General features: G+C 45.4%; 6 protein-coding genes across 31 annotated transcripts in view; 3 read left to right on the forward strand and 3 right to left on the reverse strand.

Moving 5' to 3' along the window:
* Positions 1–39,003, forward strand: part of LOC110495463 (interleukin-1 receptor accessory protein-like 1) — a 413,831-nt gene extending 374,828 nt beyond the window's left edge. For 2 of the 3 annotated variants that reach the window (XM_036982526.1, XM_036982527.1), the window contains exons 9-12: positions 3,783–3,929; positions 30,401–30,571; positions 31,543–31,587; positions 35,210–39,003. In XM_036982526.1, coding sequence (XP_036838421.1) covers positions 3,783–3,929; positions 30,401–30,571; positions 31,543–31,587; positions 35,210–35,952 — 1,106 coding nt within the window. In that variant the 3' untranslated portion in view covers positions 35,953–39,003. The remainder of the gene's footprint in view (positions 1–3,782; positions 3,930–30,400; positions 30,572–31,542; positions 31,588–35,209) is intronic. The other variant, XM_036982528.1, reaches the window with a different exon arrangement.
* Positions 39,004–53,875: 14,872 nt separating this feature from the next.
* Positions 53,876–55,215, reverse strand: LOC110495462 (nuclear receptor subfamily 0 group B member 1-like). Its single transcript, XM_021570735.2, has 2 exons — positions 54,554–55,215; positions 53,876–54,273 (listed from the first exon to the last, which is right to left on the reverse strand). The coding sequence occupies exons 1-2, from the start codon at positions 55,104–55,106 to the stop codon at positions 54,032–54,034; spliced, it is 795 nt and encodes a 264-aa protein (XP_021426410.2). The 5' UTR covers positions 55,107–55,215; the 3' UTR covers positions 53,876–54,031.
* A 22,685-nt stretch (positions 55,216–77,900) lies between these two features.
* On the reverse strand, positions 77,901–135,005 carry LOC110528832 (peripheral plasma membrane protein CASK). 22 transcript variants are annotated; one of them, XM_036982548.1, is made up of 28 exons: positions 134,137–135,005; positions 123,608–123,720; positions 112,653–112,758; positions 112,370–112,447; positions 110,401–110,473; positions 100,299–100,401; positions 100,014–100,189; positions 99,460–99,582; positions 98,532–98,615; positions 98,328–98,427; positions 96,870–96,887; positions 94,216–94,337; positions 93,928–94,005; positions 93,673–93,753; positions 90,615–90,803; positions 90,462–90,540; positions 90,302–90,387; positions 90,091–90,159; positions 89,894–89,962; positions 89,772–89,807; positions 88,937–88,975; positions 88,305–88,501; positions 87,943–88,058; positions 86,832–86,912; positions 86,644–86,724; positions 81,776–81,978; positions 80,091–80,195; positions 77,901–79,693 (listed from the first exon to the last, which is right to left on the reverse strand). In XM_036982548.1, the coding sequence occupies exons 1-28, from the start codon at positions 134,193–134,195 to the stop codon at positions 79,517–79,519; spliced, it is 2,841 nt and encodes a 946-aa protein (XP_036838443.1). In that variant the 5' UTR covers positions 134,196–135,005; the 3' UTR covers positions 77,901–79,516. The 22 variants fall into 22 exon arrangements, with proteins under 22 accessions (XP_036838443.1, XP_036838426.1, XP_036838425.1 ...); XM_036982531.1 differs by having other exon boundaries at positions 90,055–90,159; positions 98,532–98,657; positions 100,011–100,189; XM_036982530.1 differs by having other exon boundaries at positions 90,055–90,159; positions 98,532–98,657; positions 112,370–112,453.
* LOC118965246 (probable G-protein coupled receptor 34) lies at positions 105,448–107,762 on the forward strand. Its single transcript, XM_036982552.1, has 2 exons — positions 105,448–106,060; positions 106,473–107,762. The coding sequence occupies exon 2, from the start codon at positions 106,517–106,519 to the stop codon at positions 107,729–107,731; it is 1,215 nt and encodes a 404-aa protein (XP_036838447.1). The 5' UTR covers positions 105,448–106,060; positions 106,473–106,516; the 3' UTR covers positions 107,732–107,762.
* Positions 135,006–137,922: 2,917 nt separating the features above from the next.
* LOC110528850 (FUN14 domain-containing protein 1) lies at positions 137,923–144,789 on the reverse strand. Of its 2 annotated transcripts, none has more exons than XM_021611011.2 (5): positions 144,700–144,789; positions 143,809–143,989; positions 141,426–141,501; positions 140,891–141,019; positions 137,923–140,376 (listed from the first exon to the last, which is right to left on the reverse strand). In XM_021611011.2, exons 1-5 carry the CDS (start codon positions 144,716–144,718, stop codon positions 140,299–140,301), a joined length of 483 nt encoding a protein of 160 aa, XP_021466686.1. In that variant the 5' UTR covers positions 144,719–144,789; the 3' UTR covers positions 137,923–140,298. The 2 variants fall into 2 exon arrangements, with proteins under 2 accessions (XP_021466686.1, XP_021466685.1); XM_021611010.2 differs by having other exon boundaries at positions 140,885–141,019.
* A 1,011-nt stretch (positions 144,790–145,800) lies between these two features.
* LOC110528830 (lysine-specific demethylase 6A) lies at positions 145,801–237,016 on the forward strand. 2 transcript variants are annotated; one of them, XM_021610962.2, is made up of 29 exons: positions 145,801–146,308; positions 146,447–146,510; positions 167,490–167,598; positions 168,613–168,662; positions 169,795–169,853; positions 170,687–170,807; positions 171,449–171,503; positions 178,580–178,614; positions 179,216–179,309; positions 179,437–179,662; positions 180,012–180,231; positions 181,076–181,210; positions 183,430–183,561; positions 183,738–183,815; positions 183,906–184,013; positions 184,190–184,555; positions 184,765–185,549; positions 185,776–185,905; positions 186,106–186,211; positions 186,956–187,161; positions 226,707–226,768; positions 226,859–226,933; positions 227,027–227,175; positions 227,691–227,805; positions 228,372–228,559; positions 228,755–228,896; positions 230,442–230,568; positions 234,799–234,975; positions 235,194–237,016. In XM_021610962.2, the coding sequence occupies exons 1-29, from the start codon at positions 146,133–146,135 to the stop codon at positions 235,218–235,220; spliced, it is 4,317 nt and encodes a 1,438-aa protein (XP_021466637.2). In that variant the 5' UTR covers positions 145,801–146,132; the 3' UTR covers positions 235,221–237,016. The 2 variants fall into 2 exon arrangements, with proteins under 2 accessions (XP_021466637.2, XP_021466638.2); XM_021610963.2 differs by lacking the exon at positions 181,076–181,210.
* Positions 237,017–252,500: the final 15,484 nt, after the last annotated feature.

Consider the following 252,500-nt stretch of genomic DNA (forward strand, 5'->3'; position numbering starts at 1 on the left):
GATGGCTGTCTAAAAAAACACTTCTGGTTTACCACTGATGGCTGTCTAAAAAAACACTTCTGGTTTACCACTCTGATGGCTGTCTAAAAAAACACTTCTGGCTTACCACTCTGATGGCTGTCTAAAAAAACACTTCTGGTTTACCACTCTGATGGCTGTCTAAAAAAACACTTCTGGTTTACCACTGATGGCTGTCTAAAAAAACACTTCTGGTTTACCACTCTGATGGCTGTCTAAAAAAACACTTCTGGCTTACCACTCTGATGGCTGTCTAAAAAAACACTTCTGGTTTACCACTGATGGCTGTCTAAAAAACACTTCTGGTTTACCACTCTGATGACTGTCTTAAAAACACTTCTGGCTTACCACTCTGATGGCTGTCTAAAAAAACACTTCTGGTTTACCACTCTGATGGCTGTCTAAAAAAACACTTCTGGTTTACCACTGATGGCTGTCTAAAAAAACACTTCTGGTTTACCACTCTGATGACTGTCTAAAAAAACACTTCTGGCTTACCACTCTGATGGCTGTCTAAAAAAACACTTCTGGCTTACCACTCTGATGGCTGTCTAAAAAAACACTTCTGGCTTACCACTCTGATGGCTGACTAGTGCTGTTGCGGTGACCGTATTACCACCACCCCGGCGATCACGAGTCAAATTCCATGTGACCAGTAGGTCATGGTAATTAGGCTTCTTTTTCTTTTTCAACTTTCCTAATAGGCTATTTCTCAACTTTCTTAATATTAAGCACATTGCTATTCTTTACAACTGGAGTATAGCCCACCTGGCTGGCAGGAAAATGGTCCACGGGAAAAGCTTCCTCCATTTTCTATTTAAGTACATAGATGACATGTATTTTTTCACGCTGCCCCTGTTTCGAGACATGTGCATGATAATGGTCAATTCTAAATCAAAACAAATGTCACACAGATATTATTTAGTATATGTAAAGACCAGATTAAATATAGAATAGTGTGATGGGTGACAATATTAGCCTGTCACTTGTGAATTATATATTATCACCTGAGAATGATGCCCAGCTTAAGAAACATTGCCTGTGGACAGTTCTTCCAATATCTTCAATATGCACCTCGGAATTGGATAAGGACCCGCACAGTTGCATCCCCAATGTGTCCGCCTTCACTTGCAGCCTCTGAGAAAGACATGTGATTGAGAGCCATGTGATTGAGAGGTAATTCGGAGCGCAGCGAGAAGGGCACAACGGCCACTGGCTGCAAAAGGCGTGTATTTGTTTAGGGTGCATTACGGCCACACAAAGGGGATGCCGCCGTGAAATTCTAGGCATTATCAAGTGCTTGTCAAATTGTGAATGAGTGACTGATGTACAGTAGTGTGTACAGCCTACACACAAAAAAACAAAGCAGAGCTCATGCCTTTCAAGCAACTTTTTTCAAATCATCATTAGAGTCGCATCATGCAGCCTTACAATGTATTAAAAATCAAAATATATCGGCCAACATTTGTTCAGCAACAGGTTACATTAATAACTGTAAATTAAGCAGATACTGTATGAGTTCCTGTTTCTTTGTGAACCTCCACACGGAATAGCCGCATGTGAGCACTCCCTCAAATCGTTTGGAGAAAATATATTTTCTATTTTATTCAGCTATGTTCAATTGTATTCTTCATACTATGAAGTAATGCCACGTAATTCTAAGCAAATCTTAACTAGGGTAGCCCACAGCCATTTGGCATAGTCAGATCAGGACCTAACACAAGGACAATTCTGTTCCTCTGAAATAGACTACATTTTCTACATATCATGATTCTTTAGACCTGTCTAAAATAAATCATGGATTTATTGTGAAGGTGTAGGCTATATTATATGGATTTATTAGACTTTTTAAAATGTAGATGTTCCAAAGATCTGCATCAGTGGCATGTAGGCTGTGTGGAAGCCAGGAGATGCTAAATTAACGGTCAATTACCTTGAGACCGACAGTAATTAGCTTGACAATCACCAGCTGCCAAAATTTCATGACCGCCACAGCCCTATGGCTGTCTCACACCAAAACAACACTTCTGGCTTACCACTGATGGCTGTCTCACACCAAAACAACACTTCTGGCTTACCACTGATGGCTGTCTCACACCAAAAACACTTCTGCAGCGTTCAAATTCTGAAAATGGATCAGCTTGCGACCTGGGTCGTTATCTCTTATTCTTATTATAAAAGATCTCGATGGGTCTCATGTTCACAGCCCTGGGTGGTTTACAAAGATGGCTGTCTCAGTCCAGGGAATGTTTTAAAGCTTAAATGTATCTTTGAAATGAAAGGCCATTGCTATAGATATTCTCAGGAGTCTTTACAAGAAGGGGGATTTGAGACAACAAGATGAAAAGAATCTCAACTGCATCTAGGGACCAGAATAATAACAGTATCTCTGTGTATTGTTGTGGTCTACTGTTTGGCTAGCGAAGGTCTCTTCAGGTCCTTCTGGTTATAGACCGAGATGAAAACATCATTGTCCTTGTTATGTCTCAGAAAAATGTAGATCTTATGGCCTAAAAAGCGTTGAAGAGTGATGATTTGCTGACCATGGCTCTTTGCTTTCTTATTGAACCCAAAAGGGTTTGATCCCCCAGAACTTAGGAAAACACGACACATTGATCTGAAAATGTATCAATTTAGTAGACAGCTTTCATGTTAGCAGTCCACACAACTGGCAGTAGAACTCAGTCCCTAGTTAAAAGATAAGGACGGAAATCAGCAGAACCAGAGCCTTGCAGTGCACACCCCCCCACTAAACTTACAGTATGAAGCCACTCCACTGCCATACACTGCCACAGCCTCAATGTACAGTACTATAGGATTCTAAATGGAACCCGGGGAGGATAGCATTGTGCCTGAGTTACCTCGACACTCAGGCTTTCAGACGGACAGAGTTGTGGTGGGGTGTATTTACTGAGATCAGTGTTTCATGGAGTTTACTGTTGATGGTCCTGGGAGATCCTGTCAGCTCTGGGAGGATGATGGATGGCTGAGGGGGTTAAAGAGTTCGCTCCACCTCTCTCCGAGGCTGTGTCTCAAATGGCGCCCTCTTCCTCACATAGGTCATGACTTTTGACCAGAGCCCTATAGGCCCTGGTCAAAGGTAGTGCACTACATAGGGAATAGGGTGTCCTGTGGGACACAGCCTTGTGCCAGTCTATATTATACTCCTGCTCTAATGACTTGGCTTGCTTGGTTTGGTGCCCTTACAGCGTTACACTCACACCTTTAATGGAGCTTCCCTTGTCAACGGGAGGTCACCATCAGTTCCTGACCAGTCGTGTGCTATAGCTGGGGCCTTCAGGTTATGGCTGACCTGGGCTGGTGCATTGCTGAGGTCTAAACACCAAATAGAGGCCATCTCAGGAGAAGTAGTTCACGCAAAGTAAAAAAACATTTTTTTGGGGGGGGATACCTGAGGAATAGTTGATAAACTAGGACTCATGGACCCCAGATTTGGGTTGGTTAGCTTAGCATTAGCATAGTTGATGGTAAATCAATGGGAGTGGTAGCTAGGAACCCTGTTAGCATGCTAGCAGCTAGCTGGAGTCTGACTTGATCTCCCTCATGTTCTAAATCATGTTATGTAGCTTCTGTGCTAATGAAGTATCCAGAGACAATAAGCAGTGACACCATGCTGTGTTTGAGGATGTATTTGGTGAGTGTGCTTGCTTTTTGGATTTGATCAAGAAAGATTAGCGAAGTAAACATTATCGTCTTCTCCCCCCTCTCTCTCTCGCTCTCTCTCCCCCTCCCTTCTCTCACAGCAGAGCTTATGTACACAGTGGAGCTGGCGGGAGGCTTGGGGGCCATCTTGTTGTTGTTGATCTGCCTCGTGACCCTCTACAAGTGCTACAAGATGGAGCTCATGCTCTTCTACAGGAACCATTTTGGCAGCGAGGACATCGACGGAGGTGAGATACTCTCAACTCACACTAGGACCAACAACACCCATTATAAACCCTGAATGAAGTCTACAGTGCACTCTTAGAAAAAAAGGGTCCTATAAAAGGGTTCTTCAGCTGTCCCCATAGGAAAACCCTTTTTGGTTCCATGTAGAACCCTTTTTAATTCCAGGTACAGTGCCTTGCGAAAGTATTCGGCCCCCTTGAACTTTGCGACCTTTTGCCACATTTCAGGCTTCAAACATAAAGATATAAAACTGTATTTTTTTGTGAAGAATCAACAACAAGTGGGACACAATCATGAAGTGGAACGACATTTATTGGATATTTCAAACTTTTTTAACAAATCAAAAACTGAAAAATTGGGCGTGCAAAATTATTCAGCCCCTTTACTTTCAGTGCAGCAAACTCTCTCCAGAAGTTCAGTGAGGATCTCTGAATGATCCAATGTTGACCTAAATGACTAATGATGATAAATACAATCCACCTGTGTGTAATCAAGTCTCCGTATAAATGCACCTGCACTGTGATAGTCTCAGAGGTCCGTTAAAAGCGCAGAGAGCATCATGAAGAACAAGGAACACACCAGGCAGGTCCGAGATACTGTTGTGAAGAAGTTTAAAGCCGGATTTGGATACAAAAAGATTTCCCAAGCTTTAAACATCCCAAGGAGCACTGTGCAAGCGATAATATTGAAATGGAAGGAGTATCAGACCACTGCAAATCTACCAAGATCTGGCCGTCCCTCTAAACTTTCAGCTCATACAAGGAGAAGACTGATCAGAGATGCAGCCAAGAGGCCCATGATCACTCTGGATGAACTGCAGAGATCTACAGCTGAGGTGGGAGACTCTGTCCATAGGACAACAATCAGTCGTATATTGCACAAATCTGGCCTTTATGGAAGAGTGGCAAGAAGAAAGCCATTTCTTAAAGATATCCATAAAAAGTGTCGTTTAAAGTTTGCCACAAGCCACCTGGGAGACACACCAAACATGTGGAAGAAGGTGCTCTGGTCAGATGAAACCAAAATTGAACTTTTTGGCAACAATGCAAAACGTTATGTTTGGTGTAAAAGCAACACAGCTGAACACACCATCCCCACTGTCAAACATGGTGGTGGCAGCATCATGGTTTGGGCCTGCTTTTCTTCAGCAGGGACAGGGAAGATGGTTAAAATTGATGGGAAGATGGATGGAGCCAAATACAGGACCATTCTGGAAGAAAACCTGATGGAGTCTGCAAAAGACCTGAGACTGGGACGGAGATTTGTCTTCCAACAAGACAATGATCCAAAACATAAAGCAAAATCTACAATGGAATGGTTCAAAAATAAACATATCCAGGTGTTAGAATGGCCAAGTCAAAGTCCAGACCTGAATCCAATCGAGAATCTGTGGAAAGAACTGAAAACTGCTGTTCACAAATGCTCTCCATCCAACCTCACTGAGCTAGAGCTGTTTTGCAAGGAGGAATGGGAAAAACTTTCAGTCTCTCGATGTGCAAAACTAATAGAGACATACCCCAAGCGACTTACAGCTGTAATCGCAGCAAAAGGTGGCGCTACAAAGTATTAACTTGAGGGGGCTGAATAATTTTGCATGCCCAATTTTTCAGTTTTTGATTTGTTAAAAAAGTTTGAAATATCCAATAAATGGCGTTCCACTTCATGATTGTGTCCCACTTGTTGTTGATTCTTCACAAAAAAATACAGTTTTATATCTTTATGTTTGAAGCCTGAAATGTGGCAAAAGGTCGCAAAGTTCAAGGGGGCCGAATACTTTCGCAAGGCACTGTAGAACCCTTTTAGGATCTATGTAGCACCTTTTTTTCTAAGAGCGTAGGTCTAGATGACAAACAACTTGTTTCGGTGTCACCAAAAGGGACTAGGGTAATACTCAGGACATTTAGACCGTCTATCTGTCTTGCTTCATGTGGCTTCACATAATATTTTGTTCGGGACATTGCTCGAAAGGGGATTTCATTTCATTATAAAAGTAGGAAAATGTGTTTTTCTACAAATCCTATCTTGAGATAGAAATAAGAACTTAAGGGTTCTAAATTGAACCGCAATAAATTCTAATTGTGTGGCTGAATAGTGAATGAGTTAAGGAGGAGTATTCATCAATCTGGTCTGGCGGATTCATTTGATTTCCCTTAATGAGTCTTTCAAGTGGAGGGCTAGGGCTACAATGAATTCAGTGAACAAGATTACTTTTGGGGTGTCTGAAGGACGCTGTGTGGAGACTGGAGAGTGTCATTAGCCGAGAAAGGTTGCCTCCGCTTTGCTCTTCTCCTCCCCCAGCCCTCCGTTTTCCACCAATCACATTGCCTGGATGGTTGAGGCATCAGACATGTCTATGAAAGTCATTACCAGGCCTGTACTGTGTTGGGCTTTGGGACAGAAGTGGGGGGCTTTGAAGTAATGGATGGTTTCAAGGCGCCACAGAGGAGAGAAAAGAGAGCCAGAGCCTTAAACCTAATGCTAAACAGCAATTGTCTCCTTTAATTGCGCCACCCGAGTGAGCAGAGAGGAGAGGGAAAGAGATTTTCAATTTGCTCTCTGTTTAAAGGGATCAGTTTCAATAAGCCACATAGTGTTGCCCATGGCCGTGGCTCCCAGGAGAGACGAGGGAGAGACACATACTTTCTCTTTAACGCTCAGGACTGGGTGATTACTCCTTCCCTGGATTGTATTCCCCCCTCACCCCTCACACTCTTCTTTCATTGGCCACAAGGACTTCTACTTCATCACCATCACAAGCCATTCAGGAAAATCCTTTTTTTCTCTCTTCTCTGTGTCTGACTGACAGCACCAGAATGATCAGGTTCGGTTCAAAGCGGTTTTAAGTCTCCGTTCGTATGGGTGTTTGCCGGGGTTGTCTTGCATAACGACCACACACCCTTTACAGATGCATGAGCTTGCCGAGTTGTGACATGAACGTAACCCTCATTAGCATTTAATACTGTATATGATTTAACTTTGACTTTATTTAAATAATGCAGTAGGTTGAACTTGATCATCGCTTAGGGATGAGCAATGACTTAACATAAAGATAACAAATACCTTATGTCTTATTATAAACGTAACTTCTGTAGGAATGCTAATGAGCCCAACTCCTCCTGCAGTTTTCTAGCTTTCACGGCTGACGATGTAGGTTGTGTTCTATTCAGAACAATGTGGAAGGAGCCCAGAGGTTCCTGCTCAAAGTCCCTGAACACTTTTTTAATAGCGAGTTCAAAGGTTCTCTCACTCTCTGTGGGCCTGCCAGTATGCATATGCAGCCAAACCTATGGATGGATGTAAGCTATGTGTGCGTCAGTCATGGCCTTTTACTTCAGAGTCAAAGAGTGGGAGGGATGGATGCTGAGGGTGGTGGAACACGCGGGACGGAAACACTTCCCCTTCTCAGCCCTCTTAAGTTCACCTCATTGGACCTCAGAGAGAAAGGAGAGGAGGGAGAGGAAGGAGAGGAGGGAGAGGAAGGAGAGGAGGGAGAGGAAGGAGAGGAGGGAGAGGAGGGAGAGGAAGGAGAGGAGGGAGAGGAAGGAGAGGAGGGAGAGGAGAGAGAGGAGGGAGAGGAAGGAAAGGAGGAGAGGAAGGAGAGGAGGGAGAGGAGGGAGAGGAAGGAGAGGAAGGAGAGGAGGGAGAGGAAGGAGAGGAAGGAGAGGAGGGAGAGGAAGGAGAGGAGGGAGAGGAAGGAGAGGAAGAAGAGGAGGGAGAGGAAGGAGGACTGGTCTGTATCCTCTATAGTGTTGTCATAGACTGGTCTGTATCCTCTATAGTGTAGTAATAGACTGGTCTGTGTGTTACTAATATCCTCTAGAGTGTAGTAATAGACTGGTCTATATCCTCTATAGTGTTGTCATAGACTGATCTGTATCCTCTATAGTGTAGTAATAGACTGGTCTGTATCCTCTATAGTGTAGTAATAGACTGGTCTGCATCCTCTATAGTGTAGTAATAGACTGGTCTGTATCCTCTATAGTGTAGTAATAGACTGGTCTGTATCCTCTATAGTGTAGTGATAGACTGGTCTGTATCCTCTATAGAGTAGTAATAGACTGGTCTATGTGTCACTAATATCCTCTATAGTGTAGTAATAGACTGGTCTGTATCCTCTATAGTGTAGTATTAGACTTGTATGTGTGTTACTAATATCCTCTATAGTGTAGTAATAGACTGGTATGTGTGTTACTAATATCCTCTATAGTGTAGTAATAGACTGGTCTGTATCCTCTATAGTGTAGTAATAGACTGGTATGTATGTTACTAATATCCTCTATAGAGTAGTAATGGACTGGTCTGTATCCTCTATAGTGTAGTAATAGACTGGTCTGTATCATCTATAGTGTTGTCATAGACTGGTCTGTATCCTCTATAGTGTAGTAATGGACTGGTCTGTATCCTCTATAGTGTTGTCATAGACTTGTCTGTATCCTCTGTAGTGTAGTAATAGACTTGTCTGTATCCTCTATAGTGTTGTCATAGACTGGTCTGTATCCTCTATAGTGTAGTAAGACTGGTCGGTATCCTCTATAGTGTAATAATAGACTGGTCTGTATCCTCTATAGTGTAGTAATAGACTGGTCTGTGTGTTACTAATATCCTCTATAGTGTAGTAATAGACTGGTTTGTATCCTCTATATTGTAGTAATAGACTGGTCTTTATGTTACTAATATCCTCTATAGTGTAGTAATGGACTGGTCTGTATCCTCTATAGTGTAGTAATAGACTGGTCTGTGTCATCCATAGTGTTGTCATAGACTGGTCTGTATCCTCTATAGTGTTGTCATAGACTGGTCTGTATCCTCTATAGTGTAGTAATAGACTGGTCTGTCTCCTCTATAGTGTAGTAATAGACTGGTCTGTATCCTCTATAGTGTAGTACTAGACTGGTCTGTATCATCTATAGTTTAGTAATGGACTGGTCTGTATCCTCTATAGTGTTGTCATAGACTGGTCTGTATCCTCTATAGTGTAGTAATATACTTGTCTGTATCCTCTATAGTGTAGTAATAGACTGGTCTGTATCCTCTATAGTGTTGTCATAGACTGGTCTGTATCCTCTATAGTTTAGTAATAGACTGGTCTGTATCCTCTATAGTGTAGTAATAGACTGGTCTGTATCATCTATAGTTTAGTAATGGACTGGTCTGTATCCTCTATAGTGTTGTCATAGACTGGTCTGTATCCTCTATAGTGTTGTCATAGACTGGTCTGTATCCTCTATAGTGTTGTCATAGACTGGTCTGTATCCTCTATAGTTTAGTAATGGACTGGTCTGTATCCTCTATAGTGTTGTCATAGACTGGTCTGTATCCTCTATAGTGTAGTAATATACTTGTCTGTATCCTCTATAGTGTAGTAATAGACTGGTCTGTATCCTCTATAGTGTTGTCATAGACTGGTCTGTATCCTCTATAGTTTAGTAATAGACTGGTCTGTATCCTCTATAGTGTAGTAATAGACTGGTCTGTATCATCTATAGTTTAGTAATGGACTGGTCTGTATCCTCTATAGTGTTGTCATAGACTGGTCTGTATCCTCTATAGTGTTGTCATAGACTGGTCTGTATCCTCTATAGTGTTGTCATAGACTGGTCTGTATCCTCTATAGTGTAGTAATATACTTGTCTGTATCCTCTATAGTATAGTAATAGACTGGTCTGTATCCTCTATAGTGTTGTCCAAGACTGGTCTGTATCCCCTATAGTGTAGTAATAGACTGGTCTGTATCCTCTATAGTGTAGTAATAGACTGATCTGTATGTTACTAATATCCTCTATAGTGTAGTAATAGACTGGTCTGTATCCTCTATAGTGTAGTAATAGACTGGTCTGTATCATCCATAGTGTTGTCATAGACTGGTCTGTATCCTCTATAGTTTTGTCATAGACTGGTATGTATCCTCTATAGTGTAGTAATAGACTGGCCTGTATCCTCTATAGTGTAGTAATAGACTGGTCTGTATCCTCTATAGTGTTGTCATAGACTGGTCTGTATCCTCTATAGTGTAGTAATAGACTGGTCTATGTGTTACTAATATCCTCTATAGTGTAGTAATATACTGGTCTGTGTGTTACTAATATCCTCTATAGTGTAGTAATAGACTGGTCTGTATCCTCTATTGTGTAGTAATGGACTGGTCTGTATCCTCTATAGTGTAGTAATAGACTGGTCTGTACGTTACTAATATCCTCTGTAGTGTAATAATAGACTGGTCTGTATCCTCTATAGTGTAGTAATAGACTGGTCTGTATGTTACTAATATCCTCTATAGTGTAGTAATGGACTGGTCTGTATCCTCTATAGTGTAGTAATAGACTGGTCTGTATCCTCTATAGAGTAGTAATAGACTGGTCTGTGTGTCACTAATATCCTCTATAGTGTAGTAACAGACTGGTCTGTGTGTTACTAATATCCTCTATAGTGTAGTAATAGATTGGTCTGTGTCCTCTATAGTGTAGTAATAGACTTGTCTGTATCCTCTATAGTGTAGTATTATACTTGTTTTTGTGTTACTAATATCCTCTATAGTGTAGTAATAGACTGGTCTGTGTGTTACTAATATCCTCTATAGTGTAGTAATAGAATGGTCTGAATCCTCTATTGTGTAGTAATGGACTGGTCTGTATCCTCTATAGTGTAGTAATAGACTGGTCTGTATGTTACTAATATCCTCTATAGTGTAATAATAGACTGGTCTGTATCCTCTATAGTGTAGTAATAGACTGGTCTGTATGTTACTAATATCCTCTATATTGTAGTAATGGACTGGTCTGTATCCTCTATAGTGTAGTAATAGACTGGTCTGTATCATCTATAGTGTAGTAATGGACTGGTCTGTATCCTCTATAGTGTAGTAATAGACTGGTCGGTATCATCTATAGTGTAGTAATAGACTGGTCTGTATCCTCTATAGTGTAGTAATAGACTGGTCTGTATCCTCTATAGAGTAGTAATAGACTGGTCTGTGTGTTACTAATATCCTCTATAGTGTAGTAATAGACTGTTCTGCATCCTCTATAGTGTAGTAATAGACTGGTCTGTATCCTCTATAGAGTAGTAATAGACTGGTCTGTGTGTCACTAATATCCTCTATAGTGTAGTAATAGACTGGTCTGTATCCTCTATTGTGTAGTAATGGACTGGTCTGTATCCTCTATAGTGTAGTAATAGACTGGTCTGTATGTTACTAATATTCTCTATAGTGTAGTAATAGACTGGTCTATGTGTTACTAATATCCTCTATAGTGTAGTAATAGACTGGTCTGTGTGTTACTAATATCCTCTATAGTGTAGTAATAGACTGGTCTGTATCCTCTATTGTGTAGTAATGGACTGGTCTGTATCCTCTATAGTGTAGTAATAGACTGGTCTGTATGTTACTAATATCCTCTGTAGTGTAATAATAGACTGGTCTGTATCCTCTATAGTGTAGTAATAGACTGGTCTGTATGTTACTAATATCCTCTATAGTGTAGTAATGGACTGGTCTGTATCTTCTATAGTGTAGTAATAGACTGGTCTGTATCCTCTATAGAGTAGTAATAGACTGGTCTGTGTGTCACTAATATCCTCTATAGTGTAGTAACAGACTGGTCTGTGTGTTACTAATATCCTCTATAGTGTAGTAATAGACTGGTCTGTGTCCTCTATAGTGTAGTAATAGACTTGTCTGTATCCTCTATAGTGTAGTATTATACTTGTTTTTGTGTTACTAATATCCTCTATAGTGTAGTAATAGACTGGTCTGTGTGTTACTAATATCCGCTATAGTGTAGTAATAGAATGGTCTGAATCCTCTATTGTGTAGTAATGGACTGGTCTGTATCCTCTATAGTGTAGTAATAGACTGGTCTGTATGTTACTAATATCCTCTATAGTGTAATAATAGACTGGTCTGTATCCTCTATAGTGTAGTAATAGACTGGTCTGTATGTTACTAATATCCTCTATATTGTAGTAATGGACTGGTCTGTATCCTCTATAGTGTAGTAATAGACTGGTCTGTATCATCTATAGTGTAGTAATGGACTGGTCTGTATCCTCTATAGTGTAGTAATAGACTGGTCGGTATCATCTATAGTGTAGTAATAGACTGGTCTGTATCCTCTATAGTGTAGTAATAGACTGGTCTGTATCCTCTATAGAGTAGTAATAGACTGGTCTGTGTGTTACTAATATCCTCTATAGTGTAGTAATAGACTGTTCTGCATCCTCTATAGTGTAGTAATAGACTGGTCTGTATCCTCTATAGAGTAGTAATAGACTGGTCTGTGTGTCACTAATATCCTCTATAGTGTAGTAATAGACTGGTCTGTATCCTCTATTGTGTAGTAATGGACTGGTCTGTATCCTCTATAGTGTAGTAATAGACTGGTCTGTATGTTACTAATATTCTCTATAGTGTAGTAATAGACTGGTCTATGTGTTACTAATATCCTCTATAGTGTAGTAATAGACTGGTCTGTGTGTTACTAATATCCTCTATAGTGTAGTAATAGACTGGTCTGTATCCTCTATTGTGTAGTAATGGACTGGTCTGTATCCTCTATAGTGTAGTAATAGACTGGTCTGTATGTTACTAATATCCTATGTAGTGTAATAATAGACTGGTCTGTATCCTCTATAGTGTAGTAATAGACTGGTCTGTATGTTACTAATATCCTCTATAGTGTAGTAATGGACTGGTCTGTATCTTCTATAGTGTAGTAATAGACTGGTCTGTATCCTCTATAGAGTAGTAATAGACTGGTCTGTGTGTCACTAATATCCTCTATAGTGTAGTAACAGACTGGTCTGTGTGTTACTAATATCCTCTATAGTGTAGTAATAGACTGGTCTGTGTCCTCTATAGTGTAGTAATAGACGTGTCTGTATCCTCTATAGTGTAGTATTATACTTGTTTTTGTGTTACTAATATCCTCTATAGTGTAGTAAATGACTGGTCTGTGTGTTACTAATATCCTCTATAGTGTAGTAATAGAATGGTCTGCATCCTCTATAGTGTAGTAATAGACTGGTCTGTATCCTCTATAGTGTAGTAATAGACTGGTCTGTATCCTCTATAGTGTAGTAATAGACTGGTCTGTATCTTCTATAGAGTAGTAATAGACTGGTCTGTATCCTCTATAGTGTAGTAATAGACTGGTCTGTATCTTCTATAGAGTAGTAATAGACTGGTCTATGAGTCACTAATATCCTCTATAGTGTAGTAATAGACTGGTCTGTATCCTCTATTGTGTAGTAATGGACTGGTCTGTATCCTCTATAGTGTAGTAATAGACTGGTCTGTATGTTACTAATATCCTCTATAGTGTAATAATAGACTGGTCTGTATCCTCTATAGTGTAGTAATAGACTGGTCTGTATGTTACTAATATCCTCTATATTGTAGTAATGGACTGGTCTGTATCCTCTATAGTGTAGTAATAGACTGGTCTGTATCATCTATAGTGTAGTAATGGACTGGTCTGTATCCTCTATAGTGTAGTAATAGACTGGTCGGTATCATCTATAGTGTAGTAATAGACTGGTCTGTATCCTCTATAGTGTAGTAATAGACTGGTCTGTATCCTCTATAGAGTAGTAATAGACTGGTCTGTGTGTTACTAATATCCTCTATAGTGTAGTAACAGACTGGTCTGTGTGTTACTAATATCCTCTATAGTGTAGTAATAGACTGGTCTGCATCCTCTATAGTGTAGTAATAGACTGGTCTGTATCCTCTATAGAGTAGTAATAGACTGGTCTGTGTGTCACTAATATCCTCTATAGTGTAGTAATAGACTGGTCTGTATCCTCTATTGTGTAGTAATGGACTGGTATGTATCCTCTATAGTGTAGTAATAGACTGGTCTGTATGTTACTAATATCCTCTATAGTGTAGTAATAGACTGGTCTATGTGTTACTAATATCCTCTATAGTGTAGTAATAGACTGGTCTGTGTGTTACTAATATCCTCTGTAGTGTAGTAATAGACTGGTCTGTATCCTCTATTGTGTAGTAATGGACTGGTCTGTATCCTCTATAGTGTAGTAATAGACTGGTCTGTATGTTACTAATATCCTCTGTAGTGTAATAATAGACTGGTCTGTATCCTCTATAGTGTAGTAATAGACTGGTCTGTGTGTCACTAATATCCTCTATAGTGTAGTAACAGACTGGTCTGTGTGTTACTAATATCCTCTATAGTGTAGTAATAGACTGGTCTGTGTCCTCTATAGTGTAGTAATAGACTTGTCTGTATCCTCTATAGTGTAGTATTATACTTGTTTTTGTGTTACTAATATCCTCTATAGTGTAGTAAATGACTGGTCTGTGTGTTACTAATATCCTCTATAGTGTAGTAATAGAATGGTCTGCATCCTCTATAGTGTAGTAATAGACTGGTCTGTATCCTCTATAGTGTAGTAATAGACTGGTCTGTATCCTCTATGGTGTAGTAATAGACTGGTCTGTATCTTCTATAGAGTAGTAATAGACTGGTCTGTATCCTCTATAGTGTAGTAATAGACTGGTCTGTATCCTCTATAGAGTGGTAATAGACTGGTCTGTGTGTTACTAATATCCTCTATAGTGTAGTAATAGACTGGGCTGTATCCTCTATTGTGTAGTAATGGACTGGTCTGTATCCTCTATAGTGTAGTAATAGACTGGTCTGTATCCTCCTTCTCTGTTCCGCGGGTGATGTGGAGGTAAACCCAGGCCCTGCATGTCCCCAGGCACCCTCATTTGTTGACTTCTGTGATCGAAAAAGCCTTGGTTTCATGCATGTCAACATCAGAAGCCTCCTCCCTAAGTGTGTCTTACTCACTGCTCTAGCACACTCTGCTAACCCTGATGTCCTTGCCGTGTCTGAATCCTGGCTCAGGAAGGCCACCAAAAATTCTGAGATTTCCATACCCAACTATAACATCTTCCGTCAAGATAGAACTGCCAAAGGGGGAGGAGTTGCAGTCTACTGCAGAGATAGCCTGGAAAGTAATGTCATACTCTCCAGGTCCATACCCAAACAGTTCGAACTACTAATTTTGAAAATTACTCTCTCCAGAAATAAGTCTCTCACTGTTGCCGCCTGCTACCGACCCCCCTCAGCTCCCAGCTGTGCCCTGGACACCATTTGTGAATTGATCGCCCCCCATCTAGCTTCAGAGTTTGTTCTGTTAGGTGACCTAAACTGGGATATGCTTAACACCCCGGCAGTCCTACAATCTAAGCTAGATGCCCTCAATCTCACTCAAATCATCAAGGAACCCACCAGGTACAACCCTAACTCTGTAAACAAGGGCACCCTCATTGACGTCATCCTGACCAACTGGCCCTCCAAATACACCTCCGCTGTCTACAACCAGGATCTCAGCGATCACTGCCTCATTGCCTGTATCCGCTACGGAGCCGCAGTCAAACGACCACCCCTCATCACTGTCAAACGCTCCCTAAAACACTTCTGTGAGCAGGCCTTTCTAATCGACCTGGCCCGGGTATCCTGGAAGGACATTGACCTCATCCCGTCAGTTGAGGATGCCTGGTCTTTCTTTAAAAGTAACTTCCTCACCATTTTAGATAAGCATGCTCCGTTCAAAAAATGCAGAACTAAGAACAGATATAGCCCCTGGTTCACTCCAGACCTGACTGCCCTCGACCAGCACAAAAACATCCTGTGGCGGACTGCGCTAACATCGAATAGTCCCCGCGATATGCAACTGTTCAGGGAAGTCAGGAACCAATACACACAGTCAGTCAGGAAAGCTAAAGCCAACTTCTTCAGGCAGAAGTTTGCATCCTGTAGCTCCAACTCCAAAAAGTTCTGGGACACTGTGAAGTCCATGGAGAACAAGAGCACCTCCTCCCAGCTGCCCACTGCACTGAGACTAGGTAACATGGTCACCACCGATAAATCCATGATTATCGAAAACTTCAACAAGCATTTCTCAACGGCTGGCCATGCCTTCCGCCTGGCTACTCCAACCTCGGACAACAGCTCCCCCCCCCCCCGCAGCTACTCGCCCAAGCCTCTCCAGGTTCTCCTTTACCCAAATCCAGATAGCAGATGTCCTGAAAGAGCTGCAAAACCTGGACCCGTACAAATCAGCTGGGCTGGACAATCTGGACCCTCTATTCCTGAAACTATCCGCCGCCATTGTCGCAACCCCTATTACCAGCCTGTTCAACCTCTCTTTCATATCGTCTGAGATCCCCAAGGAGTGGAAAGCTGCCGCAGTCATCCCCCTCTTCAAAGGGGGCGACACCCTGGACCCAAATTGTTACAGACCTATATCCATCCTGCCCTGCCTATCTAAGGTCTTCGAAAGCCAAGTCAACAAACAGGTCACTGACCATCTTGAATCCCACCGTACCTTCTCCGCTGTGCAATCTGGTTTCCGAGCCGGTCACGGGTGTACCTCAGCCACGCTCAAGGTACTAAACGATATCATAACCGCCATCGATAAAAGACAGTACTGTGCAGCCGTCTTCATAGACCTTGCCAAGGCTTTCGACTCTGTCAATCACCGTATTCTTATCGGCAGACTCAGTAGCCTCGGTTTTTCGGATGACTGCCTTGCCTGGTTCACCAATTACTTTGCAGACAGAGTTCAGTGTGTCAAATCGGAGGGCATGCTGTCCGGTCCTCTGGCAGTCTCTATGGGGGTGCCACAGGGTTCAATTCTCGGGCCGACTCTTTTCTCTGTATATATCAATGATGTTTCTCATGCTGCGGGCGATTCCCTGATCCACCTCTACGCAGACGACACCATTCTATATACTTCCGGCCCGTCCTTGGACACTGTGCTATCTAACCTCCAAACGAGCTTCAATGCCATACAGCACTCCTTCCGTGGCCTCCAACTGCTCTTAAACGCTAGTAAAACCAAATGCATGCTTTTCAACCGTTCGCTGCCTGCACCCGCACGCCTGACCAGCATCACCACCCTGGATGGTTCCGACCTTGAATATGTGGACATCTATAAGTACCTAGGTGTCTGGCTAGACTCTAAACTCTCCTTCCAGACCCATATCAAACATCTCCAATCGAAAATCAAATCAAGAGTCGGCTTTCTATTCCGCAACAAAGCCTCCTTCACTCACGCCGCCAAACTTACCCTAGTAAAACTGACTATTCTACCGATCCTCGACTTCGGCGACGTCATCTACAAAATTGCTTCCAATACTCTACTCAGCAAACTGGATGCAGTTTATCACAGTGCCATCCGTTTTGTCACTAAAGCACCTTATACCACCCACCACTGCGACTTGTATGCTCTAGTCGGCTGGCCCTCGCTACATATTCGTCGCCAGACCCACTGGCTCCAGGTCATCTACAAGTCCATGCTAGGTAAAGCTCCGCCTTATCTCAGTTCACTGGTTACGATGGCAACACCCATCCGTAGCACGCGCTCCAGCAGGTGTATCTCACTGATCATCCCTAAAGCCAACACCTCATTTGGCCGCCTTTCGTTCCAGTTCTCTGCTGCCTGTGACTGGAACGAATTGCAAAAATCGCTGAAGTTGGAGACTTTTATCTCCCTCACCAACTTCAAACATCTGCTATCTGAGCAGCTAACCGATCGCTGCAGCTGTACATAGTCTATTGGTAAATAGCCCACCCATTTTCACCTACCTCATCCCCATACTGTTTTTATTTATTTATTTTTATTTTTCTGCTCTTTTGCACACCAATATCTCTACCTGTACATAACCATCTGATCATTTATCACTCCAGTGTTAATCTGCATAATTGTAATTATTTGCCTACCTCATGCCTTTTGCACACAATGTATATATAGACTCCCCTTTTTTTCTACTGTGTTATTGACTTGTTAATTGTTTACTCCATGTGTAACTCTGTGTTGTCTGTTCACACTGCTATGCCTTATCTTGGCCAGGTCGCAGTTGCAAATGAGAACTTGTTCTCAACTAGCCTACCTGGTTAAATAAAGGTGAAATAAAAATAAAAAAAAATAAATAAAAAATCCTCTATAGTGTAGTAATGGACTGGTCTGTATCCTCTACAGTGTAGTAATAGACTGGTCCGTATCCTCTATAGTGTAGTAATAGACTGGTCTGTATCCTATATAGTTTAGTAATAGACTGGTCTGTATCCTCTATAGTGTAGTAATAGACTGGTCTGTATCCTCTATAGAGTGGTAATAGACTGGTCTGTGTGTTACTAATATCCTCTATAGTGGAGTAATAGACTGGGCTGCATCCTCTATAGTGTAGTAATAGACTGGTCTGTATCCTCTATAGTTTAGTAATAGACTGGTCTGTATCCTCTATAGTGTAGTAATAGACTAGTCTGTGTGTCACTAATATCCTCTATAGTGTAGTAACAGACTGGTCTGTATCCTCTATTGTGTAGTAATGGACTGGTCTGTATCCTCTATAGTGTAGTAATAGACTGGTCTGTATGTTACTAATATCCTCTATAGTGTAGTAATGGACTGGTCTGTATCCTCTATAGTGTAGTAATAGACTGGTCTGTATTATCTATAGTGTAGTAATAGACTGGTCCGTATCCTCTATAGTGTAGTAATAGACTGGTCTGTATCCTCTATAGTGTTGTCATAGACTGGTCTGTATCCTCTATAGTGTAGTAATAGACTGGTCTGTATCCTCTATAGTGTAGTAATGGACTGGTCTGTATCCTCTATAGTGTAGTAATATACTGGTCTGTATCCTCTATAGTGTTGTCATAGACTGGTCTGTATCCTCTATAGTGTAGTAATAGACTGGTCTGTATCTTCTATAGAGTAGTAATAGACTGGTCTGTATCCTCTATAGTGTAGTAATAGACTGGTCTGTATCCTCTATAGAGTGGTAATAGACTGGTCTGTGTGTTACTAATATCCTCTATAGTGTAGTAATAGACTGGGCTGTATCCTCTATTGTGTAGTAATGGACTGGTCTGTATCCTCTATAGTGTAGTAATAGACTGGTCTGTATCCTCTATAGTGTAGTAATGGACTGGTCTGTATCCTCTACAGTGTAGTAATAGACTGGTCCGTATCCTCTATAGTGTAGTAATAGACTGGTCTGTATCCTCTATAGTTTAGTAATAGACTGGTCTGTATCCTCTATAGTGTAGTAATAGACTGGTCTGTATCCTCTATAGAGTGGTAATAGACTGGTCTGTGTGTTACTAATATCCTCTATAGTGTAGTAATAGACTGGGCTGCATCCTCTATAGTGTAGTAATAGACTGGTCTGTGTGTCACTAATATCCTCTATAGTGTAGTAACAGACTGGTCTGTATCCTCTATTGTGTAGTAATGGACTGGTCTGTATCCTCTATAGTGTAGTAATAGACTGGTCTGTATGTTACTAATATCCTCTATAGTGTAGTAATGGACTGGTCTGTATCCTCTATAGTGTAGTAATAGACTGGTCTGTGTGTCACTAATATCCTCTATAGTGTAGTAACAGACTGGTCTGTATCCTCTATAGTGTAGTAATAGACTGGTCTGTGTGTCACTAATATCCTCTATAGTGTAGTAACAGACTGGTCTGTATCCTCTATTGTGTAGTAATGGACTGGTCTGTATCCTCTATAGTGTAGTAATAGACTGGTCTGTATGTTACTAATATCCTCTATAGTGTAGTAATGGACTGGTCTGTATCCTCTATAGTGTAGTAATAGACTGGTCTGTATTATCTATAGTGTAGTAATAGACTGGTCCGTATCCTCTATAGTGTAGTAATAGACTGGTCTGTATCCTCTATAGTGTTGTCATAGACTGGTCTGTATCCTCTATAGTGTAGTAATAGACTGGTCTGTATCCTCTATAGTGTAGTAATGGACTGGTCTGTATCCTCTACAGTGTAGTAATAGACTGGTCCGTATCCTCTATAGTGTAGTAATAGACTGGTCTGTATCCTCTATAGTTTAGTAATAGACTGGTCTGTATCCTCTATAGTGTAGTAATAGACTGGTCTGTATCCTCTATAGAGTGGTAATAGACTGGTCTGTGTGTTACTAATATCCTCTATAGTGTAGTAATAGACTGGGCTGCATCCTCTATAGTGTAGTAATAGACTGGTCTGTATCCTCTATAGTTTAGTAATAGACTGGTCTGTATCCTCTATAGTGTAGTAATAGACTGGTCTGTGTGTCACTAATATCCTCTATAGTGTAGTAACAGACTGGTCTGTATTCTCTATTGTGTAGTAATGGACTGGTCTGTATCCTCTATAGTGTAGTAATAGACTGGTCTGTATGTTACTAATATCCTCTATAGTGTAGTAATGGACTGGTCTGTATCCTCTATAGTGTAGTAATAGACTGGTCTGTATTATCTATAGTGTAGTAATAGACTGGTCCGTATCCTCTATAGTGTAGTAATAGACTGGTCTGTATCCTCTATAGTGTTGTCATAGACTGGTCTGTATCCTCTATAGTGTTTTAATAGACTGGTCTGTATGTTACTAATATCATCTGTAGTGTAATAATAGACTGGTCTGTATCCTCTATAGTGTAGTAATAGACTGGTCTGTATGTTACTAATATCCTCTATAGTGTAGTAATGGACTGGTCTGTATCCTCTATAGTGTAGTAATAGACTGGTCTGTATCCTCTATAGAGTAGTAATAGACTGGTCTGTGTGTCACTAATTTCCCCTATAGTGTAGTAACAGACTGGTCTGTGTGTTACTAATATCCTCTATAGTGTAGTAATAGACTGCTCTGTGTCCTCTATAGTGTAGTAATAGACTTGTCTGTATCCTCTATAGTGTAGTATTATACTTGTTTTTGTGTTACTAATATCCTCTATAGTGTAGTAATAGACTAGTCTGTGTGTTACTAATATCCTCTATAGTGTAGTAATAGAATGGTCTGCATCCTCTATAGTGTAGTAATAGACTGGTCTGTATCCTCTATAGTGTAGTAATAGACTGGTCTGTATCCTCTATAGAGTAGTAATAGACTGGTCTGTGTGTTACTAATATCCTCTATAGTGTAGTAATAGAATGGTCTGCATCCTCTATAGTGTAGTAATAGACTGGTCTGTATCCTCTATAGTGTAGTAATAGACTGGTCTGTATCCTCTATTGTGTAGTAATGGACTGGTCTGTATGTTACTAATATCCTCTATAGTGTAATAATAGACTGGTCTGTATCCTCTATAGTGTAGTAATAGACTGGTCTGTATGTTACTAATATCCTCTATATTGTAGTAATGGACTGGTCTGTATCCTCTATAGTGTAGTAATAGACTGGTCTGTATCATCTATAGTGTAGTAATGGACTGGTCTGTATCCTCTATAGTGTAGTAATAGACTGGTCTGTATCCTCTATAGAGTAGTAATAGACTGGTCTGTGTGTCACTAATATCCCCTATAGTGTAGTAACAGACTGGTCTGTGTGTTACTAATATCCTCTATAGTGTAGTAATAGACTGCTCTGTGTCCTCTATAGTGTAGTAATAGACTTGTCTGTATCCTCTATAGTGTAGTATTATACTTGTTTTTGTGTTACTAATATCCTCTATAGTGTAGTAATAGACTAGTCTGTGTGTTACTAATATCCTCTATAGTGTAGTAATAGAATGGTCTGCATCCTCTATAGTGTAGTAATAGACTGGTCTGTATCCTCTATAGTGTAGTAATAGACTGGTCTGTATCCTCTATAGAGTAGTAATAGACTGGTCTGTGTGTTACTAATATCCTCTATAGTGTAGTAATAGAATGGTCTGCATCCTCTATAGTGTAGTAATAGACTGGTCTGTATCCTCTATAGTGTAGTAATAGACTGGTCTGTATCCTCTATTGTGTAGTAATGGACTGGTCTGTATGTTACTAATATCCTCTATAGTGTAATAATAGACTGGTCTGTATCCTCTATAGTGTAGTAATAGACTGGTCTGTATGTTACTAATATCCTCTATATTGTAGTAATGGACTGGTCTGTATCCTCTATAGTGTAGTAATAGACTGGTCTGTATCATCTATAGTGTAGTAATGGACTGGTCTGTATCCTCTATAGTGTAGTAATAGACTGGTCGGTATCATCTATAGTGTAGTAATAGACTGGTGTGTGTGTTACTAATATCCTCTATAGTGTAGTAGTAGACTGGTCTGCATCCTCTATAGTGTAGTAATAGACTGGTCTGTATCCTCTATAGTGTAGTAATAGACGGGTCTGTATCCTCTATAGTGTAGTAATAGACTGGTCCGTATCCTCTATAGTATTGTCATAGACTGGTCCGTATCCTCTATAGTGTAGTAATAGACGGGTCTGTATCCTCTATAGTGTAGTAATAGACTGGTCTGTATCCTCTATAGTGTAGTAATGAACTGGTCTGTATCCTCTATAGTGTAGTAATAGACTGGTCCGTATCCTCTATAGTGTAGTAATAGACTGGTCTGTATCCTCTATAGAGTGGTAATAGACTGGTCTGTGTGTTACTAATATCCTCTATAGTGTAGTAATAGACTGGCCTGTATCCTCTATAGTGTAGTAATAGACTGGTCTATATCCTCTATAGTTTAGTAATAGACTGGTCTGTATCCTCTATAGTGTATTAATAGACTGGTCTGTATCCTCTATAGAGTAGTAATAGACTGGTCTGTGTGTCACTAATATCCTCTATAGTGTAGTAATAGACTGGTCTGTATCCTCTATTGTGTAGTAATGTACTGGTCTGCATCCTCTATAGTGTACTAATAGACTGGTCTGTATGTTACTAATATCCTCTATGGTCTAGTAATGGAGTGTTTTTTATCCTCTATAGTGTAGTAATAGACTGGTCTGTATCATCTATAGTGTAGTAATAGACTGGTCCGTATCCTCTATGGTGTTGTCATAGACTGGTCTGTATCCTCTATAGTGTAGTAATAGACGGGTCTGTATCCTCTATAGTGTAGTAATAGACTGGTCTGTATCCTCTATATTGTAGTAATGGACTGGTCTGTATCCTCTATAGTGTATTAATAGACTGGTCTGTATCATCTCTAGTGTAGTAATAGACTGGTCCGTATCCTCTATAGTGTTGTCATAAACTGGTCTGTATCCTCTATAGTGTAGTAATAGACGGGTCTGTATCCTCTAAAGTGTAGTAATAGACTGGTCTGTATCCGCTATAGTGTAGTAATAGACTGGTCTGTGTGTTACTAATATCCTCTATAGTGTAGTAATAGACTGGTCTGTATCCTCTATAGTATAGCAATAGACTGGTCTGTATCCTCTATAGTGTAGTAATAGACTGGTCTGTATCCTCTATAGTGTAGTATTAGACTTGTCTGTGTGTTACTAATATCCTCTAGATTGTAGTAATAGACTGGTCTGTGTGTTACTAATATCCTCTATAGTGTAGTAATAGACTGGTCTGCATCCTCTATAGTGTAGTAATAGACTGGTCTGTATCCTCTATAGTGTAGTAATAGACTGGTCTGTATCCTCTATATTGTAGTAATAGACCTGTCTGTATCCTCTATAGTGTAGTAATAGACTGGTCTATATCCTCTATAGAGTAGTAATAGACTGGTCTGTATCATCTATAGTGTAGTAATAGACTGGTCCGTATCATCTATAGTGTAGTAATGGACTGGTCCGTATCCTCTGTAGTGTAGTAATAGACGGGTCTGTATCCTCTATAGTGTAGTAATAGACTGGTCTATATCCTCTATAGTGTAGTAATAGACTGGTCTGTATCCTCTATAGTGTTGTCATAGACTGGTCTGTATCCTCTATAGAGTAGTAATAGACTGGTCTGTATCATCTATAGTGTATTAATATACTGGTCTGTGTGTTACTAATATCCTCTATAGTGTAGTAATAGACTGGTTTGCATCCTCTATAGTGTAGTAATAGACTGGTCTGTATCCTCTATAGTGTAGTAATAGACTGGTCTGTATCCTCTATCGTGTAGTAATAGACTGGTCTGTATCCTCTATAGAGTAGTAAAAGACTGGTCTGTGTGTCACTAATATCCTCTATAGTGTAGTAATAGACTGGTCTGTATGTTACTAATATCCTCTATTGTGTAGTAATAGACTGGTCTGTGTGTTACTAATATCCTCTATAGTGTAGTAATAGACTGGTCTGCATCCTCTATAGTGTAGTAATAGACTGGTCTGTATCCTCTATAGTGTAGTAATAGCCTGGTCTGTATCCTCTATAGTGTAGTAATAGACTGGTCTGTATCCTCTATAGTGTAGTAATAGACTGGTCTGTATCCTCTATAGTGTAGTAATAGACTGGTCTGTATCCTCTATAGAGTAGTAAAAGACTGGTCTGTATCCTCTATAGATTAGTAATAGACTGGTCTGTGTGTCACTAATATCCTCTATAGTGTAGTAATAGACTGGTGTGTATGTTACTAATATCCTCTATATTGTAGTAATGTACTGGTCTGTATCCTCTATAGTGTAGTCATGGACTGGTCTGTATCCTCTATAGTGTAGTAATAGACGGGTCTGTATCCTCTATAGTGTAGTAATAGACTGGTCTGTATCCTCTATAGTGTAGTAATGGACTGGTCTGTATCCTCTATAGTGTATTAATAGACTGGTCTGTATCATCTCTAGTGTAGTAATAGACTGGTCCGTATCCTCTATAGTGTTGTCATAGACTGGTCTGTATCCTCTATAGTGTAGTAATAGACGGGTCTGTATCCTCTAAAGTGTAGTAATAGACTGGTCTGTATCCGCTATAGTGTAGTAATAGACTGGTCTGTGTGTTACTAATATCCTCTATTGTGTAGTAATAGACTGGTCTGTATCCTCTATAGTATAGCAATAGACTGGTCTGTATCCTCTATAGTGTAGTAATAGACTGGTCTGTATCCTCTATAGTGTAGTATTAGACTTGTCTGTGTGTTACTAATATCCTCTAGATTGTAGTAATAGACTGGTCTGTGTGTTACTAATATCCTCTATAGTGTAGTAATAGACTGGTCTGCATCCTCTATAGTGTAGTAATAGACTGGTCTGTATCCTCTATAGTGTAGTAATAGACTGGTCTGTATCATCTATAGTGTAGTAATAGACTGGTCTGTATCCTCTATAGTGTAGTAATAGACTGGTCTGTATCCTCTATAGAGTAGTAATAGACTGGTCTGTATCATCTATAGTGTAGTAATAGGCTGGTCCGTATCATCTATAGTGTAGTAATAGACTGGTCTGTATCCTCTATCGTGTAGTAATAGACTGGTCTGTATCCTCTATAGAGTAGTAAAAGACTGGTCTGTGTGTCACTAATATCCTCTATAGTGTAGTAATAGACTGGTCTGTATGTTACTAATATCCTCTATTGTGTAGTAATAGACTGGTCTGTGTGTTACTAATATCCTCTATAGTGTAGTAATAGACTGGTCTGCATCCTCTATAGTGTAGTAATAGACTGGTCTGTATCCTCTATAGTGTAGTAATAGCCTGGTCTGTATCCTCTATAGTGTAGTAATAGACTGGTCTGTATCCTCTATAGTGTAGTAATAGACTGGTCTGTATCCTCTATAGTGTAGTAATAGACTGGTCTGTATCCTCTATAGAGTAGTAAAAGACTGGTCTGTATCCTCTATAGATTAGTAATAGACTGGTCTGTGTGTCACTAATATCCTCTATAGTGTAGTAATAGACTGGTGTGTATGTTACTAATATCCTCTATATTGTAGTAATGTACTGGTCTGTATCCTCTATAGTGTAGTCATGGACTGGTCTGTATCCTCTATAGTGTAGTAATAGACGGGTCTGTATCCTCTATAGTGTAGTAATAGACTGGTCTGTATCCTCTATAGTGTAGTAATGGACTGGTCTGTATCCTCTATAGTGTATTAATAGACTGGTCTGTATCATCTCTAGTGTAGTAATAGACTGGTCCGTATCCTCTATAGTGTTGTCATAGACTGGTCTGTATCCTCTATAGTGTAGTAATAGACGGGTCTGTATCCTCTAAAGTGTAGTAATAGACTGGTCTGTATCCGCTATAGTGTAGTAATAGACTGGTCTGTGTGTTACTAATATCCTCTATTGTGTAGTAATAGACTGGTCTGTATCCTCTATAGTATAGCAATAGACTGGTCTGTATCCTCTATAGTGTAGTAATAGACTGGTCTGTATCCTCTATAGTGTAGTATTAGACTTGTCTGTGTGTTACTAATATCCTCTAGATTGTAGTAATAGACTGGTCTGTGTGTTACTAATATCCTCTATAGTGTAGTAATAGACTGGTCTGCATCCTCTATAGTGTAGTAATAGACTGGTCTGTATCCTCTATAGTGTAGTAATAGACTGGTCTGTATCATCTATAGTGTAGTAATAGACTGGTCTGTATCCTCTATAGTGTAGTAATAGACTGGTCTGTATCCTCTATAGAGTAGTAATAGACTGGTCTGTATCATCTATAGTGTAGTAATAGGCTGGTCCGTATCATCTATAGTGTAGTAATAGACTGGTCCTTATCCTCTGTAGTGTAGTAATAGACGGGTCTGTATCCTCTATAGTGTAGTAATAGACTTGTCTATATCCTCTATAGTGTAGTAATAGACTGGTCTGTATCCTCTATAGTGTTGTCATAGACTGGTCTGTATCCTCTATAGAGTAGTAATAGACTGGTCTGTATCATCTATAGTGTAGTAATAGACTGGTCTGTGTGTCACTAATATCCTCTATAGTGTAGTAATAGACTGGTTTGCATCCTCTATAGTGTAGTAATAGACTGGTCTGTATCCTCTATAGTGTACTAATAGACTGGTCTGTATCCTCTATAGTGTAGTAATAGACTGATCTGTATCCTCTATAGAGTAGTAAAAGACTGGTCTGTGTGTCACTAATATCCTCTATAGTGTAGTAATAGACTGGTCTGTATGTTACTAATATCCTCTATAGTGTAGTAATAGACTGGTCTGTGTGTTACTAATATCCTCTATAGTGTAGTAATAGACTGGTCTGCATCCTCTATAGTGTAGTAATAGACTGGTCTGTATCCTCTATAGTGTAGTTATAGCCTGGTCTGTATCCTTTATAGTGTAGTAATAGACTGGTCTGTATCCTCTATAGTGTAGTAATAGACTGGTCTGTATCCTCTATAGTGTAGTAATAGACTGGTCTGTATCCTCTATAGAGTAGTAAAAGACTGGTCTGTATCCTCTATAGAGTAGTAATAGACTGGTCTGTGTGTCACTAATATCCTCTATAGTGTAGTAATAGACTGGTCTGTATGTTACTAATATCCTCTAAATTGTAGTAATGTACTGGTCTGTATCCTCTATAGTGTAGTAATAGACTGGTCTGTGTGTTACTAATATCCTCTATAGTGTAGTAATATACTGGTCTATATCCTCTATAGTGTAGTAATAGACTGGTCTGTATCCTCTATAGTGTTGTCATAGACTGGTCTGTATCCTCTATAGAGTAGTAATAGACTGGTCTGTATCATCTATAGTGTATTAATATACTGGTCTGTGTGTTACTAATATCCTCTATAGTGTAGTAATAGACTGGTTTGCATCCTCTATAGTGTAGTAATAGACTGGTCTGTATCCTCTATAGTGTAGTAATAGACTGGTCTGTATCCTCTATCGTGTAGTAATAGACTGGTCTGTATCCTCTATAGAGTAGTAAAAGACTGGTCTGTGTGTCACTAATATCCTCTATAGTGTAGTAATAGACTTGTCTGTATGTTACTAATATCCTCTATTGTGTAGTAATAGACTGGTCTGTGTGTTACTAATATCCTCTATAGTGTAGTAATAGACTGGTCTGCATCCTCTATAGTGTAGTAATAGACTGGTCTGTATCCTCTATAGTGTAGTAATAGCCTGGTCTGTATCCTCTATAGTGTAGTAATAGACTGGTCTGTATCCTCTATAGTGTAGTAATAGACTGGTCTGTATCCTCTATAGTGTAGTAATAGACTGGTCTGTATCCTCTATAGAGTAGTAAAAGACTGGTCTGTATCCTCTATAGATTAGTAATAGACTGGTCTGTGTGTCACTAATATCCTCTATAGTGTAGTAATAGACTGGTGTGTATGTTACTAATATCCTCTATATTGTAGTAATGTACTGGTCTGTATCCTCTATAGTGTAGTCATGGACTGGTCTGTATCCTCTATAGTGTAGTAATAGACGGGTCTGTATCCTCTATAGTGTAGTAATAGACTGGTCTGTATCCTCTATAGTGTAGTAATGGACTGGTCTGTATCCTCTATAGTGTATTAATAGACTGGTCTGTATCATCTCTAGTGTAGTAATAGACTGGTCCGTATCCTCTATAGTGTTGTCATAGACTGGTCTGTGTCCTCTATAGTGTAGTAATAGACGGGTCTGTATCCTCTAAAGTGTAGTAATAGACTGGTCTGTATCCGCTATAGTGTAGTAATAGACTGGTCTGTGTGTTACTAATATCCTCTATTGTGTAGTAATAGACTGGTCTGTATCCTCTATAGTATAGCAATAGACTGGTCTGTATCCTCTATAGTGTAGTAATAGACTGGTCTGTATCATCTATAGTGTAGTAATAGACTGGTCTGTATCCTCTATAGTGTAGTAATAGACTGGTCTGTATCCTCTATAGAGTAGTAATAGACTGGTCTGTATCATCTATAGTGTAGTAATAGGCTGGTCCGTATCATCTATAGTGTAGTAATAGACTGGTCCTTATCCTCTGTAGTGTAGTAATAGACGGGTCTGTATCCTCTATAGTGTAGTAATAGACTTGTCTATATCCTCTATAGTGTAGTAATAGACTGGTCTGTGTGTTACTAATATCCTCTATAGTGTAGTAATAGACTGGTCTGCATCCTCTATAGTGTAGTAATAGACTGGTCTGTATCCTCTATAGTGTAGTAATATACTGGTCTGTATCATCTATAGTGTAGTAATAGACTGATCTGTATCCTCTATAGTGTAGTAATAGACTGGTCTGTATCCTCTATAGAGTAGTAATAGACTGGTCTGTATCATCTATAGTGTAGTAATAGGCTGGTCCGTATCATCTATAGTGTAGTAATAGACTGGTCCTTATCCTCTGTAGTGTAGTAATAGACGGGTCTGTATCCTCTATAGTGTAGTAATAGACTTGTCTATATCCTCTATAGTGTAGTAATAGACTGGTCTGTATCCTCTATAGTGTTGTCATAGACTGGTCTGTATCCTCTATAGAGTAGTAATAGACTGGTCTGTATCATCTATAGTGTAGTAATAGACTGGTCTGTGTGTCACTAATATCCTCTATAGTGTAGTAATAGACTGGTTTGCATCCTCTATAGTGTAGTAATAGACTGGTCTGTATCCTCTATAGTGTAGTAATAGACTGGTCTGTATCCTCTATAGTGTAGTAATAGACTGGTCTGTATCCTCTATAGAGTAGTAAAAGACTGGTCTGTGTGTCACTAATATCCTCTATAGTGTAGTAATAGACTGGTCTGTATGTTACTAATATCCTCTATAGTGTAGTAATAGACTGGTCTGTGTGTTACTAATATCCTCTATAGTGTAGTAATAGACTGGTCTGCATCCTCTATAGTGTAGTAATAGACTGGTCTGTATCCTCTATAGTGTAGTTATAGCCTGGTCTGTATCCTTTATAGTGTAGTAATAGACTGGTCTGTATCCTCTATAGTGTAGTAATAGACTGGTCTGTATCCTCTATAGTGTAGTAATAGACTGGTCTGTATCCTCTATAGAGTAGTAAAAGACTGGTCTGTATCCTCTATAGAGTAGTAATAGACTGGTCTGTGTGTCACTAATATCCTCTATAGTGTAGTAATAGACTGGTCTGTATGTTACTAATATCCTCTATATTGTAGTAATGTACTGGTCTGTATCCTCTATAGTGTAGTAATAGACTGGTCTGTGTGTTACTAATATCCTCTATAGTGTAGTAATATACTGGTTTGCATCCTCTATAGTGTAGTAATAGACTGGTCTATATCCTCTATAGTGTAGTAATAGACTGGTCTGTATCCTCTATAGTGTAGTAATAGACTGGTCTGTATCCTCTATAGAGTAGTAAAAGACTGGTCTGTGTGTCACTAATATCCTCTATAGTGTAGTAATAGACTGGTCTGTGTGTTACTAATATCCTCTATAGTGTAGTAATAGACTGGTCTGCATCCTCTATAGTGTAGTAATAGACTGGTCTGTATCCTCTATAGTGTAGTTATAGCCTGGTCTGTATCCTTTATAGTGTAGTAATAGACTGGTCTGTATCCTCTATAGTGTAGTAATATACTGTTCTGTATCCTCTATAGTGTAGTAATAGACTGGTCTGTATCCTCTATAGAGTAGTAAAAGACTGGTCTGTATCCTCTATAGAGTAGTAATAGACTGGTCTGTGTGTCACTAATATCCTCTATAGTGTAGTAATAGACTGGTCTGTATGTTACTAATATCCTCTATATTGTAGTAATGTACTGGTCTGTATCCTCTATAGTGTAGTCATGGACTGGTCTGTATCCTCTATAGTGTAGTAATAGACTGGTCTGTATCCTCTATAGTGTAGTAATAGACTGGTCTGTGTGTTACTCCTGTAGATAATAAGGACTATGATGCCTATCTGTCATACACCAAAGTGGACCCGGACCAGTGGAGTCAGGAGACGCGTGAGGAAGAACGCTTCGCCCTGGAGATCCTACCCGACGTCCTGGAGAGGCATTATGGGTATAAACTGTTCATTCCAGACAGGGACTTGATCCCAACCGGAAGTAAGTTTTGTACCTTTTTGGTTTATTTCCTGTTTAATTCTGTTTCTAATGTTGTCATTGTGTTGTGTACATACCACGTGACACATTCTACCATCTTACTTTGCACTGTAAACATCTGACAAACGTTGATTTTGGATTGAACTGTCACTTTAACCTGTTAATTACAACATAACAGCATGTGGCGTTCAGCCGCTGATTTTGAGTTGTCTGTGGTATAGCTGAAAATGTGTAATTAGTGGGTAATAATCAACTTTGTTATTATATTGCATTGATCCAGTCTTAATCATATCTTTATGATCGCTGTCTCACAACCAATTAAAGGGGACTTCTTTACTGCTTGTAATTCTGATCTTTACTGCTTCTCTGATACTGTTCCATTATTCTCAGTTGGAATCCTTTTCTTTGTTTTTGCTCATTTGTGTCACATTCTTGTCTGTCACATTGTTCAGTTTCTGTCGATGTTACGATTACAGCCAGTTTGACTTAAATGTTTGTGTTGTCAGGGGGACTGTGTTAATAGGGGATACGTGGCACAAACCCAGGGCTAAAATACAGACCTTCTAAGGACTTTTGTTCTCCTCTAAGACCTCGTAAATCAATGGATTTGTCTCCAGGCAAATTAACAAAGCATTTTCTGATGCAAATAAAGCTATTTATTTCATTGAAATATATGCTATGTTGAAAGTTTGAGTATAAAGTAATCAATTGAAATAGTAGTCTTCATAGCCAATGAATTGTTTGAAACGCGTCTATTACAATGTAATACATAGTATGTAAACTGACAGACTCCTTTGGTCCTGATGCCACAACTCCCATATTAAACTAGGATAAAGGTGTTTTGGTGAGTTGAGAGAAACTAGGCACAGTTTATCTAAGTAACTTATTTAAGTCCCCTGACTCTAACTTCCTCTGATGCCTTTCTGCAAGTCTACCTGATCACACCTTTTGAATGTTGAACTATTTATGTTTAGGTTTCACCAATGATCATTTCCAGGATGATTCAAGACTCCTTAGAGGTACTCTCATTCCCCCAGCCACTTACCACTGCTTGTGTCAGCAACTAACCACAACCAGCCACAACTACCCACAACCTGACACAACCAGCCACAACTAACCACAACCTGACACAACCAGCCACAATTAACCACAACCAGCCATAACTAACCACAACTAGCCACTCCCAGCCACAACTAACCACAACTAGCCACTCCCAGCCACAACTAACCACAACCAGCCACAACTAACCACAACCTGACACAACCAGCCACAATTAACCACAACCTGACACAACCTGACACAATTAACCACAACCTGACACAACCAGCCACAACTAACCACAACCTGACACAACCAGCCACAACCAGCCACACCCAGCCACAACCAGCCACACCCAGCCACAACCAGCCACACCCAGCCACAACCAGCCACAACCAGCCACAACCAGCCACAACCAGCCGCAACCAGCCACAACCAGCCACAACCAGCCACACCCAGCCACAACCAGCCACAACCAGCCACACCCAGCCACAACCAGCCACACCCAGCCACAACCAGCCACACCCAGCCACAACCAGCCACAACCAGCCACAACCAGCCACAACCAGCCACACCCAGCCACAACCAGCCGCAACCAGCCACACCCAGCCACAACCAGCCACAACAACCGTGCTACTCTAGAAAGACCATCAGAGAGGAAAGAGGCTTAGAGAGAGACAGACAGACAGAGAGAGACAGAGAGAGACGGAGAGAGGCAGAGACAGAGAAGCAGAGGGAAGCAGAGACAGACAGAGAAGCAGAGACAGACAGAGACAGAGAAGCAGAGAGAAGCAGAGACAGACAGAGAAGCAGAGACAGAGAAGCAGAGACAGAGAAGCAGAGACAGACAGAGACAGAGAAGCAGAGACAGACAGAGACAGAGAAGCAGAGACAGAGAAGCAGAGACAGAGAAGCAGAGACAGACAGAGACAGAGAAGCAGAGATAGAGAAGCAGAGACAGAGAAGCAGAGACAGAGAAGCAGAGACAGACAGAGACAGAGAAGCAGAGATAGAGAAGCAGAGACAGAGAAGCAGAGACAGACAGAGACAGAGAAGCAGACAGACAGAGAAGCAGAGAGAAGCAGAGACAGACAGAGACAGAGACAGAGAAGCAGAGACAGAGAAGCAGAGACAGAGAAGCAGAGACAGAGAGAAGCAGAGGAGCAGAGACAGAGAGAAAGAGACAGAGAAGCAGAGAGAGAGAGAGACATGGAGAAGCAGAGAGACACAGAGACAGAGACAGAGAAGCAGAGAGACACAGAGACAGAGACAGAGAAGCAGAGAGAGAGAGAGAGAAGCAGAGACAGACAGAGAAGAAGAGATAGATTGAGACAGAGAAGCAGAGAGAGACAGAGAAGCAGAGAGACACAGACACAGAGAAGCAGAGAGAGAGAGAAGCAGAGAGACCCAGAGACAGAGGCAGAGAGAGAGGGGCAGAGAAGCAGAGAGAGAGAGAGGCAGTGAAGCAGAGAGATAGAGAGGCAGAGAGAGAGAGAGAGAGAGGAAGAGAAGCAGAGAGATAGAGACAGAGAAGCAGAAAGAGAGATAGTAGAGGGTGCAAAGGGGTCTTGTGTTTGCCAGCGTTAAAGTCCAATTACGGAGAACATCCAGACTGACTTATCATAGTGAGGTGATGAGAGGGCTTTGTTCTCGATGCTCCTGCTAATCAGCCTGCTCTCTTGCTCTCCTCTATCCCCAGGGGCTCAGCTGAGCATAAGGCATAAAAGAGAAAAGCCCTTTTGAGTTTTAACCTGCCCAAGGGTTGGAGGGAGACAAGAAGAAGAGAGACGGAGGGCAAGGGAGATGTAGAGGGGTGCATAAGGAGATGGAGTGAGTGAGGGAGAAAGGGAGATGGAGTGAGTGAGAGGGAGGGAGTGAGTGAGGGAGAAAGGGAGATGGAGTGAGTGAGAGGGAGGGAGTGAGGGAGAAAGGGAGATGGAGTGAGTGAGAGGGAGTGAGGGAGATGGAGAGAGGGAGAGGGAGTGAGGGAGATGGAATGAGGGAGAGATAGGAAGAGGGAGAGTGAGAGAGAGAGCAAGAGAGCGTGAGAGATGGCCAGCCCTGTTGGCTCAGAGAGCAGCACCTCTCACAGTAGGGGCTCTTTGATTAGAAAGGGAAGCTTAGTTAATCCTGTCAACCTGTAGTGGAAAAGTCTTTGTTTCTGACAGGACCCCAGCAGCCTCACTAACAGCAGACTTTAGCAGCCTCTGCTCTTCTGGTTGTAGGGGACATGCACAATGGCTACATTTGGCTCGACGATTTGTACTGTTACAAATGAGGAACACTGTTTAGAAAGGGCAGCTTGTATAGTGTGTCTCCCTAAACACACACACAAACACATAGTAGACATGCACACACACACACACACACACACACACACACACACACACACACACACACACACACACACACACACACACACACCTACCCACAGATCAATTTCTCTCATATTGTTATCACTTTGAGTTATTGTGCCTCAGTAGGTCTCTAATAGCCATTATATCAGCAGTTTAGAACATACAGTTTAACAAGGCTATGGGGTCTGATAGGTCAATGTATTGTCTGATGTCAGTGTGTTTAACAAGGCTATGGGGTCCGATAGGTCAATGTATTGTCTGATGTCAGTGTGTTTAACAAGGCTATGGGGTCTGATAGGTCAATGTATTGTCTGATGTCAGTGTGTTTAACAAGGCTATGGGTCTGATAGGTCAATGTATTGTCTGATGTCAGTGTGTTTAACAAGGCTATGGGTCTGATAGGTCAATGTATTGTCTGATGTCAGTGTGTTTTGTGTTTGTTGACTTCTCATTCTCTCTGTTTTTCTCAATATAGATTTTTTTTAATGTAAAATGCATGCTCTATATCATGTTATGATGCATTAGATGTATACACTTCTATTTAAATATCCTATTTAGCTAGTCAAACTCAATAAAAGACCATAGCAGGCAGCATCAACCAGTGGATGATAGACCATGTTTTACATACTATACACACAGACTAGAATATATATATATATATATATGATACATTTATATTATATACTATATATTTATTATTTCATACTGTAACTTCCTTCATATCATTCTTGCCTCTCTTTCTCTCTCGCTCTCCCCTCTCTATGTATCCCTCTCCTTCCCTCCCCTCTCTCTGTATCCCTCTCCTTCTCTCCCCTCTCTCTGTATCCCTCTCCTTCCCTCCCTTCTCTCTGTATCCCTCTCCTTCCCTCCCCTCTCTCTGTATCCCTCTCCTTCCCTCCCCTCTCTCTGTATCCCTCTCCTTCCCTCCCCTCTATCTGTATCCCTCTCCTTCCCTCCCCTCTCTCTGTATCCCTCTCCTTCTCTCCCCTCTCTCTGTATCCCTCTCCTTCCCTCCCCTCTCTCTGTATCCCTCTCCTTCCCTCCCCTCTCCCTCTGTATCTCTCTCCTTCCCTCCCCTCCCTCTGTATCCCTCTCCTTCCCTCCCCTCTCTCTCTGTATCCCTCTCCTTCCCTCCCCTCGCTCTGTATCCCTCTACTTCCCTCCCCTACTCTGTATCCCTCTCCTTCCCTCCCCTCTCTCTCTGTATCCCTCTCCTTCCCTCCCCTCTCTCTGTATCCCTCTTCAGCCTATATCGAGGACGTGGCGCGCTGTGTGGACCAATCCAAGCGCCTCATTATCGTCATGACACCCAATTATGTGGTGCGGCGGGGTTGGAGCATCTTCGAGCTGGAGACCCGCCTCCGGAACATGCTGGTCACCGGGGAGATCAAGGTGATTCTGATTGAGTGTGCCGAGCTGCATGGCATCATGAACTACCAGGAAGTGGAAGCGCTCAAACACACCATCAAGATGCTGACCGTCATCAAGTGGCGTGGCCCCAAGAGCAACAAGCTCAGCTCCAACTTCTGGAAACACTTGCAGTACGAGATGCCCTTCAAGCACATGGAGCCCATCATCAACAATGAGCAGGTGCTGGACGTCAGCGAGCAGGGCCCTTTCGGCGAGCTCCAGACCGTCTCCGCCATCTCCATGGCAGCCGCCACCTCCACCGCCATGGCCACGGCGCACCCGGACTTGAGGAGCACCTTCCACAACTCCACTGTCAACTACCACACCCAGATGAGGCAGCAGAAACATTACTACCGCAGCTACGAGTACGACATGGCCCCCGGCGGCAGCCTGCCTCCCCTCTCCACCCTGGGTAACCAGCACACCTACTGCAACATCCCTATGACTCTGATCAATGGACAGAGGCCCCACGGCCAGGCCAGGACACCCAGAGAACAGAGCATCGAGGAGGCACACGCCAATAACGCCATGCTACCGCTGCTGCCACGCGAGACCAGTATATCCAGTGTCATCTGGTGACAGCACCAGGCTGGCATAGCGACAGATGGGATATATTGTATGTAGAGGGAGAAGTAGCTGGCAGAGTGTGTGGTGGTGGTGGCGGTGGAGGGGGTGTTGCTACGGAGACCGTTAGTGGACTAGAGACGGCTGCTGTGGAATTTGCACCAGGATTCACAGGGGGAAATCACCAACACAGGACACAAGTCATTCCGTCAGACTCAGACCACATTTGTTTGACAAGGACTAAGGAGGATTTGGCGTGAAAAGGAGAACCCGTTTGGTTTGAAATGCCTGTACACACAGACACCAACGCCGATGTTCATTTACCCAGAAACTCAAGGAATACAGGGTCTTGTACATATATTTTATATTTCTTTATAGCGTCAGTATTTTTCTCTTGTTTTTCTTTGACCTTTCATTCACCAGTTTTTATCATCAAATTTCTACGTCTGTTTTGATTTATGGTTTGAATTTGTTTGTATTTGGGTATGAAAGTGAAACGATGGTCTGTGAGGTCTGTTGGCTGAACTGTTGTAATTTTGATCTGGACTTGTAGTGGTACTGGTGGTTTGAACTCTATGTTTTTGAACAGTTATGGCATTGTAGCGGGAAAGTTTTGATGTTTCATTCGAAAGAAACTGTCATTTTTTTGTTGTCCTGGTTACATAGATGGAATCTTCTTTTATTTGGGACTCTTATTAAACAAAACTAGATTATGCAACAGATGAAGAGGCCTGGGAGTATGCAAGATATGAATAGATGAACCGACCCATCAGGACACTATAGAGACTGGTGCTAGACTTGGTGTGCAAGTGTTGCAGCTCTCGCAAACATAGTGACATGCTCTTTTGAAAAGACAGCCTTTCTGTTCAGCTTAACAGAGACATATATCACCTAAAAACAACTATGTGTATTATTTTATGAGAAAGTATATTTTTGTAACAAAAATATTTGCTTGGAAGTACATACGTATTCACATGTCATCCCACTAATGACAGAAATAGAGTAACATGCATTCTGTTTTCTACATTATTTTGCTATGCAGTTCCCTAATTGCATAGCAGACAAAGTGGATGTTTGAGTCCTTCACTAAATGTCTTATCTTAGTGGAAAGATGAAAAAATATAAAATAATTTGAGATGTTTTCATCAAGTCCCAATATCATTGTTGGGGGGGGGGGGGGGGGGTATATTTGTGTTTCGAAGACTTTTCCATAACAGAGGAGTGTGCATAGTAACTAGATGTTTTCAACCTATGATATATGTCAATGTATTTAAAAAGAAGAAACACTGTTCACACTCGAAACCATTCATCAAAGCAGATTTGTGAGAAGTATCTTCATTACCCCACCGCACATGAATACCAGATAACCTCGACGTAGTGCCTCCCTGATTTCTATGGAGAAGGACAGCAGCCATTTTGAAAAGACGACACACTGAACACAGTTGACTTCCAAGACATGTTCAGAGTGTTGTTGTCATATGTTCCTAGAAGAAGAAGTGTCTAGCATACCATGTGACAGTCTGTCAAACGGACCAAAATACAGGAGCAAATCATGGAGTTCCACAAAAGAGAAATGTATCTCCACACATAGTGACAAATAAATGCACATCCATTTTGATTCCTCTGAAATTCAACTTAAACCCCTTCAAATATCCAATGGTCCGTAATGGTACGGGAAAAGGCAAGATTATCCTCATTATTCTTCAAGCAAGTGAGACCAAAGCTAAAATTGTGCTTGTGAAGAAAAAAGATCTGAAATCCACACCACATGATCCACATTAGGGCTTGTTTTAGGGCTGGTTTTAGGGCTGGTTTTAGGGCTGGTTTTAGGGCTTGTTTTAGGGCTTTACCAAGTTTTTTGGTTAGTTTCAGATTGGCCAACATATGATGTCATGAAGTCCAGTTAAGCAACAATAAGAACTACTCAAAGACCCCAACGTTGTTTTTTACCAGGACTTGATAAAGCCTGGTTGGGAGGCGCTTTAGTGGGGAGATTAGGCCTGTGTTGGGTCGGTCCTGACACAACGCATGTCCCTATAACGTTGCCGTGGTTACACTGATGTAAACCGTCTCCAAGGGAACCTCAGAAAGAAAGAAAGTGAGAGACTGTGCTCTCATACAATCCACAATCATTTCATACATAGTTCTTGTGAGGCCCTATGAAGTAAGATGCGATCATTTACGGGATCCGACACGGGTGTTCTGTAATATCTGATATCGTAACATTGTTTTATTGATACTTCATAGTGCTAGCAGCTTCTAAACAGAAACAGTGAGGCAGTGTATTCAGTCCCTTGTAGTGCCACACATTATGCACAGTATTAACCTATACACAATGAGTCTGTAAGAGATGTCTATGTCCCCCTCGGTCTGCAAAAATGATTGCTTTTTCAATTTCCCTTTGGTTTAACTTTTCAAAGTCTTGGTCTTTTTCTTCAATGTACTGTACTCAGTTGGCTGCTTGGTATATCACTGAGAGCAACGTCAATTTCCAACTGTCATACCTGCCCGACCCAACAGAAAACACAGTAATGTTTGATACATTCAAGACAGAGCTCCTTTAAGGTGTGGATTTCATGTATTCTATGACATTGTGTATATAAATCAAAAATGATAATAAGATGAAGACAATCTAGCCACATTCATAAAAAAATAAGTTTGCATTTTCAGAGTGAGTGGCAAACTTGTTTTATGAACCTTTCTGGTAATCATAATAATGATATTAATGATGATCATAATTAATAATATATAGCACAGAATTATTCCAGGCACTTTCACAATTTTGAGACAAAATTACGGTTCTGTTGTCTCTCCTGTTTCTGATTCATTTCGTTTTTTATTATGTACTTGCAATGTTAATTAAAGAGATACTATTATTATTAATAATAAAAACACATTTAATAATTGTTCTTTAGACCTCTCTACTTGCATCTTGACATCAACAGTCTTGTTATGATGGGACACCAAATCAAATGCTGATTGCAATTGTAGATTTTCATTTAAAGTAAATTTCACTTTTAAAAGTTAATATTCTGTTAACTCATATCTAAATAATGTTGTTGCCTCGTATACTTTTTGTGGCCTAAGCATAAATTGGATGGGGGGAAAAGCACTTAAAAAACCTCTCCTCAAACTTGTATCTCAAATAGTTTAAAAACCGCTTGCTATTTCCTCATAGAGCATGATGTAATCTCCCTGAGGAAGAGCTGGCCAATCAGCGGTCTAGAGGAGGGTGAGCGGGCCAATCAGAGTTCTACTTACATGAATATGTTTAATGACCGATATATACCCACACCATTCTACCATTCTGTTGTTGGGGTACACAGCACAAAAAAACAGCTTTTTAACATATTAAATTAAAACATTTTGTAAGGAAAACTATTTAATTCTAGGTCATATTTAATAGAAATGTGGAAACACTGGGCACTTAATGAATCACTTATGATGTAGTTATGATGTAGTTCCTCTCCCATTACACATTAATAACCATATTACAATGTCCTAACTCACATAATAAGATTTCATATTGATTGCATAAGCTTCTGCTAAATTCCTACTCCACTCTTTGGTGTTGAGGTATGTTGGGAAACTGTATGTTGCAGGAAAACACTGTAATCCTGAACCCCGGATAGATCCAACCGTCACTGCAATGTTGCCCCCCCATCCAGGCCACTATACTGGACTGCAGCAGCAGCTAAGCTTGTGATCATGTCTGTACATCACACATACACACACATATACACACACACAGACACACACTCAAATATTGTAATTATGGATGTGTCAGTGTTCACAGGCCTTCAGACTGTACGACTTCAATCTCCCAACGTCTGCCGTTGATGAATTTCTTTCCAACTCTTTCTTTCCCCTCCTTGCCCCTTTCGACTTCACCCTTTCCCAGTCCCCTCCCACTCACAAGGCAGGCAATACACTTGACCTCGTCTTTACTAGAGGCTGTTGACCTACTAATCTCCCAGCAACCCCCCTCCAGGTCTCTGATCACTGCTTTGTTTTCCTTTTCTGTCTCCCTCTCCCTCTCCTCTAACCCTAGCCACTCAGCCCCTACCCAGTCAGGCTTCAAGACGGGTCACTCAACCGAGACTACTCTTCCCTGTGTCACGGAGGCTATTCGCTCTGCCAAAGCTGACTCTGTCCTCTGTTCTCATCCTCCTAGATCTATCCGCTGCCTTCGACACCGTGAACCATCAGATCCTCCTCTCCACCTGTTCAAGGCTGGGCGTCTCTGCACACTCTTGGATTGTATCCTACCTGGCAGGCTGCTCCTACCAGGTGACGTGGAGAGGATCGGTCTGCACAACATAATCTCACTACTGGTGTCCCCCAGGGCTCAGTTCTAGGTCCTCTCCTCTTCTCTCTACACTAAGTCACTCGGCTCCGTCATATCCTCACATGGTCTCTCCTATCATTGCTATACTTTTCTCCTTCCCCCATTCTGACACCCAGGTGGCAAAACGCATCTCTGCGTGCCAGGCAGATATCTCAGCTTGGGTGTCGGCCCACCACCTCAAGCTCAACCTCGACAGGACGGAGCTGCTCTTCCTCCCGGGGAAGACCTGTCCGCTCCAAGACCTCTCCGTCACAGTTCACAACTCCACGGTGTCCCCCTCCCAGAGTGCAAAGAACCTTGGCATGACCCTGGACAATACCCTGTTGTTCTCCTGCAGGTTCATGCTCTACAACATCCGTAGAGTACGACCCTACCTCACACAGGAAGTGACACGGGTCCTGATCCAGGCACTTGTCATCTCCCGTCTGTACTACTGTGACTCGCTGTTGGCTGTGCTCCCCACTTGTGCCATCAAACCCCTGCAACTTATCCAGAACGTTGCAGCCCGCCCAGTGTTCAACCCTCCCAAATTATCCCATGTCATCTCGCTACTCTGCACACTCCTCTCGCATCCACTACAAGACCATGGTACTTGCCTACGGAGCAGCAAGAGGAACTGTTCCTCCCCCCCCCCCCCCCCCCCTTTTGTGAACTAACACTCACTCATTTCCCCTTTACTAGTTCTGACTTTGCTGATAGCTACTTTATTGAGGAAAAGTGTACTTATTATGACTGTAATAATGTGTGGTGGTCCCACCTAGCATTCTTAAGATGAATGCACTAAGTCTGTCTGGGTAAGAGCGTCTGCTAAATGACTAACATGTCAAATGTAAATGGGGGGTGGGGGGCTGCACTCACTTTAAAAGGCACCTTTCTGCACTGAAACATTCCATCCAAGGGAATGCATAGTCGGTTCCTCCGTTTGTTTTGCTTCGTGCCTGTTGCCACAGCAATCATTTCCTGCAAGTAAGTGTTTGAATGTTGGTGGTGTCATAGATTCTACTAAGTGTCTGGAACTCTATTAGAGGGATGCAACACCACACACACACACACACACACACACACCAAAGTACTGTAATCATGGATGTGTCAGTGTTCCGACAATGAGGGGCTACTGCACTTCCTTTAAAATACACCTTTCTCCACTGAAACATCCCAACCAAGGGAATGCATAGCCGGCTCCTGTGTTTTTTTTTTTACATTGTGCCTGTTGCCACAGCAACCATGCCCTCACAAGTGAATGTTTGAATGTTGGTGGTGGAAGGTGTGCTTGCTGGGTTGGGGGGCTTCGAGAGGGAGTGTGGGGGGGGGGGTAAACTGGAAGGGTGGAGGTGCTGCTATTGTGGGGGAGTAACCCCCTACCCCCTACCAACCCCCCCACCAACAGCCTGTGTTTGCATTGTGATCTGGCTGCATGGGTAATTGGCTGGCTCCACAGAATACCGACCAACCAAGGAGCAGCAATCCTCCATATTGGGGCCTAATTAAGCTAATTAAATGAGGTCTGTGCACTATACGGAGGGAGAGAGGGAGGCATGCTCCATCATTCACACGAGATCTAAACATAAACGTTGAGCCGTACAGTACGCAATGTTTATCCTGTATTTGTTCATATGGCGTACTAGACAGATAGGCTTTAGAAATAACAGACTGACATGACACATTCTACTGGCCCTCTGTGATGAGTCATATCTCAGTACTGGTTTCCTGTCAGCAGTTCGCATGACCGTGTGTGTAGGATGTGATGGCATGACACACAAACATATATTTCATCATTTCTTGAAATACATTTTAAAGAAAGAATGGTAAGAATAGAAGCTTTTGAAAATCTTCTTTACCGGTAAATGGTTCCAGTATTTTAGTGTGTATTATGTGTAAGGTGTGCTGTATATATTTTGTGTTGTGTAGTGTCTGTGAGTCATGGTTTGTGTGTGTACATATTTTTTTGCGCTGAGAGGAGGGGCCAGTTGTTTATGGCTCCAGCGTGAACTGCTGACGCTGGCCGGTTCCCTCCTGGGTGAGCAGAGCAGAGCAGTACGGGAGTCATAACTCAGTGGACTGCTATTAAACCTGAAGACAACAATCAATACGACTCCTCATTCTGCCCAGCGACTCACTGAATCAGCCAGGGACCCTTCGGTCCGTCGGCGAATCAGCATAAATCAGGTGAGTCAATGCGCTGCTGCAAAACATCCCAAGAACGCTCCACTTGTAAGACCTCACATCACCTGGCCTTGCGGTGAAACCAGTCAAACATCCTTGAAGAAATAACTGTTAATCTTCTGCCGCTCCTGTCCATCTGTCTCTGTCTCTCTCTCTCCATCTCTCTCTGTCTCTCTCTCTCTGTCTCTCTCTGTCTCTCTCTCTCTCTCTGTCTCTCTCTGTCTCTCTCTCTCTCTCTGTCTCTCTCTGTCTCTCTCTCTGTCTCTCTCTGTCTCTCTCTGTCTCTCTCTCTCTCTCTGTATCTCTCTCTCTCTCTCTGTATCTCTCTGTCTCTCTCTGTCTCTCTCTGTCTCTCTCTCTCTCTCTCTGTCTCTCTGTCTCTCTCTTTCTCTCTGTCTCTCTCTGTCTCTCTCTCTGTCTCTCTCTGTCTCTCTCTTTCTCTCTCTCTGTCTCTCTCTGTCTCTCTCTTTCTCTCTGTCTCTCTCTGTCTCTCTCTCTGTCTCTCTCTGTCTCTCTCTTTCTCTCTGTCTCTCTCTGTCTCTCTCTCTCTGTCTCTCTCTGTCTCTCTCTTTTTCTCTGTCTCTCTCTGTCTCTCTCTCTCTGTCTCTCTCTGTCTCTCTCTTTCTCTCTGTCTCTCTCTGTCTCTCTCTCTGTCTCTCTCTGTCTCTCTCTTTCTCTCTGTCTCTCTCTGTCTCTCTCTCTCTGTCTCTCTCTGTCTCTCTCTTTCTCTCTGTCTCTCTCTCTGTCTCTCTCTGTCTCTCTCTGGGTCTTTTCTCTGTGTCTTCTCTCTCTGTCTCTCTGTCTCTCTCTCTCTCTCTGTCTCTCTCTGTCTCTCTCTGTCTCTCTCTCTCTCTGTCTCTCTCTCTGTCTCTCTCTGTCTCTCTCTCTGTCTCTCTCTCTGTCTCTCTCTGTCTCTCTCTGTCTCTCTCTCTGTCTCGCTCTGTCTCTCTCTCTGTCTCTCTCTGTCTCTCTCTCTGTCTCTCTCTGTCTCTCTCTGTCTCCCTCTCTGTCTCTCTCTGTCTCTCTCTCTGTCTCTCTCTGTCTCTCTCTGTCTCTCTCTCTGTCTCTCTCTCTCTCTGTCTCTCTCTGTCTCTCTCTGTCTCTCTCTCTGTCTCTCTCTGTCTCTCTCCCTGTCTCTCTCTGTCTCTCTCTCTTCCCCTCCACCCCCTGTCTCTCTCTGTCTCTCTCTGTCTCTCTCTGTCTCTCTGTCCCTCTCCCTGTCTCTCTCTGTCTCTCTCTCTTCCCCTCCACCCCCTGTCTCTCTCTCTCTGTCTCTCTCTCTTCCCCTCCACCCCCTGTCTCTCTCTCTCTCTGTCTCTCTCTCTCTTTGTCTCTTTCTCTCTCTCGTCCCCTCCACCCCCCGTCTCTCTCTCTCTCTGTCTCTGTCTCTCTCTCTTCCCCTCCACCCTGTGTCTCTCTCTCTCTGTCTCTGTCTCTCTCTCTTCCCCTACACCCCCTGTCTCTCTCTCTCTGTCTCTGTCTCTCTCTCTTCTCCTCCACCCCCCGTCTCTCTCTCTCTCTCTCTCTGTCTCTGTCTCTCTCTCTTCCCCTCCACCCCCCGTCTCTCTCTCTCTCTGTCTCTGTCTCTCTCTCTTCCCCTCCACCCCCCGTCTCTCTCTCTCTCTCTCTCTCTCTCTCTCTCTCTCTCTGTCTCTGTCTCTCTCTCTTCCCCTCCACCCCTGTCTCTCTCTCTCTCTCTCTCTGTCTCTGTCTCTGTCTCTCTCTCTTCCCCTCTACCCCCCGTTTCTCTCTCTCTTCAGTGTTTTTTTCTTCTCTCTGTTTTTTTCCTACCTTTTTCTTGTTGTTTGACTGGAAAGCTAAACATGGAAGTCTCCGTGGTCGTGCATGTGCGTCTATCTGTGTGGCTTCCCAGAGAGGGGACGCCAGATGTTTTCATTTAGGATGAAGTGTCTCCATGTGGTTCTTTAGCTTCTGTGGCTTTTCCCTCCAAATGAAATCATCTTCACTTCATTAAGGTGTGACGGCACAATGAGCCCCCCATTCAAATGCACATGACAGCGAACAAGATGCTTACATTAGACTACTACTGCTGCTGGGAAGCTCCAGCCATATAGTGATGCTACTTGTAGGACGTTATTCACTCTGGCAGTTTGGTATTGGTATTTTATTAGGATCCCCATTAGCTGTTGCGAAAGCAACAGAACATTAATAGACAAGAACAGCTCGAGGACAGAACTACATACATTTAAAAATGGGGGGGGGGGGGGGGGGGGTAGCTGGGCTGTATCCCTACAGATATGGTGCCCTACAGACATGGTGCCCTACAGACATGGTGCCCTACAGACATGGTGCCCTACAGACATGGTGCCCTACAGACATGGTGCCCTACAGACATGGTGCCCTACAGACATGGTGCCCTACAGACATGGTCCTCACATGTCGAGGCAGCAGCCATGTTAGGCCAGCCCTGTCGTCCATTTAAAATAAAATACAGCACAGACTCAACTAAAACTATCAGATTTCACCATGTTATTGATGTGTATTAAAAAAAAACGTTAGCGCCTTGGTGCAATTTTTACAATTTTCTGATACATGTTCACAACTCTTAGTACATAACTCAAAAGAGATCATCAAAAAGGCAGTTTTTTCAAAACTAAGCACATTTTAAGTTGGCTACAACACACAAAATCATGAAGTCACTTTTCTGCAAGTTAGCGTTTTTTATCATGACTCTTGTTCTGGAAGTAGCTGTACAGAGTGGTCACTAGCTGGCACAGCCACAAAGTCATAAAATCTGATTTTAAACCTAACCTTAACCACTCTGCTAACCCTAATGCCTAACCCTTATGCCTAACCCTAATGCCTAACCCTAATTAAATCAGTTTTTGGGGGGGTTACAAAAAATCTGGTGTTTCTATGTCAAACAGTTGTAATATATTTTAGTCTTCTGTGATGTATATGAAGTGTAATATTGGGATGCAAACTCAAAATGTAATACATTTCAACTCTATATTTGACATGGTACAGGTTTCTTGTTTTAAGCCCATAAATCAAATCAAATCAAATCAAATTTATTTATATAGCCTTTCGTACATCAGCTGATATCTCAAAGTGCTGTACAGAAACCCAGCCTAAAACCTCAAACAGCAAGCAATGCAGGTGTAGAAGCACGGTGGCTAGGAAAAACTCCCTAGAAACCATGTGTGTGAGGTGTATACTTTTGTTTCAAAGTAGATTTGTTACCAAGACAACCAAGAATCACTCTGTGTGACCCTGATCTAGCCCACTGCAGTAGAATACACTATATATACAAAGGTATGTGGACATCCCTTCAAATTAGTGGATTCGGCTATTTCAGCCACACCCGTTGCTGAGAGGTGTATAAAATCGAGCACACCCATGCAATCTCCATTGACAAATATTGGCAGTAGAATGGCCTTACTAAAGAGCTCAGTGACTTTCAACATGGCACCATCATAGGATGCCACCTTTCCAACAAGTCATTTAGTCAAATTTCTGCCCTTCTAGATCTGCCCCGGTCAACTGTAAGTGCTGTTATTGTGAAGTGGAAACATCTAAGAGCAACAACGGCAAAAATGCCTCTGGAAGCAATGTCAGCATAAGAACTGTTGGAGGAGTGGTGTAAAGCTCGCCACCATTGGCCTCTGGAAGCAACGTCAGCATAAGAACTGTTGGAGGAGTGGTAAAAGCTCGCCACCATTGGCCTCTGGAAGCAACGTCAGCATAAGAACTGTTGGAGGAGTGGTAAAAGCTCGCCACCATTGGCCTCTGGAAGCAACATCAGCATAAGAACTGTTGGAGGAGTGGTGTAAAGCTCGCCACCATTGGCCTCTGGAAGCAACGTCAGCATAAGAACTGTTGGAGGAGTGGTGTAAAGCTCGCCACCATTGGCCTCTGGAAGCAACGTCAGCATAAGAACTGTTGGAGGAGTGGTAAAAGCTCGCCACCATTGGCCTCTGGAAGCAACATCAGCATAAGAACTGTTGGAGGAGTGGTAAAAGCTCGCCACCATTGGCCTCTGGAAGCAACGTCAGCATAAGAACTGTTGGAGGAGTGGTGTAAAGCTCGCCACCATTGGCCTCTGGAAGCAACGTCAGCATAAGAACTGTTGGAGGAGTGGTGTAAAGCTCGCCACCATTGGCCTCTGGAAGCAACGTCAGCATAAGAACTGTTGGAGGAGTGGTGTAAAGCTCGCCACCATTGGCCTCTGGAAGCAACGTCAGCATAAGAACTGTTGGAGGAGTGGTAAAAGCTCGCCACCATTGGCCTCTGGAAGCAACGTCAGCATAAGAACTGTTGGAGGAGTAGTAAAAGCTCGCCACCATTGGCCTCTGGAAGCAACATCAGCATAAGAACTGTTGGAGGAGTGGTGTAAAGCTCGCCACCATTGGCCTCTGGATGCAACGTCAGCATAAGAATGCCCATGATTTTGGAATGAGATGTTCGACAAGCAGGCATCCACATACTTTTGGTCATGTAGTGTACATGTTTCACATTGCAATGCATGTTCATATAGAGTAAATGTTTTTCACAATGCAACGCTCACATTACTTTCGATTTTCTTCTGTTTTGTTAGAAAACGTTTTACTATGACTTAATCCAACTGCTCTTCATTGATGACCACTTAAACGTTTGGTGAACCTAGAGATTTAACATGTCAACTCGTTTGTCTACAACACATTCTGAGAACTCCATAATGAAAATGTCTGTCTGTAAAGTAGAAACATAAAAAGTATGATACTGTATGTACTACTATGATGATTACTATTATGATTTAAAATATGATATTGACGAGATCAGAAATGTGCAGTATGTAATAAATCAAATACACAGATGAACAGATGTTACGGCAGGTGCAGTGAAATGGCCCTGTTTCTAGCTACTACAGTGCAGTAATACAATATCTGTCACACCCTGACCATAGTTTGTTTTGTATGTTCTTTGTTTTGTTTGGTCAGGGTGTGATCTGAGTGGGCATTCTATGTTGGATGTCTTGTTTGACTGTTTCTGTGTTTGGGCCTGATATGGTTCTCAATCAGAGGCAGGTGTTAGTCATTGTCTCTGATTGGGAACCATATTTAGGTAGCCTGTTTGGTGTTGGGTTTTGTGGGTGATTGTTCCTGTCTTTGTGTTTGTTACACCAGATAGGGCTGTTTTCGTTTTCTTATTTTTGTATATTGTTCTATTTTCATCTTTATTAAAGATGTATCAAAATAACCACGCTGCATTTTGGTCCGCCTCTCCTTCAACAGAAGAAAGCCGTGACAATATCAATACAATACAGTACCAATACGGGAATAATCCAGAAAGTCTAAAACAAATCAGAAATCCATCCCCTATACAGTAAACATGTATCCAAAATAAAGTTGCTGGGGGGAGGGCTCTTATGAACTGAGCAACATATTGGACCACGACTATACTGTAAAATACAATACACGATTACAATACAAGAAAGATGTACGACTGCCATCCCCATGAGCGTGCCAGCCTCCTTCAGGCCATCGATGAGGCATGCAATGATTTCAATGCAGACCTACAGTACCAGTCAAAAGTTTGGACACACCTACTCATTCCAGGGTTTTTCTTTATTTTTAATATTTGCTACATTGTAGAATAATAGTGAAGACATAAAAACTATGAAATAACACATATGGAATCATGTAGTAACCAAAAAAGTGTTTAAAAATCGAAATATATTTTATATTTGAGATTCTTCAAAGTAGCCACGCTTTGCCTTGACAGCTTTGCAGACTCTTGGCATTCTCTCAACCAGATCCCAGGTAGTCACCTGGAATTAATTTCAATTAACAGGTGCGCCTTGCTATTTTGTGGAATTTCTTTCCTTCTTAATGCGTTTGAGCCAATCAGTTGTGTTGTGACAAAGTAGGGGTGGAAAACAGAGGATAGCCCTATTTGGTAAAATACTAAGTGCATATTATAGCAATGACAGCTCAAATAAGCAAAGAGAAACGACAGTCCATCATTACTTTAAAACATGAAGGTCAGGCAATCTGGAAAATTTCAAGAACTTCAAGTGCAGTAGCAAAAGCCATCAAGCGCTATGATGAAACTGACTCTCATGAGGACCGCCACAGGAAAGGAAGACCCAGAGTTAACTCTGCTGCAGAGGATAAGTTCATTAGACTTACCAGCCTCAGAAATTACAGCCCAAATAAATGCTTTACAGAGTTCCAGTAACAGACACAGCTTTTGGTTTTATTCATTTATTGCCACCGGAGCCCGCCGGTGTTACTGACTGTACACTGTGATGTTACTGCATGATTGTAGCGGGTTTACTAACACATTAGTTATATTAGCTATGTTGACTAGGACGTTACTTTAGTTAATATGGTGACAACGATGTAGGCTGTGTGTAGCAGGTTATGATATGGTTTGGCTTGGAAAGGTTTTTTAACCTGGTCACATTCAGCTAATGTGTTGCTCATTGAAGTCCACAAACAAAGTGAAATGTGAGAGGAGGAGAGTGCATAGAGGCTCGAATAAATACAACGTGGCTGGCTGCTATGATCAGGGGTGTATTCATTACTCTGATTCTGTTGAAAAAAAATCTTAAACAAAGGCAAACGAAACACAGATAAAAATACCTGAATTTATCCAATTGAAACTCTCCTTTGCAACTGTTGGACGAATGATTACACCCTAGATTAGCCAGATGCAGGCAAGGGTGTGCAAGGCGGTATTGAATGTGTCACTGTCTGTCATCTCCATTTTTTTCTCTCGACCTGTGTGCACCTACGCTGTAAACTTTCATTCATAGGCTAGGTTGTAGCAACCTCATGATGGGTGCACGGAAAATGTAAAGTATCATGTAAGTATCATGTAGTAGCCTCAACCTCTCAATGTTACATTGAACTGGGTGAGTGGAGAATGAATGACAGTCATCCAACATGTTGTGATAGAAATAAGGCCATGCTCATGAACAAAAAAAATTGTGCTCCCTCATCATAAATGTCACTGACCGCCACTGGTTTGTGTGTTGATTCAAAATGGCAGCTAGAGAAAAGGAAGAGCCAGATCAGGAACGTAGACATTCTTTGTGAAACACTGTCATCTGTTGGTCATGGCTTGAATTGTAGCCTACATGATGTTCATAGTCAGTTTCACCAGTCAGCCCAAAAACCACAACTCTTCTCTGCATAAACAAACACCTGGATTTGGCCAAGACACATGAGCAACGTGACGAATAGATCCGTCACATGTACCCTACTTGTAGATATCTCTGGGCCCCTCTCTAGCCGGTCCCTGAACAACGGTGCATGGCCTACATAAACAAACACCTGGATTTGGCCAAGACACATGAGCAACGTGACGAATAGATCTGTCACATGTACCCTACTTGTAGATATCTCTGGGCCCCTCTCTAGCCGGTCCCTGAACAACGGTGCATGGACGACTACAGTAAATGAGGTCACTCTGATCGATAGTTTTTAGGGGCAAACCTGTCTGCACCACTGTCACAGTGGAGGCTAATGAGGGGAGGACGGCTCATAATAATGGCTGGAATGGAGTCAATGGAATGGCATCAACCACGTGTTTGATATGTCTAATACCATTCCATTGACTCCATTCCAGATGTTAATATGAGCCGTCCCTCCATCAGCAGCCTCCTGTCACCAAGACAACTTTTATAGTTGTAAACAATTGTATTTTCATAAACCCCAAGCCTTAGTAATTTGAGCACACTGAAAGCTTGAGCATGGGTTGTGGGTGTGGGTTGTGAGTGTGGGTTTTGAGTGTGGGTTGCCAAGTCAAAATGGCTGCCGCTGTGAGAGTGAAAAAAAGGTATATTTTTGTTTAAGTAGCTGCTGCCCTCCCTGGCTATGAACTCATTACACCGATGGTCTCCATCGGGCTGAAAGACAGCTCTCCCTTGTCCCCCTCAGATGGTGATATCGCACAGCAGCAGCAGCAGCTTACAGTCAGCCACACACACACACAGACACACTGCAGCGACACACGGAGTGCTGTGACAGCTGTGTTTTTACTAGCCTGTAGAGTAATAATTAACTTGTTATCATCTTTGGCAATTAAGAGCTTAATTGGAAAGAAAGCAGAGAGATTGTGTATGGAGGGAGGGGGGAGGAAGGGAGAGAGAGAGAGAGAGAGAGAGAGAGAGAGAGAGAAACAACCCTGGGAAATAAACCAAGGGGCGTCTCATGCCACTCATCCTCTGTAGAGATGACTGATGAAGTGGTTTGTTCAAACTTCTTCTCAACGTAACACACACACACACACACACACACACACACACACACACACACACACACACACGCCCCCTCTGTTAGCATAAATCCTACACCAGCAATCCTACACACCCTCTCGTCCTCCTCAGCCCAACTTAATTCCCAACGAGAGAAGTCTCAGTACACCTGGGACCGGAGGAAGGGAACAGAAAACAGTTGGGCACCAGCTTGATGACACTAATGAAAGGAAGCGTAAAGCAGCGGAATCCTCGCTGAATAGAGGTGCATGTATTTAACTGTCAGAACAAAGCAGCAGCAGACCTCTGCCAGGGGGAATGAGTATATTAGTCACTGTGCCTGTTTATAATTGACACCCTGAGATTATCCTGTTTCATGCAACTTTCAGGGGAGGTAAGGAGGGAGGGGCTGCCCGGTGCAGTGGGGAGCCTCTCTAAAGGGGGAGGAAATATGAAAGAAAGAGCTTAAAATGAATTAGGAAACATTTGAGCGGAATATACATGATCAGGCAACAATGCAATTATTGGATCAATGAACCAGTGGGTTAAGCCTGTAGCACAAACACAATGTAAAGAAATGTGCCACTCCTACACAGGTAATACACAAGTCGGCCTCTATTAAATAACAGCAATTTTCCACTCCTGCATCAATTGGCCGAGTTATTGGATGAATTATCTCTGTGCTATTCCAAAAGAAGCAATAAACAGCATGGTTTTATATCTATCTTCTCTCAGATAGATCATCCAATGAGGAAATCAATTAGCTTAGCAGATGCTGCGTTTAGGGTTGAAATGTTGCTAATGTATTATTCATTATCCATTCCTACAGATGGAGGTTTATTGGATGAATCCCTCTCATATTCATTAAACAGATTCAAAGCCATTCGAGTTTTCCTTCCCAACAGTAGCACTGTATCGCTGCTCTTGCTCTTTCCCGGTGTAGTTCATAGTCGCCAGTTAGCATTAACACAGTGATGCTGTTTCACTGGGCGTCGCACAGAAAAGGACCCACATCCCACCTCTGACACCAACTGACGAGGCACAGCAAGGGGAAAATGTGATCTCTTCTTCTCATTATGTTCTCTATGACAAGACACAGCAATGGGGGAGACAGGGGTATTATACAGTAACTAGGGCAGAGCTGATACCACGGTTTAGGTTGTCACATTAGGAGCAAGTGAAGAGGAGATGAGAAGTCTATGGGGGAACTGAACTCTAGGGAGCAGATTAATTAGAGAAGGCATGCAGAGAGAAGCCGTGCGCTGTAGAGACAGAGAGAGAAGGTCTGTGATGCCCTGGAAGAGGCCTGCTGTACTGACAGCCTGGCTCCTTGGGATCAATCCATCATGATCTCCTGCCTCATTGGAAATGAGATGGGATCACTTAGGGATGCCATGTGTCAAATACTGACTTAAACCTCAGCGCTAGGATGATTGACAAAGTGAGATATGTACCTCTTTGGGGGACTGAGATGTCAAAGTGCCACCATAGGTGGTTCTGAGGCATGTAGAGCTCTGCTGGATGGATTCAGAGCTGGGTTCAGAGCTGGGTTCAGAGCTGGGTTCAGAGCAGGGTTCAGAGCTGGGTTCAGAGGTGGATTCAGAGCTGGATTCAGAGCAGGGTTCAGAGCTGGGTTCACAGCTGGGTTCAGAGCAGGGTTCAGAGCTGGGTTCACAGCTGGATTCAGAGCAGGGTTCAGGGCTGGGTTCAGAGTTGGGTTCTGAGTTGTGTTCAGAGCTGGGTTCAGAGCTGGGTTCAGAGTTGGGTTCTGAGTTGGGTTCTGAGTTGGGTTCAGAGCTGGGTTCAGAACTGGGTTCAGAGCTGGAGATCAGATAGGTGGTGTAGAAATAAGGCAACTCCCGGATTTATTTCTCGGGGTCTCAACTTAGACTTAGAGTTAGAATAATAGAAAACACAAGGTGCAATTTCGAAATGTGGTTGTGTATCAGGAGTTTCTCTCTTGTTATGTCAGTCTCTGATATTCAGTCAATTACCCCATGTCAGCTACCATTTTAGTTAGTTTAGCGGCCATGGTCGAATTACCGTCCGGGGGTCACCATTTATTTTGTTAGTCAGTCTCACTCAGATATCATAATAAAAACGGCCTACATTTCTCTCCGCCCCAGGGCAAAATGAATAGAATTGCAGCAAACCTGCTTTAAAACTGCAGCATTTTCTGTACACCCAATGGCAATTGTTAAGTCTCTTCCTCCTCCTCTTCCCACTCTTTCTCATCTTCCTCTTCCCCCTCCTATAATGAACTTAGCCCACATTGATCACATTTATCATCAGGCCTCACCGCCACAGCCTGTTGCCTCCTCCCACGGACTCCGCCCAGCGCTTCTTCACGGCAACACCTCTCAGGCCTGGCAGCCTTCCCCTCTCCTTACTGCATGACTGGAAGCCCACACGCCTCACCCTGGGTCCATGCCACTCCTGATCCCCACAGCCACCTGCCATGTGCCTCTTCCTTCCATTGATGTGTGTGGCATGTGGTGTGGGTATCCTAACAGCCTGGTCTTATCCTGACACTGGTTGGCACCAGACACGTGTTGTGACCCACCTCACCCTCACTAGATGGTACAGCAGCCCCTCCTAAGGGACCGACCCAGTCCAATGACCTGCCCTGAGATGCTACGTCATTGGTGTCTGGAGGCGTGTTGAATGAATGCATAGTATTAGAAACACTACTAGCACTACTTCTGTTTTTAACATATTCACAGTACCTCATAAAGCAGTTTACAACCTAGACAGTTCAGGACCGATGGGAGTGCTAAAAGCCTTGGGATTGATGTAGTTGTCAATGTCTGCATGAATGGAAATGTATTTTTCTAGACTGACTCAAATTCTCTCTTCGGTTTGTGGGTGAGCATTGCCCTCTTCAGGTGAAACACAGTAATGCATTATCACTGCCAGCATTATCCAGGTAATGTATTGTGTAACCGATGTGAAACGGATCGCTAGTTAGCGGGGTGCGGTGACGTCACTCGCTCTGAGACCTTGAAGTAGTTGTTCCCCTTGCTCTGTAAGGGCCGCGGCTGTTGTGGAGCGATGGGTAACGATGCTTGGTGGGAGGCAGTTGTAGATGTGTGCAGAGGGTCCCTGGTTACAATAGCAATCAAATAAGATTCAATGTATTATGCGGCTATGTCAGCATTATCCAAATAATGTATTGCAATCAAATAATATTGAATAAACTGAAATAACCACATGCAAAGTTCAGCAAACACTTTTATTTGACAAAAATAGGATGTGTTATAGCAAAATAAATACATATGGCTAGCAACCCTACAGTTTACACCTGCCTGTTGTTATTCTGTTCAGCCTCCAGTCCAGCCCACAGCTCTGTCTGTGTTCAGTCTTTAAACAGTTTATTCAGTCTATTTTCCGTAAAACATCTCGAGCAGAAGTTCATTCATGCTGACCGTGCCGATGACAGGTTTGAAGAAAAGTCCAGCCACGACGTTTGCATTGATGGACCGTAGCATGGAGAGCGCGATGAATAGTTTAGTGAACCTTGTAGAGTCTCTTCGGTGAGTGACTTTCACATATTCACTAAGGGCTTGATGCGCTTCGCTCTGCAGTGCCTGAATGTAGCTTTGACACCGGAGCTCTGCAATGTCTAAGGAGAGAATAAAATGGAAGTTAAAATCAGGAACTATTAAGGTGAACTCAAACGAGTCAAAAATACTCGCATAGTTAATAATAGCCCATTCATAAAATAATAATAATAGGCTACTAATAATAATGATAATAATGATCAAAACAATAATAATAATAATGATAATGATGATCATTATTATTCTAAAAAATAATAACAAAAACAACTATAATGATAATAATAGGCTTGCTAATAATAATAAAACTAGTAAATACACTATAAAACCATTTGTTTAACAAACCTGGATCGAAGAGAATGGCTCCCTTTAAATATGCATATTCTTTGGTGCTGATGTCCAGTCCCCAACATTTATTCAAAAACATTTTTATTCCTTGGACATCAGTGAGAGAAACGCCTTGGCCACTGCGCCCGTGCGCGGTCTCCTGTCTTCCTTGTCCGCTGGTTAGTATGTTCTGTAACATACTGAGTTCTGGCGTCTCCACCGTCTCGAAGTCGATCAAGTCCTGCGCCATGCCCAAAACGAGCAGCTGAGCCCAGCCGTTGCGCACGAGCTGTAACTGGTCCTCCGCTGGAAGTTTCCGAAAACAATGTACATTTTTAACAAACTTCAGCGTTTTTAAAAGCGCTACCGACGCTGCTTTACACGTTGTCTGGGGAGAACGGAGAACCACTTTCTTCTTAGATCCACACGAACAAGGCTGCTGTTGCGGGACCGCGAACCTCTCCCGCCCCTGTGAATGCTGATTCGGTTGGTTGTCGTTTTTCAAAATGCTGTAAAGGATGCTTCTTTGTCCCCTTTCGCCGAGGCACTGGCAGCTGTCAGAGCAAGCCATCCCGTCCTTCTGTTGATAGCTGGTGAATACAACCCTGGCGACGTGGAAGATGAGGTTTTATATTTCCTTCCTCCTCATTGACAACTTGTTTAGACTTTTTAAATATTCGACGACACCGCCCACCCAGTTCTTCACAGGCGCACGACTAGAGGGAGCCAGACAGCCAGTTGCCGCCAGACAGCCAGTTGCCACCAAAGTCCTAAGTGGTTTCATACAGTACAATAACCAATTTCTGGATTATGCAAAAGGAACCCTGAATTAGATTTTCTAAATAATTAGGTTATATGGTGCATTCGGAAAGTATTCAGACCCCTTGACTTTTGCCAAATGTTGGTATGTTACAGCCTTAAAATTGATTACATTTTCAGGTCTCTCCAGAGATTTTCGATTGAGTTCAAGTCTGGGCTCTGGCTTGGCCACTCAAGGACATTCAGAGATTTGTCCCAAAGCCACTCCTGTATTGTCTTGGCTGTGTGCTTAGGGTTGTTGTCCTGTTGGAAGGTGAACCTTCATCCCAGTCTGAGGTTCTGAGCACTCTGGAGCAGGTTTTCATCAAGGATCTCTCTGTACTTGGCTCTGTTCATCTCTCCCTAAATCCTGACTAGTCTCCAGTCCCTGCCCCTGAAAAATGTCCCCACAGGATGATGCTGCCACCACCACCATGCTTCACCATAGGAATGGTGCCAGGTTTCCTCCAGACGTGACGCTTGGCATTCAAGCCAAAGAGTTCAATCTTGGTTTCATCAGACTCTTGTTTCTCATGGTCTAAGAGTCTTTTAGGTGCCTTTTTGCAAACTACAAGCGGGCTGTTATGTGCCAATTACTGAGGAGTGGCTTCTGTCTGGCCACTCTACCATAAATGCCTGATTGGTGGAGTGCTGCAGAGATGGTTGTCCTTTTGGAAGGTTCTCCCATCTCCACAGAGGAACTCTGGAGCTCTGTCAGAGTGACTATCAGGTTCTTGGTCACTCCTTCTCCCCCTATTGCTCAGTTTGACCGGGCGGACAGCTCTAGGAAGAGTCTTGGTGTGTCCAAACTTCTTCCATTTAAGAATGATGGAGGCCACTGTGTTCTTGGGGACCTTCAATGTTGGATAAATGTTTTGGTAACTTTCCCCAGATCTGTGCCTCGACACAATCCTGTGTCGGAGCTCTACGGACAATTCCTTTGACCTCATGACTTGTTTTTTTGCTCTGACATGCACTGTCAACTGTGGGACCTTATATAGACAGGTGTGTGCCTTTCCAAATCATGTCCAATCAATTGAATTTACCACAGGTGGACTGTAATCAAGTTATAGAAACATCTCAAGGATGATCAATGGAAACAGGATGCACCTGAGCTTAATTTTGAGTCTCATAGCAAAGGGTCTGAATAATTATGTAAATAAGGTGTTTGAGGGGGGTTCAGTTTTTTTATTTGAAAAAAAAAACTGTTTTTCTCTCTTTCTCTTTCTCTCTCTCTCCCTCTCTCTTTTTCTCTCTCTCTCGCTCTCTCTCACTCTCTTTCTCTCTATCTTTCTCTCTGTCTTTCGCTCCCTCTCTGTGGCCTTGTGTGAATAGTTATGGCCTTGTGTGGGAAGGTATTCCAAATCCACTGAAAGAGAAGAGACCAATACAAGGAATTGTCCCCTACTAGAAGACTTGTTGCCACATGTTAAATGAAATTCTGGGCAATGTGACATTATCCAAGCGGTGCTACATTTCTGTTTGTTTGTTAGGTCACTGCATCAGGTCTTACACGCTTTCAGACCTCAATTAGTGACCTCAGGCTTCCATAATGGAAAACGCACCTGATCCGCACCACCGAGACGCACCTTGACCCTGACTCTGTGGCATCTTCCACGTAATAACTTAACAACAACTGAAGAATACCTGCGCACCAGAACTCAATACCAGGTAATTATCTCTGAGACGGAGCATCTTCTTCCTTCAAACATCAATTGGATTCCAGAGGCGAAGCTTTATGTGCAGCTGTGTACTTTGACATTTCATAGGCAATGGGTTTGTTGCCACGTCTGCAGGCAAGTTTGCTGTCTAGACACCGTCAATGTCATCCTTATTCTCAATGTAAGGCCCTCATTTGGAAGGTAGATCTGAGTTCAAAGAGAATAAAGATATCTTGCTGTCCTGCGGTATAGGGTGGCCGTCAGTGAATGTCTGACTGTCTGGGTCACTCTCTGGGAACAAAAGGCTGTAATCAAAAACACAAATGAAGAACTATCATGAATGTCCTGAAGTACAGGGTCACTCACAGCAGTAGGCTTGACAGAACCAGATGTGACAGAACAACACAGACGTCTTGAAGGGAACACTAATGTCATCCTCTCTTTGAGGAGATTATAAAAGATGATTGATTCGCTGGCCTGTTTGGAAAATGATATCAAGGCAGGCTGTTTTTCCTCTGACTTTTTCCTCAAGGCTATGGTGTAGCAGCCGATGAAAGCCTGTACTTTGGTGGGGTTTACAATATTATTCACAAAAGAGAAACTCTCACAGTTGATATCATTGAAAATGAATATTTTTGTTTCAAGGCATAGATCAAGGACAGAGTCATGTAAACAACCTTCACGAAACTCTTCCTCTCCTCCACATCCCAACCCATGTATTTTATTCTGCCCAGTGACCTCCTCACCCCACCACCACTCATGTCTTTTATCCTGCCCAGTGACCTCCTCACCCCACCACCACCCATGTCTTTTATCCTGCCCAGTGACCTCCTCACACCACACCACCCATGTCTTTTATCCTGCCCAGTGGCCTCCTCACACCACCCATGTCTTTTATCCTGCCCAGTGACCTCCTCACCCCACCACCACTCATGTCTTTTATCCTGCCCAGTGTCCTCCTCACACCACACCACCCATGTCTTTTATCCTGCCCAGTGACCTCCTCACCCCACACCACCCATGTCTTTTATCCTGCCCAGTGACCTCCTCACACCACACCACCCATGTATTTTATCCTGCCCAGTGACCTCCTCACACCACACCACCCATGTCTTTTATCCTGCCCAGTGACCTCCTCACCCCACCACCACCCATGTATTTTATCCTGCCCAGTGGCCTCCTCACACCACCCATGTCTTTCATCCTGCCCAGTGACCTTCTCACCCTACCACCACCCATGTCTTTTATCCTGCCCAGTGACCTCCTCACCCCACCACCACCCATGTCTTTTATCCTGCCCAGTGGCCTCCTCACACCACCCATGTCTTTCATCCTGCCCAGTGACCTCCTCACCCTACCACCACCCATGTCTTTTATCCTGCCCAGTGACCTCTTCACACCACACCACCCATGTCTTTTATCCTGCCCAGTGGCCTCCTCACACCACCCATGTCTTTTATCCTGCCCAGTGACCTCCTCACCCCACCACCACTCATGTCTTTTATCCTGCCCAGTGACCTCCTCACACCACACCACCCATGTCTTTTATCCTGCCCAGTGACCTCCTCACCCCACACCACCCATGTATTTTATCCTGCCCAGTGACCTCCTCACACCACACCACCCATGTATTTTATCCTGCCCAGTGACCTCCTCACACCACCCATGTCTTTTATCCTGCCCAGTGACCTCCTCACCCCACCACCACCCATGTATTTTATCCTGCCCAGTGGCCTCCTCACACCACCCATGTCTTTCAACCTGCCCAGTGACCTCCTCACCCCACCACCACCCATGTATTTTATCCTGCCCAGTGGCCTCCTCACACCACCCATGTCTTTCAACCTGCCCAGTGACCTCCTCACCCCACCACCACCCATGTCTTTCATCCTGCCCAGTGACCTCCTCACCCCACCACCACCCATGTCTTTTATCCTGCCCAGTGACATCCTCACCCCACCACCACACGTATTTTATCCTGCCCAGTGACATCCTCACACCACCACCCATGTATTTTATCCTGCCCAGTGACCTCCTCACACCACACCACCCATGTATTTTATCCTGCCCAGTGACCTCCTCACACCACCCATGTCTTTTATCCTGCCCAGTGACCTCCTCACCCCACCACCACCCATGTATTTTATCCTGCCCAGTGGCCTCCTCACACCACCCATGTATTTTATCCTGCCCAGTGACCTCCTCACCCCACCACCACCCATGTCTTTTATCCTGCCCAGTGACCTCCTCACCCCACCAGCACCCATGTCTTTTATCCTGCCCAGTGGCCTCCTCACACCACCCATGTCTTTCATCCTGCCCAGTGACCTCCTCACCCCACCACCACCCATGTCTTTTATCCTGCACAGTGACCTCCTCACCCCACCACCACCCATGTATTTTATCCTGCCCAGTGGCCTCCTCACACCACCCATGTCTTTCAACCTGCCCAGTGACCTCCTCACCCCACCACCACCCATGTATTTTATCCTGACCAGTTTTTGCTCAAGGACAGAATATGTTGCTGACATGTTGCACAAAATGTTCTCCTGCTTTTTGGCCTACATTGAAACACTAGTCACTGGTTTTGCTTAAAAAACTCTTAAGGATCCGCCCAATTTTCGCCTAAAATGACATACCCAAATCTAACTGCCTGTAGCTCAGGCCCTGAAGCAAGGATATGCATAGTCTTAATACCATTTGAAAGAAAACACTTTGAAGGCCATAATGTATTATTCCAGCCCAGGTGCAATTTAGATTTTGGCCACTAGATGGCAACAGTGTAGGTGCAAAGTTTTAGACTGATCCAATGAACCATTGCATTTATGTTCAAAATGTTGTATCAAGACTGCCCAAATGTGCCTAATATGTTTATTAACCTCTTGAGTGTAGGGGGCAGTATTTTGATGTTTGGATGAAAAACGTACCCAAATGAAACTGCCTATTTCTCAGGCCCGGAATCTAGAATATGCATATACTTGTCAGATTAGGATAGAAAACACTCTAAAGTTTCCAAAACAGTCAAAATATAGTCTGTGAGTATAACAGAACTGATATTGCAGGCGAAATACTGGGGAAAATCCAACCAGGAAGTGCCTAAGAGAAACGAATCTCCCTGTTCCATTGCATGCCTATCCTCCATTTAAAGGGATATCCTATGGCTTCCACATGGTGTGAACAGTCTTTAGACATAGTTTCAGGCTTTTATTTAGAAAAATGAGCGAGAAAGATCACATCGCGTCATTGGATGGCTGGGTGCCAGCAGCGTTTTGCATGCGCCAACAGAGTGGAGCAGACATTTTCTCTCTCCTATTGAAGAAGCTACAGTCCGGTTGAAATATTAGCGATTATATATTGTAAAACCAACATAAGGATTGATTATAAAAACGTTTGACATGTTTCTACGAACTATTTTGAATTTTCGTCTGCCACGTCGTGACCGCTCAAGCCTGTGGATTTCTGAACATAATGCGCCAACCAAATGGAGGTATTTTGGATATAAAAATAATCTTTATGGAACAAAAGGAACATTTATTGTGTAACTGGGAGTCTCGTGAGTGCAAACATCCGAAGATCATCAAAGGTAAGCGATTAATTGTATTGCTTTTCTGACTTTCGTGTCCAATCTACTTTGCTGCTAGCTGTTTAATGTTTGGTCTGCTGAGAGAGATGTCCTTACATAAACGCTTGTTATGCTTTCGCCGAAAAGCTTTTTTTAAATCTGACACACCAGGTGGATTAACAACAAGCTAAACTGTGTTTTGCTATATTGCACTTGTGATTTCATGAAAATTAAATATTTTAGTAATTTAATTTGAATTTGGCGCTCTGCAATTCAGCGGATGTTGACGAAAATGATCCCGCTAACGGGATGGGTGCATCAAGAAGTTTTAATAACTTTTCAAGTTCAAAACTGTGCACTCTCCTCAAACAATAGCATGGTATTCTTTCACTGTAATGTGCAATTAGATGAACTTCTTATGGATCACAACATCCGGTGAAATTTCAAGTTACAGAAATCGTAATATTAAACATTCATGAAAATACAAGTGTCATACATCATTTAAAAGCTTAACTTCTAGTTAATCCAGCCGCTTTGTCAGATTTCAAAAACGCTTACGACGAAAGCACACCATGCGATTATCTGAGGACTGTTATGCACGTGAGTGAGGACCCAAAAGCGGTTTAACAAAAACAGAGTCCTTTAATGTCAAAACACAGGGAAGACATAGATCCTCTTCAGATGTATATAATGGCAAAATAGACAACCCGCAGAGAGGGCGACAAATGAATCATAAAGTCCTTCGGATATATACAGAAGAGTCCCCCTTCTTAGCAGCAGAGGAAAATAGCTGGGTTAGAGTCCCCTTCTTAGCAGCAGAGGAGAATAGCTGGGTTAGCGGCGACAGAGTGCTGGTCTCTCTGGGTAGGCGCGGGTCGTAGAGGACAGAGGTACCTGATCACACGTAGCATCAGATGAACAGGCAGATTCCGACAGGACGGGACAAGGGTGAAGCAAACAAGACGATAGTTTGGTTCTGGCATGAGAAACTCAAACGAGAATCTGACAAAGACAGAAGCAGGAACAGAGAGAGAAATAGAGACCTAATCAGAGGGAAAAAAGGAACAGGTGGGAAAAGGGTGAACGAGGTAGTTAGAGAAGATGAGGAACAGCTGGGGGAAGGAGAGGAAGAGAAGGTAACCTAATATGACCAGCAGAGGGAGACGGAGTGAAGAGAAAGAACAGGAACAAGACATAATATGACAATACATGACAAGGACAGTGCCCGCAAAAAAAGTGCCCCGCACAAAAGCATTACATACATTTTCCAACCAAGCAGAGGCATCACGAAAGTCAGAAAAGGCGATAAAATAAATCACTTACCTTTGAAGATCTTCATCTGGTTGCAATCACAAGGGACCCAGCTACATAACAAATGGTCCTTTTGTTCGATAAAGTCCTTCTTTATATCACAAAAAAAGCTAGTTTCATTGGCGCGCTTGACTCAGTAATCCACCGGTTTCCCTCATTCAAAATGCATACAAAATGCATACAGATGAATCCCAATAAACTTCTTCCAAACATATCAAACAATGTTCCTAATCAATCCTCAGGTACGCTAATATGTAAATAAACAATACAATTTAAGACGGAGAATACCGGAGACCATTACCGGAGATAAATAACGAAGTGCACGCGCAACAAACAATACAGCCAAAATGGGAGCTACTTAGAAAAACGACAAATTCTAGCTAATTTTTCAAAAAACAAGCCTGAAACTATTTTTAAAGACTGTTGACATCTAGAAGCCCTAGGAACTGCAATCTGGGAGGACTTCCTTTTATATTCCCATTCCCAGCCATTGTAATCAGAGGTGAGCTGAAAAAAATAATAATTCTGGATGGATTGTCCTCGGGTTTTTGCCTGCCATATCAGTTCTGTTATACTCACAGACATTATTTTAACAGTTTTGGAAACGTTGGAGTGTTTTCTAGCCAATGCTTCTGAATACTGCCCCCTAGCCTAAAGAAGTAACAATAATTTAAGCTTTCAGCCAATATCAGATATGTCTATGTCCTGGGAAATGTTCTTGTTTACTTACAACCTCATACTAATCACATTAGCCTACGTTAGCTCAACCGTCCCATGGGGGACCCACCGATCCTGAATACGTTTTAAGTAGAGCCTTAAGTGTCAGATATCCACAAAGTACCACCCACACTGAAAGCCTGGGTTTGAAAGCCAGCTATGACATCACAGACATGGGATCAAAGACAATACTTACTGTATGGCCTGCATTCATTCATTACTAAGGCCTTATTGCTACTGTAAAGAAGGGGGATGTGTTCAGACTTAGAACTGCAGGAAGTTGGGAGCGGCGAGCCATTTGTTCATGGTGAGGAATCGATGGTCCTTGAAAAGGGCTACATTTTGGAGTGGCGTTAACGGCGTGTTCATCAACAAGGTTTTCTCTGTATTAAAGTTAATCACAGCCCAGGTTTTAACTTCAAGGCTGTTCCTCAAGGTTTAGTCTGCTGTTAAATATCCATCGTGATGCAATGCATAGTGGTTTATCTGAACTGTATCGTAATACTTGTTTGGCCAGCTCATGCCTTGTATGACATCAGAGTGATTGAGTCCAGCATCGTCCTCATCAGAGTCTGATGTAATGATGTGAGCAAACAGAATAGCCACAACAGATTACCTCATTGTTTTACTGTTTGTTTATGCAATCCAAAATTAGGCGGCACGATTGGAACCACGATTGGAACCATAAGAAATAGCTCTAGGTTTATTCAACCGAACCCGTTCTTTACCCAAAATGACTTCCTATAAGTTTGGATGTATGACCCTGGATAATTCTTTGTGGGAACATACTTGAAAGTATGTTATGAAGAACTGACTGTTACCATGGATACTGCCTCGACAACGGCGATATGACTTGTAATAACGGGTGGCCTATTGGAGAGTTAGAAATTGCATGATGTTTTTTTTCAAGGCCTTCTATCAGTCTGTCTGTTAAAGAGGTATGATGGAGGACATTCATTTGACACTTTTTTGTGTGTGTGTGTGTGTGTGAGTGTGTGTGTGTGTGTGTGTGTGTGTCCACTCCACAGCTTCATATCCTTTCTCTTACAGGGGTTTAAAAAGGAAAAAGGGGATGTTAAAGGCCCAATGCAGCCATTTTTGCATCAGTGTCAAATCATTTCTGTAAGTATAAGTACCTTATTGTAATAGTTTTCCACTAAAATGGACAACAATAGCTTTTTAGCAAAAAACGATTTCTTAACTAATAATTTCTCTAGGACTGTCTGGGAGTGGTGTGAGTTGAAAACGAACTGTTAATGGCAGAGAGGTTTGGAACTCTTATTGGTCTATTAATCAATTTGGTGATGGTGATGTCACCAGGCAAGCCTTAACTCACACTTCTACGGTCTTAGTTTCATCAACTGATGTACAATATGATACAAAACACAGGAAAAACATCATTTTGACTGCACTGGGCCTATAAGATGGGACCTACGGGTTTGAATCCTGGGTCTGCCAGAGCAGGGATGGACACCAGGGTTGATGAGGTGTGTGGGGAAGCAAGTGGCGGCTGCTGCTTCAATCAGAATAGACGGTTTATCATTAAGGTCTGCAGTCTGGCCATCTGCCATGGATATATAGACGGTCTGTCATTAAGGCTCCCGAGTGGCGCAGCGATCTAAGGCACTGAATCTCAGTGCTAGAGGTGTCACTACAGACCCTGGTATGATTCCAGACTGTATCACAATCGGCCGTGATTGGGAGTGGGCGGCGCACAATTGGCCCAGTGTCGTTAGGGTTTGGCCGGAGTAGGCAGTCATTGTAAATAAGAATTAATTCTTAATTGACTTGCCTAGAGAAATAAAAAAAATCAAATCAATATCTGCGGTCTGCCATGGATATGAGGTAGCTGTAAAGCAGACCAGAGGCCATTGAGTTGGAGTTAGCCCTGGATAAACAAATACGACCTGCACCTTGCTAGGACTTTACACGATAGCCATTAGATAGGACTGCATTGCTTTTATTCTTTCACAAATTGGGTCCTTGAAAATGAGTGGGTGTGCGCCTTCATAGAAATGTTATCAGTTGTGTCGACATTTTGCTTGTTTCTGTTTGATGTGTGATTATCATGTGCACCTCAGTGAGGTTTGATGTGTGATTATCATGTGCACCTCAGTGTGGTTTGATGTGTGATTATCATGTGCACCTCGGTGAGGTTTGATGTGTGATTATCATGTGCACCTCAGTGTGGTTTGATGTGTGATTATCATGTGCACCTCAGTGAGGTTTGATGTGTGATTATCATGTGCATCTCTTTCAGGGAGGTTTGATGTGTGATTATCATGTGCATCTCTTTCATGGAGGTTTGATGTGTGATTATCATGTGCATCTATTTCAGGGAGGTTTGATGTGTGATTATCATGTGCACCTCTCTCAGGGAGGTTTGATTTGTGATTATCATGTGCACCTCTCTGTGAGGTTTGATGTGTGATTATCATGTGCATCTCTTACAGGGAGGTTTGATGTGTGATTATCATGTGCACCTCTCTCAGGGAGGTTTGATGTGTGATTATCATGTGCGCCTCTTTCAGGGAGGTTTGATGTGTGATTATCATGTGCACCTCTCTCAGGGAGGTTTGATGTGTGATTATCATGTGCACCTCTCTCAGGGAGGTTTGATGTGTGATTATCATGTGCATCTATTTCAGGGAGGTTTGATGTGTGATTATCATGTGCACCTCAGTGAGGTTTGATGTGTGATTATCATGTGCACCTCTCTCAGGGAGATTTGATGTGTGATTATCATGTGCATCTCTTTCATGGAGGTTTGATGTGTGATTATCATGTGCACCTCTCTCAGGGAGGTTTGATGTGTGATTATCATGTGCACCTCTCTCAGGGAGGTTTGATGTGTGATTATCATGTGCATCTATTTCAGGGAGGTTTGATGTGTGATTATCATGTGCACCTCAGTGAGGTTTGATGTGTGATTATCATGTGCACCTCTCTCAGGGAGATTTGATGTGTGATTATCATGTGCATCTCTTTCATGGAGGTTTGATGTGTGATTATCATGTGCACCTCTCTCAGGGAGGTTTGATTTGTGATTATCATGTGCACCTCTCTGTGAGGTTTGATGTGTGATTATCATGTGCATCTCTTTCATGGAGGTTTGATGTGTGATTATCACGTGCACCTCTCTCAGGGAGGTTTGATGTGTGATTATTATGTGCACCTCACTGTGAGGTTTGATGTGTGATTATCATGTGCATCTCTTTCATGGAGGTTTGATGTGTGATTATCATGTGCATCTCTTTCAGGGAGGTTTGAGGTGTGATTATCATGTGCATCTCTTACAGGGAGGTTTGATGTGTGATTATCATGTGCACCTCTCTCAGGGAGGTTTGATGTGTGATTATCATGTGCATCTCTTACAGGGAGGTTTGATGTGTGATTATCATGTGCACCTCTCTCAGGGAGGTTTGATGTGTGATTATCATGTGCGCCTCTTTCAGGGAGGTTTGATGTGTGATTATCATGTGCACCTCTCTCAGGGAGGTTTGATGTGTGATTATCATGTGCGCCTCTTTCAGGGAGGTTTGAGGTGTGATTATCACGTGCATCTCTCTCGGGGAGGTTTGAGGTGTGATTATCACGTGCATCTCTCTCGGGGAGGTTTGAGGTGTGATTATTATGTGCACCTCTCTCAGGGAGGTTTGATGTGTGATTATCATGTGCATCTCTCTCAGGGAGGTTTGAGGTGTGATTATCATGTGCACCTCTCTCAGGGAGGTTTGATGTGTGATTATCATGTGCGCCTCTTTCAGGGAGGTTTGAGGTGTGATTATCACGTGCATCTCTCTCGGGGAGGTTTGAGGTGTGATTATTATGTGCACCTCTCTCAGGGAGGTTTGATGTGTGATTATCACGTGCACCTCTCTCGGGAGGTTTGAGGTGTGATTATCACGTGCACCTCTCTCAGGGAGGTTTGAGGTGTGATTATTACGTGCACCTCACTCAGGGAGGTTCCATGCACCTCAGTGTGAGCTTGAACTCATAAAGACAGACCAGAGTATACCAATCAAGTTATGCAATGTCGGACTACATTGTCCTTTGTCTCCGATGGTTACCTTGAATTGAATTCAAATATTATTTGATGTGTGCCTTGGTTGCTGATTTCAAGCATCTCTCTTTCTCTTTTACTCTCTCTTGCTCTCTCTCTCTCTCCAATTCAGTTCAGTTCAGTTCAAGGGCTTTATTGGCATGGGAAACATATGTTAACATTGCCAAATCTCTCTCTCTGTCTCTATCTCATCATCTTGCCGTGTGAATAGGAAAAGAGTAGGAAGGCCAGGCTAAAGACTAGAGGCAAACGGAACAGTAGCACAGCTCCAGCTGTCAGCCTTGACCCAGTCAATAATAAAGCAGCTAGTGGACTTTGGCCTAGGTTAAAGGTCATGACAGAAGGAGATAAGATTTAATTAAAGGGGAAGGAAAATACCTGCTGTTTTTTCCCAACGCGGTCCTCTGACATTGCACGTATTTGTACCATTTCAACAGTAGCAGACCTGATTCAGCTGACCGTCCACCCCTTGATTACATGTTGTAATAGTGTTGTACAATAGTACTGTAATTTAAGAAATCTGTGCAATGGCTGTGGACCGGGGTTATGAAACATTGATATAGTATCACAAATCAAATCAAATCAAAGTTTATTTGTCACGTGCGCCGAATACAACAGGTGAAGATCTTACAGTGAAATGCATACTTACAGGCTCTAACCAACAGTGCAAAAAAGGTATTAGGTGAACAATAGGAAAGTAAAGAAATAAAAAACAACAGTAAAAAGATTCTATTATCAGTTTTGGGTCATTCAGAAAGGTGTGCAAAAGAACAGTTCACAAGCCCAGCTATAGTGATGCAGTGTCCCTGTTTCTCCTCCTGACAGTGTTGTCAGGGCACAGCAAGTACATCCTGTTACTGAAATGTCAAATCTATGCCTGTGAGTACATCTCCACTATCCAGCCACACACACAACCCCTTACCTTTCTCTCTCAGCAGTGAACCGATGCTTTGTGCTGAACACAGGGTCATGCTGTCCCCAGTTCATTATGGAGAATATGTTGTTCCAACAGCTGTGACAGACTTCTCTTCCTACCGGTACACAGACTCATTTGTTGGGCAGATGTTTTTTCTGAAGGATTGTTTTCTCTGGTAGTCCTTTCCTGCAGCTAATGGCCAAACACACCCTCTTTGTCTTCATGGGTGGAATGTTATATTTTTCATAATTTCCTAATTCATAAAGATTATTTCTGTTAAATAAACAGATGAAAATCTATGGTAAACAGTTTTGTTATATTTCAGTCTTCTGTGATGTATATAAAGTGTAATATTGGGATGCAAACTCAAGATGTAATACATTTCATATATATGTATATGTATATGTGTATATTTTTGTTTCAAAGTAGATTTGTTTAAGACTACCAAGAACCACTCTGTGACCCTGATTTAGCCTAATTCAGTAAAAGGTTAATAAGTTACCTTTTCAAATATTTGTGTCATACTTTGTATTTTGTGGAATCTGAAGCAAAGGAATAGACATTTTGAAACCAAGTCAACCAAGTAGAACCATTAATAATCTGATTTCATATTTAACAACAAGCACAAAGCCTTGGAGCAGCACAGTCTAACCATGAGACTGCTAAAGCAGCCAGGAGAGGAGTGTCCTTGTGAATGTTTCCATTATCCAGCCCCAAGATCAAACCTACTGTAGTTAATTAAACAGGGGGAGATAGAACACAATGGGAGCGCTGCATTCTCAAGGCCAGCTAAATAATTCACAACTCTTCCGCTCTCTTTCAGAATCCCATATCAGACGCATCTTCTCCCGTCCTGGCAGTTAATATGTGCGGTACATTCCCAAACGCGGCCATAGGAACTCAGTAAAGGCCTATAGATCAGACCTGGCTTCAAATACTACTGGAAATCATTTCAAATACTTTATCTGGACTTTATTGAGCCTGTTGCAATGGAACCAATAGACTCCCAAACCCAGCCCACCTGGCACTCTTGGCAAACTAAAGCCAACAATCTGAAAATATTTGAAAGATTTTAAATAGTTTTTGAACCCAGATAGCACCCTGTGCTGCTGCTGGCACGGAGCCTTTCAATCAAGCCTGCAGGCCTCCTGAGGTAAAACATCAGTCACTACCGTTCCTATCTTGTAAAACTGATAGGACGGCCTTCGCCACAGGGACACCGGCAGGCTGCACAGACCATTTTTACATATTCATTTATGTCCTGAAGAGTTATAATTGAGCGAAGAGGGTGGGTCCGGTGTGTTTAGGGAAATATTAAACAGGCCCATCGGTTGTAGTTTATGTGTCTTTCATCACCTTTTATGGAGGTGCTCTGAACAGGCCATGTTTATGTTGCCTTCACAGGTAGAGGGATTGGAGCCGTGTTTGCACAAAAGGTCAAATGATGGGTGTAATAGTGTTGCCATGGAGAGAGCAGACATTTGAGAAGTAGAGTAATAGCGTGAGTGATTGACAGCCCTTCAGCACTGGATTGGCTTCTTTTCTCCTAATGAATGATGGATGTGAGGGGGGAGGAGCTGCGGTGCGCCACAGACTCCAAAAGGAGACCTTGACAGATCAAAAGAAAAGTTTGAAAGACGATTCATTGATTCATCCCAAAGACTAAACTGTTGACAAAAATGGTTGCCGATGTCACTGTGTTACTCGAACTACATGCATTGTATGCCATTGCCTTGTAGATGCTAATAGCTGTCCTTGAATATGTACCATCTTTGGTTTTAGAGACGCACTGGCATTTTTTGATCAGGTAATTCTTGATTGGAAGCATAGCACCATAACAACTCATAACTCGGTCATAACCATGTCATAACTGCTGACATAATGGGTCACATATATTTAGACGTGTTGTGACATATATTGCAGTGTTTTGTGTTAAAACAGTGCTCCAAATGAAGTGTTAACCTGAACACTATTAGCATGAAGTAGTATGAACACTGATTTCAGACAATTTCTTTACTTAAATTTTTTTCATATATATATATACTATATATACACAAAAGTATGTGGACACCCCTTCAAATTAGTGGATTCGGCTATTTCAGCCACAGCCGTTGCCACCTTTTCAACAAGTCAGTTTGTGAAATTTTTGCCCTGATAGAGCTGCCCCAATAAACTGTAAGTGCTGTTATTGTGAAGTAGAAATGTCTAGGAGCAACAACGGCTCAGCCGCGAAGTGGTAGGCCACACAATCTCACACAACAGGACTGAAGTGCTGAAGCGCATAGCACCTAAAAATAGTCTTTCATTGGTTGCAACACTCACTACCGAGTTCCAAAATGCATCTGGAAGCAACATTAGCACAAGAACTGTTCGCCGGGAGTTTCATGAAATAGGTTTCCATGGCCGAGCAGCAGCACACAAGCCTAAGATCACCATGCACAAAACCAAACGTCGGCCATCTGGCGGTCCAACAGGACAAATCTGGGTTTGGTAGATGCCAGGAGACCGACACCATATTAATGCCCATGATTTTGGAATGAGATGTTTGAGGAGCAGGTGTCCATATACTTTTGGTCATGTAGTGTAGCTGTGTCTGCATCTGTCTTTGTGTCTTCAATGTAAGAAATCTAACCTGAAGTCTTCACAAACTGTACAGTCTGAGTCTTTTGGCTACAGATGCTTTAATTTTCCAGGAAAAAATCTTCCTTATCTGTCTTAAGGTTTCCCTCTGTGGCCTATCTCTAGTTGCAAAATAACTGGAACTTTCCTTAAATTCCCCAGTTTTCCAGCTGGTTGGATGATTCTGGATTTCCTCCTTATTCTCTCCTGATTCTGGGAATCCTCCAACTGTGGGTTCAAGGGAATTTTGGGGAAATTACCGTAATTTAGCAACTCTACATATCTCTTTCTCTAGTCTGGTTTATTCCTGCCGCTGTCATGCATCCTGTGTCTTGATCTGCAATGCAGTGCCTTAGACCGCTGCGCAACTCGGGAGGCTGTACACAAATTATTTGACTGATATTCTTTCAAAATAATATTTATTTATTTTAAGACATAAGTCAGTAGCACCACCTGTCATTGATTTTAGAGGACGGCATAATGATGATGGAAATGGTCTCACTGTCCAGAACCCTTCTTCACTAGTAGGGTACCCAGACAACGCATGTCTGACTGTCTCCGGAGGTGGTCAGGAAGATCTGATCACAATCAGATCAAAATGCGTATTTTAATGTCAAAATGTCAAAATGGTGGCCACAATACTAATGTGGACAAGATCAGGACAATGGAAGAATTTTAGAACCAGGTATAAACGGGGCTTCTGTCTCTCAGTAAAGGTCATTCGTTAGGTAGCGGGGAACCTTGAGCCTATCATTGACTAGAAGAGAAGTGTGCTTTATTCATGCACTTTTGTCTGTAAAACACATGTGCAGAATAACACCATTCACTGGACTGGACCCAGTACTGTGGTCCTCTGCTCATGTAATTACAAACAAGTGATAAACAGTTTGTTACAAAACACAGACAGGCTCTGGCGTGCACATTGATGTTTAATGTAATAGTCTGGCCTTAAACTGAGTTTACCTGTATGTGGTGCTGCTCCATCTGTTCTCTCCCTTTCAGAGGGACAATAGGAGACCTTCAGCACGGTGAATACAGAGGCAAGTGTGTGTGTGTGTGTGTGTGTTCACAATTGTCCTTTTTTCCTGATCTGTGTGTCTGGATGATCATGTGACCTCCAGGTAACTGTCTGCATGCACAGAGCCCTTACTGTTTAGTAATAATACATGTATTTGTAGATGTGATGTTTTCTACTGCAATCTGCTGTCCGCTTGCACCTGCAGTGGATGAGAGAGGAGGCTGAGCAGTAGTCTACATGTGTCAGTCAGTGAATGAGAGAGGAGGCTGAGCAGTAGTCTACATGTGTCAGTCAGTGAATGAGAGAGGAGGCTGAGCAGTAGTCTATATGTGCCAGTCAGTGTACGAGAGAGGGAGGATATGCAGTAGTCTATATGTGTCAGTCAGGAATGAGAGAGGGAGGATATGCAGTAGTCTATATGTGTCAGTCAGTGAATGAGAGAGGGAGGATATGCAGTAGTCTACATGTGTCAGTCAGTGGATGAGAGAGGAGGCTGAGCAGTAGTCTATATGTGTCAGTCAGTGAATGAGGGAGGGAGGATATGCAGTAGTCTACATGTGTCAGTCAGTGGATGAGAGAGGAGGCTGTGCAGTAGTCTACATGTGTCAGTCAGTGAATGAGAGGGGGAGGATATGCAGTAGTCTACATGTGTCAGTCAGTGAATGAGAGAGGAGGCTGTGCAGTAGTCTGTGTCAGTCAGGAATGAGAGAGGGAGGATATGCAGTAGTCTACATGTGTCAGTCAGTGAATGAGAGAGGAGGCTGTGCAGTAGTCTACATGTGTCAGTCAGTGAATGAGAGGGGGAGGATATGCAGTAGTCTACATGTGTCAGTCAGTGAATGAGAGGGGGAGGATATGTGGTCTGATGAACTTGTCCGGCTGCATTAGCAGCACTGTACCACCAGGGTTGTTCAACCAGCCTAAAAGAAAATGGTCCTTCGCCTCATGTCACCTGCACTAAAAGCCATGGCAGAACACAGGATGTGACTCATAGAAGACAGGGTCAGGGCTCCAGTAGCAGACTGGTGCTGGGTCGTATTCATTAGGTACCTGGATGGAAGAAAACAGACAAACACGGAGGGGCCACCTGAAATTGTCCAATAATAAACATTTGCTTTCGTTTCCTGTTGCAAAATGTTTTGCTAAGGTGTGCGCTAATGAAGACGACCCTGTGAGGACCTTGTAAGAGGGGCCTCATCAAAGCACGACAACATGAAATGCTTTCTTAGTATAATCAAGTAATAATGTAGTCATTTGGTGAATGCTTTTATCCATGGAGACTATAAGAGAGATGTACTCCATGTCAATTTGCCTGTCGAGTGCTGTTTGACGTCAGGATTGTTTTCCTTGCCTTTCAGAATGCAATTTGTGTATTTCATTCATGCATCATAAAAACAATATGGCAACTACTACAATCTAACCTTTAAAGTCTCCTGTCCTTGCCTGTACTCCAACTTGAATTTGTGGCTTAGAAATTATTGTATAGTAATGTATTACTTTTTCCATTGAGGTCTGCTCTGTGTAAAGACTACAGCATCACAATGTCAAAGTTATTTCCATTTAAATGTATTTCCTTCCTGACCCTTTGTCTGTTCTGTCGTTCACCCTCAGAAAGTGGGACGGAGGCAGAGCTGTTGAAAGTGGGACGGAGGCAGAGCTGTTGAAAGTGGGACGGAGGCAGAGCTATTGAAAGTGGGACGGAGGCAGAGCTATTGAAAGTGGGACGGAGGCAGAGCTATTGAAAGTGTGACGGAGGCAGAGCTGTTGAAAGTGTGACGGAGGCAGAGCTATTGAAAGTGTGACGGAGGCAGAGCTATTGAAAGTGTGACGGAGGCAGAGCTATTGAAAGTGTGACTGAGGCAGAGCTGTTGAAAGTGGGACGGAGGCAGAGCTGTTGAAAGTGTGACGGAGGCAGAGCTGTTGAAAGTGTGACGGAGGCAGAGCTATTTAAAGAGTGACGAGGCAGAGCTATTTAAAGAGTGACGAGGCAGGGCTATTTAAAGAGTGACGAGGCAGAGCTGTTGAAAGTGTGACGGAGGCAGAGCTATTGAAAGTGGGACGGAGGCAGAGCTATTGAAAGTGTGACGGAGGCAGAGCTATTGAAAGTGGGACGGAGGCAGAGCTATTGAAAGTGTGACGAGGCAGAGCTATTGAAAGTGTGACGGAGGCAGAGCAATTGAAAGTGTGACGAGGCAGAGCTATTTAAAGAGTGACGAGGCAGAGCTATTTAAAGAGTGACGAGGCAGAGCTATTTAAAGAGTGACGAGGCAGAGCTATTTAAAGAGTGACGAGGCAGAGCTATTTAAAGAGTAATGAGGCAGAGCTATTTAAAGAGTGACGAGGCAGAGCTATTTAAAGAGTGACGAGGCAGAGCTATTTAAAGAGTGACGAGGCAGAGCTATTTAAAGAGTGACGAGGCAGAGCTATTTAAAGAGTGACAAGGCAGAGCTATTTAAAGAGTAATGAGGCAGAGCTATTTAAAGAGTAATGAGGCAGAGCTATTGAAAGTGTGACGAGGCAGAGCTATTTAAAGAGTGACGAGGCAGAGCTATTTAAAGTGACGAGACAGAGCTATTTAAAGAGTGACGAGGCAGAGCTATTTAAAGAGTGACGAGGCAAAGCTGTTGAAAGTGTGACGGAGGCAGAGCTATTGAAAGTGGGACGGAGGCAGAGCTATTGAATGTGGGACGGAGGCAGAGCTGTTGAAAGTGGGACGGAGGCAGAGCTATTGAAAGTGTGACGGAGGCAGAGCTGTTGAAAGTGTGACGGAGGCAGAGCTATTTAAAGTGACGAGACAGAGCTATTTAAAGAGTGACGAGGCAGAGCTATTTAAAGAGTGACGAGGCAGAGCAATTGAGTGTGGGACGTAGGCAGAGCTGTTGAAAGTGGGACGGAGGCAGAGCTATTGAAAGTGTACGGAGGCAGAGCTATTGAAAGTGTGGAATCAGAAGCATAAAGTTGCACCCTGACCCTTAAAACAAAGTCCTACAGGTCCTGTGTGGGATTGTTCCTGCAGTCTTAGGTCAACATAATATACACTGAGTGTACAAAACATTAGGAATACCTTCCCAATATTGAGTTGAACCCCTTTTGCTTTCAGAACAGCCTCAATTCGTTGGACTTGGATTCTACAAGGGATGCTGGCCCACGCCAATGGTTCCCACAGTTGGGTTGGCTGGATGTCCTTTGGGCGGTGCAACATTCTTGATACACTCAGGAAACTGGTCAGCATGAAAAACCCAGCAGCGTTGAAGTTCTTGACACATTTAAACCGGTGTGCCTGGCACCTACTACCATACCCCATTCAAAGGCTCTTAAATATTTTGTCTTGCCCATTCACCCTCTGTTATGGCACACATTCACAATCCATGTCTCAATTGTCCTTCTTTAACCGGTCTCCTCCCCTTCATTCTACACTGATTGAAGTGGATTTAACAAGTGACATCAATAAGTGATCACAGCTTTCACCTGGATAGTCTGTCATGGACAAAACATTAGGAACTCCTGCTTTGTCCACTCAGTGTATTTTCAATGCATATACTTCGAGCTATATTGATCCATTTTATTCCCAGTGGATTTACCAGACTGTAAGAGTGAGTAGTGAGTGAACCAACTCACTCACTGTCAATGTCAAACCAAGTAATTGAATGGAGTCAAACACATACACAAAATTCAGCCTTGAAAGTTCCAGTGAGACAACTTCAGTCCAGTCAGAACATTCCTTCCAACGCAGGAAGTCAGCCATGCTGCCCTGGATATCGAGCAGACTGTACAGCATCGCCGAAGGTCAGCATTTGTGTCCTGAACCTTTCGAAATCATCTTCAGTTTAAAGGGGTTTATTAGGACTTTAAGAGGTTGTTGATGTATGACGACCACGGCAATGACAACGATGATGTCATGGCAACAGGGTTGTTATTGAAGTGCGGTGGCATTTGCATCCCTTGCCTTTGCAACCATGAAAAACACATTAGTGACACATAGTTACACGTGTTTATGTTTATACTGAACTGTTTATCAATCATAAAACACTGCAAGTCCTTTATACTGCAAAACTTTGTTTCACCATTGTTTAAAGTACTTAGGGTAAGTACTTAGGGTAAGTACTTAGGGTAGGCAAATTGGCTTGTCCCAGTAGTGATGTGTGCAGTTGTGATTGGGGATTTAGAGATATCTATGATTTGAAATGCTAGAATTGTATATATTGTATAGATCAATAAATGCAAAGTTGTATAATGTGTATTATAAACTGGGTGGTTCGAGCCCTGAATGCTGACAGGCTGACAGCCATGGTATATCACGAGTATGACAAAACATTTATTTGTAATGCTCTAATGACATTGGTAACCAGTTTATAATAGCAATAAGGCACCTCGGGGGGTTGTGGTAAATGGCCAAATACCACAGCTAAGGGCTGTATCCAGGTACTCCGCGTTGCGTCGAGCATAAGAACAGCCCTTAGCTGTGGTACCACCCCCCCCCCCCCCATGCCTTATTGCTTAAGTATTTAGTAGTATAATGTCTGTCCCTCAGTTGTGTGTCATTGGTACCACCTTGAGGAATCACTTTGATCATTCTCTCCAGTGGCAAACTGTTATTGGGATTATTGAAAATCTAGAAAATTATTACACAGAACAAAAATATAAACGCAACATGTCAAGTGTTGGTCTCATGTTTCATAAGCTAAAATAAAAGATCCCAGAAATGTAACATAAACACAAAAAGCTTATTACTCTAAAATGTTGTGCAGAAATGTGTTTACATCCCTGTTAGTGAGCATTTCTCATTTTTAAATTCTCTGACAACAGCTCTGGTGGACATTCCTGTAGTCAGCAGGCCAATTGCACACTCCCTCAAAACTTGAGACAATTGTGGCATTGTGTTGTGACAACTGCACATTTTAGAGTTGTCTTTTATTGTCCCCAGCACAAGGTGCACCTGTGTAATGATCATGCTGTTTAAAATCAGCTTCTTGCCTGTCAAGTGGATGGATTATCTTGGCAAAGGAAAAACACTAACAGGGATGTAAACACATTTCTGCACAAGATTTTTGAAAAATAAGCTTTTTGTGCAGATGGAACATTTCTGGGATCTTTTATTTTAGTTTATGAAACTCTTGACATGTTACTTTGTATTTTTGTTCAGTATATATGGATTGTTGGCCTGTTGGAAACTAACTCTCTAATACATCACACAGCTCAGGCCTGATCTGATTTTCTCTACAGAAACTGTAGCTCACCCCAAAAAAATCTGGAATTCAAATAATTGAACCAACATCATTGAATTAGTTGTTCAAAACCCCCAAAATAACCAACATTTTGATTGATTGCTCAGCACCCCCCTTACTGGTGCCACAATGTTATCATAATGGTACAAATTATTTAAAGTCATTAAACTACCATATTAGTTGATCTAGAATGGGAAGTTGATCCCAAATACATTATTCAGAATGCCATACCCATATTTAAATGAGACTACTGCCCGACGCATATTTAAACGAGACTACTGCCCGACGTCATATTTAAACGAGACTACTGCCCGACGTCATATTTAAACGAGACTACTGCCCGACGTCATATTTAAACGAGACTACTGCCCGACGTCATATTTAAACGAGACTACTGCCCGACGTCATATTTAAACGAGACTACTGCCCGACGTCATATTTAAACGAGACTACTGCCCGACGTCATATTTAAACGAGACTACTGCCCGGCGGCATATTTAAACGAGACTACTGCCCGACGTCATATTTAAACGAGACTACTATATCCATGGACACAGACTTTCTGATTGTATACCCAACAAAAAAATCTAACCACAATAAAAAGAGTTAAAGTGGTTTCACCATCATGATCCATGTCATTATTTAGGGCCAGAACTGTACCCATTACATCATCTCTGAACTACACCATTTTCCAGCAGCTAGGCCTAGGGGGTTATCTGGACAGGACCATGGACTTCCCTAGTATTTCAGAACCATGGACAAAGCATTACATTTTAACTTGGACTAGAGAAAGCCATCTTTAGTCCGCAAGCTATTTAACGTACTTAAAGGGTTCGATCACAGCTCATTATTTGATAGGATCAGAAGACAAATGGAAATTGGGTGACATATGTTTAGGTCTTGGCTTTGAGTGACGCAGCGGTCTAAGGCATTGCATCGCAGTGCTAGGGGCGTCACTACAGACCCAGGTTTGATCCCGGGCTGTATCACAACCCGGCTGTGATCGCGAGTCCCATAGGGCGGCGCACAATTGGCCCAGCGTCGTCAGGGTTAGGGGAGGGTTTGGCCGAGGTAGGCTGTCATTGTAAATAATAATTTGTTCTTAACTGACCTGCCTAGTTAAATAAAGGTTAAAAAATAAATAAACAATCTGACAGTACAGATAGACTGCATTCTAGTGGACAATGTCTGACAGTACAGATAGACTGCATTCTAGTGGACAATGTCTGACAGTACAGATAGACTGCATTCTAGTGGACAATGTCTGACAGTACAGATAGACTGCATTCTAGTGGACAATGTCTGACATCTTGTGGTCAATGGAAGCACTTGCATGACCATAATGTTCAGTTTAAGCAAACTACTTACTGCATTGCATCACACACACAACCACCCATCCACACCTATAGCCACAGTCCACACATAGGGCCAAACCTGTCCACACACACACAAGAGGTGTACACTAGAGACTGTAGGGACTTATATTAGACAGAACCCAAAGGCAGTTTACTTTGTCAACACTTAAAATGAAATATATTTTTTACAAAACAGAAAAGAAAAATAACATTTCATACCGAAGAGCTGCTTGTCGTTTGCAGAGGGAACTTTACACAGGACTTTAAATGGTAACACTTTACTCCAGGCAGAGAGACATAACCCCTACATAACACACTGTCAGAAGCATGACAAAGCAGTTTCTTTTTTTATGCTACGACAGTTCAGACAGGCACTACGCCCTTTTTACGACAGTGCTCATAAGGCGCTATGTCATGTCACCGCAAGTAAAGTGTTATAAAGAGTTTGTCACAATGAGCTCTTTTAGTATTATTATTATACACACACTGGCTCTTGGCATCACTCATATGACTTACGAACCACTGAAACATTTACACACCATAAAAATGCATCTCCTTCCATTGAACTTAAAACAGTAATACTCTTTTAAGACGACACAGTTCTGAAATGGCGGACCTATAGGATTGGACGTCCCACACCGTATCCCCTCCCATTCCCACAACATATCAAATAGGGACAATTTACATACACGGCTCACTCTTATGGGCCTGCAGGACTGGGGGGTGTGCATAGGAGTCAGAGTCTTCTGCCCCAGCCGCATGCAGGGTGACCGTGTTGGATTATGTTGTTTTCTTCCCTTCTCCTGTCCGTCCATCCAGATAAGAGGGATGCCCTCTGGCTTGGACACCTGTGCTTTGGCGGTGACCAAGCACACGCTCTGACCGAGGAGAATCATCACTTTACAGAGAGAAAGAGAGAGAGAAAGAAACAGAGGGGGGAGAGCACCTGTTCTCTCCATTGTGCAAACTGAGATGTAAACAAACAGGGTATGTAGGGAATGAAGAGAGTTCAGGGGGGTGCTCCTTCAACAATTTGATTGACAGATACAGGGACCTATGAAATAAATAAAAGGGATAGGAGGAGGGGTGTTCACTGTGCTTTTCTATTCGCCCAATAGGACGTGGTGTCACTGCGGCAGCGGCGACTGTGCGAGAGGGACCTCCGCTGTCTCTGAGGGGCGGAGCACGAAGAGTATGAGGCAGCCAAGAGGAGTAAGGGGTCAGGAGGTCACACGGCAAGCTTCCGACTGACGACCATAGGAAATGCCTTATACAAAGTAAACAGCAACAAACACCCATCACCATGTGTCACATCTGTCCTCCTCACTATCTCGCCTCAGACAGCTATCGCTGTAACGATACAAAAAGAAATAAGGTAGAAAATGTCCCCCCCCCCTCCATCCCCACCTTCAACTCTAAGAACAGGACCATATTCATTATTTTCTATTATATATATATATGTGTATGTATATGTATACACACACAACATGTGCCTTTGAGGCAGTCGGTAAGGACTGGAGAGGAAGACGACAGAAGTCACTGTTTTTCTTCAGGAGGACTGACTGAGGTTTCAGAGGCGGTATCAGTCCTTTTTCATTCATTTTTTCCTTCATCCACACGGTTTCCACAGAGATGTTCCACAGAGATGCATTGTAAAAGAAAACCGGGGTTTGTTGGGGAATGGGGGACAACAGGGGGACAACAGTCAGAGTTTGGTGTTGGTCTGGGTTCAGGGGTTAATAAACCCAGGACACAGGAACCCACTGAGCGGTGGTACACACCAGGTTCACAGCCTCCTCCAGCAGACGGATGGTGTCGTCAATCTCGTTGTTGATGACGGTCTGGTCGAAGTAATGGGCGTAGGTCTTCTGGAGGCCCTCGGACTCCTTCTGCAGCCGCTGGAGGGAGTCATCCTAAAGGGAGGAGGAGAGGGAAGAAAGAGTCAGAATAACAGGGGAAGAAAATACCCTCCTTCCAGGCATTGTGGGAAGGGTCGAGTCACACAATGGAAAGAAAGATGAAATGGGACTCTGGAAGGATCTTAGTATACTCAAAAACAAACCATTTACACACAAACACAATACACACACCTATAAAAGGAGTGTATATGAGCTAACCTACTTGTACATATCCAGTACTTACAGGCAGTTTCCTGCACCACTTGGGAAGCTTGGGTGCAAGGAGAAAGGCATGCCAAAGAAAAATCAACAGGAATGCAGACAGGACACAGGCAGTGGGATGGACTTTCACCACAGCAAAAACACAACCCAAAACATGACGGACACAGTAGCAGTGTGTGTTGGCCCTAACCTCGTTCATTCCAGGGGTGATGGTGGGAGCTGCGATGAACACAACGTAAGGAGCAAACTCAGCCGTCCTCAACACCTTGAGTGCCTGAAGAGAAACAAGAGATGACTGACAGAAAACTGACCAGTGAGCTACATTTAAAAACTCTCCACAGTATTAATAAACAGGAAGTGTATATTCAACTGGCAGAACATAAACTGAAGAGATGGATGAAGGTTAGGTTAAAGAGAGAGGGTTAGGTTAGAGTTAATGTTTGAGTTAAGGTCAGGTATATTTAGGTTAGATCATTAGATCAGCGTTCCACCATCACTGATTTTCTGCCGGTGGAATATATACTGCTTAATAAATACTGGACACACACACACACACACACACCCACCTCACACAAAGACAACCCCACCCACCCCCACCTCACACACAGACAACCCCACCCACCCCCACCTCACAGACAAACAACCCCACCCCACACAGAGACAACCCCACCCTCCCCCACCTCACATACAAATAACCCCACCCACCCCCATCTCACACACAGACAACGCCGCCCGCCCACCCACCCCCATCCCACACATAGACAACCTCGCCCACCCATCCTCACCTCACACACAGACAACCTCGCCCACCCATCCCCACGTCACACACAGACAACCTCGCCCACCCATCCCCACCTCACACACAGACAACCTCGCCCACCCATCCCCACCACACACAGACAACCTCGCCCACCCATCCCCACCTCACACACAGACAACCTCACCCACCCATCCCCACCTCACACACAGACAACCCCACCCACCCCCACCTCACACACAGACAACCCCACCCACCCCCACCTCACAGACAGACAACCCCTTCCACCCCCACCTCACAGACAAACAACCCCACCCACCCCCACTTCACAGACAAACAACCCCACCCATCCCCACCTCACAGACAAACAACCCCACCCCACACTGACAACCCCACCCCCACCTCAGACAAACAACCCCACCCCAAACACAGACAACCCCACCCATCCCCACCTCACACACAGACAACCCCACACCCACCTCACAGACAAACAACCCCACACACAGACAACCTCACCCACCCATCCCCACCTCACATACAGACAACCTCACCCACCCATCCCCACCTCACACAGACAACCCCGCCCGCCCGCCACCCATCCCCACCTCACACACAGACAACCCCACCCACCCCCACCTCACACACAGACAACCCCGCCCACCCATCCCCACCTCACAGACAACCCCGCCCACCCATCCCCATCTCACACACAGACAACCTCGGCCACCCATCCGCACCTCACACACAGACAACCTCGCCCACCCATCCCCACCTCACACAGACAACCCCGCCCGCCACCCATCCCCACCTCACACAGACAACCCCGCCCGCCACCCACCCCACCTCACACACAGACAACCCCACCCACCTCCACCTCACACACAGACAACCCCGCCCACCCATCCCCACCTCACACATAGACAACCCCACCCAACCATCCCCACCTCACACACAGACAACCCCACCCAACCATCCCCACCTCACACACAGACAACCCCACCCAACCATCCCCACCTCACACACAGACAACCCCACCCAACCATCCCCACCTCACACACAGACAACCCCACCCAACCCCACCTCACACACAGACAACCCCACCTCACACAGACACCTACCTGTGGTTCCACGTCCAGTATGGAGATCATACCCTGCTGGTGGATCTGGCGGATGGTCTCTAGCCGCGTGCCGTACATGGCGTCCTCGTGACTACCGTACTCCAGGTAGTCATTGTTACTGATGTCCTGCATCATCTGGTCATGTGTCACAAAGTAGTAGTTCTTCCCATTCTCCTCGTCCTTCTTTGGAGGTCTGGTTGTGTCTGTGGGGAGGGAGAGAGAGGGGGAATGGGAGGGAGAGAGGGGAAATGGGAGGGAGAGAGAGGGAATGGGAGGGAGAGAGAGAGGGAAAGAGAGGGAGAGAGGGGGAATGGGAGGGAGAGAGGGGGAATGGGAGGGAGAGAGGGGGAATGGGAGGGAGAGAGGGGGAATGGGAGGGAGAGAGAGGGAATGGGAGGGAGAGAGAGGGAATGGGAGGGAGAGAGGGAAAGAGAGGGGGAATGGGAGGGAGAGAGAGAGGGAAAGGCAGGGAGAGAGAGAGGGAAAGGGAGGGAGAGAGGGGGAATGGGAGGCAGAGAGGGGGAATGGGAAGGAGAGAGGGGGAATGGGAGGGAGAGAGGGAGAGAGAGAGGGAAAGGGGGGAGAGAATTAGGGAGGGGTAAGTGATAGAACCTGAATGGAGGTTCCTACACTCAAGTCTTCTCTTAGTGCATAGATGTCCATGTAGTGTTGGTAATGGTAGTAGTGGTAGTAGCGGTAGCAGTGGTAGTAGTGGTAGTGGTAGTAGGGGTAGTAGTGGTAATAGTAGTGGTAGTAGCGGTGGTGGTAGTAGTGGTAGTAGCGGTGGTGGTAGTGGTAGTGGCGGTAGTGGAAGGAGTGGTAGTAGTAGTGGCGGTAGTGGTAGTAGTAGCGGTGGTAGCGGTAGTAGTGGTGGTAGTAGCAGTGGTAGTGGTATTAGTGGTGGTAGTGGTAGTAGTGGTATTAGTGGTGGGGGTGGTAGTAGTGGTGGTGGTGGTAGTAGCGGTAGTAGTAGCGGTAGTAGTGATGGTAGTGGTCGTAGTGATATTAGTTGTGGTAGCAGTATTAGTGGTGGTGGTGGTAGTAGTGGTGGTGGTAGTAGCGGTAGTAGTGGTAGTAGCCGTAGTAGTGGTAATAGTAGTGGTAGTAGCGGTGGTAGTAGCGGTGGTAGTAGTGGTAGTAGCGGTGGTGGTAGTGTTAGTAGTGGTGGTAGTAGTAGTGGCGGTAGTGGTAGTAGTAGTGTTGGTAGCGGTAGTAGTGGTGGTAGTAGCGGTGGTAGTGGTAGTTCGGTGGTAGCAGTGGTAGTAGTGGTGGTAGTAGTGGTGGTAGTAGCGGTGGTGGTGGTAGTAGCGGTGGTAGTAGTGGTAGTAGCGGTGGTAGTGGTGGTATTAGTGGTAGTAGCAGTGGTAGTGGTGGTGGTAGTGGTAGCAGTGGTGGTAGTAGTAGCGGTGGTTGTGGCTGTAGTAATGGTAGTAGCGGTGGTAGTAGTGGTGCTGGTGGTAGCGGTAGTAGTGGTGGTAGTAGTAGTGGTAGTAGCGGTAGTAGTGGTATTAGTGGTAGCGGTAGTAGTGGTATTAGTGGTAGTAGTGGTGGTGGTGGTGGTGGTAGTAGTAGCGGTAGTAGAAGTGGCAGTGGTAGTAGTGATATTAATAGTGGTAGCAGTAGTGGTGGTGGTAGTAGAGGTAGTAGTGGTGGTGGTGGTAGTAGCGGTAGTAGTGGTAGTAGCCGTAGTAGTGGTGATGGTAGTAGTGGTAGTAGCGGTGGTGGTAGTTGTGGTAGTAGCGGTAGTAGTGGTGGTAGTGGTGGTGGTAGTAGCGGTAGTAGTGGTGGTAGTGGTGGTGGTAGTAGCGGTAGTAGTGGTGGTGGTCATAGCGGTGGTAGTGGTAGTAGTTGTGGTGGTTGTAGTAGCGGTAGTAGTGGTGGTGGTAGCGGTAGTAGTGGTGGTGGTAGCGGTAGTAGTGGTGGTGGTAGCGGTAGTGGTAGCGGTGGTAGTGGTGGTGTTAGTAGCGGTAGTAGTGGTGGTAGCGGTAGTAGTGGTATTAGTGGTGGTAGTGGTAGTAGCGGTGGTAGTGGTAGTACTAGCGGTAGTAGTGGTATTAGTGGTAGCGGTAGTAGAGGTATTAGCGGTAGTAGTGGTGGTGGTGGTAGTAGCGGTAGTGGTAGTAGTAGAGGTAGTAGCGGTAGTAGTGGTAGTAGTGGTAGTAGCGGTGGTGGTAGTGGTAGTAGTGGTGGGGGTGGTAATAGTGGTGGTGGTGGTAGTAGTGGTGGTAGTGGTAGTAGTGATATTAGTGGTGGTAGCAGTAGTAGTGGTGGTGGTGGTGGTAGTAGTGGTGGTGGTAGTAGCGGTAGTAGTGGTAGTAGTGGTAGTAGCCGTAGTAGTGGTAATAGTAGTGGTGGTAGTATTGGTAATAGCAGTGGTGGTAGTAGTGGTAGTAGCGGTGGTGGTAGTAGTGGTAGTGGTTGTAGTGGTGGTAGTGGCGGTAGTGGAAGGAGTGGTAGTAGTAGTGGCGGTAGTGGTAGTAGTAGCGGTGGTAGCGGTAGTAGTGGTGGTAGTAGCGGTGGTAGTGTTGGTTGTAGTGGTGGTAATAGCGGTGTTAGCGGTAGTAGTGGTGGGGGTGGTAGTAGAGGTGGTGGTGGAAGTAGCGGTAGTAGTAGCGGTAGTAGTGGTAGTAGCGGTGGTGGTAGTAGTGGTGGTGGTAGTGGTAGTGGCGGTAGTGGAAGGAGTGGTAGTAGTAGTGGCGGTAGTGGTAGTAGTAGCGGTGGTAGTGGTATTAGTGGTGGTAGTGGTAGTAGTGGTATTAGTGGTGGGGGTGGTAGTAGTGGTGGTGGTGGTAGTAGTGGTGGTGGTAGTAGCGGTGGTGGTGGTAGTAGTGGTGGTGGTAGTAGCGGTAGTAGTGGTAGTAGCCGTAGTAGTGGTAATAGTAGTGGTGGTAGAAGTGGTAGTAGCGGTGGTGGTAGTAGTTGTAGTAGCGGTGGTGGTAGTGTTAGTAGTGGTGGTAGTAGTAGTGGCGGTAGTGGTAGTAGTAGTGGTGGTAGTAGCGGTGGTAGTGTTGGTAGTGGTAGTAGTGGTGGTAGTAGCGGTGGTAGTGGTAGTTCGGTGTTAGTAGTGGTAGTAGCGGTGGTAGTGGTGGTGGTAGTGGTAGCAGTGGTGGTAGTAGTAGCGGTGGTTGTGGCTGTAGTAATGGTAGTAGCGGTGGTAGTAGTGGTGGTGGTGGTAGCGGTAGTAGTGGTAGTAGCGGTGGTAGTAGTAGCGACAGTAGTGGTGGTAGTAGTGGTAGTAGTGGTAGTAGTGGTGGTAGTGGTAGTAGTAGCGACAGTAGTGGTGGTAGTAGTGGTAGTAGTGGTAGCAGCGGTGGTAGTGGCAGTAGCGGTAGTAGTGGTAGTAGTGGTGGTAGTAGTAGCGACAGTAGTGGTGGTAGTAGTGGTAGTAGTGGTAGTAGTGGTGGTAGTGGTAGCAGCGGTAGTAGTGGTAGTAGTGGTGGTAGTAGTAGCGACAGTAGTGGTGGTAGTAGTGGTAGTAGTAGTGGTAGTGGTAGCAGCGGTAGTAGTGGTAGTAGTGGTGGTAGTAGTAGCGACAGTAGTGGTGGTAGTAGTGGTAGTAGTGGTAGTAGTGGTGGTAGTGGTAGTAGTAGCGACAGTAGTGGTGGTAGTAGTGGTAGTAGCGGTAGTAGTGGTAGTAGTGGTAGTAGTGGTAGTAGCGGTAGTAGTGGTAGTAGCGGTAGTAGCGGTAGTAGTGGTAGTAGTGGTAGTAGCGGTAGTAGTGGTAGTAGTGGTAGTAGTGGTAGTAGTGGTAGTAGTGGTAGCAGCGGTGGTAGTAGTGGCCGTAGCGGTGGTAGTAGTGGTGGTAGTGATGATAGTGGTAGTAGTAGCGACAGTAGTGGTGGTAGTAGTGGTAGTAGTGGTGGTAGTGGTAGTAGTAGCGACAGTAGTAGTGGTAGTAGTGGTAGTAGTGGTAGCAGCGGTGGTAGTGGTAGTAGTGGCCGTAGCGGTGGTAGTAGTGGTGGTAGTGATGATAGTGGTAGTAGTAGCGACAGTAGTGGTGGTAGTAGTGGTAGTAGTGGTAGTAGTGGTGGTAGTAGTGGTAGTAGTAGCGACAGTAGTGGTGGTAGTAGTGGTAGTAGTGGTAGTAGTGGTAGTAGTGGTAGCAGCGGTGGTAGTGGTGGTAGTGATGATAGTGGTAGTAGCAGCAGTAGTATTGGTAGTAGTGGTGGTAGTGATAGTAGTGGTGGTAGTAGTAGTAGCGGCAGTAGTGGTGGTAGCGGTAGTAGCGGCAGTAGTGGTGGTAGTAGCAGTAGTAGCGGTGGTAGTAGTAGTAGCGGTGGTAGTAGTAGTAGTAGTGGTAGTAGCGGTGGTAGTAGTAGTAGCGGCAGTAGTGGTGGTAGTGGTAGTAGCGGTGGTAGTGGTAGTAGTGGTGGTAGTAGTAGTAGCGGCAGTAGTGGTGGTAGTGGTAGTAGCGGTGGTAGTGGTGGTAGTAGTAGTAGTGGCAGTAGCGGTGGTAGTAGTAGTGGTAGTAGCGGTGGAAGTTGTGGTAGTAGCGGTGGTAGTAGTAGTGGCAGTAGCGGTGGTAGTAGTAGTGGTAGTAGCGGTGGAAGTTGTGGTAGTAGCGGTGGTAGTAGTAGCGGCAGTAGTGGTGGTAATGATGGTAGTAGTGGTAGTAGCGGTGGTAGTGGTAGTAGCGGTGGTAGTAGTGGTAGTAGCGGTGGTAGTAGTGGTCGTAGCGGCAGTGGTGGTGGTAGCGGTGGTAGTAGTGGTCGTAGCGGCAGTTGTGGTGGTAGCGGTAGTGTTGGTAGCAGCGGTGGTAGCGGTGTTAGTGCCGGTAGCGGGGGTAGTGGCGTTAACGGTAGTAGTGGTAGTAGTTGTGGTAGTGGTAGCAGCGGTGGTAGTGGTGGTAGTGGTGGTAGGTCTCTTACGAGGAATGGGATAGGCAAATCGGTCTGGGTGCTTCGTGATAAGCGTGTTCTTGATGTGCCTCCTGCCAACTCCATGGGCCCCTGGGAAGAGAGACACACATAAGACAATGAGACAGAGAAGTTAAATAATGTGTTGTCAACTGTTCCCCTTTAGTTAACACTACCTAAGAACCATCTGTCTAACGTACCCAACAAAACAAGCGTTTTCCTCTTGAATGCAGGCAGTTTGACCACCTCTTCATACGTGACCAGGTCTAGTTGGTCAAACACTGAAACAGAGAAGGTGAAAGGCATTAGAGATGTTCACTGAGAGCCATAGGAATAATGGAACACAGACACAATGGAAGTGGGTCGTCTGTAGTGCACAGCACAGGAAGGTGAATCAAATGAATGGCTTAAATAAAGAATGGATCGCTGAAATAAGTTTACTGATAACAGTGTGAAAAAGATTGCGGTTTGTTTTTGCCATCTAAAGGGCCTACGTGTGATTGGAATTATTTTACATCACAAGTTCAATACTTCAGGTCTGTGAGAGACGGACAAACCAGGACACATAAAACCCAAAACGAGGAAGAACAAATGAAACAGCGAGACAGAAGTTCAAACTGTGGACTGACGTCAAACAAGGAAAATAGCGTGAATAAAGTTGAGGATAGAGGGAGAGAAACGGAGGAGGGCATCGTTGGGCATTATTCAGAGTTACTTACATGCAGCCAAGCCATTGGGTAAGAGACGCATGAAAGATGGACAGAACAGAGGGAAGGAGGGAGGGGAGGGTTAATAGAAGACAAGGTAAATTAAAAACATTACAGTACATAGCTTGGACTCGGAGGCCAGGTTGTTAATGGCAGGAGCGTTAGACATGTAACATTCAGTCAACATTGAGACAACATTTAGAGAGGAGCTCTTTGAGGGAGGAAAGGGGCCTGTTCTGGGGGAAGAACATGCAGCATTAGTCAGATTCAGTTGGAAACCATTCCACAGACAGTACAGTAGTAAGCAGTAAGCTAAGCATTTAGCTCTACAGACTGGGAATGTCTTTATTATACAATAAAAAAATACCACATTCAGAACTGAGACAATATTTTGGCCAGTGAATAAAGCTGCAAGAGAATATCTGGGATATAACATCTGAATGCATCATACAATATAAAATACAACGGAAACATCTGGAACACTTGGAATATCTTATAGCCAACATGTCAAGCCAAACACTTTTACACACACACAGTTCCACAGAATAAAGAATTGGTTTCTGATTGTATTATTAAAGCATGCTGTGTGTGTGTGTGTGTGTACCTGCGTTGTGCTTGGCCAGGTACTTGTCTTTGTACTGTTTCTTCTTCTTGCCAAACCAGGTACAGCTGGCCTGCTGCTCCTGCTTAGTCTTCTCCATGGCTATGCACGCCACACGCCTGGGTATGGGGGTAAAATGTAAGGAAATAAAGATACTTCACTGATTATTCCTAGTTATTTTAATTCTGTGGTAACGGCCCTCAAAACCAAAGACCAGAGATTAAGTCAAATTTCTGCTTAACATTTGGGAAAAGTTCTTCTTGCATTGTAATTTCAATCCACTTCCTGAATTGGAAATGGAATTGGAACGAAAGCACCAACCCTGCTGGGTTTTACAGTATGGGTTCCATGGGTTCTGTCCTCACCACTCCTGTAGTTCTGGTGACGGTATTAGCCCTGCGGTTCCGTTCTTAGTGTTCTCCAGCTTGCCCTGCCACCAGTTGTGGTCGTCCTTACTGATGATCTGGATGATGTCACCCACCCGGAAGCGGATCCCGGCCTCCTTACAGGGAATGAGGTCATCCTTGGCGGGGTCGTACTCAAACTGGGCACGCACGTAGATCTGAGGGAGGAAACCGAGGAATGTGATTGGTCAGGACCGCTGATCTGGGAGGGAATAGGGGGACTGATTGATCAAGCTGGAGGTATGGAGGAAAGAGGTGATTTTGATTGGTCAAGCTCCTGACGAGAGCTGTACGGGACACTGATAGGTCGAAATGGCCACAATCGACACAGTAAACAAGAAGCAAAGAGGCGGAGGAGAGAAGAAGAGTCGGGCGAAAAAGAGAAAGCAAATAAGGCAACATCAAAGAAAGCTTTACCATTTTAATCGTTCTGGTTGCCCCTGATTGGCTACATCTTACACGCAAAGGACCAACCATTTTAATGGAGGGGGAGGGGGATTATGGACGCCAGCTAATGTTGGATCTGCAAGAGCTACAATGAGGGACATACTGCATGGGATCTACTGCTACTTGGATCCACTGAGAGATCTTACCTTGATGGACATTTTGTCCTTGATGACAGGTCTGGAGATCTAGGGGGTTGAGAGCATCACACACACATCATGCAGTAGAAAACATACGGGACATCGACAAAGGACGTGAGAGTGAGTAGGACGGGCTACGAGAGGGAGACAGGCTACGACAGGGAGACAGGCTACGACAGGGAGAATTTGCAATGAGGCCCTTTATCTACTTCTCCACAGTCATGGATATCATATGAAGAAAGTTGGAGGTATTTTTGTGCGCCAATGCTAACTAGCATTAGCGCAATGACGAAGTCTAAAGTCAATGCGCTGGCGACTGTCTGGATAGGTCGGGGGACTCTTTCTGCAGACACACATGAACAAAAAAACGTGAAAAACTTGTTAGCAACTGCGCTAGCGCTAGTTAGCAACTTCCTTCAAACTGCATGCAGAGACATATAAATGGTATCCACAAGTTCCACTGATTCTGGGGCAGTAGTTAAAGGGCCTCATTGCCAAAATCACGAAGTATCCCTTTAATACATGCAGGGGTTATTTAAGATGACATGGATCCAAATTATGTTTAACACACACACACACACACACACACAGACGTACACACACACACACACACACACACAGATGTACACACACACACACACACAGACATGTACACACACACACACAGACATGTACACACACACACACACAGACATGTACACACACACAGACATGTACACACACATGCGAGTCCACACACACAAAAACAAGCAAATGGTGTCCCTGGTCTAGACAAAGCCATGTGAGGAGTCAGACATCAGAGAAGAGAGGGAGTAGAGGAGTCAGGGAAGTCTATAGCTCTCACCTGTCGTCCTTTAGGCTGGATGGTAGAGGGCAGATCCTACAAGCACACACAGAGTTAACACACATCTAATACAGCACAATAGATTCATCTGACAGAAGCGATATCGAGCCACAGCTCCTCACCAGGATGGAGCTAGTGACACTAGCATGGCCGTTCGCTGGCGACTGTCTGGATAGGTCGGGGGACTCTTTCTGCAGACACACATGAACAAAAAAACGTGAAAAACATCCCAACAAAAAATGACTTATAACTGAAGAATAGAACGCTTCTTTACCTCATTTACCTGATTTTCTAGAGACACAAGAGAATCGGTCCATACCTCGCAAGACATGGACTGTGACCGGTAGCTGGGTACGATCTTAAAGGTAACACTCCCTCGCATTTCCCTCTGTGGGGACACAACATTATCATCAAATGATCACAACCAATAAGAGCCTTCCACTGATACACACGTACTGTAGTACTGTGTAAAGACAAAACTAGCTGATTGGACAATGGTGAGAATGAGAGAATCTGATTGGACAACACACCAGCATCTTCTGGAGCTGTTCTACGGTCTGATTGGCAACGCTGATCCCGTTGATCTCTCTGATCTCATCGCCGACATGCAGCGTACCTACAAGAAGACAGAGGGTGAATGTGGGTCTGTTTGTGGTCAGGTGTACGGCATATTCCAAAAGTGTACTGTACCTTGTCTGTGGATCATTCCTCCGTGCATGATACGGGCCACGATGCAGTGGTTCAGATCGTTCATCTTCAGAGTGATGCCCTGAAGAGGTCAAGGGTGAAATGTCAAATAGGAAGAGTAAATGTGTGTGGTCGGTGTTTGTGTGTGTGTCGTACCATAGGTTCGTCAGTGTTCTTCTGGAACTGAACCAGGCGTACTCGAGTCACGTTCTCCAGGTCCATGTCCCCATTGGTGCTCTCAGGAGAGTCTCCGTTCAGGTAGGGTGAGGTGGGCGGGGGGGTCACCCTCAGAGCCTCGTCACTGTACACCTCATGGGCCACCACGTCATGGGTCTGGAGCAAGGCCTACACACACACACACACAATAAGACACACCCTCACACAGACATGTACAGCAGACAATGAGTGTGTAATATGGCCTTTTAAACAACAGGGGGCACACAAGGCACTAACTAAATTCACACTGTATTATTGGTCACACTTGGCTTATTGTAAGTGTAACAGTGTTAGCTGGTTTCTACTGAAGACGTATTTGCTTGGTCTTCCTAAATGAAAAATGAGTGACTAAAGGACTGTGTAAACTACTATGGGTCTACACAAAAAGACTTGTATCCAGATGGGATATACGTTCTTTATTTATTTTGTTATCTTGGTCACCAGGGAAGGGGGACCCCCCCTTCTTTATATCCAGGCCACTGTGTCAGTCTGTAGGCTGAGCGAAAAGCAGAGGGCTCTAGCATTGAGATGTCAGTACAGAAACACCCTGTGGGTCAGGGACTAAGGTAAGAGGATGGAGAACCAAACACAACTCAGCTTTAAAAAGGTGCACTATGCACAAATCATTTCCTGGTTGCTAAAGGTCGAATAGTTTGCCTAATTTCAGTTTATGTGACAAAACAAGAAAGTTTAGTGTAGAGAATCATTGTACCACCTAAACCACTGAAATATAATTTACACCAAAAATGTCTGTTTGAAGCTGGTGTAAAAAAACTAAAGTAAAAGATGCAAACACAAAACTTCACAGCGGGAAGCATAGAAATAGTGCACATAGAACAGATGTAACGCTTCTTAGACTTGCTTTCAATGAGAATGACAGATCTATAACTAACATTTCTATGTGAATTTGGTCAGGTCGCCCAAAAGTGACATATTTCAGCTTAAACTGTAACAGACAAGCACAGATCTTTCTGCCATTGAAATCCTTGGGTGGGCCACCAAATAATTTTTTAGGGTCGCCTAAGTCCAAATACATTTTCGTGATGGTAAAAGCTTTTAGACTTAAAACAGATAAAGTATTTAGAAAAGGTAATGCACCAATATATTTTTACACTGTAATCTTTTAAGAACTAATGATAACCAAAATAAAAGCTAGATAGTCAGGAAGAATGGAAAATTCAAAAAACAATTAATTTAGCAGTATAGAACACAGCATCAGCCATGGCAAAATGCATAGAATTGCAGGGAATTCGCTTTAAAACTGCTAAATGTTCTCAGCTCCATGGAACAATTGGTAGAATTGCAGGAAATTGGCTTAAAAACGCAAAACTCTCTCTACCTGACACCAGAGAAGAGATGGAGAGAGAACAGAGAGAGAAAGATTAGGAAAACTCTCTCTACCTGACACCAGAGAAGAGATGGAGAACAGAGAGAGAAAGATTAGGAAAACTCTCTCTACCTGACACCAGAGAAGAGATGGAGAACAGAGAGAGAAAGATTAGGAAAACTCTCTCTACCTGACACCAGAGAAGAGATGGAGAACAGAGAGAGAAAGATTAGGAAAACTCTCTCTACCTGACACCAGAGAAGAGCTGGAGAGAGAACAGAGAGAGAAAGATTAGGAAAACTCTCTCTACCTGACACCAGAGAAGAGATGGAGAGAGAACAGAGAGAGAAAGATTAGGAAAACTCTCTCTACCTGACACCAGAGAAGAGATGGAGAGAGAACAGAGAGAGAAAGATTAGGAAAACTCTCTCTACCTGACACCAGAGAAGAGATGGAGAGAGAACAGAGAGAGAAAGATTAGGAAAACTCTCTCTACCTGACACCAGAGAAGAGATGGAGAGAGAACAGAGAGAGAAAGATTAGGAAAACTCTCTCTACCTGACACCAGAGAAGAGATGGAGAGAGAACAGAGAGAGAAAGATTAGGAAAACTCTCTCTACCTGACACCAGAGAAGAGATGGAGAGAGAACAGAGAGAGAAAGATTAGGAAAACTCTCTCTACCTGACACCAGAGAAGAGATGGAGAGAGAACAGAGAGAGAAAGATTAGGAAAACTCTCTCTACCTGACACCAGAGAAGAGATGGAGAGAGAACAGAGAGAGAAAGATTAGGAAAACTCTCTCTACCTGACACCAGAGAAGAGATGGAGAGAGAACAGAGAGAGAAAGATTAGGAAAACTCTCTCTACCTGACACCAGAGAAGAGATGGAGAGAGAACAGAGAGAGAAAGATTAGGAAAACTCTCTCTACCTGACACCAGAGAAGAGATGGAGAGAGAACAGAGAGAGAAAGATTAGGAAAACTCTCTCTACCTGACACCAGAGAAGAGATGGAGAGAGAACAGAGAGAGAAAGATTAGGAAAACTCTCTCTACCTGACACCAGAGAAGAGATGGAGAGAGAACAGAGAGAGAAAGATTAGGAAAACTCTCTCTACCTGACACCAGAGAAGAGATGGAGAGAGAACAGAGAGAGAAAGATTAGGAAAACTCTCTCTACCTGACACCAGAGAAGAGATGGAGAGAGAACAGAGAGAGAAAGATTAGGAAAACTCTCTCTACCTGACACCAGAGAAGAGATGGAGAGAGAACAGAGAGAGAAAGATTAGGAAAACTCTCTCTACCTGACACCAGAGAAGAGATAGAGAGAGAACAGAGAGATAAATATTAGGAAAACTCTCTCTACCTGACACCAGAGAAGAGATGGAGAGAACAGAGAGAGAAAGATTAGGAAAAGCAGAGGGAGCTTTTTTTACTCTGTTCTTTTGTTGGCAGTAACAGCTAGGGCTGGGTGGGCGGAGCAGGATGTCTGCAGCCTCACTAGCCCCACCCATAACCCTGGCTGCTACACCTGACCTCCCCTCAGTCTTGCTAATCTAACAGATTACTCCCTCTCTACCTGGGGTCTATAGTGGACAAACTAAGGAGCTTGACCCAGTCATGATCATTTGTTTACACACACACACACAGAGAGCGCGATGGAGATGGCCCACCATGAAGTGTGGCTGTGTGAGGATCCTCCGGAGTTCCTTGGCCTCCATGTTGTCAGGGTAACAGGAGATTGTCTCCAGTACCTACAGGATAAGAGGAGGGAGAGGAAGTACTGTATCATATAAGAGCATCAACACTTAATACAAAACATTAACAAACCCCCAAACACTAACCAAAACAACAAGATAAAGTATTTAACAAGCGCTAGTCCCAGAAGAAAAGGTGTCCCACCTTGATGCCGTGACCAGGCCACTCACCTCTTTGGCTCTCTGTACTCCATCACTGGGAGGGTTCCTGATCTGAGGAGACGACCTGGTGTTGATCTGGTCATAGAGCTGCAACACCAGGGGGAGACAGCCATTATTATTCACTCATCTTTTACATATCCCTCCTCACATACCGCTTTTTGTATTAAATGTTGCTTTAGCATTTTCATTCCCAAAGGATTTTCCCAATGAATAATGTGGTGTGTCTGAGCTCTTTACTTGTGTCAAAGTGCCACCTAGTGGACTTGACCTGAACCTGCGTGTGTGTAGCCCACTCACGTCCAGCAGTGTGTGTAGGTGTTGGTCCTGGAAGACGCTGTGTAAGAAGTCCAGATCTTTCTCACTGCAGTCGGTCAGAGCATGAATCTCCTCCAGGCTGTCCAGCACCTGGGACACTGCCCCTACACACACACACACACAACCACAGGTTATAACATATACACACGCAAACACACACCAATTGTAAGCAGCCAGTACCATAAAAACACAAACATTTAGATTTAACACACACAAAAAACACACAACAAGGACAAACACATTTACAGACACCGCACACACACACACACGCACACACACACAGAGACACCGCGCACACATACACACAGAGACACTACGCACACACACAAAGAGTGCGCACACACACAGAGACAGAGCGCGCACACACACACACACAGAGAGAGACAGCGCACGCGCACACACACACACACAGAGACAGCGTGCACACACAGAGACAGCACACACACACACAGAAAACACACACACACAAAGACACTACACACACACAAAGACACAACACACAGAGAAAGTGCGCGCTTACACACACACAGACAGAGCAAGCACACACACACACACACACAGAGACAACGCGTGCACACACACAGACAGCGCGCACACACACAGACAGCGCGCACACACACAGACACACACAGAGACAGAGCACACACACACACACACACAGACAGCGCACACACACACACACACAGCGTGCACACACACACACACACATAGACAGACAGCGCACACACAGACAGCGTGCACACACACACACAAACTGCGTGCACACACACACACACACACAGAGAGACAGCGCGCGCACACACAGAGAGACAACGCGCGCACACACACAGCGACAGCACGCACACACACACACACACACACAGACACCGCACACAGACACTGCACACACACACAGAGACACCGCATACACACACAGTAGACACCGCACACACACACACACAGACACACTGCCCCTACACACACACACAGGTTATAACATATACACACGCAAACACACACCAATTGTAAGCAGCCAGTACCATAAAAACACAAACATTTAGATTTAACACACACAAAAAACACACAACAAGGACAAACACATTTACAGACACCGCACACACACACACACGCACACACACACAGAGACACCGCGCACACACACACAGGAACACAGAACACACACACACAGGAACACCGCACACACAAACACAGAGACACCGCGCACACATACACACAGAGACACTACGCACACACACAGAGACAGAGCGTGCACACACACACACACAGAAAGAGACAGCGCACGCGCACACACACACACACACACAGAGTCAGCACGCACACACAGAGACAGCACACACACACACAGAAAACACACACACACACAAAGACACTACACACACACACAAAGACACAACACACAGAGAAAGTGCGCGCTTACACACACACAGACAGAGCAAGCACACACACACACACACACAGACAGACACAGCGCACGCACACACACACACACAGAGACAACGCGTGCACACACACAGACAGCGCGCACACACACAGACAGCGCGCACACACACAGCGTGCACACACACACACACACACACACATAGACAGACAGCGCACACACAGACAGCGTGCACACACACACACAAACTGCGTGCACACACACACACACACACAGAGAGACAGCGCGCGCACACACAGAGAGACAACGCGCGCACACACACAGCGACAGCACGCACACACACACACACACACACAGACACCGCACACAGACACTGCACACACACACAGAGACACCGCATACACACACAGTAGACACCGCACACACACACACACACAGAGACAACGCACACAGAGACACCGCACACACACACACACACAGAGCCACCGCGCACACACACACACAGACACACCGCACACAGACAGAGACAGAGACACCGCACACACAGCTAGAAACAGAAGGTGTCAGACTAGAGTACCTGCTACATGCAGCAAAAGCAACAGAGAGACGCAGAACAGAACAGAACAGGTATGTCCCATCATCAATATGACAGATTAGACAGAAAGGAAGAATAAACCATATCACATGGGATGGAGATAATGGTATGGAGGTCAGGTCATGTGATTGGTTAGTTCAGGTTAGTGAAGGTTAGTGAAGGTTAGTGAAGGTTAGTGAAGGTTAGTGAAGGCTGGATCTAGAGATTGTATGGAAGACTAGAGTTAGTTGCCATGCTGCTTGTATAACATAGAAAAACACTTCACACATAACAAGAGGTTTGAAGACTGAACACTCAGTTTGTCCTCCAAGGCCATGACAGGTCCAGATTGCACACGCCACTGACAACGGTTGTGATTGGATCAAATGGAAGCCGTGCAGGCGCGCGTCCACCTCATTAGCTGTCGGTGGTGAGTGACATCACAATGCACACAGAGTCTACTTCCCAATACTTCTGATTGGCTTTCTGTCCATCTCAGCTTGGAGTTCAATTCACCCCAATCCACTGACACCGAGTCAGATACTGTTTCAAATAGGTAAGGAAGCTGTTTTAGAGTATTGGGACGTGAGTCATCAAGGGTGCTACGAGGGAGGGGGGAGGGTAGTTTAATAGATGGTGATGATGTCATGATGTCACACCAGGAAGCTACCTGGGGATACCTACTTTCAGCGGCTAGCAGTCCTACAGAGAGCGCCGCATTGAAACACCACCACAGAGAAGACAATAGAGAGGAAAGATTCAGCAGACAAGAGAAAGAGAGGAAAGATTCAGCAGACAAGAGAAAGAGAGGAAAGATTCAGCAGACAAGAGAAAGAGAGGAAAGATTCAGCAGACAAGAGAAAGAGAGGAAAGATTCAGCAGACAAGAGAAAGAGAGAAAAGAGGAGGCCAGGAAGAATGAAAGACAGACAGACAGAGAGACAGAGAGACAGAGAGACAGAGAGTAAGCAAAAGGCAGAGGCTGTGTTGACTCTAGAAGAGTCTGGAGCTGTAGGTATCTGGCTAAAGTCTCAAAGATGCCATTTGGAGGAAAATAGGTAATTTACTCGTACACTGCTCTGCCCCCTCCTCTCCAACACACACAGCCACACCCCACAGGAAAGTGAATTCCAACCCTAAGCATTTTCTTTTTTTAAACAAGGGCAGAAAGTCACAAAACGCAGAGTGATGCAATGAGGCTGTCTGGTCTCATAAGAGGAAGACCAGACTATCACCTATATTGTCTCCAATGCTTTTTCTATGACTCACTTGGACTCTGTACTGCTCCAATTTCTACTAAAGTTTGTCAAATGTTTTCATCCTGAAAAGTGGTCACGTCACACCATCTGTTGTGTAGACCCAGCTACACGCCTTAATCCCACATGCACGGGAAGGATAGGCACCGTTTCATTTGACCATTTTAGACGGAGCCTATTAAAAAGGCCTCTAACGAGACCTACAAAACAGATGGCGTGGGACACGCCCTTATCACAACATTACAGCCCTTTTGTTAGGTCTGAGAACATCTGACAAACATAGCATTCAGAGCAGTAGGCTATTTGACAGAGAGGGCAGCAGGTAGTACATAGACTCTTTGTTCCCCCGTTGATAACATCCATAGGGAGTGACAGTGCACCCCGAGACAGAGACAGGGAAGTGAGGGCATTGGGCAACGCTAGCCTGGACACTTCTGTTTCCTTTTCCCAGCAATCAGGGGGATTTATAGGCTAGCACAGGGACCAGGGCCTGAATGTTCCACTGCTGTTCTGATCTGAACACTGGATTGGATGTGTGGTTAGCTACTGACTATCTGTCATCTGATTACCAGGAAATTAGATAACGTTGAGGCTTGGTTGAGGTTGAGGAGCTTACAACAGTGATAAAAAGGTAAAATCATCATTATCGGTCTTACATGATGAGAATCCTTTTCTGTTACCACAGAAGTTGGCTATAGTTGTAGAAAACTATGAGAAGTCAAAAATGTGCAACATCGTCAGGGGTGTGCTTCAGGACTACCCGTGGGACAATGAGCTAGCAACACAAACCACGTAAGCGATTGTTGCCATGACATCCGTTCCCCTGACACAGCTCGGCTTGGGTGTTGACGTGGGAACGGCAACAGGAGGAGAGGGGCGGGTCTTACCTGAGGAGGTGGGGTCTTCAGAGAAGTCAGGCATCTCCTCTGGTGGGTCTCCGTAGAAGGAGTTAAACTTGTGGCTGGAGACAGCAGCCAACACTGCCCCCTACGACACAACACAAGGAACAGGAATGTATTGACTGATTGATTGAAGAGCATCAATGGTGTGTGTGTGTGTGTGTGTGTGTGTGTGTGTGTGTGTGTGTGTACCTTGAGCTTCCTCCTTGCATTAAACTTCCTCAGCTGCTCCACCGTCTCTGGCAGGTGGATCTTGTAGGCATACCTGTCCCTCTCCTGGAGGGAGAACACACAGAGAGGTGAATACCTGTCCCTCTCCTGGAGGGAGAACACACAGAGAGGTGAATACCTGTCCCTCACAGACAGGTGAATACTTGTCCCTCACAGACAGGTGAATACTTGTCCCTCACAGACAGGTGAATACTTGTCCCTCACAGACAGGTGAATACTTGTCCCTCAGACAAGTGAATACTTGTCCCTCACAGACAGGTGAATACTTTTCCCTCACAGACAGGTGAATACCTGTCCCTCACAGACAGGTGAATACTTTTCCCTCACAGACAGGTGAATGAATACCTGTCCCTCACAGACAGGTGAATACTTGTCCCTCACAGACAGGTGAATACTTGTTTCTCACAGACAGGTGAATACTTGTTTCTCACAGACAGGTGAATACTTTTCCCTCACAGACAGGTGAATACCTGTCCCTCACAGACAGGTGAATACTTTTCCCTCACAGACAGGTGAATGAATACCTGTCCCTCACAGACAGGTGAATACTTGTCCCTCACAGACAGGTGAATACTTGTTTCTCACAGACAGGTGAATACCACACTAATAAAGGCAAAACACTACAACACAGGTTCCACTCAATAAAGTGGACTGTATTCTCTGGGTTGTGAAAGTAGCTGATGCAGGGCGCCGTCTCCTGACAGGGAGGAAGTTATGAGGAAACCACAACTAACCCAGTGTTAGTTTCACATCTGGTTATAATCATGTGTTACAGTTGGGGTTAAGTGTGTGTCTGCATATTCAGCATCTTGCAGACAGGGCTTTTAGTGTGTGTGTGCATGCATGTGAATGTGTGTGTGTATCAGTGTGTCTGCATGTTAGTTCCCACCTTAAGCCAGGGGTGGTTGAGGGCTTCGTAGACAGTGATCCTCTCTGCGGGGTCCAGCATCAGCATGCGACGCACCAGGTCCTTGGCACTCTCTGAGATGTGGCTCCACTGGCGTGGGTTCATCTAGAGGGGAGGGTCACACACACACACGCTCTCAGATGGATGTAGGGCTGCAGCACCCGAGGGTATGCCAGATACGTTTATCACCTTGGGCACAGTATATACCTGGAGCTTTTTAACCTAGCTATAGATATAGATGGAAGGTTGCCATGTACCCCACACCAGGCCCAGAAGACAGAATGAGGACTGTTTTACATGGTACATTCTGAATACTCTGTATGGGCCTCAATAAGGCCTTGATGGAAATGCAACTTTCCAAGCCGTAGCTTGTGGTTGTTAACCACGTGCAATGACCCGCTACTGCAGGTTTCACACCCACCCATTTATTTGCTTTGTAGTTGGTTAGTGTGTGTGTGTGTGTGTGTGTGTGTGTGTGTGTGTGTGTGTGTGTGTGTGTGTGTGTTAGAGGGCAGTTTTGGAAAATCAACTACTACCTTATATTTCCCCTTAATGATAGCCTCAAACAGGCGTTCCTTGGTACCGTAGAAGGGCAGGCAGCCAGACAGCAGGATGAACAGGATGACTCCACAGCCCCACACGTCGACAGGCTTCCCATACGGCTCTCTCTTCACCACCTCTGGGGCCATGAAGTGGGGCGTGCCTACTCGACCTGGGGAGGAATGGGGGGTTAGGGTGTGGGTTTACACAGAGATACGAGAGAGAGAGAGAGTGAGAGGAGAGAATGACAAATACACAGTCCCAGAGTGAATATAGAGTACCTCCTGCCACCAGGCCTGATTCTCCTAGTTGTATGGCCACTCCAAACCCCCCCAGCTTGACAGGAGCGGAGTTCTCCTTAGAGGCCAGCAGGACACAGTGAGGCTACAAGACAGGGACACAGAGAGAGAGAGAGAGACACACAGAGAGAGACACAGAGAGAGACACAGAGAGAGATGGAGGGATTGGGTTCAAGCTTCATAAAAAAAGTGCTCCATTTTGTACCATCCTATTGTAGTAAAACCTTGGTAGTGCTGGACCTAAAGGGTTCCTAGACGGGACAAAGGCTGAGGGCTACTTGCTTTACTGCAGAAACACTCCAACTGATAGCGAAGAGGAGAAAGGAGAAAGGAGGAAGACGACACTGGAAAGATAGAGAGAACACCAGAGAAAGGAGGAAGAGAGGAAACAGGAGAACATAGAGAGAAGAAGAGATGGAGGATGAGGAGCAGAGCGCAGCGCTTGAGTACGTAACAGTCAGGGTATGTGGTCTCACAGCGTTGGAGTACGTGACAGTCAGGGTATGTGGTCTCACAGCGCTGGGAGTACGTGACAGTCAGGGTATGTGGTCTCACAGCGTTGCGGTACGTGACTGTCAGGGTGTGTGGTCTCACAGCGTTGAAGTACGTGACTGTCAGGGTATGTGGTCTCACAGCGTTGAAGTACGTGACAGTCAGGGTATGTGGTCTCACAGCGTTGAAGTACGTGACAGTCAGGGTGTGTGGTCTCACAGCGTTGAGGTACGTGACAGTCAGGGTGTGTGGTCTCACAGCGTTGGAGTACGTGACTGTCAGGGTGTGTGGTCTCACAGCGTTGGAGTACGTGACTGTCAGGGTGTGTGGTCTCACAGTGTTGGAGTACGTGAAAGTCAGGGTATGTGGTCTCACAGCGTTGGAGTACGTGACTGTCAGGGTGTGTGGTCTCACAGCGTTGGAGTACGTGAAAGTCAGGGTATGTGGTCTCACAGCGTTGGAGTACGTGACAGTCAGGGTATGTGGTCTCACAGCGTTGGAGTACGTGACAGTCAGGGTATGTGGTCTCACAGCGTTGGAGTACGTGACTGTCAGGGTATGTGGTCTCACAGCATTGGAGTACGTGACTGTTAGGGTGTGTGGTCTCACAGCGTTGGAGTACGTGACTGTCAGGGTATGTGGTCTCACAGCGTTGGAGTACGTGACTGTCAGGGTATGTGGTCTCAGCGCTGGGAGTACGTCACAGTCATGGTATGTGGTCTCACAGCGTTGAAGTACGTGACAGTCAGGGTATGTGGTCTCACAGCGTTGAAGTATGTGACAGTCAGGGTGTGTGGTCTCACAGCGTTGAAGTACGTGACAGTCAGGGTGTGTGGTCTCACAGCGTTGGAGTACGTGACTGTCAGGGTGTGTGGTCTCACAGCGTTGGAGTATGTGACTGTCAGGGTGTGTGGTCTCACAGCGTTGGAGTATGTGACTGTCAGGGTGTGGTCTCAGCGCTGGGAGTACGTGACAGTCAGGGTATGTAGTCTCACAGCGTTGGAGTACGTGACTGTCATGTATGTGGTCTCACAGCGTTGAAGTATGTGACAGTCAGGGTGTGTGGTCTCACAGCGCTGGGAGTACGTGACAGTCAGGGTATGTAGTCTCACAGCGTTGGAGTACGTGACAGTCAGGGTGTGTGGTCTCACAGCGCTGGGAGTACGTGACAGTCAGGGTATGTGGTCTCACAGCGCTGGGAGTACGTGACAGTCAGGGTATGTAGTCTCACAGCGTTGGAGTACGTGACAGTCAGGGTATGTGGTCTCACAGCGCTGGGAGTACGTGACAGTCAGGGTATGTGGTCTCACAGCGCTGGGAGTACGTGACAGTCAGGGTGTGTGGTCTCACAGCGCTGGGAGTACGTGACAGTCAGGGTATGTGGTCTCACAGCGCTGGGAGTACGTGACTGTCATGTATGTGGTCTCACAGCGTTGAAGTATGTGACAGTCAGGGTATGTGGTCTCACAGCGCTGGGAGTACGTGACAGTCATGGTATGTGGTCTCACAGCGCTGGGAGTACGTGACAGTCAGGGTATGTGGTCTCACAGCGCTGGGAGTACGTGACTGTCAGGGTATGTGGTCTCACAGCGTTGGAGTACGTGACAGTCATGGTATGTGGTCTCACAGCGCTGGGAGTACGTGACAGTCAGGGTATGTGGTCTCACAGCGCTGGGAGTACGTGACAGTCAGGGTATGTGGTCTCACAGCGCTGGGAGTACGTGACAGTCAGGGTGTGTGGTCTCACAGCGTTGGAGTATGTGACTGTCAGGGTGTGTGGTCTCACAGCGTTGGAGTATGTGACTGTCAGGGTGTGGTCTCAGCGCTGGGAGTACGTGACAGTCAGGGTATGTAGTCTCACAGCGTTGGAGTACGTGACTGTCATGTATGTGGTCTCACAGCGTTGAAGTATGTGACAGTCAGGGTGTGTGGTCTCACAGCGCTGGGAGTACGTGACAGTCAGGGTATGTAGTCTCACAGCGTTGGAGTACGTGACAGTCAGGGTGTGTGGTCTCACAGCGCTGGGAGTACGTGACAGTCAGGGTATGTGGTCTCACAGCGCTGGGAGTACGTGACAGTCAGGGTATGTAGTCTCACAGCGTTGGAGTACGTGACAGTCAGGGTATGTGGTCTCACAGCGCTGGGAGTACGTGACAGTCAGGGTATGTGGTCTCACAGCGCTGGGAGTACGTGACAGTCAGGGTATGTAGTCTCACAGCGTTGGAGTACGTGACAGTCAGGGTGTGTGGTCTCACAGCGCTGGGAGTACGTGACAGTCAGGGTATGTGGTCTCACAGCGCTGGGAGTACGTGACTGTCATGTATGTGGTCTCACAGCGTTGAAGTATGTGACAGTCAGGGTATGTGGTCTCACAGCGCTGGGAGTACGTGACAGTCATGGTATGTGGTCTCACAGCGCTGGGAGTACGTGACAGTCAGGGTATGTGGTCTCACAGCGCTGGGAGTACATGACTGTCAGGGTATGTGGTCTCACAGCGTTGGAGTACGTGACAGTCATGGTATGTGGTCTCACAGCGCTGGGAGTACGTGACAGTCAGGGTATGTGGTCTCACAGCGCTGGGAGTACGTGACAGTCAGGGTATGTGGTCTCACAGCGCTGGGAGTACGTGACAGTCATGGTGTGTGGTCTCACAGCGCTGGGAGTACGTGACTGTCAGGGTATGTGGTCTCACAGCGTTGGAGTACGTGACTGTCATGTATGTGGTCTCACAGCGTTGGAGTACGTGACAGTCATGGTATGTGGTCTCACAGCGCTGGGAGTACGTGACTGTCAGGGTATGTGGTCTCACAGCGTTGGGAGTACGTGACTGTCAGGGTATGTGGTCTCACAGCGTTGGAGTACGTGACTGTCAGGGTATGTGGTCTCACAGCGTTGAAGTATGTGACAGTCAGGGTATGTGGTCTCACAGCGTTGAAGTATGTGACAGTCAGGGTATGTGGTCTCACAGCGTTGAAGTATGTGACAGTCAGGGTATGTGGTCTCACAGCGCTGGGAGTACGTGACTGTCAGGGTATGTGGTCTCACAGCGCTGGGAGTACGTGACAGTCATGGTATGTGGTCTCACAGCGTTGGAGTACGTGACTGTCAGGGTATGTGGTCTCACAGCGTTGGAGTATGTGACTGTCAGGGTGTGTGGTCTCACAGCGCTGGGAGTACGTGACAGTCAGGGTATGTAGTCTCACAGCGTTGGAGTACGTGACTGTCATGTATGTGGTCTCACAGCGTTGAAGTATGTGACAGTCAGGGTATGTGGTCTCACAGCGCTGGGAGTACGTGACAGTCAGGGTATGTGGTCTCACAGCGCTGGGAGTACGTGACAGTCAGGGTATGTGGTCTCACAGCGTTGGAGTACGTGACTGTCAGGGTATGTGGTCTCACAGCATTGGAGTACGTGACAGTCAGGGTGTGTGGTCTCACAGCATTGGAGTACGTGACAGTCAGGGTGTGTGGTCTCACAGCGTTGGAGTACGTGACAGTCAGGGTATGTGGTCTCAGCGCTGGGAGTACGTCACAGTCATGGTATGTGGTCTCACAGCGTTGAAGTACGTGACAGTCAGGGTATGTGGTCTCACAGCGTTGAAGTACGTGACAGTCAGGGTGTGTGGTCTCACAGCGTTGGAGTACGTGACTGTCAGGGTGTGTGGTCTCACAGCGTTGGAGTATGTGACTGTCAGGGTGTGTGGTCTCACAGCGTTGGAGTATGTGACTGTCAGGGTGTGGTCTCAGCGCTGGGAGTACGTGACAGTCAGGGTATGTAGTCTCACAGCGTTGGAGTACGTGACTGTCATGTATGTGGTCTCACAGCGTTGAAGTATGTGACAGTCAGGGTATGTGGTCTCACAGCGCTGGGAGTACGTGACTGTCATGGTATGTGGTCTCACAGCGTTGAAGTATGTGACAGTCAGGGTATGTGGTCTCACAGCGCTGGGAGTACGTGACAGTCAGGGTATGTAGTCTCACAGCGTTGAAGTATGTGACAGTCAGGGTGTGTGGTCTCACAGCGTTGGAGTATGTGACAGTCAGGGTATGTGGTCTCACAGCGCTGGGAGTACGTGACAGTCAGGGTATGTAGTCTCACAGCGTTGGAGTACGTGACTGTCATGTATGTGGTCTCACAGCGTTGAAGTATGTGACAGTCAGGGTATGTGGTCTCACAGCGCTGGGAGTACGTGACAGTCATGGTATGTGGTCTCACAGCGTTGGAGTACGTGACTGTCAGGGTATGTGGTCTCACAGCGTTGGAGTATGTGACTGTCAGGGTGTGTGGTCTCACAGCGCTGGGAGTACGTGACAGTCAGGGTATGTAGTCTCACAGCGTTGGAGTACGTGACTGTCATGTATGTGGTCTCACAGCGTTGAAGTATGTGACAGTCAGGGTATGTAGTCTCACAGCGCTGGGAGTACGTGACAGTCAGGGTATGTGGTCTCACAGCGTTGGAGTACGTGACTGTCAGGGTATGTGGTCTCACAGCATTGGAGTACGTGACAGTCAGGGTGTGTGGTCTCACAGCATTGGAGTACGTGACAGTCAGGGTGTGTGGTCTCACAGCGTTGGAGTACGTGACAGTCAGGGTGTGTGGTCTCACAGCGTTGGAGTACGTGACAGTCAGAGTATGTGGTCACAGCGTTGGGAGTATGTGACAGTCAGGGTATGTGGTCTCACAGCGTTGGAGTATGTGACTGTCAGGGTATGTGGTCTCACAGCGTTGGGAGTACGTGACTGTCAGGGTATGTGGTCTCACAGCGTTGGAGTACGTGACATTCAGGGTATGTGGTCTCACAGCGCTGGGAGTATGTGACAGTCATGGTATGTGGTCTCACAGCGCTGGTTTCCTGCCCTACTCTGCACTTCACTTCACACTGGAGGGGGAGGATGGGTTCTGACGGCTGCTAACAGCTGAAAAGGGGTGGTTGGGGGAGGCGTGAGAGAAGAACATCTCGAGGCACAGAGAGAGAGGACCAGAGAGAGGAAGAGAGAGGAGGAAAGAGAGCGAGAGTGAGAGAAGGGAGGAGAGCTCAGAGTAACAGACTCATACTTTTGAGCAAAAGAGACAAAGAAAAAAGTGTGTAGGAGAGTAACCAGAGAAGTCCCAACACGATCCCACTGAACCTAACAACCAAGGGACAGTAGGATCAGGGGCTGTTAAAGGATATGTAACGACACACACATTCTGGACAGTGGACAGTCAAACTACAGCTGCAGAGTCTCTGACATGGAGGGAATCTGGATGGTGAGTGAGATCCTGTCTTAATAAAGACATCAGTGAACCTGTGTGTGTGAATCTGTGAAAACCACAAGGTAGACCATGTTCTTTACTAGGTGGTGAATCCAAGATAGGTCATAGGTACAATACAATAATTGCACTTCAAGTAGTGGTTGATTTTTCATTAGTTATTTTCCTGCTACAGGGGAGTTACTTGAAATACAACATTGTGAAAAGGAAGTGGTAAATGTGGTGACATTTAAAAATAGATTAGTTCTTTGAGTGCTTTTACAGTGTTTTTTCAATGCAAACCGCCAAAGTCCCTTCCTGTTAACAGCCCACTTTTTGTTAATGCATTGACATCTCTCTCTGTTTTTCATCCTTATCAATAAAAACCATCTCTCCACCCCCCGCCTCTCCCTCCCTCTATGTCCCACAGCACTGAAGATCTGCTGGGCCTAAAGACACCCCAGCTTCAACACAATGCCCACTCTGCCCTCCTCCCCCCTTTCCACCTCTTTACCCCTGTCCTCCTCTTCCTTCCCCCTCTCCAATGCCACCTATCCCCCCTTTACCTCCTCCTCTCCAAACCAGACCCTATGTAATCTAGATGACAGTGCCCTGCGCCTCCCCCTGGTCTTCTTCTACTCCATCTTCTTCCTCCTGGGTCTGGTAGGTAATCTCCTGGCCCTGTGGGTCTTCGTCTTCCTCCACTCCAGGAGGAACTCTGTCCGGGTGTTCCTCATCAACGTGGCCATAGCTGACCTGGTGCTCCTGGCCTGCCTTCCCTTCAGAGTCCTCTACCATGCTAACGGCAACCGCTGGGTCCTCGGCCCCCTGGTCTGTAAAGTGGTGGGCAACCTCTTCTACATGAACATGTATATCAGTATCACTCTGCTGGGGTTCATTAGTCTGGATAGGTATGTGAAGCTGAAGGGGCGGGGCGGAGCGGGGAGGGGCCTGGCCAGGAGGCTGAGAGGCGGGGGATGGAGCTGGGTGGCGTGCGGGGCGCTCTGGGGGCTGTCCCTGGCGGCGGCCATGACCATGATCGCCATGTCGGAGGGAAACGAGGAACCTGGGAAGTGTTTCCAGTATAAGCAACGACGTGGGGCGAAGGGGAAGGCTTACTTCAACATGGCTCTGGTGCTGCTGTTCTGGGGGGTGCTCTGCCTGCTGGTGGTCTCCTATGGGAAGATAGCCATGCGCCTCCTCAAGGTGTCCAGGGATAAACCGGACCTCCCCAATGCCCACCGCTACGGTAGCGCCGCCAGGAAGTCCTTCTTCGTGCTCTTCCTGTTCAGCGTCTGCTTCGGACCCTACCACGCCTTCCGCCCATTCTACGTCCTCTCCCAGCTCAGCCAATCCCCATCCTGCGATTACTTGCGCCTGGTGGACAGGACCAATGAGGTCATGTTGTTGTTCTCCGCCTTCAACGCCGTCCTGGACCCTGTGATGTACTTCCTGTTGTCGGGCTCGGTGCGAAAGGCCGCCGTGAAAGCCCTCGGACAGAGCCTCGGCAACCGGCTCCACTTCCTTAACGACGGGACCTCCAACAGCTCGGTATCAGAGTTCAGACGGACCTCTCTGTCCGTTACCTCCCCCAACACTGTCATTAACCCCTCCCATGAGCCCAGGACCAGCCTCTGTCTGATTAGCCCCACCCTCCGCCCAGGCGCAGCCATAGTGGCAAAGCAGTGAATTTACAGACCTCATTGTTTAACTTCATGGACTTTAGCTCTATTTACATTATAATGTATACCATGTCCTCAACAACTGATGCATGTGACAAGGGCCAATGTCTTGAACTAGACTCAGTTTCCAAGAATGGACCTGACCAGATGTCCTGAATCAAAGTGATATACACTACCGTTCAAAAGTTTGGGGTCACTTAGAAATGTCCTTGTTTTTGAAAGAAAAGCACATTTTTTTGTCCATTAAAATAACGTCAAATTGATCAGAAATACAGTGTAGACATTGTTAATGTTGTAAATGACTATTGTAGCTGGAAACAGATTTTTTATGGAAAATCTACATAGGCGTACAGAGGCAAAACCCCAGTCTCAACGCAAAACCCCAGTCTCAACGCAAAACCCCAGTCTCAACGCAAAACCCCAGTCTCAACGCAAAACACCAGTCTCAACGCAAAACCCCAGTCTCAACGCAAAACCCCAGTCTCAACGCAAAACCCCAGTCTCAACGCAAAACACCAGTCTCAACGCAAAACACCAGTCTCAACGCAAAACCCCAGTCTCAACGCAAAACCCCAGTCTCAACGCAAAACCCCAGTCTCAACGCAAAACCCCAGTCTCAACGCAAAACCCCAGTCTCAACGCAAAACACCAGTCTCAACGCAAAACACCAGTCTCAACGCAAAACACCAGTCTCAACGCAAAACACCAGTCTCAACGCAAAACCCCAGTCTCAACGCAAAACCCCAGTCTCAACGCAAAACCCCAGTCTCAACGCAAAACCCCAGTCTCAACGCAAAACCCCAGTCTCAACGCAAAACCCCAGTCTCAACGCAAAACCCCAGTCTCAACGCAAAACCCCAGTCTCAACGCAAAACCCCAGTCTCAACGCAAAACCCCAGTCTCAACGCAAAACACCAGTCTCAACGCAAAACACCAGTCTCAACGCAAAACACCAGTCTCAACGCAAAACCCCAGTCTCAACGCAAAACCCCAGTCTCAACGCAAAACCCCAGTCTCAACGCAAAACCCCAGTCTCAACGCAAAACCCCAGTCTCAACGCAAAACACCAGTCTCAACGCAAAACACCAGTCTCAACGCAAAACCCCAGTCTCAACGCAAAACCCCAGTCTCAACGCAAAACACCAGTCTCAACGCAAAACACCAGTCTCAACGCAAAACACCAGTCTCAACGCAAAACACCAGTCTCAACTAGATAGAGGAACTCTGCACAGAGGAACTCTGCCGAGAAGGTCAGCATCCTGGAGACGCCTCTTCACTGTTGACGTTGAGACTGGTGTTTTGTGGGTACTATTTAATGAAGCTGCCAGTTGAGGACTTGTGAGGCGTCTGTTTCTCAAACTAGACACTTGTCATCTTGCTCAATTGTGCAACCCTTGCAAGAGGGTTTTCTAAATGATCAATTTGACTTTTAAAATGATAAACTTGGATTATCTAACACAACGTGCCATCAAATCAAATCAATATTTATTGGTCACATACACATGGTTAGCAGATGTTAATGTGAGTGTAGCGAAATGCTTGTGCTTCTATTTCCGACTGTGCAGCTATATCTAACATTTACATGTGAGAAGAGTAATGTAGGGTATGTAAACATTATATAAAGTGGAACACAGGAGTGATGGTTACTGATAATGGGTAATGGTACGCCTATGTAGATATTCCATAAAAAATCAGTTGTTTCCAGCTACAATAGTCATTTACAACATTAACAATGTCTACACTGTATTTCTGATCAATTTGATGTTATTTTAATGGACAAAAAAATTGCTTTTCTTTAAAAAACAAGGACATTTCTAAGGGACCCCAAACTTTTGAATGGTAATGTAAATGCCTGTGCCTGTCGGTTAACTAATATTGTCAATAGTATGTGACACAATCATATCTGATATAACGCTGTACAAAGCAAATAAATATATACGATTTAAGCTCACATGTATATATGTCGCCTTCGTGTGAAAACTGAATGGCTGATAAGCATCACATAGTCCCCTCTACTGGTGGTATTAGGTACTACCACTACAGCAGTCTACCACACACCTGCACCATGACACACACACACACACACTCTCTCTCTTACAACCCAAATCACAAGTATTCAAACAGACAAATACACGCACAACAACAAACAAACACATCTTTCATTAAACACTACATACACTCAACACAGGGGGAAGGTGTAACTTTGTGTAAACACACAAACAGACTGACTTACTGACATTGGTATTAACACACACGCAAAAGCTCCCCTTATCCCCTCTGGGAGTCACCAAATGTGTCTGTTTGTGGGCAGGGCTCGCCCCATCTGGTCTGGCATTGTGGCCTACTGTATGTTAGAGAGGAGATCCTATAGTGATCACTGAAGCCGTGCTGTCTGGCCTGTCAAACAGGGTTTCAGCAGGGTTTCCCCTGACACTAAACACTAATCCAGCCCCAGCTTAACTCACCTTCATTACTAGTTAGCCTACTACTCCTACAACCCAATGGGCTAAGCTGATGGGTCAGTTATCGTTGGGTTAGTCGATATACACTCAATACGAGGAGACAGACGGTGGATCACCAATGGTTACTTCATTCTGTTTGAAATCAATAGATGCCATTGACAACAGTGCTGTTTAGACAAGGGGGAAGTGGGACATCTGGGGTAGGGGAGCTTACCTTCACGTCACGGTGAATCACGTTGTTGTCATGGCAATACCGCAGCGCCTCCAAGATCTGTCTCATGTAGTGACTAAAAGACAATGAAGAAAAAAAAGGGGGAGAGAGAGAATGAAGAGGAAGGGGGAGAGAGAATGAAGAGGAAGGGGGGGAGAGAGAATGAAGAGGAAGGGGGAGAGAGAATGAAGAGGAAGGGGGGGAGAGAATGAAGAGGAAGGGGGGGAGAGAGAATGAAGAGGAAGGGGGGAGAGAATGAAGAGGAAGGGGGAGAGAGAATGAAGAGGAAGGGGGGGAGAATGAAGAGGGAGAGAGAGAATGAAGAGGAAGGGGGAGAGAGAGAATGAAGAGGAAGAGAGAGAGAATGAAGAGGAAGAGAGAGAGAATGAAGAGGAAGGGGGAGAGAGAGAATGAAGAGGAAGAGAGAGAGAATGAAGAGGAAGAGAGAGAGAATGAAGAGGAAGGGGGAGAGAGAGAATGAAGAGGAAGAGAGACAGAATGAAGAGGGAGAGAGAGAATGAAGAGAAAGGGGGAGAATGAAGAGGAAGCGGGAGAGAGAGAATGAAGAGGAAGGGGGAGAGAGAGAATGAAGAGGGAGAGAGAGAGAGAGAGAATGAAGAGGAAGGGGGAGAGAGAGAATGAAGAGGAAGGGGGGAGAGAGAGAATGAAGAGGAAGAGAGACAGAATGAAGAGGGAGAGAGAGAATGAAGAGAAAGGGGGAGAGAGAGAATGAAGAGGAAGAGAGAGAGAATGAAGAGGAAGAGAGAGAGAATGAAGAGGAAGGGGGAGAGAGAGAATGAAGAGGAAGAGAGACAGAATGAAGAGGGAGAGAGAGAATGAAGAGAAAGGGGGAGAATGAAGAGGAAGCGGGAGAGAGAGAATGAAGAGGAAGGGGGAGAGAGAGAATGAAGAGGGAGAGAGAGAATTAAGAGGAAGGGGGAGAGAGAGAATGAAGAGGAAGGGGGGAGAGAGAGAATGAAGAGGAAGAGAGACAGAATGAAGAGGGAGAGAGAGAATGAAGAGGAAGGGGGAGAGAGAGAATGAAGAGGGAAGGGGGGAGAGAATGAAGAGGGAGAGAGAGAATGAAGAGGAAGGGGGAGAGAGAGAATGAAGAGGAAGGGGGGAGAGAGAGAATGAAGAGGAAGAGAGACAGAATGAAGAGGGAGAGAGACAGAATGAAGAGGAAGGTGGGGAGAGAGAATGAAGAGGAAGAGACAGAATGAAGAGGGAGAGACAGAATGAAGAGGGAGAGACAGAGAATGAAGAGAAAGGGGGAGAATGAAAAGAAAGGGGGAGAATGAAGAGAAATGGGGAGAATGAAGAGAAATGGGGAGAATGAAGAGAAAGGGGGAGAGAGAATGAAGAGAAAGGGGGAGAGAGAATGAAGAGAAAGGGGGAGAGAGAATGAAGAGAAAGGGGGAGAATGAAGAGAAAGGGGGAGAGAGAATGAAGAGAAAGGGGGAGAGAGAATGAAGAAAAACGGGGAGAGAGAATGAAGAGAAAGGGGGAGAATGAAGAGAAAGGGGGAGAGAGAATGAAGAGAAAGGGGAGAGAGAATTAAGAGAAAGGGGCAGAGAGAATGAAGAAAAACGGGGGGAGAGAGAATGAAGAGAAACGGGGGGAGAGAGAATGAAGAGAAACAGGGGGAGAGAGAGAATGAAGAGAAAGGGGGAGAGAGAATGAAGTGGAATGAGGAGAGTGAGGGAATTAGCAACACCACTACTTCTTAGAGAGCTCCTTCTAAAAGCACTTCATTACAGGCATGTAGAGTCCCCAAGGTTCTCATCGTCCTACCACTGAATACAAGGCCACTTCCTTCAAATGAGGCCTTCGTTGAAAATGTCAATGTGACGTGCGTGTAACTGGCTACGGCTTCAATGTAGACAAAGTCCACATCAGCCCGGCGTCACAATTTCAAAACACAAGTCAGCTCCGTCCATACTAGAGAGGCAGAGAGGAAATAAGCTTTTACCTGGCTACAGCTTCACTGTAGACAAAACCAGCATCCGCCCGCTTCACAGTCTCAAAACACAGGTCAGCTGTATCCATACTATGTCAGAGAGGTAGAAATCACATAAAACAAAACTTTATTGAATTTGGATTACACCGTTAGTACAGAAAGTCAATAGGGAGGGACCATTCTAGAATATCACGTAAAATCTAGAACAGAAATTCTAGAATTTAGTCCATTCTCGAATAGAAAGTCAATAGGTGACTATTCAAGAAACAAAATGGCCGAAACACAACCAACTTACAACTCAAAGACCATGTAGAGCATGCCATCTGAGCTGTAGGTTTCTAGTAGCTCTACGATGTGAGGGTGCTTCAGCATGTGACAGATACTGGCCTCTCTCTTCAGATCTGTGGAGGAAACAGGAGAGTTAAGAGATGGAAACCATTTTTCAGTATTGAGATGCATCCGTTTGTCCTCATTTCCCCTTTTCAACACACTCTTCCTCTCCTCCTCATCTTGCCCCATAGCTTATAGGTGTGTGCCCTCCCTCTCTTTCTCCTGACCTCTCCACTGTGCTGACCCAGGTGGCAGACTCCAGTCGGAGGAGCGCAGGAGGGAAGTTAAGAGAAGAGGAAACACCTCCGGTGTGTGTTAGTTTTTTCCTTCCCTCTCTTCCCCAAACACATAAACATCAAAGGAGATTAACATGGAGGGGTGCACGTGTGCCGGCAGGGAGAGGCTTGACTGCAGCGGGGGAAGCACATACAAGGAAGTAGCAAAGAGCGAAGAACACAGTACACACACACACACCGAAGAGGGGCAAAATAGTTGAAAAAGCGTTGGGAGGGAAAGTGAAGCTGTGGGAGCTCATGTGGCACTAGAGGCGTCGTCTGGAGTTAGACCCAGTCATACACACTGCACTGTTGTCCTCTGTTCTGTAGTTAGACCCAGTCAGACACACTGCCCTGTTGTCCTCTGTTCTGTAGTTAGACCCAGTCAGACACACTGCACTGTTGTCCTCTGTTCTGTAGTTAGACCCAGTCAGACACACTGCATTGTTGTCCTCTGTTCTGTAGTTAGACCCAGTCAGACACACTGCATTGTTGTCCTCTGTTCTGTAGTTAGACCCAGTCAGACACACTGCACTGTTGTCCTCTGTTCTGTAGTTAGACCCAGTCAGACACACTGCACTGTTGTCCTCTGTTCTGTAGTTAGACCCAGTCAGACACACTGCATTGTTGTCCTCTGTTCTGTAGTTAGACCCAGTCAGACACACTGCACTGTTGTCCTCTGTTCTGTAGTTAGACCCAGTCAGACACACTGCATTGTTGTCCTCTGTTCTGTAGTTAGACCCAGTCAGACACACTGCACTGTTGTCCTCTGTTCTGTAGTTAGACCCAGTCAGACACACTGCACTGTTGTCCTCTGTTCTGTAGTTAGACCCAGTCAGACACACTGCACTGTTGTCCTCTGTTCTGTAGTTAGACCCAGTCAGACACACTGCATTGTTGTCCTCTGTTCTGTAGTTAGACCCAGTCAGACACACTGCACTGTTGTCCTCTGTTCTGTAGTTAGACCCAGTCAGACACACTGCATTGTTGTCCTCTGTTCTGTAGTTAGACCCAGTCAGACACACTGCACTGTTGTCCTCTGTTCTGTAGTTAGACCCAGTCAGACACACTGCACTGTTGTCCTCTGTTCTGTAGTTAGACCCAGTCAGACACACTGCACTGTTGTCCTCTGTTCTGTAGTTAGACCCAGTCAGACACACTGCACTGTTGTCCTCTGTTCTGTAGTTAGACCCAGTCAGACACACTGCACTGTTGTCCTCTGTTCTGTAGTTAGACCCAGTCAGACACACTGCACTGTTGTCCTCTGTTCTGTAGTTAGACCCAGTCAGACACACTGCACTGTTGTCCTCTGTTCTGTAGTTAGACCCAGTCAGACACACTGCACTGTTGTCCTCTGTTCTGTAGTTAGACCCAGTCAGACACACTGCACTGTTGTCCTCTGTTCTGTAGTTAGACCCAGTCAGACACACTGCACTGTTGTCCTCTGTTCTGTAGTTAGACCCAGTCAGACACACTGCACTGTTGTCCTCTGTTCTGTAGTTAGACCCAGTCAGACACACTGCACTGTTGTCCTCTGTTCTGTAGTTAGACCCAGTCAGACACACTGCACTGTTGTCCTCTGTTCTGTAGTTAGACCCAGTCAGACACACTGCACTGTTGTCCTCTGTTCTGTAGTTAGACCCAGTCAGACACACTGCACTGTTGTCCTCCTCTGTTCTGTAGTTCACATCACCCTATACAGACCTCATTTACACCCCCCCCCAGTCTACTGGTCTGTAGTTCACATCACCCTGTACAGACCTCATTTACACACTCCCCCCCAGTCTACTGGTCTGCAGTTCACATCACCCTGTACAGACCTCATTTACACACTCCCCCCAGTCTACTGGTCTGTAGTTCACATCCCCCTATACAGACCTCATTTACATACTCCCCCCAGTCTACTGGTCTGCAGTTCACATCACCCTATACAGACCTCATTTACACACTCCCCCCCCAGTCTACTGGTCTGTAGTTCACATCACCCTGTACAGACCTCATTTACACACTCCCTCCCAGTCTACTGGTCTGCAGTTCACATCACCCTATACAGACCTCATTTACACTCCCCCCCCCAGTCTACTGGTCTGTAGTTCACATCACCCTATACAGACCTCATTTACACCCCCCCCCCCCAGTCTACTGGTCTGCAGTTCACATCACCCTATACAGACCTCATTTACACCCCCCCCCCCCCCCCCCCCAGTCTACTGGTCTGTAGTTCACATCACCCTATACAGACCTCATTTACACCCCCCCCCCCAGTCTACTGGTCTGTAGTTCACATCCCCCTATACAGACCTCATTTACACACTCCCCCCCCCCCCAGTCTACTGTTCTGCAGTTCACATCACCCTATACAGACCTCATTTACACACTCCCCCCCCCCCCCCCAGTCTACTGGTCTGCAGTTCACATCACCCTGTACAGACCTCATTTACACACTCCCCCCCAGTCTACTGGTCTGCAGTTCACATCACCCTATACAGACCTCATTTACACTCCCCCCCCCAGTCTACTGGTCTGTAGTTCACATCCCCCTATACAGACCTCATTTACACACTCCCCCCCCAGTCTACTGTTCTGCAGTTCACATCCCCCTATACAGACCTCATTTACACACTCCCCCCCCCAGTCTACTGGTCTGTAGTTCACATCCCCCTATACAGACCTCATTTACACACTCCCCCCCCCCAGTCTACTGTTCTGCAGTTCACATCACCCTATACAGACCTCATTTACACACTCTCCCCCCCCCCCCCCCCCCCCCCCCCAGTCTACTGGTCTGCAGTTCACATCACCCTATACAGACCTCATTTACACTCCCCCCCCAGTCTACTGGTCTGTAGTTCACATCCCCCTATACAGACCTCATTTACACACTCCCCCCCCAGTCTACTGTTCTGCAGTTCACATCACCCTATACAGACCTCATTTACACACTCTCCCCCCCCCCCCCCCCCAGTCTACTGGTCTGCAGAGACTACAAATGTGTGTGCGGTGTTGTGACGGGCCTAACTCATGACGTAAGACCCAGAGACAGAGTCCTTATTCTCTCACTATCTCTGTGTTGAGTCTCTCTCTCTGCATTCCTTGATCTCTGTCTCTCCCTCTCTCTGTCTCTCTCTCACACACACAGAAGACAAAGAGTACGAGTCAGAGAGAGGAAAACAGAACAGATGATACATGGTAGTAACTGAGGGGGGGTATAGTCTAACAGTATGGATTTAGTGGATAGCGTAGCAGGATAGATGTGCTCTCTACACTGTTCAATGAAGCCCAGTCTGCTTGCTAACTCAAAATGTCACTGCTCACAATTAACACGACTGGTTTCTGTGAGTTTCTGTAAAATTACAGCAGGAGGGGAGGGAGAGGTTAGTTTCATCGGGGGTCCAACTGTCTTTTCTGACAGTGCTGTGGGGTTTTAAATGAAAGTGACATTTACGAGTTCCAACCAGCCCAACTCTACAGCCAGAAATCAATCTCTCAGCATTCAAACACACTGGAGGTCCTCTCCCTCTCTGTTGCTCTACTTCTAACTCTCTTTCTCCCCCTCTCTGTTGCTCTACTTCTAACTCTCTTTCTCCCCCTCTTCTTCTTCTCCCTCTCTGTTGCTCTACTTCTAACTCTCTCTTTCTCCCTCTGTTGCTCTACTTCTAACTCTCTTTCTCTCCCTCTCTTCTTCTCCCTCTCTGTTGCTCTACTTCTAACTCTCTCTTTCTCCCTCTGTTGCTCTACTTCTAACTCTCTTTCTCTCCCTCTCTTCTCCCTCTCTGTTGCTCTACTTCTAACTCTCTCTTTCTCCCTCTGTTGCTCTACTTTAACTATCTTTCTCCCCCTCTTCTTCTTCTCCCTCTGTTGCTCTACTTCTAACTCTTTCTCCCCCTCTTCTTCTTCTCCTCCCTCTCTGTTGCTCTACTTCTAACTCTCTTTCTCCCCCTCTTCTTCTTCTCCCTCTCTGTTGCTCTACTTCTAACTCTCTTTCTCTCCCTCTCTTCTTCTCCCTCTCTGTTGCTCTACTTCTAACTCTCTCTTTCTCCCTCTGTTGCTCTACTTCTAACTCTCTTTCTCCCCCTCTTCTTCTTCTCCCTCTCTGTTGCTCTACTTCTAACTCTCTTTCTCCCCCTCTTCTTCATCTCTTCTTCTCCCTCTGTTGCTCTACTTCTAACTCTCTTTCTCCCCCTCTTCTTCTTCTCCCTCTCTGTTGCTCTACTTCCAACTATCTTTCTCTCCTTCTCCCTCTCTGTTGCTCTACTTCTAACTCTCTTTCTCTCCCTCTCTTCTTCTCCCTCTCTGTTGCTCTACTTCTAACTCTCTCTTTCTCCCTCTGTTGCTCTACTTCTAACTCTCTTTCTCTCCCTCTCTTCTTCTCCCTCTCTGTTGCTCTACTTCTAACTCTCTATTTCTCCCTCTGTTGCTCTACTTCTAACTCTCTTTCTCCCCCTCTTCTTCTTCTCCCTCTCTGTTGCTCTACTTCTAACTCTCTTTCTCTCCCTCTCTTCTCCCTCTCTGTTGCTCTACTTCTAACTCTCTCTTTCTCCCTCTGTTGCTCTACTTTAACTATCTTTCTCCCCCTCTTCTTCTTCTCTTCTTCTCCCTCTGTTGCTCTACTTCTAACTCTCTTTCTCCCCCTCTTCTTCTTCTCCCTCTCTGTTGCTCTACTTCCAACTATCTTTCTCTCCTTCTCCCTCTCTGTTGCTCTACTTCTAACTATCTTTCTCTCCCTCTCTTCTTCTCCCTCTCTGTTGCTCTACTTCTAACTCTCTCTTTCTCCCTCTGTTGCTCTACTTCTAACTCTCTTTCTCTCCCTCTCTTCTTCTCCCTCTCTGTTGCTCTACTTCTAACTCTCTATTTCTCCCTCTGTTGCTCTACTTCTAACTCTCTTTCTCCCCCTCTTCTTCTTCTCCCTCTCTGTTGCTCTACTTCTAACTCTCTTTCTCTCCCTCTCTTCTCCCTCTCTGTTGCTCTACTTCTAACTCTCTCTTTCTCCCTCTGTTGCTCTACTTTAACTATCTTTCTCCCCCTCTTCTTCTTCTCCCTCTGTTGCTCTACTTCTAACTCTTTCTCCCCCTCTTCTTCTTCTTCTCCCTCTCTGTTGCTCTACTTCTAACTCTCTTTCTCCCCCTCTTCTTCTTCTCCCTCTCTGTTGCTCTACTTCTAACTCTCTTTCTCTCCCTCTCTTCTTCTCCCTCTGTTGCTCTACTTCTAACTCTCTCTTTCTCCCTCTGTTGCTCTACTTTTAACTCTCTTTCTCCCCCTCTTCTTCTTCTCCCTCTCTGTTGCTCTACTTCTAACTCTCTCTTTCTCCCTCTGTTGCTCTACTTCTAACTCTCTTTCTCCCCCTCTTCTTCTTCTCCCTCTCTGTTGCTCTACTTCCAACTATATTTATCTCCTTCTCCCTCTCTGTTGCTCTACTTCTAACTCTCTTTCTCTCCCTCTCTTCTTCTCCCTCTCTGTTGCTCTACTTCCAACTATCTTTCTCTCCTTCTCCCTCTCTGTTGCTCTACTTCTAACTCTCTTTCTCTCCCTCTCTTCTTCTCCCTCTCTGTTGCTCTACTTCTAACTCTCTCTTTCTCCCTCTGTTGCTCTACTCCTAACTCTCTTTCTCCCCCTCTCTTCTTCTCCCTCTCTGTTGCTCTACTTTTAACTCTCTCTTTCTCCCTCTGTTGCTCTACTTCTAACTCTCTTTCTCTCCCTCTCTTCTCACCCTCTCTGTTGCTCTACTTCTAACTCTCTCTTTCTCCTCTCTGTTGCTCTCCTTCTCCCTCTCTGTTGCTCTACTTCTAACTCTCTTTCTCTCCCTCTCTTCTTCTCCCTCTCTGTTGCTCTACTTCTAACTCTCTCTTTCTCCCTCTGTTGCTCTACTCCTAACTCTCTTTCTCCCCCTCTCTTCTTCTCCCTCTATGTTGCTCTACTTCTAACTCTCTCTTTCTACCTCTGTTGCTCTACTTCTAACTCTCTTTCTCCCCCTCTTCTTCTTCTCCCTCTCTGTTGCTCTACTTCTAACTCTCTTTCTCTCCCTCTCTTCTTCTCCCTCTCTGTTGCTCTACTTCTAACTCTTTCTCCCCCTCTCTTCTTCTCCCTCTCTGTTGCTCTACTTCTAACTCTCTTTCTCTCCCTCTCTTCTTCTCCCTCTCTGTTGCTCTACTTCTAACTCTCTCTTTCTCCCTCTGTTGCTCTACTTCTAACTCTTTCTCCCCCTCTCTTCTTCTTCCTCTCTGTTGCTCTACTTCTAACTCTCTTTCTCCCCCTCTTCTTCTCCTCCCTCTCTGTTGCTCTACTTCTAACTCTCTTTCTCCCCCTCTTCTTCTCCTCCCTCTCTGTTGCTCTACTTCTAACTCTCTTTCTCCCCCTCTTCTTCATCTCTTCTTCTCTCCCTCTGTTGCTCTACTTCTAACTATCTTTCTCTCCTTCTCCCTCTCTGTTGCTCTACTTCTAACTCTCTCTTTCTCCCTCTGTTGCTCTACTTCTAACTCTCTTTCTCCCCCTCTCTTCTTCTCCTTCTCTGTTGCTCTACTTCTAACTCTCTCTTTCTCCATCTGTTGCTCTACTTCTAACTCTCTTTCTCCCCCTCTTCTTCTCCCTCTCTCTTTCTCCCTCTGTTGCTCTACTTCTAACTATTTCTCCCCCTCTCTTCTTCTCACTCTCTGATTAGCAGGAATTCTTTCCCTCTATTAGTTTATTAGGTTCTTCCAGACTCTATATCAGTTTACTAGGTTCTTTCAGACTCGATATCAGTTTACTAGGTTCTTCCAGACTCAATATCAGTTTATTAGGTTCTTCCAGACTCTACATCAGTTTATTAGGTTCTTCCAGACTCTATATCAGTTTACTAGGTTCTTCCAGACTCTACATCAGTTTACTAGGTTCTTCCAGACTCTACATCAGTTTACTAGGTTCTTCCAGACTCGATATCAGTTTACTAGGTTCTTCCAGACTCTACATCAGTTTACTAGGTTCTTCCAGACTCGATATCAATTTACTAGGTTCTTCCAGAGCCAGACTCTATATCAGTTTACTAGGTTCATCCAGACCGTCAAATCAGTTTACTAGGTTCTTCCAGACTCTACATCAGTTTACTAGGTTCTTCCAGACTCTACATCAGTTTACTAGGTTCTTCCAGACTCTACATCAGTTTACTAGGTTCTTCCAGACACTATATCAGTTTATTAGGTTCTTCCAGAATCTACAACAGTTTACTAGGTTCTTCCAGAGCCAGACTTTATATCAGTTTACTAGGTTCTTCCAGACTCTACATCAGTTTACTAGGTTCTTCCAGACTCGATATCAGTTTACTAGGTTCTTCCAGACTCGATATCAGTTTACTAGGTTCTTCCAGAGCCAGACTCCTTATCAGTTTACTAGGTTCTTCCAGACTCGATATCAGTTTACTAGGTTCTTCCAGACTCTATATCAGTTTACTAGGTTCTTCCAGACTCGATATCAGTTTACTAGGTTCTTCCAGACTCAATATCAGTTTACTAGGTTCTTCCAGAGCCAGACTCTATATCAGTTTACTAGGTTCTTCCAGACTCGATATCAGTTTACTAGGTTCTTCCAGACGCTATATCAGTTTACTAGGTTCTTCCAGAGCCAGACTCTATATCAGTTTACTAGGTTCTTCCAGACCCTCAATCAGTTTACTAGGTTCTTCCAGAGCCAGACTCTATATCAGTTTACTAGGTTCTTCCAGACTCTATATCAGTTTACTAGGTTCTTCCAGAGCCAGACTCCTTATCAGTTTACTAGGTTCTTCCAGACTCGATATCAGTTTACTAGGTTCTTCCAGACTCAATATCAGTTTACTAGGTTCTTCCAGAGCCAGACTCTATATCAGTTTACTAGGTTCTTCCAGACTCTATATCAGTTTACTAGGTTCTTCCAGACTCGATATCAGTTTACTAGGTTCTTCCAGACTCGATATCAGTTTACTAGGTTCTTCCAGAGCCAGACTCTATATCAGTTTACTAGGTTCTTCCAGACTCTATATCAGTTTACTAGGTTCTTCCAGAGCCAGACTCCTTATCAGTTTACTAGGTTCTTCCAGACTCGATATCAGTTTACTAGGTTCTTCCAGACTCGATATCAGTTTACTAGGTTCTTCCAGAGCCAGACTCTATATCAGTTTACTAGGTTCTTCCAGACTCGATATCAGTTTACTAGGTTCTTCCAGAGCCAGACTCCCTATCAGTTTACTAGGTTCTTCCAGACTCGATATCAGTTTACTAGGTTCTTCCAGACTCTATATCAGTTTACTAGGTTCTTCCAGACTCGATATCAGTTTACTAGGTTCTTCCAGACTCAATATCAGTTTACTAGGTTCTTCCAGAGCCAGACTCTATATCAGTTTACTAGGTTCTTCCAGACTCGATATCAGTTTACTAGGTTCTTCCAGACGCTATATCAGTTTACTAGGTTCTTCCAGAGCCAGACTCTATATCAGTTTACTAGGTTCTTCCAGACCCTCAATCAGTTTACTAGGTTCTTCCAGAGCCAGACTCTATATCAGTTTACTAGGTTCTTCCAGACTCTATATCAGTTTACTAGGTTCTTCCAGAGCCAGACTCCTTATCAGTTTACTAGGTTCTTCCAGACTCGATATCAGTTTACTAGGTTCTTCCAGACTCAATATCAGTTTACTAGGTTCTTCCAGAGCCAGACTCTATATCAGTTTACTAGGTTCTTCCAGACTCTATATCAGTTTACTAGGTTCTTCCAGACTCGATATCAGTTTACTAGGTTCTTCCAGACTCGATATCAGTTTACTAGGTTCTTCCAGAGCCAGACTCTATATCAGTTTACTAGGTTCTTCCAGACTCTATATCAGTTTACTAGGTTATTCCAGATTCTATATCAGATTACTAGGTTCTTCCAGACTCTATATCAGTTTATTAGGTTCTTCCAGACCCTATATCAGATTACTAGGTTCTTCCAGAGCCAGACTCTATATCAGTTTACTAGGTTCTTCCAGACCCTATATCAGTTTACAAGGTTCTTCCAGAGCCAGACTCTATATCAGTTTATTAGGTTCTTCCAGAGCCAGACTCTATACCAGTTTACTAGGTTCTTCCAGACTCGATATCAATTTACTAGGTTATTCCAGAGCCAGACTCTATACCAGTTTACTAGGTTATTCCAGACTCTATACCAGTTTACTAGGTTATTCCAGACTCTATTTCAGTTTACTAGGTTATTCTAGAGCCAGACTCTATATCAGTTTACTAGGTTCTTCCAGACCCTATATCAGTTTACTAGGTTCTTCCAGAGCCAGACTCTATATCAGTTTACTAGGTTCTTCCAGACCCTCAATCAGTTTACTAGGTTCTTCCAGAGCCAGACTCTATATCAGTTTACTAGGTTCTTCCAGACTCTATATCAGTTTATTAGGTTCTTCCAGACTCGATATCAGTTTACTAGGTTCTTCCAGAGCCAGACTCTATATCAGTTTACTAGGTTCTTCCAGAGCCAGACTCTATATCAGTTTACTAGGTTCTTCCAGACTCTATATCAGTTTACTAGGTTCTTCCAGACTCGATATCAGTTTACTAGGTTCTTCCAGACTCTATATCAGTTTACTAGGTTATTCCAGATTCTATATCAGATTACTAGGTTCTTCCAGACTCTATATCAGTTTATTAGGTTCTTCCAGACCCTATATCAGATTACTAGGTTCTTCCAGAGCCAGACTCTATATCAGTTTACTAGGTTCTTCCAGACCCTATATCAGTTTACAAGGTTCTTCCAGAGCCAGACTCTATATCAGTTTATTAGGTTCTTCCAGAGCCAGACTCTATACCAGTTTACTAGGTTCTTCCAGACTCGATATCAATTTACTAGGTTATTCCAGAGCCAGACTCTATACCAGTTTACTAGGTTATTCCAGACTCTATACCAGTTTACTAGGTTATTCCAGACCCTATATCAGTTTACTAGGTTCTTCCAGAGCCAGACTCTATATCAGTTTACTAGGTTCTTCCAGACCCTCAATCAGTTTACTAGGTTCTTCCAGAGCCAGACTCTATATCAGTTTACTAGGTTCTTCCAGACTCTATATCAGTTTATTAGGTTCTTCCAGACTCGATATCAGTTTACTAGGTTCTTCCAGAGCCAGACTCTATATCAGTTTACTAGGTTCTTCCAGAGCCAGACTCTATATCAGTTTACTAGGTTCTTCCAGACTCTATATCAGTTTACTAGGTTCTTCCAGACCGTCAATCAGTTTACTAGGTTCTTCCAGAGCCAGACTCTATATCAGTTTACTAGGTTCTTCCAGACTCTATATCAGTTTACTAGGTTCTTCCAGACTCTATATCAGTTTACTAGGTCCTTCCAGACCCTATATCAGTTTACTAGGTTCTTCCAGACTCTATATCAGTTTACTCAACAATCCCTCTTTATTACGCTATCAATATTTTCACACACAATTCTGTCTTTCCATTCCCTTATGATCCTGTCCTTGGCCCAGCTCTGACCGGAGCATCACAGATGGCACACCATGAACGCCAAAACCCAGGGCACTGCCCCCACAATGTGACACACACACACAGAGCAGCATGACACGGCAGGAAACTGCATGGAAAGTTAGTATGCATCAGCGCTTTACCCACACACACACACACAGCGCATGAGTGTGACTCTTCCTTACCCTCTGTGCTGAGGCCAGGGCTGGAGGTGAAACTGGCCACATCTACGATCTTCACTGCAAACTGCTGCCCTGTGTCCCTGTTGATACAGCGCCTCACCACACTGAAGGGACCCCTGGAAGACAGAAAACACAGTGGGCTAGTCACGTTTCTCACAGACACACGCACACACACACACACACCAGTGCCTTGGGAATAGGGGGAAGGGGTCGATTTGGAATTCATTCTTGGATATATCTGGCACCTTTACATTCTCTCTGTTCTTCCCTGTTGGCCTTCAGTAATCACAGTGCAGTAACAATAAGCCAACAGCCCTGGATATGATGGAGCCTAATGCTAGAGATGGAGCAGCTAGCGACGTAGCCTAGCCTCCTCTCCTCCGCCTGGGGAATTACAGAGCAGTGGTGAGCACAGCTGTGAAGACGAAAATAAAAGCCCCATTTCAGAGGCCTCGAGGTAAGGAGAACAAGCATTGTTGACAGGGGCCTTGGACCCGGGTGGCGGGTTGAGGATATGATAATGCAGGGAAGTGTACTGGACAAGGGTGTAATTCCCAAAGGGACTGTGGGGCACACAAGGGTGTGGCCGTGCACACACACACACAAAAATACAGAAAACAGTAGTAGAGGAAATAAACCTAGACCAAACACACACATTCACACACTTGTGCACACACACCCTCGCACTCAAGTCCCCATTGCACACAGTGCTCAGCTTTCCATCACTAAACAGCAATGCATAAAACTCAGTAGCAGGGATTTCAAAACAGAGTTAAGGCAAATTCATAAAAGTATCCAATACAATAGGCCTACAATTGGAAATCCTATAAATATCAACCAATAGGTAGGGGGTTACAGCCACCATGTGTGGGCCTCTCCTACTATAATGATTAACCCAGCTATCTGCCTCTGGGTGGGTGGGTGGGGGGGGGAAGCTCTGTGAAGACTGACCCATATGCTAAAGAAAATATCCCTCAGACATTACTCGATCTGTGAAACCTCCAGTGGGGTTGAAAGACAGCCCTGGCTGACATATGTTTATCTCCTTAAGACAAAGGCGCAAGCCGAAAAACAACCACTGGTTCACCTCCACCTAGCTCCTTCCAAAGGAGTAACACTAGTTCCCTTCCCCCTAGCTCCTTCCAAAGGAGTAACACTGGTTCCCTTCCCCCTAGCTCCTTCCTAAGGAGTAACACTGGTTCCTTTCCCTCCTAGCTCCTCCCTAAGGTGTAACACTGGTTCCCTTCCCCCATAGCTCCTCCCTACGGTGTAACACTGGTTCCCTTCCCCCCTAGTTCCTCCCTACGGTGTAACACTGGTTACCTTCCCCCTAGTTCCTCCCTACGGTGTAACACTGGTTCCCTTCCCCCGTAGTTCCACCCTACGGTGTAACACTGGTTCCCTTCCCCCTAGTTCCTCCCTACGGTGTTAAACTGGTTCCCTTCCCCCCCTTAGTTCCTCCCTACGGTGTAACACTGCTTCCTTTCCCCCTTACTCCTAAGGTGTAACACTGGTTTCCATCCCCCCCAGCTCCTCCCTACGGTGTAACACTGGTTCCCTTCCCCCCTAGTTCCTCCCTACGGTGTAACACTGGTTTCCATCCCAGCTAGCTCCTCCCTACAGTGTAACACTGGTTCCCTTCCACTCTAGCTCCTCCCTACGGTGTAACACTGGTTTCCATCCCCCCTAGTTCCTCCTTACGGTGTAACACTGGTTCCCTTCCACCCTAGTTCCTCCCTAAGGTGTAACACTGGTTCCCTTCCCCCTAGCTCCTTCTAAGGTGTAACACTGGTTCCCTTCCACCCTAGTTCCTCCCTAAGGTGTAACACTGGTTCCCTTCCTCCCTAGTTCCTCCCTAAGGTGTAACACTGGTTTCTTTCCCCCCTAGCTCCTAAGGTGTAACACTGGTTCCTTTCCCCCCTAGCTCCTCCCTAAGGTGTAACACTGGTTCCCTTCCCCCCTAGTTCCTCCCTACGGTGTAACACTGGTTTCCATCCCCCCTAGTTCCTCCTTATGGTGTAACACTGGTTCCCTTCCACCCTAAGCCCTCCTATGGTGTATGCAGACTGAAGGGATAGGGTACTTGTAAGCAATAAGGTGTGGGCTACACCTAGCCTTCATATGGGTTTTGATTTCATTCTACCATAGAGTTAACACCTAGGTCTGCAAACACTGAAGTGGTATGGAATAGAGACCAGGGGATGGGTGTAGTATTGGACTGGACTAGTATTGCCCAGCCTAAATGTCAATAAAACTCCTACTATCTCCATGACACTGTGATGAGCCAAAAGCCAGGTGAACTCAGTTGGGTTTGAGGTCAATTTCATCTTAAATAATAATAATATCCTCACAGAAGATGATAGACTAGCTGCACAATTTGAATTTGTGAATCGAATTGCAATTCATCTCCCTAGTTGTAAAATGTAGACTGAGTGAGTTCCAATGGAATTGACCCCGTCAAACCCCCCACCCCTGGAAGGCGCCAAGACAAGCGATCACACGCAGGAGTGTCATTCCACGGGGAAGGACTGTGAGAAAGGAGGGAGAGGGTAAGCACGCTTTGATGACATAGACACAGCTGTGCTCACAACATGGGCCTCCTCCCACGTTCAGCACGGTCCTGCAGTGTTAGTATTACCCGTTAGCACCTGGCCACCTTCTCACATTACCTCGGATGGGAACTAGAATGCCATTAGAGAAACGAGAGAGAAGGAACTGAGGTAGCCTAGTAGCCGAAGAAAGCCAATGGTCGAGACGGGTCGTGAGTAGAGGTGTGAACGTTTAAACGAAATGTGGATCCTTAACGTTTAAAAAAAATTGCTAAACGGAATAATAATAGGTTTTATTTCCCACAAAATTATAATTGCGGTGTAGCTGGCTCGCCTACTCTTTCTCTTCGCTAATGGTGCGAGTGCGTGTTCTCTCTTCGGTCTGTTGCATGTAGAATATCCTAGCCTATTCATTGTGGATAGGCCCCGCTTTACAAGAAATCGCAAAATACAGAATTCTATTGCGAGATACTGCTTTTGATTGCCGATAGATAGGCCTAGTAGACGTTTCTGACTCCGTCTGCCTGGTGGCTGACCTGCCTATACAGTGCCCCTCCCATCTCTCTCCGTCCCTCGCTAGCTCGCTATGAAAGATGCGAGTGTTTGTTCTCACAAGTACGGCAACTAATCAGTCTTGTTTTCTGTCTACTAAATGTCACGGTATTTAACGAACTTTGAAGTACTTTATTTAGGAGTGATCTGTTTGTAGGTAGGCAGCTTGATATTATTTGATTGACAGTTCTGGTGGCCGAGTGATGGATATTAGCTGCCATTCAGAAGCACAGATCCTTTACAAATACAATTCCCGTTCAGTGGCGCTTCGAAACCATCTCCAGAGAAGGTTTCCTGTCGGTATTTAAAAAGCTGTAGTGTACCCTTACATACAAACATGCCGTAGCCGAGGCGCTTTCAATTGTATATGACTGCGGTAGATTTAACGTCATTGCCCGGCACTAGCGCTCATAATTGGGACCATTATTCTGCATTGTGAAATTTGTATGATTTGTTCCCCTTATCGTTTTAACGGAAAACCGATTTTAAAAAACTGATGTTTAAATGGCAGTTTAACCCTTAAGCACAATTGACAATTTGTCACACTCCTAGTGAGTAGTAAGGAAACGTTGCCTTCCATTGCAGTAGGCTAAGAATGTGACTCATACTTAACTCTTTCGTGTCAGAGTCCGATTACAGTCCAATGATGGTGTTAAAAACAACGAGGCAGAGTTCATTTCACTCGTCCCCAGATGCCAAAACTGTGTACACACTAATTGCACCGAAAAGCTTCTAAAATGCCAAGTGTCTGTTGAGGTAGGAAAGTGGAAGAAATCACACAGCCCTAAATATTTGCTTGGTTTAATTTACTGGTTACTTGAAGAGTACAACCTTTTGAATATTAATAGAGGGCAATTAGGATTCATCCTGCTGTACCGGAGTGCATCTGAAATTCACAGGCCGAAATACCTCTAGGATATTAAGCCAGTCTCAGTGCAGAGATTTCCACTTCTCTCCCAGACTCCAGTAGGGTAGGGGGCCTGAGGAGGAACGTGGGACCCCCAAACACTCATGTAGTCAGAGCTGAACTACCAGTTAAATGCACCCAACCATCGTGCTTCTTTAACTTACACCATCCCTTTCAGAATCCGATTGTGTTATGCAAGAGGGGAAAGTATGTAGGTAGGAAAGGAGGAGTAACGAAGGAAAGAGGAAAGCAGGTGAGAGTACATAGGGATGTAAAGAGAGGAAGGAATTAGGATGAAATAAATAAAAATTGGGCACTTTTGGGGAAATAACCAGTCTGGAGGCCCAGGAGCCCTTAGACAAGCAGAGACCAAATTCAATATCACCTCCGAGTCCCCTGTTCTCAAAGCAGTCAACAAGCCCATCTGTAAGAATAAATCAGCCAGGCCAAACTCTCCAGAGTCCACACTCCGTGAGGAGCTGACCACACACTTCCTGAGAAATAGTGGAGACAAGAAACAAGGAGAGAAGAGAAAGTTAGATGGAATGTAGAATTCTGAGAAGCACCTCGGGAGGTGTGGGCAGACGGAGATTCTTGCCAGCATGCCTAGAGTCAGTTACATCATCTCATCATAATGGCTGAAGCTGGAGGGAGGGAGAACAGATCGTAGACCTGTAGATGAGGGTGTCTGAATGACTGGGCCCAAGACACATGCACAGTACGGGAAAGACGGTGAAGGGTTTGTTATGTTTGTTCAGGGATAGCTTAGCCTTCGTATGTTCTATCAGTGTTATGGTTGCCCGGAACCCATTAGAGGCTATAAAACACGCACAAATAGTAGTTAGCCTAACGTGTAGCAAGTGCGTGTATTGTACGTAGAGCTACGAATGAATTAAGAAAAACTGCAAACAAATCATTTTAAAAAATGCTTACATTTAATGAGCTCAATGCGATCCAAAACATTAAAACGTAGGCTAGGAGTTGATGTTTAATTAGCTGAGCCAACGCGAGTCAGAGTACTGATCACTCCACCAGTTCCCAGCCATTCTGACAATATTCCAATCCTTCCTGGCTCTAATGAGTACCCCAGAGCCAGAATGAAGAGCCGCGTGTGATTCCAGTTGCACTTGTCTGCATTACTATTCCCATGCAGAGAATCATTATGAGCAGAGACGGCTCAAATTACCCACGCCTCGCCCATCCCCTTCAATTGGAGCTTAAATGCCCGGCCTGAGCACGTCACTGTGTTTACTGAAATGTAACACACACAATGGGCTAATAAGTAGGATTGCATAACCTGTTTGCATGAGCTTTACTTCCCTCAGATAAGGATGCAGTGGAGAGTAAGGCCTTGTGCCATCCTTAGTTAGAATAATGTCTGAATAGGCAATGGGCCTTAGTTCACTGCTCATGTACAGGGTCTCACCTTGACTACTGTGCTTTGTTGAATCTGTTGCATTTGTTTTTACCGAAATGTTTCAAACTAAATTGGACGAAAACATTTTAAAAAGGTTTGCTTCCAAAAGTAGGCTTCTACCAATGATACTGCAGTAGACATATAGCTTAGCAATAGGTCTGAGTTACTCATAATGTCTACCAATACTCTCAACAGGGTGTCGCTCCACATCTCCTTTTTACTTTCTTAAAGGAGGAGAGGAGAGCCTGGTACTAGCTGGCTGTCAGCCAACTGTGTATGGATCCGGAGGAACTTGATTCCTACAGAGCCAGGGGGGGAAGAGGGGGAAGGGTTCCATTCTGGTCGATTCAGAATGTTCTAGATAGTGAGACTGAACACCCCATTCAGCTAAGCGTACAGTAAGCTACACCTCAGAGAACAATTAACTTAGTGTAGTAGTCAACTAGCAGGGTGCAGGTCATCCTCAGAGCTTGACCCTACTGGCAATAATCCCCACCCACCCAGTCACCTCCCACCCAGTCACCTCCCACCCCGTCACCTCCCACCCCGTCACCCACCACCCAGTCACCTCCCACACAGTTACCCACCCCGTCACCTCCCACCCCGTCACCTCCCACACAGTCACCTCCCACACAGTTACCCACCCCGTCACCTCCCACCCAGTCACCTCCCACCCAGTCACCTCCCACCCAGTCACCCACCCTGTCACCTCCCACCCAGTCACCCACCACACAGTCACCTCCCACACAGTCACCTTCCACACAGTTACCCACCCCGTCACCTCCCACCCCGTCACCTCCCACCCCGTCACCCACCACACAGTTACCCACCCCGTCACCACCCACCCCGTCACCTCCCACCCCGTCACCTCCCACCCAGTCACCCACCACCCAGTCACCTCCCACACAGTCACCCACCCCGTCACCTCCCACCCCGTCACCTCCCACCCCATCACCCACCACCCAGTCACCTCCCACACAGTCACCTCCCACACAGTTACCCACCCCGTCACCTCCCACCCCGTCACCCACCACCCAGTCACCCACCACCCAGTCATCTCCCTTGACTCCTACACAAGCAGGATCAGAGAGAGGGGAGTGCAGGCAGGGACTACAATAGAAGTGTCTGTGGTGGTGGGGGATAATTGGTCGGACGTACATGTTTACAAGGGGAAAATACCAAGGGTCAACTGGTGAGTAAAGACAAGAGATGAGCATATCTAAATGGGAGCGCTCATTCTCATTCTTCAGAATGGATCCCTTTTCCTGGCCGATGCTTTAGACATGCTGTACTGAGGGTTTTCATACATTAAATGTTGTGAGATACTGAACAAGATCTGGAAGCAAGTGCTATATTTAAGCAATAAGGCCCAAGGAGGTGTGGTATATGGCCAATATACCACGGCTAAGGGCTGTTCTAATGCACAACGCCACGCGGAGGTATATTGGCCATATACCACAAATCCCTGAGGTGCCATATTGCTATTATAAACTGGTTACCAACGTAATTAGAGCAGTAAAAATAAATGTTTTGTCATACCAGTGGTATATGGTCTGATATACCACAGCTTTCAGCAATCAGGGCTAGAACCACCCAGTTTCTTAAACGAGATTAGGTAGAATTAACAGAGAGATTAAAACACTCCTCCAGCTCAGGAACTGAGCCGAAACAAAGGCTCAGTCGTCCCAAAGGCCTTCTGCCAACCCCAAACCTCCACTGTCTGCCAACCTTAGACAAATTATAGCAGAGGTGTTTGGATGTGTGCATGTACTTGCCCGAAACTATTCCCTCATCAGCTAACACGAACACCTGCATATGTCGCTGGTTGACATGTCTATTTACACCGTTTCAGCCGCTGTCGGTAGCATGTCACACCTACTTTGGGAAGTGTCACCACAACATTTCAATCATTCACAGATCTACAGTGTCAGTCAAATGTCTCTCTCTCTCGTCAAACAAAATGTCTTGTTATAGCTCACAAACCTCCTCAGAGGGCTACAGGCCACGTGTGAAGTGAGTATTCCATTGACAGTTATTTTTAAGGCTACAGCTCTCGTAAAAACCCATCTAGACTATATTAGTTACTTCTCAGAGCCATGCCTGGAAGCATAGGCACTAGAAGCGAAACAGAAAAATTACTGGCTGTAAAATCGCATCCTACTAAGCATAGCTGCCACTTGGCGACAAACATTTGTTGCCGTGTCAACGGCGCTTTAAACGTCCCTGACAATACAGACCCTTGAGCCGCGATAACAGCACGTCTTCAGTTCATTGAACACCCCATGAACTACCAAGGGAACGAAAACATCTGAACCAATGTGAACCAAAGGGAGCATGGGATAGCAGGAGAGGACTTCTTCTAAGCCTCTGTTCGTTGGTTCCCTAGCTCTTCTTGACAGTGAGTGTGGTTTACAAAAATTGGAGGACAGCCCTGGAGTCCGCTGACATTAGTTATATATCCAGCCTCGGGGCAATCCTATTTTGAACCCTCTATTGTCTCCGATGATCTTCCTCAGCATCCCCTCCCTTCATCCTGGGCTGAGGAAAATGATCCCCAGCTTTCTGCAGGAGAGGCTGGCAGAGTTCTCTACCTAAAAGACACTGGCTGGTACTCAGTGCTTTTGTCTGACAATCGCTTCACTGTCAGAAACTAGGCTGTGTCGCTGGTGGAGAGGATTGATTTGGAATCGTGCTTTTTGTTCGGCTTTCTTTCAAAGCTGGGACATAAATCAAGTTTATTGGAAAAGATTTGCTTCACTAAACAGAACCTGGTGATGTACAATGAAATAAATAAGGTAGTGTAGCTGTTTTGGTGAAAGATGCCCTTGTGCCCTGACAACTATGAGTGAGAAAGGAAAGATGAAAGGAGGAACAAATGACTTTGGGAAGGGGAAGGTAGGAGGCCATGGAGCCCTTTCTAATCATGGTGATAACATAGTAATGGTGTAGGCTCCTCTGACTAGAGGCCCTCTCTGCGTTACTGCACCAAGGTAGGCCCTGGGCAGCTACTTATTTACCAGCTGTCCCGAGACCAGTATTGTCACCCACCACATGACGTCTAACACCAGGACTGGGTAAAGTAGACCAGATCCTAGATCCGTCACTGAATGAGGAGGTAACCGAAGCAGAGAGCTCCCCAAACAAAGAGTAGAGCCTGAGGGGCTGAAGAGCAATCAGCATGTGTCTCAGCCTGGACCCTAATGGACCCACGGGTCTCGATTGAGCATAGAGGGGGAGGGGAGCTTGGCCAGCTCCAGGACCACAGCAGCCTGCCTGCCCAGTCTTCATATGAAGGAGTGTGATCATCAGCCACAACAATAGAAATCCGGGGTAAAGGGGGTATAGGTTGGAGTGGGTGGTAGTTTCAATACATTTAAATCTGGGTTTCCAGACTAATCTGTGAAAATGACATTGTTGTAAGCTATGTGAGGGCAAACGTGGCCTGCACCAAATAGAAGAGGCCCTCCTCAATCAACAACATCCTTCTTCCTGCACTAATAATGCATGTCAGGATTTATGTGCTTTACAAATCAATGTTTATAGTGTGAAACAGATAGAAAACTGAACTGCTTCTAGGTCTATCAATTATCTCAGTGTTGGAACTGGGAATGCTTTAAACATTTGTTCACTTATTCTGGAAACCTGATAACTGGGTTTTACTGAATTGGCCTAAACCCAGAGTTGCTACTTTAGATTTTAGACTAATTGTCAATCCAGGGTAAAATTAGGTTGCCTCCTAAATCTCTTTGTAAGACAAATCCGGGCTAAATAGATCAGGGATAAACGTGATCATTAACTGTGTGTGCAATGCTTAAAAGTCCATCAACAATAGGATTGGCCACCTCTGGTTGGTGGGGATGAATAGACTGGTCTGCGATTGACAGGGCAGGAACAATGACTAGCAGTGCATGATGATATCAGAACACCGGTGCAGCCATAGAACACAGCAGTCTACCCAAAACACTGAATGGGACTGTTCTGGTGAAGAAGTTCCATCCTCCCCGGGAGCCTATGCTCCTTCTCTTAAAGTAGGATCAAGAAGTAGTGTGTGACGTCATCACAATGACAATCTGCAGCCTGTGTCTTGTCCCAAATGGCCATGATACTAAATGATTGACTATAATTACCCTGCATCTGAATCTGAGAGAAGAGTGTAGTGGTGTTGACAGTAGTACTTGTGGAGATCGTTATAGACCTAGAGTTAGTAGCCAAACACGTTTACATTTCAACCCAAAACTATGAATGGCCCAGCTTTTAAAACGTATAGCACCTCTGTTCCAAACCACAAATGAGTCACTATGCCTATGTGTAGTAAAATAATATGTTATATTGTCATATACACCAGATAGGTGCCATGAAATGTGTTGTTTTACAGGGTCAGCCATAATAGTACAACACACCTGGAGTAAATTAGGGTTAAGTGCCTTGTTCAAGGGCACATTGTCAGATTTCCCACCTTGTCGGCTCGGGTATTGGAAGGAACCAGTGACCTTTCCATTACTGGCCCAACGCTCTAGCCGCTAGGCTACCTGTCGCCCAGTACCGCCTCGTCAAAATAATGTCTATCTGACAAAGCTGAATGGATGCACAAAACATGAATGAAAATGATCTAGATTGAGAAATGTTTTGAATATGTGTGAGCCAATGAACTTTCGTTTTGAACAGATATATTCTCTCCTGCCATGTTAAATGAAGATATCCTGTCCAGCTAAAACAATGCCCTCGGCTCTTGAACTAAACAGGGGCTTCACCATACATTATTGGGCCTCACCCAATCAAACTAACAAGTCAGTAGGCCTAACTGGTTTCCCATATATTGAACAGTTTATGCAATCGTGTTATATGCTTATTGAATTAGCTACTGTGGAAGTGATTTTACATAGGCCTGACAATAGATGGGTAGTGTGAGGTTTTGTATGACCAACTCACCTACAAGTAGGCCAAGTAAAACAGCTGTCATGATGGTGGTGGCAATTAATATGTGTAAGGCAATTGCTTCCATACAGAAAAAAACAGGCAGGCAGACACACAATACAATGCACTCAATGCAAACAAGAGGTTTCATTTATTATCATTGTTCAGTTCATAAACATATGCTGACACTTACTTCCCAATCACCTCGCACAGCTCGTAGACATCCTCAAAAAGCACGTCGTCGTCCGCCATGGTCCAAGACAAACGGGGATGCTACCCCCCCCGTGAAATTCGCCCCACACGGTATTATTTGTAGAGAAGCCAATGGCCTCAAGTGTACAGCTCTGACTGATCCTCGTTGGGGGAGAGGGGTAACTGCCACGGAATACCCCAGCAATGGTCGAATAATTCTAGTTTCCTAAATTAATTTCCCAAATGGAAAACCGATGGAGAAGGTAATATTAGCCAGCTAGCTAGAGCGCCAAGCTACATGCGCTGGGTTTAGCTCTGACACTCCTCGGCCCCACCTTCTCCTTCGCTCCCGGCTGGTTAATCCCACGACCAGAGCCGAGGACGCGGGATTTATCAAGCGTTTGCACAAAACACGCCGCTTTGCATGCCCCGAGATTGTATTTTCGGCTAATGCCTACCAGATGCCTCTTCTTGGTCGATGCATCCGATGATGCCTCTGCCCGAGTAGGCAGCTTGCTCCCCCCGCAAGCTAGCTGGTTAACTATAAAATGGTTGGCTATCTCCTAGCAATCTGGATTTATTTTACCGTTTGAAATAGCTTGCTAGCGCCGTTATCGCGCTGAGCACACCCAATGCATCACATATGTATTGGAATATTACCGCACATGCAAAACAAGGTTGCAGCTACCTGATCTTAAATCAAAGACCTTCATGTTTATCTCGTAAAATGTGCATCCATGTATATTTCGTTGATATGTTGAAAATAAAATGATATTATTTCGTATTCCAGTCTCCTTCGAGCACCGTTACTCCAATTTTTACGCTGTCTCGGATGCTGCTCCTCCGGCTTCCAGAAATGGAAGACTCCTCCCTCTCTAGGTTATGAAACTGGTGTGTGGGGAGCCATAATGGCTTCGTAGGCGCGCTCAGACTCTTTGCCAATTCCAATGCCACTTGAGCCAACATGACGTTCAGGGCGCCACCCTCCAAGTCCCCCAAGGCGCAGTTTCCTGATCGGTTTCACACTCCCCATTCCACCAATCCACGGTCGCATTCAATGCACCGCGCGCACGCGTTGACACCATCAAAAGCCCATCACCTTACGTCAGCGTTTCCACAATCCTTTCACTGCCCTCGCAATAATATTTATCGTGTATTGTGTATTAATTATTACTTTCCATCTGATACAGATTTGTCCGGACCAATATTGCACGTCTATAAATAAGGGTATCAAAAAAGGACCAGCATCCATAGCAGCATTGGAAACACAGGAGTTGACTATTGGAAATATATGAACTTTTTTTTTTGAATATTAGCAAATGCCCTATTTCTATAAGCCCTTCTTGCCATGCATTAAAAAAGCAAGTACAACCAGATTCCTGCAAGTGATTGCCTCACATTGGCTGGACATTCTTTTGCTCTGCCTCAACATAAATGGGCCTATGCATTCTACACTCGGGCAGGAGATGAGATTTGAAGTGATGTCTGTTGTTCAGGTGTGCATCGAGAGATACTTTCTAATAATAGGTGAAAGAGACCTGACAGATATTAGACCTGTTAGGCATAGTCATGTCACAGCCACATCTTGGATCTGTCACATTCGCCTCTCTGCTAAACGTAGCCAGCAGCCTAGTGCTTACAGGGAGGGGCTGGTTCTGTCTGTGGAGTTGCATCAGATGCTCTCTGATAAGAATTAAACAAAATTGCTAACTTGTTGTTATAAAAGTGTATATAAAATGTATGTATATGTAGCAGAAAAGCTGTAAGAAGATATGTGTCCTCCGAAGAGGGGATGGGTTAATAAAACATTAAAATAAGGTGCCTAGTGGTTCTTGTACTATTGAATCCCAAAGAAACAACCATGTAGCCTAAGTCATAGGTTATTGCAATAGAACTACCATTCTACCCCGTACCTTTTCAGTAAATAACCTGGTAGTTCATTGGCTTATTGGCAGTGAATGCACTGCTTTACTTTTGACTGATCCCTGGGCCACATTGTTGACAGACTTGCGCCAATGCATTTGTATTATTCGGTCACAACGTCACAGGTGAGTGAGTCACTCTGGATTGGTTGACACTGCCCCCTTGAGGTGGTCATTCAGGAAAAAAAGAGATCTTATTAAATGACCGGAGGGGTTATGTCATAAACCCTAAAAGTTCCAGAATGGGGTGAAAATGGCAGCCAGGGAGAAATCCAAAACAGTCTAATTGGAATTAATGTCTGTCCTGATTTTACTTATGGAGGGAAATAAAAGTAAGCCACATGATATATCTGAAATTGTGTAATAGAATTATTGTCAACCTTAAATATAGTCATATAATTATACAGTTTTCTTCAAATTCATTATTTTACACAATATCTTACAACAGCACTGGCAAACCAAGGTTGACCAACTCCCTGACCAAAATGGCTGACCTCACTGCCATCATAAGAAGGTTCATATCCATTCTAGTCTAATTCTTAATTATATGATACAGAACTCCAAATCTAGATGCAATGCAGGAATAATATGATAACATCCAAGACCCACTAGTCATAGGCTCTGTATTATACCCCAAATACATAAGAAATAAATGTACTTTAACACAGAATCTTCCTTCAGAAACAAAAATTTCAGTCTACCCAGGCTAGCATTATGATGACAATTTCACTCCAACTTATGGAGAAATGGTCCTATTTGATACATTTTCAATTTTCTCTCATGAATAATTTGTGTGATAGGCCTAAAATGGTCTCTATCTATCAGTTGTTTAATAACCCATGCTTCGTATAAAAAGGCAGCTTCTCACTGTACTAATTACTATGAATTATTGTACTATGAATAATGAACATTGCTATTCAAACATGCATTGACGTTTCATCTCTGACTTTGTCCACTGACTAGTACCACAGAGAGGGTATTGCGTAACCATATTAATGACAGCTCTCAACAAACTGATTGTGACAGAGTTAACTATTGTATAGCTTGGACCCTTTGGAGCCAGCTGCCTGAAGGCATGGATTAGGTTGTATCTCGATACTATAATTTGTTTCCTGTCTCTCCTCTACTAATATGAAGTAACTGGTGAAAGCCAGTACCTAGTATATGCATGCACCATATCGAATTCGCCTTTCCTATTTTTTTCCCCAGATCAGTGCAGATAAAGGAGATATGAGGAGAGGTTTAAGTATGAAGATGCAGCCCTTATATTACGACCAATGGATTAATAACACAATTGCTTTGAACAGCCTGACTGAGGTGTACCGGTATCTGGTGCCACTAGGGCGAGCTGCTATTATAAAACATCCCTTGCAGTTTCCATGGCGCGTATACTCTGGCTTTACCCTACTTTTGGTTGGATCTATTGGGGGCTATTGATGATCCGATTGGTTGGTGATGTGGTCATCGGATGGTGGAGAGTGGGCCTTATCTCATTCCCCCCACTCTAATATCCCCCTCTACCCCTATACCATTACACATGGGTACACTCACAGAGAGATAGAGGTAAAAAACAAAGAAAAAGGCAGGACTGGAAAGAGAAAGCGAGAGAGAACAAGAGAAAGAGAGTGGAAAAGAGGGAAGGCCACACCACACAAGAGAGCAAGCGGAAGAGAGAAAGAGAAAAAGAGCAGTTTCCATAGCAACAGGCTACCAGTGGTAGTGTGGTGCTGGCAGCTACAGTAACACACAGTAGAGAGAGGCACTCTGGTGAGGTAACATCATGGCTGCCTTTGTTTTCAGCTTCATTCAGCTCAATAGACATTGAAGTCATTATTTACACAAATCAATATGCCTCTGACAGGACATTATGAAATTACAATAAATCAATACAATTTTATTTGAAGGGAGGTTTTTTGTCAAGTCAATTGACAAAGAGTACTTTATAAATCCCAGAACTAAATCCCTAGCTACAGAAAGCCTATCAGGACTAAACCCCAATTCAATGTGCATTTAATATAAACCAAAAAAATAAAAAAATATTAATTGATATTGTACTCTGTGACAGAGGTAAACACAAAAAAATTGACAATTGGTACTTATTTCAGATTGATTTGGTGAGTATCTTCCTTTGTCACTTTCTACATGCAGTACCTTTCAAAAGCAGATCTCACAGTGTAGATGAATACAGAGACATAGTGGTGAAAAATCTTAGTATTGTGACAATGCTCATTCATTGTTGCTGTGACATGCATGGTGGTTATTACAAACCCATCCTCCATGCTGACACATCCATTTCTATTCACATCATAAAATCTGGACATTTGCATTCCCGAAACTCATAGACTACACTTAGACAGGCAGCCCAATTCTGATCTTTTGCCAAAATTACTGGCAAAAAATCTGACCTGATCGGCCAAAATACCAATAATTTGGCAAAAGATCGGAGTTGGGTTTCCTGTGTAAAGGCAGCCATAGAGCTACTGAAATCTGAAAGTCATGCTGGCTTTAATAATCAAAATAAATATATTGTTGAGAAGTTAAACGTGTCAAGATAGACTGTTAATCCACTCAGTGTTAATCCACTCAGTGTACACACCAAGCCCTGATTGTATGCATGTCTGCCATGCAGTCCAGTGACCACACACACAACTGTTAACATTGCTAACCAACAAAAATCAGGCAACTTTATTTGACAAAACAGAAACATAAGACAAATCCATAGTTATGGTTGGTTGGTTATCAAGATTTCAAAATAGCATTCAGGAAGTCAGAACATAAAAAATGGAGGTTAATGGCAGTAAGAAGTTAATGTGCACTTGGTGAAGTACAGAAACTAATGGAAAATCATACTCCTGACAAGTAATATTTAAATAGTTAAAGACACAATATGGAACAACTCATAAGCAACTGAACACTGACTTTATACTGTGCATTTCCTTCTATCTATAAAACTGATAGTATATTCTACACATGACTAAATCACATGTTTTCCTATTACTACACTGATAGCAGGTTCACATTTTTTGGAATGAGTCTTGTCGTGGAGGCAGAACTAAGCAAATCCGCTAGATAGGCCAGCTGCAAAGTCAGAATTGGCTATATTGTACAAATTCATGAAAACTACATTGAACTTTTTGGTCTAAATGTAAGGTTAGGCGTTAGGGTTAACAGTGTGGTTACAGTTAGATTTAAAATCAGATTTTGTGGCTGTGCCAGCTAGTGACCATTCTGCAGAGCTGCCCCCAGAACAAGATTCTTTATGAAAAACGCTAACCTGCACACTGATATACCTACAGTACATTAGCCAGCAAAGGTGCAGTGATCAGGTGTTGGTATATTAACCCCGTAACAACAGGTCAGCAGACACATTTTGTTGAATAGCACAGGGTGGTAAAACTTTGGTCTGAGTATAGGGAGAGCTGGCCTGTGTCCCAAATGGCACCCTAATTTCCAACATAGGGCTCTGGTCAAATGTAGTGCACTATGGACATTTGGGACACATTCCTGATCCTAGACCTGTTCTTCCAGGTAAAAGAGGGCACCAGATAGACAGGGGCCGAGGAATCCTATGTCCAGTGTGTGGTACAGTATATTAGTAGTATATCAAGAGGTGTCGCGTTGTGCAATTAAAGGGACATTTCTAACATTTTCAACATTGTATTCATCATCTCCAGAACTACCCTAACATCAACATATGTGAAAATGCCATGTTTCTATGTTTTGAAGTCAAAGTTAGTTTTTCTAATGGCATCATCCGGTGTGCATCGTGATTTCAACCAAATATGAGTAGGCATTGCTCACTAATTGATTCATATCACATAATGCACACCATATGACGGTGAACAAATATATATGTAACATAGCTGATTCAAAACATAGAAACGTGACATTTTCACATACATTGATGTTGGGGGTAGTGCTGATTATGAATATGAAGTATAAAAAAGTCATATTCAACAGGCCCAAACAACTGATCCTGGATCAGAAACCACCAGATAAATAGAATAAAAAGAGGGTGGACAAGCAAGACTCTGATCAGTTGGGCAGTAACGGAAGAGAGCAGCCAGGGGGGCATAAAGTGGCAGCTTCACAAACCCGTTTCATGACTAGTTCCGTGATGGGAGAAAGACAACGATTCACAGTTAATGACAACATCCCGTGTGGTGACTCAGTTCACAGTAATGACAGCTTCCTTCTTCCTATGTAACGACTTCCTCAGTCGTGAATTGGCCCCGACGCCATTAGGAGGCCAAGCCCAGGAGGAATCCACCCACAAACCCGCTGGACAGGACAATGTTCTTCTTGACAAACTCTGTGGCCTGCAGAGAGGGGAAGGAGGAGAGGAAACAAGCAGGCTGTGGGAGGTCACCTCCAATAACTGAAGGGTTATAAGTGATAATAGATGGAAAAATAAGAATCTTATACGCAGGGTATACTTTAGTTTCTGCTTGTGATAAATCCAGGAATGTGCTTTTACAGTGTGAGTTCGCTAGAGGGCGATGTTGCTGCATTATTAGTCCGGATGACTCAGGTATTTATGAACTTAGCTATTTCCCCCCAACTATGATAATTAAGTATACCTTTTTTTCTCATAAGTACATGCAATGCAAGGCACTGAGATTCAAGCGGACTGGCAATCCAATTGAATCAAAAAGCAGCTCCCACACCCAGGTACTGGTGTTGGTCTCACAGAATAAATGAACAGTTAGATAAAGGACCAATGAGCACGCACACATCTCAGACATGTTCACCTTTTAGAATCACACAATACTATAGGCACAATAGCCTACCATAAAGTTATGATTAGTCAGGCTGTGTTATTAATACCTTTACCTCCTCGAAGAAGGAGTTAATTTCAGGGGCTGCTTGCTTGGTTCTCTTCTTCAGGTGTTTCTTTGCTTTGTTCACATCCTTCTCCACTTTCTTCCAGTCCACCTGCACGTAGCCACTGTGATTCGCTATCTGCAGGAGAAGGAAGGTGCAGAAAGGAAAATGAGTGTGGATTGTTGGGTTGCATGTGAAGTGGCACTCCGTTCACGTTGTAACATATGATGTCATTGGTGCTCCCGAGTGGCGCCTTAGTTGATGTGAACTAAGGCACTGCATCTCAGTGCTATAGGCATCACTATAGATCCTGGTTCGATTTCAGTCTGTATCACAACTGGCAGTGATTGGGAGTCCCATAGGGCAGCGCACAATTGGCCCAGCGTCTTGCGGATTAGGATTTGGCCGGGGTAGGCCGTCATTGTAAATAAGAACTTGTTCTTAACGGACTTGCCCAGTTAAATAAACTTTAAAACATGGAATAGAGAGGTGTATTATGTAAGTACCCAGCGTTGACTCAATACAAATATGATGCATCTCTTACCTGTAATAACAGGAACCCTCCACCTATGGCAGTTGCAGCTATCTTCCCTACTCTCTGGAACAAGTATCCTGCACACCTGAATGTGAGAGAGAGGAGTGACTGATAGCAGTGTTGTAGTACTCGAGTCCAGGACTCAGACTTGACTCAAGTCACAATTTTCATGGCTCAACTCTGACTGGACCAGAAGTGACTTTGTTGTCAGAAAATTTCTCTGATGCATAATTTAAAATATGGGGCCTACTAGCTACAACAGCAAATGTTAGAGATATCCTTAAAATGTAACAACAGTTGAAGAGAATTTTGATTTTTAAATGGTTGGACCACAGCTTTTAGCACTACAAGGGACTTGTGACTCAAATGGAGAATAAAGGACTCGGACTGGAACACTAGTTGACTGATTGTGATTTTTCAACGTCGATACCGATTATTGGAGGACCCAAAAAAAGCAGATGCTGATTAATCTGCCAATTTTTATTTATTTATTAAAATAATGACAATTACAACAATACTGAATGAACACTTTTATTTTAACTTAATATAATACATCAATAAAATCAATTTAGCCTCAAGGGTTGGAGAAGAAAGTAAAAGTGCAATATGTGCCAAAGCTAACATTTAAGTTCCTTGCTCAGAACATGAGAACATATGAAAGCTGGTGGTTCCTTTTAGCATTAGTCTTCAATATTCCCAGGTAAGAAGTTTTAGGTTGATGTTATTATAGAAATTATAGGACTATTTCCCTCTATACCATTTGTATTTCATATACCTTTGACTATTGGATGTTCTTATCGGCACTTTAGTATTGCCAGTGTAACAGTATAGCTCTCCTCGCCCCTACCTGGGCTAGAACCAGGAACACATCGACAACAGCCACCCACGAAGCATCGTTACCCATCGCTCCACAAAAGCCGCGGCCCTTGCAGGGCAAGTGGAACAACTACTTCAAGTCTCAGAGCGAGTGACGTTTGAAACTCTATTAGCGCGCACCCTGCTAACTAGCTAGTCATTTCACATCGGTTACACCAACCTAATCTCGGGAGTTAATAGGCTTGAAGTCATAAACAGCTCAAAACTTGAAGCATTGCGAAGAGCTGCTGGCAAACGCACAAAAGTGCTGTTTGAATGAATGCTTATGAGCCTGCTGCTGCCTACCACCGCTCAGTCCGACTGCTCTATCAAATATCAAATCATAGACTTAATGATAACCTAATAATAACACACAGAAATACGAGCCTTAGGTCATTAATATGGTCAAATCCGGAAACTATAATTTCGAAAAATAAAACGTTTATTCTTTCAGTGAAATACGGAACCGTTCTATGTCTTTGTTAGGAAGAAATAGTCTTCACAGTTCGCAACGAGCCAGGCGGCCTAAACTGCTGCATATACCCTGACCCTGAAGAAAGGTGTTGATGTTTATGGTTAGGTACACATTGGTGCAACGACAGTGCTTTTTTCGCAAATGCGCTTGTTACATCACCCGTTTGGCAAAGTAGGCTATGATTCAATGATAAATTAACAGGCACCGCATCGATTATATGCAACGCAGGACAAGCTAGATAACCTAGTAATATCATCAACCATGTGTAGTTAACTAATGATTATGTTAAGATTGATTGTTTTTTACAAGATACGTTTAATGCTAGATAGCACCTTACCTTATCTGAGCAGCTAACCGATCGCTGCAGCTGTACATAGTCTATTGGTAAATAGCCCACCCATTTTCACCTACCTCATCCCCATACTGTTTTTATTTATTTATTTTTCTGCTCTTTTGCACACCAATATCTCTACCTGTACATAACCACCTGATCATTTATCACTCCAGTGTTAATCTGCATAATTGTAATTATTTGCCTACCTTCTCATGCCTTTTGCACACAATGTATATATAGACTCCCCTTTTTTCTACTGTGTTATTGACTTGTTAATTGTTTACTCCATGTGTAACTCTGTGTTGTCTGTTCACACTGCTATGCTTTATCTTGGCCAGGTCGCAGTTGCAAATGAGAACTTGTTCTCAACTAGCCTACCTGGTTAAATAAAGGTGAAATAAAAAAAATAAAAAACCTTGGCTCCTTGCTGCACTCGCATAACAGGTAGTCAGCATGCCACGCAGTCTCCTTGTGGAGTGCAATGTAATCGGCCATGATCGGTGTCCAAAAATGCTGATTACCGATTGTTATGAAAACTTGAAATCGGCCATTACGATAAATCGGTCGACCCCTACTAGGGACTTGGGACTCAAGGTTAAGTGACTTGACTACATCACCGACTCATACCATGCATTTCATCAGTGAAATGTGTTTCCGAGGGGCCAAAGATCCAGACATTTGTATAATAAGCATATTTAGCCTATACACCTTTGCTTTGGGTTGCATACCAGCCAGTGACCCCTCCCATCGCGATCTGCGTGGTCACAGAGTATTTCTCTGCGAGGGGACCAGAGTTATTCCCAAACACCATGCTCCACCATTGGTGCCTCCGGGCGTACTCTGTCAGGTCCACCACCTCATAGGTCTCATCCTCGCTCTCCGGCTCATCCTTTTCTGATAAAATGTCATCTGGGATGAAGGAAAGACATACAAATAATTTGAACTGTTTTGCTTTCACTTTCTATCACCTAGGCAACATAGGGCAGGTTTTTCTATCATCTAGGCAACCTAGGGCAGGTTTTTCTATCATCTAGGCAACCTAGGGCAGGTTTTTCTATCATCTAGGCAACCTAGGGCAGATTTTTCTATCATCTAGGCAACCTAGGGCAGGTTTCAGGTCCAAATTCAGTCCAATTACCTCACAGTCAAGAAACAGTTCCAATGCATGCATCTAAATCTTTGCTGTAACTTCACAGTAGTATTGATAAAATTCACAAAAAAACACATGAATTCATTGACTATTGATTTAAAACATGACTGGAATACTTGTTTAGTTGGTAATCACGTTCACGTCATTACTATAAAGTGTATATCTGCGATAACGTTACAGTAGTCGGGATAGGAGCCATGGGTGACAAAAACAAATAGGTTCACAATGCCAATGGCTGGTATTTGGGTCGATGGGCGATTGCATGCCATTGTTTAGAAATTAGGCTAAATTGCTAGCAACAAAGCTAGCCATCTAGTCAGTAAAGTCCCCCTGTCAAAAGCCGCAGCTGAATGAATAGCAATATTTGAGTGTTTAGATTTCTTGATATTGGAACTATCTATATATAGTATAGCTGATTCGTTGTTATAATTCGAGATTATTTTATCCATAAACATGGGCAAGCACTAACCTTCTTTGCGATCCGCCATTTTGGAGAAAATTACATCAGGATGTTGTCTGCTGTATGCAAGCCCCGCCCCTGAGCTTTATAAACCTCTGCTGGCCCCGCCTACAGAATGATGCTTTGCCACATCAGTATTTTAACACTTTGCTCTTTCTTTGAAATGTTGCAGAATGTTGACAATTTCATTTGGAAGCATAATAATGTTCCATACGAAATAAGATTCGATTTCCCTCATATTAGATTCAATTTCTGCCCAAAATAGCTATCACTTTATCCCTTGCACATTTAAATTGATTTGAATGTAATTCCAATCTACATCAAATACTGTAACTTATATATAATCAATTGATATCAAAATAAATAGTAAGATTTTATAAAGTAATATGTTAAGGGTTTTATGATATATCAAAAAAGCTATTTGGATAATTAGATTTGAGGATTTTGTCTTGTCTAACAAATAGGTATTTTGAAAATGTCCACAGCTGGGGGGAAAAAACACCAACAAGAATGATTGCTATTCATTTATTTTTCAAGACATGTACAAAAGTGAGAATGTAATTCATAACACAGTAAATATACTTCACATAAATACAGTAGAACTAGCTAGTACATTAAAACAAAAATGCAAACAGATCAAATTGGTATCAACCACAAAAATGTATATGAATGTGGGGCCTTGGGCAAGGATGATGATTATTATGATGTGAACATTGCAGGGTGAGAAATTTTTTGACAAGTAGTTACACAGTCCTAATCAGAATTCTTACCTCCACACATCATTGCAACGTTTTATTTAGACATGCTTACCCATCAACAGCAAATAATACTGGTATCAAGTATTTGCACAAATGTCTCAGTTGTCACTCTTAAATGTATTTAGTAATTGACAGTTTGCATGTAGCTATTTAACATTGTTATTTATGCACTTTGCAAAACAAATCAATACATTTGAATACCTATACAATATATACATTATTGATTTTGAGAAAATAATGAACATGTATAATTGATTTCTGTGGTTTGTAAAAAGATAAATGAAGATGGGTAAAAAAAACTTCATGTCATATGCTGATATTCAGACATTTCTATTGGCTGAAGAGGTAGGAGAGGCGTGACTACGGCGGCGCGTGGGTTCGCTTGCTTGTGTGACACAATTATAACAACTTTAAGCTGGTGGCTGTGGGGAATTTTATGGTCAAATAATACTCTTTTCAAACTGCAAGAATTGAACTTCATGCATTACATTTGATTAGTTGCATAAACGGCGCCTAAAAATGTGACGCGAATACTTTTTGGAGAGGTACTTGTTTTCCTGAAAGGATTTACCATTTTGAATTGCGTTTTGATCGTGGAGAAAAGTTTATTCTATCTTAATACATTTTTAGTTTTCCCTTCTTTGATTTGGTGGAGTATTTCGTTCGCCCTCTCGTCGCGATTCCATGCAATCGTGCGGAGTCTCGCTCGCTGTTGCTGCCTGCGCTGCTGCTCGGAGTCTCGGCTCGGCTTCTGGTGGTGATGAGGAAAAGAAAATGGCGGCGGGAAAAGCCAGTGAAACCGAGGAGGACTTTCCGACGTTGACAGCCCAAGAGAGGGACAGCTTGGTCGGAATTGACAGGTCGTAGTCAAAGCCCTTCACACACCTCTGGTGTATTCTTAATATTCTGTACACGCGTTTGCCGTTTTTATACGTTAAATCCATTTGCACGGCAGTGCAAGTGATACTGAACCGCCTGTGTTGTCTTCTTGCTTGCAGCTCACTGTTTGGATTTCAGAGGCTTCATGAAGATGGCGCCAGAACGAAGGCCTTACTGTTGAAGGTAGCTCGCTAAGTTGCAAACACACAGGACCAGCCGGTCCTTGAACCACAACACTTGCACCTTCTACATTCTTGTCCACATAGTAATACGTGTAACTATGTTAAACTAACTAACATAGCCAGTCCACTCTCAGGTGAGAGCACGGACTCTGGTTAACCATACACCCATCACACGATGTGCGCAGAGCGACCCTGCGGCTACGCACCGTTCCTACCCGACTTCTTTCCCTTGCTAGCTAATCCAATAGTGAAAATGAACGGCTTTTCCATTGCATAAACACGTTTTAGTAACCCAACTGGCTATTTTCGTTATTACGCTGGCCTTGCATTTATCTAACTCGTCAACTTAGCTATTTGTTAGTCACAAAGGCTTGTCATATCAAATATTTCTACCAAGCTGGTTTGTATTGGGTGCAGTAGAAATGGCTAACAAGCCTGGTAGCTGAAGAAGCTAGCTAATTAACGTTAGCCAGCTGGCTGTGTAATATGACATATCAAGTACATACTTGCGGGCTAGTCATTTATATTGATAAGACGAACATGCTAACCTTTTCATTTAGCCTGCTGGCAAATGTCTAGCTAGTCCCCTGCTAGTTTGATAACGTTAACTAGCTTGTGGAACGTGCGTTGTTGGACTCTGGAGTTGGCCAGCTCATTCTGAATGTTAGCTAGCTAGAGATTCAGTGGTCAGGGACATATAATTTGGCTTTTTACAGAAAACATAATTACTGTGATAAGCTTTAGGTACTGTTTTGTAGCCAGCTAGCCAAATCTACCGAGTATGATAAAGTGACCTTACTTGGTCAGAGAACTAGCTAACGTTTAGGAAGGCTACGTTGTTTTTAATGGCGATTTAACGTTCTATCATGGAGTAGACTTCCCATGGTGCCAGGAAAGTATGTTTGCTTGCTGCACTGTGTATCTGGCTCGTGCAAAATGTATGCATGAATTTGGGCCGTTCTCGTGCCCCGGAGTTGGTTTTGATTGTGAAGAGCTCGAGACGGGCTTTCGCTATGTTCCAACGGCTGCTAACTAACGTTAGCTAAACGCGTTAGCTGTTTGGATAGCTAGCTAGTCATTGCTGCTTGGGCCGGTCCAAGATGGCGGGACAGGGAGTAGTGACAACGAAATCTAGCTATGTGGTGAGCTCAATGAAAACATCTATCGAACGAAATTACATGCAATTCGTTAGCATGTTTTGATTGACCCTTTTAGCCGTGTGGCTTATGTTGGTTTGTTGACAGTTTTAATTCCTCTGTGGATGGGTCCCTTCATAGCTAGGTTTTGCATCCCAGCATCAACCTGTAGCTAGCACATTGGACAGTGAACAAAGGGCAAAGTTGCACACACATTTATACATTTTTGCTATTTATATTGACATTTTTATTTTCACAGTTGGTGTTTACAATTGGAGGAAGCTTCTATCCCCATACTATGTTGCCACCAGAAAGAAGTGATTGGCTTCCCAGGGTGTTTAGAAAGTAGGCTTGCTGGCAAAGTAAACAGAAAAGCATATTCTATTGCAAATTCAAATCACTGGAGAGATGATGGCAAACGGGCCACACCACAATGCCAGCCAGTTCAAACCCTCACCAATTCAGCCATTCTCCCTGCATTATTTCCCCTGGTATTTTTTTTCAGCAGCGGTGCTGTCACTGACTGAAATTTTAGCATCCCACTTGGCGGGATTTATATTTTAAAGCTAATTTCCTGCAATTCTACACATTTTGCCATGGCTTATCCTGTGTTCTTACGCTATTTGAGTGACTCAAACGTAACAAAATGAATGGGGACCCATTGGGGACATTTTTAGAATTTGATTCTCCTGACTATGCAGTTTGTATTTTGGTGATCGTTAGTTATCAAAGGTGATCTTATTTATTCCCCCCCAAAAATGTTACGTACTTTATATCTGGGTTTAGTCGTCTTAATTTTTCACTGAGACCGTTTAACATCTCGATAAATAATCATATTTATTTAATAAAAAGGAATACATGGGAAAGACTGCACTGTCTCTGCATTTAGCTGGGACTTTATACCTATGCATTCTGTCCACATTTATTATCTCCAAAGTGATGCAGGGGTCTAATGAAGGAATGACCCCATTGTCTCTTCATATCTGAGATACAGTTCATTTTAAAATGTCATGTCGTTTTTTTATTTTTTAGGTCTCACTTTAAAGGTTGCTTAGATTCATATTGTATAGGTTAAAGGCACTCTTTTTTTTTTTTCCCTACTCTGAGAAGTCGGTGGGCAGATGCTAGCGGGATGTCTGTCACATACTAAAACCAGCCCCTTGCACTTTGGGGAATGCAGCCCTTGGCCAAACTGCCCCATGTAACATTACTTGCTACCCTACACCCTGGTATTCACCCCAGCCATCACATGACCCACTCCTAGGGATGTGGTCAATTTAAATCTTGACATTAATGGAACATATTTTTCATGCACTAAATGAATGACCCATATGCGTTTCTGCTGCATTACACCTGGTTTTGCAATTGTCTTGCTACTCTAAAATGTGTATTTTGATGTAGCCCACCTCCATCAGCTGTTTTATATTGCGCATTGACCACCAGGGATAAGTTTGGACATTATGATGATAAAACCAGTAGCCTTATGTGAAGCTACTGACTCAACATTTGTTAGACAGTGTCACTTTATTTTTTTTTAAACCGTGACCTTTTTCCTCAATTGGTTTGAGTTCCATTTTTATATCACTTGTCTCCTGATTGTTTTTTTTGTTTTGTTTTGTTGTTGCTGTGAGGTGTTCTACCACTCATTATCTTCTATAGCTTTCTTAGTTTTGAGTGTCTGCCCTGTCTGGAACGGTACACAGTCGCTCTGTTGCACAGCTATCTACGCCCAGATAACGCAGAGTTCAACTCCACTGACAGAACTGGGTCACTGTATCGCCGCCACTGGATTAAGTGGCAACTACATAGAAATAGAATGAGTAGAACTACAACAGGTCTTACAGTGAAATGCTTACTTATAAGCCCTTAACCAACAATGCAGTTTTAAGAAAAATAAGTGATAAGTTAAAAATAATTTAAGAGCAGCAGTAAAATAACAGTAGCGAGGCTATATACAGGAGCTACCGGTACAGAGTCGATGTACTGGGGCACAGGTTAGTCAAGGTAATATGTACATGTAGGTAGGGGTAAAGTGACTATGCTTAGATAATAAACAGAGTAGCAGCTGTGTAAAAGAGGGGTGGACAAGGCAAATAGTCTGGGTAGCCATTTATTTGATTAGCTTGTTCAGGAGTCTTATGGCTTGGCGGTAGAAGCTGTTAAGAAGACTTTTGGATCTAGACTTGGCGCTCCGGTACCGCTTGTTGTGTGGTAGCAGAGATACAGTGCCTTGCGAAAGTATTCGGCCCCCTTGAACTTTGCGACCTTTTGCCACATTTCAGGCTTCAAACATAAAGATACAAAACTGTATTTTTTTGTGAAGAATCAATAACAAGTGGGACACAATCATGAAGTGGAACGACATTTATTGGATATTCAAACTTTTTTAACAAATCAAAAACTGAAAAATTGGGCGTGCAAAATTATTCAGCCCCCTTAAGGTAATACTTTGTAGCGCACCTTTTGCTGCGATTACAGCTGTAAGTCGCTTGGGGTATGTCTCTATCAGTTTTGCACATCGAGAGACTGAAATTTTTTCCCATTCCTCCTTGCAAAACAGCTCGAGCTCAGTGATGGAGAGCATTTGTGAACAGCAGTTTTCAGTTCTTTCCACAGATTCTCGATTGGATTCAGGTCTGGACTTTGACTTGGCCATTCTAACACCTGGATATGTTTATTTTTGTACCATTCCATTGTAGATTTTGCTTTATGTTTTGGATCATTGTCTTGTAGGAAGACATCTCCGTCCCAGTCTCAGGTCTTTAGCAGACTCCATCAGGTTTTCTTCCAGAATGGTCCTGTATTTGGCTCCATCCATCTTCCCATCAATTTTAACCATCTTCCCTGTCCCTGCTGAAGAAAAGCAGGCCCAAACCATGATGCTGCCACCACCATGTTTGACAGTGGGGATGGTGTGTTCAGCTGTGTTGCTTTTACGCCAAACATAACGTTTTGCATTGTTGCCAAAAAGTTCAATTTTGGTTTCATCTGACCAGAGCACCTTCTTCCACATGTTTGGTGTGTCTCCCAGGTGGCTTGTGGTAAACTTTAAACAACACTTTTTATGGATATCTTTAAGAAATGGCTTTCTTCTTGCCACTCTTCCATAAAGGCCAGATTTGTGCAATATACGACTGATTGTTGTCCTATGGACAGAGTCTCCCACCTCAGCTGTAGATCTCTGCAGTTCATCCAGAGTGATCATGGTTCTCTTGGCTGCATCTCTGATCAGTCTTCTCCTTGTATGAGCTGAAAGTTTAGAGGGACGGCCAGGTCTTGGTAGATTTGCAGTGGTCTCATACTCCTTCCATTTCAATATTATCGCTTGCACAGTGCTCCTTGGGATGTTTAAAGCTTGGGAAATCTTTTTGTATCCAAATCCGGCTTTAAACTTCTTCACAACAGTATCTCGGACCTGCCTGGTGTGTTCCTTGTTCTTCATGATGCTCTCTGCGCTTTTAACGGACCTCTGAGACTATCACAGTGCAGGCGCATTTATACGGAGACTTGATTACACACAGGTGGATTGTATTTATCATCATTAGTCATTTAGGTCAACATTGGATCATTCAGAGATCCTCACTGAACTTCTGGAGAGAGTTTGCTGCACTGAAAGTAAAGGGGCTGAATAATTTTGCACGCCCAATTTTTCAGTTTTTGTTTTGTTAAAAAAGTTTGAAATATCCAATAAATGTCGTTCCACTTCATGATTGTGTCCCACTTGTTGTTGATTCTTCACAAAAAATACAGTTTTATATCTTTATGTTTGAAGCCTGAAATGTGGCAAAAGGTCGCAAAGTTCAAGGGGGCCGAATACTTTCGCAAGGCACTAAGTCTACGACTAGGGAGGCTGGAGTCTTTGACAATTTTTAGGGCCTTCCCCCCCTGACACTGCCTGGTATAGAGGTCCTGGATGGCAGAAAGCTTGGCCCCAGTGACGTACTTGGCCGTACGCACTACCATCTGTAGTGTTTTGCGGTCGTAGGCCGAGCAGTTGCCATACCAGGCATTGATGCAACCAGTCAGGATGCTCTCTTTGGTGCAGCTAATTAGTCCCTAATCTATGGAGTTCACATGACAGGGCAGGGGTGCAGCCATGGGTGGGCTTGGGAGGGCATAGGCCCACCCACTGGGGAGCCAGGCCCAGCCAATCAGAATGGGTTTTTCCCCTCAAAGGGATTTTATTACAGGCAGACATGCTCCTCAATTTAATCAGCTGTCTGTGGCTGGTCCCAGAGGATCTCTCAGGTGAAGAAGCCGTGTGTGGAGGTCCTGGGGTGTCATGATTACACGCGGTCTGCGGTTCTGAGGCCGGTCGGATGTACTGCCAAATTCTCTAAGATGATGTTGGAAGCAGTTTATGGTTGGTGAATGTTAATTTCTCTATTTGGCAACAGCTCTGATGGACATCCCTGCAGTCAACACACATCTGTGGCATTTTGTTGTGACAACTGAACATTTTAGTAGCCTTTTATTGTCGCCAGCACAAAGTGCACCTGTGTAATAATCATGCTGTTTATTTAATCAGCTTCTTGATATGCCACACCTGTCAGGTGGATGGATTTTCTTGGCAAAGGATAAATTCTCACTAACAGGGAGGTAAACAAATTTCTATGCAACATTTGAGAGAAATAAGCTTTTTGTGCTAATGGAACATTTCTGTGTTTTATTTCACCTCATGAAACATGGGACCACATGTTTGGAATGTGCACAACTGTACCATTGAATGAGTTTTGCATATTAACTTCAATGCACGAGGATGACATTAAAAGGAAGAAGCATAATAGTGGCTACTTTCTTTGGAGGTTTTTTACTGTCCCCATCCAAGTACACAACATCAATGTTTCATGCCACCCTCATCCTGGCCCTTTTTTGGGAATAAACTGATTTTAGATCAATGAATGAACATCCCCCTCCACATTCACACACACTTACAAATGGGTATACAATCAATTTATTGTATTTATTTGCAGCAGCTGTGACTTTGTTTGATATGAAGTGGAGCGCTAACATGTTATGGAATCAATTGCAGTTTGTTTATTGGTATAAAATCACATTTGCAGCTTGTTTGCTTTGTCCCATATCATTGTATTTGTTTTACTTTCATGAAATGTGTTACTCGTTAGGAAATAACAGATGCGTTGTGGGAGTTCATTACCAAGCACCAATGTTCGTTCCTGCAGCATTGTGTACCAGTGCCACATTAGGCATCATCGCTTTACTGGAGTAAACGGCACACTTTCATCTAGTTTATCATATGAACATGAATGCTTGTTAGGCCTACTGTGTGGTGTGTGTGCGCGCATTCTCATAAAGCCTGAGCCGCAGCTAAATTTAATTAGATTGATCTCGTCATCTGTGATGAAAGTTGAATTCTGGGCTTGGCCTCCCTCAGCTGTGCTGTCTGTCATTTCTCTTGGCCCCTCCCCCTTTTCACCATAAACAAACCTCCAGTCAGTCTGAATGGCTACATAAGAAGGCATAGACAAACATCCCCAAGCACTCAATCACGCTGAGACTATTCAGCTGTTCAAAGAGAAAGTACCAGGGCCCAAAACTAAGTTTTGGTCCATCAGCCACTGTGGCAGGTAGATTAAAAAAATATATATATATATCTCTACCAGCCACTCATGTCTTTTTACAAAAAAACATGAGCATGCTTTAATGTTTTTAAAACAAATGTATTACTAGTAAGAAGTGATGTGGTACATTGCTCAATTCTCTATATTTTTTGTAACCTGTCTTTTAACTAAAATATCACAGATGAGGCAAGCATGTTCAGCTGTCCGTTTTAAGGTCGGGAGGTTACCGTTGCAACAAAGGCACTTGAGCCGCTCTAGTTGCCAGTGACTGAGTGGTCGAAGACACGGCATCTCGACGCAAGAGGCGTCACTGCACTACCTGGTTCGAATCCAGGCTGCATCACATCCGGCCTATATCCATCCTGCCCTGCCTAAGGTCTTCGAAAGCCAAGTCAACAAACAGGTCACTGACCATCTTGAATCCCACCGTACCTTCTCCGCTGTGCAATCTGGTTTCCGAGCCGGTCACGGGTGTACCTCAGCCACGCTCAAGGTACTAAACGATATCATAACCACCATCGATAAAAGACAGTACTGTGCAGCCGTCTTCATAGACCTTGCCAAGGCTTTCGACTCTGTCAATCACCGTATTCTTATCGGCAGACTCAGTAGCCTCGGTTTTTCGGATGACTGCCTTGCCTGGTTCACCAATTACTTTGCAGACAGAGTTCAGTGTGTCAAATCGGAGGGCATGCTGTCCGGTCCTCTGGCAGTCTCTATGGGGGTGCCACAGGGTTCAATTCTCGGGCCGACTCTTTTCTCTGTATATATCAATGATGTTGCTCTTGCTGCGGGCGATTCCCTGATCCACCTCTACGCAGACGACACCATTCTATATACTTCCGGCCCGTCCTTGGACACTGTGCTATCTAACCTCCAAACGAGCTTCAATGCCATACAGCACTCCTTCCGTGGCCTCCAACTGCTCTTAAACGCTAGTAAAACCAAATGCATGCTTTTCAACCGTTCGCTGCCTGCACCCGCACGCCTGACCAGCATCACCACCCTGGATGGTTCCGACCTTGAATATGTGGACATCTATAAGTACCTAGGTGTCTGGCTAGACTCTAAACTCTCCTTCCAGACCCATATCAAACATCTCCAATCGAAAATCAAATCAAGAGTCGGCTTTCTATTCCGCAACAAAGCCTCCTTCACTCACGCCGCCAAACTTAGCCTAGTAAAACTGACTATCCTACCGATCCTCGACTTCGGCGACGTCATCTACAAAATTGCTTCCAACACTCTACTCAGCAAACTGGATGCAGTTTATCACAGTGCCATCCGTTTTGTCACTAAAGCACCTTATACCACCCACCACTGCGACTTGTATGCTCTAGTCGGCTGGCCCTCGCTACATATTCGTCGCCAGACCCACTGGCTCCAGGTCATCTACAAGTCCATGCTAGGTAAAGCTCCGCCTTATCTCAGTTCACTGGTTACGATGGCAACACCCATCCGTAGCACGCGCTCCAGCAGGTGTATCTCACTGATCATCCCTAAAGCAAACACCTCAATTGGCCGCATTTCGTTCCAGTTCTCTGCTGCCTGTGACTGGAACGAATTGCAAAAATCGCTGAAGTTGGAGACTTTTATCTCCCTCACCAACTTCAAACATCTGCTATCTGAGCAGCTAACCGATCGCTGCAGCTGTACATAGTCTATTGGTAAATAGCCCACCCATTTTCACCTACCTCATCCCCATACTGTTTTTATTTATTTATTTTTCTGCTCTTTTGCACACCTATATCTCTACCTGTACATAACCATCTGATCATTTATCACTCCAGTGTTAATCTGCATAATTGTAATTATTTGCCTACCTTCTCATGCCTTTTGCACACAATGTATATATAGACTCCCCTTTTTTCTACTGTGTTATTGACTTGTTAATTGTTTACTCCATGTGTAACTCTGTGTTGTCTGTTCACACTGCTATGCCTTATCTTGGCCAGGTCGCAGTTGCAAATGAGAACTTGTTCTCAACTAGCCTACCTGGTTAAATAAAGGTGAAATAAAAAATTTTAAAAAAAATTGGGAGTCCCATAGGGCGGTGCACAATTGGCCCAGCGTTGTCCGGGTTTGGCTGGGGTAATCCGTAATTGTAAATAAGAATTTGTTCTTAAACTGACTTGCATAGTTAAATAAAAAAATGAAACAATCAAATTCAAACATAAAAAAAACTCCAGGGTGGCGCAGCAGTCTAAGGCATTGCATCTCAGTGAGGGACGCATCACCTACAGACCCAGGTTCGATCCCAGGCTGTGTCACAACCGGCCGTGAGCAGGAGGCCCATGGGGTGGCGCACAATTGGCCCAGTGTCGTCTGGGTTAGTGGAGGGTTTGGCCGGGAGGGGCTTTAGCGACTCCTTGTGGTGGGCCGTGTGCCTGCAGGCTCATTTCGGTCGTCAGTTGAACAGTGTTTCCTCAGACACTGGTGCACCTGGCTTCCGTGTTAAGAGGGTGGGTGCTAAGAAGTGTGGTTTGGCGGGTCATGTTTCGGAGGAAGTATGACTCGACCTTCACATCTCCAGAGCCTGTTTAGGAAAATGCAGCGATGCGATTGCAATTTGATATCATGAAAAGGGGGGTAAAATACAAAAAACATATACAGTACCAGTCTAAGGTTTGGACAACTACTCATTCAAGGGTTTTCTTTACTTTTAGTATTTTCTACATTGTAGAATAATAGTGAAGACGTCAAACATATGAAATAACACATGTAGTAACCAAAAAAGTGTTAAACAAATCAAAATATATTTTAGATTCTTCAAAGTAGCCACCCTTTTACCTTGACGGCTTTACCCACTCTTGGCATTCTCTCAGCCTGCTTCATCTGGAATGCTTTTCCATATGCTGAGCACTTGTTGGCTGCTTTTCCTTCACTCTGCAGTCCAACTCAACCCATACCATCTCAATTGGGTTGAGGTCAGGTGATTGTGGAGGCCAGGTCATCTGATGCAGCACCATCACTCTCCTTGGTCTAATAGCCCTTACACAGCCTGGAGGTGTGTTGGGTCATTGTCCTGTAAAATAAACAAATAACAAATAAGCAATTTGACTATGAATGCCTGTTTCTCCTCTGAACAGTTATGTTAAGATATGTCTGTTACTTGAACTCTGAAGCATTTATCTGGGCTGCAGTTTCTGAGGCTGGTAACTAATGAACTTATCCTCTGCAGCAGAGAACTCTGGGTCTTCTTTTCCTGTGGCGGTCCTCGTGAGAGCCAGTTTCATCATACAACTTGATGGTTTTTGAACCTGCATTTGAAGAAACTTTCAGTTCTTATTTTTCCGTGCTGACTGACCTTCATGTCTTAAAGTAATTATGGACTCTGGTTTCTCTTTGCTTATTTGAACGGCCCTGAACTAACTTTTATTTGACTATGTAAACTGGAAACCACATATCCTGAGGCTGCATTCATTGTAGCTGGGCTAATCTGAAAACAAGACTCCTTTAAATTCTATCAGCATATTGATTGTGCAACCAGGGCTGGTAAAACCCTGGATCATTGTTATTCTAACTTTTATAAGGCCCTCCCCCGCCCCCCTTTTGGAAAAGCTGACCATGACTCCATTTTGTTGCTCCCAGCCTATAGACTGAGACTAAAACAGGAAGTTCCCGCGCTCAGGTCTGTTCAAGTGCATCAGCGATGTGGTACCCACAGCAACCATTAAAACATTCCCAAACCAGAAACTGTAAGCGCAAACCACTGCTTTTAACCAGGGCAAGGTGACCGGAAACATGACCGAATACAAACAGTGTAGCTATTCCCTCCGCAAGGCAATCAAACAAGCTATAGAGACAAAGTAGAGTTGCAGTTCAATGGCTCGGACACGAGGTATGTGGCAGGGTCTACAGTCAATCACGGATTACAAAAAGAAAACCAGCCCTGTCGCGGACCAGGATGTCTTTCTCCCAGACAGACTAAATAACTTCTTTGCTCGCTTTGAGAACAATACAGTGCCACTGACACGGCCCGCTACAAAAACCTGTGAACTCTCCTTCACTGCATCCGACATGAGTAAAACATTTAAACGTGTTAACCCTCGCAAGGCTGCAGGCCCAGACGGCATCCCCAGCCGCGTCCTCAGAGCATAGCTGGTGTGTTTACGGACATATTCAATCAATCCTTATCCTAGTCTGTTCCCACATGCTTCAAGAAGGCTACCATTGTTCCTGTTCCCAAGAAAGCTAAGGTAACTGAGCTAAACGACTACTCACTTCCGTCATCATGAAGTGCTTTGAGACTAGTCAAGTACCATATCACCTCCACCCTACCTGACACCCTAGACCCACTCCAATTTGCGTACCGCCCCAATAGGTCCACAGACAACGCAATCGCAAGCACACTGCCCTAACCCATCTGAACAAAAGGAACACCTATGTGAGAATGCCGTTCATCGACTACAGCTCAGCATTTAACACCATAATACCCTCCAAACTCATCATCAAGCTCTCGACCCCGCCCTGTGCATCTGGGCACTGGACTTCCTGACGGGCTGCCCCCAGGTGGTGAGGGTAGGTAACAACATCTCCACCCCGCTGATCCTCAACACCCCACAAGGGTGCGTTCTGAGCCCTCTCCTGTGCTCCCTGTTCACCCACGACTGCGTGGCCATGCACGCCTCCAACTCAATCATCAAGTTTGCAGACAACACTACAGTGGTAGGCTTGATTACCAACAATGATGAGACGGCCTACAGGGAGAAGGTGAGGGCCCTCGGAGTGTGGTGTCAGGAAAATAACCTCGCACTCAACGTCAACAAAACAAAGGAGATGATCGTGGACTTCAGGAAACAGCAGAGGGAGCACCCCCCCTATCCACATCGACAGGACAGTAGTGGAGAGGGTAGTACGTTTTAAGTTCCTCGGCATACACATCACGTACAAACTTAATTGGTCCACCCACACAGACAGTGTGGTGAAGAAGGCACAGTAGCGCCTCTTCAACCTCAGGAGGCTGAAGAAATGCGGCTTGTCACCAAAAGCACTCGCAGACCTTTAGATGCCCAATCGAGAGCATCCTGTCGGACTGTATCACCGCCTGATACGGCAACTGCTCCGCCCACAACCGTAAGGCTCTCCAGAGGGTAGTGAGGTCTGCACAACGTATCACCGGGGGCAAACTACCTGCCCTCCAGGACACCTACACCACCCGATGTCACAAGAAGGCCATAAAGATCATCACGGACAACAACCTCCCTAGCCACTCCCTGTGCACCCTGCTATCATCCAGAAGGTGAGGTCAGTACAGGTGCATCAAAACAGGGACCGAGAGACTGAAAAACAGCTTCTATCTCAAGGCCATCAGACTGTTAAACAGCCACCACTAACATTGAGTGGCTGCTGCCAACATACTGACTCAACTCCAGCCACTGTAATAATGGAAACATTTTTTACATCAATTTATCACTAGCTACTTTAAACAATGCCACTTAATATGTTTACATAACCTACATTACTCATCTCATATGTACACTGCTCAAAAAAATTAAGGAAACACTTAAACAACACAATGTAACTCCCAAGTCAATCACACTTCTGTGAAATCAAACTGTCCACTTAGGATGCAACACTGATTGACAAATGTCACATGCTGTTGTGCAAATGGAATAGACAACAGGTGGAAATTATAGGCAATTAGCAAGACACCCACAATAAAGGAGTGGTTCTGCAGTTGGTGACCACAGACCACTTCTCAGTTCCTATGCTTCCTGGCTGATGTTTTGGTCACTTTTGAATGCTGGCGGTGCTTTCACTCTAGTGGTAGCATGAGACGGAGTCTACAACCCACACAAGTGGCTCAGGTAGTGCAGCTCATCAGGATGGCACATCAATACGAGCTGTGGCAAGGTTTGCTGTGTCTGTCAGCGTAGTGTCTAGAGCATGGAGGCGCTACCAGGAGACAGGCCAGTACATCAGGAGACGTGGAGGAGGCCGTAGGAGGGCAACAACCCAGCAGCAGGACTGCTACTTCCGCCTTTGCAAGGAGGAGCACTGCCAGAGCCCTGCAAAATGACCTCCAGCAGGCCACAAATGTGCATGTGTCTGCTCAAATGGTCAGAAACAGACTCCATGAGGGTGGTATGAGGGCCCGACATCCACAGGTGGGGGTTGTGCTTACAGCCCAACACCGTGCAGGACGTTTGGCATTTGCCAGAGAACACCAAGATTGGCAAATTCACCACTGGTGCCCTGTGCTCTTCACAGATGTAAGCAGGTCTGGAGACGCCGTGGAGAACGTTCTGCTGCCTGCAACATCCTCCAGCATGACCGGTTTGGCAGTGGGTCAGTCATGGTGTGGGGTGGCATTTCTTTGGGGGGCCGCACAGCCCTCCATGTGCTCGCCAGAGGTAGCCTGACTGCCATTAGGTACCAAGATGAGATCCTCAGACCCCTTGTGAGACCATATGCTGGTACGGTTGGCCCTGGGTTCCTCCTAATGAAAGACCTCATGTGGCTGGAGTGTGTCAGCAGTTCCTGCAAGAGGAAGGCATTGATGCTACGGAGTAGCCCGCCCGTTCCCCAGACCTGAATCCAATTGAGCACATCTGGGACGTCATGTCTCGCTCCATCCACCAAAGCCACGTTGCACCACAGACTGTCCAGGAGTTGGCGGATGCTTTAGTCCAGGTCTGGGAGGAGATCCGTCAGGAGACTATCCGCCACCTCATCAGGAGCATGCCCAGGCGTTGTAGGAAGGTCATACAGGCACGTGGAGGCCACACACACACACTACTTAGCCTCATTTTGACTTATTTTAAGGACATTACATCAAAGTTGGATCAGCCTGTAGTGTGGTTTTCCACTTTAATTTTGAGTGTGACTCCAAATCCAGACCTCCATGGGTTGATAAATTTGATTTCCATTGATCATTTTTGTGTGATTTTGTTGTCAGCACATTCAACTATGTAAGGAAAAAAGTATTTAATAAGAATATTTCATTCATTCAGATCTAGGATGTTATTTTAGTGTTCCCTTTATTTTTTGGAGCAGTGTATATACTGTACTCGAAACCATCTACTGCATCTTGCTTATGCCGTTCTGTACCATCACTCATTCATATATTTTTATGTACATATTCTTCACCCCTTTACACTTGTGTGTGTATAAGGTAGTTGTTGTGGAATTGTTAGGTTAGATTACTCGTTGGTAATGACTGCATTGTCGGAACTAGAAGCACAAGCATTTCCCTACACTCGCATTAACATCTGCTAACCATGTGTATGTGACAAATAAAATTTGATTTGAGCTGTTCTTGCCATACTATGGACTTGGTCTTTTACCAAATAGGGCTATCTTTTGTATATCACCCCTACCTTGTCACAACACAACTGATTGGCTCTTTACGCATTAAGTAGGTAACCAATTCCATAAATGAACAAGGCACACCTGTTAATTGAAATGCATTCAAGGTGACTACCTCATGAAGCTGGTTGAGAGAATACCAAGAGTGTGCAAAGCTGTCATCAAGGCAAAGGGTGGCTACTTTGAAGAATCTGAAATATAAAATATATTTAAATTTCTCACTTTTTTTGGTTACTACATGATCCATGTGTTATTTAATAGATTTGATGTCTTCACTATTATTCTACAATGTAGAAAATATTAAAAATAAAGAATCCCTGGAATGAGTGTGTTTCCAAACTTTTGACAGGTACTGTATGTGGACACCCCTTCAAATTAGTGGATTTGGCTATTTCAGCCACACCTGTTGCTGACAGGTGTAAAATAGAGCACACAGCCATGCGATCTCCATAGACAAACATTGGCAGTAGAATATCCTTACTGAAAAAGCTCAGTGACTCAACGTGGCACCTTCATAGGATGCCACCTTTCCAAGAAGTCAGTTTGTCAAATTTGTGCCCTGCTAGAGCTGCCCCGGTCAACTGTAAGTGCTGTTATTCTGAAGTAGAAACGTCTAGGAGCAACAACCGCTCAGCTGCGAAGTGGTAGGCCAAACAAGCTCAGAAATCGTCTGTCCTCGGTTGCAACACTCACTACCGAGTTCCAAACTGCCTCTGGAAGCAACGTCAACACAATAAATGTCTGTTGGGAGCTTGAGGAAATGGGTTTCTGTGGCTGAGCAGCCGTACACAAGCCTAAGCTCACAATGCCAAGCATCGGCTGGAGTGGCCACCATTGGACACTGCAGCAGTGGAGACGCGTTCTCTGGAGTGATGAATCACGCTTCACCATCTGGCAGTCCGGTTGACGAATCTGGGTTTGGCGGATGCCAGGAGAACGCTTATTGCCCGACTGCATAGTGCCAACTGTAAAGTTTGGCGGAGAAGAATAAAGGTCTGAGGCCATTTTTCATTGTTCAGGCTACATATGCACACACTGAACAAAAATATAAACGCAACATGTAAGGTGAACTCAAATACACACAAAGCTTTCTCTCATTTTGTGGACAAATTTATTTCCATCACTGTTAGAGAGCATTTCTCCTTTGTCAATATAATCTATCCACCTGACAGGTGTGGCATATCAAGAAGCTGATTTAAACTGCATGATCAGGTGCAACCTGTGCTGGGGACAATAAAAGGCCATTCTAAAATTTGCAGTTTTGTCAACACAATGCCACAGATATCTGCAATTGGCATGCTGACTGCAGGAATGTCCACCAGAGCCGTTGCCAGAGAATTTAATGTTCATCTCTAACATAAGCTGCCTCCAATGTTGTTTTAGAGAATTTGTCAGTACGTCCAACCGGCCTCACAACCGCAGACCAGCCCAGGACCTCCTCATCCGGCTCCTCTTGACCTGTGGGATCGTCTGAGACCAGCCACCCAGACAGCTAATGAAACTTATTTTGATGGAAAAGTAGAGCCCTTTTAGAATGGGGTAAATACCTTTTCACTGTGTGTGTGCGATTAGCTACCAGCTATGGCATAAAATGACACTGACCACAGAAATTACAGCATTTATTGTATCTATAAATGTGCTCATACTTTGAACTACATTTTTATTCGCAAATGCGAGTGAAATGCTTGTACTGTAGAGCCCTGACCACCCGCCAATGTGGCTGGTAAAATAGACATCTTACCTGCCAATGCCAAAATCTACCTGCATTTGGCGGGTTTCATTTTAGGTTCTGGAACGTACCCCTTTTTGTTTTGCCATATGCAGTACAACAGACATTTACGCTCGTCTGGTCTGCATAACACACAGGATGTAACCAAATGACTGGTCCCACAGAGGGAACTCGTTTTGTAATGGAGTTAGTGGCCGTACACAGATAGTATACCCACGTTAGGTTCTGTTCTTCCCCAGCCCATTCCTTGCCTTCTGAGTGATCTAATACCTCAGTATTGCCACTATCCCTCAACGTTGATGAATATTGAGTAGGCCAAGGGCATACGTGAATCTCGTCACTCACTAGTGTTATTGGTTCACTGTCATAGCACAAACTCCCCTGAACTTGGCAGTCCAGTTGAGTGCCAAGTGGACGTTCTACCCACCTCACCCTCCCCAAACACACACGTTTCAGAGACAAATACCTAATGCTGTTATCGAGTTAATCATTGGCTGGTCAATATCTACATTCTTTAAGTGCTCGATCTGCAAACAGTTTTGAATCTGTCTTGTTCAAACATACTTTTTTTTCTTCTCTCTCTCGCTCGCTTGGTGAGTGGTTGATCTAAGAGCCACCCAGATATAGGGCCTAACTGTAAATGACACCAGAATTGGCAACAGTGAATTAAACAAGTTTAAGTTAAAAAAGTTAAGCAGATCTCTTAGGCAAGAGTCATTCCACTTGTGAGTGTTTGTGGCTAATATGCACTTACTGTTGAAGTCGGAAGTTTAAATGTATTTGGCTAAGGTGTATGTAAACTCAGTTTTTCATAATTCATGACATTTAATCCTAGTAAAAATTCCCTGTCTTAGGCCACTTTATTTTAAGAATGTGAAATGTCAGAATAATAGTAGAGATCTATTTCTGCTTTTATTTATTTTATCACATTCCCAGTGGGTCAGAAGTTTACATACACAATTAGTCATTGGTAGCATTGCCTTTTAAATTGTTTCACTTGGGTCAAATGTGTCGGGTAGCCTTTTACAAGCTTCCCACAATAAGTTGGGTGAATTTTGGCCCATTCCTCCTGACAGAGCTGGTGTAACTCAGTCAGGTTTGTAGGCCTCCTTGCTCGCACGTGCTTTCTCAGTTCTGCCCACAAATGTTCTATAAGATTGAGGTCAGGGCTTTGTGAGGGCCCTCCAATACATTGACTTTGTTGTCCGTAACCTTTCTAGGGCAGGCTTTCCGCTAGCGGAACCCCTCAACAACATTCCGCTGAAAAGGCAGCACGCGAAATTCAAAAATATTTTTTTGAAATATGTAACTTTCACACATTAACAAGTCCAATACAGCAAATGAAAGAAACTTATTTTTAATCTACCCATCGTGTCTGATTTCAAAAAGGCTTTACAGCGAAAACACAACATATGATTGTTAGGCCAGAGCCAAGTAAAAAAAACACATTTTTCCAGCCAAAGATAGGAGTCACAAAAAGCAGAAATATAGATAAAATTAATCACTAACCTTTTTAATCTTCATCAGATGACACTCATAGGACATCATGTTACACAATACATGTACAGTGCCTTGCGAAAGTATTCGCCCCCCTTGAACTTTGCGACCTTTTGCCACATTTCAGGCTTCAAACATAAAGATATAAAACTGTATTTTTTTGTGAAGAATCAACAACAAGTGGGACACAATCATGAAGTGGAACGACATTTATTGGATATTTCAAACTTTTTTAAAACAAAAACTGAAAAATTGGGCGTGCAAAATTATTCAGCCCCTTTACTTTCAGTGCAGCAAACTCTCTCCAGAAGTTCAGTGAGGATCTCTGAATGATCCAATGTTGACCTAAATGACTAATGATGATAAATACAATCTACCTGTGTGTAATCAAGTCTCCGTATAAATGCACCTGCACTGTGATAGTCTTAGAGGTCTGTTAAAAGCGCAGAGAGCATCATGAAGAACAAGGAACACACCAGGCAGGTCCGAGATACTGTTGTGAAGAAGTTTAAAGCCGGATTTGGATACAAAAAGACTTCCCAAGCTTTAAACATCCCAAGGAGCACTGTGCAAGCGATAATATTGAAATGGAAGCTCATACAAGGAGAAGACTGATCAGAGATGCAGCCAAGAGGCCCATGATCACTCTGGATGAACTGCAGAGATCTACAGCTGAGGTGGGATACTCTGTCCATAGGACAACAATCAGTCGTATATTGCACAAATCTGGCCTTTATGGAAGAGTGGCAAGAAGAAAGCCATTTCTTAAAGATATCCATAAAAAGTGTCGTTTAAAGTTTGCCACAAGCCACCTGGGAGACACACCAAACATGTGGAAGAAGGTGCTCTGGTCAGATGAAACCAAAATTGAACTTTTTGGCAACAATGCAAAACGTTATGTTTGGCGTAAAAGCAACACAGCTGAACACACCATCCCCACTGTCAAACATGGTGGTGGCAGCATCATGGTTTGGGCCTGCTTTTCTTCAGCAGGGACAGGGAAGATGGTTAAAATTGATGGGAAGATGGATGGAGCCAAATACAGGACCATTCTGGAAGAAAACCAGATGGAGTCTGCTAAAGACCTGAGACTGGGACGGAGATGTGTCTTCCAACAAGACAATGATCCAAAACATAAAGCAAAATCTACAATGGAATGGTTCAAAAATAAACATATCCAGGTGTTAGAATGGCCAAGTCAAAGTCCAGACCTGAATCCAATCGAGAATCTGTGGAAAGAACTGAAAACTGCTGTTCACAAATGCTCTCCATCCAACCTCACTGAGCTCGAGCTGTTTTGCAAGGAGCAATGGGAAAAAATTTCAGTCTCTCGATGTGCAAAACTGATAGAGACATACCCCAAGCGACTTACAGCTGTAATCGCAGCAAAAGGTGGCGCTACAAAGTATTAACTTAAGGGGGCTGAATAATTTTGCACGCCCAATTTTTCAGTTTTTGATTTGTTAAAAAAGTTTGAAATATCCAATAAATGTCGTTCCACTTCATGATTGTGTCCCACTTGTTGTTGATTCTTCACAAAAAAAACGATGTATTGAATCAATCTTTAGGATGTATTTAACATAAATCATCAATAAGGTTCCAACCGGAGAATTCCATTGTCTGTAGAAAAGCACTGGAATGAGAGCTAACTCTGTCGGGACCGCACGTCACGAGCCTGAGACACTCTGCCAGACCCATGACTCATTCAGCTCCCATTCCCCCCTCCTTTAAAGCAGAAGCCAGAAACAAGTTTCTAAAGACTGTTGACATCTAGTGGAAGCCTTAGGAAGTGCAACTTGACCCCATAGACACTGTGTATTCGGTAGGCCAAGCTTTGGAAAAACTACAAACCTCAGATTTCCCACTTCCTGGTTGGATTTTCTTCTCAGGTTTTTGCCTGCCATATGAGTTCTGTTATACTCACAGACATCATTCAAACAGTTTTAGAAACTTCATAGTGTTTTCTATCCAATATTAATAATAATATGCATATATTAGCATCTGGGACAGAGTAGGCGGCAGTTCACTCTGGGCACGCTATTCATCCAAAAGTGAAAATACTGCCCCCTATCCCAAACAGGTTAAGCCATTGTCCATTTGGAAGAACCATTTGTGACCAAGCTTTAACTTCCTAACTGATGTCTTGAGATGTTGCTTCAATATATCCACACATTTTTCCGTCCTCATGATGCAATCTATTTTGAAGTGCACCAGTCCCTCATGCAGCAAAGCACCCCCACAACATGATGCCGCCACCTCCATCCTTCAAGGTTGGGATGGTGTTCTTTGGCTTGCAAGTCTCTCCCTTTTTCTTCCAAACATGATGGTCATTATGGCCAAACAGTTCTATTTTTGTTTCATCAGACCAGAGGACATTTCTCCAAAAAGTACGATCTTTGTACCCATGTGCCGTTGCGATCCGTAGTCTGGCTATTTTATGGAGGTTTTGGAGCAGCGGCTTTGCAGAGCAGCCTTTCAGGTTATGTCAATATAGGACTCGTTTTACTGTGGATATAGATACTTTTGTACCGGTTTCCTTTAGCATCTTCACAAGGTCCTTTGCTGCTGTTCTGGGATTGATTTGCACTTTTCGCACCAAAACACGTTAATCTCTGGGAGACAGAACGCGTCTCCTTCCTGAGCGGTATGACGGCTGCATGGTCCCATGGTGTTTATACTTGCGTAGTATTGTTTGTACAGATGAACGTGGTACCTTTAGCCGTTTGGATGAACCAGACTTATGGTCTACAATTTTTTTTCTGAGGTCTTGGCTGATTTCTTTTGATTTTCCCATGATGTCAAGCAAAGAGGCACTGAGTTTGAAGGTAAGCCTTGAAATACATCCACAGGTACACTTCCAATTGACTCAAATTCTGTCAATTAGCCTATCAGAAGCTTCTAAAGCCATGACATCATTTTCTGGAGTTTTCCAAGCTGTTTAAAGGCACAGTGAACTTAGTGTATGTAAGTAGTGTATGTAAGCTTCTGACCCACTGGAATTGTGATACAGTGAGTTATAAGTGAAACAATCTGTCTGTAAACAATCGTTCGAAACATTACTTGTGTCATGCGTAAAGTAGACCAACTTGCCAAAACTATAGTTTGTGAACAAGACATTTGTGGAGTGGTTGAAAAACAAGTTTTAATGACTCAAACCTAAGTGTATGTAAACTTACGACTTCAACTGTGTGTGTATTCTGCAGGTGTGTGTGACAGACTATCTGAAGAAATGTTCTGATGCAATGCTTAGTTGCTCTTTGTGTATATTTAGTGATTGTGCTCTGTTTCAGAAGCTATGTCCTCAGAGCTGTTACTCAGAATGCAGGGAAACAATGTTTATGGGTTTCTAGAGTTCAGCAATAGTCCTCCAGGAGTGGGTGTGTTTAATATGTGTGATTAGGCCTCAGGCAGAGCCATCCCTGTGAGTGATGCGCATCTCGCTGTGTTTTTTATTTTCCAGTGTAAGAAGTCCAAATCACAACATGGCCCAACACACACAATGAACAGAAATCCATACCATTGCTCCCATTTATATGGACATTGATAACTGATTGAAAAGTGGCACTCTATCCCCTATATAGTGCACTACCTTTGACCAGGTCAAAATTAGTGCGCTATGTAGGGAATAGAAGGCCGTTTGTGACTCATCCCATGTGAGACTTCCTGGTAAGAGACACTGCTGTCTGTGTTCATGCTGAGTTTCTTCTTGCTTTATTTGTCCCCAGGCTGTTCGTTCCTATGATTCTCTCATCTTGAAGGCTGAAGGAAAAGTGGAGCCAGAGTTATTCTGCCAGCTAGGCCACTTCAACCTCCTCCTGGAGGAGTACGCTAAAGGTGAGTTGATGCCCCTCTTGCGCTCTCCCCCCTCGCTCGCTCCCTCCCCCCCTGTATGGACATTGTTTTGCGAACATTAAGTCAACATTTCTACATGCCGTGTGGCATTATTCAAGTGTGTTAACTTCTGTGCAGCATCAGCGGGGAGCTAACATGATGCTCTCCAGACTCCCAGTGCAGCCTAAAGTCAAGTGGAGCAGGCAGGGTGCTTTCACACTTTAATAAGGTGGACATCGGCTGCACTGATAGACTGTTGAACCGTGAGACACATTTGACAGAAGTACCAACGGTAACAAAAATGATAGTCCCGAACCATTTTTCATGTTGTAGTATTGGAAAAAGTCCAGAGGTTTCAGTATAGCGTGCAACACTTGTGTCTACTCTGGTCTTGGCACATGGGCTCCAGCCAACAGCTGGCAGACAGAGTGGGATAGTCTACCCGATGAGATTATTGTGAGAATATTTGTCAAAACGGCAGTCAAGCATCAATCAAGCCCCTTGAAATGTATTGTAACGGAACATGAAGATCACCGTGCACTTTCAGCACAATGTGAAGTTAATCTGGAGTTCCCACTAGGCACAGATGTCTATTCCACATTGGTTCAATGTCGTTTCATCTGTAGCCTAATAAACTGCATTTGGTCTCAAGTCCAAATCAGTATTTGTGCATAAAGGCATTTCCACCAGCATTTATCACATAATTAATTTTAGAGACGCAAAAAGATCCCACCGTGTCGAAAGAACAAGTTATCTATCCATATTTATAAAAATGTAATTGAGTTGTGCATAACAGTATGGTAACAGGGTTTCTGTCACACTCGATTTACCTCCCTTTATTTGTTTTCCTTGTCCCCCCCCCACCTGGGTTAAAAACTGAATTAAACTTAATTTCAGTTAGATGCAGTTGACCCCAACTTGGCATTGCTGAAAACAAAGCTGGTCTTATAGCAAAGTTAGTTGGTGTTAACCTTTTGGTATGTCTGGTATTTAATATCCCTCTTCTTTCTTTCACAGCATTATCAGCATACCAGAGGTACTACAGCTTACAGTCCGACTACTGGAAGGTGAGAAAATACTACTGACGGACACACCCTCTGAAAGCTTCTGCATGCTTTGGTTTCGGCTGGAGCCTATTCAAACTGAACAAATGTGCTCACAAACTCCCTTAAAAGACCTTCGCTTGGAAAAAATAGAGAAGGTGACAATAGCTCTGTTTGTCCCTCTTTAGACGCAGTAGCCAGTATACACTTCCTCAAAATAGTCAGAATTAAACTAACTCAAGTTCTTTCTTTTAATTTGGATGTTTGTGTCAGATCTTAGTCGTGTAATTTACATCTAAGATGTTTGGTGCAGTGTTTCTCAAGTGAAATGTGCATGAAAACGAGTCGTCTATCCTTGATGACAAACACTTAATTGAAGAATTCCTACAATTGACCAAAGATGGGCGAAGAGGCGTAGACTTTGGCTCAACTTCAGCTTGTCACGGAAAAAAATGTAGTGTGCACGAATAGCTGAAACACCGTTGCCAAAGCTCACAATGAACAAACACGTCACAAAATGTATGAACAAACTGTTCCCAACAGTTTCTGATGGGGAAGCATGCGGACACCTTTACTCTCACGCTCTTTCTTATCTGTGGAGCTCTTATAGTAGTAATGTCTCCATTCTACTTCTACTGCAGATTATATTCTGCTCATGTTCATCCTCAACCTGCCAAGGTTAACCCATTCACATCGCACCGGCCGACCAACCAGACACAGGAAGTGTGTGTGGTTATGATTCAGGGGTTTGTCTGGAGGCACGCTGTGGGTTGTGGCTTTCAGATTAGACTCATTCTCTGCCGTTTTCTGTTTGAGTCGAGAAATCTGTGGTGAGATGTGAGCATTTGGTAGGCCTACATGGTGATTCCATTTGAGCGGCGGCCAGCAGAGACGATCCCCAAAAGGCTTCTAGTGCAGTAACCAGTCATTGCACAAAGAAAGACTTCTATTGCTTGTGGTTAAAATGAATGGTCCATAACTAATGACGACAGATTAAGACGGATGCCTTATAGAGTGGGTTTCTGGAAGGGCTCCTATGCAGACGACATGTCTGGGCTGCAGCCATTTTGAAAGCGTTGTTTTGTGTAGGCGTGTGTGTGTGTGGCCTGTAACTAATTAGTCTTAATGGTGCTCTGTGTGCATCTGCCTCTTCCAGAATGCTGCCTTCCTATATGGCCTGGGCATGGTCTACTTCCATTACAACGCCTTTCAGTGGTGAGTAGCTGTTTTATACTACCTAAGTATGGAGGACTAGATTATGATGGTGTTACAGGTATTATACCTGTGTGTGTGCGTGCGTGCGTGCATGGGAAATAAATGTGTATGGTTGCCATGGTGACACCGTCACCAGTTGCATCCCACATGGCACCCTATTTAATTTTATAGTGCACTTGTTTTGACCATGACCCCTACAGGCCCTGGTGAACAGTAGCGCATAGGGAGCCAGTTGTGAAGAATCCCAGTTTTAATCATGTTGTGAAGAAACCAGGAAGAGCTCCAGTTTTAATCATGTTGTGAAGAAACCAGGAAGAGCTCCAGTTTTAATCATGTTGTGAAGAAACCAGGAAGAGTCCCTGTTTTTAATCACGTGAAGAAACCAAGAAGAGCTCCTGTTTTAATCATGTTGTGAAGAAACCAGGAAGAGCTCCAGTTTTAATCACGTTGTGAAGAAACCAAGAAGAGCTCCTGTTTTAATCACGTTGTGAAGAAACCAGGAAGAGCTCCTGTTTTAATCACGTTGTGAATAAACCAGGAAGAGCTCCTGTTTTAATCACGTTGTGAAGAAACCAGGAAGAGCTCCTGTTTTAATCAAGTTGTGAAGAAACCAAGAAGAGCTCCTGTTTTAATCACGTTGTGAAGAAACCAGGAAGAGCTCCTGTTTTAATCACGTTGTGAATAAACCAGGAAGAGCTCCTGTTTTAATCTGTGTTCTCTGTTCAACACTGCAGTGCTGACTCTTCATCTTCTTTGAGTGGCGTCTCCCATTTCTAACTTGGAATATATTTATTCTCTCTCTCTCTCTCTCGCCATCTCTTCTCCTCCCCCAGGGCGATTAAAGCTTTCCAGGAGGTGCTGTACATCGACCCCAGTTTCTCACGAGCCAAGGAGATCCACCTGCGACTCGGCCTCATGTTTAAGGTCAACACCGACTACGAGTCAAGCCTAAAGGTACTCTGCCTGCCTCTCTCCTCCACCAGTGGAGCCACCACAACATTTCCCACAGGACATCCAGGGAGGAACATTAGTGTAGAATGATAAAAAAATACATATATAAAATTTTTTTATATGTTGGCACCTTATTCTATTGATCAGGGATGGGCCACAAAATCTGAACTCATTATGGGGGTCTCAGTGGCTCGTGGGTCTGTGTACCCACATCCATACCCACACATGCAGCCAGGTCTTTTGGGGGATCCTATGCACAAAGTAGTTAATTTCATGCAATTCTACTAATTTTGCCATGGGGCGGAGAGAAATGTTTGCATTTTTTTATATTTGAGTGAGACTAACAAACAACCAATGGGGGACTGTAAAGAGGACTTGCACAGTGTGCAATCTCTTCATCAGTTGCCCACTCCCTTGTTCGTTCTCTCCTGCTCTCTAATTGCAGTGCAGAAAGTGACCAAGGGGAGAGGCAGCTTGCTGAAAAATTGATTTCCTTGTGTCTGAGTCTGACAGTCAGGGAAAAGGAGTGTCTCAGTGCATGGGGATTCATGTATAGGAATTACCTTTTGCATTATTCTTTTGTTTCTGTGTATTTCTTGTCCTTCAGTGGATGTTAATGCCTTGATATTCTGTTCTGTCGACAGCATTTCCAGCTGGCTTTGATTGACTCCAACCCCTGCACTTTGTCCAAAGCTGAAAGTAAGTAGTGTGAATAAAGATAATTCGGTAATGCAAGTTAACTTTTTTTAAATATGCATGTTGATGTTCATTTGAGATTTAACTACAGAGATGTACTGGACAAATTGGCCAACTATGTTGATTGAGAGTAGGGATGGGCATGCGTAATGGAGTACTCAAACTGTTGTTATATATATATATATATATATATTGTGAAATGTTTGTCTTGAAGACCACGTTAGTTTGCTTTGACTCTAGTGTTCCATTTGAACATGTGCATTTGCAGGACACCACAAAAATAAACCAAGCCAAGCATCACAGTTCTGCTCGCTAAATTCCCTTTCCCCTACATGTCTCTCACTCAATTGCGTACTGACCACTTCCTCTACACACGCATTCTGTGTGCGCCTACAGAAATAAATGCCTATTAAAAACACAGTCCATTCAGAAAGTATTCAAACCCCTTGATTTCCACATTTTGTTACGTTACAGCCTTATTCTAAAATGAATTAAATAAAACACATTCCTCATCTACACACACTACCCAATAATGACAGAGAAAACAAGTTTGTAGACATTTTTGCAAATGTATTAAAAATAACTTCAATACCTTATTTACATAAGTATTCAGACTCTTTGCTATGAGACTTGAAATTGAGCTCAGGTATATCATTTTTCCATTGATCATCCTTGAGATGTTTCTACAACTTGATTGGAGTCCACCTGGGGTAAATTCAATTGATTGGACATGATTTGGAAAGACACACCTGTCTATTTAAGGTCCCACAGTTGACAGTGCACGTCAGAGCAAAAACCAAGCCATGAGGTCGAAGGAATTGTCCGTAGAGCTCTGAGACAGGATTGTATTGAGGCACAGATCTGGGGAAGGATACCAAAACATTTCTGCAGCATTGAAGGTCCCCAAGAAGACAGTGGCCTCCGTTCTTAAATGGAAGAAGTTTGGAACCACCAAAACACTTCCTAGAGCTTGCTGCCCGGCTAAACTAAGCAGTCGTTAGGAGAAGGGCCTTGGTCAGGGAGGTGACCAAGAACCCCATGGTCACTCTGACAGAGCTCCAGAGTTCCTCTGTGGAGATGGGAGAACCTTCCAAAAGGACAACCATCTCTGCAGCACTCCACCAATCAGGCCTTTATGGTAGAGTGGCCAGACGGAAGCCACTCCTCAGTAAAAGGCAGATGACAGTCCGCTTGGAGTTTGCCAAAAGGCACCTAAAGGACTCTGACCATGAGAAACAAGATTATCTGGTCTGATGAAACCAAGATTAAACTATTTGGACTGAATGCCAAGTGTCACGTCTGGAGGAAACCTGGCACCATCCATACAGTGAAGCAGCATCATCCTGTGGGATGTTTTTCAGTGGCAGGGACTGGGAGAGTAGTCAAGATTGAAGGAAAGATGAACGGAGCAAAGTACAGATAGATCCTTGACCAAAACGTGCTCCAGAGTGCTCAGGACCTCAGATGGGCGAAGGTTCACCTTCCAACAGGAAAATGGCCCTAAGCACACAGCCAAGACAACGCAGGAGTGCTGGCTTTTGAGGCTCGCCCGGACCGGGGTATGTGTTGTGAAGCTAGCTACAATAAGGATTAGGCACAATAGTGGAATTTGCGGTTTGCCTACAAAATAGAGGTTTGACAGTGATGCAAATGAATACAAATAGTATAATTATGCCCTACTTTTATTTTCAAGGCTTTCCTCAAGGTCCACTATTGTGGCTAATCCTTATTGTGGCTCGCTTCAAATAGATGGGTCCGACCACCACTTAATAAAATAAGAACTGTCTTTTAAGTAAGGGTTATTTTAGATGACAGGTAGCTAACTATATAGCTACTGAAACAATGTCGTTTTGCTATGTTTTTGGGAAGGACTTTATTTGCATCCATGAGCTAGCTATCTTTTTTTTTATGACCAGCACTGAAGGTGCGCAAGACAACTTTACCAGCATCATAGCATGCGTATCGATGAATCGTTGTAAACAAATGAAATACAAGTGATGGTGTAATAACTACGTAAAAAAATGTATGATCCTGTTAAATTATTGTATGACGTGCAGTCATTTTCACGTCCTGATTGGTCAACAAGGTGATTTGACACGTCAAATAGGGTTGGTGATTTGAATCCAGACTATCACATCCGGTCGTGATGTGGAGTCCCATAGGGCGTCAAATAGGGTTGGTGATTTGAATCCAGACTGTATCACATCCGGTCGTGATGTGGAGTCCCATAGGGCATCAAATAGGTTTGGTGATTTGAATCCAGACTGTATCACATCCGGTCGTGATGTGGAGTCCCATAGGGCGTCAAATAGGTTTGGTGATTTGAATCCAGACTGTATCACATCCGGTCGTGATGTGGAGTCCCATAGGGCGTCAAATAGGGTTGGTGATTTGACCTGTCAAATAGGGTTGGTGATTTGACCTGTCTTTTTGACATGCAAAGACCTAAACGGCGTTCCATAGAAATCCTGGTTGAGACTGAACAAATGAACAGCGAAACAGCACAGCAAGTAAGTGAGGGAAATAGGTTTTGATTGTTTTACTGGTAATGGGGACATAAGTAAATGCCAACAAAATAACTTTTTGGTCAGTGTGGTGTATGTGTGTGTAACCTTTCTATTTAACTAGGGAAGTCGGGTAAGAACAAATTATTTACGATGACGGCCCGGACGACGCTGGGCCAATTGTGCTTCGCCCTAAGGGACTCCCAATCACACGGTCTAAGTCACTGCATTTCAGTGCAAGAGGCATCACTACAACCCCTGGTTCGAATCCAGACTGTATCACATCCCGCCGTGTTTGGGAGTCCCATCGGGCAGAGCACAATTGGCCCGGGGTAGGCCGTCATTGTAAATAAGAATTTGTTCTTAACTGACTTGCCTGGTTAAATAAAGGTTATACACAATGACCAACCAAAACGTTATTTTGTTGGCATTTACATAAGTCCCTATTACCAGTAAAACATAATGAAAACTAATTTCTTTCACTTACTTGCTGTGCTGTTTCATTCTCAGCCAGGATTTCTATTGGGTCTTTTTGTGTAAAAAAAAATACACGTCAAATAACAGTATTTGATGTGTCAAATAAGCTTGTTGACCAATCAGGACCTGAATATGACTGCACGTCACAAAATAATTGAACTCAGTTATTACACAGTGATTACACTGTCACTCGTATTTCATATGTCACAACGTTTTGTCTACGTATGTTATGATGCTGGTAATGTTCTCTCGTGCACCTCTAGTGCTGGTCATAAAAAATCTAATTTATTTATATAGCCCTTCTTACGTCAGCTGATGTCACAAAGTGCTGTACTTAAACCCAGTCTAAAACCCCAAACAGCAAGAAATGCAGGAGTAGAAGCACGGTGGCTAGGAAAAACTCCCTAGAAAGGCCAAAACCTAGGAAGAAACCTAGAGAGGAACCAGGCTATGAGGGGTGGCCAGTCCTCTTCTGGCTGTGCCGGGTGGAGATTTGTAACAGAACATGACCAAGATGTTCAAACGTTCATAAATGACCAGCATGGTCAAATAATAGTAATCACAGTGAACAGGTCAGGGTTCCATAGCCGCAGGCAGAACATTTTAAACTGGAGCAGCAGCGCGGCCAGAGTCATCATGCCAGGTAGTCCTGAGGCATGGTCCTAGGGCTCAGGTCCTCTGAGAGAGTGAGAGAGAAAAGGAAAGAGAATTAAAGAGAGCGTACTTAAATTCACACAGGACACCGGATAAGGCAGGAGAAATATTCCAGATTTAACAGATTGACCCTAGCCCCCCGACACTAAATACTGGAGACTGAGACAGGAGGGGTCAGGAGACACGGTGGCCCCATCCGATGATACCCCCAGACAGGGCCAAACAGGCAGGATATAACCCCACCCACTTTGCCAAAGCACAGCCCCCACACCACTAGAGGGATATCTTCAACCACCAACTTACCATCCTGAGAGAAGGCCGAGTATAGCCGTTCCCGTTCACCTTCACACTCCTGGGCCAGACTACACTCAATCATAGGAACTACTAAAGAAATGAGTCTTCAATAAAGACTTAAAGGTTGAGACCAGATCTGCGTCTCTCATATAGGTAGGCAGACCATTCCATAAAAATGGTGCTCTATAGGAGAAAGCCCTGCCTCCAGCTGTTTGCTTAGAAATTCTAGGGACAATTAGGAGGCCTGCGTCTTGTGACCGTAGAGTACGTGTAGGTATGTACGGCAGGACCAAATCGGAAGACGGGTAGGAGCAAGCCCAGGTTAGCAGTAAAACCTTGAAATCAGCCCTTGCCTCAACAAGAAGCCAGTGTAGGGAGGCTAACACTGGAGTAATATGATCACCTTTTTTTTATTCTAGTCAGGATTCTAGGGTAGACGGAAAGTAGAGCATTGCAGTAGTCTAACCTAGAAGTAACAAGAGCATGGATGAATTTTTATGCGTCATTTTTGGACAGAAAATGTCAGATTTTTTGCAATGTTACGTAGATGGAAAAAATCTGTCCTTGAAAAAGTCTTGATATGTTCGTCAAAAGAGAGATCAGGGTCCAGCGTAACGCCGAGGTCCTTCAGTTTTATTTGAGACGACTGTACAACCATCAAGATTAATTGTCAGATTCAACAGAAGATCTCTTTTGTTTCTTGGGACCTAGAACAAGCATCTGTTTTGTCTGAGTTTAAAAGTAGAAAAGCTAGCTAGCTCATGGATGCCAACAATGTTCTTCCCCAAATCTGTTTCAGTAGCTGTAGTTAGCTAGCTAACTATATATCTAGGTGTCATCTAAAATAACCATAATTTATAAGACAGTTCTTATTTTATTAATGGTGGTCGAACGCATCTATGTGAAGCTAGCCACAATAAGGATAAGCCACAATAGTGGACTTTGCGGTTAGAAGCATGTCATTGACAGTGATGCAAATGAATACAAATAGTGGAATTATGCCATAATTTAATAGATCATGCTAAATGAGGTTTGAATGTTATATAAAATCAACTTGTTGATTTTTAAATCACACTGGATGTATTATACTTTAGAATTGCATTGGGGGCATACTTATTTCACTGTACAGCCTTACCTATGGATTGTGGATCAATGAGATGGGGTATCAGTCTACTCAGTGACACCCAGAGAACATTAGAGATGAGCTCTTATTGCGGGACTCTGAAACAACTATGAATTGAGCCACATTTTGTCAACTTATGTGTATTGAACACTATTCCAGAGGAAAAACAATACTGCGTGGATGTTTTGGAGTCTAACTCTGAGGATGATGTTGGGGGAAAATATCTTTGGTATTGAATAGACTGATACACCATTTCATTGATCCTCAATCCTTAGGTAAAGCTGTACAGTGCAATATGTATGTCAATACACACAATAGGCTGACTGGGGAGGTGATTTCACAGTCACAGTCCTGCGATAAGAGCTACAATGCCAATGTTTGCGTAAACTCTTCACAGTTGTGTTCTGTTGGCGTCAGAGTAGACTAATGCATTTCATTGCTTCACATTCCAACCTTGTTTAACATTATCTAGTATAAATGTCATGATTCCACCAATTTTAACCTTCAACATCACTTTCAAAGAGGTACTTTTATTTTGAAGGCAAACTGCAAATTACGCTATTGTGCCTAATCCTTATTGTGGCTAGCTTAACAACACAAACCGATCTGGTCGAGCTTCAAAAGGCAGATTATTCTAGCTGGCTGCTTATAACGTTAGCTTTGGGCAATGAATTCCATTATCTTGGCGTTAATGGATTTCACCTCGAGTTGTCTCGCTGAAATATTCTTTCTCTTTCAAATGACTGCTCGATCCACACAGCAGACATGGTGGGCTAGGTTAGGAATGCTGTGTTGCGTGTGTTGTGCAAAATTTTACTTGGCGTCATTACGTCATCTACCTACATTATATAGGTATGCACGTCAGCGTTGACATCGGTTTTGCACATCGGCGTTAAACTAGACATCGGGCTGATACCGACGTTGAAATTTTTAGCTAATATCATCCGATTTCGATATGTTCACTGATATATCGTGCATCCCTACTGATAACGAATCCTAATTGCTAAGTTGCCTCATAACTCTGTGTTGTCTGTTCACACTGCTATGCTTTATCTTGGCCAGGTTGCAGTTGTAAATGAGAACTTGTTCTCAACTAGCCTACCTGGTTAAATAAAGGTGGGAGAAAAAAATATTATTATTTTATTTTTTTTACCTTTTAACTAGGCAAGTCAGTTAAGAACAAATTCTTATTTTCAATGACAGTCTAGGAACAGTGGGTTAACTGCTTTATTCAGGGGCGGAACGACAGATTTTTACCTTGTCAGCTCGGGATTCGATCTTGCAACCTTTCGGTTCCTAGTCCAATGCTCTAACCACTAGGCTACCTGTTGCCATGTGACGTGTAGGCCAGTGACAACGCATCTCAATTTAATCTATTTTAAATTTGGGCTGTAATGCAACAAAATGTGGAAAAAGTCAAGGGGTGTGAATACTTTCAGAATGCACTGTAGCTAACCCAACAACTGTAACAATGTATTTGATCAGAGTGAAAGGAGGTGGCGTGGTAGGGTTTATCTAGCATACCGAAAACATTACACTGCATGATATTATTGTTATTTCATTTGGCTTTCTCCCCCTCTACTGGCTCCTATCGCCTGGAACCTGTTACCTAGGAGACCCCCAATTCCCGTCCCGCTGGAGTGTTTCCAATCAGGCACAGGGACAAACACACATATCCTCCCTCTCTTTCTCTCTCTCACACGCGTCCTTTCTATCTCTGTTACACACACACATCCTCTCTCGGTCTTTCTCACACATCAAGGGCAGTCTCACCTCTGTGTATCAGTCTGGTTGGGCTCATTCACTCTGCTCAGAGACACACAGTACTGCTCTACAGACAAGTCAACCTGCTGCCACTGGAGGAGACAGCCTAGCAGCTCATCTGTTCAACACAGTGGATTAACTGCAATCATTTCTGTTTTTACTGGAGTCGTTCCATTTTGACCAGAATTTTGATGCTGAATGTTGGAGTTTTTTTCTGAAGTAGCCAACAATTTGTATTTTTTTGTTGTCCTTCTCTTCCTCAGTTCAGTTCCACATCGCCCATTTGTATGAGATTCAGGTAAGCCTTGTCCTTTTCTTCTTATCTCATTGAATTGTGTTTGTACTGTAGCTACGTGCTTCCCGTTTCAGTAAGTATTCAACAACGCTGTTCAAGAATAAGTTACTTACCCTAAAATATTAACTATACAACTATTCTATGCTAGCTAGCGTTTTATCAGCTAGGCTAATTGAGCCGAGAGAGCCTTGTGTTGTGATCAAATGACCACGCATCATATAAAATGGATTGGTTTCCCTCTCGGCCAGTTCCGTGTGGTTGCCATGGTAACAGGAGTCCCTATCTCTCGTATGCCCGTGTGATTCGTCTTTCACACTGCTTTGGCTTAAGCAGCAGCTCTTAATAATCGGACCATGTTGGCTGACTGACTGCAGTAGCACCACAGGAGTGCAGAGCTGTGGGTCAGTCAGTGTTCTGCTGTGTCAGTAGGACATGGCTGCAGCAGAGTCATTACATCCAGCAGTCTGTTGGGAGTAAAATGTCTCGGTGCAGGCTAGGGACACTGCTTAATCTGTCAAATATGGCACGTCATTTGTTATTCTCACCCTCCTTTTTTCCCTCTCTCTTTCTCCTTCCCTCGCTCTCGTTCTCCCGTTTTCTGCAGAAGAGATACCGGGCTGCCAAGGAGGCGTACGAGACCCTTCTGCAGACAGAGAATCTCCCAGCACAGGTGAAGGCCACTACCCTGCAGCAGCTAGGTAAGACCACACACAGCTGATGAAAAGAAAGACTGGGTCTGGCACTGAATAAATGGATGGATGGGATAATGGCTAGTGATGGAAATGTTGACCTATTGTTCTGTGTTCTCCCCTCCCCCTCTACTAGGCTGGATGCACCACACGGTGGAGCAGCTAGGAGACCGAGCCAACAAGGACAGCTATGCCATCCAGTGTCTGCAGAAATCACTGGAGGCAGACCCCAACTCGGGACAGTCCTGGTACTTCCTGGGCAGGTGCTACTCCAGTATTGGCAAGGTCCAGGATGCGTTCGTCTCCTACAGGCAGTCCATAGACAAATCAGAAGCCAGTGCAGACACTTGGTGTTCAATAGGGTAGGCATTAGACCGTACGTCTTCTCTCTCTCTCTCTCTCTCTCTCTCGATCCGTCTTTGTTTTGCTCTGCTATCACTCTCCCACTCCTCTCCCTCTCACCATCCCATCTCTCCCTCCTTTGTCATTCTTTCTGTCACCCTTTCCACTCCTCTCTCTTTAACCTTTTCCACCCCTTAACACTGTGTCCTCTACTCTTTTTACCACTCACCGGTCTGTCCTCTCTACCCCTCTTTTTCTATATTTAACCTCTCCACCCCTCTTTCTCTGCCTCTTTTTCAATATTCCACCCTCTCCCCATCCCTTTTTCTCCCTGTCCCCCTCTCCTCAATCATTTCCTCTCTTCATTAGTGTTCTGTACCAGCAACAGAACCAGCCCATGGATGCTCTGCAGGCGTACATCTGTGCAGTGCAGCTGGACCACGGCCACGCCGCTGCCTGGATGGACCTGGGCACACTCTACGAGTCCTGCAGCCAGCCGCATGACGCCATAAAGTGCTACATCAACGCCATGCGCAGCAAGGCCTGCTCCAACGCCACTGCGCTCACACAACGCATCAAATGCCTGCAGGTGAGGAGAGGGGGAGAGACTCGGGAGGGAGGTGTTCAGTCCCAAATCAACCCCTAGCTCCCTACCGCTAAGATGGTTAGGGGAGGGGATACTCCTGAGTTCACTGACCACTGGTTGGGTGCTTCTTTTTTCACCTGTTGGAGATCTGAAAGAATTTGGACAGGTGTCAGCAAAGTGGGAATGGTTTAATCTAGCCCTCTTGTTGACTAGGTTGAGTTACCACCATGTTTGCTCCCATCCTTTCAGAACTAAAATGGGTGTTCAGGGGCTAAGAGTTGATTGGACTGGGTGGGAGAGGTCTGAAGACCCACTTTGAATCCCACTGCTGGAGAGACCTATGATCTGAGCTGCTGGGCTACTCAAACTTTACTATTCTGAACTACAGATTGTGGAAACCATTTTCTGAATGCCAGAAGGCAAATCTGTGTGTGTTCACAGTGGAACCTGGCTCCTCCAGTCCCATACCCCATGTCTTGTCCATTTTGATGTAAAAACATTACCCCGCATTCATCTGTATGTATGAATGAGGGAACATTCTCCAGTCACCAGTAATTTGAGCATAATTCCCTGGCATTAAGACATTTGTTTTAATGATTGTGTTGTGTAAATTCATTCAAAGTGCACATATGACCCCCAACTTCCCTGTTTGGTTGACCACTCTACTAAAGACCATAATGGGCAAACATACCGTTATTCCATCCTCAGTAACAGATGGGGCCACTGATAGGCCAAGCTAGTAGCTAACCGGCTACATGAGAGCGACCGTAACAAGACAATAACATTTTGATCGCAAGATCATTTTAAGTCATTAAAATGTTGTTTTCACACGTTTTCCATTCCATAGGCTCAGTTGAGTAACCCCCAGGTCACTAGTCTACAGAGTAAAAGTAAAATGCTTCCTCTTATTGATGAGGCCTGGAGTCTACCAATCCCAGCAGAGCTAACCTCCAGGCAGGGTGGCCTGAACACTGCACCGCAGGTGAGACCAGATAGACCACTCCCCCCACACCCCCACACCCCCACACACAACCCTCTACACACACCACCCCCACCGCCAACGGGCAACACATCACCTGGAGCTTCTCCATGAGTCTTCCTGTGGAGTAACCGATGCCCTAGAGCAGTCATAAGAACCAATTTAACCAAGTTATGCTCACAATCTGGAAAAGTTACAGTGACTGGAAAAACCCCTGGTAAGTCATTCATATAGCTGTACCTGGTGTGGTTTTTAGGTGCAGCTTGTTAAGGCAGCGATCTAGTCATACTGTGGCTTGAGACATGACATGCAAATGTTATGACGTGATTTGCCACAATTTCTTGTTATGACTGCTTAGGGCTTTTGTTATGACTGACAGGATCAAGGGAGGTGTTGCCTATCCCAATCCCCTCCTCCCTTCCCCAATCTCCCTGACACAGCCACAGGCCAACCTCACTACCCACTGTCTATCAGTATCTGTTATCATGGCTTCACAGCTCAAAGATCAATTTGGTTCATTTTAAATTGGTTTAATTTAATTTCTCCATTCAAAAATAATACATTTTAATTGTGACATCCAGTGTATTTACACAATATAAAAATACAATGAAATTTAAATACTCATGTATTTTTTTTACCAGACTAAAAAAAACAACTTGCTATTCCACACTGAAACGATTGTTGAATAGCGGCAAGACGTCAGTTGATTGTCGTTGTGATTGGTGAGGTTGTGCCTCAGTAGAATAGTTCCAGGTTGACATTCTTCCTCTCATTCATCCTGAGGTCATCAGGTGCCTTGCTGCCTCTGAAACCTAGCGATGCCCCCTAGTGTTGCAGTACCATTCATTCACTTTCATTATAGACAACATTAGTTCCTGTGTGTGTGTGTTCGTTGAGTATAATTCTCAGCATCAGACTATACAAACCGAAGCCGTCTTCAGATGTTTGTTTTGGGGAGGAGACGGGAGAGGGTTGTTTTCTTTCACTTGTATTCATAAAAAAAACAGGTTGACATGGTTTCAGGTGTTCTGATTATGACCACAACCCATATTTTCAACAAATCCATTTTCATGTGGAATGGAGGATGACAATTCACACCTGGAGTTGTCTTTTTGAACGTTTTGATGATTTCGTTTTAAGAGCTGCAACTGCCAAGGGCTTAGCGTTGTGGTATGAGCAGGCAAAGCCTTTGTATGGCCAAGCGGCTTTGTTGGCGATAAGGGTAAGGGTCAACGTGAAAGGGTTGACAGTTTGTGATGAGAAATTCCACTCTACCGGTCATCTTCAGGGTATCATTGTAGATTGTTTGTAAAAAATAAAATTGCAGGGAAGAAATATGTATGTGTTTTGAAGTCCCGACATCACCCTCCTGCTTTTGTTCTCCCTCTCTAACTGCCTATCCCTTTATTCTGTCACTTCCTCTGCATCCTTCACGTTGCTACCTGCCCTTTAATTTTCCCTGCGACCCTCTTCTCTTGCTCTCCTTTTATCCCTCCATCTCTGCCTGTGATCTACCCCTTCCTGTCCCTTTCTCTCTTCTCCTGCATCCCTCCTGTGTTTCTGTGATCTACCCCTTCCTGACCCTTTCTCTCTTCTCCTGCATCCCTCCTGTCTGCCTGTGATCTACCCCTTTCTTTCTCTCTTCTCCTGCATCCCTCCTGTCTGCCTGTGATCTACCCCTTCCTGTCCCTTTCTCTCTTCTCCTGCATCCCTCCTGTGTTTCTGTGATCTACCCCTTCCTGTCCCTTTCTCTCTTCTCCTGCATCCCTCCTGTCTGCCTGTGATCTACCCCTTTCTTTCTCTCTTCTCCTGCATCCCTCCTGTCTGCCTGTGATCTACCCCTTCCTGTCCCTTTCTCTCTTCTCCTGCATCCCTCCTGTGTTTCTGTGATCTACCCCTTCCTGTCCCTTTCTCTCTTCTCCTGCATCCCTCCTGTCTGCCTGTGATCTACCCCTTCCTTTCCCTTTCTCTCTTCTCCTGCATCCCTCCTGTCTGCCTGTGATCTACCCCTTCCCGTCCCTTTCTCTCTTCTCCTGCATCCCTCCTGTCTGCCTGTGATCTACCCCTTCCTTTCCCTTTCTCTCTTCTCCTGCATCCCTCCTGTCTTTCTGTGCACTTTACCTCACTGCTTTACCTTCTATCATGTTTTCAACACCCTTCACTGCCCTCCCTTGCAACCCCTTCACTCTCCCTCCTCCTTCTCCTTCCCTCCCTCTCTGTAGGCGTGTAAGCCCCAGCACAGCTCGGAGGGAGGGGGATCGGGCCAGGCTCTGCCCCCACACGTGGGCCCTATGGGCCAGGGGGAGGACCAGTCCAGCCCTGCCAAGAGGAGGAGGGCCTCCAGCCCAGCCAAGGTATATTACACTATATTCAGATGGAGGTCTGATGTGTTTTTGTGGAACAGACATCAGGTAGCATAGGAAATCGTGTAAGCAGTATGTTACAATACCACTTGCATCCATTTAAATATTTTAGCTTGGCTGAAGATAAGGAATCTCTCACTCCTAACTCTCAAACACTCCTTTTGCAGAGCCAGCCAGATTCCTGGGCTAGTAACTCGGCACAGCAGCCAGTCCCCAACTGGTACCTGTCACCACAGAAACTACAGGTAAACACACACTTTACACACCCTGCGTCCCCCTGCTGATTCCGTCTCTACACATACACACACTAATCTGTACGTCCTCGGTGCTCCCAGCTCCTGGACCAGTTGAGGAGTAACCGGGCCAGTCTGAAGCCCCTACAGCTGCAGATGCTGGAGCAGCTGGAGGCACAACTCAACCTAATGCAGCAGCACCAGCAGCAGGTACACACACACTTATTACCCCCAGATGTTTACCTGATGGCCTGCAAGCAGTATACTGTATGTCCCTTCTAATTATTCTAATGTAGAGTAATATATTGACTAATTCATGTTAATCCACTGAAAGTGCTGTTGTTAATTAGACTAAACCCCGATGTTGTGATTATGTTGTTCTACAGATGAGACAGAATGCATCTGGACAGCTGCGTCCCTCCCTCCCCAACGGCCCCTCAGCTACCAACTCTCTTCCCCCCCCTCACTCTAGCCTGCCCCTCTCCCGGCCCCACCTGGCCCCTCAGGGTTCGTTGCGGCCTCCCTGCCCCCCTCGACCACTGGCCAACGGGCCTCTGGCAGGCGGGACACCACACGGACACTCTGACACACTTTCTGTGGGCAATAATAATAATGATGATGACCCGGTGGCAGCCACAGGACCCAACGGAGACGTGCCTTACCTGCAGCCCGGCGCACTACTACCTCACACCTGCACAAGCACCCAATCACAGGACACAGCGCGCCGGGCCCTGCACCTAAACTCCACTCAGGTAGGACTCTACCTGTTCACTCTATTCAGGTCTATGTGAAGCTCATATAGGCTCTGAGTGAACTGCTATTCTTTTCTGTGCTAATTCTTGCTTAGTTATCTCAGATGTTCCTTAGTAAGGAGAGAACTAGACCTACTGAATGTTGTTTAGCTATAGTCCTTATTCTGATCTAACAGTGGGGTTCCCTCCCTGCTCCCCTCTCTCTACAGGGGCTTCAGAAGGGTTCCGCTCCACATTGGGCGGGTCCTAATGGGGATGGGTCTCTCTCCTCCTCTGGGGGATCAACCCACCCCCTCTCGCACCCACAGACGCCCCACAATCAGGTTGGACATTCCGCCGCCCCGTCGCCGCGGCAACAGGCTCTCAACCACCTCCCGTCCCCCCCTTCTCCCCATCACTCTGCTACCTCAGGTGGAGCACCCGGCACCCCTGCTACCAAAGAGAGCACGGCCCTCGGCAACGGCCCCGCAGCCACGGCAACAAAGGGGCCTGGGGAGACGACAACGGCCAATAGCACTGCCGCGGCGGAAAGCTTATCCAATCACGTACAGTCGGCAGCGGGAGACGGCGGGACGAGCAACCAGTCCCCTCACCACAGCTCAGACAATCCTAAGGGGGGCGACCCCACCACCTCCGCCCCCCACAAGAAGATCAACAACATCCACCCGGCCGTCTCCTCGGCCGCTTCCTCCCCCATCTCTGCAATGTCCACCGCAACCCCCTCGCCCAAATCCACCGAGCCCGGCCAGACGACGGGCCCGCACGGCCTCAACAGCCCCTCCACCACCACCGCAACATTATCATCAGCCGGACCCGCCACCGTCGTCAATGGCAACGGCAAGGGGGGCATCTCCGAGGACTCCCAGAGCCCGTTGAAGGCGGACCCCCCTGCCACATGTCGCAGACCCACGCCACCCCATGCCCGCACCCCCCCATCATCCTCTTCCTCCGTGTCCATCTACCCCTCCTCCACTGATGTGCTCAAGGCCTGCAGGTTAGACTGGGGGGACCCTGTACCAGTTCTTATTGGGCTGTAGGAAATTTGATGGTCTCCCTCTTTTGGGAAGAGTATTGCATTGTAGTATTGCATTTGTTGGTAGAGGGAACTGTCAGAGCAGAGATTATACTGTAAAATCAAGAGGCTAATCTTGTATGTACCTTTTTCTCTCTTTGTCTGTCTCTCTCTTTGTCTCTCCTTTCCCTGTTTTTCTCTCTTTCAGAAACCTGGGGAAGAACGGTTTGTCTAGCAGCAGTATACTGCTGGATAAGTGTCCCCCTCCTCGCCTGCCCCCTCCTCCCTCCCCAGTCCTGCCCAAGGACAAACTCAACCCCCCCACACCAAGCATCTATGTGAGTATGGAAGAAAGACTTCGTCATAGTATAATAATGAAAGGGGAATGTTTTAGTCAATGTGATTCTGATGCGAATCTTGCAAATGTATATACACTCAACATTCAAAGGTGGTGTTTTGAAGACGTGAGATATATATTTTCAATTGAAATAATATTGAATGTCCTTTTTAAAAATGTTATTGTGTATTTGATCCCCAGCTGGAGAATAAGAGGGATGCCTTCTTCCCTCCGCTGCACCAGTTCTGCACAAACCCCTCCAACCCTGTCACCGTCATCAGAGGGCTGGCCGGGGCGCTCAAACTGGGTGAGTCTACCATTTATACTGCCACCTGCTGGTTAGGACTGTCATTACAATACCCGGTTTTGCCTTTTCTCATTTGGGTAAAAGTCCTTCCACCACCCTCTCTCCCCAGTGACCTTGAAACCGATAAGTGGTGGAGGAGATGTTCATTTGTTAGTAGGTGAACGGATGAGTCCAGCAACCTCAATAGCCATCTTTCATCAACTGCTGCTCCCGAGTGGCGCAGCAGTCTAAGGCACTGCTTCTCAGTGCTAGAGGCGTCACTACAGAACCTGGTTCGATTCCAGACTGATCACGACCGGCCGTGATTGGGAGTCCCGTAGGGCCCAGCGGGTTAGGGTTTGGCTGGGGGTAGGCCTTTATTGTAAATAAAAATTTGTTCTTAACTGACTTGCCTAGTAAAAATAAAATGAGTAAATGGTTATAAGTATCCTACCTGATTCCTTCGAAGAGCTTTAAAACCCTCCCTCTCTTTGCCGCCTCTCCTCAATTACCTTTGACCCTTTTCAAAAGGAGGCGAGAGAGGACGCAGGAGTTGAACCAATTCAATTGAGAAATGCCCCATGAAGGAGTCCTTGGTGCCGACCATTAACTTTGATGTTGCACTTATGCAAGCCCCAATGCAGCTTGAGCATTAGCAGGTTTCCAGGCCCTTTATTTGAGTGAGTGCCCGCTTCTACCCCTTGTTCACTCTTTCTCTCGCTCTCTTTTTCATAACCATCTCCTACCTCTTTCCCCCTCTCTCAGACCTGGGTCTGTTCTCTACTAAGACCCTAGTGGAGGCTAACCCAGACCATCTGGTTGAGTGTCGTACCCAGCTGTCTCAGCCCGCTGACGAGAACTGGGACCTGAGTGGTACCAAGAAGATGTGGCGCTGCGAGAGCGGCCGAGCTCACACCACCATCGCCAAATATGCCCAGTACCAGGCTGCCTCCTTCCAGGAGTCACTACGGGTTAGTAGAGGGAGATGCATACATACATACACACACACCCACCCAGGGTTTCCGTTAGGAAAATGTGGCGCTGGAGAACGTGAATGGAAAGATTTAAATTTACCGGATCCATATGCATTGGGTGCGTAGTCCAGTAAGGCATCCACCCACCGTGCTCAGAATGACAGAAATCACATGTATATTATGGTAATGCAGCTTAACAGAACAGGCATCTCCTGTAATGAAGCAGACAATAAAACATAATTCTCAAACATTTGCCAAAATCCAATTTGTTGGGAAACACAGGTCACCTGGTAGCAGTTGGGAAACACAGGTCACCTGGTAGCAGTTGGGAAACACAGGTCACCTGGTAGCAGTTGGGAAACACAGGTCACCTGGTAGCAGTTGGGAAACACAGGTCACCTGGTAGCAGTTGGGAAACACAGGTCACCTGGTAGCAGTTGGGAAACACAGGTCACCTGGTAGCAGTTCCATACGTGACCGATGAAAGTCTGTTAGAAACGAGGGGGAATCTAGAGGCAACAACTAGGATGGGTTATGACTAGGATGGTGCCTTGGCTTCTTGACACCTAAAGAAAGTTGATCTGAAAACCAATAGAACAGCATAGTGGTGGGTCCAACATGTAATAAAATGTCTGTAATCATTCAAAATACTTCAAAGCATTACTTGGCCACAGAGGGATCAAGGATCATTAGCTTATTTTTGTACTTTTTTTTTTTAAAGACACCGTATCGGGCTACTTATTTTTTATTTATTTTTTTTACCCCTTTTTTTCACAACCCAACCAAGCCGCACTGCTTCTTAACACAGCGCGCATCCAACCCGGAAGCCAGCTGCACCAATGTGTCGGAGGAAACACCGTGCACCTGGCAACCTTGGTTAGCACGCACTGCGCCCGGCCCGCCACAGGAGTCGCTGGTGCGCGATGACACAAGGATATCCCTACCGGCCTAACCCGGACGACGCTAGGCCAATTGTGCGTCGCCCCACCTCTCGGTCGCGGCCGGTTACGACAGAGCCTGGGCGCGAACCCAGAGTCTCTGGTGGCACAGCTGGCGCTGCAGTACAGCACCCTTAACCACTGTGCCACCCGGGAGGCTATCATTAGCTTATTTTGACAAAAATATCTGATTGTTTCAAATCACAAGCTTCTAGGCCTATGCCTATTCGGGGAGCCCGTAATGTGGGCAACGCCCGTGGCAGTGAGCCTCTGAGTTGTGGCTGTCAGTAGAAAAACATCTCAAATATGAAGATAATGTGTGTTGAGTATAATTTTAAATGTTTAGACAAGAATGGGAGGGGTGTGTGGCGAAGATAGAGGCGAGTCGCTCTCCAGAATGACTCGGCTCTTTCCTGCCAAATCTTATGCATTCATTGTTTCATTGTGTGAATCTTTCTTTTTTTATCAATTCCCCATTACATACAGTACCAGTCAAAGTTTGGCAACAGCTACTCATTCAAGGGTTTTAATTTTCCAGTTTTTGACATTGTAGAATAATAGTGAAGACATCAAAACTATGAAATAACACACATGGAATCATGTAGTAACCAGAAAAGTGTTAGAAGAATCTCAAATATTTTAATTAAAGTAACCATCCATTGCCTTGATGAGTCGTGGTATTCAGTCGTGGTATTCCATCACCAGTAGTAAATGTACCGTTAATCCCTGTCATTTGGTAACATTGTTTTATGGTATTGTGTATATTAGGGCTGGACGATATGGCCAAAATGTCATATCCTGATAACAATACACATCACGATATAGCACATTTTCTGTAAATTCAATTTAGAAATAGTTTTTTGGGTCTCATCTGTAGACTCTCTCCGTACTGTTTCACATGATTCTTGCGTAGGTGGTAAAAGAGGTTAGTGGTGTTTGAGCCTGTTGTCGGGACCGGCCTGTTTCACATGGTAAAGGAGGCTAGTGGTGTTTGAGCCTGTTGTCGGGACCGGCCTGTTCCACATGGTAAAGGAGGTTAGTGGTGTTTGAGCCTGTTGGAGGGACCAGCCTGTTTCACATGGTAAAGGAGGTTAGTGGTGTTTGAGCCTGTTGTCGGGACCGGCCTGTTTCACATGGTAAAGGAGGCTAGTGGTGTTTGAGCCTGTTGTCGGGACCGGCCTGTTCCACATGGTAAAGGAGGTTAGTGGTGTTTGAGCCTGTTGGAGGGACCAGCCTGTTTCACATGGTAAAGGAGGTTAGTGGTGTTTGAGCCTGTTGTCGGGACCGGCCTGTTCCACATGGTAAAGGAGGTTAGTGGTGTTTGAGCCTGTTGGAGGGACCAGCCTGTTTCACATGGTAAAGGAGGTTAGTGGTGTTTGAGCCTGTTGGAGGGACCGACCTGTTTCACATGGTAAAGGAGGCTAGTGGTGTTTGAGCCTGTTGTCGGGACCGGCCTGTTTCACATGGTAAAGGAGGTTAGTGGTGTTTGAGCCTGTTGGAGGGACCAGCCTGTTTCACATGGTAAAGGAGGCTAGTGGTGTTTGAGCCTGTTGGAGGGACCGTCCTGTTCCACATGGTAAAGGAGGTTAGTGGTGTTTGAGCCTGTTGTCGGGACCGGCCTGTTTCACATGGTAAAGGAGGTTAGTGGTGTTTGAGCCTGTTGTCGGGACCGTACTGTTCCACATGGTAAAGGAGGCTAGTGGTGTTTGAGCCTGTTGGAGGGACCGTCCTGTTCCACATGGTAAAGGAGGTTAGTGGTGTTTGAGCCTGTTGTCGGGACCGACCTGTTTCACATGGTAAAGGAGGCTAGTGGTGTTTGAGCCTGTTGGAGGGACCGTCCTGTTCCACATGGTAAAGGAGGTTAGTGGTGTTTGAGCCTGTTGTCGGGACCGTACTGTTCCACATGGTAAAGGAGGCTAGTGGTGTTTGAGCCTGTTGGAGGGACCAGCCTGTTCCACATGGTAAAGGAGGTTAGTGGTGTTTGAGCCTGTTGTCGGGACCGGCCTGTTCCACATGGTAAAGGAGGTTAGTGGTGTTTGAGCCTGTTGGAGGGACCAGCCTGTTTCACATGGTAAAGGAGGTTAGTGGTGTTTGAGCCTGTTGTCGGGACCGACCTGTTCCACATGGTAAAGGAGGCTAGTGGTGTTTGAGCCTGTTGGAGGGACCGTCCTGTTCCACATGGTAAAGGAGGTTAGTGGTGTTTGAGCCTGTTGTCGGGACCGGCCTGTTTCACATGGTAAAGGAGGTTAGTGGTGTTTGAGCCTGTTGTCGGGACCGTACTGTTCCACATGGTAAAGGAGGCTAGTGGTGTTTGAGCCTGTTGGAGGGACCGTCCTGTTCCACATGGTAAAGGAGGTTAGTGGTGTTTGAGCCTGTTGTCGGGACCGACCTGTTTCACATGGTAAAGGAGGCTAGTGGTGTTTGAGCCTGTTGTCGGGACCGTACTGTTCCACATGGTAAAGGAGGCTAGTGGTGTTTGAGCCTGTTGGAGGGACCGTCCTGTTCCACATGGTAAAGGAGGTTAGTGGTGTTTGAGCCTGTTGTCGGGACCGACCTGTTTCACATGGTAAAGGAGGCTAGTGGTGTTTGAGCCTGTTGGAGGGACCGTCCTGTTCCACATGGTAAAGGAGGTTAGTGGTGTTTGAGCCTGTTGTCGGGACCGACCTGTTTCACATGGTAAAGGAGGTTAGTGGTGTTTGAGCCTGTTGTCGGGACCGGCCTGTTTCACATGGTAAAGGAGGTTAGTGGTGTTTGAGCCTGTTGTCGGGACCGTACTGTTCCACATGGTAAAGGAGGTTAGTGGTGTTTGAGCCTGTTGTCGGGACCGGCCTGTTTCACATGGTAAAGGAGGTTATTGGTGTTTGAGCCTGTTGTCGGGACCGTACTGTTCCACATGGTAAAGGAGGTTAGTGGTGTTTGAGCCTGTTGGAGGGACCAGCCTGTTCCACATGGTAAAGGAGGCTAGTGGTGTTTGAGCCTGTTGTCGGGACCGTACTGTTCCACATGGTAAAGGAGGCTAGTGGTGTTTGAGCCTGTTGGAGGGACCGTCCTGTTCCACATGGTAAAGGAGGTTAGTGGTGTTTGAGCCTGTTGTCGGGACCGACCTGTTTCACATGGTAAAGGAGGCTAGTGGTGTTTGAGCCTGTTGGAGGGACCGTCCTGTTCCACATGGTAAAGGAGGTTAGTGGTGTTTGAGCCTGTTGTCGGGACCGTACTGTTCCACATGGTAAAGGAGGCTAGTGGTGTTTGAGCCTGTTGGAGGGACCAGCCTGTTCCACATGGTAAAGGAGGTTAGTGGTGTTTGAGCCTGTTGTCGGGACCAGCCTGTTTCACATGGTAAAGGAGGTTAGTGGTGTTTGAGCCTGTTGGAGGGACCGGCCTGTTCCACATGGTAAAGGAGGTTAGTGGTGTTTGAGCCTGTTGTCGGGACCAGCCTGTTTCACATGGTAAAGGAGGTTAGTGGTGTTTGAGCCTGTTGTCGGGACCGGCCTGTTTCACATGGTAAAGGAGGCTAGTGGTGTTTGAGCCTGTTGTCGGGACCGGCCTGTTCCACATGGTAAAGGAGGTTAGTGGTGTTTGAGCCTGTTGGAGGGACCAGCCTGTTTCACATGGTAAAGGAGGTTAGTGGTGTTTGAGCCTGTTGTCGGGACCGGCCTGTTCCACATGGTAAAGGAGGTTAGTGGTGTTTGAGCCTGTTGGAGGGACCAGCCTGTTTCACATGGTAAAGGAGGTTAGTGGTGTTTGAGCCTGTTGGAGGGACCGACCTGTTTCACATGGTAAAGGAGGCTAGTGGTGTTTGAGCCTGTTGTCGGGACCGGCCTGTTTCACATGGTAAAGGAGGTTAGTGGTGTTTGAGCCTGTTGGAGGGACCAGCCTGTTTCACATGGTAAAGGAGGCTAGTGGTGTTTGAGCCTGTTGGAGGGACCGTCCTGTTCCACATGGTAAAGGAGGTTAGTGGTGTTTGAGCCTGTTGTCGGGACCGGCCTGTTTCACATGGTAAAGGAGGTTAGTGGTGTTTGAGCCTGTTGTCGGGACCGTACTGTTCCACATGGTAAAGGAGGCTAGTGGTGTTTGAGCCTGTTGGAGGGACCGTCCTGTTCCACATGGTAAAGGAGGTTAGTGGTGTTTGAGCCTGTTGTCGGGACCGACCTGTTTCACATGGTAAAGGAGGCTAGTGGTGTTTGAGCCTGTTGGAGGGACCGTCCTGTTCCACATGGTAAAGGAGGTTAGTGGTGTTTGAGCCTGTTGTCGGGACCGTACTGTTCCACATGGTAAAGGAGGCTAGTGGTGTTTGAGCCTGTTGGAGGGACCAGCCTGTTCCACATGGTAAAGGAGGTTAGTGGTGTTTGAGCCTGTTGTCGGGACCAGCCTGTTTCACATGGTAAAGGAGGTTAGTGGTGTTTGAGCCTGTTGGAGGGACCGGCCTGTTCCACATGGTAAAGGAGGTTATTGGTGTTTGAGCCTGTTGTCGGGACCAGCCTGTTTCACATGGTAAAGGAGGTTAGTGGTGTTTGAGCCTGTTGTCGGGACCAGCCTGTTTCACATGGTAAAGGAGGCTAGTGGTGTTTGAGCCTGTTGGAGGGACCGTCCTGTTCCACATGGTAAAGGAGGTTAGTGGTGTTTGAGCCTGTTGTCGGGACCGTACTGTTCCACATGGTAAAGGAGGTTAGTGGTGTTTGAGCCTGTTGTCGGGACCAGCCTGTTTCACATGGTAAAGGAGGTTAGTGGTGTTTGAGCCTGTTGTCGGGACCAGCCTGTTTCACATGGTAAAGGAGGTTAGTGGTGTTTGAGCCTGTTGGAGGGACCGGCCTGTTCCACATGGTAAAGGAGGTTAGTGGTGTTTGAGCCTGTTGTCGGGACCGATCTGTTTCACATGGTAAAGGAGGTTAGTGGTGTTTGAGCCTGTTGTCGGGACCAGCCTGTTTCACATGGTAAAGGAGGTTAGTGGTGTTTGAGCCTGTTGTCGGGACCAGCCTGTTTCACATGGTAAAGGAGGCTAGTGGTGTTTGAGCCTGTTGGAGGGACCGTCCTGTTCCACATGGTAAAGGAGGTTAGTGGTGTTTGAGCCTGTTGGAGGGACCGGCCTGTTCCACATGGTAAAGGAGGTTAGTGGTGTTTGAGCCTGTTGTCGGGACCGTCCTGTTTCACATGGTAAAGGAGGTTAGTGGTGTTTGAGCCTGTTGTCGGGACCAGCCTGTTTCACATGGTAAAGGAGGTTAGTGGTGTTTGAGCCTGTTGGAGGGACCGGCCTGTTCCACATGGTAAAGGAGGTTAGTGGTGTTTGAGCCTGTTGGAGGGACCGGCCTGTTTCACATGGTAAAGGAGGTTAGTGGTGTTTGAGCCTGTTGGAGGGACCGACCTGTTTCACATGGTAAAGGAGGCTAGTGGTGTTTGAGCCTGTTGTCGGGACCGGCCTGTTTCACATGGTAAAGGAGGTTAGTGGTGTTTGAGCCTGTTGGAGGGACCGACCTGTTTCACATGGTAAAGGAGGCTAGTGGTGTTTGAGCCTGTTGTCGGGACCGACCTGTTTCACATGGTAAAGGAGGCTAGTGGTGTTTGAGCCTGTTGTCGGGACCGTCCTGTTCCACATGGTAAAGGAGGTTAGTGGTGTTTGAGCCTGTTGGAGGGACCAGCCTGTTCCACATGGTAAAGGAGGCTAGTGGTGTTTGAGCCTGTTGTCGGGACCGACCTGTTTCACATGGTAAAGGAGGCTAGTGGTGTTTGAGCCTGTTGTCGGGACCGTCCTGTTCCACATGGTAAAGGAGGTTAGTGGTGTTTGAGCCTGTTGTCGGGACCGGCCTGTTTCACATGGTAAAGGAGGTTAGTGGTGTTTGAGCCTGTTGTCGGGACCGTACTGTTCCACATGGTAAAGGAGGTTAGTGGTGTTTGAGCCTGTTGGAGGGACCAGCCTGTTCCACATGGTAAAGGAGGCTAGTGGTGTTTGAGCCTGTTGGAGGGACCGACCTGTTTCACATGGTAAAGGAGGTTAGTGGTGTTTGAGCCTGTTGTCGGGACCGACCTGTTTCACATGGTAAAGGAGGCTAGTGGTGTTTGAGCCTGTTGTCGGGACCGTCCTGTTCCACATGGTAAAGGAGGTTAGTGGTGTTTGAGCCTGTTGTCGGGACCGGCCTGTTTCACATGGTAAAGGAGGTTATTGGTGTTTGAGCCTGTTGTCGGGACCGTACTGTTCCACATGGTAAAGGAGGTTAGTGGTGTTTGAGCCTGTTGGAGGGACCAGCCTGTTCCACATGGTAAAGGAGGCTAGTGGTGTTTGAGCCTGTTGGAGGGACCGACCTGTTTCACATGGTAAAGGAGGTTAGTGGTGTTTGAGCCTGTTGGAGGGACCAGCCTGTTTCACATGGTAAAGGAGGTTAGTGGTGTTTGAGCCTGTTGTCGGGACCGGCCTGTTTCACATGGTAAAGGAGGTTAGTGGTGTTTGAGCCTGTTGTCGGGACCAGCCTGTTTCACATGGTAAAGGAGGTTAGTGGTGTTTGAGCCTGTTGTCGGGACCGGCCTGTTTCACATGGTAAAGGAGGTTAGTGGTGTTTGAGCCTGTTGTCGGGACCGGCCTGTTTCACATGGTAAAGGAGGTTAGTGGTGTTTGAGCCTGTTGTCGGGACCGGCCTGTTCCACATGGTAAAGGAGGTTAGTGGTGTTTGAGCCTGTTGGAGGGACCAGCCTGTTCCACATGGTAAAGGAGGTTAGTGGTGTTTGAGCCTGTTGGAGGGACCAGCCTGTTCCACATGGTAAAGGAGGTTAGTGGTGTTTGAGCCTGTTGTCGGGACCAGCCTGTTTCACATGGTAAAGGAGGTTAGTGGTGTTTGAGCCTGTTGTCGGGACCGTACTGTTTCACATGGTAAAGGAGGTTAGTGGTGTTTGAGCCTGTTGTCGGGACCGGCCTGTTCCACATGGTAAAGGAGGTTAGTGGTGTTTGAGCCTGTTGTCGGGACCGGCCTGTTCCACATGGTAAAGGAGGTTAGTGGTGTTTGAGCCTGTTGTCGGGACCGACCTGTTTCACATGGTAAAGGAGGCTAGTGGTGTTTGAGCCTGTTGTCGGGACCAGCCTGTTTCACATGGTAAAGGAGGTTAGTGGTGTTTGAGCCTGTTGTCGGGACCGGCCTGTTTCACATGGTAAAGGAGGTTAGTGGTGTTTGAGCCTGTTGTCGGGACCGGCCTGTTCCACATGGTAAAGGAGGTTAGTGGTGTTTGAGCCTGTTGTCGGGACCGTCCTGTTCCACATGGTAAAGGAGGTTAGTGGTGTTTGAGCCTGTTGTCGGGACCGGCCTGTTTCACATGGTAAAGGAGGTTAGTGGTGTTTGAGCCTGTTGTCGGGACCGTACTGTTTCACATGGTAAAGGAGGTTAGTGGTGTTTGAGCCTGTTGTCGGGACCGGCCTGTTCCACATGGTAAAGGAGGTTAGTGGTGTTTGAGCCTGTTGTCGGGACCGGCCTGTTTCACATGGTAAAGGAGGTTAGTGGTGTTTGAGCCTGTTGTCGGGACCGTCCTGTTTCACATGGTAAAGGAGGTTAGTGGTGTTTGAGCCTGTTGTCGGGACCGGCCTGTTTCACATGGTAAAGGAGGTTAGTGGTGTTTGAGCCTGTTGTCGGGACCAGCCTGTTTCACATGGTAAAGGAGGTTAGTGGTGTTTGAGCCTGTTGTCGGGACCGTCCTGTTTCACATGGTAAAGGAGGTTAGTGGTGTTTGAGCCTGTTGTCGGGACCGGCCTGTTTCACATGGTAAAGGAGGTTAGTGGTGTTTGAGCCTGTTGTCGGGACCAGCCTGTTCCACATGGTAAAGGAGGTTAGTGGTGTTTGAGCCTGTTGTCGGGACCGTCCTGTTTCACATGGTAAAGGAGGTTAGTGGTGTTTGAGCCTGTTGTCGGGACCAGCCTGTTCCACATGGTAAAGGAGGTTAGTGGTGTTTGAGCCTGTTGTCGGGACCGTACTGTTCCACATGGTAAAGGAGGTTAGTGGTGTTTGAGCCTGTTGTCGGGACCAGCCTGTTCCACATGGTAAAGGAGGCTAGTGGTGTTTGAGCCTGTTGTCGGGACCGTACTGTTCCACGTGGTAAAGGAGGTTAGTGGTGTTTGAGCCTGTTGTCGGGACCAGCCTGTTTCACATGGTAAAGGAGGTTAGTGGTGTTTGAGCCTGTTGTCGGGACCAGCCTGTTCCACATGGTAAAGGAGGTTAGTGGTGTTTGAGCCTGTTGTCGGGACCGGCCTGTTTCACATGGTAAAGGAGGTTAGTGGTGTTTGAGCCTGTTGGAGGGACCAGCCTGTTTCACATGGTAAAGGAGGCTAGTGGTGTTTGAGCCTGTTGGAGGGACCGTCCTGTTCCACATGGTAAAGGAGGTTAGTGGTGTTTGAGCCTGTTGTCGGGACCAGCCTGTTTCACATGGTAAAGGAGGTTAGTGGTGTTTGAGCCTGTTGTCGGGACCGGCCTGTTTCACATGGTAAAGGAGGTTAGTGGTGTTTGAGCCTGTTGTCGGGACCGGCCTGTTTCACATGGTAAAGGAGGTTAGTGGTGTTTGAGCCTGTTGTCGGGACCGGCCTGTTCCACATGGTAAAGGAGGTTAGTGGTGTTTGAGCCTGTTGGAGGGACCAGCCTGTTCCACATGGTAAAGGAGGTTAGTGGTGTTTGAGCCTGTTGGAGGGACCAGCCTGTTCCACATGGTAAAGGAGGTTAGTGGTGTTTGAGCCTGTTGTCGGGACCAGCCTGTTTCACATGGTAAAGGAGGTTAGTGGTGTTTGAGCCTGTTGTCGGGACCGTACTGTTTCACATGGTAAAGGAGGTTAGTGGTGTTTGAGCCTGTTGTCGGGACCGGCCTGTTCCACATGGTAAAGGAGGTTAGTGGTGTTTGAGCCTGTTGTCGGGACCGGCCTGTTCCACATGGTAAAGGAGGTTAGTGGTGTTTGAGCCTGTTGTCGGGACCGACCTGTTTCACATGGTAAAGGAGGCTAGTGGTGTTTGAGCCTGTTGTCGGGACCAGCCTGTTTCACATGGTAAAGGAGGTTAGTGGTGTTTGAGCCTGTTGTCGGGACCGGCCTGTTTCACATGGTAAAGGAGGTTAGTGGTGTTTGAGCCTGTTGTCGGGACCGGCCTGTTCCACATGGTAAAGGAGGTTAGTGGTGTTTGAGCCTGTTGTCGGGACCGTCCTGTTCCACATGGTAAAGGAGGTTAGTGGTGTTTGAGCCTGTTGTCGGGACCGGCCTGTTTCACATGGTAAAGGAGGTTAGTGGTGTTTGAGCCTGTTGTCGGGACCGTACTGTTTCACATGGTAAAGGAGGTTAGTGGTGTTTGAGCCTGTTGTCGGGACCGGCCTGTTCCACATGGTAAAGGAGGTTAGTGGTGTTTGAGCCTGTTGTCGGGACCGGCCTGTTTCACATGGTAAAGGAGGTTAGTGGTGTTTGAGCCTGTTGTCGGGACCGTCCTGTTTCACATGGTAAAGGAGGTTAGTGGTGTTTGAGCCTGTTGTCGGGACCGGCCTGTTTCACATGGTAAAGGAGGTTAGTGGTGTTTGAGCCTGTTGTCGGGACCAGCCTGTTTCACATGGTAAAGGAGGTTAGTGGTGTTTGAGCCTGTTGTCGGGACCGTCCTGTTTCACATGGTAAAGGAGGTTAGTGGTGTTTGAGCCTGTTGTCGGGACCGGCCTGTTTCACATGGTAAAGGAGGTTAGTGGTGTTTGAGCCTGTTGTCGGGACCAGCCTGTTCCACATGGTAAAGGAGGTTAGTGGTGTTTGAGCCTGTTGTCGGGACCGTCCTGTTTCACATGGTAAAGGAGGTTAGTGGTGTTTGAGCCTGTTGTCGGGACCAGCCTGTTCCACATGGTAAAGGAGGTTAGTGGTGTTTGAGCCTGTTGTCGGGACCGTACTGTTCCACATGGTAAAGGAGGTTAGTGGTGTTTGAGCCTGTTGTCGGGACCAGCCTGTTCCACATGGTAAAGGAGGCTAGTGGTGTTTGAGCCTGTTGTCGGGACCGTACTGTTCCACGTGGTAAAGGAGGTTAGTGGTGTTTGAGCCTGTTGTCGGGACCAGCCTGTTTCACATGGTAAAGGAGGTTAGTGGTGTTTGAGCCTGTTGTCGGGACCAGCCTGTTCCACATGGTAAAGGAGGTTAGTGGTGTTTGAGCCTGTTGTCGGGACCAGCCTGTTCCACATGGTAAAGGAGGTTAGTGGTGTTTGAGCCTGTTGTCGGGACCAGCCTGTTCCACATGGTAAAGGAGGTTAGTGGTGTTTGAGCCTGTTGTCGGGACCGGCCTGTTCCACATGGTAAAGGAGGTTAGTGGTGTTTGAGCCTGTTGTCGGGACCGACCTGTTTTACATGGTAAAGGAGGCTAGTGGTGTTTGAGCCTGTTGTCGGGACCAGCCTGTTTCACATGGTAAAGGAGGTTAGTGGTGTTTGAGCCTGTTGTCGGGACCGGCCTGTTTCACATGGTAAAGGAGGTTAGTGGTGTTTGAGCCTGTTGTCGGGACCGGCCTGTTCCACATGGTAAAGGAGGTTAGTGGTGTTTGAGCCTGTTGTCGGGACCGTCCTGTTTCACATGGTAAAGGAGGTTAGTGGTGTTTGAGCCTGTTGTCGGGACCGGCCTGTTTCACATGGTAAAGGAGGTTAGTGGTGTTTGAGCCTGTTGTCGGGACCAGCCTGTTCCACATGGTAAAGGAGGTTAGTGGTGTTTGAGCCTGTTGTCGGGACCGTCCTGTTTCACATGGTAAAGGAGGTTAGTGGTGTTTGAGCCTGTTGTCGGGACCAGCCTGTTCCACATGGTAAAGGAGGCTAGTGGTGTTTGAGCCTGTTGTCGGGACCGTACTGTTCCACGTGGTAAAGGAGGTTAGTGGTGTTTGAGCCTGTTGTCGGGACCAGCCTGTTTCACATGGTAAAGGAGGTTAGTGGTGTTTGAGCCTGTTGTCGGGACCAGCCTGTTCCACATGGTAAAGGAGGTTAGTGGTGTTTGAGCCTGTTGTCGGGACCAGCCTGTTCCACATGGTAAAGGAGGTTAGTGGTGTTTGAGCCTGTTGTCGGGACCAGCCTGTTCCACATGGTAAAGGAGGTTAGTGGTGTTTGAGCCTGTTGTCGGGACCGGCCTGTTCCACATGGTAAAGGAGGTTAGTGGTGTTTGAGCCTGTTGTCGGGACCGACCTGTTTCACATGGTAAAGGAGGCTAGTGGTGTTTGAGCCTGTTGTCGGGACCAGCCTGTTTCACATGGTAAAGGAGGTTAGTGGTGTTTGAGCCTGTTGTCGGGACCGGCCTGTTTCACATGGTAAAGGAGGTTAGTGGTGTTTGAGCCTGTTGTCGGGACCGGCCTGTTCCACATGGTAAAGGAGGTTAGTGGTGTTTGAGCCTGTTGTCGGGACCGTCCTGTTCCACATGGTAAAGGAGGTTAGTGGTGTTTGAGCCTGTTGTCGGGACCGGCCTGTTTCACATGGTAAAGGAGGTTAGTGGTGTTTGAGCCTGTTGTCGGGACCGTACTGTTTCACATGGTAAAGGAGGTTAGTGGTGTTTGAGCCTGTTGTCGGGACCGGCCTGTTCCACATGGTAAAGGAGGTTAGTGGTGTTTGAGCCTGTTGTCGGGACCGGCCTGTTTCACATGGTAAAGGAGGTTAGTGGTGTTTGAGCCTGTTGTCGGGACCGTCCTGTTTCACATGGTAAAGGAGGTTAGTGGTGTTTGAGCCTGTTGTCGGGACCGGCCTGTTTCACATGGTAAAGGAGGTTAGTGGTGTTTGAGCCTGTTGTCGGGACCAGCCTGTTTCACATGGTAAAGGAGGTTAGTGGTGTTTGAGCCTGTTGTCGGGACCGTCCTGTTTCACATGGTAAAGGAGGTTAGTGGTGTTTGAGCCTGTTGTCGGGACCGGCCTGTTTCACATGGTAAAGGAGGTTAGTGGTGTTTGAGCCTGTTGTCGGGACCAGCCTGTTCCACATGGTAAAGGAGGTTAGTGGTGTTTGAGCCTGTTGTCGGGACCGTCCTGTTTCACATGGTAAAGGAGGTTAGTGGTGTTTGAGCCTGTTGTCGGGACCAGCCTGTTCCACATGGTAAAGGAGGTTAGTGGTGTTTGAGCCTGTTGTCGGGACCGTACTGTTCCACATGGTAAAGGAGGTTAGTGGTGTTTGAGCCTGTTGTCGGGACCAGCCTGTTCCACATGGTAAAGGAGGCTAGTGGTGTTTGAGCCTGTTGTCGGGACCGTACTGTTCCACGTGGTAAAGGAGGTTAGTGGTGTTTGAGCCTGTTGTCGGGACCAGCCTGTTTCACATGGTAAAGGAGGTTAGTGGTGTTTGAGCCTGTTGTCGGGACCAGCCTGTTCCACATGGTAAAGGAGGTTAGTGGTGTTTGAGCCTGTTGTCGGGACCAGCCTGTTCCACATGGTAAAGGAGGTTAGTGGTGTTTGAGCCTGTTGTCGGGACCAGCCTGTTCCACATGGTAAAGGAGGTTAGTGGTGTTTGAGCCTGTTGTCGGGACCGTCCTGTTCCACATGGTAAAGGAGGTTAGTGGTGTTTGAGCCTGTTGTCGGGACCGTACTGTTTCACATGGTAAAGGAGGTTAGTGGTGTTTGAGCCTGTTGTCGGGACCAGCCTGTTTCACATGGTAAAGGAGGTTAGTGGTGTTTGAGCCTGTTGTCGGGACCGTCCTGTTCCACATGGTAAAGGAGGTTAGTGGTGTTTGAGCCTGTTGGAGGGACCAGCCTGTTCCACATGGTAAAGGAGGTTAGTGGTGTTTGAGCCTGTTGTCGGGACCAGCCTGTTTCACATGGTAAAGGAGGTTAGTGGTGTTTGAGCCTGTTGTCGGGACCAGCCTGTTTCACATGGTAAAGGAGGTTAGTGGTGTTTGAGCCTGTTGGAGGGACCAGCCTGTTCCACATGGTAAAGGAGGTTAGTGGTGTTTGAGCCTGTTGTCGGGACCGTACTGTTCCACATGGTAAAGGAGGCTAGTGGTGTTTGAGCCTGTTGGAGGGACCGACCTGTTTCACATGGTAAAGGAGGTTAGTGGTGTTTGAGCCTGTTGGAGGGACCAGCCTGTTTCACATGGTAAAGGAGGTTAGTGGTGTTTGAGCCTGTTGTCGGGACCGGCCTGTTTCACATGGTAAAGGAGGTTAGTGGTGTTTGAGCCTGTTGTCGGGACCAGCCTGTTTCACATGGTAAAGGAGGTTAGTGGTGTTTGAGCCTGTTGTCGGGACCGGCCTGTTTCACATGGTAAAGGAGGTTAGTGGTGTTTGAGCCTGTTGTCGGGACCGGCCTGTTTCACATGGTAAAGGAGGTTAGTGGTGTTTGAGCCTGTTGTCGGGACCGGCCTGTTCCACATGGTAAAGGAGGTTAGTGGTGTTTGAGCCTGTTGGAGGGACCAGCCTGTTCCACATGGTAAAGGAGGTTAGTGGTGTTTGAGCCTGTTGGAGGGACCAGCCTGTTCCACATGGTAAAGGAGGTTAGTGGTGTTTGAGCCTGTTGTCGGGACCAGCCTGTTCCACATGGTAAAGGAGGTTAGTGGTGTTTGAGCCTGTTGTCGGGACCGTCCTGTTCCACATGGTAAAGGAGGTTAGTGGTGTTTGAGCCTGTTGTCGGGACCGTACTGTTTCACATGGTAAAGGAGGTTAGTGGTGTTTGAGCCTGTTGTCGGGACCAGCCTGTTTCACATGGTAAAGGAGGTTAGTGGTGTTTGAGCCTGTTGTCGGGACCGTCCTGTTCCACATGGTAAAGGAGGTTAGTGGTGTTTGAGCCTGTTGGAGGGACCAGCCTGTTCCACATGGTAAAGGAGGTTAGTGGTGTTTGAGCCTGTTGTCGGGACCAGCCTGTTTCACATGGTAAAGGAGGTTAGTGGTGTTTGAGCCTGTTGTCGGGACCAGCCTGTTTCACATGGTAAAGGAGGTTAGTGGTGTTTGAGCCTGTTGGAGGGACCAGCCTGTTCCACATGGTAAAGGAGGTTAGTGGTGTTTGAGCCTGTTGTCGGGACCGTACTGTTCCACATGGTAAAGGAGGCTAGTGGTGTTTGAGCCTGTTGGAGGGACCGACCTGTTTCACATGGTAAAGGAGGTTAGTGGTGTTTGAGCCTGTTGGAGGGACCAGCCTGTTTCACATGGTAAAGGAGGTTAGTGGTGTTTGAGCCTGTTGTCGGGACCGTCCTGTTTCACATGGTAAAGGAGGTTAGTGGTGTTTGAGCCTGTTGTCGGGACCAGCCTGTTTCACATGGTAAAGGAGGTTAGTGGTGTTTGAGCCTGTTGTCGGGACCGGCCTGTTTCACATGGTAAAGGAGGTTAGTGGTGTTTGAGCCTGTTGTCGGGACCGGCCTGTTTCACATGGTAAAGGAGGTTAGTGGTGTTTGAGCCTGTTGTCGGGACCGGCCTGTTCCACATGGTAAAGGAGGTTAGTGGTGTTTGAGCCTGTTGGAGGGACCAGCCTGTTCCACATGGTAAAGGAGGTTAGTGGTGTTTGAGCCTGTTGGAGGGACCAGCCTGTTCCACATGGTAAAGGAGGTTAGTGGTGTTTGAGCCTGTTGTCGGGACCAGCCTGTTTCACATGGTAAAGGAGGTTAGTGGTGTTTGAGCCTGTTGTCGGGACCGTACTGTTTCACATGGTAAAGGAGGTTAGTGGTGTTTGAGCCTGTTGGAGGGACCAGCCTGTTCCACATGGTAAAGGAGGTTAGTGGTGTTTGAGCCTGTTGTCGGGACCGTACTGTTCCACATGGTAAAGGAGGCTAGTGGTGTTTGAGCCTGTTGGAGGGACCGACCTGTTTCACATGGTAAAGGAGGTTAGTGGTGTTTGAGCCTGTTGGAGGGACCAGCCTGTTTCACATGGTAAAGGAGGTTAGTGGTGTTTGAGCCTGTTGTCGGGACCGGCCTGTTTCACATGGTAAAGGAGGTTAGTGGTGTTTGAGCCTGTTGTCGGGACCAGCCTGTTTCACATGGTAAAGGAGGTTAGTGGTGTTTGAGCCTGTTGTCGGGACCGGCCTGTTTCACATGGTAAAGGAGGTTAGTGGTGTTTGAGCCTGTTGTCGGGACCGGCCTGTTTCACATGGTAAAGGAGGTTAGTGGTGTTTGAGCCTGTTGTCGGGACCGGCCTGTTCCACATGGTAAAGGAGGTTAGTGGTGTTTGAGCCTGTTGGAGGGACCAGCCTGTTCCACATGGTAAAGGAGGTTAGTGGTGTTTGAGCCTGTTGGAGGGACCAGCCTGTTCCACATGGTAAAGGAGGTTAGTGGTGTTTGAGCCTGTTGTCGGGACCAGCCTGTTTCACATGGTAAAGGAGGTTAGTGGTGTTTGAGCCTGTTGTCGGGACCGTACTGTTTCACATGGTAAAGGAGGTTAGTGGTGTTTGAGCCTGTTGTCGGGACCGGCCTGTTCCACATGGTAAAGGAGGTTAGTGGTGTTTGAGCCTGTTGTCGGGACCGACCTGTTTCACATGGTAAAGGAGGCTAGTGGTGTTTGAGCCTGTTGTCGGGACCAGCCTGTTTCACATGGTAAAGGAGGTTAGTGGTGTTTGAGCCTGTTGTCGGGACCGGCCTGTTTCACATGGTAAAGGAGGTTAGTGGTGTTTGAGCCTGTTGTCGGGACCGGCCTGTTCCACATGGTAAAGGAGGTTAGTGGTGTTTGAGCCTGTTGTCGGGACCGTCCTGTTCCACATGGTAAAGGAGGTTAGTGGTGTTTGAGCCTGTTGTCGGGACCGGCCTGTTTCACATGGTAAAGGAGGTTAGTGGTGTTTGAGCCTGTTGTCGGGACCGTACTGTTTCACATGGTAAAGGAGGTTAGTGGTGTTTGAGCCTGTTGTCGGGACCGGCCTGTTCCACATGGTAAAGGAGGTTAGTGGTGTTTGAGCCTGTTGTTGGGACCGGCCTGTTTCACATGGTAAAGGAGGTTAGTGGTGTTTGAGCCTGTTGTCGGGACCGTCCTGTTTCACATGGTAAAGGAGGTTAGTGGTGTTTGAGCCTGTTGTCGGGACCGGCCTGTTTCACATGGTAAAGGAGGTTAGTGGTGTTTGAGCCTGTTGTCGGGACCAGCCTGTTTCACATGGTAAAGGAGGTTAGTGGTGTTTGAGCCTGTTGTCGGGACCGTCCTGTTTCACATGATAAAGGAGGTTAGTGGTGTTTGAGCCTGTTGTCGGGACCGGCCTGTTTCACATGGTAAAGGAGGTTAGTGGTGTTTGAGCCTGTTGTCGGGACCAGCCTGTTTCACATGGTAAAGGAGGTTAGTGGTGTTTGAGCCTGTTGTCGGGACCGTACTGTTTCACATGGTAAAGGAGGTTAGTGGTGTTTGAGCCTGTTGGAGGGACCAGCCTGTTCCACATGGTAAAGGAGGTTAGTGGTGTTTGAGCCTGTTGTCGGGACCGTACTGTTCCACATGGTAAAGGAGGCTAGTGGTGTTTGAGCCTGTTGGAGGGACCGACCTGTTTCACATGGTAAAGGAGGTTAGTGGTGTTTGAGCCTGTTGGAGGGACCAGCCTGTTTCACATGGTAAAGGAGGTTAGTGGTGTTTGAGCCTGTTGTCGGGACCGGCCTGTTTCACATGGTAAAGGAGGTTAGTGGTGTTTGAGCCTGTTGTCGGGACCAGCCTGTTTCACATGGTAAAGGAGGTTAGTGGTGTTTGAGCCTGTTGTCGGGACCGGCCTGTTTCACATGGTAAAGGAGGTTAGTGGTGTTTGAGCCTGTTGTCGGGACCGGCCTGTTTCACATGGTAAAGGAGGTTAGTGGTGTTTGAGCCTGTTGTCGGGACCGGCCTGTTCCACATGGTAAAGGAGGTTAGTGGTGTTTGAGCCTGTTGGAGGGACCAGCCTGTTCCACATGGTAAAGGAGGTTAGTGGTGTTTGAGCCTGTTGGAGGGACCAGCCTGTTCCACATGGTAAAGGAGGTTAGTGGTGTTTGAGCCTGTTGTCGGGACCAGCCTGTTTCACATGGTAAAGGAGGTTAGTGGTGTTTGAGCCTGTTGTCGGGACCGTACTGTTTCACATGGTAAAGGAGGTTAGTGGTGTTTGAGCCTGTTGTCGGGACCGGCCTGTTCCACATGGTAAAGGAGGTTAGTGGTGTTTGAGCCTGTTGTCGGGACCGACCTGTTTCACATGGTAAAGGAGGCTAGTGGTGTTTGAGCCTGTTGTCGGGACCAGCCTGTTTCACATGGTAAAGGAGGTTAGTGGTGTTTGAGCCTGTTGTCGGGACCGGCCTGTTTCACATGGTAAAGGAGGTTAGTGGTGTTTGAGCCTGTTGTCGGGACCGGCCTGTTCCACATGGTAAAGGAGGTTAGTGGTGTTTGAGCCTGTTGTCGGGACCGTCCTGTTCCACATGGTAAAGGAGGTTAGTGGTGTTTGAGCCTGTTGTCGGGACCGGCCTGTTTCACATGGTAAAGGAGGTTAGTGGTGTTTGAGCCTGTTGTCGGGACCGTACTGTTTCACATGGTAAAGGAGGTTAGTGGTGTTTGAGCCTGTTGTCGGGACCGGCCTGTTCCACATGGTAAAGGAGGTTAGTGGTGTTTGAGCCTGTTGTTGGGACCGGCCTGTTTCACATGGTAAAGGAGGTTAGTGGTGTTTGAGCCTGTTGTCGGGACCGTCCTGTTTCACATGGTAAAGGAGGTTAGTGGTGTTTGAGCCTGTTGTCGGGACCGGCCTGTTTCACATGGTAAAGGAGGTTAGTGGTGTTTGAGCCTGTTGTCGGGACCAGCCTGTTTCACATGGTAAAGGAGGTTAGTGGTGTTTGAGCCTGTTGTCGGGACCGTCCTGTTTCACATGATAAAGGAGGTTAGTGGTGTTTGAGCCTGTTGTCGGGACCGGCCTGTTTCACATGGTAAAGGAGGTTAGTGGTGTTTGAGCCTGTTGTCGGGACCAGCCTGTTCCACATGGTAAAGGAGGTTAGTGGTGTTTGAGCCTGTTGTCGGGACCAGCCTGTTCCACATGGTAAAGGAGGTTAGTGGTGTTTGAGCCTGTTGTCGGGACCAGCCTGTTCCACATGGTAAAGGAGGTTAGTGGTGTTTGAGCCTGTTGTCGGGACCGTCCTGTTTCACATGGTAAAGGAGGTTAGTGGTGTTTGAGCCTGTTGTCGGGACCAGCCTGTTCCACATGGTAAAGGAGGTTAGTGGTGTTTGAGCCTGTTGTCGGGACCGTACTGTTCCACATGGTAAAGGAGGTTAGTGGTGTTTGAGCCTGTTGTCGGGACCAGCCTGTTCCACATGGTAAAGGAGGCTAGTGGTGTTTGAGCCTGTTGTCGGGACCGTACTGTTCCACGTGGTAAAGGAGGTTAGTGGTGTTTGAGCCTGTTGTCGGGACCAGCCTGTTTCACATGGTAAAGGAGGTTAGTGGTGTTTGAGCCTGTTGTCGGGACCAGCCTGTTCCACATGGTAAAGGAGGTTAGTGGTGTTTGAGCCTGTTGTCGGGACCAGCCTGTTCCACATGGTAAAGGAGGTTAGTGGTGTTTGAGCCTGTTGTCGGGACCAGCCTGTTCCACATGGTAAAGGAGGTTAGTGGTGTTTGAGCCTGTTGTCGGGACCGTCCTGTTCCACATGGTAAAGGAGGTTAGTGGTGTTTGAGCCTGTTGTCGGGACCGTACTGTTTCACATGGTAAAGGAGGTTAGTGGTGTTTGAGCCTGTTGTCGGGACCAGCCTGTTTCACATGGTAAAGGAGGTTAGTGGTGTTTGAGCCTGTTGTCGGGACCGTCCTGTTCCACATGGTAAAGGAGGTTAGTGGTGTTTGAGCCTGTTGGAGGGACCAGCCTGTTCCACATGGTAAAGGAGGTTAGTGGTGTTTGAGCCTGTTGTCGGGACCGGCCTGTTTCACATGGTAAAGGAGGTTAGTGGTGTTTGAGCCTGTTGTCGGGACCGGCCTGTTTCACATGGTAAAGGAGGTTAGTGGTGTTTGAGCCTGTTGTCGGGACCAGCCTGTTCCACATGGTAAAGGAGGTTAGTGGTGTTTGAGCCTGTTGTCGGGACCGTCCTGTTTCACATGGTAAGGTGTGTTTGAGCCTGTTGTCGGGACCAGCCTGTTTCACATGGTAAAGGAGGTTAGTGGTGTTTGAGCCTGTTGTCGGGACCCGCCTGTTCCACATGGTAAAGGAGGTTAGTGGTGTTTGAGCCTGTTGTCGGGACCAGCCTGTTCCACATGGTAAAGGAGGTTAGTGGTGTTTGAGCCTGTTGTCGGGACCAGCCTGTTCCACATGGTAAAGGAGGTTAGTGGTGTTTGAGCCTGTTGTCGGGACCGGCCTGTTCCACATGGTAAAGGAGGTTAGTGGTGTTTGAGCCTGTTGTCGGGACCGACCTGTTCACATGGTAAGGATTCCAGTTCACATGGTAAAGGAGGTTAGTGGTGTTTGAGCCTGTTGTCGGGACCGTCCTGTTCCACATGGTAAAGGAGGTTAGTGGTGTTTTGAGCCTGTTGTCGGGACCGTACTGTTTCCACATGGTAAAGGAGGTTAGTGGTGTTTGAGCCTGTTGTCGGGACCAGCCTTGTTCCACAGTTTGTGTTTGAGCCTGTTGTCGGGACCAGCCTGTTCCACATGGTAAAGGAGGTTAGTGGTGTTTGAGCCTGTTGTCGGGGACCGTGCCTGTTCACATGGTAAAGGAGGTTAGTGGTGTTTGAGCCTGTTGTCGGGACCAGCCTTGTTTCCACATGGTAAAGGAGGCTAGTGGTGTTTGAGCCTGTTGTCGGGACAGTACTGTTCCACGTGGTAAAGGAGGTTAGTGGTGTTTGAGCTGTTGTCGGGACCAGCCTGTTTCACATGGTAAAGGAGGTTAGTGGTGTTTGAGCCTGTTGTCGGGACCAGCCTGTTCCACATGGTAAAGGAGGTTAGTGGTGTTTGAGCCTGTTGTCGGGACCAGCCTGTTCCACATGGTAAAGGAGGTTAGTGGTGTTTGAGCCTGTTGTCGGGACCAGCCTGTTCCACATGGTAAAGGAGGTTAGTGGTGTTTGAGCCTGTTGTCGGGACCGGCCTGTTCCACATGGTAAAGGAGGTTAGTGGTGTTTGAGCCTGTTGTCGGGACCGACCTGTTTCACATGGTAAAGGAGGCTAGTGGTGTTTGAGCCTGTTGTCGGGACCAGCCTGTTTCACATGGTAAAGGAGGTTAGTGGTGTTTGAGCCTGTTGTCGGGACCGGCCTGTTTCACATGGTAAAGGAGGTTAGTGGTGTTTGAGCCTGTTGTCGGGACCGTCCTGTTTCACATGGTAAAGGAGGTTAGTGGTGTTTGAGCCTGTTGTCGGGACCAGCCTGTTCCACATGGTAAAGGAGGCTAGTGGTGTTTGAGCCTGTTGTCGGGACCGTACTGTTCCACGTGGTAAAGGAGGTTAGTGGTGTTTGAGCCTGTTGTCGGGACCAGCCTGTTTCACATGGTAAAGGAGGTTAGTGGTGTTTGAGCCTGTTGTCGGGACCAGCCTGTTCCACATGGTAAAGGAGGTTAGTGGTGTTTGAGCCTGTTGTCGGGACCAGCCTGTTCCACATGGTAAAGGAGGTTAGTGGTGTTTGAGCCTGTTGTCGGGACCAGCCTGTTCCACATGGTAAAGGAGGTTAGTGGTGTTTGAGCCTGTTGTCGGGACCGGCCTGTTCCACATGGTAAAGGAGGTTAGTGGTGTTTGAGCCTGTTGTCGGGACCGACCTGTTTCACATGGTAAAGGAGGCTAGTGGTGTTTGAGCCTGTTGTCGGGACCAGCCTGTTTCACATGGTAAAGGAGGTTAGTGGTGTTTGAGCCTGTTGTCGGGACCGGCCTGTTTCACATGGTAAAGGAGGTTAGTGGTGTTTGAGCCTGTTGTCGGGACCGGCCTGTTCCACATGGTAAAGGAGGTTAGTGGTGTTTGAGCCTGTTGTCGGGACCGTCCTGTTCCACATGGTAAAGGAGGTTAGTGGTGTTTGAGCCTGTTGTCGGGACCGGCCTGTTTCACATGGTAAAGGAGGTTAGTGGTGTTTGAGCCTGTTGTCGGGACCGTACTGTTTCACATGGTAAAGGAGGTTAGTGGTGTTTGAGCCTGTTGTCGGGACCGGCCTGTTCCACATGGTAAAGGAGGTTAGTGGTGTTTGAGCCTGTTGTCGGGACCGGCCTGTTTCACATGGTAAAGGAGGTTAGTGGTGTTTGAGCCTGTTGTCGGGACCGTCCTGTTTCACATGGTAAAGGAGGTTAGTGGTGTTTGAGCCTGTTGTCGGGACCGGCCTGTTTCACATGGTAAAGGAGGTTAGTGGTGTTTGAGCCTGTTGTCGGGACCAGCCTGTTTCACATGGTAAAGGAGGTTAGTGGTGTTTGAGCCTGTTGTCGGGACCGTCCTGTTTCACATGGTAAAGGAGGTTAGTGGTGTTTGAGCCTGTTGTCGGGACCGGCCTGTTTCACATGGTAAAGGAGGTTAGTGGTGTTTGAGCCTGTTGTCGGGACCAGCCTGTTCCACATGGTAAAGGAGGTTAGTGGTGTTTGAGCCTGTTGTCGGGACCGTCCTGTTTCACATGGTAAAGGAGGTTAGTGGTGTTTGAGCCTGTTGTCGGGACCAGCCTGTTCCACATGGTAAAGGAGGTTAGTGGTGTTTGAGCCTGTTGTCGGGACCGTACTGTTCCACATGGTAAAGGAGGTTAGTGGTGTTTGAGCCTGTTGTCGGGACCAGCCTGTTCCACATGGTAAAGGAGGCTAGTGGTGTTTGAGCCTGTTGTCGGGACCGTACTGTTCCACGTGGTAAAGGAGGTTAGTGGTGTTTGAGCCTGTTGTCGGGACCAGCCTGTTTCACATGGTAAAGGAGGTTAGTGGTGTTTGAGCCTGTTGTCGGGACCAGCCTGTTCCACATGGTAAAGGAGGTTAGTGGTGTTTGAGCCTGTTGTCGGGACCAGCCTGTTCCACATGGTAAAGGAGGTTAGTGGTGTTTGAGCCTGTTGTCGGGACCAGCCTGTTCCACATGGTAAAGGAGGTTAGTGGTGTTTGAGCCTGTTGTCGGGACCGTCCTGTTCCACATGGTAAAGGAGGTTAGTGGTGTTTGAGCCTGTTGTCGGGACCGTACTGTTTCACATGGTAAAGGAGGTTAGTGGTGTTTGAGCCTGTTGTCGGGACCAGCCTGTTTCACATGGTAAAGGAGGTTAGTGGTGTTTGAGCCTGTTGTCGGGACCGTCCTGTTCCACATGGTAAAGGAGGTTAGTGGTGTTTGAGCCTGTTGGAGGGACCAGCCTGTTCCACATGGTAAAGGAGGTTAGTGGTGTTTGAGCCTGTTGTCGGGACCAGCCTGTTTCACATGGTAAAGGAGGTTAGTGGTGTTTGAGCCTGTTGTCGGGACCAGCCTGTTTCACATGGTAAAGGAGGTTAGTGGTGTTTGAGCCTGTTGGAGGGACCAGCCTGTTCCACATGGTAAAGGAGGTTAGTGGTGTTTGAGCCTGTTGTCGGGACCGTACTGTTCCACATGGTAAAGGAGGCTAGTGGTGTTTGAGCCTGTTGGAGGGACCGACCTGTTTCACATGGTAAAGGAGGTTAGTGGTGTTTGAGCCTGTTGGAGGGACCAGCCTGTTTCACATGGTAAAGGAGGTTAGTGGTGTTTGAGCCTGTTGTCGGGACCGGCCTGTTTCACATGGTAAAGGAGGTTAGTGGTGTTTGAGCCTGTTGTCGGGACCAGCCTGTTTCACATGGTAAAGGAGGTTAGTGGTGTTTGAGCCTGTTGTCGGGACCGGCCTGTTTCACATGGTAAAGGAGGTTAGTGGTGTTTGAGCCTGTTGTCGGGACCGGCCTGTTTCACATGGTAAAGGAGGTTAGTGGTGTTTGAGCCTGTTGTCGGGACCGGCCTGTTCCACATGGTAAAGGAGGTTAGTGGTGTTTGAGCCTGTTGGAGGGACCAGCCTGTTCCACATGGTAAAGGAGGTTAGTGGTGTTTGAGCCTGTTGGAGGGACCAGCCTGTTCCACATGGTAAAGGAGGTTAGTGGTGTTTGAGCCTGTTGTCGGGACCAGCCTGTTCCACATGGTAAAGGAGGTTAGTGGTGTTTGAGCCTGTTGTCGGGACCGTCCTGTTCCACATGGTAAAGGAGGTTAGTGGTGTTTGAGCCTGTTGTCGGGACCGTACTGTTTCACATGGTAAAGGAGGTTAGTGGTGTTTGAGCCTGTTGTCGGGACCAGCCTGTTTCACATGGTAAAGGAGGTTAGTGGTGTTTGAGCCTGTTGTCGGGACCGTCCTGTTCCACATGGTAAAGGAGGTTAGTGGTGTTTGAGCCTGTTGGAGGGACCAGCCTGTTCCACATGGTAAAGGAGGTTAGTGGTGTTTGAGCCTGTTGTCGGGACCAGCCTGTTTCACATGGTAAAGGAGGTTAGTGGTGTTTGAGCCTGTTGTCGGGACCAGCCTGTTTCACATGGTAAAGGAGGTTAGTGGTGTTTGAGCCTGTTGGAGGGACCAGCCTGTTCCACATGGTAAAGGAGGTTAGTGGTGTTTGAGCCTGTTGTCGGGACCGTACTGTTCCACATGGTAAAGGAGGCTAGTGGTGTTTGAGCCTGTTGGAGGGACCGACCTGTTTCACATGGTAAAGGAGGTTAGTGGTGTTTGAGCCTGTTGGAGGGACCAGCCTGTTTCACATGGTAAAGGAGGTTAGTGGTGTTTGAGCCTGTTGTCGGGACCGTCCTGTTTCACATGGTAAAGGAGGTTAGTGGTGTTTGAGCCTGTTGTCGGGACCAGCCTGTTTCACATGGTAAAGGAGGTTAGTGGTGTTTGAGCCTGTTGTCGGGACCGGCCTGTTTCACATGGTAAAGGAGGTTAGTGGTGTTTGAGCCTGTTGTCGGGACCGGCCTGTTTCACATGGTAAAGGAGGTTAGTGGTGTTTGAGCCTGTTGTCGGGACCGGCCTGTTCCACATGGTAAAGGAGGTTAGTGGTGTTTGAGCCTGTTGGAGGGACCAGCCTGTTCCACATGGTAAAGGAGGTTAGTGGTGTTTGAGCCTGTTGGAGGGACCAGCCTGTTCCACATGGTAAAGGAGGTTAGTGGTGTTTGAGCCTGTTGTCGGGACCAGCCTGTTTCACATGGTAAAGGAGGTTAGTGGTGTTTGAGCCTGTTGTCGGGACCGTACTGTTTCACATGGTAAAGGAGGTTAGTGGTGTTTGAGCCTGTTGGAGGGACCAGCCTGTTCCACATGGTAAAGGAGGTTAGTGGTGTTTGAGCCTGTTGTCGGGACCGTACTGTTCCACATGGTAAAGGAGGCTAGTGGTGTTTGAGCCTGTTGGAGGGACCGACCTGTTTCACATGGTAAAGGAGGTTAGTGGTGTTTGAGCCTGTTGGAGGGACCAGCCTGTTTCACATGGTAAAGGAGGTTAGTGGTGTTTGAGCCTGTTGTCGGGACCGGCCTGTTTCACATGGTAAAGGAGGTTAGTGGTGTTTGAGCCTGTTGTCGGGACCAGCCTGTTTCACATGGTAAAGGAGGTTAGTGGTGTTTGAGCCTGTTGTCGGGACCGGCCTGTTTCACATGGTAAAGGAGGTTAGTGGTGTTTGAGCCTGTTGTCGGGACCGGCCTGTTTCACATGGTAAAGGAGGTTAGTGGTGTTTGAGCCTGTTGTCGGGACCGGCCTGTTCCACATGGTAAAGGAGGTTAGTGGTGTTTGAGCCTGTTGGAGGGACCAGCCTGTTCCACATGGTAAAGGAGGTTAGTGGTGTTTGAGCCTGTTGGAGGGACCAGCCTGTTCCACATGGTAAAGGAGGTTAGTGGTGTTTGAGCCTGTTGTCGGGACCAGCCTGTTTCACATGGTAAAGGAGGTTAGTGGTGTTTGAGCCTGTTGTCGGGACCGTACTGTTTCACATGGTAAAGGAGGTTAGTGGTGTTTGAGCCTGTTGTCGGGACCGGCCTGTTCCACATGGTAAAGGAGGTTAGTGGTGTTTGAGCCTGTTGTCGGGACCGACCTGTTTCACATGGTAAAGGAGGCTAGTGGTGTTTGAGCCTGTTGTCGGGACCAGCCTGTTTCACATGGTAAAGGAGGTTAGTGGTGTTTGAGCCTGTTGTCGGGACCGGCCTGTTTCACATGGTAAAGGAGGTTAGTGGTGTTTGAGCCTGTTGTCGGGACCGGCCTGTTCCACATGGTAAAGGAGGTTAGTGGTGTTTGAGCCTGTTGTCGGGACCGTCCTGTTCCACATGGTAAAGGAGGTTAGTGGTGTTTGAGCCTGTTGTCGGGACCGGCCTGTTTCACATGGTAAAGGAGGTTAGTGGTGTTTGAGCCTGTTGTCGGGACCGTACTGTTTCACATGGTAAAGGAGGTTAGTGGTGTTTGAGCCTGTTGTCGGGACCGGCCTGTTCCACATGGTAAAGGAGGTTAGTGGTGTTTGAGCCTGTTGTTGGGACCGGCCTGTTTCACATGGTAAAGGAGGTTAGTGGTGTTTGAGCCTGTTGTCGGGACCGTCCTGTTTCACATGGTAAAGGAGGTTAGTGGTGTTTGAGCCTGTTGTCGGGACCGGCCTGTTTCACATGGTAAAGGAGGTTAGTGGTGTTTGAGCCTGTTGTCGGGACCAGCCTGTTTCACATGGTAAAGGAGGTTAGTGGTGTTTGAGCCTGTTGTCGGGACCGTCCTGTTTCACATGATAAAGGAGGTTAGTGGTGTTTGAGCCTGTTGTCGGGACCGGCCTGTTTCACATGGTAAAGGAGGTTAGTGGTGTTTGAGCCTGTTGTCGGGACCAGCCTGTTTCACATGGTAAAGGAGGTTAGTGGTGTTTGAGCCTGTTGTCGGGACCGTACTGTTTCACATGGTAAAGGAGGTTAGTGGTGTTTGAGCCTGTTGGAGGGACCAGCCTGTTCCACATGGTAAAGGAGGTTAGTGGTGTTTGAGCCTGTTGTCGGGACCGTACTGTTCCACATGGTAAAGGAGGCTAGTGGTGTTTGAGCCTGTTGGAGGGACCGACCTGTTTCACATGGTAAAGGAGGTTAGTGGTGTTTGAGCCTGTTGGAGGGACCAGCCTGTTTCACATGGTAAAGGAGGTTAGTGGTGTTTGAGCCTGTTGTCGGGACCGGCCTGTTTCACATGGTAAAGGAGGTTAGTGGTGTTTGAGCCTGTTGTCGGGACCAGCCTGTTTCACATGGTAAAGGAGGTTAGTGGTGTTTGAGCCTGTTGTCGGGACCGGCCTGTTTCACATGGTAAAGGAGGTTAGTGGTGTTTGAGCCTGTTGTCGGGACCGGCCTGTTTCACATGGTAAAGGAGGTTAGTGGTGTTTGAGCCTGTTGTCGGGACCGGCCTGTTCCACATGGTAAAGGAGGTTAGTGGTGTTTGAGCCTGTTGGAGGGACCAGCCTGTTCCACATGGTAAAGGAGGTTAGTGGTGTTTGAGCCTGTTGGAGGGACCAGCCTGTTCCACATGGTAAAGGAGGTTAGTGGTGTTTGAGCCTGTTGTCGGGACCAGCCTGTTTCACATGGTAAAGGAGGTTAGTGGTGTTTGAGCCTGTTGTCGGGACCGTACTGTTTCACATGGTAAAGGAGGTTAGTGGTGTTTGAGCCTGTTGTCGGGACCGGCCTGTTCCACATGGTAAAGGAGGTTAGTGGTGTTTGAGCCTGTTGTCGGGACCGACCTGTTTCACATGGTAAAGGAGGCTAGTGGTGTTTGAGCCTGTTGTCGGGACCAGCCTGTTTCACATGGTAAAGGAGGTTAGTGGTGTTTGAGCCTGTTGTCGGGACCGGCCTGTTTCACATGGTAAAGGAGGTTAGTGGTGTTTGAGCCTGTTGTCGGGACCGGCCTGTTCCACATGGTAAAGGAGGTTAGTGGTGTTTGAGCCTGTTGTCGGGACCGTCCTGTTCCACATGGTAAAGGAGGTTAGTGGTGTTTGAGCCTGTTGTCGGGACCGGCCTGTTTCACATGGTAAAGGAGGTTAGTGGTGTTTGAGCCTGTTGTCGGGACCGTACTGTTTCACATGGTAAAGGAGGTTAGTGGTGTTTGAGCCTGTTGTCGGGACCGGCCTGTTCCACATGGTAAAGGAGGTTAGTGGTGTTTGAGCCTGTTGTTGGGACCGGCCTGTTTCACATGGTAAAGGAGGTTAGTGGTGTTTGAGCCTGTTGTCGGGACCGTCCTGTTTCACATGGTAAAGGAGGTTAGTGGTGTTTGAGCCTGTTGTCGGGACCGGCCTGTTTCACATGGTAAAGGAGGTTAGTGGTGTTTGAGCCTGTTGTCGGGACCAGCCTGTTTCACATGGTAAAGGAGGTTAGTGGTGTTTGAGCCTGTTGTCGGGACCGTCCTGTTTCACATGATAAAGGAGGTTAGTGGTGTTTGAGCCTGTTGTCGGGACCGGCCTGTTTCACATGGTAAAGGAGGTTAGTGGTGTTTGAGCCTGTTGTCGGGACCAGCCTGTTCCACATGGTAAAGGAGGTTAGTGGTGTTTGAGCCTGTTGTCGGGACCAGCCTGTTCCACATGGTAAAGGAGGTTAGTGGTGTTTGAGCCTGTTGTCGGGACCAGCCTGTTCCACATGGTAAAGGAGGTTAGTGGTGTTTGAGCCTGTTGTCGGGACCGTCCTGTTTCACATGGTAAAGGAGGTTAGTGGTGTTTGAGCCTGTTGTCGGGACCAGCCTGTTCCACATGGTAAAGGAGGTTAGTGGTGTTTGAGCCTGTTGTCGGGACCGTACTGTTCCACATGGTAAAGGAGGTTAGTGGTGTTTGAGCCTGTTGTCGGGACCAGCCTGTTCCACATGGTAAAGGAGGCTAGTGGTGTTTGAGCCTGTTGTCGGGACCGTACTGTTCCACGTGGTAAAGGAGGTTAGTGGTGTTTGAGCCTGTTGTCGGGACCAGCCTGTTTCACATGGTAAAGGAGGTTAGTGGTGTTTGAGCCTGTTGTCGGGACCAGCCTGTTCCACATGGTAAAGGAGGTTAGTGGTGTTTGAGCCTGTTGTCGGGACCAGCCTGTTCCACATGGTAAAGGAGGTTAGTGGTGTTTGAGCCTGTTGTCGGGACCAGCCTGTTCCACATGGTAAAGGAGGTTAGTGGTGTTTGAGCCTGTTGTCGGGACCGTCCTGTTCCACATGGTAAAGGAGGTTAGTGGTGTTTGAGCCTGTTGTCGGGACCGTACTGTTTCACATGGTAAAGGAGGTTAGTGGTGTTTGAGCCTGTTGTCGGGACCAGCCTGTTTCACATGGTAAAGGAGGTTAGTGGTGTTTGAGCCTGTTGTCGGGACCGTCCTGTTCCACATGGTAAAGGAGGTTAGTGGTGTTTGAGCCTGTTGGAGGGACCAGCCTGTTCCACATGGTAAAGGAGGTTAGTGGTGTTTGAGCCTGTTGTCGGGACCGGCCTGTTTCACATGGTAAAGGAGGTTAGTGGTGTTTGAGCCTGTTGTCGGGACCGGCCTGTTTCACATGGTAAAGGAGGTTAGTGGTGTTTGAGCCTGTTGTCGGGACCAGCCTGTTCCACATGGTAAAGGAGGTTAGTGGTGTTTGAGCCTGTTGTCGGGACCGTCCTGTTTCACATGGTAAAGGAGGTTAGTGGTGTTTGAGCCTGTTGTCGGGACCAGCCTGTTCCACATGGTAAAGGAGGCTAGTGGTGTTTGAGCCTGTTGTCGGGACCGTACTGTTCCACGTGGTAAAGGAGGTTAGTGGTGTTTGAGCCTGTTGTCGGGACCAGCCTGTTTCACATGGTAAAGGAGGTTAGTGGTGTTTGAGCCTGTTGTCGGGACCAGCCTGTTCCACATGGTAAAGGAGGTTAGTGGTGTTTGAGCCTGTTGTCGGGACCAGCCTGTTCCACATGGTAAAGGAGGTTAGTGGTGTTTGAGCCTGTTGTCGGGACCAGCCTGTTCCACATGGTAAAGGAGGTTAGTGGTGTTTGAGCCTGTTGTCGGGACCGGCCTGTTCCACATGGTAAAGGAGGTTAGTGGTGTTTGAGCCTGTTGTCGGGACCGACCTGTTTCACATGGTAAAGGAGGCTAGTGGTGTTTGAGCCTGTTGTCGGGACCAGCCTGTTTCACATGGTAAAGGAGGTTAGTGGTGTTTGAGCCTGTTGTCGGGACCGGCCTGTTTCACATGGTAAAGGAGGTTAGTGGTGTTTGAGCCTGTTGTCGGGACCGGCCTGTTCCACATGGTAAAGGAGGTTAGTGGTGTTTGAGCCTGTTGTCGGGACCGTCCTGTTCCACATGGTAAAGGAGGTTAGTGGTGTTTGAGCCTGTTGTCGGGACCGGCCTGTTTCACATGGTAAAGGAGGTTAGTGGTGTTTGAGCCTGTTGTCGGGACCGTACTGTTTCACATGGTAAAGGAGGTTAGTGGTGTTTGAGCCTGTTGTCGGGACCGGCCTGTTCCACATGGTAAAGGAGGTTAGTGGTGTTTGAGCCTGTTGTCGGGACCGGCCTGTTTCACATGGTAAAGGAGGTTAGTGGTGTTTGAGCCTGTTGTCGGGACCGTCCTGTTTCACATGGTAAAGGAGGTTAGTGGTGTTTGAGCCTGTTGTCGGGACCGGCCTGTTTCACATGGTAAAGGAGGTTAGTGGTGTTTGAGCCTGTTGTCGGGACCAGCCTGTTTCACATGGTAAAGGAGGTTAGTGGTGTTTGAGCCTGTTGTCGGGACCGTCCTGTTTCACATGGTAAAGGAGGTTAGTGGTGTTTGAGCCTGTTGTCGGGACCGGCCTGTTTCACATGGTAAAGGAGGTTAGTGGTGTTTGAGCCTGTTGTCGGGACCAGCCTGTTCCACATGGTAAAGGAGGTTAGTGGTGTTTGAGCCTGTTGTCGGGACCGTCCTGTTTCACATGGTAAAGGAGGTTAGTGGTGTTTGAGCCTGTTGTCGGGACCAGCCTGTTCCACATGGTAAAGGAGGTTAGTGGTGTTTGAGCCTGTTGTCGGGACCGTACTGTTCCACATGGTAAAGGAGGTTAGTGGTGTTTGAGCCTGTTGTCGGGACCAGCCTGTTCCACATGGTAAAGGAGGCTAGTGGTGTTTGAGCCTGTTGTCGGGACCGTACTGTTCCACGTGGTAAAGGAGGTTAGTGGTGTTTGAGCCTGTTGTCGGGACCAGCCTGTTTCACATGGTAAAGGAGGTTAGTGGTGTTTGAGCCTGTTGTCGGGACCAGCCTGTTCCACATGGTAAAGGAGGTTAGTGGTGTTTGAGCCTGTTGTCGGGACCAGCCTGTTCCACATGGTAAAGGAGGTTAGTGGTGTTTGAGCCTGTTGTCGGGACCAGCCTGTTCCACATGGTAAAGGAGGTTAGTGGTGTTTGAGCCTGTTGTCGGGACCGTCCTGTTCCACATGGTAAAGGAGGTTAGTGGTGTTTGAGCCTGTTGTCGGGACCGTACTGTTTCACATGGTAAAGGAGGTTAGTGGTGTTTGAGCCTGTTGTCGGGACCAGCCTGTTTCACATGGTAAAGGAGGTTAGTGGTGTTTGAGCCTGTTGTCGGGACCGTCCTGTTCCACATGGTAAAGGAGGTTAGTGGTGTTTGAGCCTGTTGGAGGGACCAGCCTGTTCCACATGGTAAAGGAGGTTAGTGGTGTTTGAGCCTGTTGTCGGGACCAGCCTGTTTCACATGGTAAAGGAGGTTAGTGGTGTTTGAGCCTGTTGTCGGGACCAGCCTGTTTCACATGGTAAAGGAGGTTAGTGGTGTTTGAGCCTGTTGGAGGGACCAGCCTGTTCCACATGGTAAAGGAGGTTAGTGGTGTTTGAGCCTGTTGTCGGGACCGTACTGTTCCACATGGTAAAGGAGGCTAGTGGTGTTTGAGCCTGTTGGAGGGACCGACCTGTTTCACATGGTAAAGGAGGTTAGTGGTGTTTGAGCCTGTTGGAGGGACCAGCCTGTTTCACATGGTAAAGGAGGTTAGTGGTGTTTGAGCCTGTTGTCGGGACCGGCCTGTTTCACATGGTAAAGGAGGTTAGTGGTGTTTGAGCCTGTTGTCGGGACCAGCCTGTTTCACATGGTAAAGGAGGTTAGTGGTGTTTGAGCCTGTTGTCGGGACCGGCCTGTTTCACATGGTAAAGGAGGTTAGTGGTGTTTGAGCCTGTTGTCGGGACCGGCCTGTTTCACATGGTAAAGGAGGTTAGTGGTGTTTGAGCCTGTTGTCGGGACCGGCCTGTTCCACATGGTAAAGGAGGTTAGTGGTGTTTGAGCCTGTTGGAGGGACCAGCCTGTTCCACATGGTAAAGGAGGTTAGTGGTGTTTGAGCCTGTTGGAGGGACCAGCCTGTTCCACATGGTAAAGGAGGTTAGTGGTGTTTGAGCCTGTTGTCGGGACCAGCCTGTTTCACATGGTAAAGGAGGTTAGTGGTGTTTGAGCCTGTTGTCGGGACCGTACTGTTTCACATGGTAAAGGAGGTTAGTAGTGTTTGAGCCTGTTGTCGGGACCGGCCTGTTCCACATGGTAAAGGAGGTTAGTGGTGTTTGAGCCTGTTGTCGGGACCGACCTGTTTCACATGGTAAAGGAGGCTAGTGGTGTTTGAGCCTGTTGTCGGGACCAGCCTGTTTCACATGGTAAAGGAGGTTAGTGGTGTTTGAGCCTGTTGTCGGGACCGGCCTGTTTCACATGGTAAAGGAGGTTAGTGGTGTTTGAGCCTGTTGGAGGGACCAGCCTGTTCCACATGGTAAAGGAGGTTAGTGGTGTTTGAGCCTGTTGTCGGGACCAGCCTGTTTCACATGGTAAAGGAGGTTAGTGGTGTTTGAGCCTGTTGTCGGGACCAGCCTGTTTCACATGGTAAAGGAGGTTAGTGGTGTTTGAGCCTGTTGGAGGGACCAGCCTGTTCCACATGGTAAAGGAGGTTAGTGGTGTTTGAGCCTGTTGTCGGGACCGTACTGTTCCACATGGTAAAGGAGGCTAGTGGTGTTTGAGCCTGTTGGAGGGACCGACCTGTTTCACATGGTAAAGGAGGTTAGTGGTGTTTGAGCCTGTTGGAGGGACCAGCCTGTTTCACATGGTAAAGGAGGTTAGTGGTGTTTGAGCCTGTTGTCGGGACCGGCCTGTTTCACATGGTAAAGGAGGTTAGTGGTGTTTGAGCCTGTTGTCGGGACCAGCCTGTTTCACATGGTAAAGGAGGTTAGTGGTGTTTGAGCCTGTTGTCGGGACCGGCCTGTTTCACATGGTAAAGGAGGTTAGTGGTGTTTGAGCCTGTTGTCGGGACCGGCCTGTTTCACATGGTAAAGGAGGTTAGTGGTGTTTGAGCCTGTTGTCGGGACCGGCCTGTTCCACATGGTAAAGGAGGTTAGTGGTGTTTGAGCCTGTTGGAGGGACCAGCCTGTTCCACATGGTAAAGGAGGTTAGTGGTGTTTGAGCCTGTTGGAGGGACCAGCCTGTTCCACATGGTAAAGGAGGTTAGTGGTGTTTGAGCCTGTTGTCGGGACCAGCCTGTTTCACATGGTAAAGGAGGTTAGTGGTGTTTGAGCCTGTTGTCGGGACCGTACTGTTTCACATGGTAAAGGAGGTTAGTAGTGTTTGAGCCTGTTGTCGGGACCGGCCTGTTCCACATGGTAAAGGAGGTTAGTGGTGTTTGAGCCTGTTGTCGGGACCGACCTGTTTCACATGGTAAAGGAGGCTAGTGGTGTTTGAGCCTGTTGTCGGGACCAGCCTGTTTCACATGGTAAAGGAGGTTAGTGGTGTTTGAGCCTGTTGTCGGGACCGGCCTGTTTCACATGGTAAAGGAGGTTAGTGGTGTTTGAGCCTGTTGTCGGGACCGGCCTGTTCCACATGGTAAAGGAGGTTAGTGGTGTTTGAGCCTGTTGTCGGGACCGTCCTGTTCCACATGGTAAAGGAGGTTAGTGGTGTTTGAGCCTGTTGTCGGGACCGGCCTGTTTCACATGGTAAAGGAGGTTAGTGGTGTTTGAGCCTGTTGTCGGGACCGTACTGTTTCACATGGTAAAGGAGGTTAGTGGTGTTTGAGCCTGTTGTCGGGACCGGCCTGTTCCACATGGTAAAGGAGGTTAGTGGTGTTTGAGCCTGTTGTCGGGACCGGCCTGTTTCACATGGTAAAGGAGGTTAGTGGTGTTTGAGCCTGTTGTCGGGACCGTCCTGTTTCACATGGTAAAGGAGGTTAGTGGTGTTTGAGCCTGTTGTCGGGACCGGCCTGTTTCACATGGTAAAGGAGGTTAGTGGTGTTTGAGCCTGTTGTCGGGACCAGCCTGTTTCACATGGTAAAGGAGGTTAGTGGTGTTTGAGCCTGTTGTCGGGACCGTCCTGTTTCACATGATAAAGGAGGTTAGTGGTGTTTGAGCCTGTTGTCGGGACCGGCCTGTTTCACATGGTAAAGGAGGTTAGTGGTGTTTGAGCCTGTTGTCGGGACCAGCCTGTTCCACATGGTAAAGGAGGTTAGTGGTGTTTGAGCCTGTTGTCGGGACCAGCCTGTTCCACATGGTAAAGGAGGTTAGTGGTGTTTGAGCCTGTTGTCGGGACCAGCCTGTTCCACATGGTAAAGGAGGTTAGTGGTGTTTGAGCCTGTTGTCGGGACCGTCCTGTTTCACATGGTAAAGGAGGTTAGTGGTGTTTGAGCCTGTTGTCGGGACCAGCCTGTTCCACATGGTAAAGGAGGTTAGTGGTGTTTGAGCCTGTTGTCGGGACCGTACTGTTCCACATGGTAAAGGAGGTTAGTGGTGTTTGAGCCTGTTGTCGGGACCAGCCTGTTCCACATGGTAAAGGAGGCTAGTGGTGTTTGAGCCTGTTGTCGGGACCGTACTGTTCCACGTGGTAAAGGAGGTTAGTGGTGTTTGAGCCTGTTGTCGGGACCAGCCTGTTTCACATGGTAAAGGAGGTTAGTGGTGTTTGAGCCTGTTGTCGGGACCAGCCTGTTCCACATGGTAAAGGAGGTTAGTGGTGTTTGAGCCTGTTGTCGGGACCAGCCTGTTCCACATGGTAAAGGAGGTTAGTGGTGTTTGAGCCTGTTGTCGGGACCAGCCTGTTCCACATGGTAAAGGAGGTTAGTGGTGTTTGAGCCTGTTGTCGGGACCGTCCTGTTCCACATGGTAAAGGAGGTTAGTGGTGTTTGAGCCTGTTGTCGGGACCGTACTGTTTCACATGGTAAAGGAGGTTAGTGGTGTTTGAGCCTGTTGTCGGGACCAGCCTGTTTCACATGGTAAAGGAGGTTAGTGGTGTTTGAGCCTGTTGTCGGGACCGTCCTGTTCCACATGGTAAAGGAGGTTAGTGGTGTTTGAGCCTGTTGGAGGGACCAGCCTGTTCCACATGGTAAAGGAGGTTAGTGGTGTTTGAGCCTGTTGTCGGGACCAGCCTGTTTCACATGGTAAAGGAGGTTAGTGGTGTTTGAGCCTGTTGTCGGGACCAGCCTGTTTCACATGGTAAAGGAGGTTAGTGGTGTTTGAGCCTGTTGGAGGGACCAGCCTGTTCCACATGGTAAAGGAGGTTAGTGGTGTTTGAGCCTGTTGTCGGGACCGTACTGTTCCACATGGTAAAGGAGGCTAGTGGTGTTTGAGCCTGTTGGAGGGACCAGCCTGTTCCACATGGTAAAGGAGGTTAGTGGTGTTTGAGCCTGTTGGAGGGACTGGCCTGTTTCACATGGTAAAGGAGGTTAGTGGTGTTTGAGCCTGTTGGAGGGACCAGCCTGTTTCACATGGTAAAGGAGGTTAGTGGTGTTTGAGCCTGTTGTCGGGACCGGCCTGTTCCACATGGTAAAGGAGGTTAGTGGTGTTTGAGCCTGTTGGAGGGACCAGCCTGTTTCACATGGTAAAGGAGGTTAGTGGTGTTTGAGCCTGTTGTCGGGACCGTCCTGTTTCACATGGTAAAGGAGGTTAGTGGTGTTTGAGCCTGTTGTCGGGACCGGCCTGTTTCACATGGTAAAGGAGGTTAGTGGTGTTTGAGCCTGTTGTCGGGACCAGCCTGTTTCACATGGTAAAGGAGGTTAGTGGTGTTTGAGCCTGTTGTCGGGACCGTCCTGTTTCACATGGTAAAGGAGGTTAGTGGTGTTTGAGCCTGTTGTCGGGACCAGCCTGTTCCACATGGTAAAGGAGGTTAGTGGTGTTTGAGCCTGTTGTCGGGACCGTACTGTTCCACATGGTAAAGGAGGTTAGTGGTGTTTGAGCCTGTTGTCGGGACCAGCCTGTTCCACATGGTAAAGGAGGCTAGTGGTGTTTGAGCCTGTTGTCGGGACCGTACTGTTCCACATGGTAAAGGAGGTTAGTGGTGTTTGAGCCTGTTGTCGGGACCAGCCTGTTTCACATGGTAAAGGAGGTTAGTGGTGTTTGAGCCTGTTGTCGGGACCAGCCTGTTCCACATGGTAAAGGAGGTTAGTGGTGTTTGAGCCTGTTGTCGGGACCAGCCTGTTCCACATGGTAAAGGAGGTTAGTGGTGTTTGAGCCTGTTGTCGGGACCAGCCTGTTCCACATGGTAAAGGAGGTTAGTGGTGTTTGAGCCTGTTGTCGGGACCGTCCTGTTCCACATGGTAAAGGAGGTTAGTGGTGTTTGAGCCTGTTGTCGGGACCGTACTGTTTCACATGGTAAAGGAGGTTAGTGGTGTTTGAGCCTGTTGTCGGGACCAGCCTGTTTCACATGGTAAAGGAGGTTAGTGGTGTTTGAGCCTGTTGTCGGGACCGTCCTGTTCCACATGGTAAAGGAGGTTAGTGGTGTTTGAGCCTGTTGGAGGGACCAGCCTGTTCCACATGGTAAAGGAGGTTAGTGGTGTTTGAGCCTGTTGTCGGGACCAGCCTGTTTCACATGGTAAAGGAGGTTAGTGGTGTTTGAGCCTGTTGTCGGGACCAGCCTGTTTCACATGGTAAAGGAGGTTAGTGGTGTTTGAGCCTGTTGGAGGGACCAGCCTGTTCCACATGGTAAAGGAGGTTAGTGGTGTTTGAGCCTGTTGGAGGGACCAGCCTGTTCCACATGGTAAAGGAGGTTAGTGGTGTTTGAGCCTGTTGGAAGGACCGGCCTGTTTCACATGGTAAAGGAGGTTAGTGGTGCTTGAGCCTGTTGGAGGGACCAGCCTGTTTCACATGGTAAAGGAGGTTAGTGGTGTTTGAGCCTGTTGTCGGAACCGGCCTGTTCCACATGGTAAAGGTGGTTAGTGGTGTTTGAGCCTGTTGTCGGGACCGGCCTGTTCCACATGGTAAAGGAGGTTAGTGGTGTTTGAGCCTGTTGGAGGGACCGGCCTGTTTCACATGGTAAAGGAGGTTAGTGGTGTTTGAGCCTGTTGTCGGGACCAGCCTGTTTCACATGGTAAAGGAGGTTAGTGGTGTTTGAGCCTGTTGTCGGGACCGGCCTGTTTCACATGGTAAAGGAGGTTAGTGGTGTTTGAGCCTGTTGGAGGGACCAGCCTGTTCCACATGGTAAAGGAGGTTAGTGGTGTTTGAGCCTGTTGTCGGGACCGTCCTGTTCCACATGGTAAAGGAGGTTAGTGGTGTTTGAGCCTGTTGTCGGGACCGGCCTGTTCCACATGGTAAAGGAGGTTAGTGGTGTTTGAGCCTGTTGGAGGGACCGTCCTGTTCCACATGGTAAAGGAGGTTAGTGGTGTTTGAGCCTGTTGTCGGGACCGTCCTGTTCCACATGGTAAAGGAGGTTAGTGGTGTTTGAGCCTGTTGTCGGGACCGTCCTGTTCCACATGGTAAAGGAGGTTAGTGGTGTTTGAGCCTGTTGTCGGGACCGGCCTGTTTCACATGGTAAAGGAGGTTAGTGGTGTTTGAGCCTGTTGTCGGGACCGGCCTGTTTCACATGGTAAAGGAGGTTAGTGGTGTTTGAGCCTGTTGGAGGGACCAGCCTGTTCCACATGGTAAAGGAGGTTAGTGGTGTTTGAGCCTGTTGTCGGGACCGGCCTGTTTCACATGGTAAAGGAGGTTAGTGGTGTTTGAGCCTGTTGTCGGGACCGTCCTGTTCCACATGGTAAAGGAGGTTAGTGGTGTTTGAGCCTGTTGTCGGGACCGTACTGTTTCACATGGTAAAGGAGGTTAGTGGTGTTTGAGCCTGTTGTCGGGACCGTACTGTTTCACATGGTAAAGGAGGTTAGTGGTGTTTGAGCCTGTTGTCGGGACCGTCCTGTTCCACATGGTAAAGGAGGTTAGTGGTGTTTGAGCCTGTTGTCGGGACCGGCCTGTTCCACATGGTAAAGGAGGTTAGTGGTGTTTGAGCCTGTTGTCGGGACCGGCCTGTTCCACATGGTAAAGGAGGTTAGTGGTGTTTGAGCCTGTTGTCGGGACCGTCCTGTTCCACATGGTAAAGGAGGTTAGTGGTGTTTGAGCCTGTTGTCGGGACCGGCCTGTTTCACATGGTAAAGGAGGTTAGTGGTGTTTGAGCCTGTTGGAGGGACCGGCCTGTTCCACATGGTAAAGGAGGTTAGTGGTGTTTGAGCCTGTTGTCGGGACCGGCCTGTTCCACATGGTAAAGGAGGTTAGTGGTGTTTGAGCCTGTTGGAGGGACCGGCCTGTTCCACATGGTAAAGGAGGTTAGTGGTGTTTGAGCCTGTTGGAGGGACCAGCCTGTTCCACATGGTAAAGGAGGCTAGTGGTGTTTGAGCCTGTTGTCGGGACCGGCCTGTTCCACATGGTAAAGGAGGTTAGTGGTGTTTGAGCCTGTTGTCGGGACCGTCCTGTTTCACATGGTAAAGGAGGTTAGTGGTGTTTGAGCCTGTTGGAGGGACCAGCCTGTTTCACATGGTAAAGGAGGTTAGTGGTGTTTGAGCCTGTTGGAGGGACCGTCCTGCTGCATATTTTGCGTTGGATGGTTTTCTGGTCGGTGTCAGACTTTTCATACCCAAACTACGTCCATGCGACCAACGTTGACCCTCTTAGGTACGAGCTCCCTGTCTCTGCTCTGTGTCACGTTCACTCTCTTCCATGTTTGTTTGTGTTGCAAATTTGCTGTAAAGAGTGATACACGAAATAAACGATAGAGCACAATATGAAACGATAGACGTTTTTCTATTGTCACTCGATATATATCGTCATGTAGCCCAGCCCTAGCTTGTATTAATGAGTCATTTACCATTCTCAAGAGTGGGAACATTGTTTGCAGAGTTCACAACCTGCTACACTTGTGAGAAATTAGTTTTGGTTTATTTCGTAACCAATTACGAGATTTGTAAATATTTTCAATTCTGTTTTGTTTGGAGTCCTCCATGTGAGCATGTCTGGTTTCTCTGTCCTGATAATGTTGAGGGAATGCACGCCTGAGGATGCATAGACACACCTGTCCTGCTGCTGTTTTTTTAACATCCACTGTGAATGATAATATATTAAAACTATACTGTAGTTCCTTGCAGTAAGCGATCTTGATCAATCTTTCCGACAATCTCCCCCTCGATAATCACCAATCGGTGTGAAAGAGCAATGGACGTTATAGCCTACTGCTGTATTGGTCTATAGGCTGAGTTCCATGCAGTCATTTATTTAGCTACCAATGGATCCATATGTGTCCATATGGCAGGCTGGTGGTCTCGCCTTAGTTGACTTCACTTTTAGATTTGTATCATTTTATTTCCGATTTTTGATTAACCACGTGACAGTGGTTTTGAGAAACAACTTTATTATTGAAATGAAAATAAACAACCAGCTGAGGAAATCTCACTCAAAATAGTCTCTGTGATAGCCATCGTGTATCTTATTTATCCAACAACTAACAAAAATAAACACTACAATTTAATTCCACTAAATTATTCAAATAATCTACAGACTGATAAGCATGACGGTAAAAATGTATTTCCATCAAAATAAATGGCAATATTCTGTAATAGGATTTATTTTGGCCGGCGACGGTTTTATTTATCAGCTTTTCTTTTAAGGGGGGGGTGGCAATATCCGGAAACGGAAACCCTGACACACACACACCTGTTTCCCAATGCTCGGTGTCTTTTTGAATGGGATCCTCTTTACTCTCAGGAGGAGAATGAGAAGAAGGCGTTGAAGGAGCCCTCAGACGCTGAGCCAGCATCAGCAGAGAGGTGAGCAACACACACCTGTCAGGATTTCTCACTGATAGATTCACAACCTTTGAACCTTTTCTAATCATCATTTCTTCCTGCTGTGTTCAGTGTGGCACGCAAAAGGAGGGGTCCCCTAAAGCACATCAAATTTGGGACCAACATCGACGTGTCGGACGAAAGAAAGTACGTGCTTGTGTTGTCAGACATGGCATTGGTCACACGTTGCAAAACCCCATTGCTTCCTCTGAACACACCCCCTTTCTCCTCATCCCCCAGGTGGAAGCTACAGCTGCAGGAGCTGAGTAAGCTGCCTGCGTTCGCCAGGGTGGTGTCTGCTGGCAATCTGCTCAGCCACGTAGGACACACCATCCTGGGCATGAACACTGTCCAGCTCTACATGAAGGTCCCCGGCAGCAGGATACCAGGTAGATGCACACACACACACACTGTACATATTAGGCAAGGGCACGGTACAGCGATACAATGTTAATAGGACAAGCTGTTGCAGTTTCTAGTGCTTTTATATATTGATACTTATGAGTTACAAAGACAGACTGTTAAAGATGCACTATGCAGAAATCCCTCTACCATTTCCTGGTTGAAATTCTAATAGTTTGCCTAATTCACTTTGTGCCAAGACAAGCAAGTACAGTGTAGAGAATCATTAAACCGCTGTGAAATATATTTTCCAGAACCAAGAATATAGTATTTTCAGCTGTTTTAAAACTGGTGTACAAAACCCAAAGTAAGAGGAAAAAACTAAAGTTGAGAATGGGAAGCATGGAGATTTCTCACATAACAGATCTAGCGTGTTCTAGACTTGCCTTCAATGAGAATGACAGATCTATAAATAACATTTCTATGTGTTTTTTGGGGGGGGTCGCCCAAAAAATGACATAATACAGTTCTAACTCGGTCTTTCTTTATCTCTGTGGTCCAGGTCATCAGGAACACAATAACTTCTGCTCTGTCAACATCAACATCGGCCCTGGGGACTGTGAGTGGTTTGCTGTGCCAGAACCCTACTGGGGAGTGATGAGCAACTTCTGTGAAAAGTAAGGACCTAACAACCATAGAGGCTAGTGATAATACATTATACAATAGTGATGTTGTCAGTGAATGAGAAATGGGGGGGGTGAGGGGGGGGGGTCTGCGAGAACAGCAGAGAAAAGGATAAATATACAAAAGATGGAACGACATCAGATGGGGTGTCACGGTAATGTTCGGCTTCTTTTGTGGCTCGCTTTGAACACGAAGAGCAAACTGTCTGAATGGAAAAGGAGTGATTCAGGGAGATATTGAGTGGAAGGAAGGAAGCTGAATTGAATCCAGGAATGAGGGCATTAATGAAACAAGGGAGATCTAACTAACCCATCTCTTCTCTCTGGCCTTCCACAACAAAACTATTCTGATTTTAAATACAGACAAAGGAATGGCCCAGAAGACACAAAAGACTGAAATTAGATGGTCTTTAATACGAGTCCTAATTCCACATCTCTTACAGAAATGAGAAAATACTGAAAAGAAATACCCCCTCGCTCTTTTCCTCCCCCTCTCTCTTTTACTCCCCCTCGCTCTTTTACTCCCCCTCGCTCTTTTCCTCTCCCTCGCTCTCCATCAGAAACAACATCAACTTCCTGATGGGTTCGTGGTGGCCCAACCTGGAGGACCTGTATGAGGCAGATGTGCCTGTCTACCGGTTCATCCAGCGGCCGGGGGACCTGGTATGGCTCAACACGGGCACCGTCCACTGGGTCCAGGCCATCGGCTGGTGCAACAACATTGCCTGGAACGTAGGACCCCTCAGTGGTAAGCCCCCGATGCAGCTTTTGTTTGCTCCTTCAGTTACTGTAAAAACACTTAGTAATTTAAAAAAGACATGTATTTATGAATACAAATTAATACATGGATATTATCTCTTAAAGTGATAGTTGACTCCAGGATCAGTTTGTCAGCTGTTTCTAGACCTGTAAAGTGTTGTAATTAATTTCACAACATCCACAGCCCACCAGTACAAGCTGGCCGTGGAGCGTTACGAGTGGAACAAGCTCCAGAGCGTCAAGTCACATGTACCCATGGTGCACCTCTCCTGGAACATGGCCCGCAACATCAAGGTGTCCGACCACAAGCTCTTCCAGATGATCAAGTAAGTCACCGTCTTTTACAGTTTAGTTTCACCCTGTGAGCATCTCTCCTGCCACATGTTACAACTGTGTGTGTCCAGTCTGTCATGAAGGGTGGAGAGTGACACAGGGATGCAAACTAGTTTCCTCTCAGCGAAATACGCCAAAATTGGTGACTTATGTGATTTGTGTAGATCTGATGAGAGGGGGGGGGGGTGCTTTGGATCACTACTGGCTGTATCCAAGGCTCAGCCAATCATTCACATAACAACAGAATGCAGCGCAGCACGCGACTGAAGAGAGAAGAGACTATCAATTTGCTGGTTAGAGAATCAGCCCGCGCTCTGGAAAGACAGCAGTAGGGTGCAAAGGCAGTTTGCCAGTTACAGTAGCGTATCCCTGAACCATAACGAAGAGGTAGGTGAGAGGTTTGACCACGGAGACGGGGTGAGAAGGTGAGGAAGCGTACTTCATGAGCTGCAACCGAAAATCAACTGGCGTTTTGAAAAGTTTTTGAGGTGAGGGAGAAAGTGGGGTGGAACAAGAATTGTAAGCATTATTAAATATCTTGCTGTGGTAGCTGGATCGAATTCACCGTTAGCTAGCCAGAAAAATGTTGAGCAACATTAGCCAACTTAACTGATCAAATAATTGAGTTTGTTTTGAAAATTTGCTGCCTAATGAAGTCCGATAGCCAGCTAGATAACGTTACATCAGATGAGCTAACGTTAGGAACCTAACCAATTCGCTATATTATTAACTGGTATATGACTCCTTGCAGTGGATAAAAAGAGCTTTGCCAGGTGTCCTCTCTGCCTGAAAGAGATCAATTATGCCAACAAAGGGTATCATGCTCTGCTGGCACATTGTAGAACAGATGTCCACAGGCAGAAAGTGTACAATGTAATAACGTGCAGTGTAGCCCAAAGATGATGCTTTTGTTGTGTTGAATTTGACAGTAAAACTTTAGCGTGAGTGAGGGGGGGGAATATTACATGTTTTACTCAGTGAACGTTATTTATGTACAAATGTTGCCTTGTGCACTTGATCGTCGTCTACTAGACTGGCCACTATATTAGAGCAAAAATAGAATGCCTGTTTCTACATATTTTTTTCCCCACGTGCAATATTTAGATGTAGATGTGTGTGGTCACAAGCGTTCTATTATAAAGGCTGTCATGGCTAACTGCAATATTAGTGTATTGTTTTTTCCCTCAAGACTTCTATAGTGTCATTTGCAGTAAAGTTTAGGCAACAAATAATATTGGATTGCATTCCTTACATTTAGGTTCACATTAACCACTTTTTATTTTAAACACAGACTGATCATGTTATTTTGTTGTTTAGTTAGTTAAAACCAGCATTTCCCCCTAGCAAGGATTTTTTTGCATGTCTCAGTGCAACAAAAGAAAAGTGTTACCTTTTTGTGCCCTCAGCAGTTTGCATCCCTGAAAAGAGGGCTTCAGATTGGATGATGACGTGCATATTGATGACGTGGCTGCTGGAAAACGTAACCTTAACGTGTAGGTGTCTGGGTTTCTTTTAATGTCATGGTGTGTTTGATGTAGGTACTGCCTGCTGAGGACTCTGAAGCAGTGTCAGTCGGTGAAGGAGGCTCTAGCCGCAGCAGGGAAGGAGACGGTACTGCAGGGCAGGAACAGGGATGAGCCTGCGCACTACTGCACCATCTGTGAGGTACGTCAGGGGCTCCGGCCCATTTCAACCCCTTGTCCCTTACCCAAGCTGCTACCCCACACAGTCATTACATTGTCAGTATTGATAGGTTTGTTTTGAGTAACTGACAGTAATGTTCTGGTTGACGACAGAGAAATTGACTACAGTCCATGACTATCATGTGAGTAACTGACAGGATTATGTGTTGACGACTGAGTAAATGACCGTTTCTGACTTCAGTGTGTGTGTTGGTTGACTGTTACTGACGTGCATGTGTGTGCGCGTTGGTTGATTGTATTACAGATAGGAATGGGCATTTTACATGTTTTGACTGTTCAAAATGAGTACTCAAATGGAAAAAAGCACATTTATGTCTTTGTGAACAACAATGCCTAATATCATAACCATTACAGGTAATGAATCCTAATTGCCTTATTTATTCAGGGATTTTTTTTTTAAGTGCCATTTTAAGATGTTTGTTAACTGTATCAACAGGTTATATTATATTGTGGAACACAGTCTTCGAAAAAGTAGTAACCTCAGCAATGTGGCGCTTGCTTGTAGAATGGCATAGCCTTGTTTTGTTAATTTAGCAGACAACACTCTTCTTTCCTGCGCGCTTATCAAAGTCAAGACACCTACACTACATGACAAAGTCTGTGGACGCCTGCTCATCGGCTATCTCATTTCAAAATCATGCGCATTAATATGGAGTTGCATCCATTCAGCCTCGAGCCTCAGTGAGGTCAGGCGATTGGGCCTGGCTCACAATCGGTGTTCCAATTAATCCTAAAGGTGTTCGATTGGGTTGAGGTCAAGGCTCTGTGCAGGCCTATCAAGTTCTTCCACACCGATCTCGACAAATAATTTCTGTATGGACCTCGCTTTGTGCACGGGGGCATTGTCATGTTGAAATAGGAAAGGGCCTTCCCCAAACTGTTGCCAGAAAGTTGGAAGCATAGAATCGTCCAGAATGTCACTGTAAGCTGTAGCATTAAGATTTCCCTTCACTTGAACTAAGGGGCCTAGCCCGAACCATGAAAAACAACCCCAGACCATTATTCCTCCTCCACCAAACTTTACAGTTGGCACTATGCATTCGGGCAGGTAACGTTCTCCTGGCATCCACCAAACCCAGATTTTTCCGTCAGACTGCCAGATGGTGAAGCGTGATTTATCACTCCAGAGAACGTGTTTCCACCGCTCCAGGGTCCAATGGCGGCTAACTTTACACCACTCTAGCCAACGCTTGGCATTGCACATGGTCATCTTAGGCTTGTGTGCATCTCCTCAGCCATGGAAGCCCATTTCATGAAGCTCCAGATGAACAGTTATTGTGCTAACGTAGCTTCCAGAGGCCATTTGGAAGTTGGTAGTGAGTGTTGCAACAGACGATTTTTACGAGCTTCAGCACACTGCTGTCCCGTTCTGAGCTTGTGTGGCCTACCACTTCGCAGCGGAGCCGTTGTTGCTCCAAAATGTTTCCACTTCACAATAACAGCACTTACAGTTGACCGGGGAAGCCCAAGCAGGGCAAAAATTTGACGAACTGACTTGTTTGGCCATGTGTATTTTATAGTTAAAATAATGTAATTGAACAGAATAGTGTGAATTGCGTCTTGCGTCTGGAACAGTTATTCTCAGGGATAATTTTAAACGGGGCTCAATTTGGCCAGTTAGGGTTACAGGCCCAAACCTTTTGGATATACAGAAGTTTTATTTAGTTATTATGCCTGTTCTTTGGAATGTTTTTAATGGGTTAACAGTTCTCCATTGAACACCGCATGGGGATGAATTATGGCCAGGTCATCTGTTTGGTGAATAGGCCTAGGCTTAATGATTCTGATAAATGTCTTTATCAAAGTCATGTTGTTAGTGTGGAACCTGTATGTTTAGGGGGTAATAGATTTGAATAACCAATTCTAGCAGTTTGCAAGGTAGGGTTGTCATTAATGTTAGTTACCACAGCCACAAAGTCATACACCCTGCCTGTTTCTACAATTTAGTTTCATAAAATCTCTTATTTTAAACCTTCATCCCTAACCACACTGTTAACCTTGTGGACATTTTTGTTTGTGGGACACAGCCCCTATATGGAAAGATAAGACTCACAAACATGGTGTCCGTTTTGCTTTTCGGACCCCAAAAGCATCTTGACTCATCTGAAGTCTGTACAGCCGATTATGCCAACTTCTGTCTATAGCCCATCAGTTTGGGCTACACACGAATATGACCCCTCTGTGGAAAGGTTTTGCTCTAGGATGCCCACAGGCCTCACAAGACTCGACTGAAGGTGCCCCGGTACCAGTTGAAAAAATGACTGGAAGTATATATGGAGAAAGTTTAGTGCCAAAAAGGGTTTAAATATATGTAAAAATATATATTTTGTTGACTGATCTTAACTCTCAGATATAGGACAGACTACAGAACAAACACCATTGGGTTTATTTTGGGGAACTGTTCCATGTAGTGAATCTGTTATTCATTGGGTTTATATGGGCTACATATCTATCGTTCTCTCACACTACCGGAGTCACTTAGAAAGGTCCATGTTTTTGAGAGAAAATCACTTTTTTTTTGCCCTTTAACATCAAATTGATCAGAAATACAGTGTGTGTAGACATTGTTAATGTTGTAAATGACTATTGTAACTACTTTTTTATTATTTTTATGGAATATCTGCATAGGCGTACAGAGGGCCCATTATCAGCAAACATCACTCCTGTGTTCCAATGGCACGTTCTTAGCTAATCCAGGTGTATCATTTTTAAAGGCTAATTGATCATTAGGAAACCCATTTTGCATTTGTGTTAGCACAGCTGAAAACTGTTGTGCTGATTTAAAGAAGCAATAAAGCTGTCCGCCTTTAGACCAGTTGAGTATCTGGAGCATCAGCATTTGTGGGTTTAATTACAGGCTCAAAATGGCCAGAAACAAAGAACTTCTTCTGAAATTTGTCAGTCTATTCTTGTTCTGAGAAATGAAGGTTATTCCATGCGAGAAATTGCCAAGAAACTGAAGATCGCGTACAACGCTGTGTACTACTCCCTCCACAGAACAGCGCAAACTGGCTCTAACCAGAACAGAAAGAGGAGTGGGAGGCCCCGGTGCACAACTGAACAAGAGGACAAGTACATTAGTGTCTAGTTTGAGAAAGATGCCTCACAAGTTCCTCAACTGGCAGCTTCATTAAATAGTACCCGCAAAACACCAGTCTCAACGTCAACAGTGAAGAGGTGATTTCGGGATGCTGACCTTCTAGGCAAAGGAGCAAAGAAAAAGCCAAATCTCAGACTAGCCAATAAAACAAAAATATTAAGATGGGCAAAAGAACACACACTGGACACAGGAAGATTGGAAAAAGTGTTATGGACAGACAAATCTAAATTTGAGGTTTGAGGATCACAAAGAAGAACATTCGTGAGACGCAGAAAACATGAAAATGTTGGAGTGCTTGACGCCATCTCAAGCATGGTGGAGGCAAACTGATGGTCTTGGGGGTGCTTTGGTGGTGGTAAAGATTTGTACAGGGTTGAAGGGATCTTGAAGAAGGAAGACTCACTCCATTTTGCCATGCCATACCCTGTGGACGGCGCTTAATTGGAGCCAATTTCCTCCTACAACAGGATAACAACCCAAAGTCAGCTGGTATTCTGTCTATAATGGTGTAGCCAGCAAAGTCACCTGATCTCAACCCTATTGAGCTGTTGTGGGAGCAGCTTGACCGTATGGTACGTAAGAAGTGCCCATCAAGCCAATCTAACTTGTGGGAGGTGCTTCAGGAAGCATGGACTGAAATCTCTTCAGATTACCTCAAGATATTGACAACTAGAATGCCAAAGGTCTGCAAATGGAGGATTCTATGACGTTTGCAAAAGTTTGAAGGACAAAGTTATTTAAATTAAAAATCATTATTTATAACCTTGTCAACATCTTGACTATTTCCTATTCATTTTGCATCTAATTTCATGTATATTTTAATGGAAAACAAGGGAATTTAAGTGACCCCAAACAGTTGAATGGTAGTATGTATGTTAATTCTACTTCAAGGGGTGTTAAAATTCTAATTGAAATAGCTAGATGGTCCTTGGTATGACCTTAAACCAATTCCCTACAGCTCAGTAGAACCCTCCCCCGGCTTACAGGGATATGACTGAACAGCTTCAAGGTGGAGTTTACACCTCAGGTCCACTAATCTATTACACATGCCCATCCCTAGTTACTGACGTGTGTTGGTTGCCTGTGTTCCAGGTGGAGGTGTTTAACTTGCTGTTTGTGCGGAGCGAGCTCCTCTCCAGGAAGCAGAAGCAGTATGTGGTTCACTGCCAGGACTGTGCCCGGAAAGGCAGCGCCGAGCTGGATAACTTTGTGGTTGTAGAGAAACACCGGATGGATGATCTCATGCAGGTCTACGACCAGTTCACACTAGTAAGTCACACTTTGATTTGGCTCTATTGACATTGTTGGGATGTACGTAGAGATCCTATTAAAGGACGACTTCCTCATTTGATTGGTATATTGGCCAGTGATTGTGTCGAAGAGTTCCATGTGCATTTCAATAAATGGAATTCTATAAAATACATTTTTTTTTGTTTGTTTCCTGTTTCATGAGCTGAATCGGTATTGAACTCCCTCTTTCTCGCCAGGCCCCTCTGCATTCATCTTCATCTTGACATTAGACATCCCTTCAGCTTCTCTGGGGCGACCAAGCATTACAGGATCTTTCATTTCAAAGGAAAAATGGACCATTTCTGATATTCAGGAAAGTCGAGACAGTCTCCCCGTATGGCTGTTCTCCACAGCGACGGCTGGAGGCAGCAGAGGCTGCGTGTGTCTATGCAACCTGTCAAGTGCGCCGTGTCAACCCCCCTCTTCCCCCTGGGGGGCGCCAGAGAGCGCACTTCCCAACACAGGACTCCCCCCTTGTAACAATGGTTCAGCTCTTTTTAATGGAGGACTTAATCCAAAAACATATGGGGAAAGGGGTGGGAATTATTATTGAGTGAAGATGTTTTGTAGATATTGTATCTGTCACAACTGGCAACACCACCCTAAAAGACTACTGACTGGACAACCTGTTCTCTCTTTTTTTAATTCTGTTAACAGGCTGAGATGTGATCCCTTTGTTTTCCTTCCCTCTAAGGAGCACTAGCCTAACTGGTCTTTTTCTATGGTAGATAGTAATTTTAAGACTCTTTGGATGGCAAAATCTACAAAAAAATTGTAATGTGAAGAGTTTAGGTGATTATCCTTTTTCTTTTCTTTTTTTTACAGCTTTTATGTTTTATCTTTTATTTTGGAGCTATGACGTTCAGTTTTTGGTTGTTTATTAGGTTTTTTAAAAAAGAGGAAAAATGTTGGGGAAAATCAATAGCCAAGTCACAAAGAAAAATGGGTTGCACATTGACCTAAAGGAGAATTTAGCTTTTTTTATAACCAAATATGTTTTTGATGTAAATGGCATGTTTATTGAAGGGTCCAGACAGTTTTTTGCCATTTCAGTTGGATTTGAGAAACTTACCGCCACCAGCGTTTTGAATTCCTCCATCCTCGTTGTGCAGTATGTGGGCTCTGAAAAATGAACAACGGCTTCAAAAACACCCCAATATGTCCTTTTTGAAATGGAAACACTGTATACAGATGACGTCGTCATTCTGAACTTTATCCGCAACGTTATATTCCATTTTGTTGCGACTCAAGCGATACCTCCATCCATTCTACAGGTCACAGCCAAAACACTTGCGTAAATGAGGGGTACAAAGTATATTGAACGGAGATGCTTCCACACAGGAAGTTCCAGACGCTTGTTGAATCTATGCCAAGGTGCATTGAAGCTGTTCTGGCTTGTTGTGACCCAACACCCTATTAAGAGGCTTTATGTTGGTGTTTCCTTTATTTTGGCAGTTACCTGTAGCAGCAGTCTACACGGAGAATGAAACAGCTGGATATGGGAAACGTCTTGAGACGCACAAAATGGAATATAGCATTGCGGAGTGACAATTTCAAAGACCTGCATCACATTTTTTTCAGGGCCCCCATACTGCACAACGAGGAAGAGGAAACGATTCGCTGGTTGTGTTAAGTTTCTCAAACAAGTGAAATCGCGAACTTCAATAACATGCCATTTACATCAAAAATCTGATTTGGTTGTACAAAAAGTTTACTACTCCTTTTAAGGAATAAAGTTTGATTTGTGATTTTTATGTTTCTAATCTTGATGTAAATTTACACTATTTATAAATACATATTTATTGCTTGAAAATATTTGTTGATGGAATGCTGTTATTTTTTTCCAGAGTACCTGCCATTAAATTTGAAGGAGTTTTGTCATTTTAACACAACTCCTCGTACATTTTCTATATATAAATAAAACTGCTAAGCAAGCGTTGTACAGAAACTTACATTTAAAATTGTTTTATTGTTTTGAAGAATGTTTTATGATGAGTCATTAAACACAATTGTCAAATAATCCATGGATGTAATTGCTTTCACCAGTGTGTGCGTACAGTATGTCTGCAGAAATAATGAATTGTTTTGCATTGGAGTGTTTCAACTTAAGACCCAATGTACATTTCAAGGCCACAGTGAACAAAGGAACCCAGTAAAATGTTCTTTCTAGACAAAACAGGGCCCAATCCAAATCCAGCAGACCTCAACACATTAGGAATCACAACTCTGCTTCTAGAACTTGTATTTTATTTGATGATACAAAAGCATTGTCACACGGTCTCTGAATTGGGAGAAAATACTTACCGTGAGATTAAGTGACAAGTGTGAGTGATTATTTGAGTAGGGCCTAAAACCCAGCAGACAATGTAGCTGTAGAATCACCCACACAGAATTCTACACTGTATGCCAGGTCAACAACCTACCAGCAAACAACTAAAGATGGCTGTATGTAAATTTAAAATACAAGCTATACTAAATCACAGTACATGTAATTGAGACATGAAGAACATGGCAGCCATCAGCGACCCAGTAGCCAGATGTAGCTGCTGACTGCCCCACAGGATCTACACTGACTACTGAGCAGCTGACAGACACCGAGACGGCTGCCCACAAAGACCCAAAATGGCCAACCTGGCTAGTCTCTGGGTTAGCACTGAATACCTGGGAGCTTGTGACTTATTTAAACATTCAGCAGAGGATCACTAGTAATCTACACTGCTCAAAAAAATAAAGGGAACACTAAAATACCACATCCTAGATCTGAATGAATGAAATATTCTTATTAAATACTTTTTTCTTTACATAGTTGAATGTGCTGACAACAAAATCATCAATGGAAATCAAATTTATCAACCCATGGAGGTCTGGATTTGGAGTGACACTCAAAATTAAGGTGGAAAACCACACTACAGGCTGATGTAATGTCCTTAAAACAAGTCAAAATGAGGCTCAGTAGTGTGTGTGGCCTCCACGTGCCTGTATGACCTCCCTACAACGCCTGGGCATGCTCCTGAGGAGGTGGCGGAGAGTCTCCTGAGGGATCTCCTCCCAGACCTGGACTAAAGCATCCGCCAACTCCTGGACAGTCTGTGGTACAACGTGGCGTTGGTGGATGGAGCGAGACATGATGTCCCAGATGTGCTCAATTGGATTCAGGTCTGGGGAACGGGCGGGCCAGTCCGTAGCATCAATGCCTTCCTCTTGCAGGAACTGCTGACACACTCAAGCCACATGAGGTCTAGCATTGTCTTGCATTAGGAGGACCCCAGGGCCAACCGCACCAGCATATGGTCTCACAAGGGGTCTGAGGATCTCATCTCGGTACCTAATGGCAGTCAGGCTACCTCTGGCGAGCACATGGAGGGCTGTGCGGCCCCCCAAAGAAATGCCACCCCACACCATGACTGACCCACCGCCAAACCGATCATGCTGGAGGATGTTGCAGGCAGCAGAACGTTCTCCACGGCGTCTCCAGACTCTGTCACGTGCTCAGTGTGAACCTGCTTTCATCTGTGAAGAGCACAGGGCGCCAGTGGCAAATTTGCCAATCTTGGTGTTCTCTGGCAAATGCCAAACGTCCTGCACGGTGTTGGGCTGTAAGCACAACCCCCACCTGTGGATGTCGGGCCCTCATACCACCCTCATGGAGTCTGTTTCTGACCGTTTGAGCAGACACATGCACATTTGTGGCCTGCTGGAGGTCATTCTGCAGGGCTCTGGCAGTGCTCCTCCTTGCACAAAGGTGGAGGTAGCAGTCCTGCTGCTGGGTTGTTGCCCTCCTACGGCCTCCTCCACATCTCCTGATGTATTGGCCTGTCTCCTGCTAGCGTCTCCATGCTCTGGACACTACGCTGACAGACACAGCAAACCTTCTTGCCACAACTCGCATTGATGTGCCATCCTGGATGAGCTGCACTACCTGAGCCACTTGTGTGGGTTGTAGACTCCGTCTCATGCTACCACTAGAGTGAAAGCACCACCAGCATTCAAAAGTGACCAAAACATCAGCCAGGAAGCATAGGAACTGAGAAGTGGTCTGTGGTCACCACCTGTAGAACCACTCCTTTATTGGGGGTGTCTTGCTAATTGCCTATAATTTCCACCTGTTGTCTATTCCGTTTGCACAACAGCATGTGAAATTTATTGTCAATCAGTGTTGCTTCCTAAGTGGACAGTTTGATTTCACAGAAGTGTGATTGACTTGGAGTTACATTGTGTTGTTTAAGTGTTCCCTTTATTTTATTGAGCAGTGTAATGAGGCCTTGTTAAGTGTGTCTCCGTGTCTGTTTTTAGCCTCTGAGATGTTGTACTGCTGGTTGGCGGGTTAAGACCCTCATTCATCTACAAAGAGGGCGTTTTTCTGCAAGGTGCAGCCAGTCTGTTTAGCAGCGCCATCATCCGGTCCAGGCAGCTTCATACCTATACAGTAAACAGAGAAGAGAGGTCAGTTGCATAGAACTGACATGCAGTCAATCACAATCACTTCCAGGTTAATAGTTCCTGTTGTATTATTATACTGAGGACTTCTAGTTGGAGGGAGATTGATTCTCCTTTAATCAGCCTGTTGTGACCTGGAAACAAGATCAACGGGAATCTGGTGGCCTTGGGTTGAAGAGAATGGAAAGTCAAACAGGGGAGCAGAGTTCTACCCCACCTTAACCTAACAGCAATCCCCAGGTTATAGTGATAGACCCTGTTCTTTCCCCACATATGTAGCCCCTCCCCCACATGTGTTTGTGCAGTGTGACTTTATTTTATGGTGTCTGAGTGAATTTTACACATGCTATAGGTCGCACTAGGAGGGAGATTATACAATATGATGCCCTAGACCCCTCAAATTCAACTCTGGACCTCAAAGCCGGTTCCACTGCATTGTTCCCCTCTAATCAGGGACTGATTTAGACCAGGAACACCAGGTGTGTGCAATGAATTATAGGGAAGAACAGAAAACCAGCAGGCTCCGGACCTCGTAGGGTAAGAGTTGAGTACCCATGCCCTAGACGTTTCTGTTCTGAACTGCTGATTTAATCATTATGACACTGATCCAGGTGCAGTTGTTAAGTAGACTAGTCATTAGAGTGACAAAGCACTTTTCCATGACACCACTGAACCTGGCTGGCCCATAGAGATTGATAGAGGACTCATCTTTATATCTGTGCCATTATAGCATCTGTGACAGCTTGGGTTGTGCCATTGAGGTTACAACCCACAGGAAAAACCCACCCAGTTTACTACTTGACTACTTTAAAATGGTGGATGATGGCAATGTCCAATAGCAATGACAATGTCCATGCTAAAACGGGTTATATCCATGATGAGTCCTCTATCTACCTCTATTACTGTTTCTCTTTGGTTGAAATCTTGAGGCCCAGGTAAGGGAATTGGGTGGTCAACTGCCATATATAGAGACACTAAACAGTCAGGCGTGTGTGTTTGTGTGTTGAGGGACTATCACTTAGGCTAGGATTCAATACGATCGCGCTGATAGAGCGCTGCCGACAATTCATGTTAAACGCTGCAGATGTTGACTCAATCTGAAATGACCTTGAAATGTCAAGACAACTTAACTGCTACTCCACTGACTTCTCTGTTTTCCCCTCTGACCTGTCTGGCTATAATGGACAGAGCAGACAACACCAAGGCCTAGATTCAATCAGATCAAGCGTTAAACAGCGATTGCAGACACCCGCATAGCAGATGTTTTGGCGGTGTTGGAAGTGGAACTGGGTTGAAGCCCTCAAATCGGTGAGTAGCTGCTCTTGCGATAATTGTCACGAAGCCACACCCACACGTTAGAAATTCAGAATGAGAACATTTAGTCTTTTTAGAAATAATTACGCTCAAATTAAAAAATCATTCAACGTAATACACAATCCAGTGTTCAAACTTGTAAAAAGGCTGCATGGGATTTCTGTTAATGCGACTCCCTTCAGCCAATGGCAATGTCCGCTTCTGGTATAATGCCAGGAGCCGCTTATGGATTTGACAGCTCCACTACCGACACCGCCAAAACAACCGCTATGCAGATGTCGGCCAAAGCGGATCTGATTGAATAGAGCACTAAATGAATAGTCAAGTCCATCATGTGACTCGCAGGCTTCTTAGGATGGAGGCTTTAAATGCTAGTTCCATTTACAACCAGTTCTGCAAACACAGTCTATGGCTAGGTTCCTACGACCCATGATGATTGAATTCTCCTAGACCTCCCCTTGTCCTAGAGACTGGGGGGTAAGGTAGGGGCAGCAGGTGAGAGACAGGAGACTCCCTGGCTTGTCTGCTGTCAGGTAGACAGGAAACTAGCGGGGCATGATAACATGTTAAAGAGTTAGCAAATCAAATCAAATGTATTTGTCACATACACATGGTTAGCAGATGTTAATGCGAGTGTAGCGAAATGCTTGTGCTTCTAGTTCCGACAATGCAGTAATAACCAACAAGTAATCTAGCTAACAATTCCAAAACTACTACCTTATACACACAAGTGTAAAGGGATAAAGAATATGTACATAAAGATATGAATGACTGATGGTACAGAGCGGCATAGGCAAGATGCAGTAGATGGTATTGAGTAGAGTATATACATATGAAATAAGTCATGTAGGGTATGTAAACATAAAGTGGCATAGTTTAAAGTGGCTAGTAATACATGTATTACATAAAGATGCAGTAGATGATATAGAGTACAGTATATACATATGAAATAAGTCATGTAGGGTATGTAAACAAAGTGGCATAGTTTAAAGTGGCTAGTGATCCATGTATTACATAAAGATGCAGTAGATGATATAGAGTACAGTATATACATATACATATGAGAGGAATAATGTAGGGTATGTAAACATTATATTAAGTAGCAGAACTCATAACACTGAATATGTCTTTCCACCACCATGTGAGCACTAACCAACAGTCATGGCCCATTTCACTCCCCTCCCTCTCTCTTCTGTGAGAGCTGGCGACATGAGAGGTATTTGAAGAGAGAGGCAACTTTTCTGCAAGGGTAAGTGTGAGCTGTGCCCTTAATGGCCCCCGTCTCCCCCTCTCCGTTTCCTTCCTGTTTCCTCTCTGGCCGTGTTGCAGACAGGTGGCCTTGACTGCTAATTTTAGCCCTGTTCATTGTCCCGATGGGGTTCTCACAGCTATGGGCCTGTTATCAACCAACTGGTTCAGTGTGTGAGCTGGGGTCAGTCGGACAACTCTCTTCATACACACACGCACACCAACACACTCACCTTCATCATCTCTGACTCATTCATTCATCCGGACTTCTACAACTAACATGCTGTATTTTGATTGGCTCCTGTCCCCAGCCAATGCCAGGTCTCTCTCATGTAGCCCATTGAAAAAGTCAGGGTCCTATAGAACATGGCACATGCTGTTCCTCCAGAGACCAAGTCCATTCATTCATAACACAGCCATATGCTCAGAGGGTGTACGAGTGACACCAAGCCCTAAACATTACCATACATAACAATAGTTACAACCACATGCACACACACACTGCTGCACACATGAGAGACCTGTACAACTAGTAAAACATCTGACGGATACATAACCACGATGGTACGAGGATACCACGATGACACACGCTCACCCCAGCAGGTTTTGTACTCACTGTGTTTGATTCCCAGACCCCCTGGCATATATATATATATATATATATATATATATATATATATATATATATATATATATATCTTCTTCCTCTCTCTCAGTGGCAGCTCTTTTCCTTGTCACTAGTCTTTCCTCTGCGGAGAACGAGAGAGGGGGCAGAGATAGAGGGGGAGGAAGAAAGAGAGAGGGGGCAGAGATAGAGGGGGAGGGGAAGGAAGAAAGAGAGAGGGGGGAAGGAAAAGAAGAGAGTGGGAGCAGAGAAAGAGAGAGAGATTCCTTGTGAAACAGCATTCCAGTGTGTTCAATAAGTAATGAGCTGTAGATGTGTCTTGAGGCAGGGCCCAGTGTTCTCTATTTCTTTCTACGCGTCTGTTCTTTGGCTCTTTTCTCACCTGTGTCCATCGTGTACTTCTCCTATCCTATATTTCTCAGTCTTTTATCTCTCAATGAATCCACATGCTTCAGTATGCATGTGTGACAGAAAGTCACTCAGTCACGCAGTGTGACATGGAGATGGCAGACCTCTTTAAAAGGAGCCGGTAGCATTAGGGGGCTGGGCTTTCTCAGTCAACGACTGGTCCGGAGGCGCAAGAAACTCTGACATATTTGTGAATGGGGAGGCTTGGAAGAGGACACTCATTGAGAAAAACTAGGGGAGTTGGTTTTCCGTGTAGCAACTGACCCAGAGAAAGTGCCATGATCTCAAGTACAGAGCAATCATATTGTGTTGCATCTGACTCTTGATCATTCATTGTGTCAGTGTTAAAATCAAATAAATGAATACAATTTATCTACGGTAGTTCTGTCAAATTTAGTTTGGCCATCAGGTGACCTAGGTGGTTTTCCATTGGTTCTTCCCATGCTGCGTTTCTGCAGTATGTTGCCATGGAAACCTGGAGCCAAGGGTACTTGGCTGTTCAAAGTGGAGGAGTTGTGTGTGTGTAGAGATTGATTTTTTTGTTGAATCTTTATTTAACTAGGCAAGACAGTTAAGAACAAATTATTATTTACAATGACGGCCTACCCCGGCCAAACCCTAACCCGGACAACACTGTGCCAATTGTGCACCGCCCTCATCTGCCCCTATGGGGAGCGAAATAGTAAAACACTGCCCCTATCTGGAGGGAAACGGTTAAACACTGCCCCAAAATCTATCCTACCCTGTCTTTCTAAGGTCTTCGAAAGCCAAGTTAACAAACAGATCACCGACCATTTCGAATCCCACCATACCTTCTCCGCTATGCAATCTGGTTTCAGGGGAGGGAAACAGTTAAACACTGCCCCTATGGGGAGGGAAACAGTTAAACACTGCCTCTATGTGGAGGGAAACAGTTAAACACTGCCCACATGGGGAGGGAAACAGTTAAACACTGCCCCTATGGGGAGGGAAACAGTTAAACACTGCCCCTATGTGGAGGGAAACAGTTAAACACTGCCTCTATGGGGAGGGAAACAGTTAAACAATGCCCCTATGTGGAGGGAAACAGTTCAACACTGCCCCTATGTGGAGGGAAACAGTTAAACACTGCCCCTATGGGGAGGGAAACAGTTAAACACTGCCCCTATGGGGAGGGAAACAGTTAAACACTGTCCCTATGGGGAGGGAAACAGTAAAACACTGCCTCTATGTGGAGGGAAACAGTTAAACACTGCCTCTATGGGGAGGGAAACAGTAAAACACTGCCTCTATGGGGAGGGAAACAGTAAAACACTGCCTCTATGGGGAGGGAAACGGTAAAACACTGCCTCTATGTGGAGGGAAACAGTTAAACACTGCCTCTATGGGGAGGGAAATAGTAAAACACTGCCTCTATGTGGAGGGAAACAGTTAAACACTGCCTCTATGGGGAGGGAAACAGTAAAACACTGCCTCTATGGGGAGGGAAACAGTAAAACACTGCCTCTATGGGGAGGGAAACAGTTAACACTGCCCCTATGGGGAGGGAAACAGTTAAACACTGCCTCTATGTGGAGGGAAACAGTTAAACACTGCCTCTATGTGGAGGGAAACAGTTAACACTGCCCCTATGGGGAGGGAAACAGTTAAACACTGCCCCTATGTGGAGGGAAACAGTTAAACACTGCCCCTATGGGGAGGGAAACAGTAAAACACTGCCTCTATGGGGAGGGAAACAGTTAAACACTGTCCCTATGGGGAGGGAAACAGTAAAACATTGTCCCTATGTGGAGGGAAACAGTTAAACACTGTCCCTATGGGGAGGGAAACAGTTAAACACTGCCCCTATGTGGAGGGAAACAGTTAACACTGCCCACACGGGGAGGGAAACAGTTAAACACTGCCCCTATGGGGAGGGAAATAGTAAAACACTGTCCCTATGGGGAGGGAAACAGTTAAACACTGCCCACACGGGGAGGGAAACAGTTAAACACTGTCCCTATGGGGAGGGAAACAGTTAAACACTGCCCCTATGTGGAGGGAAACAGTTAACACTGCCCACACGGGGAGGGAAACAGTTAAACACTGCCCCTATGGGGAGGGAAATAGTAAAACACTGTCCCTATGGGGAGGGAAACAGTTAAACACTGCCCACACGGGGAGGGAAACAGTTAACACTGCCCCTATGGGGAGGGAAACAGTTCAACACTGCCCCTATGGGGAGGGAAACAGTTAAACACTGCCCCTATGGGGAGGGAAACAGTAAAACACTGCCCCTATGGGGAGGGAAACAGTTAAACACTGCCCACACGGGGAGGGAAACAGTTAAACACTGCCCCTATGGGGAGGGAAATAGTAAAACACTGCCCACACGGGGAGGGAAACAGTTAAACACTGTCCCTATGGGGAGGGAAACAGTTAAACACTGCCCCTATGGGGAGGGAAACAGTAAAACTGCCCCTATGGGGAGGGAAACAGTTAAACACTGCCCACACGGGGAGGGAAACAGTTAAACACTGCCCCTATGGGGAGGGAAATAGTAAAACACTGTCCCTATGGGGAGGGAAACAGTTAAACACTGCCTCTATGGGGAGGAAAACAGTTAAACACTGCCCCTATGGGGAGGGAAACAGTTAACACTGCCCCTATGGGGAGGGAAACAGTTAAACACTGCCCCTATGGGGAGGGAAACAGTTCAACACTGCCTCTATGGGGAGGGAAATAGTAAAACACTGCCCACATGGACACTCACTAGTCCTCTCACACAAGTCATCCACCTCCACATCTGACAAACACACCTACAGTACAGGAGATACTGCCGCCTGCACATCACTAACTGTAACACACATCCACAAGTCTACACACACACACCAAACACACCACAAGTTCTCCTCTTTTCATTGCAACATGAAATGTTGAGGAATGTGTGGTAGACTAGTCATTCCAATCTGATGTGGGTGCTGAGAGCTGATAGAATCCCACTTCAGGATCGGGTTGCTCATTGGAATAATTGTCATTTATGAGTGGGCGATTGCTTTTGTAGGCAGGCGTCGAAGAGTGGACAATCTCAGATGATTTTATGCTAATCCAGCACCACCATTACAGCTCTAACCATAGTAAACTCTGGTAGACATATGCCTTTGAGCTACACTATTATATTCATTACTGATATCTATTACGTGTGTCTCATATTTTCATTTCTGCATTTATCTACTTGAAATATTTGGGGAAGCGTAGGCAGTGGTGGGAAAAGTACCCAATTGGAAAGGGGGATACCTAGTCAGTTGTCCAACAATGTTTTCAACTGAAATGTGTCTTCCATCAGAGAGGTGGGGGGGGACTGCCTTAATCGACATCCACGTCTTCGGCGCCCGGGGAACAGTTGGTTAACTGCCTTGTTCAGGGGCAGAAAGGCAGATTTTTACCTTGTCAGCTCAGGGATTCGATCCAGCAACCTTCCGGTTACTAGTCCAACGCTCTAACCACTAACTGTCATACTTGAGTTAAAGTAAAGATACCGTAATAGAAAATTACTCAATTAAAAATGAACGTCACCCAGTAAAATACCACTTGAGTAAAAGTCTGAAAGTATTTAGTTTAAAATATACTTAAGTATCAAAAGTAAATGTAATTGCTAAAATATACTTTAAATTATATAATTTAAAATTCCTTATATTAATCAAATGGCATGATTTTCTTGTTTTTTACATTTACGGTCAGCCAGAGGCACACGTCAACACTCAGACATCATTTACGGTCAGCCAGAGGCACACATCAACACTCAGACATCATTTACGGTCAGCCAGAGGCACACTCCAACACTCAGTCATCATTTACAAACAAAGTATTGGTGTTTAGTGAGTCCTCCAGATCAGAGGCAGTAGGGATGACCAGGGATGTTCGGTTGATAAGTGCGTGAATTGGACCATTTTCCCATCCTGCTAAGCACTCAAAATGTAACCAGTACGTTTGGGTGTCAGGGAAAATGTATGGAGTAAAAAGTACATTATTTTTCTTTAGGAATGTAGTGAAGTAAAAGTAAAAGTTGTTAAAAATATAAATAGTAAAGTACCGATACCCCAAAAAACAACTTACGTAAAAATACTTTAATAAGGTGCTACTTAAGTACTTTACACCACTGAGCATAGGCTAACTGGCAATATGCTTTGATAAAATGTACATTTTGTCTACCTTCTTTATGACAGTGGATAGTTGGAATATTTAGGAGATTCCATTGTCAGGTATTTAGACCCTTAGCGAAAACCAGGTGTAGGATCTTAATTTGACCACCATGTTGTCCAAGGAAATGCAAACATGTAGTGTGTTCACAGTTTAAAAATACTTCTAAAGTTTGTATCAACACCTACAAACATGTCCTTTAATTATAATCCACACAATAATTTAAATTTCCTGTTGCTGCAGGATTATTTTCCTGTTGTGAGAAACTGGTCAAATTAATAACCTACACCTGTAGCTCTGTAGCCTACCATACCTCTCTACCTGTTGGAAAGGATTGGGAAAAAAAACAGGCTAGAAATCCAAACTAACCTATAACTGTGAACGCATTTTACATTAGGCTCAGGCTATATCTACAATGCTGCAGTGCAAACAAAGAAATGTGCTGGTGGTAGCATAATCATGTGCTTTTTTTCTATTTATGTGAAAGAAACAGTAGTTTTGGTGTAAAATAGGTGAGTGCGCTAGTAGCCTAGTTAGTCTTCGTCATCTGACTACTTTCCCTTGGACACTGGGCTGTCAGTCAGCAGATCCATCAGCATAGACAGTATCATGTGAAAACAAAACAACATGTCAGCAACCCAAATGCCATTTAGAACTAATGAGGAAGCCGAGGAATGTGTGTAGTCCTTTCAGAACTTGCCTCATTCTTCCTTCTGGCCCCTTCTCTCCCTCTTTTCAGTCATGGGTTCTCCCCTGGGTAATCGCATTCCAAAACACACAAGAATTCCCCCTCTCCTCACATACCACCCCTCCAACCTAGACTCGGGGGTAGATGTAACATAGTAAACAAACATCCGAGATGCTCGTATTAGTATAATAAGTATTAATTTGTGGAAGTCCATCATCCATTTCGTATATGTTCTGATTTACAATTCGTATGATATGTTACGAATTTGCAATACGTATGTTACGAATTTGCAATACGTATGTTACGAATTCCAATTTGTTGTGGCTAACGTTAGCTAGGTGGCTAATGTTAGCTAGGCTATGGGTTAAAGTTAGGGTTAAAAGAAAGATCCACCAAAACCACTAATTCCTATCATTTACAGTGCTAAATAACACTTATATGTGAGAACAACATATTTTGTGAACAAATGTTTATTTTTATTGTTATAATAAGGTCGGGAGCAACATGAAAATTGTTTTGGAAATCTGTTGCAGCTCAAATCAACAACAAAACCCACAATGCAATGCTCTTTTTGCTGGCTGGCTAGCTATATAGCTAGCAAACGTAGCTACACACAATAATACCAAAGTGCATTATCAGCATGTGAAGTAGCTAGTTGGCTGTAAAATAGCCTAAACAAACTGCACAATCCATTTAGGAGACTACAATCTCACCATGTTCAACCTGCAGATCGATGTGCCTCAGAGTGGAGTCTGACATTCACAATGGCCATGCAATGGCACCATGCAATGCACCCTGGACTGAAGAGGCAGACAATGTGGTGGACCCTCTTAAATTACACATTTCTCAAGGTAGGAATACTGTAATGGCTCATTCAAGAGAAGACAGCCTCCCGCGTTGACATCGACCTGTATCGAAATCGGACATGTACGTTAGACGTTTGCGCAATCCAAAAGTTGTATTCTTATTAACTTCCAGGGTTGTGAGAGCAGCTTTATCACAATTCTACGTCATACCGGCCTAATTTCTGCCTGCTAGAATGGCAATAGCTCAGATACACATGAAAACATGAAATTACCCCAGGAATCGATAGAACATCACTCAGAAATGGGTGAATCTTTCCTTTAAGGTTAGGGTTAGGTTAACATCTCTAGGGTAGGGGGCAGCATTTGGAATTTTGGATGAAAAGCGTGCCCAAATTAAACTGCCTGCTACTCAGGCCCAGAAGATAGGATATGCATAGAATTAGTAGTATTGGATAGGAAACACTCTAACGTTTCCAAAACTGTTAAAATAGTGTCTGTGAGTATAACAGAACTGATTTGGCAGGCGAAGACCTGAGAAAAATCCATTCAGGAAGTAGGATTTTTTTGTTGTTGTTGTAGTTTTCTATTCAATGCCATTACAGTATCCATTGACTTAGGACTCAAATTGCAGTTCCTATGCTTTCCACTAGATATCAACAGTCTTTAGAAATTGTTTCAGGCTTGTATTCTGAAAAATGAGGGAGTAAGAGCAGTCTGAATGAGTGGACCCTGCAGTGTCACAGAGCTTTTTCATGCAGAGAGTGCCTTTCTTGTTTACCTTTTATATTGACACAGTTTTTGTCCGGTTGAAATATTATTGATTATTTAGGCTAAAAACAACCTGAGGATTGAATATTAACATCGTTTGACATGTTTCTATGAACTTTACGGATACAATTTTGATTTTTTTGTCTGCGTTTGAGCCTGTGGATTACTGAAGAAAACGCGCAAACAAAACTGAGGTTTTTGGATATAAAGAGAGACTATCGAAAAAAAAAACGAACATTTATTGAGTAAATGAATGTCTTCTGAGTGCAACCATATGAAGATCATCAAACGTAACTGATTAATTTTCTCTCTATTTCTGACTTGTGTAACTCTTCTACTTGGCTGGTTACTGTTTGTAATGATTTGTCTGCTGGGCGATGTTCTCAAAAATCGTAAGGTATGCTTTCGCCATCATTTTAAAAAAAAATCTGACACCGTGTTAGGATTCGCAAGAAGTTCATATTTAAACCTATGTAAAATACTTGTATGTTTTCTGAATTTGTATGAGTATTTCTGTATTTGAATTTGGCGCTCTGCAATTTCACTGGATGTTGGCCAGGTGGGATGCTAGTGTCCCACATACCCTAGTGAGGTTAAAGGCTTTGGGTTAGCTAACGTGCTAAGTAGTTGCAAAGTTGCTAATTAGCTAAATTGCTAAAGTTGTCCGTGATGAGATTCGAACACACAACCTTTGTTGCTAGACACCCGTGATGAGATTCGAACGCAACCATTGGGATGAACCTTTGGGTTTGTGTTATACCACCCTCCGTTTTTGCATTAAGTAACCTTCTATCTTATATAACCATACCAAACTTAACATATTCTGATTTGAGTGTTGATATGTTACGTCTAGTCTATGAGACCAGGCTGTCCATTCTCTCCTCCAAAAGGCAAAAACCCCAGTTAACTCCAGAAACCTTTCTCAAAATCCGTTTCGTTTAACATTATGGTTGGTTCACGGTTCACGGTTCTATGTTAAAATAGACAAGTGTCATTTAGTTAATGAGCGACCGTTGTGTTTCTAAAAGAGATCAAAACGCTATGCGCATTCCAGTGATCTGGAGCCAACTTCGTCCGACCGTGAGACCCTGGCTGCGCCAAGCCGCGAGACCACACACTTTGTTGCGCTACCTACCACACACACTGGACCACAACTTGCCCCATAATTCTGCAGTAGCCTATATATAGCTTCGTTATAGCATTGCCTTAACAACTTTAATGATTAAAGTAGAATACTCTTACAACTTTCATCAGTTTAATTTACAGAATAAACAAATGTGATAAGCGCATTGGAATGTGGCATTCTATTTTGCCCTGCAAGCAAACATGATATAACATTATTTTCAGAGCAACCAGATTTCAGAACATCTAGCCATTATTCTCACCACTAAAGTAGCTCAACCCCTAAACTAAAGAAAATGGTTTATCAATTCAACCAGCCTACCTTTTGTGACTGCATGTGTTGAACGGTCCACGCCGAGTTGTAGCCGATCTGAGAAAACATTGAGAAACAAACCGACTTCTGTTCCCAAGAAGCGGCCAGGAGAAAGTGGACAGGAAAGTTCTTACAAACGCGTAAAAAGTGCATTATCGAGAAAGTAGCCAAGGCTACCTCATGTCTTACCATTATCCTCTCATCTCCTCCTCGTGTCGATTCCCCGTCCATATCCTTAGCCTGCCTGCCCTGGGCCTCGAGGGTTTTCTTTTTTGGACCGCACACCAAGGCTAGGGGTCAGAAGTGCCACGCTTTGTAATGCCTTCCGCGAAGGCAAGTTGGTGCCTATCCACAGAAGACATACATTCTCCATAATTACCGCTGATCTCATTGTCTACCGCAAACACTTCCGAAACCCCCAGGCCAGTCATAGGAGGGGTCTCTTATAGGTCAATATAGGCTTAACCAATGTCACAATCAAATGTGTTTTTCATGCCATGGTTGGTTATTCGACGTCTGGCAATGAAGACGGAGACAGACGGTTCATCGAGACTGTGAGTATACTGTCGCAAGTACATGACACATCGATTGCTTCAAATCAATTAGAAATTGAAAGTCAAAGAAGTCAAAAGGTAATGCGAGTCAACATCTCAGCAATTGACTGAGAGAGAGAGAGAGAGTGATAATTATTTGTGTAGTCAATCTTCAGAGTCACAGCCTTTCTTCTTCAATCATTTCTTGCATGAGTGGCAGACGACTTGTTATTTATTCCTCCTAACACACCTGCTTTATCACTGCCAAGTCTAAACCCACAGACACTCGTAAAGAAACAAAAAGACACCAAAGATTTTAAAGTGGCAAAACTCTACTATAAGGAACACTAACGTGAAATCTACTTAGACAAGTAAAAAAAAAAGGCAATATCAACCACCTATCTTGGGCCCCACCCTCTTCAGCCTTCACCATACCCCCAACACACACACCGGCACTCTCACCACTTTCCCAATATCATCGCTTCCGAAAGAAATGTCCAGGAACAAATCATAAGTGAACACACACGCACGCGCACACGCACGCACAAACACCCTCTTTTTCCTTAGCAGCTGTTGTCAATGGTAAATGATTCCTTCTCCTTCATCTCAACAAGACTGGAGACATTGGTAAGGCAAATATCCTTATCACATTTCTACAACATGATCGGTAGAGCTCATTTTGAAAGAGTACTGTAAGCGAAACAGTACTGATAGGATTTCAGTATAATCAGCAGCGTGACTGTTTGACTGCAGAGCAATATCTAGGCAAATTTAACACAGCTGTAGCTGTGAATCGTCTGCAGTGCTCCAAATACAAAGACACACATATACAACCACATACAGTATGCACACACACACAGACACACGCACAGCTGAGATAGTGAGTTCTTACCTGTGCACATGGTCCAGACAGTGTCTGCTCAGAACACTCCGAACAACGTGCTCTGGCTCCTCTCTCTCTCTCTCTCGTCGTTTTTTGTCTTAGTCTTGTTTTGCATATTTTCTGTTATTATTTATCTTCTCTCTCTTCTCTCCATTCACTGGTCACTGTTCTTTCATTATCTGATCTTCAATTCTCTCATCT

Source organism: Oncorhynchus mykiss, chromosome 7 (genome assembly GCF_013265735.2).
Source record: "Oncorhynchus mykiss isolate Arlee chromosome 7, USDA_OmykA_1.1, whole genome shotgun sequence".
Taxonomy (NCBI): domain Eukaryota; kingdom Metazoa; phylum Chordata; class Actinopteri; order Salmoniformes; family Salmonidae; genus Oncorhynchus; species Oncorhynchus mykiss.

Excerpts from the sequence above, each read along its gene's own strand:
- LOC110495462 (XM_021570735.2), bottom strand. The coding sequence starts at position 55,106 with ATGGCTTGCTCTGACAGCTGCCAGTGCCTCGGCGAAAGGGGACAAAGA. Across the intron at positions 54,274-54,553 it reads AGCCATTCTCTTCGATCCAG|ACATTGCAGAGCTCCGGTGT; the intron begins GTTTGTTAAACA and ends TTCTCTCCTTAG.
- LOC118965246 (XM_036982552.1), top strand. The coding sequence starts at position 106,517 with ATGCCCACTCTGCCCTCCTCCCCCCTTTCCACCTCTTTACCCCTGTCC.
- LOC110528832 (XM_036982529.1), bottom strand. The coding sequence starts at position 134,195 with ATGGCGGACGACGACGTGCTTTTTGAGGATGTCTACGAGCTGTGCGAG. Across the intron at positions 98,428-98,531 it reads ATGCAAGGAGGAAGCTCAAG|GGGGCAGTGTTGGCTGCTGT; the intron begins GTACACACACAC and ends GTTGTGTCGTAG. Across the intron at positions 90,541-90,614 it reads AGAACACTGACGAACCTATG|GGCATCACTCTGAAGATGAA; the intron begins GTACGACACACA and ends TGACCTCTTCAG.
- LOC110528850 (XM_021611010.2), bottom strand. Across the intron at positions 141,502-143,808 it reads ATGGGAGGGGTCACTGGCTG|GTGTGCAGGATACTTGTTCC; the intron begins GTATGCAACCCA and ends TCTCACATTCAG. Across the intron at positions 140,377-140,884 it reads CCTTCTTCGAGGAGGTAAAG|GCCACAGAGTTTGTCAAGAA; the intron begins GTATTAATAACA and ends CCCTCTCTGCAG.
- LOC110528830 (XM_021610962.2), top strand. The coding sequence starts at position 146,133 with ATGCAATCGTGCGGAGTCTCGCTCGCTGTTGCTGCCTGCGCTGCTGCT. Across the intron at positions 184,556-184,764 it reads TGCACCTAAACTCCACTCAG|GGGCTTCAGAAGGGTTCCGC; the intron begins GTAGGACTCTAC and ends CTCTCTCTACAG. Across the intron at positions 185,550-185,775 it reads GATGTGCTCAAGGCCTGCAG|AAACCTGGGGAAGAACGGTT; the intron begins GTTAGACTGGGG and ends TCTCTCTTTCAG.